This window comes from Corvus kubaryi, unplaced genomic scaffold (assembly GCF_017639235.1).
Source record: "Corvus kubaryi isolate FWS band 111438036 unplaced genomic scaffold, C.kubaryi_AGA036_p1.0 split3-73, whole genome shotgun sequence".
NCBI classification, from domain to species: Eukaryota; Metazoa; Chordata; class Aves; order Passeriformes; family Corvidae; genus Corvus; species Corvus kubaryi.
In genome coordinates, this window is record NW_024582091.1 from 25,632,136 (window position 1) to 25,920,493 (window position 288,358).

At 39.0% G+C, this 288,358-nt stretch overlaps 7 protein-coding genes across 28 annotated transcripts in view; 3 read left to right on the top strand and 4 right to left on the bottom strand.

Annotated features, from left to right (window-relative positions):
- Positions 1 to 4,006: 4,006 nt before the first annotated feature.
- On the bottom strand, positions 4,007 to 6,458 carry PPIL6 (peptidylprolyl isomerase like 6). The gene is given in 5 exon segments (XM_042016220.1): positions 4,007 to 4,090; positions 4,208 to 4,237; positions 5,550 to 5,768; positions 6,191 to 6,286; positions 6,405 to 6,458. Coding segments are annotated over 5 exon segments (483 nt in total).
- Positions 6,459 to 13,839: 7,381 nt separating this feature from the next.
- Positions 13,840 to 85,113, bottom strand: LOC121659316 (zinc finger and BTB domain-containing protein 24-like). 15 transcript variants are annotated; one of them, XM_042017283.1, is made up of 36 exons: positions 84,694 to 84,804; positions 83,613 to 83,742; positions 81,194 to 81,257; positions 78,761 to 78,813; positions 78,583 to 78,679; positions 75,758 to 75,870; positions 73,900 to 74,085; positions 73,074 to 73,199; positions 70,872 to 70,946; positions 69,320 to 69,421; positions 67,305 to 67,444; positions 67,040 to 67,220; positions 66,473 to 66,614; positions 64,393 to 64,526; positions 63,502 to 63,658; positions 60,841 to 60,949; positions 60,362 to 60,432; positions 50,749 to 50,955; positions 49,665 to 49,798; positions 48,504 to 48,716; positions 47,677 to 47,931; positions 43,991 to 44,109; positions 42,559 to 42,778; positions 41,299 to 41,361; positions 40,301 to 40,510; positions 39,185 to 39,403; positions 36,294 to 36,507; positions 35,281 to 35,482; positions 33,996 to 34,142; positions 32,548 to 32,768; positions 31,153 to 31,349; positions 30,467 to 30,636; positions 29,644 to 29,742; positions 29,453 to 29,555; positions 28,797 to 28,911; positions 21,476 to 21,678 (listed from the first exon to the last, which is right to left on the bottom strand). In XM_042017283.1, the coding sequence occupies exons 2-36, from the start codon at positions 83,727 to 83,729 to the stop codon at positions 21,653 to 21,655; spliced, it is 5,001 nt and encodes a 1,666-aa protein (XP_041873217.1). In that variant the 5' UTR covers positions 83,730 to 83,742; positions 84,694 to 84,804; the 3' UTR covers positions 21,476 to 21,652. The 15 variants fall into 15 exon arrangements, 14 of the variants coding, with proteins under 14 accessions (XP_041873224.1, XP_041873225.1, XP_041873223.1 ...); XM_042017285.1 differs by lacking the exons at positions 21,476 to 21,678; positions 84,694 to 84,804 and adding exons at positions 24,969 to 25,309; positions 85,006 to 85,113; XM_042017286.1 differs by lacking the exons at positions 21,476 to 21,678; positions 84,694 to 84,804 and adding exons at positions 24,969 to 25,309; positions 84,816 to 84,916.
- An 84-nt stretch (positions 85,114 to 85,197) lies between these two features.
- Positions 85,198 to 137,990, top strand: FIG4 (FIG4 phosphoinositide 5-phosphatase). 3 transcript variants are annotated; one of them, XM_042017298.1, is made up of 23 exons: positions 85,198 to 85,397; positions 93,452 to 93,550; positions 93,765 to 93,888; positions 96,851 to 97,007; positions 98,267 to 98,317; positions 101,001 to 101,149; positions 103,102 to 103,230; positions 104,724 to 104,824; positions 105,274 to 105,436; positions 105,963 to 106,060; positions 107,701 to 107,834; positions 108,340 to 108,456; positions 108,831 to 108,876; positions 110,102 to 110,250; positions 112,746 to 112,912; positions 115,743 to 115,881; positions 118,616 to 118,674; positions 119,277 to 119,424; positions 120,242 to 120,325; positions 123,033 to 123,228; positions 125,701 to 125,783; positions 130,073 to 130,162; positions 136,128 to 137,990. In XM_042017298.1, the coding sequence occupies exons 1-23, from the start codon at positions 85,329 to 85,331 to the stop codon at positions 136,303 to 136,305; spliced, it is 2,730 nt and encodes a 909-aa protein (XP_041873232.1). In that variant the 5' UTR covers positions 85,198 to 85,328; the 3' UTR covers positions 136,306 to 137,990. The 3 variants fall into 3 exon arrangements, with proteins under 3 accessions (XP_041873232.1, XP_041873230.1, XP_041873233.1); XM_042017296.1 differs by lacking the exons at positions 125,701 to 125,783; positions 130,073 to 130,162; positions 136,128 to 137,990 and adding an exon at positions 123,585 to 125,294 and having other exon boundaries at positions 85,237 to 85,397; XM_042017299.1 differs by lacking the exons at positions 125,701 to 125,783; positions 130,073 to 130,162; positions 136,128 to 137,990 and adding an exon at positions 121,078 to 121,201 and having other exon boundaries at positions 85,237 to 85,397; positions 123,033 to 123,209.
- A 23,646-nt stretch (positions 137,991 to 161,636) lies between these two features.
- Positions 161,637 to 163,271, top strand: GPR6 (G protein-coupled receptor 6). Its single transcript, XM_042017238.1, has one exon. The coding sequence runs from the start codon at positions 161,821 to 161,823 to the stop codon at positions 162,799 to 162,801; it is 981 nt and encodes a 326-aa protein (XP_041873172.1). The 5' UTR covers positions 161,637 to 161,820; the 3' UTR covers positions 162,802 to 163,271.
- Positions 163,272 to 186,414: 23,143 nt separating this feature from the next.
- WASF1 (WASP family member 1) lies at positions 186,415 to 276,124 on the bottom strand. Of its 6 annotated transcripts, none has more exons than XM_042017276.1 (9): positions 275,726 to 276,124; positions 215,194 to 215,354; positions 204,202 to 204,336; positions 194,964 to 195,117; positions 194,148 to 194,265; positions 193,185 to 193,357; positions 190,987 to 191,166; positions 189,007 to 189,644; positions 186,415 to 187,324 (listed from the first exon to the last, which is right to left on the bottom strand). In XM_042017276.1, the coding sequence occupies exons 2-9, from the start codon at positions 215,324 to 215,326 to the stop codon at positions 187,167 to 187,169; spliced, it is 1,689 nt and encodes a 562-aa protein (XP_041873210.1). In that variant the 5' UTR covers positions 215,327 to 215,354; positions 275,726 to 276,124; the 3' UTR covers positions 186,415 to 187,166. The 6 variants fall into 6 exon arrangements, with proteins under 6 accessions (XP_041873210.1, XP_041873208.1, XP_041873207.1 ...); XM_042017274.1 differs by having other exon boundaries at positions 275,743 to 275,803; XM_042017273.1 differs by having other exon boundaries at positions 275,722 to 275,803.
- On the bottom strand, positions 231,157 to 231,636 carry LOC121659313 (transcription initiation factor IIA subunit 2-like). The gene is given in 1 exon segment (XM_042017280.1): positions 231,157 to 231,636. A coding segment is annotated over 1 exon segment (330 nt). The 5' UTR covers positions 231,547 to 231,636; the 3' UTR covers positions 231,157 to 231,216.
- A 325-nt stretch (positions 276,125 to 276,449) lies between the features above and the next one.
- Positions 276,450 to 288,358, top strand: part of CDC40 (cell division cycle 40) — a 37,836-nt gene continuing 25,927 nt past the window's right edge. Inside the window, exons 1-3 of the mRNA XM_042017271.1 lie at positions 276,450 to 276,896; positions 285,573 to 285,659; positions 286,936 to 287,065. Of these exons, the coding sequence (XP_041873205.1) occupies positions 276,702 to 276,896; positions 285,573 to 285,659; positions 286,936 to 287,065 (412 nt within the window). The 5' untranslated portion in view covers positions 276,450 to 276,701. The remainder of the gene's footprint in view (positions 276,897 to 285,572; positions 285,660 to 286,935; positions 287,066 to 288,358) is intronic.

The following is a 288,358-nucleotide window of genomic DNA, read 5'->3' on the forward strand; positions in this document are numbered from 1 at the left end:
GGCAAACAGAATACTTCTTTATCTAACTAAAATGACAGAGCTGAATAAATGGAGAGCAGATACTGAGTTAAGGAAGCCAGGGTGCTCTTAGAGTAGAAGTTGTTTTTCCAGAGTGAGGAGAGGAGGCAGGCGATAGGAATGAGAGCTGTGAGGAGGTGAAGAGGATCCTCCATGCTGGCTGAGAAAGGACTCTTGAGAGAAGAAATCACTCTCAAGAGTGACAACTGGGGAGAAGCAAGCATTAGGTATGCTTGGGTTTGGGAAAATATGGCAAGGACTTGACTCCTTTTCTCTGGAGAGGAGGGAGCCTGGCTTTGAGGTGGGCAGGGGGGTCCACTGATCCTGTCATCCTCCATCACCATCTGACCTGATCACACTGAGCAGTCAAGAGCCCCATCAAGCTTTCAACAAGCTTTAAGGAAAATGAAAAAATATTTAGGTTTTATTTTTCTCTGATTTTTTTTTTTTAATTCTTGTTACCTTGTGTGAGAGCCTTCCTCAGAAACTGATTCATAAAAATGGTAGTTAAATTTTAGCTGAACAATTACTCCCTGACTGCTGCCCTGTGGCTTGCAAAATTACTTCAGCAGACTAATTTTGGAGTGGGATGCTTTGTCCTTTGACACAATGCTCTAGTACAAGCGATTCTGTGTAATTGCCTCAGTCCTTTCATCTCATTACAGTAAAATGAGGTTGTGTCCCATTAATTCCAGCAGGCACTGGTTGCAGTGCCCAGACACATGCCAAGCACGGAGTCTCCCAGAACATTACCAGCTGACAGAGGCATCTCTCACCCTTTTCAGGTATCGAAGATGTTTGTCCTCTGCCCTCAGTGTAAAGTAGTTTTGTGGGAAGTATCGGGAAAGCAATCTAAGCCTTGAAATAGAAAGGCATACCCAAGGGAACACCTTTCTCAAGGGTGGAAAGGAACTTCTAATTAAAGAGGGGGAAGGCAAGAAGTAGCAATCTCCTCCTTTAATGCATCAACACATGGAGTATGTGCAATATGGATACAAAACTCTTGCAGGGGCACATTCAAGGTTGACTGATTCCAAATTAAATCCAACTTAAAATTACTGAAGCAATTTTTGGTATATTGTCCCCTTCCCACATGACATGGCAGCTTCTTTCCTTAGTTGGGAAAGCACAAGCTCAGCCCGGAGGAGGATGATGGAGCTGGAGTAAAATGGTGCATGCAAGCTGCCACAGCTCCCCTGTGTGCAGAGGTGCCTGTGTACATGCAAACTTGTTTCTACCTGACACGTAAATTAAGTAAATCCATGGGTCATAAAAAATGACAATTTCTACCCAAAAAGAAGGTGCAAGAGGTACAAGATGGGCACTAGCACAAATCCACTGGATAACATTGCTGGAAAAGAGTATTCACAAAATTTTAAATGCTTGGTGACACCCACCTTGCAAACAATTTAACAGCCAGTCCTATTTTTTTCCAATACCAGCTTATGTTCTCTCAGAGATGTGTGTGCCCTGAGAGCCTGGGCTTGCTGCTGTTCCAGGAGCTCCAGCATCAAAGAAGTGACTTTTGCCTTTTCCTGTCCACTCCAGAAAGCTCAGAGCATTTAGTACCTTAAATCCCACACACCAGGCTTCCACCTCCAGCAGCTTTCCTGCTCACCAGTGCTACTACATTTTGCTCCATCCAACCTGAGGACCTTGAGAGCAGCTTCTCCTCACAGGCAGGCTCTTCAGCATCTTGGGAAATTAACTTTTCAGCTGCACTAAGCATTTCTGATTTCAGTGTTGGCTGCTGCCCAGCCTGCTCAAATGGTTTGCACCATTGACAGTGGGAAAGCTTTTTATATAAGGGAACGTAAATAATCTTCAAAAGTGCTTTACCTGTCATAAAGTGTCTTAGTCTAGCATTTAGTCTAAACCGAAAATCCCAAATGCCTATGTCAATTATATGGGTTGTTTTTCTTAAATATTAAAAGTTAGAATGTTCTTCTTTGTTTACATTTTATTACTTTATACAAGTATGAGGGAACATTCTTGGTTAAACTTAGGTCATATTTGTCATTTTTCACCTTTCAGGGTTTTATATGAGATTCAGAGCTCCCACCCACAGAGTTGAGACTGCTGGCAGTAATGCCTGTTGTGTGCCCAAGCCTGAAAAGCTGCCTGAGGTCCAGGAATTCTAGAGTTAAAGCTGACTTACTTCTATTACTTTCAATGCATTTAAACAGGTGGTAGGTGTGCCTGGAGATGTGTAGCTAATCCACTTCTGCATTTCTAGGGTCCTGTCCCCAAAGGGGAGTATTTGAAGTAGGCAGTGGGTGACCATCAGCCCTCATTTAGGCAAGGACAAGGGGCTGGTGGAGCTGAGCTTCAGGCAGGGGACATAAGAGGAAGGGGACAAGGTTACAGATCAAAAAGTTTTCTCACTAAAGCAGTCTGCTTGTGCTAATGCAAGCAGATTCTGACTGAAAACCAAACCTTTTTGCTTTAGGGAGATGAAAAGCAGTTCCCAGCTTATTATGTGAATAAGATCAGATCAACAACTTGATTTTTGTGGAAATTCACCATTTGCACAGTCAGATAGCTGGGGAGACATACCTTCAAAGGTAGGACCATAAATTGACTCTCCTTCATTTCCTTTTCCAGTTATGGTATCTGCAGGGTTGATAAAAGTAATCATCAGAGACCATGGTTATCACAGGCATTTATCACCGGGTTGTCGGTGAGCTGCTCAGCTGAGGTCAGAGACATGGGTTGCACATCAGCCTGGGGGAACAACTGCTTCCATCTCTGTTTCACTACTGGAATTTTGACAGAACTTTGGGAAGAGCCCTTCTTCCATTCCCGGAGACAGTGTCTCTAGGAGCTATTTCATGCAGTGTGTTTAATTGCTGCTGCTCTGAGAAGGGCCAGCATCTCCTGCTGGGAGAGCTATGGCAATGGCAGAGCTGAGCCAAGGAAGGAATGCCCCGAAAAAAGATGACTGTCAGAGGGATTAGGGTTAGAAGAAAGAAGGATGAAAATGCAGCTGTGATTTTATGGTAAGGTAAGGCCACTAACTTGTCTAAGAAAGGAGAATTGATAAGAGTGAAATTCCTATTCAGCTGAATGAGTGAGGCACTAAGGAAACTGGGAAACTGATGTATCTTTTTTTTTTTTTTTTAATAAGTCTAGTTTTGCTACATTGTTTAGACATTATCAGGTTATCATTAGTCCTCTACAGTAGCAAGCTCGTAATTTTAGATTGCTTTTATGGACTACATAGATTTCTGCATAGTTATTCATGAAAAGCATATTCATAGTATAAACCTGAAATGTATTTACACACATTTGGAGCAAGGCAAGAAGTATGGGTAGGTAAGATGTGTGATAGAAAAAAAGGGAGTAACAAAGGAATTGCCTTCTGATATGCCTTGCTATCTTGACCTCCCTGGGGATGCCAGGTGGGCAGGCTGTGTGACCCATTACTCGTGGTGCTTTTTTCCTTGGGGCCATGCTCAAAGCATAGCACTGGAATTCCGACAACTCACCAGCACGCTTGCAAGGGCTCTGGCACTTGACTAAATGCCTTTGTAAATTAACCTCTTTAAAAAACAAATAATATACTTCCCTATGGATAATTTTAGTTTTCTCATATTTCCAATTAGTTTCATAATTGCTTACCAATCAACCTAATGGAAAATAGTTTTAATGTTTTCAGTTAGTTTTCCTAAATTCTTTTGAAAGGGTCCTGGATAATCAAAAGAATAAATTACTCAGACTTTTCCTATGTTTAGAAAACAAGATGTGAAAAGAGAAAATGTTTTCTGGTTTTATATATCTATATATGCATATGTACATACACATATATACACACACACACATATATATATGAATTAAGAGATTAGCATTGTCCTGGAGTTCAGGTATGTTTCCATACATAAAGACTGCTATTCATGCGGATCACAACACCACCCCACCCCCTTGTCTTGTGCTGTAACTCTGTTTTACGCAGGAAACCCACCTCCCCCTTGGACCTACTTGTTTTTCACTAGGCATCACAGAGAGAGTTTGCTCCGCTGGAGCACAGAACCTGGAAATTCTCACAGGTTCTGGGACATGCATCCGAAAAGACCTGCAAAAGTGAGAGGAGGAAAACACGTGTGAAATTCCCAGCTGACAACATGTGAAATTCCTAGCTGAAGTCCACTGGCCAGATTCCTCACTTTTGCTTTTCTCTTCTGTAGTTTACCTCGAAGAGCAGCCTCCTCAATGGCCATTCCTACGTACACAAACACTGTTTAAAGCAGAAAAACAAATGCAGTGAGGGAAAGGCCAACTCTCTGTGCTGCACTCCTTCTCTAAGGCAGGCCAGTGGGAATGGTGTCCTGGGTTGCAGTGTATTCTATTACCATCCTCATGAGCTGTTGAAATCAGGTGGGGCAGTGTTTCCTTGCCTCCTGCCCCCAGACCATCTTTCTGTTAATTGCCCATCATTGTCCTGCCGCCTGACTCAGAGATAACTCCCTCCAGACTATCTTCTGTTAATGAGCCTCATCAACACTTGGCCTCATGACTCATTACCCCATTGTGAGATGCTCCACCCAGAGGGAGGAACCAAGCATCCCATCGTGGATATAAGCTGAGATTCTGAACACCACTGACAACCTTTCCCACTGGATTTCCAGGGGAAAGGAGCTATGCAGCCACCACTGGACCTCCTGAGGAAGAGCAGACCCTTTTTCTACAGGATCACCGCTTCAGAGGACTGCAGCCACCATTCTACCAGACTGCTACCACCACCCTGACTAACAGGGTGTCAGGTTTTATCCTGACTCTCAGTTGGAACTAGTGTTTTCTTTTATTTTTTTCCTTTTCTCTAATTTCCCCATTAAATTGTTATTCTGACTTGGTGCCTCCCACTGGTTTGTTTTCAAACTAGTACAAATGGCCTCAGAAAATGTCTGCAGGATTGTCAAGGCACAACAGAATCTCTATGGTTTTGTTTAAATAAAAATTTTTTAAAAAAAGAGGGTGTTTTACTGCATTCTGGGCAGAAATAATCCCCCAGAGTGTGCTAAAGCAAGCTACTGGGCAGGGCCTGGTTCTTTATCATGCATTTATTTACATGTTTATTGCAGCTGGTACAATAGAGGCAGGAATAAATGAGTCTGCAGGAATATTGGTCACCCTGCCAAAATGGACATTACTTGCTCTCCCAGCCAGACTGGTATTTTGCACCTCACACCACCACAGCGTTTCAGGGGGGCCTTGGCTGGGAAAGGAGGGATTTGGCAGTTGGGCTTTTGGTACCCAGGAATAAGGGTACCCAAGAATTTTGGTAGCAGCATAGTCAGCACAGTTACACTTTTGTCTGAAGCAGTCAGTGCAGGTCAGGCATCTGGGCTAGTGTTTGTCCCTCCAGGGCTGCCAAGAGCCATGGAGACTCTGCCATCCTTTGCAGGGGCTGCTCTCCAACCCTGCCATCACAGGGCAGAAAAACAAGAAAGGTGCCACAGCTGCCTGTGCTCACTTTTCTTCCTCCCCACGGTATCTGCCCTTTCCCTAGACAACCTCCCCAGCTCCTTACAGACCTCGTGCTCCTGTAAAGCAGTGCTACTTGCCTGGCTGTTTTTCAGGTATTTGCTGTGTAGATCCTCAGCAATTGCTTGATAAAGTGCCTTGGGCCTAAAGTCTCAATAGTCCCACTCATGGTAAGGCAACTTGAGCAGCTCCTTCTCATTCCCCAGCACTTGGCCATCAATGAGGCACATCACCAAGGAGGTATACGGACACACCTCAACTCTCAGTTCCTGCATTTCAGAGGGACAGCAAGGCCTCCAGGGATTAATTACATACTTAGTGAAGAAACAATCATAATATCCACCATAGGTGAAGTGGCCTGTGGTATTTTTATGCCTTTGCTACTTAAAACCACAAATCCCACCAACTGGAACAGACTGCTCAGCAGCTTTCAGCAAGGTGTACCCTGAAGGTTTGGATCCTGCTGCTTGGGAAATTATCATGCTAAAAGTCGTCTGGGTGTCATTTGGGGGATAGCTTGGGCTGAACAGGGAAAGCACCTGGAGAGCTCCATCCTGCTTTGAGAGTCTGAGAACATAAAATATATTGGGGTGGAAAAGCTCACTTGCAAAATCTGCAGGTGGCACTCACAGCTGGGAGAGGCTGCAGCCCTGGGGAGAGGACACAAACAACCTGACGATGCAGGAGTTACCTTCTTTTTCTCCTATAAATATTCATGCCATGCAGATTCTACTAAAGGCTGTATTACAGGATCTGCAAACTTGCTTGGAAACTTCAGCTTCAGAAACTGTATTTTCCAGGTAAGGAAAAAAAATGGGCCTACATGTAGTTTAATACCTTCCCGTACCCTGTCCTATCACAGCTTGTACTTCCCTTACAAACTGCAACCTAACTCACCTTCTAACCCAGTTATTGCCCTCCACACCTCGTGCCTCCGGCGTAATTCCCAATACTTGCATAAGTGCATGCAAAGGGCTCTAAATCCCTGTTTGCAGGGATTTAGAGGTAGTGGGTGTCTGGTTTTTCTCTGAAAAACTGCTTCACAAATATTATTCAATTACACTGGTACTCCCCTCACCCCTCCCTGCCATGTGAGAGAGATGTAAGCGGGGAGATATTCAAAGATGTTGCTGAGCATCACCAACTGCACTTTTGCATGTCCAGGAGATTGGGTGCAGGGCCTTGGGGCAGGTGAGTGCTTGGTGAAGGCTGCAAGGTGAACATTTCCAGTCCTTGTTTCTTGTACCGTTGCCTCAGAAGTGAGCTGCTATTTAGATATGGGACATTCCTGTCCATCAGCTTAGCCTCACCTCCACATGGGCTATGGCACACAAGCACCACAAGCTGTGGCCTAAAGCCAGCTGGGCTGGCCTTAACATAAAGCAAAGAAGTGACTCTGTTCATCTCATGGTCCCTGTTGCTATGGTTGGGATGGTGGCTGGAATAAAAAGGAAAAAAGCCAAGAGGCACACACCCCTGCAGCTATCAGCTTGGCTTGCCCTTAGGGCTGCTGATAGATGGCAGAGCTTTGTCAGCTGTAACTAATGCCCGGGAATGAGCCTGGCAGACAAACCCCTACAGGCTGGGAGGGCAGAAAGGTCAGCATTGTGCACCCTGAGGTGGGCTGTGTGTTGTGCCTCTGCCACACAGCTGAGCTTCCAGGGAAAGCCTGCAAAACCCCATGAGGTTTGCAGCTTCTTGCTTTCTCACTTGCACTGCCAGAGCTGCATTAAGGGATTTGCTGTAAGATGCTGAGCTTTGATGTGTGTGACATCTCATACAACACTGCACAGCTGTAACATTTCTTGGAGGTGTAGGAACAAGGAGGTGAGGATGATGCAGTGCAGACCCCTGCCCTGAGCAGCACCAAGCCGGAAGTCCGTAAAGCCTCAGTGCTGGTGCCTGCACCTGGCAGCAGCAAAGAAAAGCAGAAACATGAAGTTTGGAATATTTTCTTCCCAAGAGCTGATGCCAGGTGCAGGCATTTCTCTGTTTATTTGCTTCAAGCCCACACCACTCCCTGCTCCTTCCAAACTGGTACTGGGGCTGAAGCCCAGGGGCTACCTCTGCCATAAACCTGGCCACATGGAAAAACAGGTGCTGGAGCAGCCCCACCACCATCACTACCACAGGCACCCACCTGCCCGTGGCAGTCTGGCCACCATGAGTTTGAGTCTGTCAACAGGGCCCAGCTCCATGGGAACACCAGACACCAGCCCACACCCTTACCCTGCATTTCTAAGCACTTCCCAAGCCTAATGTAAGCAGTTTTCTGTTGGAGGTCAGAAAAGGCTCCAATATCTGTTTTCCCCTGAAGGAAGGAAAACCGGGTTACACAGAAAGCATGTGGCAGAGCAGAGGACTGAAGCCAACTCTTTCCAGAACTTTTGATGGATGCTGTCAGTAGCACTTAAAAGAAAGAGTGAAGAGCCTCTTGCTAAAAGCAAATGCCCAGCAAAAAGTGGTAAGTAAAAGCAAACATGAGAGCACTGCTTCCTCACAACACTCCCAGCCTCCAGTGAGCCTCTGCTCAAGGATTTCCTGGTATCTCTGCGTTTAATTCCCCCCGGCAGCTCTTTTTCATTTGAAATTCTTTGCTTTTCAGGCAAATGTGAAAGCCTGGCATCCACAAATTTCTGTGGCAATGAGATTTACAGCTTAATTACACCCTGTGTAAAATGTGTGTCTCCTTTTGACGCAAAAACTCCTACCCACAGCTGTATTTGCTGGGCACTGCTGAGACATCATTCCTGCTGGCAGCGCATGGACGGAGCAGTTCCAGAGGGGTCGCGGCTCCCACAGCAAAGCTTTGTGCCACCGCGGCAGCTTTGCTCTTTTGGCTCATGCAGCACGTGCAAAAGCTGCTTTGTGGGACAGCTGTAGGTTCAGCTCGGGCATCTGTCAGCACGGCTGGGTCAGGTCACTTTTCATCTCTGAGCACAGTGAACTTTAGGAGCCACTGGTGTTAGAAGTGACAAAACTGAATTTGTGTGTTGTGTAAAAAAAATTGTGTAACTTTTCAGGGAACAACAGAACAATTGTCACATCCCCAGGAAAAATACATCTTTCATGTGTCAAAATCCTATTGCAGGTGAAACAGCTGAGATTTTCTTGCAGAAAAAACCTATGTTAAATTAAAAAAACCCAAACCAGTTGATTTCTTATCTTAATAACAATGTGCATTTTTTTCTCCAACTGGATATCCCACTGGCTTTATAAAGTGATACGTGTTTACAGAACCACAGACTCAGAACCAAAAAGCCTCCTGGGTAAATGTTGCTAAATTACACATGTCTATAAAAAACCCAGACTGAGCAAGAAATCACAGGTTGCCGATGGGCCTCTTCCAGGTAGCCCTGAAGTCTCTCTGGTCTGGCTCAGTGGTAGTTTCCTACAGTGATTCATTAGGGCAATGCTTTTTTAAGAGGTTTGTTGGGATTTGCAGCAGTGCTGGTTTTGAAGAGCTCCATCCTCACAGTATCAGGGGCTGTGAAGACAATCAGATTCTCGTCTACCACAGCTGCTCCCTTGCCTGAAAGATCCATGCACAAGGTGTTATCATTTCATGTGATGATGTCCTCCTGCTGAAAAAATGCAGAAAAATAAGGCAGACGAAAGAGTTTGGACAAGGAGATATGTTAAAATGGTAAGACAAGGCAGTTTTAATTGTCAGCCAGGTCCTGGGCAGCAGCAGATGAGCTGAGGTGTGACAGTAGGTAACTGCAAGCAGCACATACAAATGCAGGCATGTTTTGTGGGCTGTGACTGTGTGATGCAAAGGAAAGCCCCCTTCCTTCCTCCTCCCAAAGGTCGGCAGCACGGCTGCTGGAGCCTCTGTAGGCTGTAAGCTAAGCAGAATCTAATTTTGGTAGCCAGGCCATATGGCTTCTGCTGCAGCCAAAAAAAAGTCTTATTTAAAGTCCAGAGGAGAAGCAGCGTATCCAAAGTCAAATATAAAATCAGCTTCAGAAAATACTGTCTTGGCTACCTATTTTCCCCTACATCCATATTTTTAGCTCGATACAGATTAATGCAACTGAAGTTTATTGGGCTTTCTGAAACATCTCTTTTCTTTTTGCACCACAACATTTAAGGATTAAACCCAGAGCAATCCACTACCTATAATTTTTTAAATTTACGCACAAGAAATTCTGTTCTTGAAATTTAATTCTGTACCTACATAGGACTGGCTCCCATTAATCCTTTTTCTTTGAAAAAAAATTACTTTCTTTTTTACTGATAATTTCTAGGCATTCTTACTGTCATTGTGGCCAAGAAAGGGAATTAACTATAAACATGCTGGTAATAGTCAACTGATAGTCAAAGTCAAAAAGAAAAGCAATGATTAGCCTAACAAGCGTAACTTGTTTGCTCAACAGGACTGTTTTCTGAAAATTTATTTTTGGTGTTTTTTTATAAAAAGAGCATGCCAAGAACCACCAATTACTCGTTGTCTAATCTGCTCTGGTTTTTATTTCTCCACTTCTTTTCTCATCACTTGGTAATTCAGGTACATTAAATTTTATTCAACAGGTTGCCAATTATGAAAATTATATATATTAAAATCCTGAACTGGGTGACTAATATTGATTTCAGACTCTATTACCTGTTTATGACAACATGATACTGTTCTGCAAGCCTGTTTGTAGTACTCAGATGAGGATAAATGTTTTGTGGGTGACAAGAGTTAGATGTGAATTAGTGAGTGCTGTTCTCCTTGCCAGCTGTGGCACATGTGCTGTGCTGCATTCAGTTTGGGGAGGAAAACAATTACCACGAAGGAAAATATGGAAAGCATACGAGGTTGTGCAGTACCTTTAAACAATGATACTGAAAGCCTTTCAAAGGTCGGGCAGCAATGCTCTTGGCAACTTAAAGTCCTTTGAAGAGTGCGCATGCACCCTGACACAAGACACGAGAGTTTTGCTTCTATGTGATTCTCAGAGGGTTTTCTTGCTCCAAGTCTCTTCACCTGGTGCAGCTGCAGCTGTTTCAGTTCCTTTCAGTCCAAAATAGCCTCAGAAAAGGTACTGAGAAACAGAAGAGAAAGCAGACAAAACTAATTTTAAAAAATTATACACACACATATACATAAATATACATATATGTTTGAGAGAGACCCCCACATGACTGTACTAAAGGAGAGCTGCTAGAGGTCAGCCAGAGACATCTTGGTAAAGGGCAAGTAAAGTCACAGAATGGGTCAGGTTGGAAGGGACCACAGTGGATCATCTGGTCCAACCTCCCTGCTCAAGCAGGGTCCTGCCAGAGCACAGGGCACAGGATTTTGTGTCCAGGCAGTTCTTGAGTATCTCCAGTGCGGGAGACTCCACAACTTCTCTGGGCAATGTGTTCCAGTACACTCAGTCACTCACACAGGAAAGAAGTTCTTCCTCATGTCAGAAAAATTTGCAGGACAGGGTAGAAAGTTTGCTAACTAAAGCAAAAATCTGCTTCCTGCTATTCCAAAGATACTTTCAATTAGGTAGGATTAAAATATTAGCCAGAAATGAGCAGTAAGCATACTACAGTGAGATGCTAAGAATATGCCTGGATGGGCATTTCCATTTGGAAGAATTGCTTGGGACAGATATGATCAGTAGTCCCTCTGTTGTGGAAAACCATTTATTGTTCACCATGTTTTACAGAGGATCTGAAAAGGGATGGAACATAGAGAACTGTTGTAGCTCATGGAACTGCAACTCTGCAAGCACCAGACTCTTTAATTAGTCTCTAACGAATAGATAAAAGAGGTCCTGAAATCAGCTCCGGAGAGTGTGGCATTATTACCTCTTCCTTCTCTGCTCTTGGTGAGAACCTGCAGTGCAGAAGGACTGGGAAAAAGGCCTGCGCAGATGGACTTCTGACTGTGTGAAGATAAGCAGACCCAGGAAGCACCCCTGCCTGCTCCCGCACTCGGGGGCACGCCTGCTGTGCAAACTGGCCTCCTCCCAGCCACTCCCAGCTCAGACTCAGCTTTTCTCCTGGATAAGGACACTTACACAGGATATTGGCAGGGACACAGTCTGCTGCAGAGTTGGAAGACATGGGGAGATGGGAAACACTCCAGGCTGCTGTGCTCACATAGACATTGGGTTGGTGATTAGGAATAAATCCCATACTAGTTTTCAGTTAAGGTGAAGCAGGAAAAGACTGAAAAAACCCACATGCAAGCACACCAGGATAAGTATTACCAAACACCAACCATGACCTTCATCAGCATGACTAACCAGCTACCACAGTGAAACAACTCTTTCACAAACAAGGAAATGCAAGCAAAACTCTTTCCTCAACAACTGGCAAGATCAATGCCAGGCTCAATATCCTTCATTTTAACCCGTGAATAGGCATTCAGTTGGAAAGAGTTTGTGATGCGGTACAGTCATCTCCTTTTCCTCTTAGATGCTGAGGCAATTGCTGTACAACCCCTGGTAGTGCTTCTTTTCTTAGTTCCCCTGAGCAGGAGAGAGAGCATAAACCAAGTATTAAAAAAAAACCCTTGAAAAGTTACACCTGTTGGGATGAATATTTTCATATTGGCAGGATAATTTGCTTTCACAGCCCATATGAAATAAATACTCTGATATTCATCTATCAAAACCCAAGATGCTGGACTGGAAGGCCAAGCAGGGGAAATACACAACAGGTAAATACAGGCTTCAGAGTGCGTTTGCTCTACCTCCTGGGGATTTGTTTCAACTTGCACCTGGAGAACCAACCAAAATTTTCAGAAAAAGCCAAAATCTGATAAACTTGCATTTGGACAAAAAAAAGGTGAAATCCTATTAGAGTTCAGCTGCACTGGGTAACTTACAAATGGAGCAGAGGAAACACACAATGGTGTTAAATGCTCACAAAACCGGATCTTTCTGTAGTCCTCTTATTGCCCTGCATTTATGTCTAAAACCTTAATCTCATTTGAACATAGTAAGCAGTGAGACAGATTTGCTAGGATTAGTCTATGTGAGAAAAACAGAAGTTAAGGTGTTTACTGGCTAAGGAGTAAAGATACTTAGAGAGCTGTTCTGAAATGCAGTTTCTAAGGGATGCATTTTTTTCCTGAATAGTTCTTAGTGGCATCTGAACTCAAAAACAAAGCTGAAGGGGTTTCCTTTCAAATTCAAAGCAATCCTAGACTTCAGCTGTAGCCTTAAAAATGCACACACAGAAAAAGGATTCATCTTTTAGCAGAAATGCATTCACTAGAAAGGAAGTAAATTGTGTCCAAAAAGCAACATTTGTGATATGAGAAGCCCCACCAGCTTCTTCAGTGCAAGCTACAGTATGTGCTGACAGCTTAAGCAACACAGGGTGCAGGATTAGTCATTGCCACGCTATTCACAGCAGCTCGCTTCCTCACTGGCAGTTTGCAGAAAAGCACAACAGAATTCCAAACACAAAACTTCAGATATTTTAGTTTTAAGAAAGCACTGAGAAATCACTATATGATAGTGTCTTGTGCGAAACTGCAGCAAGGAACTCAATGCTGCATAATGAACAAAACAAAGTTCAAAAAAGAAGGAAAGTATTGAATAGTTACTTTACTGATAGCCTCAGAATTTAGCTTGTAACCCATTTTGAAGCATTTCAGAATTTGTAAATATATGGCAGAGAATAAATTCAGTGCAAGTTCCTCTAAACTTATGACCAGTGCGGTCTGGCTGCACTGTACAGTGTTTTAGATAACAGCAGAAGTTCTAGGATGAAACTGCCAGAATATTTACTCTAAGCTTATACAATTATTCAGCAAGATTGTCTAAGTGTTGTAACAGGCTTTACTGTATTTATTTATCTGCTCTTACAGCATCAAGACTTCAAGCTTCTCAGGCAGAACTACGGAATACGCTGGTTTACTTTTGTGGCAGAAAGTATGCAAATTTTATTTCTCCATTCTGAGAGGAAAGGTGAAAAGCCTAAACAGCTTTGCTGTGGGATGGCTTGTTGCTTTTTGGATTTGGTCTTTTTTGCATTGATTTATTCCCACTGTCTACCCTTATCACAATGCATTTATATAAAAGTGATCCAGTACTTTGAAGGTATGGAGATACTTAGCCAAACTTCTGCAGCATGCAGTCAGGAGCAGGCCAAGTAGTCCGGACTTGGAACAAGGGATATTATAAAAAATGTGGATAATTCTGTTTTTAAATTCGCCGCATTTTCTAGATTTTTCATTTGTCATAACATAAAACATCAATGTAAATCACAAGTATGACATTTTAAAGCTGAAGTGACAACTGAGCACATTCTTTTAAGTAACAGTGGCATTTTATCTGGATTTTAACACACCAGTCTAACCATGCAAAGTGTTACCAGTAATCAAACCTGAAAATACTAAGCATGTATTTTGGCAAGGCATTTTATTATGATGTCAAATCTTTTTTGTTAGCAGTCAGTCATTGAAAACAATCTGTACACATCTAATTTAGTCAACAAAAATAGTTGTACAGCTTTAAGCGATGTGCCCCATTTGCGTAACTCATTTTGCTCTGAACTGATGCTTTTCATTGTTTAAATCCTCACATAAACAATTACCAGTTTTAACATATATTAAAGTAAGATTATGTTCTTCTCTCAAAAGTACAAAAAATAACACTTTAAATATACAGTGGCTCCTAAGCTTAGACAGAATCCTGTCAGGAAGAGAGTTTTGCACTTCAATAGACAGTGCCTTCAACAACAAGAGCTCTTCAAAGTGCTTGGCAGAGTGTGTGAACACTATCCCCACTTACTAGATGATGAAAAAAGGCACAGAGGTCAACTACCTCGCCCACAGTCACACAGAAAGTGAGTGGTAGAACTAACAGAGCAGAATTCGGGGGTTTCAGTTCTCCAGTGTAACCGTCACATCTCATTGCCACTATTCAAGTGCAATCGCTTAAACATTTATGAGGAGCAAAACTTGTACAGCACACAGTAAACAGAAGGGAAGATTCAGGGCGGTTAAAGGCTGCGACAGTTTCAACCCAAACCAAAGGAATTTGGTAGTCAGTAACTCATAATGCACTTCAGGGAATGATTACATAAAGAATGATACATTATCCTGCAGAGAAAAAGCTCATTAAATGTAAGACATATGGTGTTAGCTTTGCAAAAAGTACTGGTTGTCTTAAGCTTGACAGTAGCTCAGGTATGTTAAGTTTGTCAGAGAAGTGGTTACTTCCTGTTCAGCAGATGTCCTAAACTTTGTTCTCCTACCAGCAGGGTGAACTTTCCTGGAGAGTCACACAGAAATGCAAATAAGGGCTAAATATCTCCTCAGTAGGCAGAGATGTGTATGAGGCACAAACACCCACATTAACTGCTTGTGAGGTATGGACTAAGTGGTAAAGAAATACCAATCCGGAAAAACAAAATAGTCTAAAATAAATATGGTTAAGAAAACGGAGTCACTCATCTAAAATCACCAAGAAATGCATCTTTGGATAGCTTATGTTGCAAAAAGGAAGTGTGATGCATGTAATCCCTGCTTGGATGAGAAGCATTCTCTGGCCTAGCCCTCTGCTGACAAGCATTTCAGAAAGCCTGTCCTTGGATAGGATGCTCATGAGATGACTCATTTACTGATAGAGGCTGCTGATGGGATTCAGAAACAGGTACACTTTGATTCTGTTCTTCCCTGACTTGATGGGAAGGAACTGTATCTTGGCTAGAGTGAGATTGCTGACTTGATTCCTGAGCCAGCTGCACGTGCTGAGCTGGATGTGAAGATCCCGCTAAGTGGATTTGTTCATTTTGTCCCTGATGAGCATGGAGATGTTCTAGTGCTTCCTTGGAAAGAGTGATGACATGCATTTGTTCAGGTTGGGCAGCCTCTATTTGGTTTGCAATCATATTGATACTTTGGATTTGTTCTGTCTGCTCCTGCTGAGCTGAAAGCAACAAGTTTTGCAGCTGCTGTGGTGGCTGCGCGAGCAGCGCGAGGTTCGCAGCCTGCTCTGTCGTCATGCTGGGGGCATTTTCTGCAGTCACAATACTGATGCCTTGATTGTGGCTGGGCATGAAGTTGATGTTGTGAACTGCATCCGTAACCAGCAGCTGAATTTCCTGCCCTCCGGAGGTGGCAAGTTGGTACTGCTGCAGCTGGAGAATGTTTCTCAGTTCTTCCGGATGAGCGTTGGTGCTCGGGACAGCACTGGCTTCCTGAAACTGCTTTTCCTTGCTGTGAATTTTCAAATGAGACTTCAGGTTGTCCAGACGGGCAAACTGCAAACTACATTCTGGGCAGGAGAAAGGCTTTTTGCCTGTGTGTAAGATACAGTGTCTTCTCTTAGCACTGGAATCAGAGAAGGATTTTCCACATATACCACAAGAATATGGCTTTTCTCCTCTGCAAAAGGAAAGAATTTGATCTCGTTAAAATATTCACTTTGACAATGCTGCTTTCTGAAACTTATTCTTTAATAAAATACTTAAATGATTACTTTGTTTTTCTGAATTTAAGTACTTAAAATGTAGTGGCATTAAAAACATCCTCTATTTGACCTCCTGATTATTTCTATTTGACTTCACAAACAGTACAATTAGTATATAGTCCAGAGCTACAGAGATAACTGCCTTCCTCTCATAAAACCAGAGGTACAAGCTCCGTGCTGCTAGGCCTTGACAAGAATGCAACAACTCTGCATAATTCTAAGCACTAACCATTTTAAGAACATTTATTAACAGTGCGGGCTTTAAAACAAAAAGAAGTGTCCAAATCCTAACTTGCTGCCTGCATCAAAAGGACAAGAAGTGTTACTGGAAATGTTTTCTTAGACAACAGTTTTCCAGTGATGTAAAATCTAACATGTCTTTACACAATGCATTGCACTGACAGGGGTAAAAGACAACTAATGCTATTACAGAGACAGGATGGCTCACAGGGTAACAGGACACTGCTCCGATGACCCTGATACACCATGGCTACTGTTCTGCTCTCAAACTTACAGTAAAATTTTCACAAAAATAATGCAGAAGTAAGTACATTGTCAGTGAACAGACACAAAACTCCAAAGAAGACTCTTACAATATCTTGGCACTGAGTATTTAGCATTTCAGTCCTTTCCACTACCAACTTTTTGCTTACATAGATTAAGCAAAAATGGTAAGTTTTTAACTATCATTCAAACTGCAAACAAGTCCTGACCATTCTATAATTGAACAAGCACTACATGCAGGTAATAAAATTAGAAGTTACATTTTTAAAGAATGTAATGAAAATAAGACATACTTTACCTGTGAATTCTAATGTGGGTTTGAAGTGAACTTTTAGCCGTAAATGATTTGCCGCAAATCTCACAAGTGAAGGGCTTCTCACCTATCAAAAAGAAATCGGACTTCACTTTTTAAATAGCACTTTTCATCAATACATTAAAAACATTTTGTATTTTACCATACACAGTATCAAGTGTGCACTGTTGGCTCCTCACGCTTCTGCCATGGGTCAGCACAGATATCCAAAACGGAATGAACTCACTAGTCAAAATGAGGGTATAACATTTTAAATGTACACCTCTAGCATTTCTCCCCTTTGAAGATGAAGAATTAGGTGATCCAAGCCCCCAAAGCAACAAAAAGCTGTACCTATGGCACAGATGTGGGTGTTCCACATGGAACAGAAATGCTTTGAAAAAGGCTGTCCCTGAACCCTGGCATTAATGCCAGGTTCACGTGCAGCACCATGCAGATGAGTAAGCCCAAACTTCCAAAGCTGGAAAATGAATCCATTGTCTTAACAACTTGCCTGGCTTTCTACAAGGCTCCATGACACTAGGTCTATCATATTCTGGGAACACCAGTTAGAAAAATAAAATGTAAGTTTGTTTGGGGATTTTTTGTTTATTTGTTGGGGATTTTTTTTAGTGCATTTGGAATTTTGATGTCTAATTGAGTAGAAGCAGAGAGGCCAAATTAAATGATAAGAAGGTTGACAAGAAGCAGATACTACCCAACCAAAGCAAATCCTAATTCACACCATAACAAATCCTTGTTGCATTGAGGTTCCTTAAGACACCAGACACAAGAATTCAGATCGCCACTGTGGTAATTCACACCATCAAAGCACATCAAACCCAGGGATTGGGCAGCAGCCAGTTTCCAAGGAAGCTTCACATTTAGCATAGAACTGCAATGCTTACCAGCCTTCGTGTGGCTTTGGAGGGCATGGATAAAGGATGAGAGAACAAGAAACATTTGTCAGAAGGGACCTCTGATCATCCAGTCCCAGCCTGCTACTGAAAACAGGAGTAACTTACCAAGTAGACTGTATTTTTATTACACAGTGTTACCAAACTGCTGCTGCTGCCAAAGGAGAACAGTTTTATCCATGTTAACACCTGTCCCCCAAATGCCTTGGAATTTTACTTTGCTTTTGAGATGGGACAGATCAATTATTATTTCTACATAATTAATATTGGTATCTTGCCTGTCTTTTCTAGAAGTAAAATATATTGCAAGCCAGTTTCTGCTAAACTCAGCTTAGCTCATATATTTTTGCAACTTACCTTCCTAGTAAGTTTCCTCTTCTCATTTCCCATACCAAACTCTTTCCCACTACATTTAGAGAGCTGTATCAGCTTCAGATACAAAACTCGTGTGTGTCAACACTGTGTTCTCCTCAATACAAAACCATGTAAGTATTACAAGCTAACACTATTCTGGATAACCAAGAACTCCCAGAAGCACAAGTTTTGACCTTAGCATATCCCAGAAAATTTAAAGCTGTGTTATTTTCACTGAGAAAAGAAGAGGGAATGAACAATATAAAGTATACTCGAGACTGAGTTATGTATTACAATTGCAAGCAACATGTTTAAGAATAATTCAATTTTGTGAGGAAACAATTTTATGAGGAAACAATGTTTCTAGTTACATTCAAAGACAAAAGTATTCACACATCACCTTATGAACTTACCCTTCAAAGGAAAGTATTTTACAAAGTTTATGCCTTGTTATTATGAGAGGATAGATCAACATTTTTATCTCTGTTATCCAGTGATTCATTACCAGCTTGCCCTCTAAATCTCTTAAAACACTCTCTGACACACTTGCATTAAATCATCCCTCTCAGCCCATCTCCTCTCAACATCTGGTTTATGACTGCACAATAAAAAGATAAATGGAAATAATTATTTTTCTGGTCACAGCACTTTTCATAAGCACCCATCCCTCACAGAGGTGTCCAACTCATTTAGGAGACACACTTTCTGTTACTTGTCAGCTCACTGCAAGCCAGATACGTGCTGGATACAGCTCTCCCGACATTCCTGAATTCCCAGTCCAGGATTCTATCACAGGAAAGCTAACTGGCATTTTCTGCAGCAGGTTTTATAAAACTGGGGAAAAAGCCCTCTTCCTGTAATAGGCACTGCTTATGTGCTGCTGAAACACAAGCTCATTTGTGCTCCTGCATTCTTGATGTCAAATCTCTTCGTTAGCAACACAGGCACCATTACATACAAGTAGAGCAGAACTTCATTCCACAGAGACAAATGTAATTTGCCTAACATTGTTTTGTCCATGTAACTTCAAGAAAAAACAAACCACAAAGCCCACAAAACCCAAAGTACAACATTACCTGTATGTGTTCTTAGATGTTTCTTTAGCTGAGCTGCATCCATGAATTTGCGACGACACTGGTTACACTCCGGCAGTGAACGGCCTTGTCGCAATAACAAAAAAAGTGTCAGTGCATAAGTGATCCCCTGTATCTCTTCAGTGATCTTTGTTAAAGCACTTTCCTGTAAAATAACCACTTTGATATAATATAGAGATAAAACAAAAGGTGATTCACTGCCTCCTCACTATCTTAACTGTCACACTCCTATCTCTCAATTTAATATTACCACAGGAAAAGAGGGGACTGACACCTGCTCCTGCCCAAAAACACCTTCTCTTAAAGCTTTGTAAATTCTGATTTTCTCCACCACGTCCTCTGTCTGTAGCTCCATCCTGTTCCAGAAGTGAGGAAGACACTTCCTAAAGCTTGTTTGCCATTACTAGTCCAAACTAGTAGACAACTACAATGCAATTTGCACACCAGGCAGCAGACACAATCATTTATACAATTCCCAGCTTTTATGTAGCATTGACAGCAGGGCTAAAATAATCACGTTGTATGTCAAATACAGTGTAACTAATTTTTAATCATCATAAGAGCCCTTCTCAATTAAATATTTTTCTACATATTCCATTTACTATACACCATGTTGTTTTTTTCACCCTATCCACTGTTACATCAAGATAGGACACATCAAGGTAGCAGAGACTAAATACATCACTGAGGAAGAACTTCCAGCCTAAGTCAATCTTTAGGAAGACAAATCAGCATGGACTGTAAGCCAGGTCCTCAACCCAAACTTCTTATACCTGTGTGTACTCGATAGTGGCTCTTGAGCTGTCTCTTTTGGCTGAAGTACTTCCCACACTGATCACACGTAAAAGCCTTCTGCCCTGTAGAGAAAATCACTTATTAAAACGTAAGCCACGTCCCAAACAAGTGTAAGGAAATAAATAAAATACACAAGCCAGCCCACACCAGACAGAGCAGAAGTACCTTTTTCTCAGAAAGGCAAATTCTTGGAGCAGAGTGCTACATTTGCCTTGAAGTATTTACCTGAATGTAGGCTCATGTGCTCCAGAAGGGAATGCTTTGTTGTCAGAGCCTTACTGCAGACAGTGCACGTGTACGGCCGTTCCCCAGTGTGCATCCGCTCATGGACTTGAAGAGAATGCTTCTGGGAAAAGCCTTTGCCACACTCACTACACTTAAAAGGGCGCTCCCCTGAAAGCAAAAGATGACATTTTTAGGCATAAATGCATCATTTCTCACTAGATATTCTAAGCTGATAGTGAGATGCACTGCAATGTTGTAGCTACTGAAAAAGTTACTCTTGATTAGTGGTAAAGAAACAAGCTTCACACAGGAATAAAATAATTCTTTAGCTACTGTTATTATATAACTATTTTCTATATAATTCAGTGCTTAAACAGTGAAATTATTAATTACTGAAATCAAGGTGAGACATAGAAGTTCTGAGATCTGCTGACAAGAATAAAACAGCAAGCACAGAAGACACACTGTAATTTGGATCAGCATGCTATTTTGGATATTCTTGCTGTAGTCAACAACCACCAATTCAACAGTCACTTGCATTTGGCAACATCACTAAACCCTAACCCAAAAGCAGCAGTCTCTGAAGGCCTACCTGTATGACTTCGCTGGTGAATAGCCAAGAAGTGATTATACTTAAATACTTTGCCACAGTCTTTACAGCGAGCTTCAGAACCTGCACGTTTTCTTTTTCCATCAGTTCTCTTTGCCAGTCCTTTCTCATCCTCATCCCCAAGAAGTTTATAATCTTTTAGTTTGATTGATCTCCTTATTCTACGTTTGCTGTAACGGCTCTGAGTGCCCTGTATTCCTTCAGATTTGGGATCATAATTTTCATCTTTCTCAGCTGACAGATCAACAGCAGCCTCTGAGCCACAAGCAGGTTCAGTTTCTTCTCCATCTTTTCTCACTGAAGCCTGTTCACTGGCAACTGTTTCTTCTAATTCAGTGTCTTTTTTCATAAAATTTTGCTTATTTTGCACGGAGTTGTTCTCTCTCAGCTGCCCATCTTCGGCAGAATTTGCTCCTGATTCTTCTTCTTCTTGGACGACCTTGATTTTCCTTGGTCGCCCCCGTTTTCGCTTCGGTGGATCATTGTTTTTCCTGTCACTTGCAACAACAGAGGCTCCACTGTCAGCTGGAGCTGGCAATGCACTACCTGGGCTGCGGCTTTCCAGGTAGTCTGTGCAGGCCCATACCAAGTCAGTCACTTCCAGCAGCTGTGCAGTAGCCAGGATTTGTTCTGTGCTTTTCTCACTGGCACAGAGACAACCAGTGTAGATAAATTCTAGCAGAACTCCAAAGGTGTCTGCAACCATTCCCTCCAACATGTAGATTGACTGCCCTATTTCACCCTCATTTACAAACATCATTGAGAAGTATTCGCTGCTAGCAGCCAGCAAAGCTTTATGGGCTCTGAATTGCACATTCTCCACTATCAGAGTAATGTCACAAAGAAAATCCTTTTTCCTTTGTTCCTCAAAATTAGCCAAAATGGTATCTTTGTGAGCTTTGGAGTGGATGATGACCAGTTTCTCAGAAGGATCAGTTGTTTTTTCCATTTTAATGATGAATATTAAAGGAGGTGCCTAGAAAAACAGAATAGCTTTAGTAAAGAATTATTTTAACAGTCAGCATTATAAGACACCATGTATCATTTGTTATACCAGTAACAGAGTTCAAGAGTTTCTGAAGCAATTCTGAATCCTCCGAACTTCTGAAAAATCAACACTACTGCTGACAGAGAATTTCTTCAAGAAGTATTTTTAAAGCCTATGAAATGGTTACAGATAATTTCTTAGATCAGAATAACTGTCTATCCTTTTTTCATCTCTGATGTACTGTGAACTCTGTATTATCTAAAAAAATTGCTACCCTATCTTCTGAAACTAAAACAATCAGACAAAAAGAACTCCTTATTCACAGCTCCAGTACAGCAGTGGATTTGCATGGCAAGGTTTTGGTAGCGGGGCAGCTACAGGGGTGGCTTCTGTGAGAAGCTGCCAGAAGCTTCCCCCGTGTCCTACAGAGCTGACACCAGCCGGCTCCAAGATAGGCCCACCACTGGCCAAGGCTGAGCCCATCAGCCAATGGTGGTAGTACCTCTGGGATAACAGATTTAAGAAGGGGGAAAGAAACCTGCACAACTGCAGCTGGAGAGAGGAGTGAGAATACATGGGAACAGCAGCCCTGCAGACACCAAGGTCAGTGGAGAAGGAGGGGAGGAGGTGCTCCAGGTGCCAGAGCAGAGATTCCCCCACAGCCCCTGGTGCAGACCATGGTGAGGCAGCTGTGCCCCTGGAGCCCATGGAGGTCCATGGTGGAGCACAGATGCACCTGCAGCCCTGGAGGACCCCACACCAGAGTAAGTGAATGCCTGAAAGAGGCTGGGAGCCTGTGGGAAGCCTGTGCTGGGGCAGGCTCCTGGCAGGACCTATGGCCTCATGGAGAAAGGAGCCCACACTGAAATGGGTCTGCTGGCAGGACTTGTGACCCCAGGGAGGACCCACACTGGAGCAGACTGGTCCTGAAGGACTGCACCTGTAGAAGGGATCCAAGCTGGAACATTTTGTGAAGAACTGCAGCCCATGGGAAGGACTCAGGCTAAAGGAGTTCATGGAGGAAGGACTGTCTCCTGTGGAAGTGACCCCACACTGGAGCAGGTGAAGAGTGACAGGAATCAAAGAAGCATCCAAGACAATGTGCCATGAACTGACTGCAGCCCCCATTCTCCATCCCCCGGCACTGCTGGGGGGAGGAGGTAGAGAAAACTGGGACTAAAGCTGAGCCTGGAAAGCAGGGAGAGGTGGGGTGAGCTGTTTGAAGATTCAGGTTTAATTCTCACTATCCAACAGTTATCTCATGGGTAAAAAGTCATTTCCTCAAGTCAAGTCTGTTTTGCCTCAGCTGGAAACTGCTGAATGATCTCTCTCTGTCCTTATCTCAACCCATGAGCTTTTACTATATTCTCTGTCCCCTGTCCACCTGAGGAGGGGAGTGATGGAGTGGCTCTGGTGGGCACCTGGTGTCCAGCCAGCATCAACCCACCACACTAGAAACGAAAAGGTCAACTGCAGTTTGACCAGTGCAGATTATTCAGGGACAAGGCTAGGAAATTTTGTAATAAATGACAAAACTTCACTGATATCAATGTGGCAGGACTTCATGACTTCTTTTATCCCCATCTATCCTTCTGAAAATGTCTCTTTTGTAACACTTTACCTTACTAAGCTTCAGCCTAAGAAGGTAGGCAATACAAACAGAAAAACAGCAGTGTTTTGAAGGGTTCTGTCTAATATAGGGTTCATTAAGGTATCTATTAATGATCAATTTGACTTGCTAAGCTTCTTCAATAGTAAATTTGGAAAAATTAATAACAAACAGAAAAAAAATCCAGCAACTTCAGAAGAATCCACCAAATATTATGGAAATGCCCAAAATGTCCCATTTACAACTAGCCAAAGATAAAACAGATTAGCTACCTGTTATCCTAATTTATACAAGTGTCATATTAAATACATATAAATTAGCATGTTTGTATTTAGTTACTGCAACAGTTTCAATCACCTGAACAAATGTTCCATGAAACAACAGATACTACCTACAGATGACACCTAAATGCTACTGAGGTGGTGAAAAAGGGATTCTTTAGCCCTAATCATCTACCAAATAGTTCACGACAGGGTCAAATTGTTTTATTTGGGAGCTTTAATTTCGGGAGCATGTGAGCCTGATGTTTGTTGCTGCAGCACCTTAAAGCACAGCTGCAGGTGTGATCCAATCTGCCTTATTGTGCATTACAAGAATTCCTGAACAGCTGCTGTCAACTCTGCCTGCAGGCATCCCCTAAGATCCACACGTGTTAAGGACAAGACAGTGGGTGTTTTGTGAGCTCTGATCATAGAAAGGACTTCGGTGTTTAACCAGGAGCTCACAGCATTACTATTTTGACTGCAAAATCCAAAACAGCCGCCTTCCCTAAAAAAACCTCACCATTATAGAGCGAGGCAGTACTCAAGCAGGAGGCCCCACGCTGCCGGCCGTGCGTTCGGATACACACTCCGGTCCAGCCGTGGAAGGGCTCAGGAGCTGCCGCGAGGTGAGCCCGGGGGGCAGCGCACGGCCCGGGGCTGGGCCTCGACACGGGCACGGCCAAGGGCACCGCGCGGGTCGCCGCCCCCCGCGCACTGTGTGAGCCCCGAGCTCGGTTCGGGCCGCCCCTCGGGGAAGGCCGCTCGTCCCTCGCGGGGCAGGGAGGGGGCGCTGCCCCACGAGAGCCGCGGGCCCGGGTGCCCCGGCCTGGCTGCCGCCCGCCCTGCCCCAGCACTCACCGCTCACCGCCGGCCCCGCTACGCCGCCGCTGCACTTCCGGGCGGGGGCTCGCGCCGCGCCTGCGCTGCCGCAATGAGCGCCACACGGGCGGGACTTGGAGCCACGGAATCACAGAACGTCCTGGGCTGGAAGGGATCCCTTTCTAGCCCCCGGCCTCCCCAGGACAGCTCTCAAAATCACACCATGTTGCCAAACGCTTCTCTTAACTCTCTCAGGCTGGTGCTGTGACCACTTCCCTGGAGAGCCTGTTCTAGTGCCCAACCACCCTCTGGGTGAGGAACCTTTTCCTAAACTAATCCTCCCCTGACACAACTTCAGGGCATTCCCTTGGGTCCTGTCACTGGTCTCCACAGGGAAGACATCAGTGTCTGCCCCTCCTCTTCCCCTCACGAGGAATTGAAGACTGCAATGAGGTTTCCTCTCAGTTTCTTCCAGGCTGAACAGACCAAGTGACCTTAGCCGCTCCTTACACAGCTTTCCCTCAAGGCCCTTCACTCTCGTCACAGCCTTCCTTTGGACGCTCTCTAGTAGCTTTGTATCTCTCAAATTCAGACAAAATATTTTATTTCTAAGATTTCATGGTTAAAAAACTGGCCTGAGAAAGTGTGATGTTCACGGACCACACTGCAGCCATGCTGGTGCCTGAAGGCAACACTCCACGTGTTAATCAGTGGAAATACAGGGTTCATACAAAAGTGGGGCGGGTGCCTTTCAGGGAAAGAAAAACCTGCAGTCTGTCATCAAGGCCAAGAGGCCGATCTCTTGGGTCCTTATAGGGGCCCATCATGGCAGTCCCCAGGTAAGGGATGAGTTGGCAGTGCTCCATGAACTGCAACAGCTTCTTCCTGTACATCTGCCGCACTGGCTCTGAGCTCCGGGGGTTGTGTGCTGCAAGAAGTTAAGCAGCATGTTAGTGTCCCCTGTAAACTTTGTGGAATTACATTACAGAAATTTTCAAAGGGACCAAGTCTACCCCTGTTAGCATTACCCATGGTACAGATAAACACCTTACCTGTTGGTGCCAAGCCAAAAAGATAAAGTCTGGTATTTCAGAAACTTTCTGACTCCAGAAGAGTCATAATCAGAAAGATCGGGCTTTTGTAAAAGAAGACACAACAACATACTCAGCTGCTGTCAACTTCCCATTTCTCAGACTGTGAGATGCTGGTGAAACTCCAGGCAGTGACAAATTTAGGCAGTGTGGCACACAACCTGAAGTGGCACAGCCTGAGGATAGCCCAGGCCTGGCATGGCTGGCGCTGGGCTGCTGTGTCCTTGGCATGGCTGTTCCATGACCTAAATGCTTTGCCCATACAAGGGCATATGTCATACAAGGAAGTCAGGTTTGATAAGCAGGACTGTGACCAACATGGCTTCATGAGAGGAAAGTCCTGCTTATCAAACCTGACTTCCTTTTATGACAAGGAAATAACCCACCTAGTTGACCAAGGGAAGTGAGTTGATGTAATCTTTTTGAATTTCAGTAAAGCTTTCAAACTCTTTCACAGGATCCTTCTGGACAAAATGTCAGGCACAGAGCTGGATAAACACATGGGAGAGCAACTGGCTCACCAGTCAGACACAAAGGCTTACAGGGAATGTGGTGACATCAGACTGGTGACCTGTTACTGATGGGGTTCCCACAGGGCTCCATTCTCAGTCCTGTGCTCTTGAACATCTTCATAAATGACTTGGATGTAAGACTGGAAGGGAAACTAAGCAAGGTCACAGATGATACAAAACTGGGAGGAGCTGTTGACTCCCTTGAGGGCTGGGAGGCCCTGCACAGAGACCTTGGCAAGTTAGAGGACTGGGCAATCACCAACCATGTCAGATTCAACAAGGGAAAGTACTGGATTCTGCATCCAGGATGGGACAATGCTGGATGTATGGACAGACTGGGGAATGAGAGGCTGGAAAGCAGTGCTGTGGAAAGGGACCTGGGGCTCCTGGTCAATGGCAAGTTGAACATGAGTCAGCTGTGCCCTGGCAGCCAGGAGGGCCAACAATGTCCTGGGGGCATCAGGCACAGCATCGCCAGCCAGGCAAGGGAGGGGATTGTCCTGCTCTGCTCTGCACTGGGCGGCCTCACCTCCAGTGCTGGGGGCAGTCTGGGGTGCCACAATGTAAGAAAGACATTAAGCTATTGGAGAGTGTCCAAAGGTGAAGGCCCTTGAGGGGAAGCCGTACGAGGAGCAGCTGAGGGCACTTGGTCTGTTCAGCCTGTAAGAAACTGAGATGAGACCTCACTGCAGTCTTCAATGCCCTCCTCAGGGGAAGAAGAGGGGCAGGCACTGATCTTTTCCCTGTGGAGACCAGTGACAGGACGTGAGGGAATGACCTGAAGTTGTGTCAGGGGAGGGTTAGGTTGGATATCAGGAAAAGGTTCTTCACTGGGTTGAGTGCCCACAGTGGTTGGGTACTGGCACAGGCCCCCCAGGGAAGTGGTCACAGCACCAAGCCTGACAGAGTTCAAGAAGCGTTTGGACAAATGCCCTCCAGGACATGGTGATTCTTGGGGATGGTCCTGTGCAGGGCCAGGAATTGGACTCGATCCTTGTGGGTCCCTTCCAACACAGCTTATTCTGTGATTCCATGATTCTGTGAAGAGCTGACCAGTAGTTCGGAGGAGGAAGGTTGGTTTCTCTCTGCCCCAAGCCCTATTTTGACATACATAAGTATTGAGTGCGAGTCCTCAGAGTACAGTTTATTATTTTAATTCCTACCCTGAGGCAAAGGGGAAGGAGTGAGCCAAATCATAACCATTTTTTTCCCCCTATGGACAGTATTTTATATCTCATTAAAAAAAACTGGACAGCATGAAGAACTATGCTATGAGACACTTCAGCCCACTAGCTTTAAACTGTAGACAGTTACATTTAACAGTTCTGAGAGATTTTTCAAGCATAGTGGTATACAGAGCTCTTACAGGAGTCTAGCATGAAGGACACTCAGTCACTCTAGTGATGTATGGTTTACTAGTCTCTTTCCAGGAACAAACCCCTCTGCATTTATGCTTGATCACCTGTATCTTCTCAGATACTGAAAGCAATCCAGTGTTGTGAGAAAAGCTGAAGGAGGAACTAAACCACTGCTTCTTCTCCCCTATTTAAATATGAGATTAGAGAATGATGTAAATTGAAGATGAGAAGGTTTAACTTCACATAGAAATAGGATTAAATAAATTTCCACGGGACTACAACATGAAGCACTTTGATCAAATTTTTTGATCAAGAATAGCGTGACTACTCTGAAGAGATGCACAGTAATAAATAATGCTGTATTTGCAGCAAATCACAGAATCACAGGATGGGTCAGGCTGGTAGGGGACCACAGTGGGTCGTCTGGTCCAACCTCCCTGCTCAAGCAGGGTCATCCCAGAGCACAGGGCACAGGATTGTGTCCAGAATATTTCCAGTGATGAAGACTGCACAGCTTCTCTGGGCAATGTGTTCCAGTGCTTGGTCACATGAAAAGAGTTCTTCCTCACGTTCAAGTGATTTGTCAGTGCACAGGAATGCTGTATCTTAAAGCTGGAAGCAGTCCTACCCAGTGCTAGAAGAAGATAACTTGTTTTCCTGGATTCCTATGGTCGAACTGTTTGGGGCTGCATGAGGAAAGAGATTTCTTCACTTGCATAACCTTTCTGGTTCATCATCCACTGCTAATAGTGATTTAATGTTGCAATATATGAGCAAAACACTCTTAGCATGGGCATCCTTATGTTAGCAAAGCTGTGCTAACAATAGAATGAAAACAGCCTTTGTGAATGAAGCAAACTACAGTATAAAAGCAGTTTGGTGGCTTAGGAACTGTACATTTATACAGGGGCTTACTATGTGCCTGCCCTGTTCAATAGTCTTCCTTAAAAAAACTATGCTAGCAAAAAAATCTGTGATAGTTCAAGAAAATTCTGGAGGGCTCTGGAAATTACATGAGGAAACACAGGATGTGAAGAACTTAAAAAAAATTATTAAGATTGGTATTATCTAAAAGAATATTTTTTACATAAAAATGTAAATATGAAAGGCCAGGTGAAATTCACCCAGTGAAGACGTTGGTTTATAAAAGACAAAACTGGTGGGTTGAAAGAAATGGCAGTCTTGCTCCCGAAATCTCCAGCAGTACTGGAAACCAGCCCAAAGCTATAGCAAAGCTTCAGACAAGGATATTGAAATTGAGAAAGCTGGCACTAGTTAAACTGATTGCAAACTATTAAAGGCTATTATCTGCAACTGATATCTCCAGCTGAAAAAAACCCAAACAGAAATTCTAAGAAATAGCAAAGATGAACACCAGTTGGCTATCTATATTGTATCAGAGGACTTACATCATTTCTGTAGTTATTTTTACAGCATGCTATTTTATACATTACCTTTTAAGTGGAAGGAGACAAAAAGCAGAGCAGTTTCTTTCACACTTAGGAATGGATACTTTGGCTTAAGGCTGCCGACTTCATGGAGAGCTTTTATTAGAGAAGTTGCTACTCCCTAAAGAAATAAAACAGGTTTAAAAGACCATTACAGAAATCTGGAACAATGCCTTATCCTGTTGTAACGAAGATCTAACAATACAGGATGATACCTAAGCTAGTGTATAGTAGAAGAGAACAAATTAGCATAAAATAGGAGGGCTGTGACCATGAATAATTTTTTTATTTATTCATGTGTCAAAGTGTTACAAACTACTCCTAAATTTTTCCAGGTAAGCTTGTGTCTCTGCTGGTGTTAAAAATCCAACCAAAATGTACTCTTACAAGAGATGATAAACAACTAAGTCAGAAAATCTATCATATAATACTGCAGCTTATTATCCCCCCTTACAGTCTTGTATTTTTTCCATTAAAGCTACAAATATCTTATTATTTTAAGGCTTTTAAAAAATTTCTCTCAATTGTAACTACAAAATTTTCAATTTAATATAATTCCATTAATAAACATAAGACTCAAATGCATTAAAAATTTAAAAAGCTGAGTGGGATATGCTATATGTCACAAAATCATATTTTAAAATAGAAAAGCAAAAACTGGCCTGTTCAAGGTATCCAGCCAAAGGAAGTGTAGTTAGTAGCATTGGCTCTTGTTTTGGAGGGAGTTTATGGGGAAGCTTCAGATTCCAGTACCTCTCTGGTAATCTAACCAGATAAAAAGTAAGCAGTAAGCACTTTTAAGATGTATAAACAGTGACATGATTAAAGATTAAAATGCAGTTAGTGTATTCACCTCATAAACTTCTGAAGTTTTTCTTCACTTTCAAAAATATATACCTTATCTTGGTATTTTGCTGCATACTCAATGTTGCCAGGCACCAAAGCTTCATATCTGAAGAGATGGAGCAAGAATTATTCATTCACAGAAAACATAAAACATAGTTTGTGTGGTGTAAATTCATGAGCTACTGGCAGGCTTCTGGTAATTTAACAAGTGTGGCAACTACAAAAAAATAGCAATTGGATCATCCAAGTTTCCACTACATGATTGACAGTACAAGGTTCAAAATCTGATAGAATCTCTGCCTCAAAATCTGCTTATTAAGGAACTTCTACAGTGCTTCTTTAGACCTCCATTTAAAATGCCAATCATAGCTGTTCAGGAGATTAAGAAAGGGTAACATAGAATTGGCTATTATGGTTCCCCTCTGATGAGAAATTCTTGCACACTGAGGAAATCTGTATGACTTTATGGTGGAGCTTTATGGATCTTCTACAAAAATCATAATAGCTAGTTTTGCAGCTACTAGGGATTTATGAGATTTCTTTGAACCTTTAAAGTCTTATGATAGAGAATTCAAACTATATCTGTCCATATTCATCATGAAAGACACCAAGCCAACACAGATCCTTGTAGAACCTGTAGCCATGGAAGTATTAAAAGGTGATTTTATATTGATTTCCAAAGCCACAGGCACAATACAGAGAACTGTAATTGCTTTTCCTGTCCAAACCCTAAACACTACTAAAAAGTACTTCGAAAATGTTTCCTCATTAATGTATTAATATAGGACACATAGTCTGTAATTCATATTATGAAAACTCTAGTGACATACCTCTGTTTTCCATCTAGGTAAGTGACTGGGCAGTATCCCTGCATTTCAGCCTTTACAGGGAATAAGGCCTTCACTTCTGCCACAGTCAGTTTCTTTGGTAGCATATGTGGGGGTGGGAGAGGGTGAGATGCTAGTGATGACACATAAACCTCTGGTCTGCTCAAGAATTTCTGTAGAAAAAGAGATATTTTTATCATGAAAGAAGCACTGTAGGACTGTTAGTCAGACTCCAGAGGACTGGTTCACACAATTTAGAGGCCTGGTTTTTGTACAATGCAACAATGTGTTGGCACTGCTGCTGCTCTTGGGTAATTTCTTTTTCAGCCTACTCTCAGTTGAAATAGTCACTATCCACCCACCATCCATCACTATCCACTGCTGTCATAAGCCACTTTCTAACCCAGTCCCCCAAAACAGATGGAGAAAGGAGAAAGTTATTGTTTTCAAACTAATGTTTGATCTGTGACAATTTGTTAGATGAGCTTTAGTTTAATGGTGTCTGTGCTGCATTTTGTCTGCCGAGATGTTTGACAGCAGAAGCTTGCAGAACAAAAGCTTGAATGCTAACAACAGTGGTCTAATTCAAGTTGCATATTACCTATTTCTGTATGGAATCAAAGAATCTAAGCAACAATGTGCCCTCTTCCCATAATCCCGTCCTTTTTGACCTGCTTTTTAACACCTACTTCCAGTTCTTCCTGTGAAGCCATTTTGTAATAGTGCCCTTGAAATTCTGCAGCAAACTCCAGCGAGGAACTCACAGAGCAGTCAACCAGTTCACCTTTCTCTGCAAGGCTGACGGGACAGTACTGTCCACACTCCCCCAGCCGATCCTGCAGCTCCTTGGGAGTGATGCATAAGTCAGCAATGTTGGCTGCTTTTCCTGTTAATGAGAGCAATTAATGATAATGTTTTATTTATGAGAGACATAGAAACATCAAACAATTCTACTCAGGAATGCTACAGTTTAGAAGGTAATTCATACTTTGAAAATTATATGAGATAATGAGAACTAAAATAGCAATTTGATAATAAAATGAAGTTGCAAGTCATTTTACTAATTAATTCTAATAACATTTTTGTAGCATTTAAGAAATATATTAATTAATAATGATGTGGGATACTCTGCATGCTCAGCTTATTAGTCTATGTTGTTCTTCTTCTTATTTATGATTTACTGTTTCACTCCTTTGTGTTACTAAGGAACATTTCAGCTATTATTTTATTTCTTTTCATTGGTGAAAAAGAGTACAAGGTGTGATGAAAGCCTCCCCTTTATTTATCCATATTTTGCAAATGCTACAGTCTATCTGGAGGAAATATATTCAAAATCTTGAATAAAATGTCATCTCAAACCCGAATTACTTAAAAAGCACGCTTTTCAAGCTTGATGTGAAAAAGTTAAATGTATTTTATTATTTTTGATTATGACTCCGATTTTTAAGATGGGTGCAGCCACAGAGCTGTAAAAGTTAAATCCAAAAGGTGGATATAAGATAAGGAAGTCTGTTTGCCCTTCAGAGGAATTCTAGTTAAATAGTACAGATATGTTTAAAAAGTATATTTAATCCTGACCAATGCTGACACACAAAAGGTCAAGTGGGAACTGTGCCATTTTAGAATAAAGTGGTTTTCTTCCCAAAGCACAGAAATTAACTCAGATGGCATAATTAAGCTTATTTCTGGATTTTAAATTAACATCTTCCCTCTTCCTTCCTCTTCCTTCACTAACACTAAAGTGAAGCTGCAAGTTAGAGTTGCCCTTGTATACTTTGGGGTACTCTTTGTGATTCACCACCCCGTGTTGCCAAATCTACCATGGACCAAGGACTCTGACTTCCTTTAGCAGATTTCTGTTACCCTGTTCTCTGGAGGATGGCCTCAGACTGCCCTGTAGTTTGGCTTTGTCTTCACTCTTTTCAAGAGATCTCTTCAAGATCTCTGCAGATGAGACTGAAGAATTTAAGGGTATGTATGTGCCCAAGAATTAGCCTCATCCAAAGAAAGGTGAAGTTGTCATGCACATAGTACACTGCTTTTTAAAGAAACAAAAATTCTGGGAAACTTTGTTTTTCTTTTACCTTCTCTTATTCTTTCCAGGTATATCTGGATTTGTTTAACAACCACTTGAACTTCCTGCTGAACTTTGTTCCAGACCTTCCACTTGCTATGTTCAGCGTCAATCACACACCAGTTCTGATGTTCCTTTATATAGTAAGTTCTAATATCATCAATGTCCTGTTTATAGCAGGAATTTTTAATAGCTAGAATCTGTGAGCTGTCATGTTCAGGATAGGGAGGTCTAAAGACAATGAAAAATAACTGAGTTAAATCTCAAGATTAGATAATTTCATTGAATTTCAGGTCTAAGTTCTAGAGCACTATAAATTCTTTTTACAAAATTCTGCTTATTTGACACTGTAGAACATATTTGAGAAATACAAATTTCTTATTGAGAATATTACCAGCTACATGTGAAAAGCAGTGTACTTACGATCAGTTCTGTTCAAAAACAAAGAACAAACCTTTTTCTGTTTATGTGCCAAATACAACTCAATAATTATTTTGCAAAGGATTTAGATGTATCAGCACATATTACCTAACACACACTACAAATACACCATTAAATGGTACCCTGATATTGCACATTTGATTTGTACTCAAGCCTATGAAATATAATTAGTTTGGTATTTAAAAGGAAGTTTAAAGTAAATACTTTCAAAAACACATCATTGATTTAATTTTTTGCAATGCAAATTGTCTTTAGTCTTTCAGTAAACAATTTAACATTGTACTGATTACTTGATAAAAAGAAAAGAGACAAAAAGAAAAGGACAAAATGAAAGAGGCATGCAATAATACTCCAAGCTATCTGGAACTTCTTAGAAACACTTCCTTTAATGAGAACCAGGTTCTTACACAATTTAATTTTAAGGTGAATGTTCTGTTCTTTTTCATTCTCTGTCTGCTTATAAACTACTTACTGTTCTTCCTCAGAAACAACCCACAGCTCTTTAAACAGAATATTTATCTTCTCAGAAAAACAAAGAAGGGAATGAACTGAATTTAAAGGCTTAGAGCTCCTGAATTCTGTACATTACTAAATATGGATTATTTCCATATCTTTAAAAGAAGTCTAAGTCTTAAAAGAGAGCTTATTAGATGAAGTATCAATTTCTTTTATGATAATAATTGAATTGATGAAAAATAAATTTCAGCAGCAGAGAGAACTGGCAATATTTGTGATGTACAGTTTCATTAAAGCAGTTAAACTAAGCAGTGGATGCACAGCACTGCACATTTGTGATCTCAGTCATACAATCGAGGGATCTGGCCAGAGCATGCCACAAACACCTTACATCCCTGTTTCTGGTCTACGGAAATCAAAGCATTAGAAAGGAGAGGGACTGGTTCCCATGTCTTTCATATGTGGAGTTCAGAGACAGCTGGGTATAGCACTGAGGCACACAAATAGAGATATTACAGTATCGTGTAGAAACAACCAAATTCTATCAGGGAGTATCACTACCGGTTTGTGCTTTCCTTATCCAGCAGTGCTCTTCTGAACACTTCCTTTGCATCCATGTCTAATTCAAAGATTTTCAGTGGGATTATCTTGGTTGATTCCAAGAGATTTACGTGTTGTCTTGTTAGAGGATATCCATCAATTACAACTCTGCACACAAACAGAAACAGAAAAAAAGTTTTCCTAAGAAGTGAGTTTCCAATCAACCAGTAAGTATATTTCTAGTACATTTTCCACGGAAACAAAAGTCTACACCCATGCCATAAAGTTATCACTGCTCTCACATGATAGGCACAGTCTTCACTTCTAAGAATTTAGAACCAAATTTTAAAAAATCAAGTAGGTAGAATAAGAAATAGTAATGAGAAAAGGAAATGCACAAAGGGCAAAAGATAAGTTGATGGCTGTGACTTAAACAAATGGTGTACTTTAAAATTCTGACACATCAATCATTCAGAAATATCATTTTTACTTTGAGAAGTCTCCATGTAGATTGGGAGGAGCATTTTTTAAAGTGGTAAGTAAAATGATTTACTACAGTATTTGAAGAGTTTTTAAAATCATATTGAAGAAGAAATGCTTTTCACATATTAGGCAATACTGGAACAAAATACACGGAAACAATATTCCAGGATTTAACATGAAAGAGAAGATGAAAGAATTCTGATCTCAAGCACAAATAATTTTCAGATATTATTGCAGAATTGCCATTCTCTGTAACAATTCTCCTTTTTGGGGAGAGGAGTTGAATGTCCTGAAATACTGATGATAAAGCTTTTTAAGTCTGCCCAGTTTCAAAGGTGTTTGAGTGGTGGAGAAAGAGCCTAGGATCACATATGAATGAGGTGGAAAGACCCACTGGTTTCAATTCCTCCTTAATAACTTCAGTTGTTAACAAAACCAGAAAAAACTTGAACCAGCTTCCATGATCAGAGAGAATCAGGTGTGTCCAGCTTGGTTCTGGAGTTGGTGGGAAAGAGACCAAATGGTGGTTCTCAAAGGATAGTAGAAGATACTGGCTTATTGACTGAAATAAAAGTAACTGTCATAAAGTATATTACTTGGATTTACTGGAATATGGTTACTTGAAAATTGCAGCAAATTATGCTTCAGTCTCATTTCCCAGAGCAAGAGTAAAAAATCTCCTTTTGTACAGATTATTTTCTTAATGCAGAAACCACTGGTGTGTTTTAGTGAAATTGTTTTACAGCGATAACATGGGAATCCATGCCTGTGAAGGGACTGGCATGTCTTGCAGAAAACCCCAAAACCCCAAGAAGATTCTTACCCAGTAGCATTGTCCATGTGATTTAGCAGAGCCACATCTAGAGCCTGGATAGCCAATTCATCAGGTACGGTGAGTCCTTGGAGAAGGTGGGACTTTACCTTAAGAGCCAGCTCGCTCTCTGGCTGGTTGTTTATCACAAACCGGATGGCATCTCCTAAGGACAGGCGCAGGAATCCATAAACACTCACAAGTTTCTGGGCAACTGCAAAATATTTTGATTTCAAGTCACAACTTTTAAGGTTAGCAACATCACAATCTGGCATATGCACAGGGCATGTCCAGTGCACCAACACTATTCAGTTTATCACAAACCTCAGCAGATACAGTCAATATTATTACAGTGTGTTAGAAAAAATGCTTCCACTGCTGCTCCTTTTACAGAACAGCCCATCAGTGACATAATTTATCCAGGAAATGGGAAATATGGCAAAATTTCATCCTAAATATGAGATAATTTGAACCTGTCTCTTTTCTTCCTAACATGCTATTCTAATCATTAAACTATGGTTTAAAATTAATTTCCTCCTCCAGTAAAAGGCAGATACATGTGGATTGACAGAGTCATGGAGGAGGAAGGGGAGGGGAGAAGGATGGAAATCTAGGGTGTTTTTTTAATCTAGAAATTTGGAAACAGACTGGGGAGTGGGGAGTTTGGGGTCTTCGTCCTTGATCCTAGGAGTATTTCTCCATTCTACATTAGCTCATATTGACTGAAAAAAATAAGAAACAATTAGAAAATAATAATAAATATTACAAAGGGTATAAATAGTGTTAAGTCCAGTTTTTCCAAGTGCAAGTCCAGGTCACTAACATCTTAAGGACCTGGGATAAATTCAGACGGACAATGCATAAGTATCAGACTGTCAAATGAGACACTAGAGAATGTAACTAAAAGAATCTGTGTTCAGCAAGAAAAGCTGCAGTATTAATGGTTTATGATTTTTAATAACAGTAAGGACAGATACACCTTCAGTCATTAAATAATGTTTTGCTTTATAGATAACTGCACATACCTGTAGTCTTTCCAGATTTTGGAGGTCCCACAATTGCAATTTTTACTGGCACAGATTGCTTAGGTTTCGGCTGACAAATATACCTGATGGGATTTGTCATAAATGTTTCTTTATTTTCTTTACTTGACAAGAAATAAATATATTGCCGATGGATTACTGGAAAGACTGCATTTCCATGCCTTTGTTGTGGCTTGATCACATCTCCTTTGCTTAGCTGTAGAATATACAAAATGAGAATCAGTTAATTAGGTTTGACAAAGCTGCTTCTTCCTCCATCCAAGAGAAGTGGCTTTACAGGCAGGTAGAGGAGTACCAACCATATGAGACAAACCATCAAAGCATTCTGAAATTTATACATATGGATATAATATTTTGTTCAAGTCTGAGGAACTTCCATACCTGCACTTCTTGTTCAAAAAGATGAAATAAACATTGAAGACAGAAAGAATACTCGTTATTTCCAGTAGGTGGTACCATAGCACTTTATGACTGTCTAGATAGTATAGTCAGAGAAGTTTACCATAATACTTTTATGAATTTTCAAAGAATAAAGAGAATAATTTTATTTCTCACTGAATTAAACCCACCTACCTGCCTGACAGTAGAAAATACACTGAGAATATTGTATTCACCAGAAGTCATGTACAAATGAAGAAGACATAAAAGAATATCAATACTTACATTATGGTCGAGTGAAAAACCACAACAAGGTAAGCCAAAAAAGCGAATGGAAAAATACATGCACTGCTGATGAAATCTTTTCAAACACATCAGACAGCCCACTAAGAACTCTGCAGTGTTGATGGATCATTGACATCCAAGAGATGCAATTGGCAGAAATAGTCACTGGAGTCATGCCAGATTAATTCCTTGCACCACTCTTCTCTAAGGAAGAACTTAGTCATGTGCCTCTTGCAGCCCTTCTTGGAAGAACTGCCTTAAAGTGCCAATAAAAGATGCTTTAAAACAAAATATCAACATACGTAGAAAAAATTGCCCAGACCAGATGGCATTCACCTTGCTGTTCTGAAGGGACTCAGAAGTGTAATTCTTACTGAGTAATGTGTATCATTGGCCTTCCTTCAACAAAAAAAGGGAAGGTGGAGAAAATAACCATTTTTTAAAAAGTTTTTTCCTCCAGGGTAGAACCTGGCAAAAATAGTCCAGTAAATCTGACTCTGTATTGAGCACACTGAAATATATTAAGGAAAAAACCCCAGTAGTTTAATGCATATGTATCAAATAATGGGGAAGAGCCAACTCAACTTCTTGTCAAGGAAAACCATACTCAAAAATCTATTAGTACTCTTCGAATGAGTCAGTAAGTTTGGTCTGGTTATTACAGCTAGAGATGGGACTGTTCTACTGTGTGGCATTGTCCTGCCAGACTCTTATCACATCCTTAGGTTCCTATTCTGACATCAAGTCATTTCAGGGTGCTTGCCCACAATTTATGGGATTTCATGAGTCTGTTCTACTGCATATCTGCTTCCATTCCTCCCACAGCTCATAATGTTTATTCTCTGATTATCTAATCAGTTGCACAACTACTTCCCCTCCACCCCCAAATTTAATCTGAAAGTAACTCGCATATATTCAATCTGCTTTTCTACCCCAAAACTTCCAGTCTGTAATCAATTTTATAATTTCTATTATTATCCTAAAATGCCCTCAAAATTATCCTATTTCCCTTCCATTTTTATCAGCTTGTACATTTTCACTGTCGGCACACCACTCTTCTATCCAGTAGCTTCCTATAATTTCTTTCTTCTAACTGAATTGTACTTTTTGATTGGTAAAAAACACTGTATAAAGGAATGGATTGGAGAAATAGAATACAAAAGTGTAGTGAAATCTGACAGAACAAAGTGCAAGGACTAGAGTGTAGAGACTAATTGCAATTAAGCACATAAACTGTGGTTCAGTAGTTGGAAATGACCTAAGTGTAGACATATGTACTTCTATTAGTACATAGATTATTAGATGCAATTGATGCAGCCATGGAAAAGAATGAAGATTTTGATCCTAAGGTTAAACAGAGACGAATGTGATCTAGAACAGGTGAAGACCCAACATAATGCTATACAAAATGGAATAAAATAGTTTGATTAATTGGCATAGTAAAATGAAGGCCAAAGTATGTTTCTTTCAGGGCCTTCCTGCTTTCTGTTGTTCACTGGACTTTTTGTTAATGGATCCTCCTTTTTATTTTTTATTTATTCACAAGCCAATCTGCTTTTATTTCTAGCTTTAAACCAAAAGAATTACCTGTGAACATTTCATTTCCTACCTGAAAAATTGTATCAGCCCACTTTTGGGGATAGAGGTGAGTACTTTCTGATCTCAACTTTCCAGATGTCTAGTAAAATACCATGGAAATAGATTTGTTGCTCTTCAAGATTTGTAAATTTTGACAAGAATTATTGCTGATGAATTACATACATCTAACATTTTTTGCCACTACTAGGTTTGGTGGCCCCTTGTGTGTGGGGCTTCTTACAAATTCATACTCCAAATCCTTTCAGTTTGTTCTCATTACTACTAGAAGGCTTTAAGACCTTCTCTGTTGTCCTGTGTATCATTAAGAGTTAGGCATTTCTTTCTGATTCAATGCCACCTTTAATCATGTCACCAATGAAAGCCTAACAAATTTCACTAAATGCCTCTCAGCCTTAAATTAGCTGCAACACTGAAAAGATCAACACCTTTTATTGCCAATGCTTGCTGTAATTTGTGTATATTCCATGGTGTCATTTTGATTCAGTAATGTAATTTTCATCAAATATTTCCGGTATTAGTGGCTACTGTTTGGTAACATCTTTTTAATGTGAAATACATTTTTAAAAAGTCCCAACTCTTGAAAACATTCTTGAGCCATTTAAGAACATTACCTTGACTGGATCCCACTGACCAAAAGAACTTAGTAATTTATATGAGAAAACTAGCATCTTCTGTGCAAGTGGCAGACTTATTGGGTAACATTTCTCAAAAATGCTTCTGCGGTTTTCCACTAGAGATTTCAGCTTCCTGTACATTTGGTAGCACACAACGTGAGGCTTCCGTCCTCCATTGATCTCAACTGGTGGTATTAATAACTTCTCAAGTTCTTCCTGGTTATGAAAACATAATGAAATATTAGAATCATAAATGCAATCAGATTTTTAATAAGGACTGATGGCAAGATTTTCTGTGAACTATCAAGGATTTCCTAAGCATGTTCTCAGTCAAAATAAATCAGCAAAATTTGGTTTGAGATGGGAATTGTTCTTCCTGCCCACTGAAGTTTAAACTTCTATATTAAGTGTCACACTGCTACAATTTTATATTATTATCTGGTTTTGTAAACCTTCTCTCTGGTCAGTGGATAGAGCTTCTTCTAAATCATTATTAGTGTATTTCTGAAGTGAGATACTTAGTAGATAATAAACAAATGCCACCAATCTACCTACTGCCTTAGATGTGGCATTAGCATAGCAGATATCTAGTGTTAGATGAGGTTACCTCGCCATAGGCAACTGCACTGATTTCAAGAAAATTGTTACTAGGTGTGGGAACGGTGCCAAACACCTGGCATCTTAACCAAGATTAGATTTGGATTTTTTCTTTACATTTGGTTTCATCACCAACAACTAGGAACTGAATTAAAAAATAGAGCCATCTAGTAAGAATTTTGCCTCAAAAATTATTTTTACATACTGTTCATACATTTAACAACTCTCTAGTTTGGTTGCCTGTGTCAACTGACTTATCAAAAACAAAATGACACCAAGACTGGACAGGTCTACCCAAAAGCTTCCTTTTTTTTTTCTCTACCATATTAGTCATACAAATTATATACTCTTTAAAGTCTATACCTTCTCAGTACAGTCTTCATCTTGTTCACATACTTAGATCATGAATAAAGCAGCACCGTTATTTAAGCACTATAATTTTTAAATGTGACCAATAAATATGGAAATTCTTCATGTGATCATATAATTTAACAAAATAAGCAGTGGTATCAGTACCTGCACACTTTGTAATATCTCTACTTCTGATTCAAACTTTTCTGAAATTTCATTTTGCATGCGCTCAACAGCATCTTCTTCATTTTCTTCTTCTTCTGGTTCTTCCTCTTCATCATCTTCTTCAAACTCTTCTGCAAGTATAGCTTCAATATCTTCATTCTCCTCCTCCTCCTCCTCAGTAGCTTCATCATTCTCCTTATTTGCTAAAGCCTATAAAGACAAAATATTTTGTTGTTTCATGTCTATGAAACAGAACATATGGAACATATGGTATTCTTGTCTCTTTTTTAATTAGAAAAGCCATTAATTCAACAAAACCTCATTTTGGGATATCCTTTATCATAAGCAAAAATATAGTAAATACTAGAATCTTATTTCAGAAGAAAATACAGAAGTATTGCATAGTGCATACAATGAACCATTGTATCAGTTCCAAGAATACTTAAAAAGCCTGAGGAGCTACACTGCAGCTTTGATAAGAGGAGTGTTTTTTCATACACAGTATTGTAGTTGGACAGGACTTTGTCATGTTTGATGAAAGTGTAGCTGACAGGATATCATGAGCAGTCAAGTAGTACCTGAATACATTTATAAATATATTATGTAATTGACTTTGGGCAGAAATCCTGGTACAGTCCTATTCTGGATTAACCATGGATTTGACAGTATACTTAAAGGCACATGCCTAATTTCAGTTAGTGGGGCTACCCTTATGCTTACAAATTAGATACATTAAACACATTCATAAGTATTTTCCTGAATTGAAGCACATATTGAGAATTCTTTTAAAATCATTTTTAGTCTTCATGAATCGATAGTTTCTAAAGCAATTCAAACATAATATAAAATTATTTTTGAAAGTAGAAGTTTCTCACAGTCTATCATAATTTTACTGTTCTAAATTGTCCTGAAGTCTGTGACTAAAAGCTCTAGAAATTTCTATGGTATGAATGCAAACACTTCAATTTTAAAACTTTCTTATTAGGTTGTTTTCTTACCTCTTGCTTCTTTTTTTGTCGCTCTGCTAAAAGTTCTTCCCTTCTTCTGGCAATCTTCTCATTCTGTTAATGAAAAAAAGATGTAAGAAGACTGATGATACTTCCTAATAAAAGCTCCGCTCTGAAAATTGGTAATGTAACCTATAATTAACACTGTTCTTTCCACCTTAAAATTCTGTTTCCAGTTGGTTCTAATGTTAAAAAATACTACCTAGAGTTTGAAATGTTGCTGACCAGATATATGCCTCTACTAGGCAAACATGTAAGTATACTTTAGTAAAGGTAATTTTGCAGATTCTGAGATGGAGATTAGAGGAAAAAGAAAGACTGATTCTTACCACACTGAAAATAAAGTAATAGGTTTATTGGTAAACTACAGAGTTTCTAAATTTATAGGTGATTTTTGCCATTTAGCAAAGGGGTGACTGAGTATGGTAGCAAATGTGTGGTGTTCCCTTTGACTGTTTAAGGATATTAATGGTATTGTATGAGTCCTGGCCCAAATTCTGCTGTCCTAAACTCCTGTGTGTCAGCTGCTCTGTAGTAATTATGCTCAGACCTTTTCTGATCTTACATGTGAAGTACTTTATCTCACTTTTACAGAAAGTTAGGAGCCTTGAATATATTACATGTGCCAATTGCAAATGTCTGCATAGAGGCTTCGGGTTACCTCAATCAATTTGTAACCTGTTCAGTAGTAGGCACAGCTTCATTTGAATGGGACACAGAGCAGCTGCAACAGCACTGAGAATGTGGCTTAGAGTTCCTACATTCCTGCGCAGAGTATCAGAGTTGGGAACACAGACACACCCCCCGTACAGTAGTGAAGTCAGCCTACGGGAGATGCTGATCAACTCAACAGCACATGCTCAGGGAATCTGGGATGCAACAACATTACAGTGCATGAACTGTCTATTGGACTTTTTTATCACCATATTCACTCCCTCCATCTAGCTGCCTTTTTTCCTGGACTTCCCAGATTCTGTCAGACTGCCACTTCTCTGGCAGCACAGCTGCTTATCTTGGGCTGCGAGATGCCCAAACTCCTGCATAAATTAATTGCCTACAAGAGGAAAGGAGCCCTAAATTATTTTGGTTCCTCTGGTAAGCCTAGGAATGCTGTGAATGAATAGGCTGTGGCTCCTGGCTCAGATATCTGTTACTCTGTGTGCTCTTCACAGCTTTGGGAGTTTCAGAATCTGTGTTTATACCTCTCCTGTAGAAACAACAAAAAAAAACTATGTAGGGCTGAAAACTTACCCTTTTTTTTGCTTTTAGTTCCTTCAGCTTCTTTTTATATTCCTTTTTTTTACGCCGTCTGTCTTTCCATTTTTTCAGACGTAGAGGCAAAAGACGGTCAAGAATGTCATCTTCTTCTACTTGAATATAAACTGCAACATCAGGACAGAGTCCTCGTTCTGACAAATATCTGGCTTCATCTGAAGTACGAGGGAAGCCATCCAGTATAAAGCCTGTGGACCTAATTGGAAAATAAGACATTTATCATTACACAGTGTAGTTTAAAGTGCAACACAGTGAACATGTAATTATTTGGAAAAAAACCCACAAACCCTCCCATATTAAATGCATATGTTAGGAGTAAAATTAAAAAAAATTCTTTCAGCTGGTATCTTTTAACATTGCAAAACTGATATTTCACGATGTATTTTTATTAGTGTACTTACAAATTAATTTCTTCTGAGGTTTTAATGTGCAATGCTTAAATATTTTAAAAGAACTTAAAAAACCCAAAATAAATCATGTCCTCAGACTTGTTTGTGTGACTCTAAAAACAATACTTCTTAAGCACTGCTCTCAAAAAATAGAAGGTGTCCCAAACACTTTTCTGGTAATGACTGCCAAAGAAAGCTTGTGTCTGAAAATTTATGTTTCTTCTCTATTATAGGTTGAGAAATTTGCCACTCAGCATGACTTATATTTTTCTTCCTGCAGATGTTAAAAACAAGTCAGTTATACCTGGAAAGCTCTATGGCTTATTAGAGCTCTTACAATTTCAAGTAAGGTGAGTAGTTATGTTAGGCTGAGTGTTGTGTTGATAAGAAGTTAATATTTATTTCTATTACTTTAGACTTTAATAGGATACATTGTAAAATTGCAGAAAACCAAAGAAGCTGCAAGAAGTGGGAGTGGAGGGAAGAACAGAAAGCCCTGGAGGCTGTGGGGAAGAAGAGTATAACATAGTATAGTTTAGTAGTGTAATGTATTGTAATGTGATATAATATAGTACAATATATTACAACATCATGTGTAATGCTGGGAAATGTTGGTGCATTCTTTTTTTCCTAAAACAGGGAGCTGTTTTCACGCTGTGTAGAGAACCATTGTCCCCTATCTGTAGTCAGGACAGAAATTACATAAAACCAGAAAAGTTTGTTTATGTATCTATCCTGTAAGACCGTGAAAACTACCCAGCTGTTTAAAAGATTTAATTCTATTCAGGTGTGCCAAGTACTTTTGTCCAATCCTGTGTGCAGCATATGAAACATGATATTACTGTCAAATTATCAATCAAAATAGTACAACAAAACCAAGACTGACAGGTAGGTCATTACTCATAAAAAGTACATGAGCATTGAAATAATCTCTGCAATAGTTGTTTACAATTGCGGACACAATGGATGATATACTTCCTAAGATTAATTAAAGAGAGAGAGAATCTAATTACAGTTACCGGAATGGCTCTTTCTTCCACCAGTCAGGAACAATCTTATCAAGAACTTTTCGAGGCAGTTCCATGTTATCCATTAGATTTGCTTTGATTGCCTCTTCCTCATCAGTTAATTCCACTTCCTTTATGTAAAGAAAATCCACCAAAAATGAAAAAAAAAACCAACCAAAAAACAAAACAAACCAACCAACCAAAACCAGAAAGAAGTATATACTTGACACATCTATTGTTTTTTTGGCTAAGGTACCATCTTCATTTGACTTAAACCAGCAGAAATAAACTCATTTGCCATATTGCATCATACTACATTATATATTTTAGGTAGTTCCCTAAACTTAGGGCAACTGCTGCTGTATGATTTTTAATGAAACCTAAAATCAAGCACAACTGTTAAGTATTTAATTATACATATGCTCAATTCAGAGGAATAGAAACTGAAATGAGCAGAGTTTCTCCTAATTGCCTACAAGCAGTTTTCCACTTGGCTATACCTGTTCCCATGCTGGAAGATTACCTGTACTACATCAGAATGTTTTTTCACTTTTTAAAAGCAACTATTATATTCGGATGGAATAAAAAAAAAAGTTAAAAAAGGATATGTAAGGTTATTTGGTATAGGCATAAGAACAGATACCAGACATAGAGGATTGTTCTAAAGAACAATCAAGCAGTATTAATGACTAGTAAAATGCAGAGTATTCAAATACCAAATCAAACTACTAAATTCTTGTGGAAAACTGTTGGGCTTTTTTCCAGAATATGTAACTCTGTAAGACTGATATGGTTGAGGATGCACTTCTCATAGAATGGCTTCTTGACACAGACTGTGGTAAAAAATAATGAAAAGACGATATACATTGGTGGCTCTGAATTGGTTTACATAATTCATATATCAAAAATCAAAACATGTCTGATATCCAAAGGCCATGTCTGAATAAGAATTTCTATGCCTGCCATCTATTCTGATAATGTAGCCAAAATAACTTGAGAATATGCTGGAAGTCACAGGTCTAATGTAGTGTGTAATATTTTCTCTAGTGCCTGACACAGTATATATATTAAAAGATGTTTGTATGACAGAAGATACCTAAGTAGACAAAGTGGTAGCCAGATTTGTAACACAGAAGCATCTTGAAAGAAATGTGTGAAGTGGGAGAAAACAGTAAAACACATATAAAAGTGTGTCACTGACATTACCACTGCCAAAGAGATGTAGGAATGGCATTTGTATCCGATAAAAGAAAAGAAGCATGAGATGTATATTCCAGCTAGAGAAAAAAGAACACCCCACAAAGCAGTGATTTGAAGGAAAAGGCTGCTCCCCAGACCTGTCAATGATGTGAAGGCCTCGGCTGACACTAAAACAACCAGGATGGTATCTTTTTGCTGAACTTCCCAGACTGCATGGTATGTTTTTGTTTGCCTTTAGTGGTTTTGCTTTGAACATTATAGCTGACCTTAAGCTCTGACAGATACACTTCTACTGTCTTGTGCCAAAGTGAAAGAAAATGATACAAATGGAATTTAATGAAATTTTGGAGAGGTGGTGGGTCAGTGAAAAACAGGATAATCAGACAGTCCAGTGGTAGTCATATTCAGAGAAATGCCTGGGAAGTCTACAACCTTGGAAATTATCCTCTAGAGTTTTGTGTGTGGACCAGTGAATGGGTTTCTAAACTGAACTGAAATTGTAAGCTGTGCTTAGGTCATGCCATCAGATAAAGTACTTTATAAGAAATATGAGAAAAAAAATACTAAGTAGAAGATTGTTTCCCAGCAGATATAAAGATGACAAGGAAAAAATACTAACAGAAATGCTTTGGTGTAAGACATGTATTGATGCAAAAAAAAAAAAAAAAAAAATTGAGTGAGAGCCAGCCATAGCCATCAGTGCCAGAAACACTTGCCATATTTTTGGTTGTGATGACCACATTGTTTGACCAGCCAAAAGAACCCCCTCTTTGATTTTGATGAAAACCTGGATTTTTGTTCTGACATCCATGATTTTGATCTGTACTCCATCTGTGTTGAAGCATTTGCTTCCAGTATTACCTGCTCTTGTATTATTTCATCAGAACACTACCTTCCAGTTATCAGGGACTTGTTCCACTTTTCAAGACAGTAGAGTGGCCTTGAATGCACCTTTGGCAGCTTCATCAGCTCCTGCAAGTGCACCCCATTGGCATATATGTGTCCAGTTTACATAAATGATCTCAAATTTGATCCTGTTTTGAGTAGTAGCATTTTTTACCCAGGCTTTCCTATTAGACACAGAGCCCTCTAGGCCACAGATTAGACTGTACTTGCAAAGACCATGTTTCAGGGTCAGACTGATATTTTCTAGATCTTTTGCTGCTGTTGCACTGCATAAATTCTTCTTGCAACCCTTCAGATCCCTCACTAGTTTCCACCTCTGCTGAGTGCTCATCTTCCTAATGCTGTGCCTGAGTGTTGTTTCTGTATGCCTCCTGCTCTGCAGCCTGCTGCCTCTCCTGCATGCTTCCTTAAATCCTGTAGTAGGAAGTGCTTGAAGATCTTTGATGACTAGTAACTTGAAGGAACTTGGCAGGTATCAGGAGCACACACTAAAAAAAATGCTCTTAAAATATGATGCAGAAACTTACTTCTTCCTGAACCTTTGAGTATTGGATAAATCCTTATTTCTATTGTGCAAGAGGTAGATTTTCGGTTTCTTTGTACTACGTATTTTTGAAAGATTCATATGCTGTGTACCTGTGTTGAGACTTCTCCACACAATGAAGGATTTTAGCATATCCATTGCTATCTAAAGAATTTATTTGCATTAAAACCTTGTGGATTTTTTTTTCTCCCAACATGTCACTGCCTAATAAAAGAAAATATAAAATACTCTCCCCAATAAACATTTATGTAAAAGTTTCTTCTTCCGAGAAATTGCATCCTGTAAGAAATAGGATCTAGAATGTGTATTTGTAAGGATTTCAAACCACTAGTCAATCTGACTAAGAAAAAGAACTGATTTTCTGAAAGTTATCATTCATTAATTATTCTACAAGTATCATGAATATACAGCTATTTGAAACAGTTTTTTAGCTAAGCTACAAGGCATATTTTATGCTACTCAAGAATTGTTTTATTTTTCTGGTTTGAAACTGCTGCCAATAGGCAAAGAAACACTAAAATCCAGGTTATGAAACCTATTGCATTAAAAAAATACTAGCTTACCCTGTTATTAATGCTGAATATTTGTGGTTTTTTCTGAGAGATGATCAGATCTAAGGGCTGGTAGAGGCATTCTATCCTTTTGCCCCAAGAGAATGCAAAGAGCACAGCTAGTGAACATTTTTAAAGTCCTGTGCAATTGGAACACATGCACTTGACTGAACCTGCATATTGTAAACACTTAAAGGAAACCATACCTTCCCATTATTATTCTGACCTTAACCATTTTTTTGCCCCTCAGCTGGTCTTCCATTGGCCACTTAGCATCTGTCTCTACTATTTAGAAAAAAACTGTATATAAATCTTGAAAATGTTTTGAAGAATGTTTGTGGTATTTGTAAGAAAACATTGTCAAGAACTATTATTTCCAAATTTCATCAAGTATTTAATTTAACATAATTTTATAATTTTTACAATTTTATAGGAAATTCCTATTCTGGACTGAAAATGATTATTTTGTGTATGGATGTAAAAAAGATTATTATTACCTGTTTGGTTTTTTCTGTTTCAGTTTTAGTCACGGTCCGAGAGAAATCTTCCAGTTCCTCTGGTATTTTATTGTCATCTTCGCGATCTTCATCAAAAGAGGGCCCAACTTTCCTTTTAGTTTTGGGTAAAATCAATTCCTGTAGATATTCTTCAAACTGAATATGGAAAATGCCTAATTTGTCTGCTATCTGTCGTGCACAAGTACTTTTACCTGCTCCATGAATCCCAAGTAAACACACCCGTAAAGGAGGAGCCTATAGGAAAAAAAAAGGAATATTCTGTAACATTTTGGAGTGTACAGTGCCCCCCCTACTGTTTTTCACTTCAAAAATATCATTATAAAAATTCTATAAAAAACAGTCACATAATTTTGTATTTTAATTTTTACGGACTTTCTATTGCTGTTCTAACTAAACTACCTGCTCCCAGGAAACACCAAACAAATCTACTACCCTACTATCAGCAGGTAAAAATGAAACTTCATTAGACAATTCTGGTAAGTCTTCAGTTCTTTTACCCTTTTTCCACTTACAAAAAACCCACAAAAACCCCAATATGGTCATTTGTTAAACACGTTTTAAGATTATTGTAAGCCTTTACAATCTTCCTCTCTTTTCTGCTGTATTTGCATCAGTAAGTCAATGTGCTAATTTAAATTTACATTAAAAAATCACTAGGGAAGCCATGTGTTTTATTTGCTTCAAGGACTTGCCTAATATATTGTTACCTAGAAAAAAACCAGCAAATATAAACAGATCTAAATGGGAATGGAAAATAGTTATTTTAATCTGTATTATCTGCTTTAAGTAATTTTTAAGATTCTCACTTGTAGTGGTTCCTTGTGAGCCACATACTCCTCAGGGTTCTTCAAAAATTTATCTCTGTACTCAGAAGTTGAAAAGTAATAAATCTTTTCTTTATATTTAGCTGCATGTTCCTGGAGTCCAGGGTAGAGGACAAAGTTCTCTTTCAGACTGACTGGACAAAAGTGTTTTGTGTCTCCCATGTGCCTTTTCTTTTGCTTAGTTGTTTCTTCATCCTTAAAATACGAAAATTTTTAAAAACTCTTAGAATTCAGGAGTTTACTTAGATTAAGTAGATCAGATTAAATAATGCCAAATACATTAACTGAGGATTGAATGAGGATGGTATTCTCAAAACATTTTGTAAGCTGAAAATAAGTCTATGAAAATACACACTTTTTAGATTCTGAGTCAGAAAACAAACTGTCCAAGAGAATTACTGAGAAAAGAATTAAATTTGAAATATCATGAATATCGTAGTTAGCCATTGAGAACCAAAATTAGGGTAGAAGTATCTATGATAAAATCTTTTCCTACTGTGTTCTTGAAACTGATTTTCTGTTTAAATGTAGACCTCTTCAGAAAATACGAGAGCTGGTGTTATGAAGTCAGATTACTTATCCAGTAAAGTTAATTTCTAAAAAATCAATTCAATACTGCTCTAGTACGGTCTATGGATATTCTATACGGATAAATTTGGGGATGGGAATCTTCCAATAGAGGATGAAAATAGAAAGGCAAAGCTAGACCTCTAATTTCATTAAAGTGGGCATGCGAAAATTATCAATAGCTGAGATGGAACAGGGGATTTCCCATTACAACTCTGCATCTTCTGATGTTTACATGATGGCTCACAGAATCATTGTTAGCTGACAGAAATCAAAGTTCACATTTGTTTCTTTAATAAAACCCCTCTTTGCCACCTGGCAAAACTAGGTAAGGTGAATCTCTCTATTAGCATGGGGGTATTTGAGCCTCTTGCTGTAGTACAACTACTATTGTCCAAAACACAGAAGTATAGTGAGTGTTCCTGAAGTATATGCTAATATTTATTCTGTAAGAAGGCTTCAGCTGGTTCAAACAAAATCAGGATCAAGCAAAATCTGCCTTCTCTGAGGTTATGTTCAAACCGAAAATAAAGGAATTACAATAAAAGCATAAATGGATAAAACTGGCATGCTTACTTCTTCCTCTTCTTCAACTTCCTCTTCTTCATCTTCCTCTTCCTCTTCCTCATTTTCCCCTTCAGCAGCCAGATCTTGTGCTTCCTCCTCTAAATCTTCATCAGATAATTTCCAACCATAATATTGAAAAGGTCCTGAAAAGGTTAGATTTTTTTTTTTTTTTTGGTGTTTCAATAGCTATAGAATATATTCTCTTTGTCCGTAAAAGTAAGTGCATATGTGGGAGAAAATAATGCCAGCTGTATCCTGCATTTCTTCTACTCACAGAACAAAATGTTCTCCTCAGATGTAGAAATTAGTACATTGTCTCCTCCAAAAATTGAAATTCTACAGGTCGTTTTTGGTTGAAGTAAATTGATATTTTCAATGGGAACTTGTATTACAAAAGTATTATACAAACACATGCAGATAGTACCATTACTGTTTGCACCAGGATTTTTTTCTTGTTACTCATTGGGAAGAATCATCACTCAAATTTTATTTTATTATAGAGCCAGCACAATAGATGTTTTGGTTAATAAAACACTTGATTTGTAGTAATGATAGGAAAAATGTAGTATTATTTATCCAGTGCTCAAAATTCTAAGAGACCACACAAAGGAAGAAATGTAATTTGTCAAAAGGTATCAATTTAAAAAAATGAATGTAAAATTCAGTTTTGAAATACAGTCTCTGCAGGTGGTTAGCTTAGATTATTACACACCCTGAAAGCCTCATTAACCCAATGAGTATTGGACATTAGTGAACCTTCACTATCTGTCCACTTCTCAAACCAGTATCCTGGCATGCATAGATAGGACAAGTAACTGAGGAAATGTGCTTTCAGAATGTTTAGGGAGCTATTATGCACCTATTTGCATAGCCATATTATATATATATTTCAAATACATATATATTTCCCACTCTTCGATGTCTTAAAGGCTGCTATTGTGCTTTTCAGCAGACCCAGAGAACACAATGTGACCCTCTTCATATTAGTAATATCAAACTGAGTATAACCTACTCCCCAATATGCTCATCACATAAGCTATCCAAAATCCCTCTTGATAGTTTAAGTGCCAATCACATAAACAGTGTTACTTACTTTCCATAACCAGCACGATTTGATTTAGCAGACTTTCTGGTGTTTGCTCAGCAATCTCTAAAACAACAACCTGAACTCGAGATGACTTCTTGATTGCTGATTCCAGTGTTTTCCAATCATTCCTGAAAAGGTCAATCTTCTTTTTAATTGTTTTCATTTCTTTTGTATCTGGAAAACCATGCTCTGCAAATTCGGGTTGCATGATTTCTGAAAATCAAATCATGTATAATAGGCAATGCTCCTCTAAAATTTTTTACGTTTAAAAGCTATCATTATGCTTTAGGACTATTTTTATATTGCTCAAGTATGGTGGCATATTTTTAATGCTTCTTCCTCCTCATAATTATGAATTATTATATTAGTAGTTTACAAAGACAGTTTGTAAATTCCCAGTTTAATTATGTTGATACTGTATATATTGAGGCTTCTCCAGGAAAATAAATGAGGTCAAATTGCTGAACTATATTTGCGTATGGTTATCTAAATCAGTACTCAAAATAAATATTACCCCTTCTGCAAAGAAATATAATACAGAATACATTAATCTAAAAACTGTGATTTAATGATGAACAGCTTTTGACAGAATAGCCATATGGTCATGCCTCATGCCAGTACAGGAAAACTTTGAATGAATAAATAAATGAAAATAAAGTAAAAAAGTCTTATCATGACTTCCCTCTGTAAATACTGGAACTGGGAAACTCTCACAGGAAATCCTGGCTTTAATAAAGCCATGTCTGCATATAACCACTTGTTTAGTAATTAAGAGAGAGAGAATACTTTAATCTCCTAAGAAATGTGCAGAAATTTGTAGTGTCTGTTGTTGAAGATCAGTCCAAGCCTGTTTGCTAACACTGTCTCACAGAAAGGAGGCAGAAGTTAGAGACTGAAAGGATGCATTAATATAAATAAGAAAGTCACAGGTACTACATATTGTAAACATGACAAAACCATACCAAATCTGTTGTCATACTCTGTGAGCAAATAAACAAAGGGTTACTTTCTTGCACCACAACATCTCGCTGAAGAAGCCAGATGGAATTAAGAACTTGATATTGAAAGCTGATATTGAATTAAAAACTTGATATTGACAGATTAAAAAAGGTTCCAATTAGGAGCTAGATAGGGCTGCAATTACTATCCATTCATACATTGTTAGACCCTGAAAGTCCTAAGACAAAGTTCTATCTCAGCTAGAAGATAATACCCAAGTGCCTATATACCACCATAAAGACCTTGTCACTGGCAGCAGCAATGTGGTGTTGTTGCTGTTGTTCCCATTCCCTGCACTCATGTAATTTTCAACTCTGATTTTCTTTTCTTTCTTACAATTTTTCTTTTGTGTTCTGTTAATAAGTGACGTTAGCTAACAGACAGAAAAGCAGTTGAGAGCAGTGACTTAAATGGTCTGATATTACTATAAGTTTGCTGAGACTTAGAGCACATGTTGTGGTTTTTTCTGGCCAGAAATGAAGATGCAAGAAAAAAAATTTATCAGTGAATGGAATGATTTTCTACTTCACTAAAATTTTCCCCTTCTCTTGTTGTTCCTGTCTTGTATTTAGTTTGAAAGAGCAAGAAGAGATTTTGACACAAGTAACAACATGCTCTGCCTATTCCAATGAACTTCTACTGAATTTTTACATAAAAAGGACCATTACTACTGTTCTTCCTTATGTAACTTCCTACATGTACAAAAGAGAGGTATTACTAAAAATGAAAGTCTTATGTAATGCCTTGTATGTAAAAAGCTTTGACTACTTTCTCAAAAATACAAAACCTCGAAACATGAAAACCCCAATGCTTTTTGGCCAGTGCTCACTATGTCAAATTGCAGCACTGTAACATTCATTTTGAGTTTGTCGCAATCTGAAAAATCCAAACAATTTTTCTGAAAGGTTAGATTGCCCTGTTACAGTTTTCTTCATTAAGAAAACATATTTCCTCCCAGAACCAAGCATTCCTCAATCTCCTCATATGGACTGTCAAAGAAATTTGCAAATTACACATTTAATTTTCCAAAATAGAGCCAAAAGGCAAAAAGTGTATAATGTAGCTGAATTTCAGTGATTAGGTACCAGGAAGATTTGGCAGGAAACAGATCAAAACATAACAGTCAGAGTAGAGATGCTGCCTAATTTTTGTCTAATATTCTACCAACTAAAGCATCACCTTGAAGTGTCAATATCAGCTGGGATATGTGAGTGCCTGCAGAACAAAGAACACATCTAACACGCCTTCCTTTGAAATTCCTTCATGGCCCACTAAGGTTGGTCCCTTGCTAGTTTGCTGCTTATTTCTACAACCCTTTAGTCCATACATGAAGTCAGGCACTTTAAAGGTAGTATGGGAGTTAGGGGTACTGAAATGTCTACATCTTCTTAAGGGTCTGTGTCACAATGTGTAGACGTCTAGAAATACACTAAATTTCTAAATATTTAGGTGCTTTTAATAATTTTATTCTTCTACTTTTGAGGCTGAAACTTTTATTCTCTCAATACCACTATTTCTCTCAACTATTTACATGATTAACTGACATTTGGAGCAAGTTGGGCTCTCTACAGCAATTCAGGTGCTGGCTCAGGGACTTGAGGGCACCCCTGGGCCTGGCTGTCCCCAGCCAGCCCCTGGGGCTCCCCCCACCTGCTCACAGCCCAGGACCCCATGTCAACCCTCAGGGCTGTCAGCCCCTGCTCCAGCAATACTGTTGCAGAGCCAAGGTGAACTGCAAAACTATCAACAAATAAGCATTTTGACAAGTATTTTTGTGATCTTTGATAACAACCAATACTTAATACACTTCCCCCTGGTTTTTTTACAGTTTTGAACAATGCAACTATTAGACTGACACCTCAGTGGCTAACCTTCCTCTTATCTGATTACTAGTCTAAACCTAAATCAAAGTGCAAAAGGGCATATCATTAAGCAGAAACACCTTGCAGATTTCAGATAGTTTTATCTTGAATTAGAAATATGTTTTCTCTTGAAAATGTTTACAAACATTTGCATTTTAGTAAACTAGACATTCATTCTATATATGTCATTACATTACTTATTCCCTGCAATTACACTTTTGCCTCTTGCCATGCTTCTAAATAAGAACATAAAAATACCTTTTTATGTACATTAAAAGATGTTGTGCAAATGGTACCCTTAATTATGCTGCGTTCTGCAGTGATACATTCCAAATGAGACAGAGATTCAGCCAGGTAAAACCTGCTTAAATTTGGGCAGCTCTAATGCAATATGTAATGATGACTCGCTTAGGAACACAGATTTTAAGAACAGAAGGAAAGGATACATTACTAACTAGGTTACTCTAACTGCTGCTTGCACGTGTTATCCCTGGCACAGTCCCACTGCAGAAATCACATGTGCTGCCTTGTGAACCACAGCCCTACTCACAGCAGGAACACATGGAAGAGGGGATGAGGGCTGGCTGGATCTGGCTTTCAAAAGATCATCTTATAGTCCAGCCCTTTAAAAACCTCTCAGTTCTGAGCAGGTCATGACGCTTTGGAAATATACAGGCAGAACAAGAGATTCAAATGAATATTTGGAATCATCTGAGACAGAATATTGAACATGTCAATGAATCCACTTAATAGAGTCATTCCCATCCCCTTTATCTCAGATGCACTTACAATTCATGTTACCTCTCCTGATAAGCTGTATTTAGCAAATGGTGGACCAGCATGTGTTCCAGCTCTAGGGACACAATTCCAACAGAATACCTCCATCCAGAAGGTTTTGTTGCTTAAGGAAACATATCCAGCAGCAATTATTGCATACTTACAGAACTTTTAAATAGATTACCCAGGTCTAAGTGTATTGAAGAAACTTTCCCCTGGAAAGAGGGGAGAAGTAACAAAAGAAAAAAGGTGTACACTCCTAGTGAAAAGAGACAGCCCAAAAATCAGACAACCAAAACCTCATTTGGTTTTGGTTCGGTTATTTGAATTTTACTGTGACAAATATGTTGCCTTCCTGGCATTTAGTTTGTTTCAGACTTACTCTCAAGGACCAAGTAAGGCAGCTGAACTTTTACCGTTAGATGCAAATTATAATAACTCTGCTTCGAGAGGTTATTTATGGTGAGAAGACATTTTTTAAAAAATTAAAAACATAGTCAAGAAAAATACATGAAAAGACAGCAATGTTTTAAAAATAAATTATATAAAAATGAAAACAACTTTCTTTCTGAGGAGGTGGCCTTCTACCTAATAGTGCTGTTCTTAATTTAATTTACTTGTCACAGCAGTGATAGGAAACAATCTTCCCCAGCCTTAAATCTTGGGCTTTCGTAGGGATTGCCTATATGCCAATCTCTCATATTCTTTTGCTCTGCATCTTCTTTGCTTTTACTGAGCATAGTTACCATAGAGACAAACAATCCTCAAAGGCTTTCTACCCCCACATTCTCTAAATGAATTGTTGGGGAAGGAGAGCCTTTAATATCTTAGTATCTCTGACTTTTTCTTCCCTCAGTCCACATTCAGCAATAAAAAAGATTTAAAAGTCCTTCTTTCCTCCCCATTGAAACACTGCCAAAGCTGACACAGACACATCAGAAGCCAGCATGTCTTCTTCATTAGAGCTTAACTATCAAAATAAACAGAAAGGCAAAATATACGATAACAATGACACTTCCTTGGATTTCAATTTCTTGGAGCTGATCTGTATTTCATTATGAATGTATTTTCAGTTGTATTTTTGAAACAGACTGTAGTTTGTTTATACAGAATGTTCATTTCTCACTTATAAATATATACTGCCAGATAATCTTCACCATGTTACAGGGAAATGTACTCAGTAGACAAACTTATATTGTATGTACCGATTTTTTTATTTGGAAAAACAACTTTGATTTACAGATTAAGTTGATCCTTTCTAATGCATAAAAATGTGTATATTTAACAACTTCCTATCAAATTAAAATGGTTTATATTTGATTTATTTCTGGTTTGTTCTTTAAAATAGTCTAAAACTTCTAGCAGATAAAAGCTAAACTGTATATTTTAAAAACAAAAGCAGACCATCTCCATTAAAGATGAATTGCCTTCAAAGTGTTTTTTGAGAGAAAGCTGTTAAAAGATTTCATGTATCTTTTCATTAGCTCATGGCTCTATTTCATTTACAAGACTGCTACTGGATAGGGTCAATGAGGACATATGGACAGACATTAAGCAAAGTAAATTAAGAGGATGTCCTTTTTCTTATTATGTTCAGAAAGTGACAAGAGCTTTCAGAAAGACTGAAAGCTCTAATCATAGGCTTTTGTTCTTTTTTCTTCTGCAAAACATCGCACAGTTGTACTCCACCAATATTCCTTAGTCTTTATTTCTCTGAATGAGAGACTAAAAGAATTTAAGAACTGAAGGTATTTTGGATTTAATTGAGGAACCTGTTCTTAAACTTTCTGTTTCAAATTTTGAAATTTCTCTGCCTAAAGTGCTCGGATTACAGGTATTAAAATGCAATTATCACATCTGACATATGAAGGAAAGCAGAAAGTGGCTTTGAAGATCATGCAGCTTTGCTCAAAGACCGAACAGACGATGAAGGTAATATCACTAGAGCTTGCTTTGAAGTTTGCAGTACAAGTAATTTGCAATCTCTCATCTGAAGTTCAATAAACTGTCCTTGTCCAAACTCTCTCACTGGAAAGCCTCCAGTTAAAGGTAGGGGAAAGTACAAATCAGGATGCAAGTCAGTCAAGAAAAACAAAGGAAATATATGTAGAGGCTGTAGGACTGACCACACATCATCTGCCTTGTAAATGTTATAATTACAATAGATTCCAAAAAGTATTTATCTTCAAAGACTAAATAGGAAATGTACTAACATGAACAGGTTTAATTATTTTTTGCTGTTGTTGTTTCAAATATCTTACTGAATTTAACATGATGATAAAAATAAAAAAGCAAGAACATAGAATAAAAGATATCAAAAATAAAATAAGAGATGGGTGTTGATTCAACCCTCCACCATCTCTAATGAGAAAGGAGATCAATATTAAAGAGTTGGGATTCAATATTAAAGAGTTTATAACTAATACTGATCTTAACAGCTGTGAAGCACAAGCATGAGAGGTGACAGCTGGAACTATCAGCCCAGCTACCGATTTATTTGTGCCAAGAACTTCTACCCAAATAGCAAGAGCAGCAGAAGAGACATCAGTGAAGATGGGGTTGTACAAACACACCAGCTTGAGCTACTCAGGCATAAGCATGTGTGCTCCAGTTGAGTTTGCTGTAGAAAGGAAGTAATCTCTGGCAGAAATGTGGCAGGAAAAGAATACGCCAAGTATTACTTCAGGAATATTGTAGTGAACCCACAGATCTGCTTGAAGCTGATAACTCTTCTACAACACCTGAAAGATACTCTCATGAATTGATATAGCTGTCTCCTAGTATAAGTAAAGTCATACTCATGCAAAGCTTCTGCAAAAATGCTTAAATAAAGTAAGAAACTCCTGGAAAAAACCCCTCCAAGTAATTGTGTCAAAGGACATGAAAAAAATATGTGAGGCTGTAATTTTCAGCTAGACATTACAAGCAAGAGTTACCACATAAATTGATTTCTACATCTTTAGCAGACATTTCAGCATTGAACTGAGCTTCTTAACTCACTTAAATACATTTGTTAGATTTACATGAAGTCTCCTTCTCCAGTTACTTTTACTCTCATTATGACACGTGTAAGTACCTTGTTCATTACTGGAACCATTTTTGCCATTTAAACACAGACAATATTATAAACTTGAATATGTTCAGTGCTGAAGCAATCCCAGATTCCACTGAGGTTACAAAAATTGTGATTATTAAAATGTGCATCTGTTTATATAGAATAGAATAGAACAGAACTGTTTCAGTTGGAAGGGACCTATAACGATCATCTACTGCTCATCAACTGTCTGAGCAATTCAGGCCTGATCAAAAGTTAGAGCATTTTATTAACGGCATTTCCTAAATGCTTCTTAAATGCTGACAGGTTTGGGGCACCAATCACCTCTCCATGAATCCTGTTCTGGTATTTACCACCTTCTCAGTAAAGAAACACTTCCCAATGTCCAATCTAAGCCTCTCCTGGTGCAACTTTGAGCCATTCCTATAGGATACCATATATGAGAGACCAAAACAGTATGATTTGGGCTCTGGAGTATTTTTCTGAGCTATCATTTTTATATTACAACTGTTATATATTATAAAAACCCAACAGCTCACATGTGAACATGTGAACTGTGAACATTCATTTACATTGTTGTAAAGACATGTCACATGGGAGAAAAGCTGAAGTCAATGTGCTGATGGCACTACATGTGAAATAAAATGATGTCAGGCTAAGAGCAGCATGACTGAAGTGTTTTGGTGAGTCAGTATTTGATTATTGAAATAAAATGTAGGTGTAGGAAAACATGATTTTCTTTGAACAAGGACTTAACACATCTTAAGAGAACAAGTGTATACATGACATTATTACTGCTATCATTAATAAATGTTGTTTTGATGTACTCAGATCAAAATTAGTTAGATATTCAAAACTAAGATGAACTTTGTTGTTTGAGACGCAGATGACAAAGTATCTTTGTAGAAGCCTTTATATTTAATATTATAGGATTTGTTCACTTTGGAGAAGAGCTGTGTATTTTATTAGAAACTATAAAAAGTTATAATGTGGATTTTTTAAAAAGCATACATGTAATTTAAAGAACCCTAGAAAGCTAGAGTATTTTTTTCACAGAGTAGGTGAAATGTTACCTCATTAAAAATTAAAAGCATGTTATCTTATTCAGTCTGTCTTTACAACTTAGGCCTTGTTATATAAATGTAAAATAAATGCCAGACTAGGTCATGAATGAAAATGTATGTGACATATATTGGCAGTACAGAATTTAAGCTTGGCCACAGTAATCTTGTACAGAAACCAGTATGTTATGTTTGAAAGAAAGACAGTAATAGCAGGCTAGGCCCTTGATGAGGGAAAAAGCCCACAAAACCGGGAATTAATGCACTTCAATTTTTAATTTCATCTCCAGGCCTTGGGTGATAATTTAGGCTATGAATGGGAAATCTTGAGACTGAATAGTAGAGAAAGAAAATACTCCAAAGTCCCCAACCTAGTTCCTAGCATAGAGACAGATATTTGTGCATGGTAATTCCTCTTGACAGCAGATCCAAATAAGACAGAAACATTCTTTTAAGAAACTAGGCAGTGGTTAAAGAAGGTAAAAGGGAAGTTAAAACCCTGCAGCTTTTTGGACTACTGAGGTTCAAACCACTGAAACCAACTGGGAATAATTCTAAACCTCAATCCAACTCACAGAATGTGAGGTGCAAAAATCCAGCCTATTTGTGACAGCTGGCCTGCTGCCAAAATCTCACTCCTCACGGATTATTCACTTCTGCCCAGGACAATTACATTTTCTCTGCTGGAAACTAAGTATAACACAGTTCTGATGTAACAGTAGGCTCTTTACAGGAAACAAGAAAATATGCAGTTCTGTCAATAGAGAAAGCAACAAAGTAAGAACATCTTTACCCAAAATGTTTTATTAATATTGTTATCAGAAGGGAGACCTCATGTAATACACAGAATTCCATTTTTTTTTTAATGGTGTTAGTTTCTGTTGTTAAAGACCAATCTCCATAAGCACAAAAGAGAGGAGCAACAATGACAGATGGGTGAATCTCCCAAAACTTAATCAGACCAAATATAACCTTGACTTGACACCCCTCAGGGCCATTAGAAGATGATGATGAAAGCAGTCTGGGTGTTAAATCTATTGATATGGGTCACCCCGAGAAGCTCTCTCTGGCTGAGGTGTATTACTGCCTAGAGGGCGTGAGATTCATTAGGGGACACCTAGGGAAAAGCAGTTTGGGATTGTGGGAGATTTATAAGATGAGGAAGCTTTTCTGAGAAGGACCAAAGGCAAGGAGAAGGAAGGATCAAAGTGGATTGGAGGGGAACTAGCATGGATAACAGAGTACGAAGAGGATGAAAGGGGAAATGGGAATATATGCTCAGACTCATTGCATGGTCCTGGGGACATGGAGCTGCAGCAGCCTCACCTCTACTGGGCTTGTGGATTCAGCAATTCATGTGTGTTGCTATCAGATTGAGCAACCCCTAATGCACGTTAAGAGAGCCATTCCTGAACTGATTTCCATCCTTTTAATTACTTCAGGCTGAGCTTACTGGAGGAAGACCAGAAAATCAGACAGTTTTGTGATTTTCTCATTAACTGTTGACTAAGTTCCAGCAATGTTTTGTAACTTTTAAAGAGGTACAGATTTTTTGATTAGTAGTTTCAAGATAGTTAACAAACCACTCAGAAAAGTTACTAGAGGAGACAGAGTCCCATCCTTTGGATTTATTGAAAACTGCAACAGTGCTGGCTGATTTAATGAAAACTATCGCTATTCTGTCACATACATGAGGAACGACACACAGAAATGAGTGCCTGAATCAGTGAAGATAGTAACAAAAAGTCATTTTTCTAGATGGTGAATGTAAAAAGGAAATCAAAACTGGAAAATCTGCATAAATACCAAATCACTAAATGATTGAAATCCATAATTAGATAAAATAGAAGTCAAATGATACACACTTTCACCATTCTCCTCAGCAGAAGCTGGAGACTGATCTTCCTCTGATGTCAGTGTTTCTTCCATTTCTCCTCTGTAAATAAAAGTTCATTTATCTTAAGACCTTTATAGATATTACCAAAGAAAGTTGCAGATTTATTAAATGTAATGATGTGGAAATATAATTTGGGTTGTAAAAAATAAAAATAATATATGTTTTATTATCTAAAATGTTATTTTCTCATTGCATTAGAAGGTTGGACTAACAAAAAGCTAATGAAAAAGCATTTAGAAAGAGATTTTTCTGCCACCATATGTACTGATATAAATGTAATATTCCTCAAAGATAACAGATACTGGACTATTTCCTATATATCACAACTAGTCTTAGAGTACTGCTTTAGTTAATTTGTGTGATAAATCCACTGATACCTTTAACACAAAGTGAGGCTAGAATTTTCTTGTGCTCATTTTACACGTTCAGATAATTGGAGTATTTTACCTTGCATCATCTTCTTTCTTTTCTAATGCTTCATCTGTTGGTCTTTCCAAAATCTCGGAATTATTTTCATTCCTGCTTGCTAGGTATGCTCTGTGTAGTATACAGGCTCCTGCAGTACAATTACATGACAGTAATGACTTTAATGCATCTGTATAAAACTAAAGTTATTGGGTTAGGAATACCATTTAATAAATTATTGACAACTTTTTTGAAGTCAACAAAAAGCATATATAACACCACTGAAATGTTATTATACTGTTGATTTCTACAGGTTTAGAGCTTTTTTTTTTCAATTTAAAGAATATAATAAACTGAATCTGGGATATTGGATGGTTATGAAGGCTATAAAGGGAGACAGAACTGAAGGGATTTATCTTATACTTTCATATGTCATGTGTTACTCTGACATTTATTTTATTTGCAAGTGTACAAAGAAAGCTATGAAGAAACAAATTAAAAACATTCAAATAAAAATATAAATAATGTGCATACCTCTACTACTACAGCTGGTTGACAGAAATGAAGAATGTGCTGTTCCTAATAGGAACTCTACTGACTTATTTACTTTGACAAATAGATTTATATATGGCTGTGTGGCTTAAACCCATTTTCATCAGTGGACTTATGAGAGTTTAGACTAGGTCAGGGAACAGCTTACAAAATAGTGACTCAAATGCTGTGAAAATGTAAACTCCATGACTACATATATATTATATACATGACGGAAATGAGTGGGAATGAAGTAAAGAGTCAACACAATTGTGCAAATAAAAAGAATAAAGTGAAACAAAATAGCTAAATTCAAGGAAATGTATCCATAAGCAAAAAAGCTACATTTTTTTTAGTCAAATTTTTATACTACCAAGAGTATAAAATAAATTCTTCAGATTAGAGCAAGCAATTGAGAGCTAGGTTTTGAGAACTAGTGGAAATGGCAGAGTGGTGTATATTGCAGGAAGGAAGCACATAATTAGAAGGCTCTAGAGAGGCCTTAATTTGAAAGCCTCTGCTACAAATTCCTAAATTCTTCCCTTCACAAAATAAAAAAAAAAAAAAAAGGAGCAGTTACTGATCAGTTTTCAACATGGTTGTCATGAAGAATTATCTGTTTCCAAAATGTCTGATCTGGATTATAACCTTTCAGGGATGATAAGACAACCTTTTCTTCTATCCAATTAATTCACTAATTTGTTAAATTCTGAGAAGTGAAGAGAAATTTAATATAATTCTGAAAGCACCTCTCCCACCTCAGTGCTCTCCCTGCAGTACAGGCTAGAGGTAGACTCCTGATGTTTGTTATTTAGTACACAGTATTGACATTTCATTACCATATGCCATATGAAGAGGATGCTTTTTATGGTTGTATGAAAGGACACTGCACTGTGTCCCAGAAACTAGATTCATGAACATTTCAATAAGGTTGGAATGTCTGGGAAACAAAGATGAGGCATGGAAATGCAATTTGCCCCTAGGTTTTTTCCGAAAGCATCTGAGATGAAGCCTTGAACGACAGGTTCTGCAAATATGATTTTCTGACAAACACTGGATCTAGAACTTTCTCATAGAAATGTTCAGCCAGTATTTAGTCTGTGTATGAGCTCTGGCCACAGTGAAACTCTTTTAATTACAAAATTTCACAAAGCTATGTGACTAAGTAGTTTAGGTACTATACCCGAGTTGTGAGGATGATTTGATGATAAGCTGACATACCTCTGAAAAGTTTGGGGTTTTTTTAATAAGAAATCTGTTCTGAGTAAACTGTGCAACCTTGATTTTCTAAGGCTGATTTTTATATTCAGGGACAAGGGTTTGAAAAGTTCTCTGGACTGATTCCAATGCTGGGCATCTACTGAGCTTTCTTTCAGAACAGACTCATCCTGCCTTTCTTGAATGGAAGTTTCTGCCACTGAAAGACCTTTTGATAATGGACTGGGTTGAACACGTAATGATCAAAAATTGCCAAAGGTCAATTAAACTTGTGGTGTGGAATGAATCAAACAGATATAATTCATGAAGATATGATTTGACAGACAAACTTAACAATATATGCATCTGTTCAGTTATTCATGCCTGGTGCCAACCTTCCTTCCGGCTTGAAAGAATAAAGTAAAAATCCCTTACTATGAATTCATGGATACTATGCTATTGTATCAATCTGGGTAGGAAGTTACTATTTTTTTTGATCCCAGAATGCAGAACAGGATACACCTGCATACGAGTATTTCTCCCCCTGCCTTTTCTCTCAAGCTGAGAAATTTCATACCTCTAACCTGATTTTGCAAATGGAAAAACCAAGGCAGAGAAATTTGACCGACAGCCACATTGCAAGGTGGTGGCCAGCCAGCCAAAGAATGCAAAAATCTGAAGCTAGAGTCCACTGGTATATGAGAAAATTGAAAACTGATTAAAAATAGAGGAGGAATTTCCTTTACTGTTATAGCAAAGGATTCCTGTTTTCAGTTCTGTGTTATTCCCTTACTCCAAATTGTAAGAAATTGTGGTACTCTTGTTGATTGACTGGATTATTCCTTCTCTAGACCCTTGAAGCTTTATAAATGGGACATAACTACTAGTTCTTCTCATAAGTATTGTTTTATATACAGATATCAACACAGAAAAAAAGAAGAAAATATTAAGTTGCGTTAGTGTGCATTTACTAACCATCTTTTTGTGTATCCTTCAGACAGACAACAGTGTCAGGTAGAAGTCCTTTCTCTGATAAAGCTGACCAGTGATCTGCTGACAGAGGGTAGTTTTCCACTACCCACCCTCCTTTTTCTGAAGCACCAGGAAACCTGTCTTTGTTCGTCTTCATAAGCTATTATAAAATGTCACATTCAGGAATATAAAAAGACTGAAGTCTATCAGCTGTACAAAAAAGACTGCACAATACAAAATTACTTTCTAGATGTTATGATTGCTCCTTATTGTCATTTCAGGTCAATAAAAAGTATGGTATTTATAACTTTATATGTCTGAATGAAATTAAAAACATTTTAAACAAAAAGAGACTAATATGATAGTGATTTTTAAGCTTGCCAATAAAGAATTTACACTCCAGTTTCAATAGCTACATCCCATTGAACAAATTTAAAACAATTCAAGATTCTTGGATAAACCTTCAAACAATTATTTTCAAACTCTTACATCTGGTGTTCACCTCTTTAATAGTGACTAAGAATATAAGACTAGAGTAAGCATACAATGATCCTTCAGATAATTCACCCAGCCTTTAACAATTTGTAGCTCAGGTAATTTGCAAGACAGAAATAATTTCTGTATATGTGTGTGAATATATATATACACACAAACACACACACACATATATATATTTATTATATATAGAGGACTATAAAGTAGTCCTCAATAGATTTGCCTTTCATGATCTTCCTCAGTTTCGCCTCAATCCTATGTAAGCATTCAGGCTATGTTACTTAAAACTAAACTGATCTCTCAAATGGAAAAATTAAGAACATATATGGATGATGTATAAACTGTTACAAGTTGCTCTTAGGAAAAAAGTACTTTCCTTCCTAGTACTTGCAGTCTCACCTCTGCAATAGCTCCCTCCAGTACTTCAGCATGTATTTGAGATGACATTGTAACTTCAGAGACTGATGCACTTTTCATGGCTTCTTCTACCATAGCTTGAACTTCTGGGTGGTCAGCAGTTATCTCTGGTATTCCTAACAATATAGAGTTTTTAAAAGCACTTCACAAAGAAATTAGAAATTGGGAAACAAATAAAGCATTAAAGCATAACTCCAGCACAGCAGTCATTTTAAGCAATACTACACAATTGCACTGAGAAAGAAAAAAACACCAGTTCTGAATGCAGATCTAGAGAGTGTTTCATAAACGTAAATTCTAAGATCTTGGTTTGCTCTCTCAGTATAAAAAACTCAACCTTTTTAACTGTATAGTATTTTCTACCTCTAAGTTAAATATTGTTTCAGTATGAACAGAATGACATTTATGTACTAGAACAATCAGGCACTTGCAACATGCAAGAATTTCCTTTGATTTGATTTGATTTGATTTCTCTTTGATTCCTAAATCAAAAGGTTGACCAGACTAATTTTTAAATCAATACAAATCTTAGATCAAGGCAGTGTATTTTTAACAATCAAGATGCCTGCATTCCCTATGAGGCTCAAAACATTCATAATGGATCCACATTTTGTTATTAACTGCTGGCAAAACAACTGTAATTATTTAAAAGTTTTTTAAGAAACACTCACAGTTAACATGCTAATTTGATAAAATTTGGTGAAGAACTGTTTTAGCCAACTGCAGTATCTATATGAGTATAATTTAGAAAAAATGCCACATTTACTTTTTGTAATTATGTGAAGATTTTTCAATGATTGTATTGATACTTTTAGCATGCACAAATGTACACATTTATCAGGTTACTTTTGCCAAGTTACAAGGTCCCTGCAAAAGGGGCAGCATCTTAATAATTTCCATTCTGCAAAAAACCTCAATGCAGCCCAAACCCAAACATCTCCTTATCTATTAAAAAATTCTGAAACAAACTTATGCTATAAAAAGATATGTAAGGGAAAATACATCCTCTGTTTGCAGTTCAGTTTTGTAATAAAATTTCTTGAGCTCTCCAAAGTTTTTAATTAGGATTAATTTCTCATTAATCCTAATAGGATTTCATACCCCTGTCCTCAAAAGTATTTACATAGCCAGGAATCTGGAAGGTAGCACTGTTTAACTGTTTCAATTTTGGTCTCATAGCTCACTATTATTCTCATAGCTCACTATTATTCTTACTGCAATGCCAATGATTTTTCATCACTGTCAGCACCTGTTTTGCAGCACTAGAAGAATACACCGACCTCTTGTTAGATGTATCTACCCATGAGAAAGTCAAACATGATTCCTTTCTTAGGTGAATAAGGCAAAATGGTCTGATTGTCCATTGGAACCATAACTAGAGCTAACTATAAAAAGGCAAATCTAATTCAATGGAGTGTTTTCATTTCAAAAGAAATTATTTTGAAAAGCCTCCATTAAAATTCCTTGGCAAAAAATCAGACTTTGTTTAAAAGACACTAAAACAACATATTATTTTCACCTTTTCAAAATATTTATTGAATTCTTCAAGCTGCAGAAACCTAGGCAGCTTAAGAAGTCAAAATGTGACCAGAGCTGGAGCGACTTACAAATGTGCCATCTGTGACAGCATACTTGGAAGGCTGCTCCAAAGTGAAAAATTTCTTGATTGTGGATTCATATCAGTCCAGCTGACAAGCTGCTTTCTTGAGGAGTATTTCATTTTTGCAGAGTTTAACTTGTCAGAAAGTCATTAAAATGGAATGTTTTTAACCAGTATCAGTCAGAACCAATTTCTTCTTTCAGCTCAGAGTTCAGAAAACTCTTTGTTACATGGCCCTCAAATTCAAAGGATTTATATATATATATATATATATATATGTAAAAAATACTGAATTTTACTAAGCTATTCCTTTCACTGCCATGTTATTTTAGTTCATATTTAATGCACAGCAATCATAACAACTTCTGCAACTTTTTCTAAGTCAAAGTGACAGCAACTGCTTCAGTTAAATAACATAATGCAAATAAGACAGCTTCAAAGACCATGGAACAGTTTATTCACCTGATTCTTCTGATTGTTCTTCTGATTCCAATCTATTTTTCACTGCTGCTATAGCCTTTTCTACTGCATCCTTTCGCAATTCCTCAGTGTTTTTTTCTCTTGATTCTTTATATTGTTTCATGAGTTTGTCCATATCAAGAACCTAGTGAAATTATTTGAAAAAATGCAAATATCACAGATGACAAATATAGCATCTGATCCAATTTCTATAAAATGAAATTATTTTGGAAAAGCTCTGCAAATTTCAGAAAAAAATACATCTAATTCAAGTGCAGGGCTGGGTTTTTTTTGAAAAAGAAATTATTTTAAATTTGCATTTCTATTTAATTATCTTAGATACAAAAGTTATTCATAATATTCTAATGCTAAGACAAGTAACTGCAATGTAAGCGGGTATATAAAAGTATTTTTGATCTGTAGCTACTTTTATAAAAATGAATTTCACTGAAATCCTATGTTTCCTCTGTAATCCCTATATTTGTAATGTGAATAACACGACAAGAATGTGCTTAACTGATTCCCAAGCCCCAGCTGATACTTTGCTACCTAAGATATTTATGAACCTACCTTTCCTTTATAATTGTGTGCAATTACATTACAAATAGTCGTTCTTCCAGAGAATGGAGGACCAAATACAAATACTTTACAAGGAGAAACTGGCATTGGAGGTAAGAGGTAAGGCCGTGGATTCAACGTAAATTTTTTCAATGCCTCTTGGGATGACAGTACATACATTTTACCTAGAAAACTTAAAACAGAAGAGAAGCTAACAGATATAGACAGTTATCTCATAAAACAGATATGAAAATTAAGAGTGTCAAATTCCACTAACCTGACAGCAAACTCTGCGTTTCCCATTACAATGTCCCCTTCCTTTAGAGCCACGGGACACACTTGTCCCCACCGGCTCCTACGCCATCGGTATCTGGGTGCTATCAGCTTGTAAGATGACAGAGCTCGGAAAAGTTCATCCTGTTTATTAAAATAGCAATAACAGCAAATGTAATTTTTGTCTGAAGTTACATATGCCTTTTTATTAGACTTTTTTGAAACCTTTTGATGGAAAATAAGCAAACTTAAAAAGAAAACCACACAATGCTTTTTAGAACTATTTTTTTTTAATTATATATTTCAGAATTGTAGGACAATTTTAAAGAGAAATTACTTCATTTTCAGATTTATTTAAAAGAAATAGTATTTTAAATAGCTCCTGTAGGCTTTACTTACCATTTTTAGAAGTTTAAAATTATAAAGAGCCACTTATTGAAGACAACAGAAAATGGCTAAGATTTATTCTAAAGGGTACGAAAAAAGGACCATGATCTGTGTCAGGGAATAGCAATGTTAAAATATCTATTTTAGGCATGCAGAAATATCATATGATAGGAATAAGTTTAATAGCCTTTTTACAGTGAGTGAATCCTAAAGTCATGGTGACTCTAAATTCGGAAGAGTACAGACAAGTGCTGGCTGTGAAGAACTGCAGAAGAACTTTCAGAACCTACAAAGCCAGGCATTAAAATAGCAGTTCTACACAGAAAATTATGGATTTTCACTGACTGTCACTACTCAAAAATAGATCCCTCTGTGAAAACATGTTGTCAATGCCCAAGAGCTGTCAGAAAACCAACTTGAATGTTAGGAATGTTGAGCAAGGAGAGAATAGATGATAAAGGTTTATGTTTTAATTGTTTAAATATTGCCCTCATCTTTACTGCAATGTGCCTCCTGCTGCTCTAATCTCAGAAAGTACACAGTAAAACTGGATAAGTTTCAGAAAAAAGGTAATATAACTGATCAATTCCACAAAAAGATTGTCATGTAAGAAGGAATAAAATTATACAGACTGGAATTCTTCCGTATAGCTACATAAGAGCAGGACAGAAGTCTGAAATCATGAGTTATTAGAGGGTAGATGTAGAGAACCAAACGATTCAGAGACTTCTGCATATAAACTGGAGGACACTGCAAGTTCAACACAAAGGGAAGCAATTCTGTACCTAAAGTTCAGTTAAGATGCAGAACTCTTTGCCCTGAATACTGTGGTTACTAAAACCTTACACATAAACTAAAACAGACACACTAACTAACTAACTAATAAATACTGATGACCTCTGACACAGAAAGTCTTTCACTTGTGAATTTGTTAAGAACTGAGAATACAGAAAAGTGAAGGGAGGGGTATTTCTCTGAAAATGTGGGGTCTCCTCATTACAGTTCTGTTCATATATTCAAAGTTTTGTTTAAGAAATAGGAAAGATGATTGCAACTAAATATAGGCAACAACATTCATGCAAAGACTTCTGGTTTTCAGTTTTATTTGGAAGGGACACAAATTACAGTTGCTATGATTCAACAAAATTCAGCACTCATTTGTCATGTTTCTAATTAATTACAGGAAAATAGAATGAATGTGAGCTCAGTTATGGAGAATGCTGCTAGATTTGGATTAGCATCTTGTTTCTTATTCAGGAAAAGAGTAGACTGAGCTAAGAGTCAGTTGCTGAGATTGTTATCCTTTGGCTAAACTTTCTTTATTTCCTTGGAAGGAATTAAGTTTTCCTCTATTGCTAAAACAAACATTTTTTTCAAAGCTTTATTATAATCATTACCCTTTTTTTGGGAAATGACAAATTTTTTTTATTTTCATACTTTTTAAGTGGATTTCAGCCCCAGAATTACCTTAAATTCTCATTTCTGAAAGGTCAATGCTTAAAAAATGCCATTATTGCATGGTAAAAAAAACTAGTTGTTGTGAAACAAAGATGCTCTAGTATAAGCTTACAGCAGAAAAGAAAAATAATTCTAGTTATTACAGTCAATCACACTTTAGAAAAGCACACTTACATTTTGCTTTCCCTCCAGCGTTTCTTCTTCCTGTTCACTTTTAAGTCTGGTTATAGGAGCTGCATTTTGAACGTCCATAGACTGAAGCCGGCCTACCACTGCCTGAAGAGAAAATAAGTCTTGATTCAGTACCAATCACTGCTTTTGTCATCTGAAGGGCCCCTGAAGTGTATTTAAAACTGTAACTTATTGTTTATATAATGGCTACATAAACACTAAGGCCCAGTTTCTACCTCAGGCCCATGCTAGTTACTGAGTTGGGTTTTAACAAGCTATTCGGTAGATACAGGAAGTGCAAAATGCCAAATCACAGCCTTTCTATCTCATTATGCTGTGAATCCCAAGCCTACTAAAGGACTAGACTGTGAAGGTTTCCCCCAAGGCAGTGCAAATACTCTGATGAGCTCCAATCTGAAAAAGAGGCAAATCTCTTTGGGAAATCAGATTACACACATTCAGAAGCAATACAACTTTGAGTAGTTTATTTTAAACTGTATTTAAGCCAAATGTCTACAATGAGAATCAGATGATATTAAATTTATTTGAAGTATTTCCTGAATGTAATTTCGATTGAATGCAAGTATTCTTGAAATGAAAAAGCAAACTGTGTCATGTTTGGTCTAGTTTTATAATAGGTCTTTGCCTAACTTGTAGGTAAAATAGTTGGAATCATAACATAACTTGATTGCATTTACTATAAATTTTGTGTTGTAATGTTCACAAACAGATCATAAATGAGGAAATCATATGTTCTAACACTGCAAAATTACTGGATTTTTTCCCATAGGACCACTCTTAGTAGTAAAGTTAAGTATAAAATGAAATAATTAACTTACAGAATTACAATACAATTTGTTTCAAACAGAGGAGAAAATGCAGGAGAAGCTCACTTCCTACCTTGTCAAAGACAATCTCCTACTTCATTCTCAACCCCATACTCTAGGTTCTGATTTGAAGGAACTTTTGGTTGTGAGGCAGAGGATAAGATTATTTATCTTCAAAATTTACCATTGTAAAATTTACCATTGTAGGTTTTTTAACAGAGAGAACAAGTTGCTCTGTCACAAGCTAAAAATCTAGACACAAGCACTCAGCAGAATTCTTACAAGAATCAGGAGTCTTCCATTACCTTGCAAAAAATAGCAAAATTAATAAAAATTATAATCCATTATATAATATATATCTAGTTTTAGATACAAGCATCAAATAAAACAGTATTGTAAATATATCATACTGAAAATGTTTTAATTTCTCATTATATTTTACATTAATACAGATCAGAAAAAGCACTGAAACCTGATGGAGATAATACAAAAGTTTGTAGCCTGCCTGAAAATATTCTCATGCAACATATATGTAAACCTGGGGACAGACCAGTGAATCCTACAACTAACAGAAGAAGGAAAGCAAGTATTTCAAAAGTCATGTTTTCTAATAGTAAATGAATGTGTTTTAAACACGACTTAAAATTTTGCCAACAGGAAAACAATCCACAAAATTGAGAAATTATTTTCTAGTGGAGGTTAACTTAGCTGGTGCATAGTTTATTTACCTCAAAGACATGATCTGGTTGCTGACTTCCATCCACTTCAATAAGATATCGACAATCCTGGTCAGTCAAGAATTCCTGTTTAAGAACAAAGACATAACTGTCAACTGAGTATGATTAACCAGATAATGACACTGAAACTCATTCTGTTCCTACACATATCAAAGGCTGGACTCCTGGGGGCTTCAGCAAAATCAAAATTCATTGCATTAATGGCTTATAAAATCTTCTGGAGAGGAACTTTGATTTGATGACAGATAAATATAGTGATAATTCCAAAGTTGGGGCTACAATGGGTTCAGAAGATAACTTAGATGTCCTAGTTCAAATGCAAGAGAGCTAAAAGATATCAAGATACAGTAACATTTTGTGTATGAATTCAACTTTTAATTGTCTAATTCCACCTTAATTCTTTGCTGGAAAATGATGACAATGTCAATTAATACATTTCTTGGAAATGCCAATCATGAAACCAATGTTTTAATTTTGGTCCTGAATCCCAATTCCTTTAAAATTTGGACCATGTATTTTATTTTTCTTATTTTAAATTTTCATGCTAGAACATAAGGTCTTAGACTAAAATAAACATCCCACGTCAGTTGTTAATGCCTCTCTCTGACGACTGAGAACACTCATTCCATTCCTGACAAATGCTGGTCTCACCTCAGGCCTAAAAATGCCTATTGAAGGTGACTTTACAACTTTGAAGGTAATCAATTCCAGTTCTTCGCTACATTTATGGTCAGAGTTCATTTCCTGGCTTACTTCATCTAGTCTGTCTTCTATACTGTAAATTAAATCATCTGCCCTATCTGTGGTAGAAATAGATAATAACTATTTCTTTCTAATACTCTTCTAAAGAGAGGATAATAGTTTGTACTTTCTCTTATATACAATGGTCTTACAGTCTTATTAGTACATCCATAATATTTGAGTTCAAACAATAGCATCTCATTTATTGACTCAGTTTTGACTAAATCCCCACAAATTGCAGACTGTCTGAAGTACTGAAGTCTAGCCAATTTTTTCACGTTGTTGTTCATTAGGTTTCCTTCCTCACTGTAGTATTTCACATTTACTTCTAGTCCACTTAATCCCAACAATTTATCAAGAAATCAAAGTGCATTCTCCAAAGTTAATTCCATCTCTCTCCCTATCAGTGCAAACTGCACATCTTACAATATTTTTGTTTCATTTTCAATTTCATCATCTCAAATTCTGCCTGGGGCAATGATAAAACCCTGTGTTCTTTTAAGGTAAAGACCATTTACCTTAAAATGGTAAAGTAATTTAATCTAAACAACTTTCCATTAGTTCACTTATAAGAAATCCGTGTGATATTGTGTAATGATCAAAGGTACCACTTGTCTTTCCCCTTCACAGCAGTAACAAGTTTGTTACTCTAGCAAAGAACATTATAGCACTTCTACACAATTTTATCTATAGGTTTAACTAATCTATAGAGAAATTGAAAGGTATAAACTGTAACTGTCAAGCAGGCATCAAAAATGAGGATTTTGCAGTTGCTTGAACCAAGAGATTAAAAACAAAACCACCAAAACAACAACAACACCCACCCCCCCACCCCCCCCAAAAAAAAATAAAAAAAACAGACTATTCCTTTGGCCCCTTGGGCTTTTTTTTTTTTTTTTTGGGGGGGGGGGGGTGGGAAAGAGGGGAAGAGAGAAGAGGCATACAGTAAATCCACCTTCCTGAACACAACAGGGAAAGAAAACGTAATTGCAGCAGAAACTAAAGTGGTAAAACAAACTAATGGGCTAATTACTGTGTATATAAATCTGCAGGCAATGAAGCAGGTAAGGAAGGGAATCTATTGGAATGGAAGACAATGGATGCAGATTACTTATGGGATTGCATTCTGGAGTGGACTCTGGTAATGGTGATGAAACACTGGAGTCTTCAAATATTTCACTTACTAGATTTAGAAAGCATCTGTGGTGGCAGGTATGGTTTCACTTTTAAAAGTCAAAGTGGATTACTTTATCTTGACTCCAGAGTGTAAACACCTACAGATGACAACTTTGTATCACTGATTTCAGAATAAATTTCAGAATTTGGGGATATGTTGAAGCATGACCACACCTCAATACAACAAATCTCAAACAAAAAACCCCAATAAAAACAGTGTAAGATATTTTAAGAATCGTTTGTTATGCATAATCATACTACTTTGCTTTTTCTTACTTCTAAAGGTTGATGCATTATATCCTTGTATATTCCAATTCTTTTCTCTGCATTCTCAAGAAAATCTTCAGGCCTCTGCACTAGTTGATTAAAGGATGCTAATTTCTTTTGTGGATCTTCTGCAGTCTGCAAAACAAAATTTCAAGATACAGAAATAAAGTATTAAAGTAATTTTTGTCTTCACTCAAATTTAAATAAAGTAGCTTTGGAGAGTATTGCGATGAGTATTAGTCCAGTGATTGCTGACCATGATCCTATCCTGATGAAGTGTAGTTTCTATGAACTGAGAGCAATGTGCCTAGAACTTACATTGATAAGTCTCTGGCCCCTATTATAAAAATTTGACCTGAATTCAAAAGTAATACCTTCATGAAGAAAAAAAAAAAAAAGAAAATCCATTTGTAGTACTGTAACACCAAAACCAGAAAATAAGCTAGTGTCCTGAAAATACTAGTAAGAAGTTGCTACAATAAACAAAAATTAAGAACTCTTTTATTTATCTAGATCACAAACAGGCAGTGTAGAGCCACCCTTCTCCTCCTGATACACACTTTTAACTTATGGCAAGAAACAGATCAGTGACTTTTGAGTCAAAGACTGAGTCCAGGTTACGCTATGCAATGATTAACATTTGCTGTCATTTAAACCTACTGCTTATGTGTTATCCCACATCTCTTAAAGTAGGAAAGAAATGGAATTAAGATTAAATTTGAGCAAAATAAATTCGTAACATAGTATGGTGATATTTTGGAAGATCAGGATTTCTTCTGCTTTGTCTAAAGTACATTGTAGTATTTTGCACTGTTTAGAAATTAGCAATGTTTACCTCTTCTTCTCCTTCTTCTTCTTCCTGCTCCTCATCTTCTTCTTCATCCTCCTCTTCATCCTGATCTTTCTCTTTCTTATGCTTGTCAGTAACTTTAGGATCCCACTGGCTCCTCTGATATATCTCCCCTGAATCAGGATTTTGCCTTAGTCCTGATATTCTTTGGCATAAATCATAATCTGGACACTAGCAAGGAAAAATTAAAAGGAAATCATGTGCTTATTGTCCTGCTAGAACATCTTTTTCTTGGAGAGACAAAATTTCTCTAAATTGGTCTACTAATAACAGTATTTCATTATTGCCACAGTTATCTACAATCTTCCTTCTTCCTTTCTTTTTGAGCTAATGAAAATAGTTACAACTCTGACATATCTGTGAAAACAGCTTCAATCCATTGAAACCAAAGGCAAACTTATTTCTTTGACTTTGGGGCAAGGATTTTTAATGTACATTTAGTCTCAGTCCTTTTCCTGGAGGAGATCATGTTACTACATGAAATGAAGAATTTCATTTTTCTTTCTAGTGTAGTTAGTATCACTCTTCTATTTGTATTGTTACTCATGAATACTCTCAAGAACAGGGATTGCTCACTACGTAGTATTAAAACAAAGATTGACTTTCTGAAAAAATAAATTTGCCTGAAAAGCAGCACAAAAATATGTTTCTTTGATGTTTTAGGATCTCTCCAAGACCACATAAAAAAGGTTTGAAGTAGGCATTCACCAATTTTCATTATGCATGTTTAAGCAAATTCAGTCTTAAAAGTATGGGATTAAAACAAACACTGAGTTAAATCTGAAAAGTGATAGAGTAGGTCCATACCCTGAGGCTTAGCATCTGACAAAATACACAGAGATGCCAACTAGAATCAAAATCCCAATGAGAATGTAGCACACCACCAGACGCTGACTATTCAGAGCTGTCTCAGCAGCTCACTCTGCACATTCAAAGGAGAAGACAAAAATGACCTAGTTGATTATAAATAAAACACTGCTAGAGGAAGGGCCTGAAAGCGTGTTCGTGACCATCGGTACGGTTATTTTGTCTGCATGGAGTCTGGCACAGTTCGGTGTGGGCCAGCCAGAACCCTCCCCAGTGAATAGCTGGGCACAATCTGGAGAATGGCACAGGCTCAGGCCTTTCCCTGTGGGCAGTTTGGGCACTGCCACCCCATTCTGACTAACAAGACAGCTTAGCAGTGTTTGGCCAAAGCAGTTGGCCTGATGTCTGCAGAGTCCATCTTGCCTTGTTTTGTTTATAATGTGGACGTAGCAAGCAAGTCCATTCTTTTAAGTTACATTGAGAAAGTCCTCTAAATCCCACACTAACAATGATTTTTTTTTTTTCTCTGGTTATACCAGAGTCACCTTTGTAAAATATCTGGCACGACATATCACTGCTCATGAAGAAATTGAGATTTGTGAACAAGATGAATTAATAATGAAGCAGTTGCACAATTAGTGACAGAAAAATAAAACTATTTGCTTTTTAACTTCCATATGTGAGAAGTTTCTTCCTGCATTACACAAGTGGCAGATGTACATGTGTCCAAAATCCCATAATAATCATGTAATTCAAAGTTTCCTTTTCTTGAAAACCTGTATCTTCTAATTGGTAGAGGTGCAAAGACTGTAACTGCTGCTGAAGTTTTAGGACATGTTCATTATTTTACTTGAGCAACGCTTATAATGGAACAAACCAGTGAAATTCTATTCCAATATAAAAGAGAAGAATTTATCATTCCTCAATAAATTCTATACTCAAGTATACAGAGAAAAATAATATATTTGGCATACATAGCATATGAGTCAACTAATAATTACAAGAAATACTAGGAAGTTACTGAAGATGACATTACCTTAATGTTAATCAGGACATCTGGTTTTAATTTTAGATTCATTATTTTCTCTATTTGCTGTGGAACAGTCATGTATTCCTCTGAGAGAGAAGGAAATCCAGTGAGAACATAACCTGCCAAATACATTTTATTGAACATATTTTTAGAGGGTTTGTCAATTACAGAGCTAGTTATACTCATCTCCTTCAAACAATACATGTAGTGGTACAATTTTAAACCATGTACATGACATAAAACTGCTAAAAAACCTGTGCACCCATGTCTGCTGCAGATGAAATACAGACAAAAAGGTGTGTTGTTTCCAGCTTTATAGAGTCCTCTCAACATTTGTTAACTCAATAAAAAACATGTAGATATGAAAGATCATACTCAGACCACCTGCTTTAAGTGCCTAGCTCAGACACTGTAGTGCCTAAAAAGTAACAAGCTTTCAGTGACCATTTTTGCCACTAAGACTTAATAAAAGGCAGTGCAAAAAATAGCCACTCTTAGATTTAAAGCATTTAAACTAGGAGTCTAGGCTTTTTATACATCCTTTAAATGTTCTGGCTTCCATGGACAATGAAGAAAGTCTGAACCACTCTCCTGCCTTTCAAAAGGAGACACTATGCACTCTATATGCACATGGATAATTTGGTAAGCATTTGTTCACTCAGGACTCCCAATGCTGAGACCTGTTTGGCAAACAAACATTGGCTAGATATGACAAGCAGAGCGGTAATAACATCTTTTTCCTAGTATTACAGTGCTCAGCCCCACAGATGAACTTGTGGCTTCAAGTTCCTAGGACAGTACTATAACTACTGATGGCTGCATGCATGCAGTAAGAACTACTGAATAGCAACAGAATCAATATTCATAAGGTCAGAATGAGAGACTAAACAAAAATCAGGTGGATGGTTTTAGCCAAATAATAAGAATATTCCCTTAAAGGAACAGTACATGCTTAGAATTTTATGTAATAACATTTAAATGCAAGTCTGAGCAGCACAAAAACGTAGCAGCAGTGTTTGCAAGAGGTGTTAGGAATGAAGACTCCTACTTCTTTGGGAAGCTACTACCCATAGGTGCAAAAGAAGAAGAGGATAAGCAAGGGAGAGCATAATATATAGTCATTCCTCTAGGAAAGTAAAATCCTGGATTCTAAATTGTTGATACTTTTAGAGAATTCTAACTGGTACTGAGGTGTGAAGATGGTGCACAGCCTCTGCTTATCAATACATCCCAGATAACAACAGCTGATGTGGGGCGAATGGGAGTGTAACGTGGGAAACCACTCTCTGAGAGAGTGTTTGCCCCCAAATCAGTATGTGGGGAGACTAAAAATCATACCTAAGGCAACTATCAACTAGATCAAAAAGTAACCAGGGGATTACCAAGAAGCTTTCGAGACACGTTTATTGTGTGCACTGTTTATAAACTTGTATTTTACAAACACTAAAAGTAAAAAACCCAACCTTTCATACAGTTTCTAAAACCTTTAATGAATAATTTACAGTGAATTAACTGATTAGTTCCTGCTGAAAACCTACTTAAGGTTCCCAAGGATTCATTAAGATAGTAGTTGATAAACAAAAAGTTATTAGAACTAGAAAATACTAAACAAAAATTGGTTTTGGAGGTCAGTTCTAGTTGGTAGGAAAAATAGTGAGGATGTTGGTTATTCTATTCTTTCCTACCTTGGGGCATCTGTAATGCAGAAGGTGTCTTGGCTACAAGAACCAAACTTTACAGTCATGTTTACAGTCTCCAGGACCTCTGTGCTCCTCTGTGATACACACATCTTCAGATTGACTCAAGGAGGGGAACTCCAGTAACAGAGAAGCCTCTTCATGCCCTTACCGAAGTCCTAACATACGGATTAAGAGACTGGCATTTCTGCTGCTACCTCTTCCAGCAGCTTCTTGTGTCCCTTTTTTGTTTTTTAAATTTCTTCCCTATCTCTCTGTCTTTTTTATACTGTTTTAAAAGCCTGGTTTCACCAGGTAAGGCTGCATATTTTGCAAAACCGTTGAGTCTTGTACTAGAGAAGGAATAAAACCCATTGCAACTGAAAGCTTAAAAAAAGCAGGCTAATTTTTAGAGCAGTAGAAACTAACATTTTCTTGGCACTATACCTGTCTCTCTCCTACAATGGAAATTTCAAATAAAAGTCAAAACAAGAAAAAGAAACTACATTTCCTTTTTACTTCCTTTCCTCTTAGCAGTATATTTGTTTTCTCATCAGGGAAGCAGGTTCAGACACTAGCAAGATTTGCAGCACTTGTCTTGACAGCCTCAATTAACATAATCTTTCCTCAAATAGAAGAATTGTAGCCACTATCATTACTATTCTCATCCATCTTACTCTGTGTCACAAAATGCAAAGGGAATAAATAACACTGTAAGAGGAAAAAAAAGCTGTATAACTTTGCATTTTCAATAATCTGTTTTCCTTATTTTTCATTACTTAAAATGTTTAAAATGTTTTTGCTGATGAGTTTTTGTTATGTTGTTGTTTTAGAAGGATTGAAGAATAAAATGTCTGTGTTTTAAATCCTAAAATTCTTCTAGACAGATAATATTGTCAAATAAGAGTCATATCCACACTTAAAATTTTGGGAAAATCATTTTCTCAAAATTAACACAACATAGGACCAGTACGACACTTTCTGATCTCCCATACTGGCAAGTTAATCCCTAAACACACTTTCAGTTTATTGATAGTCCACAACCTGAAGAGCACAAGAAAAGGCTAGAATTATATTTGAGCACCAATGGATGTAAAATGGATGTAAAATTATAGCTAGCACATTCTAAGAAGTTTAGGCTATAAATATACTTGCCAAAATGAGCAACTTCTGGTGACTCAATCTTTTGCAGAATCATTTCTGTAACCCATTCCTCAGGAATACTTTGACCTTGACAAAGCAATTCTTGACACTAGGATAAAATGCAGAACATAGTCTTATATAGCATGTGTTTGTCAAAAATGTGACAAAACTTACAAGATTAGATCTTTACCTTAAGTCCATATTCTGTTTCTTGTTGAATATTCATTTGAATTACTTCTGAAGCTAAGGAAGCATATCAAACATAAGAAAATTAAATTAATTTATACAAAATATTTTCCAAACAGACATGTACATGCAGATACATACTTACATACGCATACACATACACACAGAGGAAGATATATGTGTGCTCCAAGCAACTAGACTATTTTTGAATGAACAGCCATTATATTTAGGGCCGTTATTATAGTTCGCCCATCCAGAACCTGCTGCCTTATGGCAAGGTCTGGGTAGGAGTTTCTCCCTATAATTTAACCCTGTATATACTACACAAAAATGCACAACAGCAGCTCTGCAAGATTATCTGAATGACTGATATAAATTAAATCAGCATTACTATCTTGCAATTCAGAGATGAGTATTTGAGCTCAATCACTTTTTAAATTAAAAACCAAGATTTAGAAGAACTGTTTAGACACACAAAATCACACAAAATCATCTCCTTTTAGAAAAGTGACATCCATCAAATTCAAAGACTGCCCTATGTCTCTATGGACAGTGACATCATACTAGAACGACCCTGGAAGTTGTTCACACTACTGTATGAATTAAATAATCAGACATTTAACAAAAGTTTTAAAGAATGATTCTTAAGGCTACATTTATATTACTAATAAACCAGGCCAGGGAAAGGTCCTGAAGCCAGGTGACTCATGCCTATACAGCCATAATCTTTCTTCTCAAAACACAGTGGCTGTTTTCCAACTGTTCCTACTAGGAATGATGACTGTTGCACATCTTACCTTTCATACTATGGATAGGTGTTTGGGAGAACAATATTTGCCATGGGCCAAAACAGAGACAGGGAATGTACTAATAAACAATACAGGCAACTGAAATTCAGCAATCTGTGCGCACGCTGGCCCTGTTTTACTTATGAGTATTGACCCATTCATCGGATAAATTAATAGAAAGTATTTCATCATTTAAAAGATTGAGAACATTTAAAACATTGAGAATAATTTTCTGTCTTGGTTTATTTTTAACGCAGCACAGGACAGATGTTGATACGCTGGAGCAAGTTCAGTGGACGACACCAAAACCATCAGAAGAGTTGAACAGCCTAAAGAAGAGGAGAGGCCAAAAGAACTGGCCTTGTTCACCCTGGCAAAAACCAGACAGCTCTTACTGCTATCTAAAACTATTTACTAGGAGGTCACAAAGACAGAACCACAGTCTGCACAAAAGTGCAGTTAGGACAGGAGGCAACAGACATGAATAGGAACATGAGAAATTCGAATGGGGTAATTAGGAAGCAATTTTTCATCAAGAAGGTAGTCAAACATTGCAAAGTGTTTCTCTGGGAAGAGGTGGAGTCTCTGTCCTTGGAGATATTCCAGACTGAACTAAGCAGCCCTCTCTAGTTGACTCTGCTTTGACAGGAATGTTGGACTCCGTCACCTCTGGAGGTTCTTTCTGAACTAAATTGTTCATGTTTATGTATGTTGAACTTCTTTGTTTCTTTCTTTTCTGATGTAGAAAATGAAAAAAATTTACTAGCATAAGTTGAAACAAGTGTGTACACACGTGTGGGTTCATTAGCTAAAAGAAGATTAAAAGAAGTCCCATGAACAAAATAAGAAAAGAGTAATTCCCTGAATGTACTAGAAACAAGGCTTATAAATGCAGTAATCAAGATTTAGATCAGTTGCTAAGAAAAACTTTCTAATGGCAAAGAGTGTGTTACAGAGATAGACCGCCCAGAAATTTTTTAAAACAAATTTGATGAACATTTGTCAGTACTGGATTAAATACATTCAAACAGAGTGGATTGGCTTAAGTACATTCCTAAGGTCCTTTCTGATTTTGGTATGATCTATTTTTTGGACCAGGTATTAGTTTTTTTCCTTGTTATACAATACTATGAATTAAAAATTCTATACGTACCTAAGTCAAAAAAGAACTTTATTAAAAGTGAATTTTACCATGTTACAATTCCAAATCTTCAAAAGAAGATAAAGACACTTCATTTGATAAATAACTCTGCTTCCTGGAGTACATTCCCTTGTACTGGACACTGCACAAACAGAATGGAAAGATCCTCCTATTTTTTCATGGTCTGCACTGGAAAATATCTGTGCTCTTTGAAGTTGAATGAGTTGCCCCCATGTTTACAAGAAGGGTCACATGGATCCCCTTACATGATTGGGAATAGAATTTGATTATGATGAAAAAAAACCCACAGTGATTTTTCTAAGCCTTTCAATAACTAAAAGGCCACTATCAGCAATTTTATTCGTGGTAAAATGGTTACTTAGTCCTTATCAGAAGTGTTTGCTGCAATCAGAAACATGCCCTTTGAATTACAGGGAACAGTGAGGGTATTCTAAACCAAAAGCTATTGTGAAGCCAAAGCAATGTTCCAAATATAGCATATGTTTACCTTCTATGAAAATGCAGTTCCATCTCTGTGCTAGTTTTCCAGCTAATGTTTTCTTTCCAGAACCCTTAAAATGAAAAATACACTTTTAAAAGAAAAACAGACAGAACAAATCCAAACACATAACGCAAAGAACATATTTTCACATGATAAAAACAATGGAAATCTACAATTGGGATTAGGCCTCAGAGTTATGCATTGGGCAAACACAAAATACTCTTCTTAATACCATCCTCTACTTTGTATTACCCAGCATTGCTAATACACTGCTACTGCCCCTTGTAGCTAATTATCTCCAAAGTAATTAGACTGTTTGTTTCAGAGTAACTCTATCTAAAACTCAGCTATGATTTGACCACAAATTCCTATGAGAAATTCCTTAGGACTAAAATTTATTATCTTTAGCCTCAAAGCAAATTATGATGCAAACCTGCTCAACCCTGAGTGGGATACATAGGAACAATATTTTTTCACTAAAACAACAAATGCTTAAAAACTGTCCTTGTTAGTCCACAGATCTGGTTTGATACTGACAAAATCTTTATCATTTACATGAATCCAGAGGAACCAACATAACTGAGAGCTGAGGCCTCCAAGAGTGATTATCTGAATGGGATTTTGCAGAACTCACCATCTTCCACCCTTAGGATTGTGCCCTTTTTTCAGAAGGGCATATAAGAAGACCCATTTTGACAGTTTGTTTGTCCTTGATAAATTTTGTGATAAAAAATAGCAAAACCCCACAAATAAATTACATTCCCAGTTAGGAGTGTATCAACAAACACTCCAGCCTACTCAGACCTTATATCCTACAGGTGTGAGGAGAATGTATTTGGCTTTGCTTTAATGGCACTATCTCAAATAGGATAGGTGCTCTGCACATCAGTCATATATATAAAAAATATTATCATAAAAATAAACTATTTAATTCCCTGCTTTCCTGGCAAAGCCTGTACGATTTCAACCCTTTGTTATATATTAATGTCAAACGTTTACTGAAGGCAATGGTTGAGAATATGAGAATTTTTTTGTAATGTCTTTCGGTGAGAATTTTATGGTGGTTTGGTCTATAAAACATAAAGTTACCTTTTTCATGTAAGGTTAAAAATTTGATGTTCATTTAAAACTAGATGAGTTAGTTCACTGTAGTTTTCTACTGAGCTGAGGACACTTTAACAAGTGCATATAACCATAAGACATGTTATAAGACAAACTTGTACCAAAAAAAGAGAACTCCCTTCAGCAAACTGAGGCACTAATGCAACCCCACATCTGGAAAAAAAAACAATCTGAAAAGTTTAGGATTAAAAACCATCAAAGTTTTCTAAGTTAAAGAGACCACAAATTATTTTAGAAAAAGAGAGACCTTGAATTACAGTTAAAATGTAGTGCAGATCCTTTTATCAAGACTTGGTGGATTTTGAATGTTTCCAAATACAAAGATCTGTAATATCTCATTGCATGTCTGTAAGTCATTACATTAACCTGAATGTTCTTTTACACCAATTTATCTTTAACCTGTCAAGTTTATTAAAAATTAAAATATTTTAATAGCATTGTTCTGGTTTTGGCTGGGGTAGAGTTAATTTTCTTCACAGTAGCTAGTGTGGGGCTGTGTCTTGGATTTCTGCTGAAAAAAAAGTGTTGATAATACAGAGATGCTTCTGTTACTGCTGAGCAGGGCTTACACAGAGCCAAGGCATTTCCTGATTTCCATACTGCCACACTGGCGAGGAGAGTGAGGGTGGATGGGGAACTGGGAGGGAACACAGCTGGGAGGGAACACTGACTGACACACACAGATATTCCAGAGCATACGGTGTCATGTTCAGTATAGGAAGCTGGGGAAGAAGGAGGAAAGGGAAGTACTTTTGGAGTGATGGTGTTTGTCTTCCCAAGTCACCATTAAGTGTGATGGAGCCCTGCTTTCCTGGGGATGGCTGAACATCTGCCTGCCCATAGGAAGAGGTGAATGAATTCCTTGTTTTGCTTTGCTCGTGTGCATGGCTTTTGTCAACCCATGCATTTTGTCACCTTTACCCTTCTGATTCTCTGTCTCACCCCACCAGGGTGAGTAAGCACGAGGCTGCATGGGGTTTGCTTGCTGGCTGGGGTTAAACCACCACAAAAATATAAACAATCCAGATGTCAATGCCAAAAGAGAAGAAACGTTTTGAGCAACATGTAACTTTTAGTACAATAATAACATTTTTAATTGCAATTGACTGGTCACTGAAGGCAAAAATTAGTCTCATTAAATGAGACCAGAATTTTTACCATCCTCTGCAGGATTTGAAGAGTGGCAAAGGTAAAAAAGTAGGTATTTGACCCTTTTGGTAGCCCTGTTAAACTAACGTTTTGAAAAGAAAAGTAAAATTGTTAGCAGAATATCTGAAGAAAAAACTTCTATCAGACATCTTACTGGCTTTCCAAAGACAATAAAGCAAGTGGGCTTGGACAACAGAAAGGATTGTTCAGCTTCATCTTCATCAAAGATGTCCGTAAAGGGCTCAGCTTGTTTTCCCTCTTGTGAAGCCATGTGTTTGCTAAGGCTAGAAGGAAAAAAAGAGTTTGTTATAAAGTACAGCAGTTACATGTGTGTAAAATGACCTTAAAATGGAATTGAATTACGAGGTGAATGGATTTGTAAAAAAGACAGCTTTTAGAAGAAGAAAGAGCATTTAGAGAACATACACAATGCAACCATCAAAAGACAGAAACCCCACTTCTGAAAAACAAAGGATTGTCAGAACAATCCCTGATCACCGACTGCTGATATGACTTTTTCTTTACTCTCATATTGCTTGTTGCTCTTTTTTAGTTGTTTTGTTGATTTTTCCTTCCTGCTCCAATTACCACACGATTGTAACTTCCCTCTGGTCTCTGAAATGAACCATGGGCCTGTCAGGACCTTTGGTTTTGTGCTTCAGACACAGAACGGCCCCATCATGGTCAATGGAACTACTCTCTTTGTCCACACAGGCAGGCACACGAATAATAACAGAATTAAATCACAGTTCGTGATCCTTCTGTCATCCTCTCACATATCCCAGCTCTTCCAGGAATGCGGGTGGTTGCAAGTCCAGTGCTACATAACAAATTAAAACCAAAACAAGTTTCTAACTAAGGTAAGTTGGAAGAAAATTTGCGTGGAGCTTTCAAACAAAATGGAGGCCAAACGTGACGAGCTCGCTGAAGTTTGTTTGGAAAAGGCGAAACAAAACCTCGCTGTCTTCAGAGGGCCACTTCAATCTCACAGTCCCAGCAAAACCCACATGCAACCACTCAACCCAGCACAGCCCCACACAACTCCCAGTCAGTTTTAAACTAAAATAAAAACTTCAACTAAAAGAATCTACTTCAGGATGAGAATCTGAAAACGTTGGTCTTGAAACATCAAATTCAAATGTTCAGGCACTTTAGCAGTAAGCACTTTAATATTAAAAAAAGAAAAAAGCCTCCACATGCGAACCAACTCCCCACTGCCCCGACAGAAAACTCACCGGCTGAGCTTTACCTGCTGCTCCCAGCAGTCTCACTCCTCCCCAAACCCTCCCAAGGGTCAATTTCGTAATTCACAAAACCCACCACAACCAAAGCAAAGAACTAAACCATGAACACACACCCGGTGAGAACCCCCCGCCCGGTGGGAGACCCGTCGTGCGCGCCCCCGCTGCCGCCACGGCCCTGCGCGCCTCCGGCCGCCCCGGCAACGGCCGAGCCCTGCCCCCTGCTCCTGGCCCCGCCCCGCTCAAGGAGGGGCGGCGGGGCGTGGGCGGGGCTGCGGAGCTGTTCTTGGTGCTGACCGTGCTCACCTCGCGGGGAGCGGTTCCCGGCGGGAGCAGGGAAAGTGAGAGCCAATGCGGATGCGGTGCCGCCGCCGCCCCGCCCCCCCCGGTGCCCCGCTGCCGCCGCCGCGCCCGGAGCCGCCGTTGCCGAGGGGCGGCGCCTGACGCGCTCCGCGACGCAGGCGCGCTCTCGCGGCCTCCCGTGGGCGCGCCTGCGCGTTGGCGCACGGCACTTCCGGGTTCCCTCGGTGCCGGCCGTGGTTCTCCGCTCAGCCGCGCCGTGTTCCTCCCCCGGCTCCCGCTGCTCCCGGGCTGCTCCCGGGCAGCCCCCGCCGCGCCTCGGGGCTGCCATGCCGGTGGCGGCCGCCGCCCCCCTGATCAGCTCCGTGCAGAAGCTGGTGCTGTACGAGACCAGGGCTGTAAGTAGCGTCCCCCCCGCCGCCGTCGCAGGTCCCGGGGCTGTGGCCGCCGCACAGCGCGGGGGGGTGTCCGTGCCCCCCCGGCGCGTTGGCTCGGCCCTGCCCGCAGCTGCTGCCTCGGCTGCTTCCTGCAGCTTGTCAAAAACTTCTTTTCGTGTGTTGGGATCTGGTTCTTTTTGGTCACACATTCAAAACAGCTCAACAACTTTAAAAAAAAAAAGTTTTTAAAGTTCTTGTTTTCACTGTGTGTCTGCCTCGTGGCTTAAGCGAAGGAATGGCCTCTGGCAGGCAGGTCAGCGCAGGACCCTCCGGTCTGGGTGCTGCCGGGGTGGGAATGAAGGTTGGGCCCCTGCTTGTTCTGTCGTGTGGCTGCTGTCATGCAGCCAGGAGAACAGTGCTCCCCCGTACCAGGGGGAGTTAAAACTGGACAGCTGAATGTGTCCATAATTAATATTTGAATTAAGAATGGCTCAAGTGGTTACCACCCGCACCGACGTGTTTGCTGCTTATGACACATTTCAGTCCTCATTGTCTAAATGGCTGGCGAAAGAGCTTCCAGAGTTTTCATTCTGACCTCTGGAAGTAAGCTCTTGAAGATTTTCAGCATTCCTTATGCCCTGGTGTAGAAATTGTAGGCATGTGTTACTCACAGTAATTTTTTGTCATGGACAAAGGGGATTGGAGGTTGGAGTGGTAATTGCTGCTTTAGCCATGTGATGAGCACCGTGTGAGTTAGACACTAATTCTTGGTGTAAATACCACTGTGTTTACCATTTCTTAGCTCCCAATCAAATTTCTTCATGTTTCATAGTGTGCTGGTTTCCCCTTGTTTCATAGTATGTTGATTTTCTTCATTTGAGGTAGTTTTGGATAGGGTTAGGTACCTCAGCTTCAAATGCAACAGTTAGGTCTAGTTCCAAGTTCAGATGTTACCTGTACTGATAACAGAAAGATAATATATACACTGAAGCCCCTTGGAAACTTCCCAAAATGTCACAGATGCAAGAATGATCTCAGTATAAATAGGAATCTGACTTCCAGCTTTTTTTCTGTCAGAAGCAGGTTTGTGCTTTTGTGATAATTCCCAACTGAACAGCCTATGAAACAGAGAAGGATTAATTAATGCAGAGTTATTGTTACAAGTAAATTTTAAAAATTAAGGTTACATTCCAGAAAGTCTTTCCAAAGTGTTAACTTTTTTACCTATGCCTAAATGAGTTTTGAAGGCTACCTTATTTATCTTTCTCACTGTTGCTGGTAAAGGCTATTTTTTGTTCTATTTTCAGCTAAATTATTGTTACATGTGCATAGGGGTCCGGGGAAATGTGATTTCTGAATCAGGTCTTGTATTACTCAGTTTAGTTGTTCTTGGCTCACAACTCATGCTACATCTCAGCTGAGATTTGGCCTTTTGTGACAGGCATGTGTGGATACCTGGCCTGCTTCTCTCTGAGCTGTGAGGCTCAGTCGCTGAGAGACAACATGCTGTGTGCAGGGCCAGTGTTGTGCTTTGGAGTTCTGTCGGCTATCTGCCATTCTCTAGGCCTCTCCAGTTGATCTTGTTATTTCAGTAACCACAGTCTTTTACATCTGGCCAGTGGTAGCTGGCAGTACCTGCCTGAATGGGTGGGTTTGTCTATGCTGTGCTTTGTTCAGCATTCGGTTAGGGGCAGGTCCAGTAATCCTGATCACTCCAGGAGGTAAGATGGTTTTCATCAGCTGTGAAAGGCAGTGGTTCACGGATGAGCGTGTGCTGTTTGAAATGCCTCAGCTGAGCAAGGGCATCTCAAAGCTTTTACTTCAGTCACTTCTTGTGAGTGATGAAAATGGAATTTTTTCCCTGAGTAAGGTTTTGTTTTTGCTTTAAAAAAGTACAAGTTGAAGCGCTCTGTGGTTTGATATTCAAATTCTAGTAATTTTTTTCAAAAGAAAAAATTCAATAGGAATCATGTTGGTATGATTATTTGAAAAGACTTGATGCACTTAATAAATGCATAGACTAAGAGATGTTAGAAGGGACTTCTGGAGATCACCAAGTCTAGCCCCCTGCTCAAAGCAGCTTCAACAAGAGCATATTGCTCAGGGCTGTGTGCAGCTGAGTTTTGAATACCTTCAAGTACATAGATTTTACAACCTCTGCAGACCACTTGAAAGAGTTTGTCTCTCTTATCTACACCTTCCTGCTACATGGTTTTAGACAGCAGCAAGATGCTGCCAAAGCTTTCTGAAGGCTGAAAAAACCTAAACCCAGTTCTCTCAGCCTCTCCCAGTGCATCATGTGCTCTGTCCTGTGGGTCATCTGGGTAACTCTCTGCTGGAATCACTCTGGTATATCGGTGTCTATCTTATACTGGGGAGCTCAAAATTGTGGACTTCTGGTTTGATCAGTCTCTGTTACAGCTCATTCAGTGTCATGTTGTGCTGCTGACAAACAGCTTTTCCTGGAGGTGTCTCCTTTGCATAAGGTCTCACAATCATGCGGTTGCCAGCTGTGACAGTCACTGGTACAGCATAAGCATCACCCAAAAATAAAAATGAACAGCTTTCTCCTGGTTCAGGTTGCTCTTCGGGTTTCCCTAAGGCCATAGGCTTGCTAGATCCAGCATGTGGGATTTGGAGTTGTATCAGATACAGGCTAACATGAGACTGTGTCCTAAGATTGCTGGTGCAAAGAAGGGATGATTTAAGTTGTCAGCAGTGAGAGAAACAGTGACGTTTACACTGGTCATACAGCTTATTCCTGTCAAGCCCCTCTGTGTTAAAGCAGGAAGAGATGGAATGGATGAGAAAGTGGAAAAAGTGGAAATGGTTTACAGAGGGTTTCTTTGTTTGGATTTCTTTTTAGATAAAAATACAGTAATATTATTCAAGTCAAAGAGGGTAGGTTCTGGTAGTGTTATTAGAGTCAAATGAGAGACTGCAAGAGGTGAGGAGAACTGAATTCATGGTGTCAATTGTATTAACAGAGAGCAAAAATTGTATTTTCTATTAATGCTTATATTTAGAGTAGTTGCTGAAACCTATCTTTTCAATGATGCTTTGGGTCAATAAATGCATGGAGCTGTTTACTGTATCTCCTCCTTGTCCTAGGAGTTGAAAGCTTGTTTAGAAGTAGTGAGAAAGATGAACTGAAGGTTTTATTCAGAGCAGTGCCGATTATCTTTTGTTTTATGCATATATTGATTACTGAAGTGTACACCAGAGGGCACTAAAGATATTCGAGCACTATGAGTAATAAAAGACAAAAGATATTTTCCTCTCCAGGAGAAGATGGAACTTTTGTGTTTCCCCCAGATGATGCCCACCTGAAAGCTATATGTTAGTTCACTGGAAATTGTCATTCCCCTGAGGCAATGTGACATTGAACAAGACAATTTATGTTGTCTCTATAAAGGCATATCACTTGCCTATCTTTCAGGATATGATGAGGCTTAATTAATAGTATTTTATTCTAATCAGGTTCTTTTACAGCCTCTATCTCCACAGTATCCAAATGACTCACACAAGCTTATTGAGTAATGTGACTGGCATAATTACCTGTAGCTATTTCTGCCCTTTATTCACCAGGGAAAACTATGGACATTTGTTGTATTTTAAATGTGTTTTTTCTAATAATAAAAATGTAAACATTTTTATATTAAAAAACTCCAAGGTTGCATATTTAATGTTGAAGTTAATCTGTGGTCAAATTGGAGAAACTTTAATGATTATATTCAATATTCAATAGAATATGATTTCACAGAAAAAGCTATAGGATATTTACTGAATTATGAAGCACACTGATTTATATGGATCGATATCTGACACGTTTAAAAAATGTTGAAAGTAGTGAACAGCCTACTGGGCAACCATTAGCTATCATAATTTTCTAGCTAGAAGTGGCTGTGAAATGTGGTCTCTCTGGAATAGTTTCATTAGCAGAAGACAGCTCCTTTCAGCTGACTGTCCTGTTCCCTGTGTATTGGCATTCTAGGAGTGGTGGTGATGTCGTGGAGCAGAGGATGGAATTGGGACGAGAGGAGGAGTTTTGTGCAGCTCAAGAAAACACTGTTTCTGCCCTAGCTGTCTTGATATACTGCCAGATATATGGGTACAAAGTAGAGAAACTTGATCTACTTTTCCATCTTATTTTCTGTGCCTGTCCTGTTGAGGAGGGGGAGTGAGAGAGCGGCTGGGTGCGGGTCCGGCAGATGGTCAAGGTGAAGCCACTTCTTCAGGGCTTTGTGTTTTTAGACATATCCATGGTCTTAACAGGTATTGTTTGCAAGCTTTTTGTCTAAGATCATAAGTGTTTTCTTTATGCTTTTTGCAGATTTCAAAATTGTCAGTATTAGTGTACTGCCTATTTTTCAACTACTAGTATATTTTTGCTTTTTTTTTCTCCTGCTGATTAAGCTGTTTGTAGCTTTTTAACTGAGGATTGAAAAAGTTTTTTGCTGTGCTAACATTTCTTAATGATAATTAGTCTATAAAAAGAAGCAAATCATAGTTTTAGACCAGGAGTTCTAAGAAGTAATCTTAAAGAAAAGGAAAAAAAAGAAGTGAGCAGAATGTTTGATTTCAGAACTATTATCCTGCCATTAAAAAACAACAAATGGCAGTAAGAAGTTTTTTATTTTGTTTAGACTCCTTTTAGAAGAAGCCGTTTTGTTTGGTTTGGCCGAATCAAAAGATTGATAAAAGATAGTGCAAAGCCTTTCAATTAGATTGCTTTGGTTAAAATTCAGTCCCAGGTGGAAGTGACTAATGACTGTTCGTTCCAATCTTGTGGTTGCTTAGCGATAACTGTGCAATAAATTAAGCTTCAGTCCAGCTCTTGTAGCTGCCTGGTGTGTTGCCATGGTTAGTAAAGTGTGCTTGTTAACAAATTTCAGCAAAGGCCAGGGGCAGAGTAAACCTGGAAGCAGCATGGGTCACCTCAGGTATGGTTGGAGGGGCTCTGGCCCGAGCAGGGTGGGGGAGCCTGCACAGTTTCTCCTGGAGTACTGTTCTCTGGAAAAAGTACTTTGTTGGTCAAGGTTACCTGTTTATCTAAATGTACTGGCTGTGCTGTGGAGTGGAATTGTTCGAGACACTTGGGAAATGCTTCAATTTATTCAGTTTGACTTAGTAATAAACAGAATGAGGTGATAAGGATAAGTACTCCCAGAAAGGTTTCCGTAGCTTTTTCTTTTTTTTTTTTTTAACTGTAATAATTTCTGTTAATCAAAAGAGTTGTAAACAGTACAACACATTTTAGCTTTGATTAATTTTACAATTATATTACAACCATAGAAATTTATTAGCTGTTACATGCTCAGTGTTGTGTTGATTTGGTATTTTTCTTTATAATTTCCTAGTATTCATGTGATGGGAAATATAATTGCAGCACATGTCACTGGTATGGTTTTATTTGTGCTCCGTGTCATCCAGAAAGACAGACTTATTTATTCATTAGATGCCTAAATTAGGTAGCAGAAACAGCTAATGCTGAAGTGTCTTTTTTGTGTATTTTTTTGTATTGTTAGTTTTCATACAATCTTTGTTTTTCTTTCAGATCTTGAAGGTTGAATATGAGTTGGCATGTCATGCTGTTTTTCAAGTAATTCTGGGGTTGTTAGCCAGTCCTGAAAACTTCCCAAGTGGAAGTCTAATTTTGGGTTCCTAGTTTTGAACACTAACCCAAATTCAAAAGTTTTTGCAGATATTTCCTTTATTACTTCCACCAGAATATCCATTTGCCAATTAAAATTTCCATTTGCTAAAGAGAGATTTCTCGTTGCCTGCCTTATTTTAAGTCCATTGATGCTCAGTTTTGATGCTGCTCTCAAGTGACCTTCCTTAATACATTACACAGTCTGGGTCTCTAGCTTAAACCCCGTAAATTAGTCTTTAAATGACTTCAGAGAGCCTGTTAAGTACCATTCATTATGGTGGTTGCTTCCATGGTCTGCAGGTACAATTGCTCCTCATCTAATCTAACTCTGTTGCTGTTCTAAGCAGCAGCAGCAGCACCTAAAGCTGGCCCTGTAGCTGTGCATAGCCCTCTGTTGCAGCTGCCAGGGTGATGGGAGTGATGCATTCCTCATAGCACTTCTTTATGTTTTATTGGTTAATTAAAATGAAAATGGAGAAGTATCCAGCTGAACTTCCTTAGTAATAGCATTTGCAACTCTATCCATCTCTCTCTCTTTCTCCCTGTGTGTCATGTGCGTTCCAATTTTAAATGTGTTCTTCGGTCCAAACTGCCATTAGGACAAGCATCTTAGAGTGGTGCTCTTATATTTTTATTCAGTGTTATTTGTTGGTAACCATAGGTGTCACTTTGGGAAAAAAATGCACTCATTTAGCAGGCTGGACATAGTGGGACATCACTGAGGTGTATTGGAGTATTATGGAATACTTAAAATTGTTTAGCTTTAATTAACTAACAGTTTTCTACAAATGAAGAAGCTGCACTCTTGAAATGCATACTAACTTATCATCTGTGTATTAAAAATGAATATGTGTCCCTCTGCCCATTCACTTTCTGCTGCATGAAGAAAAAGGTGATATAATGGCATGGTCAAAGCAAGTGTCTGTCTTGGTTGTTTGGTGTTTCTTGCTGGTAGTGGGTGATACCAGCAGAAGAGCTGTACCATTCAGTGCCATGCGCTGTCCTTACGATTTCCCTCCTGGGAAGCAAGAGCTTGGCACTAAGGGATCTCCTGCAGAGGCTGCTCTGAGGAGGGCAGGCTGGGGAGCTTGGGCCATGCACAGCAGCACTGCTGGAAAAAAACTGTGTAGGAAACACTTTCTTGTGCCAAAATGCTGCCTCAAAGACTTCAGCGAGCAAGTGTTGTGATGGCATATGGCTTTGAAGGGCCTTCTTACTGTCATTTGGGAGTAAACAGCGAAACTTACCACTCAGCACTGTAATGTCAGTGTACAAGGTGGAGCCAGAAGTTGGTGGTGTTTCTTTTTATGGCTTTTAAAGTTAAGTATTTTATTTTCCTATTTAGAGCTTACTGACTAGATGGTTTGTGAATTCAAGGAAGCTGGAGAGGGCTTGAAGTTCTTCTTTCACCTTAAATATTTTGAGAGTAAAGATGTTGCTTAACAACTAATTGGTATAAATTGTGGAATTGTGAGGTTTGTATGAATATTATTATTGATTTCCTTTCCCACATCTTAAATCCATGTGACTCTTAAAGTTAGGAGCTGACTGCATGGATCCACATGAATTTGCCATGCTTTCCTACTAGGCTGAGCATTATTAATGAGTTCTACCTTGCTGTGCTAGCACCACACTGGTTAAATGAATTAGAAAAATGAGAGCTACTTTTAGCAAGTCAGTTCTGCAACCTGTGCTTATTGTTAATTCCTCTAAATGTAGAAATTAATTTATAGTTTGATCTTCTTACATGAAAAATACATATACTATATGTTTATCTGTGGTCATTCTTTCATATTTTAAATGTGAAATAAAATAAAGCTCTTATTTTCTTAAACAGTAGTATTGCTAATCAGAAAATTTTGGTACTGTAGAAGAACATTGTTGAGAAGACTATCGTAGCAAATATAAATAAAAATAGAAGAAAACTTGCAGTACTGAAGTAGTTACAATTTTTCAGTGTTTAGTATGGATCAGGAAAGATTAGTTGACATAAATAGCAAAGGAGTACAATATAGCAGCAGAAGTTTTAGATCATGAGAAGTTAAAAACTCATGTATAAGCTTCTGCTAAATTTTACAAAGTAAATGGGAAGATGGTAATGGCTGGGGCAGGGTGTGGTTGGACAGTGCATGGTGTAAGTTACAGTTTATCTTCTCTAAACAGGTTTTAACCTTTGATTTTAATTTTTTTTTTCCTCCTTGTACAAAGGAGAGAAAGAGGTCTTTCAAGTTGTAAAGGTTGATTGCATACAAATATACCTACCTAAGATACTGGTGTCTAAAACAGTTTATTAACAGTCCATATGGAATATTGCATATTTGATGTTAGTAGGAATGGAGCTAGTCTAGACAATATGTAAATGGCATTGCTTTATCTTGTGTAATATTCTGATTTGTTTTGTTGGTTTTCTTTTATGTAGCGGTATTTTCTAGTTGGAAGTAATCCTGCAGAAACCAAATACCGTGTTTTGAAAATAGATCGCACTGAACCAAAGGACTTGGTTATTATTGATGATAAGGTAAGTGCCTCTATATTTAGTTGCTGGGCTTTTTTCCCACTTGTTCCAAATAATACTGGCTACTTGTTGGTAGCACTGAAATGGGAAACAAAGAATGTAGAGCAGACCTTTGGTTTATTGTATATTTCACAGATTAAGCAAATTCTTCTATTCTCTGACATGAAATAACATTTAACAACCAAAACAGTAACTTCTGTGACTTTTTATTTTGAAGCATGTTTATACACAACAAGAGGTGAGGGAACTACTTGGCCGTTTAGATCTGGGAAACAGAACAAAGATGGGGCAGAAGGGCTCTTCTGGGTTATCTCGAGCTGTCTCTGCTTTTGGTATAGTAGGTAAGTGTTTTGATGGGTTTTATAAAATCTTTTGTTTTCCTAGGAGATGAGGCTTATTGTGTCATGCTGTATATCTTTCTGTCTCCCCCTGATTTTATTTATTTAAAAAACTAAAGAGGATTGAGAAATTTTTCATGCTCAAAAATAAGTAAGTTTCTGTGTATTTTGTGAAAACAAGTGGCCAGTACAGGGGTGAAAGTTGTGCTGTAACCAGTCTTTTCTTTGTCACTAAGGGACAGATCTAGAAAATAGCCAAACTCTAGAAACTTGGTTGAAGATCTCACCAAACTGAGCTGATCTTTGAATACAAATCATGTGGAACCTGGCTCCTGAATTCCAGAGCTCACAGAATGCTTTTTAAAGAGAAAATGAAAGTTGACATTCTTTATTAGGCTGTATTTCTTTATCACACACTATTCAGAAAGATGACTTTTCTTTTTGGTTAACTTTTTGCAGTGACATATTTAAAGATTTCTTTTTCGTGTTTGAACAAGTATAACTGACTGGTATGTCAGCTGAATTTTAAAATGCTGCTCAGCTGTCCATAATCCTCAAGCACTGCTTCAGGGATTTAATAGCTCCTAACTTCATCTGAAAGTCACTACTTTCCTGCCTATTGTCTGATACTGAGGTCAGTGTATTGATGGCTGATGTCTCTGAAGTAAATGTTAATGTGTGCTGTGACAGCTCCCAAGAATACCTTGTGGTTTATTAGAGTCATTATACACCTGGACATCTAAAGCCAAAGCTGCAGAGAAAGTGGAGAATGCAATTACTTTAAAGGATGCCCCTGAATTTTGGATAACAATCAAAACATAATACAATTCTATTCTAATCTAAAGTGGCAAATTAAGCAGACTTTCTTCTGCATTCTTTTTGCCTGTGAAGCATTTTGGAACTTATCAATGCATCCAGCTTTTCGAAAATTCATCAGATGGTGTTTATGTTCCTTACTGGATTAAGAGTATTCATAATATGGGTAAACCTAAAGGAGCTTCTAACAGCCTTGCATCATTTGGTTTGGTTTTTTTTGCACAAGCCATAAGTGCTCATTATCTGATTATGTGATAATATGTTTGGTTGGAAAGTGGTTGTGATCAATTAAAATTTTGCATCCCAATTGTATGACTGTTTATATGAACTGTTCCTCACAGGACAGTTTCTATTCTGTAGCTGCACAAATGTATTGGTTAACAGATACAGTATATTTATTTCTAGATGACTTTTAGAAGTAACAGACTCTCTATCAGATTATATACTTCCAAATTATATGATTTAGGCTATATCTGTATAAACATGTAATTTGAGGAAATGCATCTGGTTGTTTATTTCTGCCTCCTGACTCAGGTCATAAGAACAAGGCTATTTTTTGTAAAATTGCAAAGAACAGCTTTGTTCTGTCCTCTAGTTATTTCATTAACCAGATGCAGCACATTCAGTGCACTCAGAATGGGGGTGCTGATAGGCTGAGTTACTGTGTAGTGTTTAAAAGTAGAAATTACTTTTAAAGGGAGGGAACCAGGCCAAGGAGAAAGGCTCCATTGTTTATCAGACTTTGGTATAATGTTTGGTGAAATTCAAAGGATGGAGGCTGTTCACATAAGTGATTTCAGTACCTGGAGGATACAGGAAGAGCTGTGACTACTATTTAACAACTGAAATTCAATAGTCTGACTGGTTCAAATGGAAGGTTTGTTTCTTATTGTCAGCAGGGCCTCCTGTCTTTGTGCAGGTGAGAGCATTTTTCCAAGGGGGGCTAATAAGGTGGAAGAAAAGATTGCCGTTCATTCGATCACGTTGCAGCCTCCAGCAGTGACAGGGAGGAAAATGTGTTCTCTCCTCATCCTTTTTCTTTACTTTGTAATGCAAAGCTAAAAGAACTGAATATAAATACAAGTGAAAATATGAATTGTGAGGGTCTGTTTGTATCATGTCATCATCATCATCACCTCCATCTCCAAATTAATTTTTTGAGAGTGCAGTAGTGAGTGAGTTTCAAGCTCTCAGCCACCTATCAAAGCAGCTACCTCCAAAAGCTAATTAATATAATTTATTACTTATTAAAGCATATTACTGCTGTACTATACTATATTTACACATTTGAGTTCAGAGCTGGTTATGTATTTCTATTTTTCATTTGAATTTCTACATTTGTGTTGTATTTAAACGTTTTGTTACACTTTTCCCTAATCATATATAATAGAGGTGTCCAAAGAAGGCACTCCATGAAGAAGCATGGCTATGCCCTGCAAGGAATGAGGGTGGAGGCTTCAGAAGCCATCTTTTTATAGGCAGTAAAGCCAGATACTGCCTGTTCTACCTTCTTAGCCTTCTGCTCTTCAGCAGGGTCAAATGTTGATATCTGAGAGAGAAAACAGGAAAAAAAAAGGAGTACCCCTGATACTCTGAATGGCTGATGTGGAGGAGATGCTGCTTTAGTCAAGGAATTCAGTTCTCTGCTGTTAAGGAGAGGGGACACAAAGGTGTTGTTGTGCCCACAACTCCTTTTGCTGTTTTGTGTCCCTCCTCAGCAGAGAATACATGAACCTGAAAAGAAAATTGGAGACTGGGATTCTTCCTTGCCCTGGAAAATTAACCTTTTGGTATTTGAAGTAAATAGAGTATGCCTCACTCTGAACAATGAGAGTCCTATAGAAAGCAAATACAAATATATTGGTAGACAGAAACATACTCCAAATTTTCAGTGTCCTAACTCTGCTGCCTAGTGTTAAAAATACCCACAGTGGGAGGGGAAATAAGTAGCCTAGGTATTTCATTGGTCAATGGGAGTGAATTTTAAGACTCTGCGTGTGTGTGTATATATATATATATGCATATAATATTAAGAACAAACAAAAATTCTTTGAAGTCTTGAAATGATTCTGATACTGTTTTGCTAAATGTGTTTTATCAAATAGACACAAACATGCAACTAAAAGCACTTTAATGCTTTTTTTAAAAGGTTTTGTCAGGTTCTTAGAAGGCTACTACATTGTGTTAATAACAAAAAGAAGAAAAATGGCAGATATTGGTGGTCATGCAATATATAAAATAGAAGATACGAATATGATCTACATTCCAAATGACTCTGTAAGAGTCAGTCATCCTGATGAGGCCAGGTAAATAATGCTGGTAACCAGTCTGTACTTTTTGAATATTTTCTAAGCAATGTTGGACTACTACTAGAAATTTCAGTCATGGATTCTTTTGTATTAGTATGTCATTCAAGCCATTTTATCTCATTGGATGCAAAATAGGCTACAAGTTACGTGGCCTCTAACCTGGACAGTAAATTCAACTGTCATAGTCTTCTAGAGTTTATTGTCCACATCTCCATGTCACAGCTAAGTTTAGCAAATCTGCACCAAGAAGTATCAAATATAAGCATTGTTCCTACAAGGGCAAAGTAATGCTAATACTGGTATGTACTGTTTGGGGCACTGATCTTTTTTTAGTAACTCTTGCATGATGTTAATCTCACCTGAAGAGATCTTTTGTGCCCTTCAAAGTGCTGAATAGATTATTAAATGATTCTGTATTATCAGAATCTTGTGAATGTTGCAGTTGTAAAGGGTGGTGAAATGATTCACTGGTAAGTTTAACTGCTTCTTTCTTTTTGGGAACTTTTTTATGAAGGCAGAAATTTGAGCCTTTATGTTTTTATCAGGGTAGGGTTACTTTGCTTCTATGAAATAGCAGGCAACTGGTATTGATAAACTGCTTTTCAGTCTGTATTGTGTGTGAATAGTCAAAAAGCAATGGTTTATGATAAACTGATGTCAGGTAATGAACCAAGCCAATGGTAAATATTAAAAAAGCTTCCACTTTAAGGTGGGATTGATCATAGACATCAGTCTCTCCTCTTAGTGTGCAGCAGATCATGGTATCTAACCTACATATTTATGGTGTCAGCCATTTTATCATTCATAGACAGTGTTACAGTTTCTTTTGGGAATTTGCTAAGGCTATGACAGATTGTACGAGATATTTCTTTTCTTGTTCATTTATTTGAGAGTAACTGAAAAATTTTATTTCTTTTATAGTATTTTTGAGAGTTTGGTTGTTTAAATCCTGAAAATTTTGATGTGCATATGTGGAAAATAGAACCACAACTTTACAACTGCCTAAAGAAACAGAGTATGTATATGAGTAGACACTAGTTGGGTTTTTTTTTAAAAAAGGCTATTTGATTTATTTAATCCATATGCTGGCATTCTAGTGTAATTACCTGTCAAAACAATTACAGTAAGATAGGAGGGGAACATAGGGCAAGAATCAATATTTATGTGTAGTTTCTTTTCTTTGATCCTCTGAGTGACTTCTTATGGTCTGTCTGGTTAAAATAATAATTTTTTCTGCAACTTGAATTATTTGTCAGGTATCTGAGAATCTTTCAAAATGTGGACCTTTCTAGCAACTTCTATTTTAGGTAGGTATTAGTTACTACTCCTTTAAAAAAAAACGTGCACTTACACTTGGTACAAGATTATAGGTTTTGTTTTTGATACCCAAGACTTTTAGGTTGGTATTCTGGAGAACTAAGACACATGATCATGCTGCTGGTCCATTTTCGTCTGTGTATTTTGAACCTGCTTTCTCCTTCAACCAATTGGCTAGGAACTTAGTCTCCATTAGGTTAAAAAATATAAAACTATTAATGCCATGGAAAAAAGCAGGCACTGAAGCTACTGTTTCCACTGACTCTTCAGCCTTGTCAGATTATGCAGAAGTTCTCTCTTTGGAAAAGTATTATATTTCGGGGGGGTTGCTTGTCTTGTTATTTTTTCTTTATTGGTCTCATTTTCCATAAATAAAACTTTGCCTTGATTCGGGAGCAAAGGTAGAGAAATAGGTCCTGATTTAAGATACACCCTCTATGGGGTATGTCTTTCATAGGGCCTTCTAGGCATTGCAGTTCTCTTGCTTATTGTTTCATAAATGCCATACCTAAGACAATTTTCTGTGTCCCAGCTACTATTACGTGAGATTTTTGGGACAGCACAAAAATGGGAGAAATGTGGTGATAAACCTGGCAGTAATAGTTAGAAGACTGGATGACTTAAAAAAAAAAAAAAAAAAAAGTAAAATAATCCCTCTTGCAATTACCAAAAGGTATATCAGTCTAGAAGATGCTTCCTCTTGGAGAATGAAGACTTTCTGTCACAGCTGGATCTGTGAAGATAAAACCTACCCAAGTTTTATGTGTGTTTCATGTTTTTGCATGTGAAAGATTTTTTGCAGTATAAAACCTGAGTTTTTCTTCCATGCTTTGTCTCCCAGCCCTAATACTATACAACTTCCCCCACTCCTACCACCTTTGCTTGGAGATGACAAATTTGTACTGTTTCTATGGTTGTACATAGAAGGGGAAGGAGAAGATTCTTACATGACTTTAGTAAACACATTTATCATAAAATGAATCACAGAATGGTTTGGGCTGGAAGGGACCTTACAGATCATCCAGTTCCAACCCTGCTGCCATGGATAGAGACATCTCCCTCTAGACCAGGTGGCTCAAAGCCCCATCCAGAATGGTTTGGAAGACTTCCAGGGATGTGGAATCCACAACTTCTCAGGGCAACCTGTTCCAGTGTCACAGTACAGAATTTCCTCTTAAATCTCTCCAGTTTTAGTTTGAAACGATTCCCCCTTGTCTAATCACCATCTGCCCATGTAAAGAGTTGCTCTCCCTCCTTTTTATAAGCCTGCTTTAATTACTGGAAGGCCATAGTGAAGTCTTACTGAAGACTTCTCCAAGCTGAAACTGGAGAATTAAGATAAACTACATATTTCAAATTTCTTATACAGAAAAAAAAATGAGTAGGTGACTTATACAAAAGTATGTTTTTGGCACAAATCCTGTGTGGCATAAATGAAAACTTTCCTACTGGCAGATAATTTACTGATTATGTTTTATTTTTCATTACAAGAACTGTTATCATAAAATGTTTTTGTGCTCTGTGTTTTAACTGCATATTTAGCTTGATTTTCACTTTCAAAAGGAGAAACATAGGATGTTACTAGTATTCTTTCTTATTGTTTAGAATCTTTTAAATTGATCAGCTTCATTGAAATTGTTCTTGGCTGAAAGCCTAACACATTTTTCTGCATGATTTTCATATAAATGCTGAGGAAAGTTAGAAATCAGTTATAAGAAAACATTTGGAGAGTGGGGGAAACAGCCTTTACATGTCTCTTCCTGGGACACTATTTAAAGATTCTGTTATATGCAAACAGAGCATGTTACAGACCTTTTTTTCCCAACCAGATGGGTCAGGACATTGTTATGGAAGTATGGTGGATGCATGGGTTACACTTTATTATCATTAGTGATAAATCTAAATGTCTAATGTTTAAATAACTTTTTAGATCTTTAATGAATATCCAGAACTTACATGAGGACCAGTAATCATTGATGCTGTCTTAGACTAAAATGGAAATCTATGAGTATTTGTGATTTAAGTGTAGTGTGCATTTGGTTTCTCTTTGGGAAGAAGCCTAGTTGCTTTAAAAATTCAGCAATTAGTATGGAGTGTTATTAAAAGAGACATGAGATGGAAAATTTGTAACTCTTATGGAACTAATAAAAAAACCCCTTTTCTTTATTCAGCAGCCACTGTCTTAAGATGCATCTGTGCTGCAATCATAAATTTGGGGACAAATACAATTTTTTTGGACCAGGCTTTTGGCTATTTTGAGTTCAGGTAGCAATTAGAAAGTAGCAGCGCTTAAATCTCAGAAAAATGAGGTTGTCAATGTATATGGATATTTCTGGTGGAATAGCTATCTTAAAACTTCTGGAATGCTTCATAGTGAATTAAGCTTCTTGATATGCTTCATTCAAAAGGCATGTTTAATTTTCAGTTAAAAGAAGAACATAAACACATTTTCAGCCTTTGTAAACTGTAAACAGTTTCTATGTTTGCAAAGTTTCTTTTGGAAATTATTTGTATGATTTGCCATTACAGAATCAAAATCTGTGTATCTTGTTCAGAAGTCTTTTCTATTGGATAAAATAGTAGTGTGTTAAATATAAGTACAGATGGAGAGTAAGGGCTTTCAGAAAATTCTTCTGCATCTACAATTACTAATAAATCTTAACTGTCTATCAGTTACAGCTATGATCTATCTCACTCCCTTCAGTATAATCTTACTGTCCTGAGAATGCCACTTGAGACATTAAAAACTGAAACAACCCAGACCCGACAAGAGAGCTTTGATATATTTGAAGATGAAGGACTTTCAACACAAGGGGGAAGCGGTAAGAAAGCACATCTAATTAAACTGATGTTGGTCATTTTAAGTACATTGAGTGTATTTTAAATTTGTTCCACTTAGGTTTACTTTTGAGAAACATTCAGGCCTTCTGTTGTTGTTCAGTAGTCTCCTAACAGTTGTGAGTTAATAAAAGGTTTTGTAAAGTGTCACTTACAGACATTTCAATTTGAACAGTGCGATTTCTAGAGGTGTGTAGTCATTGTTTTAAATTACATCGCAACTCAGGGAGATGACTGAGCATGCTGACATTTTTCAGCAATTGATTACTCAACTGACTTCTGAGTCTCCTAACAGGAGTGAGTTATAAAGAGAGTGGGAAGCAGTAACCGATTAAGTACCAATACATTTTTTCATTTTAGATTGGAGAATACTGACAACAGAGGAACTGTACAAAGTTAGTGTCATCTTGCTGTAGCAACCCCTGTCAAGAAGTCTAAGAAAAATTACTCATTTCAGTTCAAAACTTCAGCCTTTAGTTTGGGTCTAACATACTCATAAGAGTATAAAGATGAGCAGCCAGACAGAAAAACTGTTTTCTCTCCCATTTACTTTGCATGCCCCCACACACACACGTACAGAGAAACTTTCCCCTGAAATTCTTAATGTTGGATTTTATTCTGTTGAATGAAACTCCCATCCCCCCAAGAAAAAGATATTAGTAACATGATCATATATATCAAGATACCAGAAACTGGTTCTCAAATGCTACAATATCAGAAAGGACTGTAAGGAGTAAAGAGAGCAATAATTCCTCTTCTGGAAAGACTCATATCTGCAACATCCCTCAGGAATCCTTACAAAGGCACTGTCTCTCTTATGTCTTTGTAAAAACAATAGGAAATGAAGATGCCCTAACCTTGACTCCATCAGCAGTGTGTGCTAGTCACATATATATTCATAGAATATGTGTAACAAATAGCCACCTGTCATTTAAGAATAAATTGTCACCAAAGAAATGCTGCTAGGAGTAAGAAAAAGGGAAAAATTGCTGGCTAAGTGCTTGTGACCAGCTTCTGCTGAGTGTGTAAACTCACAAAAATATTTTGGTTACATGAATTTTCCCTGGGTTTACAGTAATTTGGGTCTAGGTACCAATAGTTTTTTCAACAGCTGCATTTTCACCTGTAGTCTGTAAGGAGAACTCATCTTTTCCCTCCAGCAGAACATTTGACTGCTGCAGTTCTCTGCTATAATTGGTGTTCATACTGCTACGATATAATTTGTCCTGTCAGAAACTTCATTTGAAAAAAGTGTACAAAACTATAGGAAATAGTATTCTTATCCTCTTTCTTCTGTTTTAAGTTTCAGATTCATTCAATTCCCTCTACCACCTTTCAGTGGCAGTTGTCATCTTGGTCCTTGTATTTGGAACAGAAAAAGACTCAGATTCCAGATATATTAGAAACAGAATTTTAATTTGCAGGTCTACAATAGGTGTGCTTCTCGGTGTTAGTGCAAATTAGGGAAACTGTGTTGAATTGTGTGAAAAAGGATTGATGTGCATTATCTTCCATAACCTAGCAGGTAATTAGAGGTGACCCAGAACTGAGAAGCTTATAAAGTCCTCCTATAAGAGCATTTTTGCCTTAACTGGAATTCACAGCTTGTTTTCCCTTGTTATCAAATCTCTTGGTGCTACTATGCAGACATCTCTTTTCAGTACTGAAGTATATCAGTAACTTCTGCATGAAGGCACTCAATCACAACAGTGACTGGCAACTATAAAAAACTGCAGATCCTCATAAATGCTGGACTTCAGCATGTGCCTGGAATTATATGTGTTTGCCAGCCTTGAGGATGCGAGTAAATGATACACTGAATTGCAGTCAAGGGAAAATCAAAATGAAAATCCAGTGTCCTGGATTTTAAAGCAGTCCAATGCAGGTGAGCTTGTTTCTTAATTGCTAATGCATTTTCATTGTAACAACTTCCTAGGTGTATTTGGGATTTGCAGTAAACCTTACGAAAAGTATGTGTGGAATGCCAAGCTTCTGGAAGCAGTAAGAACTGCTGTTCATCGTGACTGGCTGCTGTATATTATTCATGGATTCTGTGGGCAATCAAGTATCCTTCTACTGTTGTAATGAATTTCGATTTATCAATTTAAAAAAAAACCCCAGTTTGAACATTGAATTATTTCTTTATCATATAAATACCATTCAATTTTATAATTATTGTTTGGCTTTCGTTTTCTTTACTTTTCTAGGTATTATGCTAAATAAGAAATATAGTTATTGTAAGAGGGCCCTAACACAGGTAGACTGCATTTTCATTGGGGGTCTTTTTTAAGCATGGGGTTTAGTAGTAAAAAGCTTGAGAGGATTTTTAGGCTCAGCTGCATTTTTTTCATAGATGTTTGAGGAAAGGGAGAAAAGCTAAGCAGAACTGAATTGCTGACTGATCTGGTTTCAGCTGCGTTTAAACCATGACACTGACATAGAAATGCTCTCCTACTAATCTTCTCTAAAACATTTTTTAATAACTGAGATTTGCAGAAATTCTTGTATTTACTGTCCTTCTGTTGAAGACGATGATAGAACTTCAGCCCTGCTGTGTGAAGAGGTACATGTTAAAGTCTCTTTTCTTGACTATATACTGTTTTAAATAGTTAAATGGGTCTATGTACACTGTAGCAGGAGGAGCAAAAGTCCAAATGCATACCACAGTCCAAAGAAATGTTGTGTTATGTGATAAGAATTTAGTGTGTTATGAAGACACTGTAATTTATTCCTCAACAGTATCATGTTAGTTCAAAATTTCTGGGGAAGCAAATAGAATTATGAAGTTAAGGTTAGTGATGTCTGCAAAATTTAATTTTGCTTTTTTACAATTGTAAGACTGTTGGTCATTGGCTTAGTCCCCAGACAAAAAGCTCTATCTGTTTCCACATACCACTGTTTCATTTGTGGTCTTACTTGATCAAAGCTGGATCTGACCACCGACATTATGCCTGCTTAGTGTGTGAGCAAATGTCTTCTTTCCTCTTTCTTGTGTCTCCCTCACACTGAGGAAACAGTGATAGAATCAGATGCCTAGTGTAACTATCAGCTTGTTTTTAGTAAAATATAAAGACTGTAGCCTGTTTGCCTCTGGCTTTCAGTTGTTGTTGCTTAAGTAGTTGCAAATTGATCTATTTTTCTAAACCAATAATTACAGGGTGACGAATATACTTCATCTGAAAATGAAGCTCCCAAGTTTTAATCCCAGTATTCACAAAAGCAGCATTTGCAATGCTAGGTATATCTTGTATCTATTTCACCTCCACTGTCATTTCATGAAATAGAAATGTTGCTTCTCTTCTGTATGTTCTGAAAAGTGGGTGATGTATTGCAATGTAGAGTCTCTTTTCAAAGTTCTTAAAACCGATTGTTGGAAAGGGCAATGTTCTCTTCCAGCTGCAAAATAAATTTGGAAGTGATGCTCATCACTGTTAAGGTGATTTTAGTAAATCAGATTATTTCAGTTTCATACACCTTTGTTAGAACTTACTTTGGTGTGCATAAGGTAAGTGAACAAAAAATTGCATGTGACGTGTAAACCTTAACTTTTCTTTCAAGAGCTGTTAATATATGGTCGCCCTATATATGTCACTCTGATAGCCAGAAGATCAAGCAAATTTGCTGGAACACGTTTTCTGAAACGAGGATCAAACTGTGAGGTAAATAAAATACGATTTTAGGGGTTCTTTCCTCCTGCCCCTCCCCAGTATGAAAGCTTGAACTTGACTGACTGAAGAGCTGGTTTAGAGGAGTTTACGGTTTTGGCTATAAATTATGCTATTAGATAATTTTATCACATGTATCATTGCATTTTTCATTGGCATAATAAAGTTGTTCTTAAAATAATAAATTTAATAGTTCTAAATTGGCACTTGTTTTGGTTTTTTACACTTAGAGATGCTGTTATTTCCCAAACTGAGGGGAAAAAAATAAAAATATGGTAATATACATTAGGGACAAGTGGGAATATAACCTTCAGTGTTGTTCTCACTGCTGTGGTTCAGTGTCTCACAGTTTCTTTGTGCTCTGTTTGTAATGATCAATACTCTGTACTGCATGCGACTTTGATGTCATATCTACATCACTTGTGTATTTTTGTTTGGTTTAGGGAGATGTTGCTAATGAAGTGGAAACTGAACAAATACTTTATGATGCTTCAGTTATGTCATTTTCTGCGGGGAGTTATTCTTCCTATGTTCAGGTTCGAGGGTCTGTCCCTCTGTACTGGTCTCAAGATATTTCAACTATGATGCCTAAGCCACCCATAACACGTGTGTACAAATTATTTTTTGTGATAGATTATGGTTAGTGCTGTATCCTAAAGGAACATCTGAGAGAATAAGTGAAAACTGAATTTGCAAAAACAAACAAATTGTCTAGGCACTTGTGCTCTGGGAAGCCATCATTTAAGGTTAAAAAATTGAGAAAAAAACTTCCGTCTTAGACTTCACATTCAGAAATTAAATAGCAAGAGTTTCTGTTTGAAAAACTTTCTTTGTACTTACTTTGTGTATGAAGTTAGCTGCATTTCTCTTAGTATTGTGGGTAAAATATTAAACCTGTTGAAAATGGTGGAAATGTCTGGGTTGAAATTAATGGGGCCAGAATAATTATTCCTCATAAGCATTTCATGAAAATTTAAGAAGTTGCCTACAATTTGGCAAAGGGAATATTTTTTTAACAGCTTTTGCATGATGTCATTACTACCAGAGAATTAATACGTCTTTTGTGAAGAGTACTATTAAGGGAAAATTCCACAGCTCACTTATTATCATCTTGAATATATGTTTGTTTCAGTGGACCAAGCAGATCCTTATGCACATGTTGCTGCTCTTCACTTTGACCAAATGCTTCAAAGATTTGGCTCTCCCATTATTATATTGAACCTTGTGAAGGTACAATATTTTTAATATGTTCTATGTGTTAAATGTTTAATATTATGCTTCTTTCTGTAGAGTCTCTGTGTAATCTTGGTTATGTTCTAAACTAGTATTAGCTTATAAGTAGAATATTTTCTTCATAAATCTCATCCTACAGGGTATAGTACATAACTCTGCTTCCACTACAGCTCTTCAAAAAAAAAAAAAATTCCCATGTTTAGAGACTTCTTACAGTAACCTTTCACTGTTCTTTTCAGGTTTTTGCTATTACCCTTTAGCTGTAAGTCCGAATAAGTTAACCACTGAATTTAATTTAGCACTAAAAATTACTAAAATAGTATGGTTCTATGCAAAGTGAGGTTTGTAGGCTTCTTGGCAGGTAGTAGAGTTTGAAATATTTGAAAATATTATGGCAAAGACTTACCTTCTGTTGTTTGCTTCCATGACTCTGCTCTGTGTAGGAGTGCTTTTAAGACTGTCCAGGAGCCTGTAGGATCAACGTAGAATAGTGTTTGTTGACAAGAAAATGTCTCTTGCAGCCATAGCTTTTAAGAGCCATGGTGATTGTGTGAATCTGGGCTCACGTGACCTTGACATGTGAATAATTAATTGCTTTGAGTCACAAGGCTTTTGATGCAGTGACTGACATTGCCTTCCCTTCTTTCCCTCTCTGTAGATGTTAAATATTAAGATGGTAGAATTCATTTTCATTTATTACTCTGTGTACCTTGAAAACATTAAAAAAAAAAGAGCAAGGAGGGCTAAGGCCTCTAACCTGAACACCTTTTTTTTTTGGATGTATCTGTTGCTTTTACACCAATGCTGAGGGCTTCTCTCTCAAGCCCTTGATTTTTTAAATGTTGATGAGGTATATGTCCTCTTGTATCTGTCTAATCTAGAAGCTTGTTAATTAGTAATTAATTTATTAGCAGTTTTTATAGCTTAGGTTCAGGATAGGGTTTAGTTTGGGTGGAGTGAGAGGCAAGCCATACTAATATAGAGTGCCTGCTTCAAGGCGAGGTTTGATGTTGCCCTGAGCAACATGAAGTAGTGAGAGGCATCCCTGCCTATGATAGAGGGTTGAAACTAGATGATCTTACGGTCTCTCCTAACCCAAACCATTCTATGGTTCTATGAAAACATATGTTATATTCAGGCAATGGCAACAGAATTCTAATTTTTAGAAATTATTGCAAGACTGGGAGATGGGAGCTGTTGTTCCCCATCTCCTGCCTCTAATGGAGAAGAATTTCTCTTTGTCCTCTTGTACTCAGAACTGAATGTGATGTTTCTCTTTCTGCCTATCATTTTGCTTCTCTTTTGTCATTCTCCATTTCATCTACGTTGCCACTTTTGTTTCTGTGTGTTCTTTACTCTTACAGCATTCCATTTTGTAGCCAATGATTATGCACAGTTGAAACAGGTCACTTTTATTACAAATACAGATAAATTGTCAAAAACCTAAAATGTTCAGATTTTTCTATCTTTTCTGTTCTTAATTTAATTGTACTATTTATGAAGAACTGCCTGCTGTTGTTACAGCTTCCACTTTTGATTTCCATTATGTATACATGCATGTATGTGTGCCTGTGTATGGGTTATATACATTTGTTAATGAAAATTGTGATGTTAAATTCCTTTTCTTTTTGCTGAAGGAACGTGAAAAAAGAAAGCATGAAAGGATTCTCAGTGAAGAACTTGTTGCTGCTGTGACATATCTCAACCAGTTCTTACCCCCAGAACATGCAATTATATATATACCCTGGGATATGGCCAAATACACTAAAAGGTAGAAAAAATCCTTTCTGTGCCAGTGCTTGTGGCTGCCATGCACAGATGGAAGCAAATGTTACTGAACAAAACAGCACCTTGCAAACAAAACAAGGGACTGTGATTCAGCTTACATCCTTTTCTGTAATCATACATTCCTTTTGTAATCATACATCTTTTTCTGCCTCATTCATATTTTTGAATCACAGAAAGTTTGGTAGAGAAAAATTAGTGTGATGTAAATATCAAGGAGTTTTAGGTTTTTTATGTCTTCTGCTTCTAGTTTATGTAACATTTTTATCAAAAAGAAGTAAAATTGCTCAGATACAGTCAGTCTCTCTTTCCTGTAAAATCTAAGAAAAATATAGACATAATTACTGTTGGATGAATAAAGCTGTGATATGGGCCTGTTTTTAAATCATTTTTGTTATGGAAAAACTTTTCAAGTAGTGAAAGTTTTTTTAGTATTAATGTATCTTGACTGTCTCTTGTTTTTTTTTTTTTTTTTTTCCCCTTCTCCTCAGCAAACTTTGCAATGTCCTTGACAGACTGAATGTGATTGCAGAAAGTGTAGTAAAGAAGACTGGATTTTTTGTAAATCGACCTGATTCCTACTGCAGTATCTTGCGTCCAGATGAAAAGTACCTCTAATTTATTTGATGCATAATGAATAGCACTTATTCCTTAGAAAGCTGTTTGGAATTTCTATGTTTATTAAGATACTTCTTATTTTAAGACTTACTAATTTGGAAATCACTGAATGACTTCTTTTGAGGCATACCAATAAGATAATTGCCATCTAAATGTTACTGAGTCTGTTGTTGATCAGTGGATTTTATGGTATTAAAAGTAAAAAGTTTAAAATGTTTTTTAAATATAGAAACTGTATTTGTTTAGACTTCTGCAGATGAAGTCTCTTGAGTCCCTGCAAATCCAGAAGTAACTATTTGTCACTGATATGATCTGTTATTTTATAAACTTATTTGAAAGTCATTCTGTTTTGTTTGTCTTCCAGGTGGAATGAACTGGGAGGTTGTGTTGTTTCCACTGGTCGTTTGCAGGTACTAAAATATGCTTTATTAGTTCATAATTATAGTGATGTAGATCAACACTCCCAAAGAACAGTGAACAATTTCCCTTAAATACCTGATTGGTGACTCACAGACTGCTCTTAAATCAGTATTTATGGTACACATTATTACTGCTGTCCTTCCCAGAAATTTAATTGGGAATTAGGGCCTAAAGTTCTTGCATGGTACCCCAAAACCTTATGGTATTGGAACTGTATCTTTGCTGGACTTAGTCTGAGAAATGCTTGTATTTTAAATTAGTTTCCATTACAGTTTAGTCTGTAATGTTACCAGTGCAGTGAAAGTTAAACCAGCAGCATTTTAGCAAACTACATCTCATAAAATGTTACACAGAAGAAGTGAGGAATAAGCATACTTAACCCTGGTAACATACTGACACGCATGAACATGGGTTACTGACATTTTCACCAGTGCTGAATTTTTCTGTACATTGTTACAGTTTCCATCACTAAAAGAAAATAAAACTAGAAACACATCTTCCTTTAAGGTCAGAAAAGTACTGACTGAAATGCAAACCATACAGTATCAAATATATACCTGAATGTTATGGTTTTATACTCTGAACACAGTGCATATTCTTAAGAAGCATTAGTTGCTTTGACTTGCCATTCATAATTTTGTACTTCCTGTAAGTTAGAGAGCATGTGACCATTCTGTACTAGCTGATCACTGGGATATGTTTGTTGAGGGCAGATAAACAGCAGAGCAGATAGAATTTGATCCCTTAAAAAAAAATCAACCCTAGTTAGTTTTTTTTATGTTAGCCTTAACAGGTTTACCTGTAGTAGGAAAGTGATTATTTTATCTTTAATGATTTGAGAGTCACCAGTGACTTACATGTAACCATTCAGATCACAGTTCGTCGCTGACTAGACATCTTGTGAGTGGCATCCAAATTGTGACTTCTTCAAGGCTGTTTGTGAGTTGAGGGAACATGCAGTAGGTGTGATGATAAAAGCAAGAATATTTTGAAAGTAGGCATGACAGCAGTCTGACGTAGCTTGCTCGAGATTAATTGGTTTTTAACTTTTATTAGAAATGCCTTTCCTCAAATTTTTGTGAAGACATAATTTAATAAGACATCAAATCATGAAGACATGATTTGATAAGACTTAGCTGATAGTAAAAAAGTAATAATCATGAGTGTAGTAATTTGTTGATTAAGATAAATCTTTTATTTGGATTGCTTTACCAGACTGGAGTTCTCCGAACGAATTGTGTGGACTGTTTAGACCGCACTAACACAGCCCAGTTTATGGTGGGGAAATGTGCTTTGGCCTACCAGCTGTATTCATTGGGATTGATTGATAAACCAAATTTACAATTTGATACAGATGCTGTAAGGTAAGATAGATTAATCGAGTGTGTCGTAGTTTTAATTTTTGAGTCAAGAGATTATGGAGAATTATGTCCATGCAGAAGAAGCATACAGTTATTGCTACTGGAATGATTTAATGTTTATTCATCCAAGATTAAAAAATCTTCCATACTTGAAATCTTGAGAAAATCCAGTCATGCTGGAAGTTTGATCTTCTGGAAAAGTATGTTAATCAGTCTTCTTATGAGATAATCTGTCTTTATTCTTTTTATATGCCTAAACTTAAAGAGAAGTGTTTTCCTTTGAAATAAATTTAAGAAAACCTCCACCCCAGCCTTTTACACTTGTTTCAATTGCTTGAGGCAAAATGCTGACTGAAGGTGAAAACTGAAATAAATACATACTTTCATGGAGAATGCCAGACTGTATAGAAGTACATCTTACCTTGCTCTTCCGTCCTTTTTCTTTGGAAAAATTTCATGGGTTTTGATTTATTGAAGAAAAGCTTTCCAGCAAAATTCTTCTTGCATATGAAGTGTCAATGGTACTTATACAAGCATCCTCAAACACTTCATGAAAACCTGCATTTGTATTGAAATGTTTTGGGGGTCAGGGTAAACTAAGCTACTTGCAAATATGCTTCAGAAATTAATGTAGGAGTCTTTAAACTGTTGTCGTCACTGAAACTTATGGCTTCATTGATGATTTTAACTAGTGGTTTGATAGCTTTAGAGCACGGAGACCTAACTTGTATTCAGAAAACACAAGTAGTTGGGCTTCCGTCCCCTTTACTTGAGACATACCTTCAGCTCCTCCTCTTTTCTTCTGTTAGTTTCCTGCGCTTGCCTGGGGCCTGGAGCCGGTATGTGCTGCAGAAACAGCCTCACCTGCAGCACATTGGTTCACTGTGCAAGTGGTGGCTCCTGGCCTCTGGCCTGGTGGCCACGGAGGGCACCCACTGGTGGCTTCCTGGGTGTGCTAGCAGTGCCTCTCATCCACCATGTCCCAGCTGCTGGGAGCTGTATGTTTACCTCTGGGAACAAATAATTTCTGCTGCCAATACCAGTTGCTGTGCAGCCTCCTGGGGCTACTGGTCAAACAAAAACAAACCCAAAGAAGTAAATGAGATTCTAATACACGGTGTCATGAACTCTGAATGATTGGTGTGTAGGCAAGTGGGGTTTGGGTTATTTCTTTGGGGGGTTTTTTGTCTGTTGTTTTGGGGTTTCTCTTTTGTTTATTTAAAGTTACTTAGCAGATGTTTCCTCCTAATTGATCTTACTGTACTTGACCTTGTACAGAAGATTTGATGGACAGCTATTTAGTTTCTACAGAAATTGATTTGATGCTCAGATAAGTGTTCTTCATCCAGATCCCTTTGAGGAGAGCTTCGGTCAGATGGTTGCTAGGTTACCTATGCAATACTGTGTCTTTGTTGGAAACTTTCTTAGGGGAATGCTTTTGTTGTCTTGTTTTGGTGCATTTTGGTTTTAATTTTATTTTGTTGTTTGTTTCTGTCTTCCTTTTCAGTCCTGAAGGACTTCTTTCTTCTACAGGTATTACATGTAAATGCCCAAGTTACTTTGTCTTCCCATACTGATGTGAAACATGTTCCCACAGGTTTAGTGGTTGGGTTTGCTTTTTAGTTTTGGGGAGGGGTTGGGGCTTGTTTTGTTCTGTTTTGGGGGTTTTGTCTCTCAACTAAACTTCTAGTCTCTTTTAGCAAAATATCATCCTTGTCATTGTCTTGCTCAAGCAAGGCATTTCTGAGAAGCACTTTTGAATGTTATCTTTTCGACTGAGTGCCATCTCCTTAAGATAGCCTCTTTTTCTGAGACTGTTGTCTTGTTTTTGTCATTGATAAAAAGCTTGTTTAATTTTTGCTATTTGGACTGCTCCCAGTTTGAATGCTGTCAACTTCTTGATGCCAGAGGACTTCTTCACTTTTTTGCTAGCTCTCCTTGTTCAAGTCAATTCTTAACCAATTCTTTTTGCCTTCTGCTTACACCAAGGTTTTCCAGCTCCAGCAAATGTTACCTGACTGCCATACACTTCTCTTACAAGTCATGTTTATTCATTTTGTACCTTTGAGCCATCATTATTGTAACTAGGGGGGTTTCTGGAAGGTTATGCTAACTTCATTCCTGGTGTACTTAACAGAAAATGTAGCCTTGAGATATTGATATGTTCTGTCCCTTCTAGTGTATGAAACATGCCTTGGTTAGTGAAGATATATTGTTTGTTTTCTCCCCATTAAGTAGTACGACATGTTAATCTTCTTCCTGAATCTATACAACTGCTTGCTCTGTTTGTGTGAACCTCTTCTGTTATATTAAAAAGTAATGAAAATCTCAAAGTCTAAATCTTCTTAGTAATTATTATATCTGAATAAAATTTCCACATATTTATCTGAATAAAGGAGAAGAAACTGTATTGCATATGCAGAAAGACTTTATTATATTTTCTCTTTAAAAATTCTATTCAGAAGTTTGATAGATGACACATTTTGCTTTTCCTTCAGATTATTTGAAGAATTATATGAAGATCATGGAGACACGCTTTCTCTGCAGTATGGAGGCTCTCAGCTTGTGCACAGAGTGAAAACGTATAGAAAGATTGCTCCATGGACTCAGCATTCCAAAGATATTATGCAAACACTCTCAAGATATTATAGTAATGCTTTCTCAGGTAAATTTAAGTGCTTTCATTTAAGCTATTGTTTACAAAGCATCTTACTCATGATGTTTCAGTAATCTGCACTATGATCTTGTGACAGAGTTCCTCTATACTATAATTTCCAGGTAATTCAGTAATAGGTATTTCTCAAATAGGTAATTCTCAAATAAGTATTCTGATTTGATGAGATAGTGATTTATCCTATGTTGTAGCATGCAGACCTTTATTTAGAAAATGCATACATGTAGCACTGCATCTGTCAGTGACATTTGTAGATCAATAGAGAAGCAGGTAGGTGTTACTGAGTGTTAAAATGTTGGACAGAATGTTTTCAGCAAATATAAGGAAACCGATAAATCTAAACATGAGTAGAAAGCTTCATGTGGAGTATTTCTAGTGATGTTTCTGAGAGCTCAAAACAAAGCAAGCTGTAGTGCATGTAATTGTTTTGTGTGAATAGGAGCTACAAATGGTTAAATCTGTGGTAGAAAAGACAAAATTCAAAACTCAAGTAAATGAGCTATTTTTTTTCATTAAATAAGCTGTAAAATATTAACTTACTCCTTTACTAGCTCATATCACTCATTGGTAGAACACTGAGTGTTCTACTTTCTTCTGGGCAACATCGCTAAGGGAAAGCCTCTTTGAAAAATGCTGAGCCTTATCTTTTGCAAAATAACAAAAAAAAGTGTTGGGTGTTTAGAAGTCTTGAAGAAGACCTGAAAGAATGATCAAAGGGCAGTCTAAGACATGTCAGAAGGCCAAACCGTGTTACCGTGTTATCAATATTGTGTCAGTCCTCTATTACTCTTTTTCACAAAACTTGCATAGGCAGGGGTAGAAGTACCTATTTTTTTTCTTCTTTGTAGTAGACCGCAATTGTTTATAGACTGTGTGAACTTTAAAACAGTGAGTTGGGCAATGGCTAGAAATACTTCAGTAATCTCTGACTTCTTTGGCTAAAATTATTGTTTCTGTGTGTATAACAATGTTGAGAGCACACAATTCAGAGTAACTTTTCTGAATGTAAATCTTGTAATTCGTGTATCATATTTGCCCAAATTAAATGGGAAATAGAGAACTTGTTTATTTCAGTCATATGGTCTCTTATTATTTGCACTGGCAATAAGGTCTGGTTTCATCAATTCTTATGAGCCAAAGGTAGCACCCTTGCAGTGTCCCCTGTACTGTGATGTAGAAGATGGAACGAATCTCTGAGCTGTTCACTTTTATGCCAGCCACTGAAACGGTTAGGTGGAAGCCTGAGCAAAGTTCTAGGTCCACATTTGGGGTTGTGGTCTGTTTGCAAGGATAGTCATGATATGCATGTCTTCTAGTAATAAAAGAATTTGTTGTAAAAAAGATGTTACAAAAAAAAGAAAACTGTGGAAATAAAAACGTCCATCGGGTCATCTGAATGAACTTGTAGCAAAGTACACAAACAGACACTAATCTTTACTGAAGTCAATACTGTCTTTGAATGAAGTTTTCTTAAAGGGTGCTGCACACTTTCCCCAATTTACTTATGATTTTGGTATTTGATCCCATTTGAGGCAATTATTTTTGACGCTTTAGGCATTTTTTGTGCTTGAAGATGACATTGTTGCAATGTGGCATTCAATGTCATATTTACTTTGTTTCATGTTTATTATGGAGTTTTAAAATATTTGTTTCAATGAAATTTAAAGGTTTAACACTGTCCAACACTGCCTGTTCAGTTGGCAACAGCTAGCTTGTTAATGTGGCACATTGAGAGAGATCATTTTGTTCTTTAAGTTTTCTAAGAAAGCAGAGAAAAAGGAAACAGTTCTAGAACAAGATTCTGATTTTCTGTACTGCATTTATAATAATAATAATTATTGTTATTATTATTATTACTATCCATAATATGTCCTTTAAAATGCAAATAAAAATCTGAGGGCTAGCCAGTTCATGAATCAGTATTTCCTTTTGTTTCTGATACGAGAAACTTTTTTTTAATGCTTATGTATTTTATGTACTTGAATTAAACAGACTCAGAAAATTTTAGTGATTTGCTTGAAGTCATACAGTATATAAGATTCAGAGCAGGATTACAAGAGGCGTGCTATCACTGCCTCCTAAGTAAATCTCTTAGCTACACATGTACTGTTTGTCTATCATTAAAAATACATGAATCTAAAAATAATCTACTCTTACAAGAAAATATTTTCATCTGTTGACCTCAAAGCTCTTAGGATAATTACTATTAATTAAGCTGTACGGGTGAGAAAAAGTAAGACACATCAAGTAATAATTTGGTGGAGCTTAGAATATGACAAGCTAAACTGATGATTTAAACCACAGGAAACAAGTCCAAATTATTAAAGGGTGTTTGTGAAATGTAATCATTTTACTATGTTTTGGCAAGAAAATCCCAAAGAATTCATCATTTGTATGTTTTGTTGGAAACGTGCGTTGTATGGATATTGTTTAATTTCATTAAATCATTCTTCAGTTATTTAGGCTGCAGTAAATTCACTAAGGTGTGTCAGATTTCCTGAAACTTGCCTAAATCCGTGCATGTGCTTCATGCACACACGAATAGGCAGCGGTGGGAGACAGAGCTGCAGCGGGAGGTCTGACTTCTGCCAAGCCTGGGCTCCTGAAGGAGAAGCCAAGGGAAGAGGCAGCGTTGGTACCAGCCCCGTGTGCCCTGCAGTGTGACAGAAGGTCTGCTCTAAATGAGGTTCCATTGTGCTGCTTGAAGCCCAGAGGGCCCCGCAGCAGTCACAGCACACTCTGAGGAGCAGAGAGAAGCAGTGTCTGAATGGGCTTGAGCTGTGCAGTGCTCCTGGTGTTGAGTGTGCCTCTTGTCTAACAGATGCGGACAGGCAAGATTCTATCAATCTCTTTCTGGGAGTATTCAAGCCTGCAGAAGGAAAGCCACATCTCTGGGAGCTTCCCACTGATTTTTATTTGCATCACAAGAACACCCTTGGTCTGTCACAGACCAGGCAAAGGTATTTTGCTGTTCTGTTTTTTATTTTGTTTGGTATTGCTCTAATAAATTTTAAAACATACACGTTGCTAATCAAATAATCAGGTCAGCCTGTCAAAAACTTGCTTACTGTTTTTTATGTTTATACAAAAGCTTAAAAAAAACACCTTCAAGAGATTACCAAAAAATGCTGAGCCTTGGTGTTTCAAAGGATATTCTTTAGTATGTTATTTTCCTGTTGTACTTAAAAAGAAGTCTAATTTCATATGAAATTCTATCCTTCAGTGTAAAATGTTACACTATTTTACTGCAGTACAGTTATGTATGAATGTGGTAACATTCCACTAAGCAATATACAGGTGCATTCTTGATTGTCATATTTATTAATGGTTGAGTTTGAGATTATTTTATGAGGATAGCATTTATTTTCCTATGTACTGCACTTAGTCTGCAGCTGTGCATACCAAGAAATCCATGATTTTCTATATTCCTTTCAGTCTATGTCTAGCCTTTTTTGAAGACTATTTTTCTTCATTTGCATTCCACTGTAGTTGCATGGTAATGTACGGAAGTAGTAAAGTATAAAAATTTTAAAGTAATTTGATTGCTTCACAGAGGGAAATGATTTTGTTGAAGAATATGAATATTGTGCATTTAAAAAAATCCCTTTTAACAAAAAGGACAGTACTCAACTTGTCAACTAAATAATCTCTTAGGATTTTGGCTGGTTTTATCTTTGATCATTCTGTGAGCCTTAAAGCTCTTTAGTACAAATGGTAGATCTGAATATCTGCATTTAGATTTTTGGCTGGGGAAAACTGCAAGTGTTTCAACAGTGTGATCAGTCCCTGTTGGCTGCTTATTCTGTTAACCTGTCGCAGCAGCTGCCACATGATACAGCTCTTTCTAAATTTCAGTCCTCTTGTATTGTCTCCTGAGGCTTTTCTTAAAGATAGCTTATATGAGCCATACAACCAAATGCTACTTCAGGCATACATTAAACATGCAATATTAATTTTCTTGACTACTCGTTCTGAACATCATTGTATGTCTAAAATTAATTCAGCTGATATATTGCAAATATGCAAATGTTCTAGTCTCCCTTTCATCTGTTACTCTGTTAAAACAGCTATCTCTTATTCGTCACAGATACTGTTCTCAAATGAGGTGGAATATTAAAAAGAAATGTTGGTACTCTTCATTTACTTGTTAATTAGTTTTACCTTTCATTCTAACCAGAATTTCTTCTGAGTAGTTATAATATACAGTCAAGATGTTTATTATGTGAACAAAATGACACCTTCATGTAATAACTAGGTGAAATAAATACATGAAAAAAAACTCCTTTAAGTAATTTTTTGGTTCTACCAAACATTTGGAGAAGTTCTTTGTGTAACTTTTTCCTGCCTGTGTGTGTAGTGCCTCTTTTGGATTCCTTGGGCACAACAACAAAGAAATAATGACACTCATAATGAAATCAAGGATACAGGAGATAGAAGATGATGTTTCCTGTCATTGAAACTTCTTTTGACTATCTGTGCTTTTCCTATATTGTAATTGCCTCCTCATCAGGAGGAAGATACTTAATAACGTTCATATCTTACTTCTATATAATTTATGATTCACGTGAAAGGATGGTGAATATGGAAAAGGAGACTTTGTGTTGCCATGTTACTTATCATTTATGCAGGCAACAAAACTGGGTATGTCTGCATAGTTTCTGAAGGCACTGGAGAAAGTAGCTTACTAGCATGGCCTGATACAGGACTTTGAGAAGAGGCAGGACCATCAGGCATAACTCATTCCTTACTGTCTAGGATATACACAGTTCTTGGAACTGAAGTGTGTTTTCCTGCCTGTTCTGTACCATCTCCTAAATCCCACTAATAAGTCTATCCCTGGCTGTGGGAATATACCCACTGTGTCTGCTCCAGATGGCTACATTGACAGGAGTAGGAGACAATCACATAAATACTCTAATTACAGCCCTCACAGTATTGTGAATACACGCGTATTGGAAATAAAAATCAATGAAGACAACTGTGTTTTCATTCCATGTAATGAAATAGAAGAAACTATCAGAAAAAATAAGAAAAGAAATTAAAGTATATTTGAGAAGAGTAAAGCTGTGTAAACATGAATGAAAGATAAAACATGCTTCGTTTTATGAATGTTGCTTGACTTCCTTTGTTGTTTTACAGAAATCCTGAATAAGCTTCCAGCAGGGCTTAAATTTTGCTGTTAGTTATGCCAACAGTTCTCAGGCTTATGACACCTGTTACATCAAAATGTATTTCTTTGTGTAGAAGTCAGCTGCTTTGACAATCATCCGATTTTATTATCATTGACCTTCATTTCTTCATACCTTTTTCCTAAATTTTGGGATCTGAATAACATGTGGGAGGGGATGCGTTCCCCCCACTCCTCCAACGACCAGAACAAGAGAAATACATCAATACTTGTGATATGTACTAAGACTTTAATTTTCAGTGCTGTAGAGGTAGGCACCTGAAATGCGTTTTTTTAATGGAACAAAGCCACTCTTCTGTCCATAACTATTGGTATTGAGCTTCATTTGTTTAAATTTTCTGATTTGAGAGCAAAGTAGTTGGAAAGGGGCCTGTTGAACTCCACCAGCCAATTCAACAATGCTGAAGTGATACTGTATGGATGGGTGAATGTTATGTGCAGACTGGATAGGCTGAATACAAGATCCCATCTCCTGTATTGATTGCAGTTCTGTTTTTCCTGTACAGCTATACCTACTGGTGGACCACAGGTGTGCTAAAGCATTTACCTCTTCCTTTTGATGAAGGTAGGACCCATATTTGCTCCTTGCCTTGCAGAGTATCTTGAAAAAGACATTTTATTTACAAATGCTTTTTGACTGTTTTAGATCCCAAATCTGAAAAAAAAAAAGTGTTTCCATAATGGTTTCTAAATACTTCCCCTCCCCACCCCCACCAAGGAGATACGATTTTTCAATTGCAGGTTGCAAGAGCTACCTAAGTGGCTAAAACTTGACCTTCATATGTTTATGAGCCAGGGCACACTTAATTGTTTTTTCTTTTTTTCTTGTCTGTTAGCATATATTTATAATCTGTGCTGGTGGTTCTATTCCTGTTGCAGAAGATACAATATAGCTAGTGTGTCTTACTTCTCTGGGGTACTGTGGAGCATGTTTTATTAGGAATTTTCATCATGAAATGAAATCAAATTATAGTGGTTGATAATGCATATTTATTAAAGATGTGCAATGCATCTTCTTCATGTCATATTTCCTTGTCTCAGAGGGGATATGACTGTAGGAAAAATTGCCTGGTATGGTGGCTAGGTGAGCAGGCTACTGTTTGATTAGATTTTTGCAGGAGTCAGTAATTGCTAGTAAAAAGATTTTTTTTTTTCCTCCCCCCTCAGTGACATGTGCTGAAAACAGACGCAAGTTGACAGTGAAGAAATTCCACAAATACGAAGAGGAAATTGATATCCACAATGAGTTTTTTAGGCCATATGAGTTGAGCAGTTTTGATGAGACTTTCTGCTTGGCAATGACCAATTCTACACGGTATATTGGGATGTTTTGTGGCTCTAAATCCTCGACTGGGAGTTGATTTAGTGTGAATTAAATATGCATTTGATTTATTTGTTAAATATGTGTAATTTCAAATTTAGCAAAGTTCTTGAAACTAAATCACAATGTTACATGGAAATGTTACTCTAAAAAAAGTCTGTTAAAATAGCAATTAGATTTCCAATTATTTTTTTATTATGGAGTGCGTAATGTCTGGGCACTTGATGGCAGAGAGATGAACTTTTCTCTGTTGACTCAGATCACAGAGGCTGCTTTCAACACAATTGTTTTCTCGTTGTTCTGCTCTTGTTTTGCAGTTGTTTTCTTCAGTTCATCCAGTTCTCACAGCTGGCCAGATATTTTTGGGTCTTTTTTTTTGTTGGCAGCAATCAGCTGGATATTCTGAGCATAATCTGAATCATGGTTTGGCTAAAGATTTCCAGGCAGATTATGTTTCATGTAGCTGTTTGACACAATTTGAGTGTTGGCAGCATTTTGAAAACAATGTACAAAACCCTGAGTTACAGGGTTTCTTTAGCGCAGGAATGGAGCACAATGTTTTAGCATCTTTGGCAAGTGGTGATACTTGGAGCTGTTTTGTGGGACTAAATAATGCAACTTAAAGCTTTTTAAATACCTAGGTTATATATACATCAACTTGTAATGGTAAAGTTACAACTTGATATCTCTTTTTATGATGATTTTTTTTTTAAATTCACAGATAGATGTTAGAGGTGGTTCTTCCAGAAAATTTAAAAATTTTATGTGTTGAACTGTGTTAATGAACACTTTTTCCTTTCTGTTTTGACAGAGATTTTATGCCTAAGAATGTGGGAATTGATCCAAGTCCATTTACTGTTCGTAAACCTGATGAAACTGGAAAATCTGTGTTGGGGTAAGTCTGAAATCAGAAATCTTGTTCTGGTTTAACAGTAATGAAATTGTAATGAAAATATATAAACTCTTACATGTGTGTCTGTGAAGCATATTCTATGTTATGGGAAATAAATTCATTGGTGTTATACTGTAGAATTGTACACTTTCAAAATCACATCTGATTTGAGATTTTTATTTGACACTAGGAATTCTTAATTCCAACTTGTTTTCTCTTATTCCTCAAAGTGAAACTCATGAGAAGATTTTATCTATAATATACAGAAGTTATTAAAATTTGATCATCTCTTCATCCTAGTGGCAACTCTATTCTCTATTGGAGTTGACAGCAGTGCATATTTTCTTGTTGTCTTTAAAAAAATGATAAATTTTTCATAAACAGTACATATTCTGAAACAGAAATAAATGCCAATTTCAGCATAGTCTTTGATAAAAAAAGTTACTAAAATATTTATTGATAAAATTTTATAAAACAATCAGCAGCAGTTACTGGGACAAATGAATGCTTCATTTAGCTGCTTTTGCATCCTGGACCTGCTTTGTTACCCTGTTTATTCCACTGCTGTCTTGATTGCTGTGTCACAGAAGGGCTATGCAGAATCTTCCTGAATTCAGTCTCTCTTTGATACCTCATATTAAGGAAACATTTTGTCAGTAGTTACTGTGCTGTCACAACATTATCAATTCCTCTGAAAACTCGCCCTTCTGTTAAACACTAGAACATTCGACTGTCTCATGTGCTCTGATCCTCAGGGTCTCATTGTCAATAAATGTTGAGAGCAGACTATGCTTATCAGCAATAGAATCTCATTTCATCCTACTGGGAATAAACAGGAAGACTGTTCAACTGTTACACAGTTTATCTCTGCTAAGAATTGTGAGTTTATGAGTATTTTGAGGATAAGCTTTATTCTTCTACTTTGATATAATGTCAGATTTTGGACTAACTAATTTGTCTCTAGATACTCCATTAAATTCTTGACCATTATATAGTTTTCTCAGGCATTTTTATTCAAGCTCTTCACTGTGATTTTTAGGGGTTGATGTGAGACAGAGAATCAGCTCCATCAAAGCCGCTTTCCAGGACTCCCTGTGTATCACTTATAAGGCTTCCGCTTCGTTGGCTGTGTTGTAGGGTAAAACGTGGCTTCACTCTTGCACCTCAACCCTATTTAGCCTTGCAAAAGGTGGTACCTTTGCCTTGCACATTTGTCATCACATTTTGATCGAAGACATTTCTGAAGGGTTTGGTGATCTCTTTTTTTCTGTAAGTGTTTGGATCCCAAGGATGCTTAGATCTTGGCTGAGTACATGTTGGGAGTGAGGTGAGGATAACACTCTTACTAGTGTTTGGCTACTTGCTCAGTTCCTCAGCTTTCAGAAAGGACTGCTTTTCTTGTGACCTTCACCTCATTTAGAAAAGTAGGGAAAAACCCCTTAATTTTCCCTGAAAAGATTGCTTATGTCTTCATAACTTTCTGTAAATTTCAGTCCAAGGAAATGTCAGGTTCTGCTGAGGCAGAAATCAAACTTGCCCATGGTGTTATTTTTCCCAAGGCGTTTTGTTCCAGCTCTAAGATTTCTTCTGATACGATAATGTCCTCAGGGGTGGGGTATGCTCTCAGATCAGAGCCTTTGGAAGGACTTCCCTGCTTGTTTGTACATGTTCCTTGAGCATATAAAGTGTAGCTAATTCAGTACAGGGATAAACTCCTGTGTGAGTTTGACTTCAAGAGGCAGCACTCTATAAAGAGTCATGATGTGCTCCACTAGGGCTCGAGTGATGCTGATGAGAGCACTAGACCTGCATCTCCAAATAGCATTTGCATCAATCTATGTGCTGTTTCCACAGCCTCTTAGCATGCTGCTGTCTTTCTTTAGAGTGAGTCACACACAGTGTCAGTGATACATGGGACAGTCACTGCAGCAAGGAAGAGGTGTTCCTTCCCTATTTCCAGGGATTTGTCTATAAACTGTGTATTCATTAGTTAATGTCTATTCATTAACTGCCTTCCCTGAAAGATTGTGACAGTGTCTGAGAGGAAATTGCAACTAAATACCCTTCTGTGGCCAGCACGAGAGGCTGGTATAATTCATGATGGGTGAAGTAATGTGCACCTTTCAGAGTGCATACAGTTAAATCCAGTGTTAGCCTACTTACACAGAAATGCTGTATCTTACAAATAAGGCACCTCTTTATATTGACCAGAATTTCTTGAGTGAGAAATACATACTGGATAAAGAAATGTTGCTGATTAAAGAACTGAATTGAGGGGAGAGGTATGGAAAATAAAGAAAAAAAAGTGACATTACCATTAAGATTTGGAACCAAGATTAAGAAAGCTATAGGAGTGGATATTGTTATTAATCAGAAAGTGAAACTTTTTTCCAGGATCAAAACCAAAGGTGTTATGTCTCAAGTAATTTTTATTCCTTTTTATTTATTCAGTTGTGGGGAGGGATTTAAGTAAAGAATCAGAGAATTAGTGAAGAAAAACTGACAGAATCCTTTGGGCTGTCTTTAAATGCTCTGGAATAAGAAGAGATTGAAGAAGAGGAATCAATCGGGGATTGTGGAGATGAGCAAAAAGTTTCCCCAGAGGTTAAAACTTATTTCCCCAGAAAGATTGTAACCAAGATTAAGAGTTTTAAATATTCATTGCTAATATCTTGCTGATTTCATAAATACACGCTGCCTTTCCTAATAGGAACAAAAATAATAGAGAAGAAGCTGTGCTGCAGCGCAAAACAGCTGCTAGTGCTCCTCCACCCCCAAGCGAGGAAGCAGTGTCGAGTAGTTCTGAAGATGATTCTGGGACAGATAAAGAAGATGAAGGTGCTGTTTCTCAACGTTCAACTCCGGTAAAGGTGACTGATACAGGAGACAATACAAAAATTACAGAGGTAAGAAATTACTGTGTTAGGTAAGAAGGCTTAAAATTCACATTCCCTTAAAAAAATGTTCTAGAACAGTCAGAAGTAAAGCACTGAGAAATTTAGTGGAAATGGTCTCCCGTGTAATTTTTTTAATGTAGATATTAGCATAACTGCAGTACAACCTGTGGTAAACCTTTTCTGTTCTTCTTGTCATGTAATAGTGAAACACAAAGGAAAATAGCATTAAAAAAAAATACTGTCAGAAAACTATGGTATTTGAAAGGTATTTGGGTCATTACATAATGTAAAATGCACCTATATTAGTGTGTTAATTCAGAGCAGTACTGCACTTCTGATTATTGTCCCTTACCATGCTCTGGCAGACATCATGAGGTGGCCTTTGAGCATGCAAATGAGATTCCTTTTCTCCAGGAATGTACCTGATCTACCTACTTAACATTTAGTCCATGGGAGTTAATCTGGAGCAAAGCCCCTGAAAGACATGTACTATGAACCTGAGGTCCTGAGAACCACCTCTTGGAATTACAAAGCAATCCCTTTTGGACGATGCCACTTGCTTAGGTTGATTAACTGTAAATTAATGTTCATTCTGTCTAAATTTTAACGTGGTTTATGTGACCACTTTTAAATTGCTGTTCCATAATTATATGGTCTGGCATTTAAAAAAAAAATTAACTAACTTCAAAAATGTGCATGATAATGTTATCGCATAGGTCCTGTGCTGTTAGTGCTACTAAGGTTGAAGATAATGGCAGCGAATAAAATAGTGAACTAAACTGCGTTTGCCCAGTCAGGTGGAAAGAATGTATATTTTCAGTTGTGGGTTATTAATCTTTTTTTGCTAGCATAACTCCCATTTTTTTTAATCCCTTGGGTGTTTATTTAATGAAAATAATGAGATGTATGAAGAGCTATGGAAGTATCTATTTTATTAGTTCGTGTAATAGTTCTTCTAATTCTTTCTTGTAGATATCCATTTTAGATACCATTGAAAATGTCTTAGCAAAAGGTTATGCTAATGGAAATGATAGAAATTTGGAAAATACTTACGTTGTCTGGGGGGGTTGATTTTTTTTTTTTTAAGTCACAGCTAATTTAAATGGTTACAGTATTGTGCATATTATCACTTCCGAAGAAAATGGAGTATTTATGACCTCAGCGTAAAATGTAGTGCCCGATAGGCAACAGACAATTAAACTGCCTTTTTTTTTTCTTTGCCACAATTCAGATTTTGATTCTATTCAGTCTTTAGCCTAGGGTTCTGTGTTCTCAAATAATGGATTTTCAGCCTTCAATAGTACAATCGTGTCTTCTTCCTAAGCCAGTACAAGCACATTTATTTATTTGTGTTTATGCAAGATATTTTATCTGAAAGTTTTCCATTATCTCTGAATAACAGAGTACCTGTTCTCCAGCAAATCAGATTGTTTCTAGATTTTTTTAAACAAAACTCCAAGTTGAAATGTTATTCTTAATTCATACTATTGCATAATTTGTCTCACATCAGATTTTCCCTCTGTTTTGAGCACACTTCAGCACTCAGATCTAAGATACCTTTTTGAGATTTTTAAGATGCATAAATGAAAGATGCATGTAAACACAAAGTATGATCTGAAACATTTTTGAATTTCAATGGCTTAAAATTGGGTGAGCTATTCTGACTTTTTAGTAATGATATGAAGAAATATATTCCAATTAATTAGCACCTTTTCCTACATTGAATTTTAGTCATAATTTGCATTGTTCATTCATGGCAGTCCTTATTATTGGGGGAACCAAAAAAGCTAGTTCCTTTCTGTTCACATCTCTGAGAAGTTAGTAAAAAATGCATTTATACTTCTGGTCAGGACATACCTTTCTGAAGTTCTTTGACTTTGAATCTTTTTGAACTAAAAGAAACTGTGTTTACAGTTGACTCACAGTCATATGTGTCGTGTCAGAAAGCCCCCCTCAGTTTAGCACTGAATCACTAGGCACAGTTAGTGAACTATTGCATGTGCATTGATTCCTTGTTATAGTTGACTGACATGATTGCATAATGTATAAAATAAAAATAGTTTTGTTCAACCTGATGTTTGTAATTATTGCAGAATTGGCAGCAGGAAATGTGAAAGCAAATGTGGGAGCATGTTCTGAACGAATATGATTTATTCTGTATTAAGTTTCAACACAGAACAGAATTTAATAACTACACCATTATGGTCTATTAATATAATTTATTCTCCTAATATGTTGTTTTATCTGATGTTATCTTTCAAGAATTCTTTACTTGTTGAATAAATGTGTTAATATTTTTAATAAATTATTTTTTTAAAAAAATATCTGTAAGCTAATATTGCTGTGGATGTGAGAGACCTGTTTGTTTCTGTCTGCACTTTTGAAATTATATTTTAGTTTTTAAAGAAGTTCTTTCTTAAGAGCAAACTTTCTTTGGATGTTGTTATGGTATTCTTAGTCTGAATCTTTCTTATGTTCCAGAATGTAGTGCAATCAACAAAAGATGTGTATGGGGTCAATCTTTCAGATATCCCTTCAGAAGATGATCTTGCAATATATGCAAGGTGAGATGAATTTCCAGTGGTAGTCAATAAAAGATAATTCGAGCTAGTTAAGTGCAGTTTGTCAAAGTGCTTCCTTTGTTTAAACTTATTTAAATGATAAGTTTTAAAGAAATTTGCCTATATATGCTATCTCTTTTTCCAAATCAAGCTGTTTTCAGCTGTCTGTGTCAACTCTAATTTCAGTGGAAGCTATACAGATGTCTCTGAAAGCAAAACTTGGAGCTTAAATCAAATGAAAGATGCTTTAAAAGAAATACATGTCACTTAATATAGTCCTAGAAATTTAGAAGTAAATTCAAAGGAAGTCCATGTTCCATTGATAAGTAAATTCCACAGGAATGGTTCCATGATTGTAAGCTTTGTAATCTGTGGGGTTTGCATTTTTCAAGTGTTGAATTGCTCCAATTACTCCAGTCAATCATAATGAAATAACTCATTCTGTAAAAATGCACATAAAGTAATAGAAATTGTCTTTTTTTTTAACATAATGTCATATAGAGATATGTGTTAACTGTTAACTTTTACTCAAATTTAAATAGTTGTGTGACTTTTTGAAGGAAACACTGCGTGACTTTAGAAGGAAATTTCTGATTCATATTCCTCCTTTTTTTTGAAACATCCTGGTCTTTTGAGCTTGAAATAAAAGCTTGTGGATATTACAGGGAGACCTTGAGACCGTTACTAAATCTGGTATAGACTGTGAGAAGAGTTGAGGAAAGCAGTCAGAACAACTCACACTGTAGAAGCACAGATATCTAAGTGACAGATACTTGTCGTGTAAGTTTAGAAGAGGGAGAAATCAGCTTGGCCCTTGCCATTGTTGGAGTTCCATGAAACACTGGCATGCAAGTATACGTAGTCTGTGGGTTCGTGTGCGTGTGTATATCCCTGAGCACAGTGTGTGTAATAATGTTCCCTTGCACACTGCATTTGGATCAGCATCTTACTGCCACTTGTTCTTAATAAAGGGTTTTATGGATTCAGACCATACATACAGGAGATGAGTAAGACACAGTGTAGTCCAAGACAAAATTCAGCTCCTTAGGTGGTCCAGCAAGTTCCCACTTGCATTGGTGGGCAAGCACCAAGGGGTCACCTCCCAGCTCCAATTAAAGAAAAGTTTCTTCTTTTATTCGAGGGTAACTTGGACTGTTATCCTCTAGGAGACAGGTGTCACCATTCCTGCAGGAGCCACAAACTGTCTTCCCCCCAAAAGCAATCAGGAACGCTGTTCAGAATTCCCATAACCCCTTACACAGCACTGGTTACATGTTGTTCTTGTTAAAAAAATATGTAGTTATGCTGTTGTTCTCAAGTTCTCTCTTCAATATCACAGAACAATGCTGATGCCAAAGAAAAACTGGTTCAAATTTTCCTTTATTTCTTAAACCAGAAATTATTTTGAACATTTTGATGTTTTTTTCTGTTTAACTTGAACCAGAAGTGAATAGAATAATTTCAGTTATAGATGAACTAGAGCTTAACCAAAAAGTTACTCATTGAATTCCCTGGTGGAGGAGGTTCTTTCCTGAACTGCAGTATTTTTCCTCGAAAACTAGTCAGAATCATGGCAACTAATTACTGGGAATCAGTTGGAGAAATTTAGGTCCAAACTGAAGACCCTCCTAGTTCCAAAAGTCTTTAAATGCTGTTGCCAAGAGACCTTCTCATGCAAGATATTGGGAGTGCAAATGAATGAGATTTTCTTAGGAAACCAATGTTTCAAACATCTGTTTATAATGCAGAATTAATGATGTTTGAGAAAAAGGGTGTAAGAAATCTACACCTCATCTCAGAAAAGCACTGTGTGTATATTGAAGTGAGTACTTGTGAGACATGCATTGAAATGGCCTTGTGTGCATTTGTTTTCATTTTCTAATGTGTAATAGCAGTAACTACCCTGTTATATTTGAAACCTTCTCAATTTTTAAGGGAAATTTTAATTCACTGTGATCTCTTCTAATTTGGTGATATGTGGTGTTGCATCCTGACTTAGTTCATTAATACACTCAAAGCATTTTTTCTTTTTATTTAAAAATCTTTTTCTGTTACTTTAGGTTTAGCTACTTCTCTGGCTACTGCTCTTAGCCACTTAGCTACTACTCTTTTTTCTCTAAAATTCCCATTTCTCCCTATTTCCTACATGCTGAGTCATTTGAAGATACTACACTTGAATAGTGTTAAGGAGGATGTTTCTCATTGTCTCTGAAATTTTTAACTTCCTCTATGCCTCTACCTTTGTTTATTTTTAATTTTAACCACTAGAAAATTGATGCAAATTTGACAGCTATCCTTTGATATAGCAGGTAGTTATTGTAGTTCTGCAAATGGTCCCATGTGAGCTGGTGTCTACTGTGAGTCTCTCTGTTCAGATGAACAACTCTGTGTTAACATCCAGAATTGCAGCTATTTCCAATTTTATAATTTCTTCAGGCTGGACTAACATTCAATCTATTGTTCATGTAAAACTGTAAACCCCTTGGAGGCTTTGAAGCTCCCTATTCATATCCTGTTTAAGAAAAAAAAACAAACCTTGCATTTATTTCATTTCCTTCAAGCAATGCAGGTTTTAAAAATAGAATAAATTACAAATTCTTTATCTCTTTTAGCTAACAAGACATAGTGCTATTTCTGGTCTGGTGTGCTGATTTATGTAATAAAGGATGTCAGTAAAATCTATACTTTCCAAAATGTACATCACTTGAGAATAGCAGCAATTTCTTTCACAGTATGCTTACAGTTCTCACATCAAGCCTTTTTCTATTATTGGAATAAGGGAGATGGGGATGTAAGATCCTGACTTCACGTGACATTGCTGGACATGTTACATGTTTTTTCATTGTTAGGATTAGGGTGTTGCAGATTCAAAGTACTTCAGGTTAAGTTACTTTACATCAACTGATCTATATTAAGCCTATTTGCAAATGCAAATTAAAAGTAATTTGAATCTATCAGACCATTTTCACTGATGGCTGAGATAATTCTCGTCAAAACAGAAATCACAGAAGCACGGATTGGCTGAGGGTGGAAGGGACACGAGGTCCCTCAAGTAATTTGAAGATGTGTGCTGCAGATCAACTGTGCATGGTATCTTACTGACATGGGGTAACTTGCTTGTGTGCATTTAGGTCTTGTTACTTTCAAAATATTGAATAATTTGAAGAAGTTAATATACTTAAGCAATTACTTTGCCTTTGGTTTTTTAAGTTGGTTTCAATAGCAAGCTCCTGCACTAGGAGATCTTAATTATCTTGATTTCCACTTATACTTCTCTTATTTAGAAATGTAAGTATTTATTCCTTTAACGTCCAAAGTTATGTCTCTGAGGCTTTTGTTCCTACAGTATAGGATCTGCATGGAGCAGAAAGAAAAGCTGCAATAACTTGTTTAGGAACACGTTGGACATTTGACTTCTGTACACTCTTTCATGCAATTGGTTTTGCACTGGTAATAGTTGCTTTTTAAAACATAGTAAATATTCCTGAAGTAGACCAGTAAGACTTCTTAAGCTAAATGGAAGCTCACTGTTAAGAAAAACCCTCTGCCTCAGAAAATTAAACTAGTAAATCACAACTAACATTTACTTGTCTTTTCAGTGTCTTTTCAGTTGGAGAGTGAACAAATTGAGTGCAAGATAGCTGCATATATTTACATTTGAAACTGTCTGACTTTTCCTTCTATTCTGAGTGACTAAGATTAGTGATAAACTACTTTTCAAAAGAATTTGTTCCAATTCATTGCCAAGAAAAAAAAAACCATGACAGTATTTTCCATTGGCAGTGTCTTCCACCAAATATTTGGAGATGGGGAAATTGTCCCAAAAGGTTGTGCTTGTAAATAAGTGATCTGGACTCAGAGTGTTTCAGATGAATAAACTAGATTGAATTCAGCAGAGGACTAACTTAAATCTGAAACTTGAGAGACTTTGTGTCTTTTGCTGATTTTTCCAGAGGCTATTCCTCTGACTGATTGCTTTGAAAAAGACATAGGAAGTTGACTGTAGAGGGCTGCCTGTTTCTTAGGGGAGGTCTGTTTCTCTCCCATGACATACTAGGTGACACCAATTGATAAGCGAATCTTTTTTCAAAGGAGGTTCTGAGTTCATGCATGCACCCTCTATGAACTTTTAAGAATCTCTCTTGTTCACCAGAGAGGTACATCATGATCAGTGACTTACATAGCATGACTCAAAATCTCATTTCTTAATGTCATTTTCTTTTGCTTGATGATTTTTGGGGGATAGTTCTTTTATTTTTTTTATTTATTCTCCAACCTACTGCTTTTCACAGGTTTGTTCAGCTGGGACAGAGTCAGCATAAACAAGACAAGGGGAGCCAGCAATTTTGTTCAAAACACCCATTGGATAAGGTTATAAATTTGTAAGTATTCTTTTTCTTTTTCCTTTTAGCCTGATTTTGCTTTTGTCATTAGATGTGAAAAAGCATCAGGTAAATTTGATGTTAAATTGCTTGAGAGTCACACTTCCATTCTTTTACTGCATAAAGAGATTCAATGCACTGCATGAAGAACTGGGGTTTTGGGGTTTGGGGGGGCTGGGTTTTGTTTGTGTTCTTTTGGGGGGCGTTGTTTTTTTGTTCCATTTTTTAGTTTTTGTAGTATCAAGGGGTTTGTATTCAAAAGTCTTAGCAATCCTGAAATAACAGAAAGTGCTGAATCCACCAAGTTCAAAGGGCAATTTCTTCTTGCTGTGATTACTTTTGAAAGAGGCAGTTTGAAAGATCAGTTGACTTGCATATTCTTCGTTAAAAAGCATTCAAAGTTGCATTTGAATCTTCTTTGTACTAGTGTAAAAAAGGAGTCATGCTATTATCCAAATGTCATAGTAATATTGAACCAGGTCTTAGAATTTAGATGATCAAGTATTACCTTCCCAGTTGATATCTTCCTGTACTGTAGACAGCTTTCACCAAGGCAAGGCAGATTTTTATGTACTTCTGTCTCTGGGGTACATGATCCTTTAACCAACAGCATGGCCACTTCTTAGAGCTGGAAGAGCTTTACTGCAATCCATTGATTTGCAGAAACCTCAACTTTTTTTCCTGCAGTGCCTCTTGTCCACCCCTCTGTGCTGATGAAGTGAGGGAACCTTGAACATTAGCATTTATGCCTAAGTCGGGAGAGAGACTGGGTGAGTCTCAGCTGGGCTGAGAGTAGAATGACATGAAACAGATGTAATGCAGTGTGTGAGACACTACTGTCTAATAGCAGTGTTTAGTCACTTGGTATTAGCTACATTTAAAGTGATGATGCCACATTTGTAGGTAAATGAGCCTGTAGTTTTATTATAAATCATGTCTAATGGGTATTAAAGTAGTAAATTAGATTGGCAAACTGTAAAACTGTTTTTCAGTATGAGGGAACAAGTGCCTCAATGTTTTAAATGGACATGTTTATTAAGAAAATATTTTGTAAGCAGAAGAATATTTTTGCTATGAATGAAGGCAATTTCTTTTCTGTAATTGCAAAATCTTCCAGCATATAAGACAGTGTAGGAGACAATCATTCCTTTCTGTGGATACAAAATGCTGCTAGCAAGGATTTTCTTGCTATTTTCTAAGTCCGTGAGAGACTTTTCTCTCTCACAGAAGAGGTAACAGAGTTATGTAAACAACCAAACACCTGCAGCCTTGAAAAGTCTTGTTTATGGTACAGTAGAAAAATATTTTGACAATGGATGTTTTAGGATTTTAGCCAATCACCCCAAGGGGTGGCTGATCCTTGTCCGATTAAACTAGGAAGAAAAAGTCTATAAAAGAGTTTGTAAAATAATTAAAGAAATCAATCTTGCTGCACAATTCCTGCCTGCTGGATCTTCTCTCCTCCTCCCTACAGCTGCATGACACGGTGATATACCCTAGGGCATTTATTAATACCTTTCTTGCCCCTTGAAATGTAGAGTAAATTTTTTTCCCAATGCTCAGCTGCTGTAAAATGAACACATTAAAGAGAGTCTATACACAGAACTTTGGTGGCTTTGGGGTAGTCAGATGTTAATTTTTCCCTTTTCCCAGGTGTAATTTCTGTGTGTTTCTGAATAGTAGAAGTGTAAAAGTCATAGGGCACACAAATCTGTGCCTCCTGTCACTCCTCTTGAAGTCATGAAGTCATCTCTCCCTGCCAGTTCTTCCAAACATGCTCCTGTCTGCAGATCAGAGAGGAAATAGGTTATCTTAGGGTTGGTAATTTCTTTTTTATGACAGTATATCCCTAGACAGCTTAAAAATTTTCTTTGTGTTTTGTTCTGTAACTTTTTTTAAATGTTTAAATACTGTTTGGATGGTGACAGATTGTTCTGTCCATTAAAGTCATAAATGTAGCCATTTTTTAAAGGCATGTTGTTCAATTCTGAAACAAGGAAGCTTTCTCTTACTGCATTTGAATTGCTGCTCTGAATCAGGAATTTCCTTGGAGAATACTAACTTTTTAGAGATAAAATAGAGTGAACATAAGTGTACTCAAGATTAGGGAGAGATGGAGGGTTTTCAGTAACAGCAGCTGAGGCACAGCTTGCACTTGTTTCTCGAGGAGCTCTTGAAGAAATTGAAAAATTATACTAGCTTGTATTAATTGGATGTTAGATGCATTTTAAATTGAAAAAAAATCTGACAAATTTAATTCTCCAGTAGTTCCTTCATATATGATACAAATGCAATTAAACCCTGGTTCTTTTCATAGTAAAATTATATACTCAGTCCAAAATTTTGGTTTCTTATCAGCAGTGAGATATAATTTAGGCTTAGGTTAGTTACTGTCTTTCCACACTTTGCAAGAAAATCTCTTTTAATAACTCCACATCTCACAACTTTAAAACACTTGACCATTTTAATCAAATACATGAAGCCGCTACAAAAGAAGAAATATTTCTTATTTTTATAATGCCACTGCAGTGATTCAAATATGAATTGTATAGATACTGAAGAGAAGGTTCTGGCTTAAATTTAGAAATTCTAAGTATAGACTAGAAAAAAAAATGGAGACTTGAACAGGGACCGAAGTGATGCAGTAAAATAATACTGAAGTTGAGTGGAGGATGTGGAAGGATATTGAAATTCTTTTTTTTGTTCTTAGAAATTCCATGAAGGAAAAAATGATAGAATTTTACTTAGAGCTAAATAGAGCTAAACAGAACTGAACTACTTTTAGCACAATCTATTATAATGTATATTAAAGAGAGACTTTAAGTACTGTAGTGTAATTACTGTTGGCTGACACAGTGCACCTGTTCCTAATTCCCTAATTCCCTGGTATTCATTTTGGTATGATATAAATAATACTGTTGTAAAAATATACTCTCAAAACCTTTTCAAATGTACTTCATACATTTATCTAGGAGTACAAGAAATTTTATTCCCTCCTGAAGAGGGAATTGCGTGTTTTGATTCACTGTAGCACAAAAGAAGAGTGTGGACACACTCCAACATCCTTATACCAAAGCATGGCTGGTGCATACCTCAGGGTCCAAGCTGTCTTCAGTGCCTGTGCTTCAGGTCATATTTATGAACATAAAACATAGAATGTTTTGGCTTGGAAGGACTTTTAAAGACCATCTGGTTCCAACCCCCTGCCATGGGCAGGGACACTTTCCACTAGACCAGATTGCTCAAAGCCCCATCCAGCCTGGCCTTGAACACTCCCAGGGATGGGGCAAACACAGCTTTGGTGACCTGTTCCAGTGCCTCGGTGCCCTCACAGTAAAGGATTTTCTCCTACTGCCTAAATTAAACCTGCCTTCTTTTCAGCTTAAAGCCGCTCCCCTTGTCCCATCACTTCATGCCCTTGCAAAAAGTCCCTCTCCAGCTCTCTTGCAGCCTGCTTTAGGTACTGGAAGGTGCTATAAGGTCTCCCTGGAGCCTCCTCTTGTCCAGGCTGAATAACCCCAACTCTGTCAGGCTGTCTTCATAGGAGAGGTGCTCCAGCCCTCTGATCATCTTCATGGGTATTTGCTTAGGATTCAAACAAGGCAAAAGAGTGCATTTTGTTTCCTTTTTAGATATACATTAGAGACTTGAGGAGAGCTAATCAATGTTGAAAAAAATGCAGTGGCTTTCTGGTGACTGCTGTGTGTCTGAGAGCTCATTCACATCACCATGCACTTCTCCGTGGAAGTATGGAACATCCTCATTGTAACTGAAGGTTTTAACTGTATCTTTTACTGTAGAGACAATGATACTCTTGGTGAAACCATAACACCAGAAAGCCTACTCACAAGTGGGATGAAAACAATTGAAAATTGCATATCAAGGGTGCTGTCCTTCATGACATAATGTTTATGTTCCTATCTATGTAATTTTCACTGGGAGGCCATAAAACTACATGTCTCTAGGGCAATCTGATAGCCAAGTCATAAATAACGTGCTCTCCTTCATGACTATTGTAAGATATTAAACTTATTAAGTAGAATAGATTTTTACATGAATATGTTAGAGAAATGACTTTTAATTAAATGACTGGATAATACAAGCACTCTACAAATAGTTACAGCTTAATACAGGGTTATTAATCAAAGTTGGCATGCATGAACATGTGGTTCTTTCAATATATTTTTATCATGTTGATGCAAGTAGGTGGAAAATTGAGATTTAGTTTTTAAATGCTCAAAATGAAATGCAGTTTGCTGCCCAGCTTCCATTGTGCCTAAGGAAAGGATTTTTGTGTCATTAGTGCTTCAGAAATGTCATGTCTTTAGAAACCAATCAATAAATAGAGAAGGCGTCAATTTAGTGTTATGGCTCTGTTTTGCTCTTTTACTTAATTGTCCACTTGCTAGTGGATCAGACAGACAAGTTATATTTGAGTAAGTGACATCTTTTGTTGTTAGTGACATTCGTAAGTTAGTACAGTGTGCTAGTGTCATGCCATTGCTAGAGTCTCATCTTGGATGCTTTACTCTGGTTAAATAAGTATCTGCAGAAGCTATGGATGCTTTGAAAAGCAATCTACTTTTAAAGCATCTGGATATAAAGTTAGATAGACTAATTCTTTTTGCCAGTTCTGAAAACACCCACCTTAAATAAACCAGAAATGATAATGAGAAGAAACTATGACATTGTTGAGAAAAAAAATATTAAGTTTTAGAGTATGCAGCCAAACTCTGTGGGTGACTGGTGATTTTATTGTCTCAAGTTCAACGGTATACTTGTATTAGTAATTCTGTTATTGCAGACAAAGTATAATCAAATGAAAGTATGGCTATGCAGAGTTGAAATTGAAACTGAAAAGTATTACTTTAATCTGGAAACCTTTCTGGTTTATATACCATATTCAGTTGTAGTGGAATATTAGGCACAGTGTATCCTACATGACATGCTGCAGTAATTTTTTAAGACTAACGAACTGTCATATGATGAAACATCCAAAATACAATATATTTTACTAAAATAAAAGGCTGCAAAATGAGGGAGAAAGGGGTGGTTTTTGGGCAGTTTTAATGGAGATCCTCATTTAGAAACAGTGTCAAACATTAGTTTGTGCCCGTAATGCAGCTAGAAGTTCATTAGGGGATTTTATTTATAGAAGGACTTTCCCTTTGCCTAAGTGTTCCAGTTCTTACTTTTTTTTTACCTTTAAAAGAGGAGATTCTACACATAAAAATAACTTCTTGTCTCTTGAAAAGCACCCAGATAGTGAGTCACGACTGTGGCTTCTGTAGAATATGGCAATAATGCTAATATCTGAATCTTCATTGCATTTGGGCAGTTGGATGTTGGCTTTACGAAATAGTGAGCTCTGACAGTAAGTTTCCACTTTACTTTCTTACCTGAGAAGATATGTATATTAGGATTCAAATGTGGTATTTGTTGTATGAAGATGATTAAAAAAATATTTCCATAAAATATCTGAGTGCTGTTGCTGATAATAAATTGTCTGTTTCCTGATAATTAGATGGAAATTTCTTACCTAATTAATCTTTTATACTCTGTTGGCTCAGAGTATAATCACTTGTTATAATTGCTATTAAGTGGATAGATTAATGAAGTTTTTCTTTTATCTGCTGTAGTGCATGGCACAGATCTACTTTAGCTGGGGAACTTACTGACCATGGCAGATCTGAGGAAGGATGAAGAAATGAGGGCAGGGCAAAAGGAAGTGAGAAGGTGTTCTGTAATGGGATTAATGACAACTTACCTAATTACCCTACTTGGAAAGCTGGGTCTTATCAGGTCTGCATTAGTGATTAAAAATCTAGGTAAAGGAATTATCTACTAGAAACTTGCCCTCTCATTGACTCTCGGGTATATTTCAAGGAAAAGAAGTATTCCTCTCTCTGTGGAAAATTTTTACCTAAAGCTCCAAGTATTCTGCATGTTTGTTTTTTTTTTCCAGAATACCCATCTCCTCCTTTTCTCAAGACAATATTTACGAAGTCCAGCCTCCAAGAGCTGATAGGAAATCGATAGAGATTTTCCATGCACACATTCAGGCTGGAAGAGGGAACATGCAGCCCCTGGGAAAAGATGACTTCCTCATGTACAGAGAGTACATTCGAAACAGATACATGTAAATCCAAGCTGGATTCTCCTGCAAAATCTACTGTACTGATAAGTCATAAAAATAATTTTAGAAAGGAAATCTAGTTATGTTCTTTTGCAGTAATGAATTTATTACTAACTTTTCTATTTATTATTCTTTACTGTTATCCATTTTTTGTATTGTGCTTTAGGGAAAAAGGTGATTTAATATCTGATTTAAAAGGTTATTTAATATCTTTTTAGCTGAAAGTATCTTAAGAGACTAAGTGAATAATCAAAGCACCCAGAGTCACTAGAGAGTATGTAGCAATTTATGGCAAAGAAAATATGGCATCTTTAGTTTTTCATATTAATTTCTTACATTGTTATCTTTGCTAATAAAACTGAAGTGATTTGTACAAAAGAATCAGAAGAGAAGAGTTTTCTTCCTCTTTGTTCCATGACAGAAAACAATCTTTTTTTACAGCAGATTATTTTCTGGTACTTCTTGAGGTTTTTAGCCAAGTGAGTGCTAGAATGACTGCTTGCAATTTGCTGCTTTCTTAAGCAAAAGTGAAAAATATGTGGCTTATGTCAAAATCAAAATTTGCATCAACACTAATAAACTTTGTAACCCTAATATGCATCAAAACTAATCTCACTGGTGCTGGTAGCTGCAGAATCTGTGCCACATACTGCGGGGTGAAGATGGCTTGTGACTAATTATCACAGGCTTCTAGTAGGAGTCTGAGGAGAGCCCCGTAATGACTGCATCTGCAAATGAGGGGATGTTCTTCATGTTATTGTGTTTGGACACCTAGAGAGTGCCAAACCATCCTGTCATTTTTCTGTATGACAGGCATTACTTTTGTTGAAGCATACTCTTCCCATCCCTGTAAATTTGCTCCTGTGAGATACCTTCAGGTCCAAGCCTAGAGCCTCCCCGGCAAGGGGTGTCAGTAAGTGACCAGACCAGCTGGGGTGATCATGCAAGAGGAAGCAGCAGTTGGGTTAGGCAAGACTGAACATCACATCCTGTGCTGGGTAAGAAGTGAAGAGGCAGCAGGTATCTAAATAGGTTCTTTTGGGGTTTTAAGTCAAACATTTCTCAAAATTAGGAAAAAAAAAAGAAAAAAAGGAGGGGAGGAAGCCTACTATTTGCAATTGCAGGCTAAAATTCCCAACACTGTAGCCCTTTGCCTTGAAGAATACTGACAGTATCACCAGCATCCTTGACAAAACATTTTGTTCCACAAGCTCGAACAGATCATGTTTCAGAATTTTCTGGAATAGCAGAATAACTGTTTTAGGGATGTAGCCAACTGCATGTAACAGATGTGGAGAACATGTTTGTGTTCACAGTAAATTGCTTTTCAGGCAGCTACTGCAGATTCGTGGCTGCTCACTGCAAACATGTTTGCATATCTTTGAATATTTTATGCAGTAAGTTGCGCGTCTGTCAGTAATTCAATATAAGAAAAGATGTGGTGGGTAAAGGAAAAAAAGGTTTCTTGTGGTACAAGTTTGTGTGTCTCAGGGAAGGACTTGCATGCAGTCAGAGTGAGAACATGGTACCTTGAGCTACCAAAGCATTTTGGTGTCCATTCTCTTTTGTTAATTGTTTTGAGCCAAATGTTTGTATTTTAGGAGATGCAAGAATGAATTGTCACTTTAGATAATACTTCATTGCAACTGTCAGTGTTTTTTTCCTCTGGAAAAATAAACCTATACTGAATTATTTTGCCCAATATGAAAATAATTAGAAGGAATAAATGCTTGCTTTGAAAAAAATGTAAAGCTGGAGTTTGTGTCTTAATGAGACAAATGCACACTTTCCTTATTGTTCTTAAACCATTGCAAGGAATGTTTTCTAGACTATCACAGACCCTACTGCTGTTGTTCACAGATACTGGTAGTTCATAAAAGTTAGCCTTGACAGCCTACCACTTACCCACAGATAACTCAAAAGATGAAACTCCTTTTTTCAACAACCAGTGTGCAATGTTGTTGCAAAATTTAGGGACTGTAATAATTTTACAGCTCTAGGAGAAAATATGTTCAGCCCTCAGCAATTCAGACACTCCTCAAAGAAGAGGATTAAAGGAGATTGGTTTACAGTTCAGAGAGCTGAATGACATCTCAGTGATGGCTTGTGTCATCTACCATCAGCATACTCTTAGCAGCTGTTCAGAATACTTCAGGGTGCCAATGTCAACTTTCAGTAGATTTGTTTAAAAAAAAGAAAAAAAGGCCAATGCACGAAGCAAGACTCCCAGCTTTACCCTGAGTGAACTCAACAGTCTGAGTGGACCTGCTGCGTAATGCATGTAAATGGTTATTTAAAAAAGAAATACACTCAATCACCCATCTAACAAGTTCAGTCAGATGAAGGACTCCCAAGGTACTACCTCTGCATCCACCTACTCTATCCCATTCTTGTGATAATAAGGTTCAGTTCTCAAGAGTGTTAGAAGTTCTTGGTAGATGCATTTATTTCCCCGTCAGAAGCTGAGGAAAAAGTGCATAAAATAAGAATAAACACAAAAAGAGTGGGCTGTGTTGGCTCTGAAGGGTAACGTGGTGCTCTTTTTCACTTTAAAGTGCTAATAAATACCTGTAACTTTAAACTATATGGACAAAAGAAATATTTGAGAAATATGTTCATTTTTCTCCAAAATATGTTTAGTTTGTTTCAGTGTATTTGAAGGTTACATTGCAATACAATCACGAAATGGACACCTGGAAAATAATTACTTTGGGTTCTTTTCCTGTCAAATCGGGAAGCACAAATACTGGAATAGGACTGATTTGGTCATTTCTGTGCCATTAGTGTGCCAATGGATTTTGATGCCAATCCAACATCTTAAGCTTTGTGCTGTGATTGCAGGAGCAGTTCTTTTCCACTATTTTCATTAGTAGTTTCCCCTCCTTGTGAGTCTTGTGTCCACTTGCAAAGCCCACTACCTTTTTGTTCTCTTCCTCTCATTTTCCAGAGGGACTCAGCTGTGGTCCTGAAATTGGACCCTTTCAATGCTCACACAGCTGCCAGCTACCAGGGGGAGGAAGCAAAAGAGCTGTGTGTAACTCTGGGGTGACACTTGTGGTAGGTCTTTCTTTTGTTACTGACTCTTTGAGATCCTTCTGCATCATCCAGGAAGGTTCCCTTGGCTTTCAGAGACTCAGGCTAGCCTTCACTTGTATAAACTCCAAAGCACATGCCCTGTTGAATAGTCATGTTTTACAGTCAGAGGAAATACCAGCTTCACTCAGGAGATCATTTAATTCTCCATAGGGGTTTCACCCTATCAGTAATTATATGGACAAGGCCAGTTCACTGAGGATAAAACTGAGGTATGTACACAGGAGTGTTCCATTTGCTGGCATAGTTTCAATCCAAGTGATTGCCTAGAGGCTGATGGGGAAAAATACAATGTGCTTGGCTTCCAAATGCCTCCCTCTGTCTTGTATATATTTAAAAATCTAATTAAAGTTGTCATTTTTGGTGGTGATTTAAAAGTAATGTGGAACTAGTGCAGTAAGTTGCAAAATATTAATTAAAAAAATCATGCATTGAAATTACATCCCTTGCAGATATCAATAACCAGTTCCCTTCAGCAGTTCTGAAATCTGCCTGCTGCAAAGACTACCATTGCAGCTGCTGATCTGTCCACTGGAACCAAGCAAGAGAGTGCTGAGAAAAGGCATGAAAAACAATGTTTAGTGTTACGTATTTCTCCTCCAGAAAGACATGCGCTTTGCATGACCCAAGGTTTGACTAGAACATTCATATTCCTGTTTTTTTAATATATTCATCTTTGTAGAATAGAAAGATAGTGTAATCAAGATAGGCAACAGCATGATATGAACCATCTCTGATGCTCCATTTGCATCTCCCCATTCTAGGTGAGTTGTGCTGCCAGCACTAAAGCGCAGTGTGGTTTTCACTCACTGCAATAGCCACCTCTCATTTTCCAGAGAGATTCGGGTGTGACCCTAAAATAGGTTTGTTGTTTTGTATTCCCTGACGCCTCAGGTACTCTTTCTTTTTTCATAGGGGTTATCTTTTGTTTATTTCCCTTCTTTTTCTTCTGATTTTTTGGTCGTGTGTTTGATTTTTTCAGCATCTGTTGTTCAGAATCCATTTTCTCACATGTAACTGTGCCACAAGTTGTAGTTTTCCCACTACATCCATCTCCTCCTTTTGGAGTCTTCACTTCTTGAAGCAAAACTCTGTAGTTCTAATACACTGTCTTGCTTGTTTTATTACTTATGTATTCCATGTTTCCATCAATAAGACAGTTTAACTTTTCCCTGGAAATACCATGTGGATTATGTAAGGAGGAGAAAATAAAAGGAGAAACTAAAGAAACTGGTAAGATTTTGACTCTCAATCAAGCTTAAACCTTGCATGCAGACATTCTCCACAGGCTGGAAATCCCATAACTTCTCCCATAATAAAATTAAATACTCTGTGCCACCCTCTTCCTGGGTTTTCCACAGATCAGACTATTGGATAATTGACTCAGATGATCACAAGTCCAAGCTATGAAATCTGATGCTGGGTTTAAGGTTCTACACTATATTTTGAGGGATCTTTTATTTTTCTCTTCCACAGCTTGCAAGGGTATTTTGTAGGCTCATGAACTCCCTTCTTAGAGAGACTGCTCAGTAAAACCTTTCCTAAGAGAAGCAAGAGAGGCAGGATTTTAAGGAAGAGTTAGACCTGTTACCTGGTAGAAAATCCTTTTCCCCAGATGCTCTCATAACCTTTCTACTGTAAGTCCTAAAGGAGGTTTTTAGGTATTTTTCCTTCTGGTCTCCCTTCTTTCCACATAAATCATGGTCCTTTACAGTGGGCTTAATACCAGGAGTGAGCAAGAGCTGAGATGCATCTCAGGCATCTAGAGGCAAGGGAAAAGGGCAAATAAAGGGAAGAGCTGGAGCCGTCTGGGTGAAAGGAGAGGGTTGGACGCCAGTGAGGTGTATTTGAATAAGCAAGCTGATGTACAGGGAAGAGTAGATTGGCAGGGAGGCTGCAATTTAGTTGCTAGGAACTGCTGAAGAGCTCATCATGCGCCTGGGCACACGCACGGCGCTCTCACATTGTCGGCCAGGTGGGCAGGTTGAGGGTGCGGAGCCGCAGCTCACGGAGTCACAGAGCCCAGCTCAGTGTGTGAGCATGGCCCAACACGCTCAGGGACACGTGGAGCAAAGGGCTCATGCTGCTGTGGCTGGGAGGAGGCTGGGTCACAGCACGTGGAAAACAAGCAGCAAGCCTGCCATTGAGACTTATCCTGTATCCACATGAGCCCTGACGGGAGTCACAGCAGTCATTTGGAAGACACATGTGCCAAGCCTGATTTGAATTTCCAAAGGTCACATTTGTCATTCTCTATGTACCAGAATTCTCATTAACAAGTGTCTCCAGCTGGCCCTGTGCAATGTCCTCAAGACATGCTGTTGTAACCAAGTCATGCACACAGGGCTTCCCCCAAGGCTTTGGGCTCATCTCGCTGCTCTCCATTTACGGGGTGTTGTAGGAGAGGGGCCTGGAGCCTGTGTCCTGGACACACTACGTAGGGGATCAGATTTTGACCTAGCAGGCATGTCCTGATAAGCGTTGCATGAAACCTATAGAGCAGCTTTCTGGAAGTGTAGGCTGGTTCGTAGCACCACCTGATTGAGTTCCACCTTACCTGATGGCAGTGGCATCAAAGCCAGGTAGGCTATGAACAGAGAAGAGGGCTTCCAGAGGTGAGTCAGATCACCATTCTCAGGGGGGGAAGAGTTACCTGTCTGCAGGAGCTTATTTCTCCCCATTGTGCCTCCTTGGAGGAACATACACAAATGACTTAGCCAAAACACCTGCACTTAAAAAAATAAAATTAGATGAGTCCCTTGATAGCCTTTATAAAACTTGGCAGAGCTGTGAGAAATAAATAAACAGCTACACTATAGGGTCCTTTACAAAAGGATTTTATGGCTTTAACCTCTGTCTCATCTACTCCAGACACAGCCAGGTACACCTCTGGTACAGTGCTTCTCTAAAATAAGGGTATGTGCCACCTCAGGGCTACCCTGTGTTGTCAGGGGTAGATGGGACTTCTAGCATCAGCCGAGGCAGAGAACGGGCTGCTCAGGGTTAGAGGAGCTTGTCAATCATCACTCATTTTGAACAAAACAGGATTTTGTCTGTGTCTCCATTGCTGGTGGGTCATGGTGACCTCTCTACCCATGTCAGGAGCCTCATGCAGGGACCAGCTCTCCCTGGCTCCCCTGGGACTCACAAAGCTTAGCTCTGTTTCTCCTCTGCCTGATGGCAGCATGTTCTCCATCTGCTGCCTTGGCTTGAATCTCTGATGAATATTATGTTATGGAATGACTTCTCCAGTAACATTTATACCATTAGAGAGTCCACAGAATTATCCATTTCCCACTCAATAAATGCTTTCCCCTCAAATGCTGGTTTTGGAGAGTGTTTGCACTGCAGCCTGCTGAGGAAAAGCGTCATGGGGAAGTTCCTGGGAGACCTTCACTCTGCCCAAAGCACGGGAAAGTGTCCACAACCTGAAGATGAGTTACCTGCCTCTTTGATCAGAAATAATTGGTCACAATTAAGAATCTTCACTTATCTGCCACATGAATACTATCTCACCCTCATCTATCTCATGCATCCTACTTTTGGATGTTCAGTACTGAGTATCCCCAGATCACTTAATCTACTGGTTTGTTTTAATCATCACCACTCAACTCCTCCATGCTCCCATTTATTAGATGCTGGTGAATTATTATACTCCCATCTATTAAAGGCAGAGCATACAGTGATGGCACAAATACTGCATTGATGGCCCCTTTAAATTTCTTTTCTTATAACTTACAGACAAGGATTTTTGCCTGCTTTCATTCTGCATATCATTGCCATTGTTGATTTTATCAATCTTTTTGCACATCTTCAGTATCATGAGTCTGAGCACAGGGTCACAGTTCCTGCTCTGATCAATCACAAAACGTCCCTTCACCTTCCAGCTTCTTGCAAATGTGAAGCTGAAAAGTTTAGTCAAGGATGTGTTTCTTGCTAATTCTTCTTGTAGGCATTAATTTGTTCCTTCATTGTTGTTTCTGGACTGCACATTTGGAACTAGATGTCTCTGATTATATCCCCTGATATTTTCCTTATTTTATTTTTTTTTTCTTTTTCAGTGATTTGGCTATTAGCTGTGCTTGTAGAAATAGAGGTTGCAGTTCATAAAGGCAGCTAAAATCTTTTCCATGCTTTCAGGTTGTCACTGACTGAAATTGCAGCAAGGTCCAAGTGCTGAGGGTGTGGTCCCAAAATACCCTTCTAGGGCCACTTCATCACTTCCTTGTAAGAGGAAAGGCTCTTCAGAAAAACACTGAGGAGACATAAACACAAAGTGTCTCTTTTTCCCCTTGAGCTTTATCAAAGGCTTGTCTCTCACAATTGTGTCAGCTCTCTCCTATTGTACCCTGAAACCTCTGACAGCTCTTCACCCCTGTGCACATGCAGGGAGCCAGCTTGTCCTGTCCCGCAGATAATGGAAAACATTCCCACACCCAATGATACGAGTGTGTTCCAGGCTGAGCATCTCTGCACAGCTGCACATCAGCACACAGGGACAGGCAGCAGGGATGGGCCACCTTGTGTTTGGTCACAGCAGGAGGTGGGAGGCATTTTGAAAGAGCATCACTTTTCCCATAGAATTCCCTGAACTGTTTTATTTTCTGTTAGAGCATAAGTTTTCCAGTGAAAAATAAAAATATCATTAAAGCCCTGTCAGTATTACAAAGTGTTTGGTACAGAAAGAATTTTTTCAAAGGAACTGTTTACCTTGAGCTGATTTTTAGCTTAGTCTGTAAATCCCATGGAAAATGTTTATCCTTAGTGTAAGTGCTGTGACTCTGGGAAGGATATCCATGCATTCCTCATAAGCATTAGATGTTTTTCAGCTTCTAATTATGGAGCAATCACAACACCCCTATAAAGAAATTAATGAGCTTTGATATTTGTATTTAATGAATATTTCTCTATTTCTTAGTTCCATTTTTTTTGTTACTGATAAAGAAAAAAAGAAGAAATATTTGCCAATGCTTTTCAGTGCTGTAATTTTAGAACATATTTAGAAAATATTTAGAACATATTTGCACTCAGCTTAGGGTCATTTTGCACATTGTAACTCAACAATTGCATGAGCAGGAGCACAAGCAGGAGGTCTCCAGTTCTCATCTATGCTGAGAACTGGTCCTGGTGTTCTGTATTTTCAGCCTTACCCTACTTCAAGGGGCTGTAGTGCAGATTCATGCCAGCTACTTGCTCTTTGAATCCTGACTTCAAGACTGTAAACATCCTCTTTGCTGACAGTCTGCTTTTTGCCAATACGGCTGTTAAGCTTCCTCACACTCACGCTCCCTTCTTCGCTCCCTCATTCCCTTTTCCCTCCTCTGCTTTGTAGTTTGTTCATGCTGGCATGCTACACTCCATGGTCTTCCTTTCGATAGTCTTCCAATAACCTCAAGAGGGGTTTGGAGACTTGCTACTTGCTTTAACGTGCCTAAAAACTGTTGCTCTCACTTCAGTCTGGGCAGAATATTTCATCATTTCAAATGACACCAACACAAAGGGAGGTTGCAGCTACAAAGGCTATGGTGGAGTTTCTAACTCTGGAAACCTGATGGCAGAAGGAAAGTGCACCCATCACTTTGCCTCATCAAGAACAACTCACTTGTAAGGACATTGATATCTAGTGCCAAGTCTTTCTCACATGGAGCTTTGTGGGAATATTGCTTTGAGTTCAGTGGGAATAGCATCAGGCTTAAAATGTGAGCATAAAAATTTCCTAAAACCTGTGATACATGGGTAGAATTATGCCATACTGTATAGGCGCAGTATTTTCCTCACATTGTCCAGCAGCGAGGTTACAGTTTAACAGCAGCAAGGTTACAGTTTAACCAGGGGAATCATTACAGTGACACTCTGAAGATTCTGTGGACTATAGATGTCTTTTGCTGGCAGTAAAAGTGTTGTTTTCAACCTATATTAGGCAAGAATAACTGAAAGAATACATTGCAAAACCTATCTTTCACTTACTTAGTTTCCTAGGAAATGCAACCAATAAAATCAATCTCCATCAGAAAGGTATTTTTAGAAGAAGTGGCCTCTTCCCTGGCCAGACTCACAGCTCTCCAGTCATTGCTTTCTCTGTACTTTGCTTTCTCACCTTGTTCTTCTCTGCCTACCTTGCCATCTGAAAATGATTTCTTTTCTGTGCTCACCTGGGCAGAGCACAGTGGCTAGATACCAAAGCCACCATTCCTAGGTGGGGATGTAGGCAGGGAAGGAAGCCCATGTGGGAGCCAGAAGGAAGCAAAAGCAATTGCCCAGAGTCCTGGTGCTGTGTCTGCAGGCACTGCCTTTCACAGCAGGGTGAAAGGAAACCTCATGTTCTCCTTCAACTGACAATTGACAATTTTGTTGGCTTTCAAACTGTAATTTTTTAGAGACTGCTCAGGTGGTCCATGGCCAATACTGTCAGTGGATCCATGGCCCTGCTCTTTATGGCTTCAGACCACACAGCAACCAACAGTGCTGCAGGATGTGACCTTCTGCACCACCTAACACAAGGAGAGTGTGAAATACATGTTTCCCTGACATCCTCTGACACAGGGGCACCAGTTCTGGAAGAGGGGCATGGGGGGTTCAGATTCCAGCAGGAATGTGGTATAATTGTTCTCCCCTTCCTTTTCTCACCATGGCTTCTTCTCATCTGCCTGGTGTTAAAACTCATTTGCTTTCACTCACATATTTATACTCTTTTGTCCTAATATCTCCCTGCTGTTCTCTATCTCCCTGTCAATCAGTGCTGGCCCCATGTGTCCCTGGGGTGTGCTGCACTGATGTATCTGGGCTCTGAAAGAGGCCATAGGGAGAGGACACCAGTGGTCTCTGGCTTGTAGTTATGTGGTTTAGATTTAGACGAATATTGCTGAAGGCTTGTGGATTGATGGAGACTCCTGGATGGGTTTGCAAGAGAAAGGGAAGGGATCCATGCTGGAGCAGCTCGTGAAGAACTGCAGCCTGTGGGAAGGACTCACGCTGGAATTCATGGAGGACTGTCTCCTGTGGGAGGGAGGCCACACAAGAGCAGGGCAAGAGTGTGAGGAGTCTGTTCCCTGAGGAGAAAGCAGCAGTAGGGACAATGTGGGATGAACTGACCACAGACCCCATTCCCTGTCCCCCTATGTTGCTGTGGTGGAGGAGGTAGAGAAATTGAGAAGTAATTGAGTCTGGAAAGAAGAGGGGGAAGGGGGGGAAAGGTGTTTGAGATTTGATTCTTTTATTTCTCATTATCTTACTCTGATTTGTTTGGTAACAAATTAATCTTCCCCAAATCAAGTCTTTCTTGCCCTTCATAGTAACTGGTGAGTGATCTATCCCTGCCCTTATCTCAACTCATGAGCTCTTTGGTATATTCTCTCTTCCCTGTCCGCCTGAGGAGGGGGGTGATAGAGTGGCTTTGGTGGGCAACTGGTGTCCAGACAGGGTCAACCCACCACTGTGGAAAATGTCAGTAGAACCCAGGAGGAATTAGTCCAGGTTAAGGATGAATCATCAAGAGTTAATGACAGAAATGGCATCTATTTTTAAGATTACACAACAGGAAAATATTGACCTGCATTTGGTTTGAATTTTGAGTGGTTTGGCTTATCTTTCACTTATTTTGAGCTGAAAATGTACTTATTTTAGACTGTTTATCCTGCAGAATCTGTGACACACTATCCATCATCCACTGTACACTGTGCACACAGGCATTATAATTACCAGAACATACAACCTGTCGCAGTCCCTGTGCATCTTCCTCTGAAACGTATCCCAGGATTGTGCAGATTTATGAAACACTCAGAGGCACATGCATCTCAGACTGTGGTTGTGTTTCCAGCTGTCTTCTCAGCAGTAGTGTAGGTGGCAGTGACATCCATTATGCTTCCCTGCCCATTTCCAGAATCCTGATTTTTGTTGCTACGCCTTTGCTGAATTTCTCTCTTTGGGCTGAATTTTTTTATGGCAGGACAGCAAGAAATTCAAGAGTTGCTGTTGTTTTCATGTTGTTGCTTCAGTGTATGTTACTGTCTGCAATGAGGAAGACAGGGTCCACCCTTTATATATATATTAGATACGTGATATAATATACATACTAGATATTATATTTATGCTGTACACTGTCCTGCAGTATTCTGCAATATAATATGTTTTTTAATGTGTTTATATAATTATAACCCAAACTAGATAAGCTGTGTGGTTTGCCCTAGCACTCCTAGGAGAGGAGCCAGATGGGCAGCCTTTCAATAGGAGAGCTCTGTTTGTTCATTTGGGCGAGTCCTGCATCATTGCTGGAAAAGAAAAAAAAGGCATTTTAAGATCTCACACGTGTCATTTAGCCTTGATTTGGATCCTGAGGGCTCTGTACTATGGGTATTTCTGTCAATGGTGCTGCCTAAATACCTATAAACAAGCACCCCTTAAGTGCTTTGTTGATGGAGAGCCAGAGCACTTGGCAGCCTCCTGGGCTGAGCCCTCTCCCTCTCCTCCCTGCAAGGCACAGTGCTGGGAGGGAAAGAACTCAGCTATGTCCTTCAGTCATAACTATTTTTAAAAATTCAAGGGAGGGGAGAGAATGAAACCAAACCAGCAATGGGAATACCTTAAAGGGGGACTTCTATCTCCATTACCCTCCTCTGACCACCTTTATGGCCTAGCAATTACACTGGTTTCAATGGCATAGGCTGCTCTTTGACCTAAATTCAGCAGACTGCAGCCATGACTGAAATCCGTGTACATGCTCACAAACTGACTGGAAGTAACGTGAAGATGACTACAGAGAAGGCCAAAATCCACCTGAACTCCAAAGATCCACACCATGGTCCTGATGGCCAGGCCAGTGAGTGTATCATTTTCTTCATACCCTGCTTTGAATCCTTTTCAAATGGAAGAAGGGAATTTGACTATTTCGACCTTTAGAAGAAATGTCCAGGCCACACAGAGGCTGCATTTGGCATGGCTTGGGTCCCCCGAACACCATGCATGTATTTCTGGGGGTGATTTTCCAGATAAAGAGGCTGGAGCACTCCCAGGTGCAGACCTCAAAGGCACTTAATGCAATGCACAGTGTGCAATGAGCGCTTCAAAGGATGGAAGCATCAAAGAAAACCTCTGCAGCTGCTGCTGACTGCAGCAAATACATGAAAGGACAATATCCCAAGGATACTCCTTAATTTTTTATTTCTTAACAGGGGATCAAGCAACTGATCAAAATTTCACCTGCATTGGAGTGATGTGCAAGACCACAAACAACTGATTTTTCCAAGCTGACTGTGTGAATGGATTTTGAAACCAGGTTCTTAAAGCACTGCCCTTGCACTGTAAGAGAAGGGGGTGCACTGGCATCTCTGGAAATGAGGCAGGGTTACCCCTGAAGGGCTGTTGAGGAAGGTGCTGTCAGCAGTGTTACAGCAGGGAGGGATTAACAGGCTTGCAGCAATCTAATAGAAGGGAAAAGATTACCAGAATCAGCATCTAATAAGTTTATTCAGCATCTTTTGAACTCAGCTGCCCTATTGATGCAATTGGTTTATACCTTAGACTTGGAAATAATAACCTTTATTTAAGTGCTTATATTGAGCCATATCAGCACTGCATGTTCCAGCATTAGGGCTTTGAAAGGGATATTTGATATGAGATGATTATTTGCTAAGCCATCAAGTTCAAAAGTAGATTTTTTGGAAATAGGCATGACCAGGGCTGTTTTTTAAAAGTGACCTGCAAACAGCTCTTTAAAACTCAGCAGCTTTGCCTTTTCACAATACGCTGCCTCATATTCACCAGGAACTGAGTTCATTTCTGAGCACTGAAGTCCTCAATTCTGATGTCCAGCAAATTAATTTTCTAGGTTTTTCAGGTGCCCCACCTGTGACTTTGTGACACTCAAACATATTTAGGAATTGATAGTATCATAAACTACACCATGATGGTTACAGTTGAGTCTTCCTTTTGAATTTTGAAATGCTAGCAGTCAAGTACTCCGAAAGAGTATTTTGTGTGTTTTGGTGCTAAAAATAAATGACTGTGTAATGAAAGGCATTGTAGTTAGCATTAAATTAACGCTAACTGTAATTAAAATGCATTCCTAAATTCTTTAGCTTGGATCTTTTGTGACTCACCCAGTGCCTTTTGCTTTGTATCTGGATATTTTTGGAGCATGGATGACTTCTAAGTATGAAATCTCAGTTTAGACAGGACAAAACATAACAGCAGGTTGTGGAAGTGACCAAAATAAAGGCAAATTTATATCTGCTGCTCTGTTGAAGAGGGTTCCTTCTTTTCTCTCTCAGTATCTTGACTCACTGCCCTCAGGAGATGAGGGTGTTGCAGCCATGGCTGGGACAGGCTGGTTTTTCTCATGTGCTCTTGAGTGAGGATTTGCAGTTCCCCTCCTGGTGCAGCCAGTGCTGCCCTACTCAGTGACCATGTCATGCAACAAGACTGAAACCCGCTGAAAACCCTGCCCTGGGATAGCTATGACCCAAAGTCTCTGTTCCACGTACCTCTGTGTAGCTGCTTGGATAGGTGGCAGCCATGGTGGAGACCTGCAAGACTGATGAGCCTGTGTCTACTTCTGTGTCTAAAAATATATAGAAGGCCATTATTTTCACTCACCCAGAACAAACAAAGAGTTTATTAATGCTTCTGGGTTTGCAATCTGGGGCTTGAAGTTTTAAAACCCTAAGTGATTTAGAGGTTGGGAGTCCACACCTCCACAGTGTGATTAAGGCGATGGTACCTTTGTGGGGCCTACTGGTACAGCAGAGTTATTTTATGAAGTCCCTTGATCAAGTCCCTTGTTCAAACAAATTCCACATCTCTGCTTCCTTCCCCACAGTATGATCAGAAATAACTTTGATTTCTTAAGTAGCGAAGCTTTCAGATCTTGATTTTCTGCAGAGCTTTGCAAAAGGCCGAGGTGGGATCTGTGGGAACTTGGTGGCACAAAGGAGCCATGTGAGGTCTGGGAGCAGTCCCTAGAAGAGCATGTATGGAGGTTTGCTGTCTCTTGGCATCTGCTGCCCAGATGGGAATCAAGTTATCCCCACACTGGAATTTCAGGCAATGCCTTGGAAACGCAGGGGCAGCACAGCACAGGTTCCCCTCTCACCACAGTGAGAGTGGTGGGGAAGAGCCAGTGGCTCCTGTCACTCTTTCTCTCCTCTGGTAAGAACAAGAGCAGTGGGTTATGAGGGAAGGATTAAATCCCTGCACAGGGGTGCACTGGTTATCCATTCACAACAGGCTGTCAAGAAGCAGCTCCTGAATTTGGAGAGGTCCAATAGGGTAAAAAGCCATGTGCCCAAGGAAACAGAAGGTGTTTCTATGCCAGTCACCTCTGCATCACATTCCTCCCCTTGCTTATCAACTGTATTTTCCTCTACAGTCACTCAGCTGTTCACTTCCAGGCTTTTTTAAAAGGCCACGGTGCTGCCCAGGAAAGGAATAAAAATGAAGTTGTGTGGTTAGAAATGGAGGCATCTAAAGCAACCCAGGAGAGCATCATTGGACTGGCAACTCTGATAATGTTCAGGTGCATACCAGAGGTGTGTATCCTCACTATTACAGATTAGATCGATTCGATCACTTATGGTTAGAGTAAAAAAACTGTGACTATTGTTAGAGGAAGGTGAGATAGAGCCAACCAAGGAAACACCATTGGAAGCCTATCTGTGCATGAAAAAAGGCTTGTGCTTGCTTTTGACACTGCACATGAACTCAAAACCAGCAAAAAGGACATGATTACAAATACACTAACTGGTGATGCTTCCCTGAATATCAGCTTTCTGTCTTTTTCAAGCCAGACCTGAAATCTTCCCCTGCTCACAGAGCAGGGCAGCAGCTGGTCATGCCATGGGGATGTGTGGGAATGCAGGACTGGCTTATCTCTAAAGTTGTACTGGGTACTTCCAGATAAATTAAGATTAATTTTTTTTTCACCTTGAGAATCCAAAATAGTTTAGAAAGCTGTCTGATCTTGATGATCTACAAAATTTCTTTAACAAGAGATTAACCCTTTGAGCATTTAAAAATAAATATTTCTACACCTTAAGATAATAAACACAAGCAAAAGACATATTAGCATTTTAAATGTCAAAAAGATAGGGAAGCATCATTTTTGAAGATCTCTTACTAAGTAACTGGGTTTTTACATCTTTTGACTCCCACAAGGAATTCACAAGGTTTTCTGAAATATTTAGTTTAAATACCAAAGTAACCAAACAATTTGCTCAGAGAATGGTGTCTGTGGTGTTGTCCTTTCCCTCAATTAACATCTTTTTGTGAGATACATTAATGTAAAGTGCCAGTGTTTTAAAATGCAAAGAGAGGCGAGGTTCTATCTGAAGTTTATTTGGCTAATGTGTAACTGCAAATAGCAGAAGGTCAATAAACAAGAAGAGCTTCAGGGCTTATGGAAATCGCTGACTCATGTTTGATGATACAGAGGTTGTCCAAAAGCCACCGGGTCTAGGATGAAGCAGGCAAAACACTGTGAAGTTCGGTGTGTAGCATCCTCCCACAGCGCAAAGGAAATGTGGATGGGACAGAAATGTTGCTACTAATCCACTCCTCTGCAGGGACCACACATGGAGAGGGGCTCTGCATCCTTTCTGGCACCACCTGCCTGGTGAGGGGTGGCACTGAGGGGTGGGCAACGAGACGGGGGTCTTCCAGCCTCCACTGATGGTGTCCTCACTCTCAGCTGTATCACTGCCACGAGGCTGGACCCCATTGTTTTGGGGCTGTGCTGCTGAATTTGTTTTGGCTGGTCAGTCAGCTTTTGGGTTTGTGCCTGTAAAGTGAAAATCAGGATCTTGCAGTCACTGTGAACCTCAACTACTGGACTGACTTCTCATGGGGATATTCCTGAAGAGTAGGGCTCACTCATTCTCCTTTTCTGTGTGTGCACAGCATGCAGGTGTGTGAGTGTGTGTGCATGCATGTAAATAAGGCCTAATAATGCCTTTAATTTAATTCCTCCTGTTGCTATGGGAACACACACTCTTGCCTCAAGCATGTGCAGCAAAGGTATGTGCTATGGACAATATCAGAGCAGACCTTTGGGTTTATCTTCTAAAACTTTGGGGTTTTTTTCCAAAGTAGACTGCAAAAATATTCAGCTGGAGCTCCTGAGGCTGGGAAGTGTGAATCAGGAATTGTCGATCTTTTCCCAGGTTGCAAATGAACCAATCTTCACACCTAATATTAGCAAGCCCCATCTGGCACATCAGCCTGTGCCTGGGGCTGGTTCCCAAGGAGATGAGCAGTGGGCTGGCAGGGTGGAAGGAGCAGGCAGTGCTGAGCATCGTTCCTTCAACACCTCCCAGTGATCCATTGGCCTGAGGGAGAAAAATCCCAGGCCCCCAGACCCACCCAAGGAGCAAAGGCTTGCAGGGCAGCTAAGGACCCCAAGATAATGCTCCCCAATGCCAGGCAGGGTTTGCTCCTGAACTGTCCGTGCTTTCAAATCAGAGTCCCTTCGCTGGATGGCAAAGGGGCACACAACCAACAGGCACGATTTTGAAGGTGTCATGGTATGAAAGGTCTGGTGGTGAGGAACCCTCTGCTTTGACCACCACCACTGCCTGCCAGGTTATTAGAAAATGGCAACAACAACAACGACGACAACAACAACAATAATAATAATAGTTAGGATACATCAGTGAAGGCACGAGTTTTGATTCCCTCCTACAGCCACTTGCTGTGATCTGGCAGACAGTCAGTTTTTGACCCCATACACCTTGTTAACACCACGTCACAAAAATCCCTGGTGTCCCGCAGTACCAAATCACACACTTTGGAGAAATCCAAGTGCATTTTTCTACACAGAGGTGTTGGTCCCATCCCAGAGACATGTCTGATCCCACAACAGAGGGAAAGAAAAATTACCTAGAGTGGTTTGTCTTCTGAGAAGCCATGCTAACGACATTACTTAGGTTTCCAGTGTATGATTCTTAGCTGCTAAAGCTATCTGCACATCTCTTTTTTAACCAGGATGGCTTATCCTCAACAAAACATGTTGTGGAGGGGGTTTTATTTTTGGTTTTGGGTTTTTGGTTTAGTTGTTTGTTGGGGGTTTTTGTGGATCTTTTTACAACATTTCTGGAACCACATGCAGGAGCTCCCATAGAATGATCTGAATTATATCCAGTTGGCATCAACATTTCCACCATTAAAATCACAGTCCCAGGCACCACATTACACTTTGGAAAACTGGCCACTTTGAAAGTCCTAAATATACATCTGAGTGATTGGTATCGCATTCTGTTTGTACAACATAAATGTCAACACAGCCTGAGCAGCAGTACCAAGGCAACAGCTAATTTTGAGGTCAGTGATTAACTCTTCTTTGTCAGAGTGTACTTTACCATCAAATTATCTCCAGCTGAATATAGCACTTTATGGATTAAAAAAGGTCTTCTTGCTATTTTAAGACACTGAGAGCCTTTATTAATGGTGGCAAGTGATGTTTGCTGCATTTTCTCCTTGTCAAAACATGGATGTTCATGAGAGAAGCATTCTCTTCGGGACAGTGACCCCCTACTCCAGTATTCCCAAGAAGAGGAACTGAAGGCTGAGCTCAACCACTGCATGCAGTGCCACAGTGTTTGTGGCCACAGAAGGGAGCAGTCAATTTTTATTTTCTATGGCACATATACACACTTCCTTGATTAGATAAAAAGTGGATGCTACCAATTAGCACATATATCAACAGTGTTGATGCTCAACTTGGGTTTTGCTCTTTCCCTCCCTACATAGAGCACATTGCTACCTTCAGCTCTTCAAAATCCCTCATTTTTTCATTAACTTCTAGCTAGTGACCCAACTCATAATTCTGAGTTTAAAGCTCTCCATATCCTAGCACTGTATTTCAAACCAGTATTTCTACCTCATAAGGCTTTTTGGAAATAACAGTGAAAACTTGACATAGAAGGTCCTTCTAGTGCTCATGTCAAGAAGCAGGCCCTTCTGCAGGGATTACAGAGGTGAAACAATCATCCTTCTGCCTGGAAAATTACTCATTTGCGACCTACATCAGCATGAGCATTTTTTTGGAGGACTCCAGGGCTATGGAGATTACACCACTGGGTCCCTGCATTTGGTGATGCCAAGCTGAGCATGGGTTCACCTGTGGGATGAGGAGGAGAGATGCAGGTTGGATGTATTGCTTTGTCTGTGGATTTTTCCCAGCCTTTCCTGCTGCCTTGGGAGATGTAATCATCCCAGCCCCTATGCTCTGCCCTGTAAGGACCCTGCAATTCTAATAACTTCAGCCTTGCCAGCTCTACCTTTGGTTTTACTATTGTAAAGCTGACGTCACCAGGGGAAAAAAACAAGCAAACAAACAAACAAACAAACAAAAAGTTTTCTGAGAATTTGCAATTCTCTGTTACTGACACAGCTAAATATTCATCAATTTGTTTCTTGCTGGCAGGCACCCAGGCTGTTGAGCAGTAACTGGCTTGTTTTAGAGTTGCTTTAATTTGTTCCCTTAGAGGAAATATCTTCTCTAAGGCTTGCCAAGCTGACATGTAAAGAAATATGAAACTATATTTGTATCTGGAAGACTCATACAAAATATGTTAAGTACTAAACTTTTAATAACAAGGGTATATATATACATAGACGCTATTGGTTTACACCTGAGTTATTAGTGTCTCTGTGTAATATCTAATTTGACATATAATATATTTGGCTGGGATGTATGGATTTGTGCCTGTCATGTCAAACTCCCAAGCCAAGCACCTCAGGACAACATTCCCACTGGTGGGCAGGGACCTTGCTTTTTCCCCTTAACGTGCCCCACTGCTGAAGGCACAGCCTTCCTCTCTGAAGAAGAGAGCAGTAGCTCTTTGTCCACTTTCCTGCCATTAACAGAAAGGATCCCACCTGTTCTACTATGTCTTTTTAGGATGCAATCTTAGATGTCTGGGATTTCTTACAATTTAGTGACTCAAGGCCACCCAGTGTTTCTTGGCTTCCACCTTGTAATCAGGGACATTAGTTGAGCCCTAGGAGAAATTGCCTATGGAGATCAGACCAACTCAGTCACTGAAATTTTAAGGGCAATTTTAAGGGTTTTTTTAAAGGGCAAATTGGAAAACCAGCTACAGGGGATAGCTTCAGTACAGTTCATTTTGTACTGAGGCTGCATGGAGATGTACCAGAGCAAGCACAGGAAAGAAAGCCTGAGTACAGGCTTACAAGGTGAGAAAAGATGGAGATTTGGTCCTGTCTCAAACTGGATATTTCTGTATTACATGCAGTGGCTCCTTAATATGGTTGTTGGCCCAAATTTTTGGTAGGGGATATAGTTAATTCATTCCTGTGAGAGATGTGGGGCAGAGAATTAGACCTCCTTCACCATTTCCAAAGGGACTTGTTCAGTCAGTATGTGAGTACCTAAAGGGCTGTGTCTGGGAAAACATTCCCTCCTAGATTTTAAAAAATGAATGAATAAGTTCTGCTCAGGTCTCTAAAAACAAAGACATGAGTACCAACTTTTGGGAAAGGGTTCTAGGGTAGATCCTTGTTGGGCAGATCTTGGTGCAGATCTGCTATCTCAGCACATCCCTCTGGCCAGCTCCACGGAGATCAAGGCTGAGCTTCTTCCATTTTCCATTTGGATCCTATTCTGAGCTCTACCTGCTCAATGGAATCTCAGCATTGGGATTCCTGGCTTAGAAATAGATTTTTTCCCATTTTGGGGAAGCACATACCTTACTGTTGTTCCCCAAGCCCTTTATAGGGACTGGCCCACAGAGCCAGTTCTGTGCTGCAGGCAGGGAAATTACTCATGGGTGATGATGGGGCTGTCTCCTTGCAATTTCTAAGAAAGCAGTTTCAGAGAGGAAGATGGGCATAGTGCTTTTCCACAATGAAATTTATTTTTAGCTTGCATTCTAGTATCTGGAAAAATTGCTCTCAAATTCACTATTATCTTAAATGAAAAAAATCTATCTACACCCTACTGTGTAGCTACTGTTCATCAGCTTATAGGATCACATGAAACAACAGAAACCAGTGCCAGTGTTTTTACTTATTTTAGTGAAATAAATTTGCAGTTTCTTTTTACAAAGCTGCAAAATTACATTTGTTAGGTGAACTCTGGATTCCCTCTCTTAGATGTGCAGAAAAGCTCTGGAACAATTTAAAGGCTAGTTTGAAGCCTTTTAAAAACTTGATCAAAAAGGTTTTGAAAAAGTTTAAAAGAATAAGAACAATAAAAGACCTTGTTCCACTGCACTTGACGACACATCTAGTGATGGATGACCTTTGTTGCTGCTGCTTTCTTTCCATCAACAGAACAAGCAGGGCAAGGAAGGAAAGGTTGCAAAATATGTGTATTTAGCTTCACTATATTTATCACTAATCTCTAGAAATAAACAGAGTGGACCAGAGGCTAACTTTTCCAATAAGGGTAAGCAATGACCATACAAACCCATGTGCAGCTCTTTCCGCATCCAGGAGTTGATGGTGTAAGTTACTCCTTTGGAAGCTAAGCCAGCTCCTCTGGCTTAGCCTGGCTGGCTGGTGGCAGGGGGCTGACAGATGTGGAGATTACTAAACACATGTGTTGATAGCTCTCATGGTATCTGAGCCCTTTCGATGATATGAAAGCTCAAGCACTAAAAAAAAATAAACCTCTCTGGGTGGTGAACACTCAGAAAAGGCATCTCTGTCTGACTAAGCTTAAGAGGCCAAAGCTGCACCCAAAACTCATCCTGTCTGAAGTGGGAGTGGTAGGAGGAGGAGGGATCAAAGCCTGGAACCTTGCCACTGTCAGCCAAGGGCAGAACCAGCAGCTGCTGAAACTGTGAGTGGGGTAGGACCAGGGGAGGCTGGGTGGAAACTCTATCCCAAAACCAGAAATTCAACCTAAGGTTCAGCCTGAATCCGTTCCTGATGACTGGTACATCAAACAATAGTTTGTTACACTATTGAAAGCAGATTTTCACCTGCTTATGTGAAGTTTGTCTCTGTACTTTTTGCTAGTGATTCAGAGACCACATAAGACACAGTACCATTTTCCAAAGCAGCCATAAAATCCATTGGAGAAATGCACCTTTATGAATGCAACAGAGTAAACCAGGATTTTCAGCCCAAGTATGTGCTAGAAAAAGTGTGATAGTTGTTTTCTTGTGTTTATGCAGCCCCATGTAGCCTTACTGTGCAAGTGAAACAGATTTTACAGACATGTTTTCTGGAATGGAGTTTTATGAGGGGCAGAGCAGCCAAGCAGCTGGAAACTTATCAAAAAGGAGTGGTGGCACTGTGAGTAGTCCATCAAGAAGCACAGTCAAGGACATGAGGGAAACATGATTTGTGGTGGAGAAACAGGACTCTGGAGGATGAGATTGAAACTCTAAATGGTGTCTGAACCCCTCTGAGGTTTCTGTCACCAGCAGGTTTTGCAATATGGCATGTTTGCATGTGGACTCCTGTCCAAATCTGAAGGATCAAGCAGAGGGTATCATTAGTAAAGACCTAGTAATTGGTGTCACCAGGCAACTCAGCTGAGTTCACCAAGTCAGGAAAATTACGAACTTGAAGAAGTGCCTAAATGGATTGCTAAGGGCTTAAAACATCTTTTCACACCAGCTGCATAGACATCTCTGAAATGCCAGCACTGGTTAGCTCACCATCTGTGTTATCCCCCCCTCTCTTCCCCTCCTCCTGCCTTTATTTTAAGGCTTCTTTGTGTTGCCAGAAGATAAATGACTCTTCAATATTTTCAGCGTGTTATTGGAAAGATAAATTTTGAAGTGAAATTTTTGTTGGTTCCAACTCTTGCTATGTAAAGCACATTTAAAAATACTTAACATTTACTCAGCCTGCTTATTAATCATTAAAGAATACCAGCTAGCAAAATAATCCATAGTTAACTGAAATTAAGAAAGCACATATTAAAATTACACAACAATACAGCTCAGCTCTCAGAACAGATGGAGAAGTCAAGCAGTGAGGTTTTTAAATCATTTGTTTCAGCAACTTTTTAATTTTGTTGCTGCTTAATTTTCAGAAACTCACTAAGATAATTACTGAGTTATATCACATGCTATGCTTAGGTACGCACTGCTGGAACATAGCTTTTTATATTTATATTCTCCAGTGAGATCTGAGGATCCAGCCTCAGCTAGGAGGGCAAGATGAAAACATCTTGATGACAGTGCAAGAGGTCTGACCAGACTTCTCTCTCTGCTGCTCCTTATGGTGCTGCGGGAAATGTGGTGGCTCTTAGGCACCAGCTTTATATCTACCCTTTGAATCCTCTTTGTCCCCACAACCAGTTAAAATTAAGAGCAATCCAGATGGCTCACCTTTTGTTGGAATGACTGATGCAAGAAGCTGTACTAAGAAGATAAAAGGCCTTTAATGACAGCTCTGGAAATATAAACAGTTCCCAAGGAGGTGCAACCATTTTAATAAGCGTGGAGCTGGTCCGTAACCCTGCCAATCAATAGTTGGCAACGTGAGGGGGATGAGGAAGATGCACAGCACCGCTTTCTGGGCTCTGTAAGAACCTGACAAGGACTGTAAGGACATCCTCCTCTTGAAAGGGCAAAAGTCTAGGGAAATGAGGGAAGTAAAGAGCCAGAAGAACTCTGAAGAAAACCCAATGCAAGGAGCAAAGACAAGATGGACGCGTGCATCTCCCTTTCTGAGACACACTATGGTGGTTGAGCAATTCTTTCTCAGAGTGAAATATGTGACCACAGGCAAGGGGTGTGAGACTAGCCTGCTCTCAGGCTAAAAACTCTTCCTACATCTCACTCTTAGATCCTAACACTCTCACAAGGTTTCAGCACACATGAAATGACTTCTGTCTTGGCAGCATGGCTCTTAATGTTTTCAGTTAAGGAAAAGTGTTTAAAATCCATTATATAAAAAGCAGACACTGCCCTATGATATACATACTATTGTAGCCAAGACTTGCTGCATACTTGTTTCCCAGCAGTAACAGGTTGGTCAAAGATGTGACAAATCACCCACAACCAAGACTTTCCACACCACATCTCACTACTGAAAACCAGATAAACTACATTTCTCTCTCTGCTTTATAGACGCCATAAAAATACTGCAAATCTTACAGCTTCAGTGGACCCCAGCTGGTTCATGTTCGCAAACCTGACTTGCTAAGTTTGAATGGCAGCATTTTTAATCAATTTTGAAAGATGTTTGGAATAATTTATTCTGCCACAGTAATCTTAATTAATGTTGAAACTAATCACCTCTGTTTGAGGGGTAGATTGGAGGATTTCCTCTGGGCAAATCCAAAATTTTACTTCACCTCAGATTTTACCTTGCTTTCTGTTGCTTTGCTCTGTAGCAGCTCTTTCTGCACTGGGATTCTTGTGATTTCAGTATTAATCTTAATCCAAGTTTACATTGGCCATACCTGTTCTCCAGTTGGCAAAGGGAACAGGGTAACTGCTGTGTTCTGAACTACGGTAGGGGTACTTGACCAAGTGCTTGAGTTGTGGAGACTTCTAAACTCTGCTTGAAACTGATTTTGCTGCAGTTACTAATGGTGCTGTAACACCTAGATAAGCAAGGGAAAATATATAGACAGCAGGACACCACACAGGGGCTGTGGACACAGGTTGCAGTGAAGGTGATTACTAAATAAAAAGGAAAAATCTTTACAGTTGAGGGTGAAGCAGAGCCGCAGGTTGCCCAGAGAGGCTGTACAATCTTCTTCCTGGGGCTATGCGGACTTGATTGAATGAAACCCTGAGGAAAACTTTTGCACAGTTGGTGCTGTCCCTGCCCTGAGCAGGTGATGAGACAGGAGAGATGCGCCAGACCTGACCTCCACTGGTCCCTTCCAAATTAAGCTATTCTGAGATCTGTGTTTCAGAATTCCTGGGGAGCGATGTCTTCAGTTGTTTACAGAGGTACAGAGTGTCCACAGCTTGTCTTGATGATAGTGTTTAGCCTGCAGGAGGACATTGATGGGGGTGGATGTAATGAGTGCTGACACTAATTCTCTTTGAATGTGCCCACCTTTTACTGTTGCACAGCCTGAATGCTTTCTTCATTTGGACTGCTCAAGACAGTAAACACATTTTCCTCTAATGTATTTTTCAAAATTGTGTCTTGATGGTTTGCATGCTGTTCCCATAGCTAAGAGGTTATTTTATTTCCACATTCTTTTGATCATCAGTCACAGAACAAACACTGTCTCCCAGACTGGAGTGGGGGCACATTTTGGCTTGTCCCCTAGGAAAACTGTGTTGCTGCAGAGGGAACCTACCCACTGCCCACGTTTGTTTGATACTGGTTTTGCCAGCAATGGGCATGAGAATGTTATCCTTTGACTGTATCAGTACATATAAATATCTTAAAGGCAGGTGTCAAGAGTATCGTGCCAGGTTCTTTTCGGTAGTGCCCAGTGGCAGGATGAGGAGCAGTGGCTGTAAACTAAAATGCAAGAAATTCTACCTCAACCTGAGGAAGAACTTATTTACATGGAGGGTGGCAGACCACTGGAATAGGCTGCCCATGGAGGTTGTGGAGTCTCCCTCTCTGAAGACATTCTAACCCACCTGGACGTGTTCCTGTGTCAGGGCCTCTAGACTGACCCTGCCTTGGCGGGGGGGTTGGACTGCATGATCTCCAGAGATCCCTTCCAGCCTTCCTGGTTCTGTGATTCTGTTTCATCTATTCATGCTTTAGAGTGGAAACGTGCTGGCTGCTGCTTCACTGTGAGACACAAAAGGTGAGACAAGGAGAGAGCTGATATCTTTTATGCCCGTGAGACTGAGTCTTCTACGATTTGACCTTACTAGTTTGGAGACCTCAGAAAACAGTGCGGATGCTTTTGGCGGTGAACAGACTGCTAACCCCAGAGTATATATTGTTCAGACAGGGTAACTGTGGAACAGGCTTTTTCACAGCTGTTTCGAGCGCTATTCGGACACATTTCCATCCGGCGGAGCACGGAGCTCCCTCTGGGCTCTGAGCGCTTACAGCAAGCGCAGCACGGACGGCACCCACCGCGGGAGAACCGGCTGCGGAGCTGGGGGAAAGCAGCTGTGGGAGGAGCGGCTCCTTGTGTGTGTGCGCCCACTTCGCTGCCCGGTGCCCCCGACCAAACCCTCCCGGGCCCGGAGTCGGGCGGGGAGAGCGGGTCCGTGCTGACCCTGCTGCCTCGGCACCGCGGAGCCCACCCCGCGCCCGCCGCCGCCGCCCGGGCTGCCCCTGCCCGGCCCGCCCCTGACGTGTGCGCGGGGCGGGGCGCGGGGGCGGCCGGGCCGGCGGGAAACTTCTGCGGGTTCAGCACCACAGACAGGGCGGGCGCGGTGCCGCCGCCCGGCATGCGCGCCCCGCCGCCCCACCGCCGCCCGACCGCCGCCCCATTGCTGCTCCATCGCCGCCCCATCGCCGCCCCATCTGCCCACCGCCGCACCGCCGCGGTCCCCGCACAGCCCCGGCCGCCCGGGCGGCGATGGAGGCAGCCCTGAACGAGAGCGGAGCGGCGGCCCCGCGGCTGCCGGCCGGCGGCGGCAACGCCTCGCTGGAGCTCTCGTCGCGGCCCCCCGCGCCCGCCGCCCTCAACCCCTGGGATGTGATGCTCTGCGTGTCCGGCACCGCCATCGCCTGCGAGAACGCCCTGGTGGTTGCCATCATCTGCTACTCGCCTGCCCTGCGCACCCCCATGTTCGTGCTGGTGGGCAGCCTGGCCACGGCTGACCTTCTGGCCGGCCTCGGCCTCATCCTCAACTTCGTTTTCCAGTACGTGATCCGCTCGGAGACGGTCAGCCTGCTGACGGTGGGCTTCCTCGTCGCCTCCTTCGCCGCCTCCGTGAGTAGCTTGCTGGCCATCACGGTCGATCGCTACCTCTCCCTCTACAATGCCCTCACCTACTACTCGGAGAGGACGGTGCTCTGCATTCACACCATGCTGGCGGGTGCCTGGGGGGTCTCCCTCTGCCTGGGGCTGCTGCCCGTCCTGGGCTGGAACTGCCTTCACGACCGCACCGCCTGCAGCGTCGTCAGACCCTTGACCAAGAGTAACGTGACGCTGCTGTCTGCCTCTTTCTTTCTCATTTTCCTCATCATGCTCCATCTCTATATCGAGATCTGCAAGATCGTCTGCAGGCATGCCCACCAGATAGCTCTCCAGCAGCACTTTCTGACTGCTTCACACTATGTCACCACCAAAAAAGGAGTCTCTACCCTGGCTATCATCCTTGGGACTTTCGGAGCCAGCTGGCTGCCTTTTGCCATCTACTGTGTGGTGGGGGATCCTGACTACCCTTCTGTGTACACGTATGCCACGCTCTTACCTGCTACCTACAACTCCATGATCAACCCCATCATTTATGCCTACAGAAACCAGGAAATCCAGAGGTCCATGTGGGTGCTCTTCTGTGGCTGCTTTCAGGCTAAAGTGTCCTTTCGCTCCCGGTCCCCCAGCGATGTCTGAGTGACTTCTCTGTCAAACTGCACCGAGTGACAATCTACCCAGTGAACTATTACAGTGCCTGTTCTAAACTTCAAACTACTTTGTGAAGTCATTGGAAACATGCTTAAGTATTAGCACTTTATACATATTTGTATCTTGGAGAGTGGTTCAGGGTATAGAGTTTCAGGTTCCCTGAAAAAAAAATAACAATGTGTTTGTATATAAATTTGTACATCACATTTGTGAAGTGAAGACATTCCGGTACCGCTTAACTATAGCACCTTATTTCTAGCTGCTGACCTGCCAAAACAGTGCTGCCTTCCTGAAGGGCAGAGAGAAAGGAAGTTGTGTTCGTGTTGTATTTGTAAGTGTGTGTGTTGGGGGAGGGAAGGGGGTTAGGGTGTATGTATGTGGTGTATGTGTCTGTCTGTGCTGCACAACATTGATAAATTATAACATTTTGTATACAAATAAAAACATATAAAATGTGATATAAGTTTGTGTGTTTAGATGCTTTTAGAAAGAAGTGTGTTGGTAAATTTGCCAGTTGAGCAAAGTCCCTTGTTTACTTTTGAAGGCTCCCCATGTAATTCTGCCTAAAGAGATCATCATTTACTATGGAGATGAAATACTGGACCAAGAAAGGCACCTTCCTGCTTGTTTGTTTGTTCTCTTCTTTAGTCTGGCAAAGAGTAACGAAGAGCACAAGCTCCTTTTTTTTTTTTTTTTTTTTTTTTACCTCTAGAAGCCAAAGAAACAAATAGCCTGGTCAAATAGGCTGCTTATTACAGTTATTCAACAGGTTCCCAGTAGCTTTAATTTTCAGGTTATAAATGAGCCCTTTACAATAATGACCCATTTAAAAATTATCTGTGGGGGAAAGTCATTCTCTAAGCTGGGCTCTTTTTTCCTGTTTTAGTCTAATGGCAAAAGGGAAAAAAGCAAAAAGGAAAAAAAGAGGCACAGTATTCTTTCCTAAAGGCCTGTAAAATGCCACAATATGCAGACTTTCCTTATCATCCCCAGTTCTGAGGGCAATCTGAATTGTTTCTCTGCTTCCTTGTTTTTGGACTGCATGCTGTAGAAAAATAATTTAAGTGCATCTTTGCTGTCTGCCTGTCTCAGGGCAGTATACAGTCTTCTGACAATCCCATGGCTTAGTGGCTTCAAAGAGTCCATCAGAGGTCAATGTTGTTCAGAGTTTGGAACACTCCTTCACTCAGGTTCGAAACCACCGGCAACTGATTTATTCAGAGCAATAGCACATTCAGCAGATTTCAGAAGCCATGTTGCTGTTGTAGTAATGCTACATTTACATCTTGGTTATGTTAATCACTACCATTTCTATTTGTATTTAAGGGCTGAAACTGATTGGTTTTATATGCATGGTACCATATAAAAAGTTTGGACTAGTACTTTTCCCAGTTTATGGCTGGGCAATGGGTCAAACATTTGCCTGCTAGAGCAGTTGGGTCCACAAGGATCCAACAAACCTCAGAGAGGCTGTGAATCACTAACACTGTATTATGTGCAAGTATTATGAAACCCAGCATCATTTCACTGATAATACAAAGAGATTTCATTTAAAAGAAAAATCGGTATTCCAGACTTTGTTAGTTCCACTATTTTTATCAATTCTAATAATCACAAATGTGACATTGTAATTGATGACTACCTTCAGGCATGCAGTTCATCAGAGAACTGTTGCAGTGGTGCTACAAATACAATTAAAACCAGATTTTATTATGTATATATAACATACTGCTCAAATTAAGAACTCTCAAGTTGCTGGTAAAAAAGATTTTTTTACCCTCTTTTTAAGCCCACATCTCATATACTATATCTAATCCAGCAAATAAAAGCGGGCCTTCCCTCTAGCCCTGTGGCTGGGTGGCACAGCCCATGCTTAAGCTCCCTTCCCCTTGCAAAGCCAAGGACTAAACCACTGGCTGGAGCATCTTCACTGTGTTCTAGTGACCTTCAGAGACTCTGCCAAAGGTGCCGCAACACCTGCAACAGTAACTGCTCAGAGAAAAGACCAGTGAGTGCCTCAGACAGGTGAAACATGGCAAAACTTGCTGGTAAAACTAGAAGACATGCCATCTGCTAGGCTTTAGTTTATGAGACAAGTCTCATAAACCTTGTCATTCCTGAGTTGACTGCAATAAAACCACGGGAGAGGGTTGCTGAGTGCAGATCGTCACACTCTGGCCCTGACTCTGCACCCAGAGATGTTGAGTAGGACCTGAGCAGGCTTCTGGGAGCCCTGTACGGGCTCTGAAAACCCCTAGGAGAAACTTCTTATCCTTACTCTTAGTCCTCAGGGGGGCAGAATCTGCCACTGATCACCTCTAATGCAACCTCCCTTCTTTAACCCTGTCTGGCATCAGAGGATTCTTGCCATGAATTCATTGCAACTGACAACCTGTATAAAAATTAGATAAAGAACTTAGCTGAATAGAATCCTACTTCAGTAATAAACCACTTAACCGAGAAGTGCAAAGGATTTAGGTGAGTTACTCTTCCAATTCCTGTCCATGTTGCTTTAAATGAAACTTTGTTTCTTTTTTGTTATATGATCACATTTTCAGTTACCCCCTATGATTCACTTTATCTAAAAAATAAATCTGCATCCCTCCTGTTAAAATGTGACACTTTAGAAGTGTTTCCCCAAGCATTCTTCCCTTCCAGGAAGAAAATTCTGGTTACAGTGATCTTAGCCATTCATTTTCCTGGGACAAAATAAATGCAAGAGTTTTTTCTACATGCCACAGTTAGAAAGATATGCTGACTCATAATTTCTAGGAAAACCCAAGGTAAAAGAGAAGAGAGTATTTTGATAGGTTTTGGTTAGCCCTGACAGTGGAGTTGACATCTACCCACTGCAGTAAAATACAGCCTTTAATTTTCAAAGTGAATCCAGATCTGCAGGAATACCTGAGTGGAATAACATGAAGGAGGCTACCTAATTTCTACTCTCCCCAAATAACATCTCATTTTAGATGATGGACGAAGTCCAGGACTTGTGTATAGCATTACACAGGTATTTTCCTTTCTGAGTTTTTTCTCAGCGAACATTTATTTGAGAAAATGGTGTTATATTTGCAGTACCTGGACTCACAGACTCCTCCTGTTATCAGAAAATGGCACTTTTACCTTGATCATGAAATTATTTGGGGAGACAAAAATTCCTGGAGTCCCATTTCCAGTCACTGGGCAGGGCAGGGCTGTGGCCCTCATGCAGCCCCAACGGGAAGCCAGCCCGGGGGACAATCACATGTCTGCTCAAGGGGGACTGTGTCTGATCTTCTGTTTCCAAAAGTCCATGGGCAACTTTGCCTGCACAGAGACCACAACTGCAATGGCAATTGCCATTACTATTTCCTTGTCCCTGCAGGCCCATGGGCTCAATGGTTTTTATGTGCTCATGTCAATGGTGCAGTCTGGGAGGGGAGAAAACATACACTGAGTGAGGTGCAAGGATAAGGTGCAGTGTTTGGTAATGGTGTATTCTTTGTAGCCTTTGCTAGAAATGGAAATGAGATTTCCTGCTTTACCACTCTTAAAAATCTTTGCCTTATTCTAATGTAGGTAAAATGATGTCAGGCTTGGTCTAAAGGGCTCCCGGCCTGTTCCAACTGAAACCAGTGATGCTCTATTGCACTTCAGCCAAGAAAATGTCAGTATCTCATGACAAAAAAGTTACCATTTTGAGAGAGGCAGTCCTTGTCCTCAGCTCCAATTTTCATTAGAAACTAATGGTTTATTACCAACCTTGAAAATCTTACAGGACTTGCAGTAATTTGGCTTGCTTGAAGTACCTCTCGCTGTGATGAGCTCCCTTGTTTCAGCAGGGGCAATTACAGAACAAGAGCACAGCTCTGGTGAGGAAGACCTGGTTGGGAGCCAGTCGGGGCAGAAAGCCCCACACACTGCTTGATTTTCTGTGGGGCTTCTGCCTAAATCAGCAGTAGAACAGCGGAAAAGAGACTGACTCTGCAGGCTGCTTTGTATGAGTCACTGGTATTAAAAAGCCAGCTGGATTCAAAATCACAGGTCAAACAAAACCTCTTTATTTAGCTAAGCAAACAAAAGGACAAAACACTTTTAAACCTGAAAAGTGACTCTGTACATATTTTTATCAATGTAATGATCCACAGGTACTAAGTAACATCTGACAAAGCACTAGAAACTCTAATCTTCATTCTGCCTCTCTCACTCTAAAAAGGATAAATTTTTATAATGAGGTGAAAATAATTTCTGATATTGCAGCTGCTCCTCAGCATTTCAGCTAGCTGTTGTAGCAGTCATTAAAAAGAAAAAAAGACAAAGGGAAATAAACAAAAATGTTTTCCCTTTCTTACTGCTTTATGATGGAGACGTGTGACTCCGAAGGAGTGACCAAGCAGGTGAGATTCAGCTCTGCTTGGAGAATGAGCACATCTGGATCTCACCTTAACGCCGGCTGGATTTGCTTGTTTGGGGGACAGTCTGTGTTGTGAGGTGTCTCCACATCACCTGGTACTCCTCGAGTGAGCTCCTCCCTTGAAAGCTCACAGCAGGCAGCTCCAGGGCTGATGCATTTTGCTCAGGAGTGCCTGACAAAGATCCCCTGGGTAGAAAACCACTACACCTTTCCCTGCCCTCTTGATGTTTAAGCTGTTTCCTCTGACTACATTCCCCCAGTGGCAGTTCCATTTATTGAGGGCAGTAACTCCAGTGTCCTGGAAATAACCCAGCTGCTACTGGGGCAGCTGGAGAACGGTAAGCGCTGACTCAGTGCTGACAGTAGAGGTGGCAGCCGGTTCAGCGGAGGCAGGTCTGCTCGTGTCAGCTCTGTCTGCTGCAAAGAAGTGACAGAAGGCAGCGGGAGGTGAAGCAATGGTCAGATCTCTGTGAAGGCTCCACATGTTGCAGCAAAGTCTCACAGTAAAGGGCATTTTCCAGCAGATTCCCATCCATTTTTCTAATGAATTTACTTTGCTGGCATCACAATACAAGTGGTGGGAGAGAAAGAGCAAGAGAAAAGAAGAATGTGCTCATTATCTGGTCAGGGAAAGAGTGCAGTGGTTCACAGTATGACTCATGGTGTGGGAACAGCTTCTCCAGCAGGCACCTCGGATACGTCAGCTGGCTGCGGTGTTCCCTTCCAGCAATGGGTTGGGGGCACACACAAGACAAAAGACCAAAAATATTTCTTCACTGCAGCATTGTTTGAGTTATCCTCAATCCTAGACCTCCTGAGCTGAAAACTGCAAGTGCAGGCAGATCTCTAGAGCTGCCCAACCTACCATTCAGCCAGTGAAGGGAGAAGTGTAGTCCAGATTCAACTTTTGTCCTGCTTTTGGACACAATTAAACTTCTAGCTGCAAACTCAGATTTGGCAGTCACCTACAAGACAACATCTTTTCCATCCCCTGCTGCTGTCTGTGCCCCTGACACAAGGTGCTGGGGTAGAACATCTTTGCACTGTCCCTTGCACTTTCCTCTGTGGCACAGGCTCTCTCTCCACCTGTGCAAGACTGGAGTTATATCCATACAATGACACATTTTTAAGGATTTGTCGGCACTTTAAAGTAAGAATTAGATGCTTAGGATCAGAATTAGGAAAAGGATTTAAGCAACCATAGTCCTCAACGTGGGCCTCTCAGCAATCTTGCTTGCTGACAGGACATGTGAGTACCAAATCAGTCAGCTGCCTTTGTCCTCCATGCCCTTATAGCCAGGCAGCAGCACATGCACAGAGTGCTTTGCCCAAGCAACACAAGCAGCCTGGAAGTTGCCTTTTCCCACTACACTGGGTGGGGATTGAGGTGTCTATACATCTGTGTTTTCTGCATGGCTTCATTTGGTAGGAGAGCATGTGAATACTACATAGGATGAAAACTATCCAGGTTTTTTGTCTCTGTGCTGTCCAACACTTCCACACACTTAAGTCACTCCAGCAGGGAAAGGGACTGAGCCCAGGACATTGGCAGATGGGGGTGTTTTTATGCAGTGGAGGTTTATCAGCGCTGTTGGGAACAATTGTTTCTCTAGCAGGGACAAACTGTTTGCTATGCTTCAGGCAGAGGAAATGGATGGGATCAGGAGAAGGCAAATTGACTGCTGGGGAAGGAAAGAAATTCTGGACTGGGGGAGTATTTTAAAGTTTTGGTTCTTTTTTTCCATGCTACTCACTGTCTAGCTCCTGGTTGGTTTAAAACAATGTTGTTTTGCCAGGGAAGGTTTTCTCCCAGCAAGCTGCTTGTTGTGCAGTTGTTTCATTTTGTATCTTAATTGAAAGACTGAGATTTTTCAGGAAAGAATTGGAAAAGGTTTTGAAAATTAGCTTGAAAATTAGCTTGAACCTTCTGTCTTTTTTGAGCTAAGGCATATTTTGTGTGGATCAGCACTCATTTTATCACCACCAAGAAGATGGTATACATATTAATAATTATATTTAAAACCAAGGCAGAAAGAGTGGTTCTGGAAATATTCTCCTAGAGGTAGATAGTTTAAATAAAGGTTTACTCTCCTATAAAATGTAATTAGATCTATGACACTCTTTGAATGACTGAGTTATTTTTTTTTTTAATCAGCACCTTTGCATCACAGAGAGATAATGTGATTGTATACCTGCAGGCAGATATAATTTGTCACTTCTAGTTGTTGCTGCTTTTTATAGAAAGAAGTACATCTAGGTAGTATTAAGATGCTGTCAAAAGAAATCTCTTCTGATGGAAAATAAATGTGCCAGTAAATATGGGGACCATGCTACATTCCAATATCAGTCTGACTTTTGATGTGGCAAATTTTTGTTAGTAAGTAGGAAGCTGGATTTTCCTAGAGTTTATCTGATTTTCCCAAGCAGGGGTGTATTTTGTTTTAAACTTCATTGTCCAGGGGCAAATAAGGATAATGGGAGACAAATGAGTTAAGGCTTCCCTCTTTCTGTTCTTGCTGTTCTATAAATGTCTCAAAGAAAATAATTAATTGTATTGAATTATACTGCTGAAATAAATGAATCAGAAAACCTTTTGCATGGAGAGTTTGGGTATGGGGTGTGATCTGTGCACCAAGCATAACCCCAAGACTTTGAGTGGCTCCCCTACTTGGACATGGCTAATGATGGACTCCTTCATCCCAGGGATCTCAGCTGCCCCATGGCAGTCAAAGGCCGTCACATGGGAGACAGGCATTTGCAGAGCAGCCCATTGTATGAGGCCTTGCTTGTAACACTGGAATAGTGCGCTCTTAAGAGTAATCAGATACTGCCTATTCATGAACAACAACAGCTAAGTGCATTATTTTCAGTTTGAATGAAATTGGGAAGATTAGAACACTTTGCTGTATTTGCTGTCACGGCGTTAGTTCCACATGAGATGTGTTTGTGGGAAATAAAGGCTCTGCGGAGCCCCACAGCTCTCCCAGTCATGCTGAGGTAAATACCCTGCTGCTGTCTCGTCTGCTGAAACCCACAGCAGTGTTAGCAGCATGCAGCTCTTATTGTGTCAACCAGAACATTTTTGTCTTTCATAAGACATTTTTAGAAATTGGAAAAGGCTCTGTCTCTGCCTTCATTGTCATTAAAACTGGGACCTTTTGCCTGGCCATAGTGTTCATAGCGTTGGTCAGATCCACAAAATCTTCCTATTAATACCCTCCCATCCTGCCATGTTTGTCTGAAATGAGCAGTTGTTACTTCGTCTGAGCAGACAGAAACATGTTGAATGTGTCTGATACTTGACCTGGCAATGTCAGTCAAGCTCCTCTTTAATGCAGACAGCAGAACAGGTTTATTGCCCAACCATTTGATTATCCCATTTGTCTGCCAAGCTACGTGGCTGTTCCCACCTCTCCAGTGATTCCCCAAGGCCTCAGCCAGCACTGAGCAGGGCATGAGCCCCCTGACACCCCCTTCCCATTTTATCCCTGCCACAAAACAAGGAGTGTGTTGGTAGCGCTCAGTGCTGAGGGGGCTCCTCACCTCTCATGAGTACAGCACACCGCTGGACAGTGCAAGGCATGCAAGTTGTCTGATATTGCTCTGTGTAGTAATAGGTGAGAGAGAGCTGGATGCCTGTGTGGAAACCAGTGCTTTGTGATTCTCCTCTTCTGCAGGGCAGAAAATGATGATATGGGAAGATGAGGTAGCACTGAAAGTTGCCTGAGAGCTATCAAAGAACATCAGAAAAGTCTTTTTCCTCCTGGAAAAAGGTATCTGCATGCAAAGCACAGATAGGATGCCTGCCTTCTGTTCCCATTTTGGCAACATCTATATGCTTCTGTTATTCCTATTTATCTGTCTCTTGCCCTGACACTCCTTTTGTGTCCCTTTCTTCCCCAAAGGTGGCCTTTCCTTCTGTCTTCCCTCAAGGCCCTGTGACAATGGTATGTGTCCTGCTAGTGGCATGAACTGCCTTTCCTCAACCATGTCTCCGTTACCCTTTCTTTTCAGATGGCATCACTGCTGCTTCCGTCAGAGTGGTTTCACATGTGAGGAGTTGGGTGGATTTTGCAGAGGGAACTGCTCCAAGGGGAACAGTGTTACTTCTGTGCCACTTTTGCTCTTGCTGCATCTGGGAAAATAAAAAATAAGAAAGGTCTGTGGGCCGGTCTGGCAGAGAGGCAAGCAAAAATGACTGCATCTATCAGACCTGCAACTCGCTTGCAAGCTCTCACAGTGCTCCTTAGAAGCACCTGTAAGTGACTGGTGGAGTTTATTCCCTGCTTTTTGTAAGTCACCTACCACCAGAGGTGAAAAGACACAACAGGAGTGGTATTTTTCAGGACATCCAGTGTATTACAGTCCTAAGGGCTTCAGAGTGAGCACTGAAGGCTTAGACTGCCTCACCACTATGTGCTGTTTTATGGCCAGGATAATTCTGAAGGGCCTCTCATGCTATTGGGCTACCTGAAGGACATCTTCAAGACCAGCCTTTGGGGTGAAATAAGCAGTGCAATGCCCTCTGGTTCATTTATTCCACGCACCAGGGTAGGAGCAGAACAGGTAAATGTGGGTATAGCAGTGTAGTCCCACTGACAGAGCACAGCCAATATGCAGGTACACTCAGGTTGGTCTAAAGACACCCCACAGCTGCTTTTACACATATCAGAGAGGTCAGCCAGACCCTTTGGTGGAGGTAAACGCTCTCACCCTGCAGCAAGTGGCCTTGTCTGGCTTCTAGCAGTGGCTCCCGTTTGATATGGACACACAAGCCTGGCTGCCCCTGCAAGCAGGAAGCAGAGGGGAGGGATCAAAATGGGCAAGATGGGGAGGGCAACCAAGCTCAGGGGATCTGCAGCTGTCAGCTCCACCACAAGCCCCTCTGTGACTCCCTCAGGGAAGACGGTGTCTTTTCTCTCCTAGCTGGGACACACAAACCGCAAGTCTGGGGCAGAGGGTGGTGCTGTGCTGCTCGGAAACCTTCCTCCCCAGTCTGCCTTCCTGCCTCTCAGAGAGGCTCCAGTCAGGGTCTGGAGTCAGCTGGCATTTTTAGTCACAAACTGAGGCTGAGAAATACACATTTATGTTCTTGAGCATATCATCCACAGGCAATAAAAATATCTTTTAAACAACCTAAGGCAGCTTTTACATCATCTTGCCTTCGCTCAACTCCCAAATGCCTTAATATGATGTTTATAACTTTGTCTGTCCTGGTATCACCTCTCTTTGCTTCCACACAGAGGCTGTTCCTGCTTCTTAAGATTACTCTCAGGTGGCCTCCCTTTAAAATGTATAACCCTATATAAATCCATAGCAACAATTTCTCGGCTGTTCCAGCACTTGGGGCTATCGATTGGCTGTGATGTGCTCGCTGTGCTGTGGTTTGCCAGGTCCATAGCCCCGCTTCACCCCAGCAGAGGCGAGAGAAGAGCTATTGCTCTGCTCCGTTTGCCATCGAGCTGTATTTCCCAAGAGCTGCTTGCACACTCCATCTGTCACAGTTGTTGTCTTTCTGCAAGCTCCTTTATGCCATGACCCAAAGGTGAAGGTTTCTAACTTTTGAAATAGTGTCTTTGTAGAGGGAGCAAAACCCTCTATGGTTTATATTATTCTTTATTTATTATTATTTCTTATTTTTCTGGCTTTAATTGCTAAGGTCTTACCTGAAGCTGATAGAAGCGGCATGACTGAGGAATCTACAGAGCCTGGGAGCCTTATTATTCCTTTTTTATTTTATTTTGTGCCTTGTTTGTGTTTATTTTTCTTTCTACAAATATGACAGCTGCTTTGTGAAAATATCTTTCACAGCTACAGTGAAGGAAGAAAGCCTGACACAACCTCTCAAAAGCAAGGGAAGAGAGCTTCATTTGGGTGAAATTTCTGTGTAAAGCCCCCTGTGAGAGTGCTCACTGGGGGTGTGCTGTCAGAGCAGGAGGATGTACTGAGTCACAGGTGTCTGTCTCACCCAAAGTGTGATTCAGTTTTTTCATAAATTGCTTAGGTGATGGAGCAGGGACAATACTTATTCAGTGGGCATCTGTCAGACATCAGGGAGGGGCTGCAGTTACCTCAGAGGATTGACTTGGTATTCAACATGATCTTATCAAGTCTGAAAGAGTTTCTGGAAAAAAACCAAAAGACATTTTGTTAGAGGCAAGCACAGAAACTCAGTGAGAAAATTAGCAGTGGAAATCCAGATGGGGTGTGAACAGCCACGTAGCAAACACACAGAAGAGTATCATGAGCTGAGCTTGGTCAGCAGCTTCTCCTCACCATTTGTGAAGGCTCAGGGGAACTCCAGTATGTGAAAGCTGATGTACAAAAGAGAAGAAATCTTGTGCATCTAAAATCCATGGTTTATAGAACAATGAATGATGAGCTTTAATGGCAGCAAGGAAGAGTCAGGCTTGACACTGGAAAACTGCCAGAAACAAAGGAGCACTGGAACAATCTGTTTAGGGAGGTTATGGAGATTTCATCACTGGAAATCTCTCAAAGCAAGTTGCAAAGATCCACCTGAAACAGCACAGAGAGAATGATCCTGTGTCCAGAGAGAGTAACAGGTTGAATAAACTTGTGCAGTCTCTACCCGAGCTGTTTTGGTTTGTCACTCTTACAGTCACATATACCTCTTTAATTTGCAGTTTGAGTAGTGGGTAGTCAGGTGTTACAAATGCCACAGTTCTCTGCCTTCTCTTTAGTCCGGACTTTGTGATTGCTTTCCAATTCATACAATGCCTAGACACCAGAATGGAACCCATGGAAGCAGAATTGATTATGAATAAATATGGCAGGCTTTCCCCCCAAAATATTTCCTGCAGAGCATCAGCATCTTCTTAATCAAGCATTGAACCTCAGGGTTGCCTGTGTGTATGTATATACACATCTTTTTAAATCAGCTTTTCTTTTGTTGGACTTCCTTTTGTGCAAGCCCATTGCCAGGAGAGAGTGCTACAAATTATCCCTCACCACTGGAGGTTCTTTTGTACGCTTTCTGTAATTACTGCACCCATCTGACCTCCAGGTTTTTAAAGAGAAATGACTGGAGTCTGAGGACTTCTGTACCTGCAGGTACCAGTAAAAGTATTCTATTTCATTGAGATACCATGCAAAAATATTGTGGAGTAAATAAACTTTCCTCTTTAACTAAAGCTGGGTTTGGAAACGGCAAAAAAATAACAGTTTAGGAAAAATGTCTCAGGTAATGTGTTTTCTATGGAAATGTTCTTTATTCCAGGTTACCTACTAACAATGTGAGGGAAGGGTTATTGAACCACTGCAAGCTCCTAATACCAGACTGCCAGCCCCAGACCTGAGCCCTTCTCATTTTAATGTGTGAGCAACTGCTCGCTGGGCAGAGTGAAGGGCCCCCAGTGAGCAGGGGCTGGTGCTACCTGAAATATCAGGGGGTGGAAGAAAATCTCCTGGAGATGCTCATGTCTGCTGTATGTGCTCTGTAGCACTACAGAGACTGGAAACTAAATCATAACAATGTGGACAAGCAAATGGGGCTAAATTCTAGTCCATGTCATTAGGACACAGACATTAATTATAATTAATGGTAACTGACAGAATTAATGGTGTCTGACAGCAGAACGAAGGTAGGTGCTCACGTGCATATGCAACCTCAGAGGATAGACCTTATGGCTTTGACAGAAAGGTCAGGATAGGAGGCCCTAAGGGATCACCCAGTTTCTGTCCTGCTCAGGCCATTCAGGGAACCTATGGAAACTAGCAGAAAATAATGCCATCCCTCTGACAAACTTTGGTCAAGTTTTGCTGAGAAAGCTGAAGCAAAGCAAAGCATCTTCTTGAAAATCAGTCCCCATAATTGCCAAACAACTGCACCAACTTCTACAGCAGGTAAATAAAAGCAAATAAGGGAATCAATAAGTAGTAATATAGCAGATAAGATGATGAGTGAGAAGCTGCATGTGTTCATATGGGACAGATCACATCAGACAAAATCAATAGCTGCCTTTGTCAAAGTTATAGGCTTGTGTTACAGTGCGGGTACTGCAACACGATGTATCAGACAACGAGGCCCATGGAAAGAAATAAATATGGACCAATTCTTGGTAGATGTTTCAGAGATGTTTATTTCTCCAGCCGCATGGCCGGGGCTCTGCCGAGGAACTGCGGCAATCACGGGACCCGAGGGTCCTTGCCCGTGCAGGGGAACACAAAACAACCAGTGGGGAACGAGGCTGAGCAGGGGCAGGGAAACTCTCCCAGGGCTACATGGCAGGGGGAAGGCCCCAACAGGCTCGGTGATGGCAGCCAACATTTATCTAAATTACAGTAACTTTCTACAAAGAACCTTGTATAAAACCTGGGGGAGGTAATCTGTTCAGGCAATAATGCTGCTGAGTTTGAATTAGTCAAACTTTGTTAGATTTTAAAAAAAAAGAAAAAGACAAGAATCCAGTTTTCTGGACTCACTCAGAGATGCTGACAGGACAGAATAAGGATCAGGGGCCAGATGCTATCCAACACCCAAAAAGCTGTACTGATCACCCTGTGCAGAAACCTACTCACTCACTACCCTTAGCACTTGTTGCCTGAAAACCTTTATATGTCTTTGAAAATCTGTGTTACAGAGCAAGCTCACTGCTCATTGGTCTTTCATTTTTGGCAGCACACACCTGTAACACTGTCTCTGTATTCTCTCTGCTGAGCACACCCAAGGCTGCTGGTAGCCACCTTTAAAATGGTCATAGCAAAACACATAGGAGACATGTGGGATCCACTGCCAAATAAAACGTTACCCTTGTTGATATCCTCTCAGAGCACTTACTTTTGTGTGAACATCAGGTGAATACAGACATTTAGCACAGCCATGTGACTGCAGTAAGAGTTAATATTGTATTTTAGGTGGTTCTTCATGTCAGTTTTGCCTTGAGGAGGAGACATTACAGCATTTTCTTTCTCTACTATTAAAAAATCTTCCTGTTAGAAAGGTATGTGACACAGCAATAGGTGTGGATATCAGCAATAGGAAAAGTCTAATCTGCACATAACCAGCCAAAGGAAAACTAATAGTTTAGCCAGCTTCATCAGCCTTATTTAATGCAGTCTGTAAAAGGAAAATCTGCTCTTAAACAAGATCTGCCAAAGTCACGGGCACTGATACCTCAATATCCGGTCACTAATAAAGGTGCAGCCACACTGTTTGCACAAAAACCTTTATGAGAGGGGGATCAGTTACTTAATTTAAAGTGACTCAGGGGGCTGTTTGCCTTGCCAACCACATTTATTTCTGAGCAGTCTGGCCCCTTGGCTGAAGCCATGCTGGCTTGTCCCGCAGCTCAGCCCTGCTCCACTTGTCCAGGGTCACTGAAAGGAGCAGGACAGGCACAAACCAGGGAGCAACACCACCCCAGGCACACATGGGTGCTCTCGTGAGGCAGCAGGCTCTGAATTTATACACGTTCACTGGTTTCTTTTTGTGAAATGCTTGTTCTGCCTGCTCCCTGTGGAGAAGCGCCTCTGTGAGCCATTCTCCACAGAAAAGCAGCTTTCCTTGGATGGAAGTCGAGACTTGCGCTGGGAACATGAGACAGAGAGCTCTTAGTGTCGTCCCTGCCTTCCTCCTCTCCTTCCCAGGGGTAGAAAGAGCCACTCTGTGCACATTGCTCCTCCCCAGACCTGGGTGTGCTTTGGGAGACGGTTGTGGCAGCCCAGCGATGCTCCTGCATCGGGCTGCCTGCTCTAAAGGTAGGTGTTGCAGGAACTTTCTGCAAACAAGGGGATATATTCTGGAACCAGCTCTGTCCCACTGGCAGAAATGACACACGCACTTCCAAGTGACCGCCTGGGCTCTGAAGCACTGTGGATTCTTTTGGAAAAGAGAACCCAGGGTTTATCCAAAGTCGTCTGGGTGCTTTTTTATTAGAGAGCTCTCGAACTCCCTTGGATTTGAATTGATCTGTGGTCTGCAGGAGGCTGAACCTGGCACATCGAGGCAAGAAAATGCTTTGGGGTTTAGGAGAACTTTGTGCAGCTGATAAGGCATGGGCTGGTTGGTCAAATCACCCAGAGGAGAAATAGCTCTGCATCAGGGAGGAGCAGACAGGCATTGCTCCTGTATCAGGCTGCCTGCTGTAAAGGAAGGTGTTGCAGAGCTCTTGCTACAGGAACCAGGCCAGATACGTGTTTTTACTGTTTTCCTGTGGTTTATGGCGTTCCCAGTGGTTGAGGAGATGAGGATGGTGGAGCTGTGACCCCTGCCTCTGCCCTCTGGGGGCACGGAGGGGCCGGTGCGAGTCAGGTTGATGTGCTGAGCCCACTGCAGGTCCCTCCTCAGGGGGATCCCCTGGGCTCCGTGCCTCTCGTGGTGCAGAGCTGCTTTCAGAGCCATAGCAGTGCCATCTCTCCTCCCGAGGTGACCAGAGGAGAAGGTTTTCTCAATCACTCGGGAGGCTTCTGTGGGACTTTTTCCCAGTAAGCAGGAGGCTGGGGGCGCCCCCACCACAATCCCCATTCCTCTGAGCAGGTGGAGGCCCTGGTCGTGCAGCAAGCTTCCCATGGGTGACACGGGTAACCTGGGAGTGCTTTCCTTTGATGCCCATCCTCGCTAGGACTGGGGTGACCAGCAACGCTCAGGACCCTCGAGTGCTGCTCCGGGTGCTGCAGGTGGTTTGCTGCCTTTTGCTGCCTCTTTTAACTCCTTGCCTCTCTTAAAACAAAGAAATAAAGAAAAAAAAAAGGGGGGGGGGGGGGGGTGGAGTAAAGGTAAAAGGGGAGATCTGCAAAAGGAATAAGCAGCAAATGTAAAGTATGGCAGACTTGAGCCTTGAAAGCAAGAGGATTAAAGCCTGCTGATCTTCTCTCGAGCAGAGCACCGTGGCCGGGCAAGGGGCTGTTCTCCCCCCGGGCCGGGCTCGGCGCAGCGGTGAAATGCTGCCACCTCCCGATGCGCATCCCTGGCGCGGCCCCGGAGCCGGCTCCTCCCGGCAGGAAGCCGGGGGCTTGTCGGGTGCGCGTGAAACGCCGACACTTGGGCTGTTTTCGGCACGGCCTGAAGTGGTTTGTGGTTAGCCCCGGGGGCAGCCAGCTCGATGATAGAGCAAAACCGCACACACCGCCTCCAGGCACAAACAGCACAGAAACGAGACGTCAGCTGCATCCTAATTTGTGGTGGTTCATCAAATGTTATCTGATCGTGGGTGTTAGTGAAACAGCAGAGGAAGAAGCAGCCTTTCCACAGCAAACAACCAAAAGGAAAATATTTCACTTTAAATTGTATCTCTTTCATTATAATTACCATATAACTATTATTCTTGCACTGAAATAAGAAAAATGCGAGGAGAAATGTGGTGATGAATAGCTCTTACTGGTCAGCATAAAGTGGCATGTATCTTTCTTCCAAAGACATATGACCTGCAAAGGCAGAACGGAAAGTTCAGAATTCCTAAGGGTGGCCATCCTGCACAGGCAGATAAAAGTCTGCTGGTGGATCCACCTGCCCAAAGCAGAAAGGCTAAAACACGCCTGTGGACATTATGGCAGGAATGATGACCACTTCTGAAGACACTGTCCCTTCAGTGGGGTTCTGCATTGCAGCGTGTGGGGCACAGAGTCAGGATGCTTCATCTGCTGGGGCACTTAGGAACAGCCAAGGATACAATTTTGCATCCAGAAGGGACTCTTTACTAGCAAAGGGAATAATGTAGACTCGGGGACAATGGTAATGTGGACTTAGGACAAAGGTTAATGGCTTTAAAGTGAAAGAGGGTAGGTATAGACTGGATATAAGGAAGAAATTCTCCACTGTGGGGGTGGTGAGACACTGGAACAGGTTGCCCAGAGGAGCTGCAGATGCCCCATCTCTGGCAGCGTTCAAGGTCAGGTTGGATGGGACCTTGAGCAATCTGGTCTAGTGGAAGCTGTCCCTGCCCATGACAGGGGGACTGGAACTAGATGAACTTTAAGGTTCCTTCCAACCCTAACCACTCTTGTTCTATCGTTCTATGAAGGAACAGCATTGCCCCCTATTTGGGCCAGGGGAGCCATCATGGCTGGTACCAATCAAGGGGACAGGGTGCTTTTCTGGAGGCTCCCAAGGGGATGCTGGTGGTGCCAACCTTTCATCCCAGAGCCTGGATTTGATCCTGCACCATGTCATGATGAGAACAGAGCTCACATGGACTGCAAGTGCTATCCAATCTTGATGGATTCAGCAGGTGCTACTCACCCCTGCTCCTCTGCACTGACACCCCCAGGGGTGCAGGCAGGCATGCCTGACAGGGGGCTTTCTTTTGGGCTGGCAATTACAGTGCTTTCCATCTTTCTCCCTTTCATCTATTAGATAAAGTGCTGGCAGCTGAAAGATCCCAGCTGGCACATGTGCCGAAGCGGCTGCAGACAACACACCCAGACTCTATGGAGCACCCGACCGTGCTTCTGAGCCTGTTTTGACACAGGGTGATACTTTTTGATGCAAACCCCAGCACTTGCTTTTTACTTAAGAGGGTGTAGCTATGTATTTTAAGAATAAATGCTGTATGCAATCAGCATGCTGCCCTAGGTACAATGGGAGTGAAGACGCTTCCCAGTCAGGGAGGCAGCCAGAGACAGTAGGAGCAGGGTCTCGCTCCCCATCTCTCCCTTGCAGAGAGAACATGGTCTGAAATTTTGCTCCAGCAATGTTAAGAATAATGTACGAGATCAAAAGGCTAGTTTCATCCCTGGGGATTGCAAGTCTGCTGAAGGTTTGCTGTAGGAAGTAAGAGAAAAGCTGTTTTAGAAAGGGAGGAGTGTCTGAGAAGCAGTGGTGATGCTTTGCTCTATTTTTGGGTAGCTTTCTGTCAAAAGCAGCCTGTAGTTTGCTAACCAGCTTCTGATGCCTTAAAGCATAGTTCTAGTTAAAACTGCAGATTTGCAAGGGCCTGGTTGTTGCACTGAATTGGAAGAAATGTTTTTAGGTGCATATTGAGCACAAGTGGATTGATACATCCTCTTATCTCCACCTGATGAACAGCTTGAAAGACAAAGGGCACAGACCACCTTCAGCCCTGCTGTGGCCCCAGTAAAAGCAGCTACAAGCACAGGTTAGAGTGGCAATCTTGGGAACGTGAACTGGGTGCTGAAGAGCAGCAGAGTAGTGGCTGCAGCCAAGGATGGATGCAAGCACAGCTCTCTGCTGGCTCCTTCCCACTGCTGTCCTGGTCTGTGCAGAGCTCTGCTTCCTTTCATGTAATCAACAAATTAGGTTCTGTAATTTGCCTTACAAACAAGACTCTCATCTACCCACTCCCTTTTTTTTTTTTTTAGCGGTTTAGCAAGCAAACAGTGGGAGACCAAAGAATTAAAGCCATAAAGTAATCTGCATATAATCAGTAATTACCATGAATCAAACCCTCCTTCAGTTCAGCTGGTTATTATTTCCCTGATAATTTAATTCCCTTCACTGACAAAACTAGGAAATACTCGTTTTCACCAGAATAGCAAATAATTTCCTGCTGTGCCTATAATACTTTATCATGCAGTTTAGTGACCACATAAATCCAGCTAATGAAATTTATGGAGAATATGAGGACTACTCATAAAAAACAGACTAAAAACCTGAAAAAGTAATTGCTCCCATGTGTTTTGGGAGGGGATGACATTTTGCCAGCAGACCTCTGCTAAACACTTCTTACAGGTGTCACTGACTAGCCAACACTGGGAGCTGCTGTGGCTGACAGCAGGGTGCTCCAGCAGGAATTTGGGTAGTCTGAATGCGGGGTGATGGTCACATGGGGCTGCAGCCATGAGAGCCCCTTTGCCTTGCCCTTGTGGGATCTTCTCAGGCCTTGTGGCAGAGGCCATAGGGGCCACTGCTGGGGCAGAGCTTCAGCCCACATGTTTCCAAAAATGCCTCCTGCTTTCAAGGGATGTGAAATCATCATTGTGGGGACATTGTGGGGGTAGGGCTGGCTACACCCCCAACTGCAGGTTCTTCAGGAGAGCCTCACATCCTGGGATTTTGCAAGCTGCAGAGATGTGGCAAGTCAGTGGAAAGTTTCAAAATCCAAGGAGGCATCAAAGCCTGGCCTTAAAATTTCTGGGATTTAGGATGGTAACTTTTCCATGTGACCTTAGAGGTCTCCATTAGAGAGATCTACAGAGAGTGAGTTGCAGGAGCTGTCTGGGAAGCCCTGATATACTTGGCTGCTCCTAGAGCTGGGCTCTCTCTGCTGTGGGAACAGGGACTGAGTTGCTGCTTTCTACCTCTGATTCATCCAAAGGTAATCGCTGGCACTGAAACTTCCCCTGGCAGGTGCTGGTCCACAGCCATCGTGCAGAGGACAAAGTCTACAGAAGCAAAGGAGTTATCCTAATATTTTCCTCTCACTAACCACAGCTGAATTACTGCCAGGATTCCTACTGACCTGCAAACAATGCTGGCCTGTGGGGAACACCTGTCCTGTTTGGGAGTACTGCTAACTTCTTTGTACTTTTAAAATCCAGAAGATGCAGCCCTCTCTGGGGTGCAGTGTGGGGGAGCAGCCCCCAGCCCAGGCCGCTTGATGGCCTCCTACATTCCTGCACGGGGTTGTGTTGGTTCTGTGTCCTGCTGGTGATGCTTACAAGCTGGTTTGGCTTTGCCAAAATGCAACTGGGAAAAATCCAGCCTCCAGCATTTGCTTGGCATGAAGGGGAATTTCTAAACTACACCAGCATGCCAAGACCTGGGTTGTGAGCTGCTTTCTCACAAGGTTAGAAGTCTTGGGCAGTTTCTGGAGATATTTCTGGCTGGTACTGAAGTGCAAAATCAAGCTGTGATAATATGTCACTGAGTGTGGATGCTGCTCCACAGCAGGCACTGGGGTGGGTTGGGAAGGAGACCTGCTCTGAGGTTTTAAAATTGTGGTGAAGGAAGTGCCTTGCAGAGGAGTAGAAGTGGCTAAAACACGGTGTAAGATCTCATGAAAGGGACATATATTTTTAAGCTTTTCTTGGACTGATACTGCCATGAAGCTGTGAGAAAATGTCACAAGTTTTGCAATAAATAACACTCCGACATTAAAGGCATTAAACTGGGGGAGGTGGAAAACGAAAATGACCTGTCTGTAGGGGGCCCTCAGCTCTCTTGCATCTGAAAGTGAAGTTATCGAACCATCGGATAAAGAAACATAAAAAGGGGAATAATCTGCCCAGTTTGGTGAGAGATGCTTGATGACTTCTCTGATTTGTATCCAGACAGTTCCAGTTGCCAAAAGGAACGTAGCTGGAGCAATTGCTCAGAGCCTGCAAATGTGGCAAAAATAAGAATTTAGAAGAAATGGGATGGATGCAATTTTCTTTAGAGGCTGTTACTGATGCTGCTGTCAAGGGTTGCTGGCAGTTGAGGAGCATGAGCGATGACTAATGTGGCAGAACCCATTCTCCAGGAACAGGAATTAGCAGGGGGGAAAGATGTCTGCTTGCAGAGGGCAGAGATCAGAGAAAAAGCACAGGCTGTGCAGTATCAGATCTATCAGTCCCATGGCAACAGAATGGGGTGAACAGCTCCAGCCTCACCTCATCTGCCGTGTACCCCAGTGCCCACTTCCTGAGGTTTGTCCATGTGTCCTCTTCTAGCAGCAGCTGGGATGGGGATGAGGTCCCCATCCCCTGCCTGCTCCTCTGCAGCTGCCTGGTGGTGTGCTGCCAGGCATTCATTAAACCCTCAGAGCTGACAGCCAAGTCACTCGCTCGTGGGAGCACTCTCTGCACACATGCTGGCAAAAAGAACGTCCCCGAGTTTCCAGGAACCTGCTTTTTAAGCACTTAAACCCGACCCAGCTCATTAGGGCTGAACAAGGCAAGGGAGAGCTGTCCCAAGCAGCTCAAAGGACAGACGGAGGGAACTCATGTCTACCGAGGGCTGGTGATGTACTCAAGAAGCAGTTTGGGAATCAGGGAGGTCCCTCCCAGCTGCAGCCACAAAGAGCGTGTGAAAAGTCTCCAGTGGGCAGACTACCACCCCCGAGAATCGTTCAAGTAGGAAAAGTAGCCAGGAGGGGAAAGGAGAGAGGAGAATTGGCAGAGGGTCCAAAAAGGGAGATCACTGTTGCTGCCCGTGGTCTCTGGTTGTGATTCCTCTCCTGGTGTTTAATGTCCCCACTTGCAAAAGAGTCGGGGAGAGTAAAACTCATTCTGGCCTGTAGCTGAGGAGACAGAGTGGACACTTGATGGAGCTCGAGTCGAATTTCTGTCAGATCCTTTGCTGATGCAGCCCTGGGTGGCAGAGCCTGTGCTGAGGCTCTGCCTTCGAGTCTCCTCTTGGAACTGCTGAGGTTTGTGGAAATGCTGAGTTTCGGGGCTCTGGCTGCTGCCATAACCCTGCACTGCCTGTCAAGCAGGGGCTTCTGCACCATGCCCTGAACCCCCTCCCCGTGGGGATGCACGGGCTGGGGAGACTGAGATGTGGCAGCCCACGGCAGAGGCTGTTCCCATCTGCATCCTCCAGGCAGACAAAGGCTCACAGCCTCCAGGTAAATCACGTGCGGGTGCACTGCCGGGGTGGCAGCTGCATCCAAGCCGAGACGGCCCCATCATCCTGAAGAGTCTGTTGCAATGCCTCGGGGACTGCGGGTACCTGTTGGCACACTCGGGTCCCTTGCACATTTTGAGGAACATTAGTCGGGCAATGGTGTGTCAGTGTCCACCTAGATGCTGCGGAGTGCACCCCTGTGCAACATGCAGAAAAGAATAATTTTATCAACTAAAGGTCTTTTAATATGCCTCCTGCTTTTTAAATCCCAATTTACTGAAAGATAACATACTCCCTCAATAATATCTGGTATTTAATGGTTACTGTTCATATCACACCACTAAAAATCCCCCCAGATTTATGTCTCTTTTTAATTCTTGTTCGTTCAGTCCTTGTTCTCTTCCATTTACTGATTTGTTTTTGGTTTGTCCATGATGGCTGCATCGTTACTGTTTTATCTTTTGATAAAACCCCTGAGTGACAAATTCTGCACCTCCCTAGTCTTCTGCCAAGTAGCTTTTGTTTCTTGTTTCTATGCTTTTTATATTGTTCTGTTTTCCCCCCCAATTCTCAGTAGGAGAGGTAGCTAATTTTTAACTGTCCCAGATTACAGTTTGAGAAAAGGGTGAAGACAAACAAAGGTTTCCCTTCATTTATATGAAAGATTACTGACACATTATTTTTGTGCCAGACTTCGAGCCTTGGTTTTAACCAGCTGCTGCAAATGTACAGAGGTAAACAACAGACTCTGTAAACAGTTCAATACAGAAGACTTGATTTAGTACCTTACAAGATAAAGCAATCAATAATCTATTACACATCTAATCACAGGCATGAAGAGCCCAGCAGCCCTCTGCACAGCATTCCACCAAACGAGAAAGGCGGTTGGAGACCACGGTAAGAGGGATACAAATCACTGAGATTGCAAATGCATGGCTTGGAGTCGATCTACAAACACAAATATTCAAATTCAACAATCACCTCTTGCAACTAGTGAATCATGCTATTGCTATCTGGAGACGAGTTGCTATGGCAGAAAGCTGTAGCAGTGGCAGAAGGCCAAGAATCCTGCCTTTGAAATGTTAACTGAATTTAACTCTTGACTTTTCTCAGACAAGGCTCATTACTTTGTGTGACTGTGTCATATTAAATGAGTGCTTTGTCTGCCCTGGGTACCAGCTTGGAAGGGATACTCTTAATCAGCAGGACAGCAAAACAGGTCAATAACAATCATTTTTTATAACTTCAAGTCTGCTATGTGATACCTGCAGGCCTTTTTTTGCTTTGATTTCTTCACTTTAGCTAAGTTGTACCCAGGTCACAGCTCCTGGACACAGAGCACATCCACAAATGCGGGCACAATAGTGAGATGCTCTAATTTGAACAGTTACAGCCTGGGCACAGAAATGCTGCTGCTCCATTTAAGTGACAATGTAGGCTGCTCTCCATAATATCCACCAGAAAAATCAGGATTTTATAGAGACTTGAGCAAGGAACAGGTATAAACATCAGTTGAAATGCAATTTTGTGAATGGCAGAACTACCTACATGCAGAATTTAGGGACAAGCTCTTCTTTCAGCCGTCTGGAGTGCAGATCTGGGTCCCTGGTCAAAGGGGAGCTGCAGCTGCATACAATGCACTTTGCTTAAAGATCTCAAATCTTTACAGCTGAATATATAGGATCTCTTACATTTAGTTACTGGGTGAGTTACTTAGGTTTGCTGAGTTAGGATTACTGAGATCCAAGGAAACAGTATCAAATATTCATGCAGCAGTGCCTCTGACATCCTTTCTTTACCATTACAATGAGGGATTAAGAAGGACATGCACTTTGGAAGCTGGCTGAGAACAGCAGAACAAACCAGATGGTGATATACTGTGAAGAAACTATCAAAGAGAGCAGTGCACAGAGATCTGCAGCCGTAGTTACAAGGATGTAGATTCACAAATTGTGACAATAATTTTTCTTCCGCAAAACCAACAGAGGCATTACTGTTGAAGTTGAAAAAGTCTTGAGTACAGTAGGCCATGTGCAAAATTACAGTGGAGGCTGAGATGGTCACAGTGGAGTTGGAAGGGTTGCTGTACACTATTCCTACCCCAGCCTATACCTTGGGAGTTTTGCCCAGCTGCAAGACAAGGCTAACAACCACGTCCCTGCAAACTGGTCCATAACACACAGAACATTTAATGTTCCCCCTTCAGAAATCTCATTCTGACTTTCAAGACTTATTTCCCTCTACTATACAATCCTTTCTTCCAGGAATGAGATCACAGGGTAAGAGAGCTCTTGCACTCTCTCTCATGCTTCCCTTCTCAACAGGCTTTTGACTTGAAGGAGTTATTCCAGGGAAGAGAAACACAAAAACTGTGCAAAACATGCACTGTGCTGCTAGACAGCACTTAAAAAGTCATCTCTCATCAACCATGATTTTAACTGCGGCTTCTCCTCAAGACACACTGATGGTAAAGTGTTTTTTTTTTTTTTAAAAACAAAACAACCCTAAAGCCAATTAGCCACAAGCTCCCAATTCTGTGTTTGTATTTTTTTTTAAACTAAGGTCACGATAAGATTTCAGCTGTTTTTTTTTTTCTCAGTAGATATGCATATAGATATCATTTAATGATAGTTTCTCGTTAGATCAGGTACAGAATATTTACCACAGATTAAATACTTGAAATCCAAGGATCTCTCAGATATACCAGTGAAAAGCAGGCTTCATTGAAAAAGCAACACCCAGGAACACTTAAAATGAACCATTTATTAAATCAAACTGTTATTTTAACAGTTACATAAGTTACACAGCATGTTTAAGTCAAAAGATTTCACAAGGAAAAAAAAAACTTTAAACTTCTATTATGCAGGCAAAAATAGTACCACACAATATGTACCTGGGAGGGAAGAAGGGAAGGGGAATCTCTAAACATTCAAATAAGGCCATAATTATTTAAAAACAACAATAAAACAATAATAACCCCCCCGAAGATCCATTTGCTTTTCAGTGTGTTCAGTGCTGCTAACTATATGTACTTTTAGTGTACAGGTGTAATCGAGGCAGTGATATTTTGACAGCTAGGTTTAATGTTTTAAAACACTATCAGAAGTAGAATAAGGCTCATTAGTACATACAGCTGCCCTTGGAATGTCAATCTCAGTTGCCTTCATCAACTTAAAATTCACAAAGTGCACAGTTAAGATATGCCAAAAAATTGAAACTGCTACTCTACCAACAGCTGCCCATGCTTAATACTTAGTGGTCTATTGGAACAAAGTATGTTCTTTCAAAAGAGATGTGTAAGAAAAGCCACTGTAAAACATTTAGTTTTGAAGATGCACTAGGAGCTCTTTGTAAACTGAAAAGTAGAAAAACATGGATTAATTATGTTAAGAAAAGAATACAAAAAACACTAGAAATGACCATCAAACTTTCAAAGAACAAGCACCACAATGGACATTAGCATTCGATTTTGCAGTGTACAGCAATGTAATAATTTTACTCTAGCCAATCTACTTCATCAAATTCTGAATCATCTTCTGAATCACTGTATTCCACAGCAATGCGACGGGACAGGATAGTGGCAACATCATTCTCAATGCGCTCGTGTTTAGCTTCTTGTTCCCGCTGCTCTTCAACTTTGCGGAGCTGAATACCTGGAGAACATCAGACCACAAACACGTCACTCTCCTCCTTCCCCACTGTAAATGTATCTAGCCCACGATTCACGAAATGCTTCGCAAGCAAAAGTGAAGACAGAGGATGCTGTCCTGCTCAGGTAGAAATATTTTTGTCAAGTTTTTAAAGAGAGGAATGTCAGAACTGCAGTGGCAGACTAGATCATGAGTCCTTCTACTGTAACATCCTGGTTCTAATTTCCCATTAAAAATACATTTTTAGTACCACCGTGAGTGATTAAAAGCCATTTTGCTATTTGCATTTCCAGACATTTTCCATACTCGCTATTCATGATTTTAATGGAAGTTTATAGCTATTTGAGTATCCTAACAAGACAGGACCTCTTGTAACCCTGTTTTTTATCACATAATAATCTGGTTTGGGATAAAGTATTACTTGGAGATCAAATACAAAGGAGAAATAACACATACCAAAGGTATGAAAAAGTTAAATCCAGCAACTTAGTTAAAAACATGACAGAGATTATATATTTTGGTTTTATACTCACGATATCCCAGACTGACACAGACTAAGAATGACCTACATCTTGTACTTAATATTCTTCGCTGTCAGCTGACAGACAACCCAAGCACAGGACCTTAGGTACAATTTAAGCTGTGGTAACTCGAGCCTTTGTTTCTTGGGCATGACTTGGTCAAAAGTGTTTTCAGCAATCACCTAGATTATACCAGCAGGCTCTACTTCCTTATTTGTGCTGACATTCTCTATGCATGTTCATGCACCTCTCTTGTACTCAACTCTTGTCAACATTTCTTTAGACTCAATGATGTTATCAATTCATGTGCACGTAGATGTGCAAAAATATTTTGAATTATTGCTATAGCCTATCTGCTGATATCACAGTACCATACAAATTCTGTGCTGTGCTGCTGTGCAGGGGAAGAGTAGAAGAACGTAGGACTTGAAACATTTGAGAGAGCTTCACTACTGAAAGATACCCCACCATCAAACAGCAGCGTGCACAGCGCAGGGGGGATTTTCCTGGCCATGGGCACAATAAGCTGAAAGGTACAGCCTGCACACAGCTCCTTGTGAGATCATCAGGAGAACACTGTCCTGCAGCTCTGCCCTTCCCTTGCACTCTGCCATGGGCACCTTGCAATGCAAAGGGTGCTCCACTACTGCGCTGAGATGTGCCCAGATCAGGTACTTTACAGCTTGAAGTCTTCAGCAATGATTTCTGGACGTCACTTATATCTTGTTGTAATACAGTGAGAGATAATCAAAATACCAATGCCAATTGATCTGTTTTGCTTTTATCTAATAGACTGTGAAAACCAATGTTTTTGTTTTCTACACAATCTGTAGATTATCAGAAATAGCTACATTTGCAGGTAAATAGAAGTGGAAAGATAATCTCCACAGATCATCTACAAACACATGTACTTTCTTCTGTAATCTAACTTCCACAGAGAACCAGTTTTGCCATCCAAACTAAACACCTGATAAGTGCAATTACAAATTGAAAAAAACCTGTCTACTTGGCAATGCATACACTGTAGAGGATAGAAAACAGAAGCAGACTTAAGATGCATTCCTCTAACTTCTTACACATGTGAAATATTCCCTCTCTCAAAGGTCACGTGTGTTTAGCAGGTTTCTGAGATTATTCTTTTTGCTGCTTAATAGCCAATGTTACCTTTCCGTATTGCTTCCAGCAGAACACTTCTAGCATCACTGATGACAGGAAGAGTTGAAGGATGGCGTTTGGGCTCCGGAGCAGGAATCACTTGGGATGGTGGAGATGGAGGCATTATGGGTGCATGAGGGCCGGGGACAATGGTTGTGGGAGGAGGGTGCAGAACAGGAGCAGGGTGAGAAAGGTTTGCAACTGTGACAGGGGAGGAGGGTCGAATGCCAGGAGGTGGCAGGGGAGGAGGTGGGGGTGGTGGAGGAAGTCCCTGTACTTCAGCTTGTGGAGGAACTGGGTGAACAGGTACAGCTTCGCACACCTGGGCGGCTCTAGTGACAGGGGGAGAGGGTTGTGCTAGGGGAGGAGCAACTGGAGGTGGAGCTGGATGAAGAACTCCAGGAGCTATCTGGAGAGGAGCTGGTGGAGGTGGCACAGCTGGGGCCTGCAGAGCAGCTGTGGGAGGGGGTGGTGGGGGTGGGACTGGGGGTGGAGGGGTGGAAGTCATTGCAGCTCTTAATGATGAAGTCGACAAAGCAGACGGAAGAGGTGGTGGTGGTGGTGGAGGAGGAGTGGGGCTCACAAACACTGGTGTTCTGCCTGTTGCTGGTGACTGAGGACGATTTTCTACCAAGCCAGGAGTAGAACTGCAATATCCAATAACAGAACAAAGTTATTAGAGCTAGAGAGTGGAAAAAATAGTAATAGATTCACTTCTGCAACTTAAGAACATTGAAACCTGGGCATTAAAATCATTATGTACTATGATGATTTCAGGGTGTTTGTTCACACCTCATAAACAAGGAAATCTAATTTTCAGTATGGAGCATGGATCAGGTTTCCAATTTTTCTGCTCAAATTCAGCTACTAACCAAATTTATGTTCTTATACAATGTACCTGCATCTTTATCAAAGGCTTCCTATACTAGTATAATTCTTCCCTGTTGTCCCTAAGTAAATCCAAATTATTTTTCTGAAGTAAGGGAAGTAGCAGTTGATTAGCTGCTTTGATTCACAGAACTTTAAAACCAAAACAAAACAATGCAAACAATGAGGGCAAGTTAATTTGAAACACGTATTTCAGGTGTGATGACAAAATGAGTGAGACTAATATCAAAGGCCATCAATACTATGTACAGAGAGGTGTAGTTATATGCTAGATACTCATTATAGGGCAATGAATAGGTGAATTGAAGAAAATAAGAGAGAAGAGTAAACTTATTTTCCTGAAAGACCACTAGAGGATTTCTTTAGCCGTTGTGGAAAATTAATCTAAAGAGTTAGGCATTTTTGCATATGATCCCCTAAGCAGTAAAAAAATCACTCTTTTCGAGAGACTAACATCTTGCTGATGTAACAACCCCATCCGAATTAACTGTCCTCTACTCTAAGTTGTATATACCAAACCATAAAGGAAGACTTTTGGTATAAAAAAATAGGGGAGTGACAACAAAATTTTCACCTCTAGAAAACATTCTATGTATGTATCCACTTCTGAAAACGTACAAAGAAATAGAAAATAAAAACATTTGGGAGAGGGAAGCACTTGCAATTTAGCAAATGCGATGAATACGTAGTTTTGACAACTGTCTTACTGTGATAAATTCTTCCTTTCATGTGGGCTGAAACACAGCTCAGTTGTACTAATTTCCAAAACTCCAAAGCTACATCCTGAAATTCCAACATACTTCAGAGAATCATTTTCCATACAGTTACTTGTCTTGCCATTTAACTCAGAAGGCAGCATGATTGCAGTATTAATGGCAAGGTGAGGTGGGTCTTCACCAGAGCACTCTACGGGATTTAGATGCCTGCCTTCCTGACCAGTTCCTGGCAGCCCTGTTCCTGCAGGCACGCTGGGGCTTTAGGCTGCCACAGCCCCTGGGATGCCTGTACTGCCTGGGCAGCATGGAAATAATGCTAACAGCTATTGGTGGGGTGGTAGCAAACCACCCCAACAGATCTGCACGTGGCTTTTCTGGCTCGTACCTAACACAGGGAGGCACAGGTTTCACTTCGGCGGCTCCGTGCATCGGAGGCGGCGGCGGCGGCTCATGGGGCCTGACCAGCACGCGCTCCTCGGCTCTGTTCAGGAGCTCAGACATCTGGCTATAGGGTAATGCAGAGAGGGAATACGATCCATCGATGTGGTCCACGTATGCTTGAGATCTGTAGAAAAACAGGGAGAAAAGATCCAACTTCGCCTTTAGTAGGAGTAAGTATTAGTGCCCTCAGCTACTGTTCTATGCTTCAGTCTGACTTCTGAATACAAGTATCTTCTCTTCACTAGTGCTGCATATTAAACAGTGTGGCTTTTCAGTAATTTATCCCACTTTCCCTGTTACTACTTCTAGCAGCTCAAGGGTTTGATTTTGACAGGTATATCTGATAGTTTCTACAGTATGTGTGTGACCTTAGTGTTTATTAGTCACATTATTTTGAGTTAAGTAAACACAGCAATAAAATCAGAACTACTCTTTTATATCATTCATGAAACATCCATCGATGTTAGAATGGTAGAATTTACAACTGAATAATTTAGCTGAATTTCTGTCAGAGGATCTTTATTCCAATATATACAGAGAACTTGCTACTTTAATAGACAGACACAGGACTCAATAAATATCTATTATTGAGTACTAGCACTAAATAAAGATGATTCAACTTACTTGTTCATGACAACTTTAGACACACCTCAAGGACCTGATCAGTTAGTAAATTTTAATTAACTATTCAATACAGATTTTTATTTTTAAAAAACTGTATTAAATTCAGAGCAAAAGTGTTTGTAGAACACTTCCCAACAAGTAAAGCAACACTACATTTCCACATACTGCCACCACTGTAGTATCTAAACCTATTAAATTTGTCAGGGGTGAAAATCTTTGTTTATTCCAAAGCATGGTGCTGTTCTGTATCTGAACAATGTGCTCTGCACATGCAGTGCTCCCAAGCGCTTCAGCATTACTAATAATTGCATTACTAGTACTGAGATAATCAAGGTTTAGGCCAGGGTCCTGGATATAAAAGGATACCTGCAACAAGCACGTCTAAAGCGGAACCCAACGTACAACACAACAAAAGGACAGCAGGAAAGCAGATGTTTCTGCCAATGACTTGATACAGCAGTTTACAGAGGTACTACAAAGCTGTTCCTAGAAAAATGCTAATCACCATAACTTAACTTGTACCCCACTGAGTGAAATGCACTGAGAGCATTTTCACATTCTGAATTGAGCTAAGTTTTCCATAAGCAGGTTTTTCTATTTTTCAGGCAGCAAACACTCTCTCCTACAGCTGTCATAATTACTCACCATCACTACTGAGCTTGTTTGAAGGCCTTACAAAGCTAAACAAAATACTCTCTTATGGTGTGTTTTTGACCACACAAAGACAGGGGGAAAAAATTAACTATTTTTTGGAAAGACAATGAATGCTTTTTAATTAAAAAAAACCCCAACAAAACAAAACACCTAAAACCCACAAACCAAAAATATACCCCCAAATGTCCTAACATTACTTGTCAGCCCTCTTTGCTTTCAGATGTTTCTTGGCTGGTTAAATGCACTTGATCTTGCACAAAGACCAGAAGCATAAGCACAGCAGGTCTTTACCGTGTGAAATGCTACTTTTAGCCACCAGCAAACACGTGCTGTGAAATGAGAATTCAACAGGTTGGATTTTGTAATAGGCTATAACCAGAAATGTCAATCAAATCAGGGATTTGTTCAAGAGTAAAGAGAAGCTCAGCATTCTCATCTGAGTTCCAAGTGGACGTTCATTCACATCACACACATCATATAGTCTTGGCAGTGTTTGCTTAAGAAAAATCAAGAGGCTGGAATAATAGGGATTTTGTAGGTCAGGACTGGAATGTAGTGGCACACCTGGGTGTGAGCTTGCAGCAGTGACACTACACCTTCATCAAGCTGTAGAGGACAACAACATCCTTAAGGATACAATAAGGATACAATGAGGATACATGCTACCCTTAAAAATAGCAACATAGTAACTACTCCTTCAAGGACACACTAAGTATTTTAAAACTGAGTTTTGATTAAGCTAAATCAGTGATTTCCAGTGCATTTCAAGAGGAGCAGTAGCCTCTTGTCATCGACCATTTCTCATGCGTGTTCACTACGCAGTACAAATACACTCAATAAAGGATAGAAAAAACATAAAGGAACCTTGATTCAAAATGCGAAGCTGGGCCATTAGCAACTTCAATGTGCTTATGTAAGAGGTTAGCATCATCTTCTGCGAGCTCTGGACCTTGGGCTAACTTCTGCCACTCTCTCCGTCTGTCATGAGGCGCCCTTGGCACTTTCTCTGGTTCATGAGGGCGATCTAGATTTTTCTGCTGTAGGAGAGTTGTGCAAACAAAACTGACAGCTGAGACAGTGATTTTAATTAGTTGCATGTAAACATCAGCCACAAAATTATGAAAAACAATCCCATTTCAAATGCAAGAAAAATTTACTTTCAGGCGAAACATAATATGTAAACCAGAAAGACTTGTAAGAGCCAGAAACTTAAGTCTAGTGGATAAGTAGCTGAATAGTACAGAGAAAAGTAGCTGTTTAAGTAGCTTTTTATTCTAAGTCTGAAATCAAATTATGAATCTGACACTCATATTTACTCTCTCTACTATGTATGAAATATACAGAATAATGGTCAAACAAAAAAAGCATTACCTTTTGCAAAAGTGCTTGTTTAATTTTAAGAACATACAAGCAAAGTTTTATATTCCTACTAATTTCTTTCTAGTTTAACTATATCTATTAGAATGTCATTCAAGCTTTTCCACCTGTAAGATTGTCAAAATTTTGTCTTACAAATAAGTGTTCAAGTTAAATTCTTTATTCCTGCTGTATTCCTCCTTTCCAAGTCATTGCTAGAATACTCAAAAATTTTGGCAAATCTGATGTCGGTTACATTAAGACAGCATGAAAGCTTTAGGTCCTTCTATATCATTTAACTACTACTATTATTATTATTTAATTGTTAAAGTTGATGGAACTGAATGAATACAAGTAGTTTTAGTTGAATAAAGATGACTCTGTCAAGTTTGGATTGCTATTAAAGTAGCATATTTGCAAACCCTTTCTAGGAAAAAACAAGGAGAAGCTATATAGAGTTAACATATGTACCTTCTGCTTCCTCTTTTCTTTCCTTTTGTCCTCGGTGTCCTGCAACATTTTTTCCTTCCACAGATCAAAGAAATATGAAGGATTGGTATAGAACTTCAAACCCTCTTTTCCATCATCCCTGAAATACAGTGACACAAACAGGGCATACTATTTATTTGACAAGACATGAATCCAAACATTAAGACAAAGGAAGGGCATATTAAGGAACACAGGGTATCTCAGACTCTGAAATGTTTTACTGAGGAACATAAAAGAGATGATCATTGACCTCCTGCATCATCAGTTTTTACTGTCTTTCCTGGCATTCAAGGTCCTAATTTTAGAAAGATAACTTTAACACAAGCTCCAGACAAAAAAAGGAGTGTCATAAATCAGAGAACTCCCACTCCAATAACTCCAATCTTGCTGTTAAAACATTGAGCAAATTTGTGTGGCTGCTCATGTTCAGCTACTGATTCAAACTGACTCTGGGACAGCAAACATTTCAATTCATTTCCATTGAAGATCCTTCTTTCTACACACTTACCTGTTTAATTTCTTCATATTCAAGTACATTATATGGTTTAATAAATACAGATAATAAAAATTACTTTTTCCTACCATTTTACACGGAGTTAAAATTTCAGTACAATGGAGTAAAGTTTTAATGCTTATAATGTCTTCTGCTGCTTTTATTCCTCCAGCACCTTCACAGCTTTCTAGTCTGGCTCCTTAAATATTCAAGAGCTACTCAACGTGAGCAAGGTGCCTGGATATATCCTCTCTATTACATAAAATAAGCTAGAAATTGTTCTTGATTAATTTTATTTTACTAACCTGTAAGGGGTGAGAATGTTAAGTGGAGGAGGCTGTTCACAAATGTCATAAGTTTCTTGCAAAGGAATTGGCAGAGTTTTGCGGTCAAACAGCTGTTGGTCTTGAATTGTGGAACTCCGGAAAGCTTTTCTCATTGTAATGTCCTGCAGTGACACTGAAAGGGAATATTGCCATTTTAAAAACCTCACCGAATAAATTTTATTTGGATTAATCTGGAATTACCTAATGTTGGTTAAAATATAAAGCACCACTGCTTGCATCTTAGGCATTCTACAGCAAATACAGATTCATCTAGCACTATTGCCATGGCAAGATATTGTCAGACTATGTGAAAATCATGTCTGTAATGTTCTAGCACATTATCCTCTATTTAACTTCACAGGAAATTTTTCTCACCTAGATAGATATCAGAACTCTGTCTGTCCTAAGTAGTTCAACAAATTGCTTACTGTAGCTGTAAAATATCATTCAGTAGTTCAGAAGTACCTAATAACATCTACCAGCTCCACTACACAATCCTTTTGCTACTAAAATCTACTCTCTGTCTTGAGGTATAGATTTTACCTTTATGGCATGAGCAAGCCAAACTTTGCATTCCTTGCATGTAGGCAGCAGTTCCACTGAAGGCCCACTGACATGCCAAACCAGCAAATCGCTTAAGCTTATGCTACTGAGATCAATGGGCTTGGATGGGAGGTGATTCTATGTTCCAACACATGAAACTAGTCAAATGCTTTTTAATCTGTTTAATCAACATGAGCCTTCTCTGTCTAATTTAGAGCCACCTTGACTTTTAAGCACAGTAGTTAGGAATAATCAATTACCTTTATGTAAGATCCAAAGGAAAACAATACTACATGAACACAACACATTAAACAGTGATTTCAACTATTTTTACCCACTCCTGGTAAAGCCTCCATATCTTTCTCGATTTCCAAAGAGTTTTTTCTATTTCATTAAAATTTAGATAAAGATTAATGGAAAAGTGACCACAACTGATAAGCTTTGCACTTTTAATTCTGGAAACAGTATACTTATTTAGTCTCATATTTCTCTCCCTCCCTGATCTTCAGTTACTGCACCTGTGAAGTCCAGGTGTCTCTCAAGGCTATCTCTGCAACCAGCATTAGACTTCCATTAGATAAAGCAGCAAATTTTTTCATTAGTTTGGGCTCTTTTCCTAAAATCACAAACAATACTGAAACCAGTCTTCAGACATAGTAGCAAAGAGAGTATTCTCAGCACATGCATTTTATCTATAAATAATTACGTTTATTTTATAGAAACAGGTTGATAGTAATGCCCCTTTATGCAAGATGAGAGGACAACTCTACTCGTGTCCCCCTATCACTAGGGCCTTTGGCAACAATTTGAAGAAAAACCTGTTTAAGCTGAAAACTGTATTTTCACTTGGGTTCCTGTAACACGTACAAGTGTACACATACACATGTACATACACCAAGCTGGATTTCTACTGTGTGATCACAAAGGGGTGGAAGGCGGGATTTTTTCCAGAAGGCTTGCAGTTCCTGGAATGTTCTGTCTTCTTACCTAAGCATATTGGCAACATCCTTTGTGAGGCTAAAGATGGGATTTATTTGATTTTCAGCTTGGCTTTTGAAGTTTATTACACTTGGCAAGGTTGTGTTCTCCTGGAGAAGTTTCCTTCTTTTTACCCTTAGGTTCTAATTCATCACAGTGTCTTTTATTCTTTTTAATACCTTTAATTAGCTCCTCAGAAGCCTTTTTAAGTATGTGAATGAAGTATTATAATGTCTGAATGTCAGCTAGGAGTCTCAATTTCTGTAGATATTTTTGCAGTCATAAATAACCCTATATATTTTGTACCTGTCACGAAGTACAGCTGGCAAAAGTTCAGAATAACTGAGGTTTACCTCATCTAAAAACTTAAGTCTTAGATCTTTTTATACTTCAGCTGCTTTTCCTTTGGATTGTTGGTTATACAAATAACACCCAATGTTCAGAGTTGCTTGGCAATCCTGCAAGATTTCTGTCTGTCATTTTTTTGAGACATTTCCAACAAAAGTAAAACTTAGTATACTTCTCTTTGAACCTGGGTACATTCTGAAGACAATGAACTAAGTCAATTTATTCTAATAAATAAATACAGTACTTTGGTTTAATATTAAAATGCTCACAGAGTATGTGACACCATATTATTGACACTGTTCTATAAACTTATTAGCATTCCATCTCTTCAATGAGCAAACACAGCCAGTCTAATTCATAACTTCCCTTTTCTTGCTTAAAACTCCACTTTTTGTACACATATATAGGGGGATAACACACCTGAGGAAAATCAATCAATCAATCCCCAGCAATAAGTGTAATTGTTTTCTCTCTAAACCTGAGATACACAGCAGAGGTCTTCATGGAAAAACATACACTGTAGAATTTCAAGCAGCATTTCCTATGCTGATATCCAGTAAGAGGCACTCCCTGAAAAGCACACCATTATTCCAAACAACAACATTAGGACTCAGGAAACGAAGGGATGTGGCACACAAAATACAGAGAACCATGCCATGGATATAACTCGCCTACACAGAGGATCAGGTAAATCCCACATCACACAGCCAGCGTAATCCTGGGCTGTGCACGGCTTGGCTTACAAAGCCACTTGTTCAGCTTGCCAGCTGGCCAAGAGACAAAAGCCCTGCGTGGTTTACAGCCTCAGTGGGGGGAACACGTGAAAACCTGGCTGGTCCCACAGCCACTTGGCTTTGGCTGATTGACAAACTGGCACAGCAAGGGGACAGGTCAGACAAATTGGATGTATGAAGTCAGGTGTGAGAAGAGACGAGTGGCTGAAGGAGGAGTTGAAACAGCTGCAGGCATTTGACTTGATGCTGTTAAATTTATGCTTTCAGTTGCTTAATTCCTAACTAACACCAGAATGTTTTGTATAGCCCAAGATCCTAAATTTTATATAGATATATTTTTCTGAAAGTCCACCAACTACACCACTTGTGTTCACTGCAATTAACAAAAAATGGGGTCTTAAATAATTTCCTTAAATGTTGAGATATTCACAAGTTAATTTGAAGATTTGTTCAACAACCTAAACAAATGCCTGTTTGTCTTTATTGTGTCTGTTGCTTGGATTGTATGAAAAGATGTATTATATTAGCCAATCTAACCCTCTGCACACAACAGTATTTTCCACAGAAGTAAAAATTGTCTGTCAGAAAGCTAAACAGCCAACCTTTTGTACATTTGGTTTTGAAAAAGAGGTGCCAGTCCATTTTTACTTGTAATCAACAACAAACTGGGGGGGGGAAGGGTATTTAAATTGCCCCTGATGAGATACAATAACTGTGTTTCTTTTGAGGTGAAGTACAAATTAAATAAAAGCACATCTGTAATCTGCATACTAAACAATGTTTTATCTCTTGGCAAGTGTCTCATTAAACTGCAATCCCCAATTTGTATTAAAAGTCAGGTATAGAGCACACCAGTGTACTGACAGAAAGTAGCTACTTTTAACTTTTCAAATACATTAAATACTACATTGTACTTCATCAGAAGAGAAAAAAGTTATTAGATTTATTTTTATTCTTTCACACTCATTCAAATACACAATTTATGATTAAGTTCTAGGCCAAAAAATACCATTCTCCTAAAGACAGTAAATAAATACACCACATATATTCCTTTCAAAAGCTCACTCTCTTAACACTTTCTGCAGAATTTCATCCTGACAACTTTCAAGACTGGAAACTCTTGAATGCCACAACTGTGACCTCCTGTAGAACTAAATGACATGGAGAAATTTTATACAAATCAATGGCCTCAGCTGCCCACAATTCCCTTTTCCTGTTCAAAATCTCACCCAGCAATTTGAAAAGTGCAGAGAGGAAAGAACGACACTCACGAATAAATAACTTAGTCGTAAATTTCCCATTAAAGGTAATTAACTGGTAGGGAGTCGTGCTGTTGAAAATTCTCTTAAGGTAAAGATTTGTGTGACTCAGTTCCTCGAGACACTGCAATTTTAGAGTCTGATTTCTACCTTATTTATTTTATATTTGTAATGATTATCCACTTAAACAATTACCAGATGCACACACATTAGGTTTCTCAGCCATCAGCATACTCTGACTGTGGGTTTGATAGTTGCTAAGGAGAGAGATTACTTCTGTAGATCAGATATTACTCTCTTTTGGGCTTGTCCCCCACACAAGAAATAGAAATTTTCTGAAAGCTCAAGAACTCTTTGGAATGTATGTAGCTTAACTACTATGGGTAAACAAAAAGAAGATGTAAATGTTAGAGCAATCATTTTAAGAGGACTCAGAAGCTGCTTTAAATGAAGCGTGTAGAACCAGGAAGCCCCATTAAGATGTGAATTACCCAACGGCATCAAGCACTGAATCTGCTGGTGAGTCTCAACAAAACCACCACATTGTTTAGAAAACGGTATTTTGTCCAGATCCCTCTTTTTATACAGAAAATATGCAATATCATGGTCTTACCATGGAACTATTAAGCCTTGGACACACTAATTTAAAACTGATTTACTTACTAAATAACCCATAAATTTAATCAAGGGCCTAAGAAAATTGGAGAAGAAACCTGGAGAGCAGTTGGAGCCCAGCCTACCCGCTCAGAATCTTGAGAGGGAGACGCACTCAAATCCAACTTTCTTTAAGTAGAAATGTGCAAGAAAAAGTGACCTACTATATAATTTAACAGCCTTTATTTGCCTTTGAAGGTAAAATTTCTAAAGAATGAAATGACAAAAGAGTTATTCACCGCTTAACATAGTACATGCGGAGACCATAACTCAATTTTCACGTGCTCTCTGTTCTTAATTTTGATTACATTTATACACTTTTATACTCAGGAAAATCCTCTTCAGAGGCTAGAGACAGCGAGTGGCCCCTTAAACTGGGATTTACTACCCCTTCCTTCTAAGTCTCACAAGGGGCTGACTATCCAGACTTTAAAGTTGACCAAGTTTCCCATTTTCAGAAGTATACAGACCACAATTATCTGTCATGATTTTTACATTTCTCCCCACCAAATGCCACCTTTTTTTCCCCACAGCAAAACATCAAATCTCTTTTTGGCATTAGTTCAGCCAAACTTCTGAACTACAATTGTTTTAATGACAGGGCAATATTTGTAGAATGTTTAGAAAAACAATAAGCACATGTATTCAAAGCCAGAAGTCCACTGAAACAAATCCACAACACTGTTTGATTCCTTTCCTGAAGTGTGCCAGGCTGCTCACCCACAGCACTTCTGTCATTAGGTTTATTTAAGTTGCTTGTTGTAACAGATATGCTGTAGAAATCAAGAATTTGATGCACTGCCTTTGAGATCCTCTCTGGTTTGAGATTTAAATATAATTAGGCAGCACACATTGAAAGATCCACTAAATTAATACCAAAATATTCTGATAAACTTTGAGTTTATGAATTTTCATTCTGCCCTGATGTTATTTATTTCTGAGTGATACAAAACTATTTTCCAATACCTCATGACAGTGTACATCAGCGCTGTACCATGTATCAGCATTTCAAAAAAGAACCACATAAGTGCTAAAATGAATATTCTTTTCAAAACTGTCAGATTTCTGTAAGTATGACATTATTCACTTTAGCAGTACTTCACACTTAAAAGGCACAGTTAAATTCACAAAAATGTGATCAATTAAGAAAAATATTATTTTACTTATACAATTTGCATATATATGGACAGTTAGTAATGTTACCTATAAAGTAAATACTGAAGGTAAAAATGGTTGCAGAGAAACTATACTCAGGATTTATTTTCTCACCTATGAGGACACCTTATATTGCAGGGCTAGTGATGCTGTCAACCTTAGTTCAGCATTATAGCAAGAATGTGTTTTCTCAGTCCTAAAAGGACCCCAGGTATTATTACTCTTGGATACGTATGGGCTTGTTTCCCATACAATTGAAATAAAGTTGAGTTTACTGATGGAAAGCAGAGGATTTCTTTTTGTCTGCATACAAGTTGGGTATCTTCTGAGGGGAAAAACCCACATGCATATGAAAAGAATAAAGTATTTTTTTAAATCTATTAAAATATGAAATTAATAACACTGAGAAATCAAGAATTTGAAAATGTGTAATAATTCAAACCAAACCAAGTTCATAGCAACTCTTCTATGACAGAAAAATTGTGCACAAGGATTATGGCTCTTAAAGATACAATCTTAACCTTGGCTTTATTCTTTCACAGAGATACTGTAATAATTCAAAATGAGAAAACACACAGACTGTTCAAACAATTTCATTACTCTGACTCTATCAGAAACATCTTGTCAAGTATCTGCATCTTGTTTAGTGAAGCTGACTTGGGCTGTTTTCGTTCATGCCACTTAGCTTTAAATGAATCTTAATTTCTTTCTCTTGTGTAATAGCATGGGCCCAAAGGAACCCATTAAATCTTCTATTACTGCCTCCTGGCAAAGAGCAGATGAGACTCATTTCACAAGTACATCCCATTTTACTCATGCTGTTAGCTGAGTAAAGTACTGAAAGTTGCTTAATTCTTGAATAGAGGGTTAAAAAAGATAAATTCAAATATTCTCCCCTGCCCTCCCCTTCATGCATTAACATCCTTCAGCATTTCTAGTCCACACTAGGACTAAACTATTTGTGATCAATTTCTAAAGTCAAGCCCAAAACAGTATACTGAAGGAAAAAAGTTTCCCAACCCCTAACTTTTAAGTAATATCAAATGTCTTCCCATCTCCTTTGTCCTCATGTGGTGACTCATTCCAGGCAGACGCCTGTGAATAAGGAGCACTGGGTACAGCTCAGGGACTGGATATTCTTAGGTTAAAAAAAGCAGTCATTTAACAGCTCCTGACACTGAGGACTGCACGTGTTCCTCTGAAGTACTAGCAGCCACTGCTATTCTATGGTGTGAGACACAAATTCAGGGGACCAGGTTCGAGTCACACTGAGCCATGCTGGACTTCATTGGGTAGACCTATTCCCAGCCCTGTTTCTTTTAACTGCAGTGTCTGTACCTTTCTTTAGCTATACAGTTTAGCAAACACTACAGCATGCACAGTTCTGTGAAAATGTGTTGGTATGGTGCATTGGGAACTACACACTACTTAAAAATACTTCTAGCAATTCTCTAATATCAAAGACTTATGGATTTTTGGTCCTGAAACCCAGAGCCAAACTTGTCAAAGGCCTTTTACACAGGATAATACAATTTTCCATCTTGCTATCCTGTAACATCCCTGGATGCTTTAACTCAATGGCTTAAAATGGTCTCTCCATTTTCTGGAAATGTGAATGATTAACATACTAGATATGATGTATCAACATATATGTCCCTCTGATTTAAACCAAAACTAGGCTGTCAAGAGTAAATGAGGAAATGCCATTAACAGTGGAGTGTTACAGTTCTTACAAGATTACAACTGCTGACAATTTATTATGGTACATGAAAAGGACTTTTTATCACTATCCAATCATAGGAAAAATGCCCTGGTTTGGGCAGGGAGAGATTTCATTTTTTCCTAGTATCTGGTATAGTGCTGCATTTGGGATTCAGGATGAGAATAATACTGATAACACACTGATGTTTTAGTTGTTGCTGAGCAGTGGTCAAGGACTCTCAGCTTCCAACCCCACCTTATCAGCGAGCAGGATGGGGAGGGAGGGAGGGGCACAAGAACCTGGGAAGAGACACAGCCAGGACAGGTGACCCAAACTGGCCAAAGAGACTTTCCACACCATATGGTGTCATGCTCAGTATATAAACCCAGGGGAAAAGGTGTCTGGGGGATGGGCTGCTGCTCAGGAACTGGCTGGGCATCAGTCAGCAGGTGGTGAGCAACTGCATTGTGCGTCACTTGTTCTGTATATTCTAATATGATTGATGTTTTCCCTTCCTTTTCTGTCCTATTAAACTGTCTTTATCTCAACCCACATATTTTACCTTCCCCCCCCCCCCCCAATTATCTCCCTCCTCCCACTGTGGAGCAGGGGTAAGCAAGGGGATGTGTAGTGTTTAACTGCCTGCCAGGTTAAACCACAACAACTGGAAAAAGTGGTGTATGGGTGTGATTTATGCTCAGTTATCAAGAGACTTGGAAAATCCCATTAATGTAAGAATTCCCCTAGGCAAGTCATGATTTTGTGGAAAATCTGCTACTAGCTGTGAACAGCTGTCTTTCAAAACCTTTTCTAAAATTAATATCACGCGAAATACAGAATCAAAACTTCCCTTAGCTTAAATTTGCTACTAGTGAAATTTTGACATCTATAACCAAAGACAGCCTGAAGACCACGCTCCTGGTTTGACACTTCATTTTTTCTGTGTACACAATTACTGTCCCACAATGTAATAATACACAATTATTATATCTAGACATTCAGAACTGAAACAGCCTTCTATAGTTTAAAATTGGATACCACAAGCAATCTGAAGTTATTTTTCATGATGGGATGTTGCTCTACTTTCTAGGTCTTAAGCACATAGTTTAGAACACCCTAAAATGTTTGGGGTTACAAGATTTTTCACAGTTCCACCTGCAACCAACAGATATTGAGGAAAGCAAAAGAGCTTCATGGCATTTACACATTAGGTGGTCAATGTTTCTGTACTCATCACAAAGCCTAGGCACCTTTTAAAATTCCATACAGATTTTGTCTTATGGGCATGAGCTGGTGACTTTTGAGAGTACTTGTTTTCTCAGTGCTAACCAATATTTATAATACTTAAAGCTATTTAGGAAGAATCCAAGAGGTTATACAGCATCAACAAATGAAGCTATACAACTATAACATCATACAGAAAGTAAGATGGTACAAGTTAAATGCAAAAATCCTACTTGAACAAATGTTTACATTCCATGAGAATTAGTAGAAAGGTTTAAAAAGGTGTATAGACTTATCTCCAAGCGTTCACATAACATTACATAGTATTATTAATATTCCTAATACATAACACTACGGAAGTGACAGATACTCCTGTAGCCATTTTTAAGTAAATTCATTAGTAAGAGTATCATTCAGTAACCATGAAAACGCTGAGTTCAGAAAGCTGCTCAAGGCTACAAAAGAAACCTGTAGCAGAAATAGAAATGGACCTTTCGTATGATGCTTTGCTCTGTGTTCTTATAAATATGATTTAAACTATTAAAGTATTATTTCCATTTCACCTGTCAGTGCTGTCTGAGTGACAAAATAAGAAATCCTCCATGCAGGAGGTAACTTACATTCCTCTTCCTTTGGATCGAGTTGTGTAACACTGACAGATAAGCGATCTACACGTTCTTGTAAGGAGTTGACTCTAAATGAGAAACTGTGTGCTTCATTGAAAAGTTCACCAAATATATCTTCAGCATATTTACCTGAAACATGGGAAAAAAAATAAAATTCAAGCATACCACAAAACAGGCAAATTATTTCTTACTATTTTAATTAAGTAATTCTAAGATGCGTGAGTACCACTCGTAACAACCTATACTTACTGAGTCCGTTAAGAATCCTTAAGAAAAGCAAGTTGAAGTTAAATACTTAATATGCAACTTAATTTATCAGAAATTAAATTATTTAATACATTACAGGACAGATATTCAGCTGCTATAAAATTATTTCACTATGCTGATACGCATGGAACTGGACTGCACAGTTTCTTGGATATGTCTAAAAGGACAACTTCCAGCATCTGAAGCTGCTCCTGTCTGAGCGGTAACTTATCTTTAAATTTACCTCAACACTTTTCTCAAAATGAAGCATAGCTTCCACTCCTGCTGTACAGAGGACTTTACAAAAAAGGAAGATCAGATATTCACATCAAGGTGAATTAGAACAAGCCTATTCAAAAATACACACTAAAATAATAAATTCTTCTTCGAAGGATCAAAATTCTAGTAACTGACCCGTTTACACTGAAGTAAAAAACCCCCAACCAACCAACAAAACTCCTTTGTTCTCATCAGTGTACATCATACGTTTTGCACAAAAGAGCAGGGCATTCAAATATTATGAGAAAAGGATCAGTAATGAGTTTTTCTTCTACAGAGTACTCCACATACTGCTTCTAATGCTCTCAAAACTCCATTTGAGTAGTCTGCCAATGTCACTGAAAAAACCCCACCAGACTACCCAGCAAAATGTGTAGCCACACTTCTGAAATACAATGTGATAGCTTTCAAAACCTTCAATGATCCTGTGCATATGTAATTCATGTACTGTTTGTGCTCTTACGTTGGTTTTGGAAGTATAAATCTCATAAATTTCTAACTACCTGCTTTGCACTCAAGTTGTGACAGGTATAAAAGGAAAGGATAGCTGTGGAAATTCTGCCTTTGGTGAGCAGTACATCTGGAAGTATACATAAAAACGAGGACATTTTTATATAAACACATCAAAAGAACAAAAATTAAATCCCTGCAGGTACTGTGGAAACTACTTAAAGATGCTGTGTAGTACGCACAAGGCCAGCACATGCCATTTATTAAGACTTAGGCAACTGCAATAGAAAAGCAGCATGACTATAAATAACGGAATATAAGAGGAAATCAGAAGAAATGTGCAGAATAAGAAAACAGAAGAGGAACAACTAGCAAACTAACAATAAATATTCCTTCAAAGACATGAGGAATAAGAAAGCCTGCCAGGGAGTCTGCAGAGCTGACTGGCAATGAAAATATAAAGGAATACAGAGAAGACAAGACCCCTGTGGACAAGCTAATTTAACACTTTCTACTGGTGTTCAGTGAAGGGAACTGGAGAGACCCTAATGCGAGAACTCACTGTGGGAGGCTCAAAGAAACTGAAGGAACTATATAAAAATTACAAAACTAAATCAACAAAATGATCAGCAAATATTAGGAACAATTGTAAATCTCCTTACACACACTGAAACACACTACAGTAAGGTTCAAAAATTTTTTCATGGAACATCTTGAGAACTACAGACCCATAAGCCTGACATCCATACAAATTGGTATAGGTCATTATGAAGAACTGAATTAGCAGACATCTGGATGACTCGTGACAGAAGAGGCAACACAGCTTTTGTAAAGTGAAATCTCTGAATGGTTTAGAAGCACATGGATAGAGAGCTATGATCTACTGAGATTTCCAAGAGAGTTTAGAAAGTCCTTAATCAAACGGTTTGGGGAAAACTTAACAGATGGGGCATACAAAAGAAATGGCACAGGTAAACAATTCCTCAAAAGGTAGAAAACAGGACATAGGAGTAAATCACCAGTCTTCACAGTTGAGAAAGGTGAGTTTTACTACATTTCTATGCTGGGATCCATGCTATTTAAGATATGTGTAAATTACTTGAAAAAAATGACAATAAAGTTTGCCAATGATACAAAGTCATGAAAAAGAAACACACTGAGCATTAGGAAATACAGACAAACCTCAGCTAGTTGGAGAGGCTTCCAGGCTGAAAAGGGCTGGAAGCAGGGAGGTTAGTAGGAATATCCTACATGCTGTCTTGCTCTCATTCTTGGAGCAACTGCTAATAGCCCCAGTGAGAAGCAGACCAAAGGCACTCCCATTCGAAGAACCTTTGTCTTGTAGCACAAGTCCACAGAAAAATATAGGTGGAAAGTTAGTAAAAGTCTTCTCAGCTGGCAACTCACCTAAGACCTAATATATGTCTTGAAACTCTGAAAAGTTTATGTTCTTTAACACGTACCTGAAGCAAGAGAAATTACTTAAAAATGTGATCCACTAAGAACAAGATTGTTAAAGTTTAAATACACAGATACTAAAAACATAATGTATTTCAGATAATATATTCACAAATATTAATTTTCATTAGATAACTCACATAATATTCAGAGACATACAAACTAAAATTAAAATAAAATACAAATTTTCATGTATAGAATAAAAAATTAATATACAGGCAGGGCTTCAAAATCCAGTAACTTCCCTTTTATAGGTGTATTTTAAGGCTAAATTTTTATCTGTATCATTTCATCAGGCTTAAAATTCATCTACCTCATTAATGAGCTCCAATTGCAAATAATCTGTCTTGGAAATCTTTTCATTATGTTGCATACAACCACAAACATACAGCGAGGAATAATTTGCCCATGCTCATGAACATTAATCCTCAAATGGGAAATACATTAAAAACAACCTGTTGTCTTTGAAGTGGTATGCCAACCATAATGTCTCCACCTACCTGTCTGTTGGTGGTCTCTTTATTTAGCCAGAGGTATATTTAACCAAATGCTTCCCTCTAGCAAAGCAAAATGTTTGCTTTTTGTGAAAGGTACAACTACCATTCCAAAGAATACTGTATGTGAATGCATAAATAAGTACATAACACACGTAATCCGGTATTCAAGTTGCCATCTCTGTGTGTATTCTATAGGAATGTATCTTCAATTTTGAATGGATTACAAAGGACACAATCACAGGTGATAATACTGAACGAAGTGTCACAAACTCAAATAAGTGAAAGAAAGTGTGAGAATAAAACACATTAATAAACAAAGCTGATCTCATTCCACATAATTTATAGGTAATATGTCAGAAGGGTAAGAATGCAAAATTATCCAAATTATCCAAATATTCCAAAGTACCATTAACACTTTAGAAAATTTACAATATTATGGGCCTGCTGAAAAGCTCTACTCTTGTTTCACACAGTACAATAAAGAGAATTACAGTTCACTATGACCATTAAAATATTAACACCTTAGGATCCTGCTCACAGTTGGATACGTAATACCAGATCAGAAAGATCAGTGGTCTTGTTTGCCTACTAAATTAAATAACAATAGAGACTACTGCAATTAAATTAATTCAATGTCTGTGAAAAGCTTATTTTACTGTATTTGAAAAACCTGCTTGGCATTTATTTTTATTCACAGAGCACTTAAAAAAAAATTAAATAAGAAGATACATTATTATTTAGTTTTAATTAAGGAATTCATTATTCACCTTCTTATTCTTTTCATAACTTTTCCTTGTGTATCAAAGGGCTCCGATCACAATTAAACCTTCAGTTAGAAAGGGATACAGGAATGCAGCTCTCTCTGGTGTCAGTCAGTATCCTTTTTTGTGACAGACAAAATGTCTTGGAAACAATGTTCTGTCCTTCCTCCCCCCAATAACATACAGGTACTTTGATGGCATTTTGAACAATTATTTTTCTGACTTTTAAAACAGACCTACGAGCTGAAAACAAAACCGTAGCTAGGAGCTACTAACTGAAAATAGAATAAAAATTATACTGCTTACTGCCTTCCTCATTTTTTTAAAACTAAAACCACCAAAACATTTATTATCCACTCCATTTCCATTCATTACCATGGCAATAAGTGTACAATGGTTTATAAAATGTCATAAAATACTGATCAGTACTTTTTGTATATTTTACAGTGCTTTGCTTTCACTAAATGTTCCTTCTAATTTGTTTTATCTCCTAATCTCCCTCCATAATTTCTTAAGCATTTATCCAGCCTCCCTGGCTTCTATCCACAAATGAGTAACTGCTAACAATCCAACTGACTAAAATGAAGACATACTAAGGTAAAAGAAATCGGGGTTTTTTGTCTTGTTCTGGGGAACTGGGTGTGTATCAGATGAAGTCAACCACGACCACCACATCAGGTTCTGGACAGTATTTCAGGCTAATTAAATAAAGTGTGACAAAGAGATGTCTTCAAAGATTTCATATTGTGTTGTACAAATTCTTACAACCACACTAGGGATCAGGGCATACATTAGCAGTCCCCTCAAAACTCCAGTCCTTAAACCCACCTGAACTCCAGCATTCTCAATGCTGTATCTGTTGGCAAACCCTAAGGAAAGGCCATTTAAATTAATCATTTTGCAACACTAGATCAGTTACCAACAGATTTAGTTACAGGCTCTCAGACCAGGAGTGGGACATGAGTCCTGAACCAGGACTTGTGGAAGAAGTCACTTCTTTACTACCCTTCTGCACTGTTAAAGAGTTCCAAACTGCTCAACTGCATCCCAGCCTGAAGCAGCATCCTGCAGATCAGTTATGGCACTGGCAGCCTTTGTGAAACATGGTCTGAATTTGATGTAGCTACCTGGATAAACACATTGACCACACACAGTGCTCAGTGCCATAAACCAGCATCATTTTTTGAAATTCAAGAGGATGACTAGTAAAACTCAGGCCAATGTAAGATGAAGCAAGTAGCACAACCAAAATAAGACAATTGTTCAATCTTGCCAGAAGTATTAATCTTAATTAATTTAGCCTTAAGTAATCTGCCAGACTCCTGGGGCTCAGTGGTGTGTGTGAGCATGTTTTAACATTTACAAACCCAAAATCTAATCCAACACATTTATCACTGAATTAAATTACAAAAATACACATTAAATATGTGGTGACATTATTAAGTGCACAGTATAGTGAAGGGTTATGTCACTAAAATTAATATTAATAAATACTATTTGATATTAAAATAGTAAATATGTTGATATATTGAACTACACAAATCCCAAAATAATATTAGTTTAAAAATATGAGTTTGGCAATTTAAAAAAAATATGTAGAAATTGATAAAACATCTGAAAGAATAAGCTTAGAATTCAGTCTATGACCCACGTATACACTATCATTCCTTGATTTCTATTATTTCATTCCTGTTCACACACTATACAGTATTTTTGTCCACTGCATTTTCTAAAAAATAAAGGCACAGAACAAGAGCAGCTGTAAAACCTGTCATGTCCCACTGCACAATCCCTTCCCAATATACTTACACTATGCAAGATTACATTATCCACTACTGAATAGTTCCTTTCTACACAATATAGTGTATTTATTAGAAAATATTCTCTCAGGATAATTAGTTACTACATAAGCCACTAAAAATACATAACCAAGGTTCCTTTATAAAACAAAACAAGAAAGATATACTAAGTCTACTAATACATTTTTCCTCCTCCATTATTTATGACATATAATTTAACATATCCATTGCCTGTTGATTCAGCTTCAGATCTTCACTACATAAATTAATTTTTAGAAAAAAAAGAGATATATCTGAGTTTGAAAGTCTGGGTTTATTTCTCACCAGGATCATTTCAATCTCACAGCTCAGTGACTAGGAAACAGACTAAAAGCTAGGAGACTGAATTTGGAGATAAGAACCTTGGTAGATCCTTGGGAACTTCATTGGTTATGGCTAAGCAAGCTCTGAAAAATGATGTACTAAATACATAGCACTGATGCTAATTAGGAACTTTCATTATGAAAGTGTGAGGGCAGTCCACAAGGACTGGACTTAAGGATTATAATAGGAGTATCAGAGTACTGAAGAGAGAACTTGATTCCTTCAGCCAGGAAAACTGAACCAGACATTTATCAGACAACCTGACCAGGGCATCAAAAGTATCAAATAAACTTTGTTAAAGACCTTATCTAGAGCAGGTCTGACGCTTCTTGTTGACATCCAAAAAGAAGTTGTCAGCCTTCAAAAATCTTCAGCCATGGAAGTCTGAGATATCATTGTTACCTCCCACTGAGGACACTGTCAAGTAAACTAGCTGAGATTACCACCATGTATTCAGAAATCTGTGAAAGAGACTGCTGGGAGCTGAACTTTATGTTGAAAGTAGCAGTGCTAATGATCATTTCAAAGGGAAGTCTTGCTCTTCCTTTTACTTCTAACACAACCTCAATTCACTGCTTTATGTAGGCAAGGAATTAATGGCAGGTGGGACTTTTTTCTGCTAACACATAATTGCTTCCAATGAAACTTTACTGACCCCTTGCTCATCCTCTCATTACCATTCCAGATGGACACAAAACAGCGTCACATCGCCACTGCTGCAAAGACAACATCAAGAAATCAGACGGAAGATTTTGAGAGGATGGGGTTCTCTCAAGCTGAGTTAGCCTTTAGTTTTCAAGTCCATCAGTTTGCTTCCTCCATATGCACAAGAACACTTTCTCTTGTGTTCGCTGGCAATTGTAGTAATAATAAATTAAGAGGAGTGACTAATGAAGAAAATTCACAACAAATACTGAATGTCCTCTTGAACACACTGAGAAGGAGGATGGGCAGTGCAGGATGTGCCACAGGGGTTCTCCTGTTTCTGGAATACTGACTGAAGCTCTAGCTGCACATCTGCAGAGACTTACTTCCAACCATGCAGCATGCAGGAACCTTACCATGTGCTGAAGATGTTGTCCACACAGGGTGAAGAGAGAGGCTGATCTTTGAGCTCAAGAGGCCTGGTTCTAAAGATTAGTTGCAGTGCTGACACCTCACTGGTAAGTATTTCTGGAGAAACATTTCCCACTTACTGAATTACTTAAGCCAAGACAAACTGAAGATTTTCCTGAGCTGAAAAAGTGTTTCTCACAAGATGAGAGAAAAGTGTTTCTCACAAGATGAACCCTCTCGGGGAGGGCATGGTAAGCAAAAAATAAGAAAGAAAAGCTAAGCATGTCTGAGAAGAAAAAATAAGGGGGAGAAATAATTTGCTCCAAAGTCAGGCTTTCATTCCTGAAAACTAACAAATAAGGGGCAAGGAAAAGAAAGAATTAGAGGAACATGGTAAAAATAGATACAGTACATAGAAAAGCTAGAAACAGGGAAAAGGCAACAAAAGGTTCAATGTTAAGTGAAAATTGTTTCCACTAACATAAAAGGGACTCCAGCTTAGCAGAACTAGGCAGCATTCTCTTTGGTTATGCAGAGGTAAAAGAAAAAATGCATCTTGTTATGATTGAATAAAAGGTCTAGTCTGAATGCCTGCAATACAAATATTTATTAAAGGCACATACTCAAAAGAAGAAATGTTCTCCTCCCTAGATGGAGGTGTCAGAGACCAGGGCTGAGAACAAACCCCATCAGTTAGGTTTGTTATGTCGTACCGAGATTCTGTGTCCAGAACAGCTGAATAAAAGGAAAAACAAGATTGGTTAGTAGCTGTGAATAAAATCAGGAGGCTACATTCACACAAGACAGCTATTTATTCGCCTTCTAACAATGGCACAGCTGCACAATGCTATCAGTTGTGTTTCATGTATGCGAGAATGTTATGGCCTGACTTACACCAACGTATAGGGAACTGGAGCACTAATGTATGTGCAATATTGCTGAAAAAATTAGGTAAGCACTTCCTCAAAGCAGATACTGTTAGAAAGCAAGAAATACAGGGAAGAATGGCTAGGAAACTAAGACAGCTGTTGCTGCTGTCCAGAGAGTTTCTGTTCTGCCACAATGCTAAGAAAAGCTGTCAGAAAACAGATCCTTTTATGAAGTAAGAGAAGACTGGGAATAGACAGGGGGAAAAAATTACTTACTGGCAATTCTCTATGTTGTATCAAGACAGACTGACGTGTTTTCATGCTCCAGGGATAAAGGCAAGGACTATCACTCAAAGCAGAAGTAAGTATTTCATCCTTTCATCTCTACTTTTAAAGGTCACAAAATTTCTCAAACTGAACAATTAAAAGCAGCACATCAAGTAAGCTATGAAAGGATTGATAATTTGTATGGAGACACATAGTAGATACCACTGACATACTGATGTAAAGCCCTTTTAATTTTATACTGAAACACAGGAAAACAGAATTCCTGTCATTTCATAGATATTGTTGCTGCATGTATATCCTATTTAAAGGTTGTATCCAAGATCGTAGAAACACAATCCTGTTCAGGTTGAAAAGACCTCCAGAAGTGACCCAGTCCAACACCCTGTGCAAAGCAGATCCAATTAGATACAGCTGCTTGACTAATCCTGGTGAGCTGTTAATATATCCAAGAATGGAGATCTAATGACCTACATGACAAAACTCTATGCTTATTTTTCCTCACAAATGACCTTATCATTTAAAGTACTGGAGGCTCCAATTCCATAACAGCACTCTTTCTCCATATCATGTCAAAAGAAAGGTTAAAACTGGCTGGTCATGAAAATCACAACCATAATGGCAGAAGATTGATCCTCTATTTGAGGGCCAGTAAATGAAAAATCTTAAGAGGCAGAGGTAACTGACTGCTGATCATTTAGATTTGCATAACTTTACCACCAAAAGTAAAAGCAGCTTTAGTTTAAAGGAAACGAAACCCTACCAGAACTCTCAGTTTCCACCGTCAGAGTAAAGCCTCATTTTGTCTACAACTTAAAGGCTGATTCTCAAACATATACGTTATTCACAGAAAACAAAAAGGGACGGAGTGCAGAGAAGCTGGTTGCCAGGGGACTGCTGTGAAACCATGCCTGCTGGCTGTGACTCACAGGCAACTACTAAAATTTATCTGCATGCCAGCAGACCTCGCTGTACACCCCTAACAGTGACACACCAAGTGAAGTCTGGTTATTCGGGTTTAAGCATGAGACACAAAATTCCTATTCCAGAATTCCCAATTATTTTTTAATTTGTATTGCTCCTAGCATAAGCCGGCAGAAAAGCTAAAAGAATTCTGGAACAAAATACTTTCACAAGTACTCAAACCTTTGTAACACGATCCCTATTTTTAAAGAACAGTCTTTAGCAGTACTGAGAAATAAGGACTATTTTGTAAAACATTCTATTTTAATTGTAGGAAAAAAAGTTTGTTGGGGTTTTTTTGTTGAAAACATACACAGTATCAGATAAAAACTTGGTATAAACATATGTATGCATGTTTCAGGGAAGAACCACATTGCTTTTCCAAAAACGAGTTACACACAGTTACGGTTACATTCCCTTGCAAGTGTTTCTCTGTGCTATATCCTCAGCAAACCATGTAACAAATGTGGGAGCATTCCATGGATATTCTTAATTTCTTTTTTCTTCCTTAATTGACTTCTTTCTGTTCTAGTATTGCTTCATCCTGACCTCCTCCTAAGCAGCAGTACATACAATGGTGGATTTAAGCTCTGTATACCAAGAAAACATAGCAAAGGCAGCTGAATCTCAACAGGTCAATCTGACACCATGATGTTGAGTTAGAAGTTACTGTTGGGTTTTTTAAGGTCAAATAATGCTTCCAAATGAAAACACCAAATAAAAATTTGGCATGCCACCTACAAAAGTAAATGCCTCCAGATGACGCATATAATCAAGTAAGAATTTTTTAAACAAGCAAACTAAAATAAAATAATACAATATTAATAAGTTGGACTTGGAAGGGGAGGCTTCATGAGCAGTACATGAGAAGTACATAAGCAGCTAGTCTGGGAAGGGCTTTTGGCAGAATGAAGCAAAACCACAGATGGTGATCATATACTGCATCCTAATACGATATGCTCTTGGTTCACTGAAAGTATTCAAATAGTTACTTTCCTTTGTTGCTGCAGCTATATCATATAATGTTCATATTTATGTGCTGTAAAGCATTCCTGTCTCAACTGCATAATTCAGTGTCCTCAATTAAGTCTTCCACCTAATAGCAGCCTAACAGCTTTGATAGGCTGCCACAACACACTCACCATACAGCATATCATCAAACCAATAATTAAATCAATCTAATCAACAAATTAGGCTACTTCACCTATGACTAAGAAAATTATGGAGCTGACTTTTCACATTGTAGATGTATATACATGCACATTTAAATATTTAATGTGTTGGTAGTTTTACTAATGTCCTAGTGGTTAAAAAACACTTGTAGTATTGGAAATCCAAAATGTTATCATGCTGGTTCATCTGACAACTTACTGAGTTGCTGTAACTTAAAGAAAAAATAAGCCAGAAATCAGCCTTTTCAGCAAAACTCCTTCAGAGTTCCAGAGCTCGAGAAGCATTCACTCCTCTCAAGTGCACCAAGGGTACAATTGTTGACAGAGGGAGAAGTAGGAAGAAAAATCTTTACCTATTTTAAATACCACATAATAATCACATTTCTGGGTTTATTACTTCAAAAGGCAACTCCTCTTTTTTTCTGAATGACCAAGAGTTTAAGTTGAGAGAATTAAGCAACCAGTGATATAGTTCTCATTAAGTCATACTCCCTCTCAAGAATTGCTCTAAGGTTAGCAATTACTGACTTCATTAACTACCAGCTATCTTTTCCTGTCACGTTCCACTGGTAACAGAAATACATGGATTAAGTGTTTTAAGACATGCTGCTAGAAAAATTCCTAGCTTTCTTTCACAGAAGTCCATGCCAGACACTATCCACAAAAGCAGCACATTCCAGACCCAATGACAATTTTCTACTGAGAATTTGAAAAGGTGTTCATACTTCAAACACTGTAACTGTAAAATATATCAGTTCTAAATACAGCTGTTAAGACCATGTACTTACTTAGGCTACTCAGTTGTCTGATTATATTCGCCAAGGAGATATTGGTGACACATTCCAATTCATTCTTGATACCTCGGGGAAGAGCTGTGTGGCACAAGTGCCTGGGGTCTATGTTCCTTTTTACCAGCGGCATTCTGAAATGTACCAGAGGACCAGCAAACCTGCAAAGAAAATAGACACAGTACTGTTATAAGTTTAATTGTAAATATTTTAAATTCAGGTTATGTCTGAAGTTAAATCGACTAATCCTAACAGATAAAAATAGCTCCATAGTACTGATGGAATTCATTGCTCTGTGAGTACCTAAATATTTTCTTCTTTGACCAAAGAAAGATTATTTCATTCTCTCTCTTTAAATTTTTACCTGATTCAGATTCCAGTGAAGTGACAAATAATTTTTTACAGTTCTTGTTTTTATCTAAACCTCCCACCCCCCAAAAAAAGACAGGAAAATCTTTGCAGTACAAAACCATTAGAGAAAAATTGTGTTCTTGATGGACTACTTCCTTATTTGGGGCAAGCAAAGTCCAACAAAAAATTCTTTTTATTGTGAGGTCAAAGTCAAACTAGTCATCTATTACACTCAAAAGGCAGATATGATTCATTCATTATGTCATGTCACCAGCAGGAGTCACCCTTCTAATCTGAACATCACTTCTAAATCGTACCCAGTTACGGTAAGAAAAGAGAAGATGTTGCCCTTCCCCCTACACTGTTACTGACAATAAATTCAGCCAACAATGCATCTTCCAAATATGAAAATCTCCACAGTAAACTTGTCGTACAATATCCTCCAGGACTCAGAAATCCTACCCCTTCACACTTTTCCAAATTCAAATGATAAATACAGCAAGAGTCTTTACTAGTTCTACAGGCAGTGTAAGAATCATCTCAGGCTGTGAATCCCAGGCTTGTAATTTTCTGCACCCATGACACTGATTGGAAGGAGTTTCCCAGAGGGCAAGTTACATCCCTCATCTTATCAGTGCTTCTTATTAAGATCCATCTACTAAAATTTTTCTTCATGAAAAACTGATTCCCTAAAATTATATATTTTTTCCATCATTTGTCATGTAACACTCTGAATGACCAATGCAAAATTCACACTTGATACACAGAGAATGGATACATTTAATCTTGGTATAACTTAGTCTCCTTTTCCACTGCAGAAGAGGTTACACTTTATCCAGACTGAAAGGCAAACAGGTTTTCCAATGCAACCCATATGCAGTCCTAGTTCCTCAACCATCCAGCCTGCCTGTTTCATTTGTCCTCTGCTCAAAAGTTTTACCCCAAAATGTTCTCGGGATGCAGTCAGGGCTTTGTGTTGTGCCACAGAATGCACTTTCCCTACAGTATGTATTTAGCCACTGTTAACCTTACTTGGTCAAAACCAAGAGAAGGTGTTTTTGCATAATAGCATAAGGTAGAGCTGAAATTTCGCTGATCTAGAATGGCACAGTGAATTAGAAGAGGCAAAGGTGACTGTAAAGGAGTACTTTCACCTCACAGGCTGCTTAGATTTCTCCTTGCCATGTTTCCTGGGAGTATATTCTTTCACTGAAGCCAGGGCTCATAGCTGAAGGACCCAGATGGGATCCTTACGAGGACCTGAGAAACATCTCCGTGTTTCCAGGATCTGATTGCATCTCATTCATTGCATTTTAACATCATGTCTACCACCCTTATTTTCTTGACTGAACAATCAAAAATACTCTATGCTTTTTATTTGCTTTTATTTTCTCGAAATATCCCAAATCTTTCCAGCCCCTAAGTACTGAAAAGCTAGCCTTTACACACAAACTAAATAAAATAAAAAGTGCAAATCTGAACTGTCTCAGATAGAAACAATGAAAAGAGTCTATAAACCCTTAACTACAGGTTTGTTATCATGGGTCCCCAACAGAAAATAAAGAAACTATTCTGTCGCTGTCAAAGAAACACAACAAATGATATGTGAGCAATGTTCTACAGAAGCAATTAAATATTAATTCCAAAGTTGAGCCCTTTCTTGATTACTGCTTTAATGACAGTGTTGTATAAACATCAAGCAGACAACTCTTTTAAAGATGGTCCAAACAAGTATGTAAAAAAACATTTTCACAGAAAAATTTCACACTTTCAACATTTTCTAATATCTGAATAATGCTGTTGTGGCTGTCCTACACAAACACATAGTATAACAAGAAAAGGTAGCAGTAGGAACAGTAAGTATGCTAAAAGGTGTAGTTTTCAAATAATAAACTTGGAAGGGAAACAAAAGACAGAAGATATAACTGACACCTTCAAAATCATGCTTCATATTTGAAAACTATGCAAAACCTGAACAGAGGATATTTACCAGATTCCCACAGAAACAAAACAAGGGAGGCAACAAAGGAAAATATCACTTAAACATGCTTAAAACAAGGGAAAAGGCATTTCACATAATGTTTAGTAAGTTCTGGAACTAACTGCCACAGAATGCTCTATACAACAAAAGTACCTGCTGGTAATTTGTCCACTATAGACCTCATATTTTTAGCAGTTTGTTGCAATGACTAGAAGGTCTTGATGATTCCTCCCCGATTGTAACTAGTGATCCCAACACAGGGAGCAACAGGTGTGCAACAGCAAATGGAACTTTACTGTACCCACACAATTTCTTCACTCCTATAAAAGACGTTTTTCCTAACGTAGTTCATAACAAGAAAGCTGAAAAAATCTGAGACCGCTATGTTTATTATGTAGCTTTAGAGCTGTGAAAGAGGAAAAAAACAAAAAAGGAATTGTTACAATCTATTATATCCTGTAGGCAAAACGCAAAAAAATATATACACACCCCCTCTCCCCAGCTCCCAAACCATGCATTACCCAAGCCACTGGGGCAGAAAAGGAAAAATTCATTCCTACATCATGAAATCCTGTTACCATGTCACTCCAAAGTAAGCCCTGGGAAGTGTTCATAACCCCAGCCAGGCAGAAGAGAGAAGCAGCTTGTCAGTGCATAAGAGGATCCCTCGGCTGCGAGGTTACATGACACCTCCTCAGAGGTTTACAGCTCTCCTCCTGTCACACAGGTCTCCCTCCCCTCAGCTCTGCTGCTTCCTGGCTCAGAACTCAGGAAGGCAAGGCAATCCTGAAACACAACTACCTCCTCCTCCCTGCAATTCCATGCAAATCTTTTGAGGCAGTTCTTCTGAAATGAAGCGGCACTAGTTTACACTCAGTTAACTGCAAGTACTTTACTCCACAGTGATCTTAAAATGAAACTTCTCTCTACAAAGAGATGCGGATGCCTTTTGTAGAGCTACTATTGAAAACTCTTCTGCCCCACTTCCTATACATCCTTTGAAGCACTCTGAATCCACTTGAGAAGCCAACTCTAATCTTCTTTGCAAAACCCTTTACTACTTCAGTTGCACAATGGCTGGCACAAACTCATCCCCCTCACATATGCTTCAAGTATGAGTACAGAATACGACTGTGTGTACATAATGCCTGCCTAATGTTTTTGTTAAGCTACCATGTTTTCATACGTGATTTTTCAGGAATTAGGTAAAATGCTCAAGTTGCTTTTCAATTCATTCCTATTACTTAAAAAAAACAGCAAAACAACGGCACTAATGAGAGCTAATTAAAATGTTTTCAGAAGAACAGCCTTAATGAGATTCGACCACACTTCTTTTCAAAAAAGCAAGTTGTTGAGTGTGTTGCAGTCCTCTTCAGCTCTTAGGGGTCTTAGGGAGTGAGTGAAACTCTTTGTCTCATACTTCTCAAGCACTGCTGGCAGCAGCTGAGAAACCTTCTCAGGGCACCTGCCCCTCACACCCACAGCCCCTGGCTCTGAGCAGGACAATGTTCCCCGCTGCTGGTGCTCAGAGAAGGTCCTGGGGAGCACTGGGGTAGGAAACAAGCTACCACTTCCCCTTCAACACCCTCCTGTAGAAAAATTTCAGAATTGCAAGATGTGTGGAGAAATGTTACATGACTTATAAGAAGCTTGTGAAAAATCTGAAATGTCAGTAGTCACAGTAATGATTCAGATTTTCTAACGAGTACAGTAAGACAGGTAGGAATGAAAGCACAACAATAAGGTGGGGAAAATGAACTCACCTGCCCCACAGTTTAACTAGAAATTAAACTACAGTTTCATTTTCAGGAGACTGATGAAATTTCACAATCACATGGTTTTATTAATGAAAGTTTACTTCTGATTAGGTTACATTTCACCCTTACTAAAATTGTCATTATTTTCGTAGCATTAACAAAAGATATTCTATAACATGCCAATAACGCAGGACTGAATGCTCTTGCTTTGATGGAGTTAAATTAACCAGCCATTTCTAGAGTATATCTTTAGACTTCAGTATTACAATACTACTTGTAATTTTCCTTTAACAATGTGCAACAGCAATGCCTTTCATATGCCCCATTTAATTGATCACGTTCCAGCTGCTGGCAGAACAGACCACAGTTTCAAATGCAACAATCAATTTAACACTTCCCCCACCCACCCTTAGAAATACAAATAGAATATATAATAGTTTTATATTTGCTTACGTAATCATGTACTAACTGCACCTACGCTATACACAAGCTAATAAAAAAAAACCTTAAATGTGTTAACAAATCTGGTAAAATCAGAATTGCATAAGTTAAAAAACCAAGCTCATTCACCTGGCGAATTTTCTTTTAATTATATTACAAGACATTATAAATCATATCAGTTGCAGAAAATCCAAACATGAAGTTCTTATAATGTCCACCTCTACTATGAAAGGCAAATGTGCAAAGAATTCATCTTCCTTGTTTTTCTGCAGCTCTCACTGCAAGATCAAGATCAGGTATAAGCTTAAGAAGGAACAGACACCTACAGTGTGGTGTCCTTCAACAAATTAGGCCACAACCACCTACTGCTGAGTCAACATAACGATTTTAAAACTCTAAAGGCAATTAACATCCCTTAAAGGATACATCTTAGAACTGACAAGATGACAACTGACATCTTAAATTGGCAATTCAACAGAAATGTGTTAAAATTACAGTTTTGAAATCCTTTCTGTTGTGAACCATGTCACAGAATGGAAAACCTTCTCCTTGGAACATTTCCCTCAAATCTCAGTCTTCTGCAACTTGCTTTCAAAAATTTTTTCTAACTGCAACTAACTAGGAAAAGACTTTATTGTAACTAAAAAAATGTGAAAGAAAATAAATGCCGAATATATTACTAGAACGTGATGTTGACATCACTGCTCTTTATGAACGAGTGTAAAATGAATTGTTTGCATCTTAAGACCTCCTATACTAGATTGTCTGTTCCAAAAATTGTTAAACAGTTACAGAATCATAGAATATCCTGAGCTGGAAGAAATCCATCAGGATGATTGAGTCCAACTCCAGGCCCTGCACAAGACAGCCCAAGAATCACACCATGTGCCTGAAGGTGTTGTCCAAACACTTCTTGAAATCAAGCTGGTGCCATAACCATTTCCCCAGGGAGCCTGTTCCAGTGCCCAACCATGCTCTGGGTGAAGAACCTTTTCCTAATATCCAATCTAAACCTTCCCTGACTCAGCTTCATGCTGTTTCCTCGAGTCCTGTCACTGGTCACAAGAGTTTGATCAACCTAAGGAGCAATTCCTATATAGGGCATAGAAAGGAAGTTGATAATTTATTTCTTAATTAAACCACAGAGTCACTACTAAAATACTTCATATTTTATTTGTAGTCACAAATATAAAAATACTGTTCCCCAAGTAATACCAACAACAGTCTCTCAAAACATTCTCTAAATATGCTGTTGCTGAACTGAAGATAAGATTATTCAGGGATAGATTAATATGTCAATGGGTCACTGAAGGCTCTATCTCAATAACTTTGTATAGGAAAGCATTTGATTAGCAAGACAGTAATTAACAGATTGTGAAAACCAATATCCCTCATATAACTATAAAATAGATTTAAAATTAATTTGTAATATTTATTCTGTATTTAATATTGAATGACTTCCGTATTGTTTAAATTGTCTGTGGCAATTAGTATTTTCCTCCTGTAGAACAATCTGTAATCATTTCAGCACATCTGTCACATCAGATAAGCAGAAAAGACAGCACAGTCACAAATATGGGTAGGACTTGAGTTCTACTCAATCTTTAAGGCATAATTACAGTGTTAAAAAATTATTTTTCAGCTGCTACCATCCAGCCAATTTTCTCTCAGATGTGTATCACAAGACTACAGTCCCTCCCCCACGCCTGTATGCACACCTGCACACAAACCCACACACTCATCTTTAAAGCACATGAAAAAATATTTGAAAATCAATTTGGATTTGATTACAGACACAAACCACAGCCATTTCTACTTCTTTGTCAAAATTTATAAGTTTAATATTTATTCAGCTAAACAAATGGAAAAAAAAGGGCAATAATTTTTTACATTGGAAAAGAAGAAGCTGTCTTTTAAGCCCTATGTAGCTTGTGACTATCATGAATTAGTATCGTAAAAGTGAAGGCAATTTTGGCAAGCTATGGGTGGGAAGAAATTGAGTGATTAATAATTTGTATGCTGACTTTTAAGAGCTTTATCTGTGATAAATTAGCTTTTCAAAAAAATCTTAAATAGCTACTGTCACTGAGAACTCTGGTGATGGCAGTGAGAGCAGAGCTCTCAGTATGGGCAACAGTGCAAAATACAACTCCTCAGCAGCAATGGAAGAAGTACAACCTCACTGACAGAAACAGCAGCAACACATCAGGGAGAAAGTCAACATATCAGTTCATATCTACAGGGCTACCTCAAGTTTGAGAGGAAACACCAGTGTATTTTCAGAGTGAAACTGCAATCTGGGTCAAGTCAATGAGCTCTGCGTAACAAAATACAGCATCATAGCATGCAGCAACCACTCTCCACCCTGAGAGCCCAGCCCTTAGGGCTTCCACACCATTTCCCTTTCTGCTGGGGAGAATCATTTATCGTCCAACTCTGGCTACAACCTGCTCTTTAACTTTGGGCTTTCCTCAGTGTTCCCACTTGTCTGGAATTCCTCCCACCTGTGTTTTGTTCAGGCTGCCTCTGGCCCCTCTTGTCCCAGTATACAGGTGAGAGAGGCTGTCACCCTCTCCTCTCCTTTCACTCCAATTACACGCATAGAGCAAAAACATAAGATATCCTAAATACAAGGGGAGAATATTCAGGTCAATATTAGTTTCTTTTTATCAATACGAGTGCAAAATGCAACAGGGTTAAATAAACAGCACGTGGATTTTGCAAATCTCGTCCATATTGTTAAGCAGAATTCCTACTAATGAAATGGAATTCAAACATAAACAGTTCAGAGTGAAGCAGCTTACTAACTGTGGCTTTTTAAGATAGGCTCTTTTTACAAGGTTAAACTCAGCTTGATTTCACATAAATGAAGTTTTGCCTTTGTTTTCCTATGGTTTTGCCTATGATTTTCCAGAATATAAACAAGTACCTACTGATTTGTCAATTTCTTAAGCATCAAATGTTACTTCCTTCATTTCCCACTACCTTTCCAACAGCTTCCATCTTACTATGGTGTCTTTTAAAGTCATTCATGTCAAATTTAACAAATTTGCAGCAAAGGCAAAAAGAAAAAAAAATCCAGCCATCATTACTGCAGTTATTTGTCTTGCTAATAACTGCAAAAATATCTCTGTTCATCTTAATAAAGCAGCTATTTAAGTCAAATTGCTCTTGGGAAAAAAAAAAACAACATTAGAAACAAATCAGGTTCAACACTACCTTCCCTGAACAGCAGGACTGCTGGGGGCAATAAGGCACTAAGCCAGTTACTCTTCTGGCTTATAGACAAAATTCAATGAACAAAGCTACACGTGACACTGTTTAGCATGTCTACAGCAAGAAACATTTAGACTTAAAACTTTCCTTCACATTAAGTATGTTAAGCAAAAATAGAAATAAGAAAATTATAATGATCTTTTTTTGTATAATAGTTTACTTCTGAAATACATGTAATATAAAAAAACCAGAACATACATATACTAAAATTTCTGATTAAAGAAACTCTCCTAGGTCTATTAAGAAAATAAAATAACAACACTAAGGATTTCCAGATGTTAGATGCAAATTAATTGGTATTTAGGCTTGGTTTTCCTTATAATTCTACTTCTTAGTATCTTGAAACTAAAACTTTTATTACATGTATGATGACCCAATCCCTTCATGACCTGTCATATTTTAAATTTACAAAACAGTAAATAATCAGAATCAGAAGAGAATAGAATTGCATTTTTCAAATCCAAATCCTAAAGGCACAAAATACTAATCACCAATTTCTTTTCTTCCAATACAGCACTAAATTACAGTGAAGACTTACAAAATCAGTCTTGTAAATAGTTCACAGAAAAGATGAGAATCATTATACCCAAACAGGCACAAGTTGCAATGATAGTTTACTAAAAAAGTTTTTTAAAAAAATTAATGAAATTAAACAAATGTATCCATATATTAATGGAGAAATATTTAAGTCATATGGAATCACATCTTACTTCATTGTTAAGATAGTAATCAAGAAAAAATAGTGACTTCTTGCACTTGTATTTCTATTAAGCTTCCTGAAGAAGTTAATTTAAAAAATATAAAGCACATGCACAATATATTTGCATAACATACATGTACAGACACATATGGCTACCTTAAAATAGAAATATTTTAAATTATTACACGTACAATTAGAAAAAGAACAGCAAAATTTCTTAGCAGCATTACTAAATATTATTCAGAATAGCCTGTACTCATTAATTTTCTCCTAGAGAGCTCCTGTCAGGTCATTTGATTAATAACAATTTTGGAAGTATCCTGGGTTCTAATTTAGGTACAGCCAAGAATGCTCAAATTAATTTTTGATTACAAGTTTTCCTCTTTACCCCAAAGGCTAAAAATGTATTAATGCATAACATAGTATGGAACTTGAAATTGCTTTTTGAGACCTATGTTTTATCTGATGACATTTTTTCTCTCTGCATTAATCTAGTCTTCCTGTTAACAGTTTCTATGTATAGTGTATAACACAAAAGCCCTATGATGGATTGCAACAAAAGCTCTTTATTGTAGTCTTGACAGAGACAGATAACTAATCCAGTGTTAATTTAAAATCAAAACCTTAGTACCAGAACTAAAGGTACAGTTTCTGTGGTTTAAGTATATCTTATCATAACAAGCTGCCTTTGAAAATTTTCTACCATTTTCCTTGAAAATAAATATTCCATGCATTAACAGTTACCTTTGCTACATAGTCCTTTGCCAATCCAGGATAAGACCTATTACAAGCACACGTGAATTTTATAACAATCTTACAGAATCTACCAAAAGCACATAAAAATCAATGCCAATATACTTCTGTTGCACAGATACAACAACCTGCTTTTGAATGAACAATATTTTGTGGCAGCAAATTATAAATATTTAAAGAAAAGGTACCTGAACTTCCCGGCTGCTAAGAAAAGCAGCCTGGTAGGTACTGGGGGGATGAGGTGTTTCACCCTGGCTACTGCACTGAATGGCTGCGTTTCCCATCCCCGACAACTTCCAGGGCTCCGCACTCCGAGGGAGCCCCCGGGCTGGGGCTCTGCTGATCACAGCCAACACCTCCCACGCCGGCCCTTCCAAACAGGCTGGCTCTTGCACCAAGGCATTAGAATTCAACACACAGTGCCCTGCCCTAACAACAGGGCTGTCCTTACAAAGGAAACACAGACACGCTCCCTCCTGGTGACCAAACTGCCCTTCTTCCCCAGACACAAGGGGAGAACCCCCTGAAGGCAAAGTGATCAGGAAATAATTATTCCTTTGGTACCAAGCTACAACGGGTAAATATTAAATTAGGTTGTGCCAAAAATGAAAGAAATGAGTTGCTGTGCATTGGTGAGGAAAGAAGGGAAGGGGAAAACAAGAGTCTGGGCGTTGTGTTGATCTCATCGATGAATCTAAGAAGGAAATTGCATATTAATCAAATAATAAATGATGTTGGGAATCTTCAGTAGTAATCAGACCAATGTACAGAGGGCTGTGACTAAGAAACATCACACAATGCAGGAGCTACTTATGCAGTTCCTGTACATTAATTCAGCAGTGATACACACTGTATTAACTAGTACTCCCTTACTAAACTAGGTAACAGGTGCCAACAATGACTATCAACAGCTTTTCGTGCCTCAAAACATTATTAGAGATTTGAAGAAGTGATGTTAAAGTGCAAGAGCCACGGATGAGTCATGTATTTAAGAATGAAATCTTCCCTGGACTTTATGCTATGACACCAAGTGCCTAAATGCATTTTATGCTTGGATACCAAACACACAAATGACAGACTGTGGTGATCTGTTTACCCATTGCTTTTCCTATCCCACATTGTTCCCGCCCTGTTCCTTGCCCCTAGCCCTGGCCATTCCCTCGGGCTCTCCCTATTGGCTCCTGTACCCGGATCACAAGGTCTCTCTGCCTCTGAGGGCTGCTGAGACAAGGTGTAACTATTAAAAGTCCTCTGAAATCCTCATGGAGAGACCCTTCTCGCCTCCTTTGCCATCACTGGTTGTAGGGCTGACAGCTGCCAGAGCAAAAACCGCGGGGCCGTCCGAAATGGACTACGGGAGGGTGACCATGGTCATACTGCCCTAAGCAGCCCCGCTGAGCTCTCAGGAAAGCTGCAGCCTGCTAAACTAAACCTAGCATTACAACAGACAGATTATTGGGTTTGACTTTCTTTTTCACAGTTTTAAAGAAAGAACTAAGATATACCAACTACCAAGTGGGATATATAGATGTGTAATAATCATCTTATTATTACTAGATGAGCTTCTTTGTAGATGAATTTTCCCCCCCTTGTGAACAACGAAATTCCTGAGAAGAGGATTTGTTGCAAAAAATACCAATGCACAGAAACAACATTTTTCCCTGTCTACCGCCATTTATATTACTTAACATGTTTGAAGAGCCGTGCTGGAGGAAAAAGGTATTAGCATTTACAGAGAAGTTGTTTACTTTTGAACTGAAATGTTATTAAATATCCCACAGTCCAGAAACACTGATGATGATTTAATAATGATTTCTATTATTATAATATATAAAATACAAAAATGAATATTATTTTAGTAATGATTTATACTGCAGCAGGCTAGAAAGAGGCAATTTCATCCTTCACTCTGTGTAACAACAAAACTCCCCACTGAAGTGAGTTAAAGACTTGCTAAGGAAAGACTGGAGGACTCAGAGGTGCCCGTTTTCTACACAGTGAAGTGTTATTAGGGACAATAATTTTTCCATTCAAATATCATCATTTTAAGTAGGGTATTTCCAGTAATTTCTTGCGTAAACTCTTCTACAACCAACTACATCTCACACACATAAAAACGTGTCAATTCTCCCTCTTTCCCTCTGAGCTTTGTTCCCCTATACTTTCAGATTACATATATTAGTTCTTATTTCTCATTGTTTGTAACATTCAGGTATTTATAGATGCCACATGCTTCCTGTGCTAGCAATTTTACTAAGTTATAAATTTCTGCTCTTATTTAGCAGGAAAAAAAAAATTGAGGGGTCCAGATAAGGACAACAGAGGTGGATCAGAGGGCTGGAGCCCCTCTCCTATGGAGACAGGCTGAGAGTTGGGGTTGTTCACTCTGGAGAAGAGACAGCTGTGGGGAGACCTCACAGCACCTTCCAGTACCTAAAGGTGGCTGCAAGAGAGCTGGAGAGGGCCTTTTTACAAGGGCATGTGGTGATAGGAGAAGGGAGAACGGCTTTAAACTGAAAGAGTTATAGTTAAAGAGATATTTAATGTTTAGATTAGACACTAGGAAGATACCCTTCACTGTGAGGGTGATAAGCCACTGGGACAGGTTGCCCAGAGAAGCTGTGGATGCCCCTTTCCTGGAAGTGTTCAAGAGCAAGCTGGATGCAGCTCTGAGAAACACGGTCTAGGGGAAGGTGTGGAACTAGAATATCTTTAGAGGTCCTCTCCAGTACAAATAATCTTCCGTTTCTGTGAATGCTCTTAGTTATGACATCATTAGTTGCTACCATCTACTCTAAATTTGCACCTGCATAACTTCAATTTTGCAAATTTTTTTTCCCCAATTAAGTTTCTTGTTTGGATGTCCTTTGAAGGTTGAGGTCTGAGCTCCAGACTGTCAAACTCCTAGTCTTTTAAGTAGCTATTCTGAAATGAAATGAGATTCTTTACAGGACCACATTTAGAACTTGCAATAGGAAGTTTTTTTCTATTAGCCTGATTTATATGACTTCCAAAGAATAAATAAATTTTTACAGAAAATCAAGGAAACTAGTCATGCCAATATTTATTGAGAAGAAATGTGAGCTATTTGCCCTTCTGTCATAACACTGATGAAAAATTGTATAAAAGAACCAGCATTCATTTAGCAAATTTATGTAGCAAGTAGGGATTACATGCATGAAGGTTTTTAAATGTGCTATATTTTAATAAATTAATTTTAATATTCTGTAGTTTCTGCAAGCCATAATTTAAACACCTTAAAATATCTCATAAGGAAAAACTTATTTTCCAGACAAAATTAGATTTCTCTGTAATTTTGTAAGCAGATTTAAAGTACTCATATTTACATAAGTATTTTTCCCTAAGTTTAAACACTCAAGTTAATTATAGCCAGCATTTACTTCCACTGTCCATGCCCGAGTTTGAGAAGTATTCTTGCCAGGAAATGAATAAGTATTGGCGAGAAAACTAATTTTTTTGGTGAAGATTAGAACTAATTAAAGCTAGTCCTCTCAAGGCTTTCATGTCATGGTTGATTCTGAGCTTTAACTAAAGCTGTTCCCGTAACTGGGATATCTGCAGAACTCCTTCCCTCTCTGGTTTCCTGTAGCTATTTACATGTAAACTAACACTGTCACCTTTCCATTGCCCGTAACATTTGCAAAGACATACATTTTAACAATATGTACAGGAGTTCAACAACATTTCAAATATCTGTTCCCTATGAAGTTTCTCCTAAATCTGACAGTCACTTAAAAATATTGAGATGAAATAGGAATCAGACAAACAGACAAAAAATGACTGCATTCACCTTCTTTTCTTGACTCCAGGTTTGGAAACTTGATTTTTAAAATTTTTAAGTTGGTTTTGTGCTATGCATCAAACAATCATTACGTAAAGTTACAAGCTTAAATAACTGAAGGCACAAATGTGAAAGAAGAACATTTTGAAATTCACACATCCTTGTACTTTATGATTTGGGCTTGGAAATACAAAATCCATGCAAATGAAAACTACAGTCACCAAACTGGAGATGCCATCTCAGTTTCAAGCAGAGAGAAACTAGTCCCATTTGGAAGCTTTTCAAGGGAACTTCTCTCCAGCAGGTCAGAAGAGTCTTTCCAGTTGTGCATTCACCTTACATCAGACTTCTCTATTATAGACAGTAAAGGTACACCTACACAGCTTATGGCACCAACAGGATTAAGGCACTGTGAGCAAAAAAACCTGCAGGTATCTATTTATTCAGGAAAAGAAGGTGTTCTCAGTCTGCAGGGAAAACATCCTCAGGCCCATTACGTGTGACAATCATAGCACCTTCTATGATAAAGGGAAACACCGACTTAACGCAGATCTCTGTTGGCTCCTTCAAGGGAGTGAAGGGACCACAAACAGGAAAAGAAGGTAAATCTCTTTATTCTTGATACAATGCAGTAAAAAGATTAGCCCAGCCAGCCACGAGAAAGGGCAGATCTAGTAAGGAAGTTAATAAAGCTGGCTCTTTGTCTCTTAACAAATATTTAGCGGAGAATAGATAGTGAAATCATAGGGATGTAGAAATGAGATTATCTTTAGCTCTCTCTACAGGGAGCTCTGACAAGATAGCTTGGAATTGTTAGACTTTGAACTAGTACATATAATTATCAAGTAATAAAGATACCTGTTTGCCTCAAAGGTAGATAATGTAAGAATTCAATCATTTCAGTAATTCCTTTTGCAATTAAGATTTGCTAACTGTAGAAATTCAGAGAATTTAGGACACAATATTAGAACAGAACTGTATAAAATGCTACTTATCAAATATTGGTTCTGTCACCAAAATACTGGTTTCAAGCACAGCAAAAAATAGGAAATTGACATGTCTGTGAAGACACCAACATAGTCGCTTCAGCAGCCTCTGAGGACAGCAGTTGGAAATCACCATAGCCAGCTCAATGCTGGAGATTCCACAGAACGCCAGAAACCACAGGTGCCTAAAAAGAGCCATCCATTTCATTCACTTTTTTCTTTTTTTTTAACCAAGGACATCTGAAACAAACAGGAAATCAAAAAGGCCTCCATGTACTTCAGGTTAACTCTATCTACCCTCTTTGAAGCACAGGCACCAAAGGAAGATTCTTGCTTCCTGAACAACAGCCTGATGTCTGAAGAACTCACTCAAGAAATGGAAAGACTGATTAAAAGATGGACACAAGATTAAGAGGAATGAATTCATGCCTCCCATACTGCAGTAATCAAAAGCGTTAAGCCACAGAACACTTTTGTGTGAAGGCACTTGAAACCAAGCAAGCAAACAAGGAAGTCAAATCTTATCCAGAAACTGGGATATTAGCTGAAAGTGGCAGAACTAAGTTCCCAGACCTTAATCCCAGAAAATAATTATGCACTTAAAAATAAATATATGTGTGTGTGTGTGTGTGTGTAGTCATTAGATAAAACCATTTTCAGAATTATTGATTAGAAAATTAGATATGTGTCCTTAAAGTTTAACGTCCTGGTCGCTTGAAAGGCATTTTTTCCTCTATTACTTAGCTCTTTCTCCCCTAGAAAGGGGAAGACATAGGTTTAAATCACCTGTCTTGAGTGCTGTACCCATATTTTTCAGTGGTCTAATGTGGGGTATGCCCAGCCCCTGCCCTGGAGGGATCTCTGCTGAGATAAGAGATTTTGCAATCGCCCAGCAGGACTCCCTGGAAAGGCAACCACTTCTTTGGTCAAGGTGAGAAAAGACAGACCCACAATCCTTTAGGAGACCCTATGCAGATCCTTTGTAACCCATTGGCCTTCACCCATCCCCTGTAACCCTATAAAAGCTAAGGCCTCTGCCCCTGTGGGAGAGAGCTCTCGTCCCTGGCTCTCCCCTTCGCCGGAGGGGATCCACAATAAAGCTCCCTTCGTGCGGAACCAGCCACACGAGCCTCTCATCTCTCTCTGGTCTGGCTTGGCCTGGAGGCTGCCCTGCAGAGCTGAGCTGGAATCACGAGCTGATAATCACTGAAGAGCTGACAGTCTCTGCAAGGGCCCTCCTGCCAGCAGCTGAGGGAAGACACCGGACCTCGGGAAGGCGATTCCTTGCGGGACCATCTCCCCGGACCGGTCACCTCTTCCTGGGTGAGAGACACTGACCCCACACCAGCTGTAATAACTGGTGCCCGAACAGCCATTGGACCCCGGACCCCGGACCTGGCCTGAGCTGCGTCTTGATCGCCAAGACAGAACCAGCCGTTCGTGTGCTGCTCCTCTGAAGACAGACCTAGGTTTTAGCAGGCCTTTCGGACGGGGACAGTTCGAGACCCTCGCCTCCCACCTAGGACTGAAGTCCCTGAGGATCGAACTGCCGGACCATCCCCCCAGCAGACCTTTCTAGGAGCCAGCCTCACCAGAAAACGGGATTTGTAAGTTTAAACTTCGGGCTCTCCTCCTCTTTCTTGCACACAACTTAAAGTAATTTTGGGTTTGTTTTGTTCTGGTTTTTTTTTTTTTTTAAGTTTTTAAATAAAAGTTTATTACAGAAATTATTTTGGAAAAAAAGACAACAGTATCTCTTGTAATTTAAAAAAAAGGTAACATTGTATTCATGCCCTATAAGGTGAACTGAAGAAACGCTACAGGTGTTTCTTCTGCTGTCATTCTGTGATGCTTTCTAGTATGGATTAACTCACAACTGCATCACAAGAACTGAGTCTGATCAGTCCCTTTCCATGCTTCTCTCCAGAAAGTGCTGCATATTAACAGAAAATATTGCAGACAAACCACAGGTCTATTCACTCTGCAGTATTGGAACCAGTGTTTTTTCCATCACATGCTACAATTTTCACTTTATCCACTTTCACAAGTTCAGTGACCTCCCTAAATTCGACATCATTCAGTACAAATGTCCATACGTTGTCACAGAACCTGTAAGTGTTCAGAGACCCCCTGAAACTGACTCTGTTCCTGACTCACTGTGCCAGTGCTTAATTTATAGCTTTATCAAACTGAAGTAGCACCTGAAGGGCCAACTGAGGTGTGATTTGCTGTGACTGTATGAGCTCATCCAGACTCTCCTGAAGGTTGTTCCCCAGCATGGTGTTCCTATACAGCTGATAGGCCATGGTTCACTGCGAGGGCTGGACACGTCCTGATCATCCACGGCTGCGCGCCTGTGCTGCCCTTGCTCGCGCGCGGCCAGAAGCGCGCAGGGGCTGGGCATACCCCACAGTCTAATATGGCATAACCAACCAAATGTTCTATCAGTCAGGGACAGTAATGACCACTCTCAGATGAGATGGAATTGGTCATAGATCTAATCCCCAGCTCACCTTTTTAAGCTTCTCCTGGGAATAATAGAGAATTCAGGAGGCTATCCACACACCTAGACAAATTAAGCACCTCTAAGCATATGTGGGTGACTTAAGTTAAATGTCTCAATTAGGCAGGGAGGAGCTTAATGTATTTATAAACATAGCATTAAGCAGTCTTGGAAAATAAACAGATTTTACTATCTGTGATGTATATGTTTTGGGTAGGATATGTCGTGCTTAAACCATTAATCTAATCCTATGTAACGCAAAAGACAATGCTATACAATCCTATTTATGAGCTAAACTAATCAAGCTCCACTTTAAATCTACTTACAGCCTTGGCCCTAACATTAAATTAAGTACAATTCACTCCTTAGATGACAAGAGACAATATGCCAATTCCATTCTATATTAATAATTAATATTAATTTTTTCCCATTTTAGAAGTGTTCTTCACTGACCATTTCCCTTAAAAAATTCTGTCTCTCCAACTCTACTTTTATGCTTTATTATCTTTCCTGCTTTACATAACTAAAACATATTATAGCTGAATTTAAGATCATTAAAACCAGGAAACAGTATGCTTTTCCAAGGGAAGTACAAGTTGTGTAGTCAAGGAAGTTCAGAATACTTCAATTAACCTGTGGACTGGGTTTCAAGTCAGGTGCTCTTCGGATATTGATTCGGTTATTTTATTAACTTACAGATGAGAAGACTGTCCAGGAGTCTGGAATTAGTACATTGAAACACCAGTCAGGAACCCATATAATCTGAGGACATCCGAGAAAAAGAGTGGATATGGAATTTAACATGGGATTCAGCATAAGGATGGGCTGCTATATGGCACAGAATACCTGAGCCACTTAGTATATGGGAAGAGGATGTAGGCTTGGAGGACCAAAAGACATGTAGATGTGGCACCTGGGGACATGGCTTAGTGATGGCCTTGGCAGCATAAGGCTATTGATTGGACTACATGGTCTTAAAGGTATTTTCAATCAGAATGATTCTATGATTCATACAAAACTTCGTGGGAATATTCATACAACAAATTTAGATAGTCTTTTTAAAAGTTAAACTAGCAAAATTAATAAAAATAATATTTCTCTGTAGTAAAATCTTGATTTCAATGATAGTATAGAATATTTTTATACCACTAAAATTCTAAGCAACAAATTTGAAATAATAAAGAAAAGCTAAATTTCTATTTTCCCCAATAAATACAATAAACAAAAGTCATAAATAAAATCCTTGCCTTACCCTATATAGCACAATGACAGATGCACTCAAATAATAATAGCCTGCTTGGTTATTCTTGGTTATTCTGCAAGATCTTCAATCAAAACCTTTATCAAAAGACCAGAAAATAACCAAGTAGGAAAGTAAAAAGCTTGCTCAAAAAACCCCCTACCTTTAATGCAATCTGAAATAATTCTTCTGAATGCAACAAGTAAAAGCTAAAGCAGCCACCAAATGTCATTTGTATTACTTGCAGATCAATAGTACAAGAAACATGGCTATGCACATAATAGAGTAGATAACGAGTTCCTACTAATAGTCTGGAGATGCTCTGCATCAGTAAGCAGGAGAGAATACCACACTGGTGACAAAACTGATACTGATGTTTATTCACTAAGAGAACACGTTTTTATATTATATATAGATACAATAAAAGGTCCCAAAGACAAGATTTAAAAAAGAAAACCTAACTTGGATTGGTATAATACAATTTCTGCACATTTCTGAAAAACCACAGCAACTTTATCTGTTTGTATAATCCATAACCTCAGTTTGGTAGTCTTCCCGAGGGGCTAGATTCTCCTGCGGTAAAAAATACTACCAGAACTCATTGCTGACCCCGGACTAAAAATGCTAACAAAATTACCAGTGTTGATAATTTATATTTAACTCACATGGCAACTCCTACATGCTTGGAGTTCTATAAGATCTCAGATGATCATTGCCATGTACATGTTTAGAGGAACTAAGATTTATCTTGCATGGCAACTCCTATGTGCTCGGAGTTATTCTGTGAGTGTTGAGATGACCCATTCCAATGTACATGAGCCAGGGGGAGGGAGCAGCACAGTAATCTGAGTATTAGAGCAACAAGAAAGGAGGTTTCAAAATTTTTATCTTGATCATACACTGAATCCACTTTCCTCTAAAGAACTAATCAGAAAGAAACTAACAAAAAAAACTCTAAACAAACAAAAACAACAGAAAGTAGACACCTCCTCTGTTTTACAATTTAAGCTACTTCACAAGTCCAAAGTACCTTCTTGCAATACCCAGTTTATACCAGGTACCACCACAGGGATAATATTTTGCTAATATAAGAGAAAAGGATGAAAAAAGTAACAAACAGCAATTTTGTACAAGAGTTTACAGTTACACCATTAAATTATCATTGTATAAATATTTGGACAACCTTGTCCATAAATAAAAAGGATTAAAGTAATTGTCCAGTCCCTGTAGTCATACAGTCATTCCTAATGAAGGCTGCAAGTTTACCTAGCCATAATTATTCCTCACTACCGATGTCACTGAAAAATATTACTGCTTATTGAAGAAAGAGAAGCATCTTGTCACCTAATTAAACAAAATAACCAAATGATTATGCAACACTTAGAGCAAAACTGTTGAGTATGAGGAGATTCTTGTTCTTTGTAGATCTAGTCAACATAACAACAGTAACAATTAAACTGAAAAAAATGCTTTAGGAACAGGCTTTTCTCACTACAAAAGTAGGTAATTTCACAGTGAAGGTGCTTTGCTGAGAATGTTTCACTTAAATAGTTCTAAATCACTACTGCGTATTTTTACAAATTTCTAATAGCCAATATTGAATGAGCAGAAAATACGTTCCCACACTTCTCAGAAGTTTGCATGAGACTGATATATTTTTTGTCTTCAAGGGGCCTCAGTTTCTTCACTGCTACTTCCAGCTTCCCTGAAGGTCACCTGTTTTCCTAAAAAAACCTGTAGATGAGAACACCAATTCTAAAAATCTCCTTTCAGCTTCTGGTCAGGGTCACTGAAATAGTACTGAACACATTAAGGAGGGCACCCCTGGACATCAGGCAAGTACAAAGAGCATGAAGCCTGCTGAAATTGCTCCACAGGGTGAGTTCCTTGGCATGAAAGTGCTCTTACCCAGAGACTCCACCTCCACTTCACGAAGCCCTGACATTTCCTTCAAGACAAAGTCACTCCACTTTGCACTTCTGTGCAAAAAAACCACAAGAAGCTCTGCCAGGACTTCTCAAAGGAGAATTGCCTAGGGACAGCTGGCAGAATTTCTTGCTGGTTTGAGTCACTTTGGAGAGACCCCAACCTGGGAGCTGAACTCTTTAATCAGCCATGTTCATCAGAGCACATTTTGAATCCCATTTTTGCTTTCCCTTCCAGGCTTTCTTTTTTCCCCTTCTTGAGGGGAAAAGAGGCAAGCAGCAAGCAAAGGCAACTTCTGCTACTCCTCCCTTCAGCCTGCTACCCTGAAGAGGTCACTGAACAAGATCTGTCTCTGTGTTGAACACACCAGATGCTCAGGAGACTGAAGCCTGCAAGAACCCACAAGGAGCAAATAACAAGTGCTCCTGTGAGAGCTTTAAAAGACTCAATCATAGACCCGAGTAAAAGAGAGGGACAGTTTCAGGTCATCTACAGTCCGTTCTTCCACCACAAGGGAGGATCAATTATGCTCAAGTTACTACCAGCAAATGCTCAGTTAACCTGTCCTTAGAAACATCCACAGGTGTCTTAAGAAGTCTGGCAAACTTTCCCAAATAAAGTTGTTGCAACATCTCACAAAAACTACAGGTCGTCTGCATACTTGAGAACAAGTATATTTCATTATACCTGTGAATAAATATTATTGCCATGAATAAAAAATACTGGGAAAACACAGGAGAAACGATGGAGGAGTGCGTGTGGGAGGGAGTTATCACAACAAAAATGGCTCATCTAGGGAAACAATCTAACCTCCAGAAATATGTGCCTTGGTTTTGTGCCTGACTCAAAGCTTCAATCACACAAGCTCTGGCAAATTTAGCTTAACCTATCAGTGGTATCTGCTGATGTACTGAGCTGACAGTAAATGTCTGCTACCCGAGAGGAAAATTCCAATTGTTACAAATATTGTACACATAGAAATTAAATTCTTAACTGGTAATGCTACTGGATTATTCACTTACATTTTCCTATTGAAAAGAGGAAGTAAACACTATATTCAGTATTCAACAAGTTTTAAATTATCATCTTTGGCTTGGTGCATACTATGTTAAAGAAACCCTCACACTTCTTTTAGTATTAAAAAACACTCTTTAGAGATGCTATACAAATTAAGCATGAAGTTACTGCTTGCTCCTCTGTACCACAGATTTCCTCACGCATTAATGGAACATATGGATAAAATAAGACAATTAGAAAGTGACAATACAAAAATACAAAGAAGAGGGGAGGACTTTTATCATAGAGCTCTGAAGAGCTGGCTGAATTTCAGACAAAGAACTTAGTGGGTGGGGGAGGGAACACAGAGAGTACTTACTTATGTTATTCTCATTATTTAAACTACAAGCTTCCTGGAGCTTGTTCACTGAAATGAGGATGGTTAATCTTAAGTATTCAGTAAATTCCACAGATCAGCTGAAAAGTCTTCTGAGGCATGGATTAAAGAACTTTCACAAGGCATCCCTAGTTTATGCATGGGCTAACTGCTTCAAAACACCATGCCCTAAGTCTGTATAGGTAGAGACCACACTCTGCAAATCCTGCTAGGATAATTCTAAAGTGTTCAGCGTGTTAAAACTGGATAGAATTAATCCAAAAAAGGCCGAATTATTTGTGCAGGTTCTTCTAGTAGAGCACATAGAACAAAGAGTAAAGAAGCAATGTTGAAAATTGTGAAGGTTTTCTTTTTTTGCTTATTATTTTTCCTGCAGTATCATGTTGAGACTCTATTTAGTGTTAGATGGGGAATTACACAACTCCTGCCCTGAAAAATCTCATTTAGTTTTAGAGGTTAAATCTCAAATAACAGTGGAATCCTGACCTACTGGCACTGTATTCACTTAATACTGGAGATCAGAAGGAGGAAATGCTTATTATGCAACTTGGTTGTTTTTTGGGTTTTTTTCCTAATTAAAGATAAAATGCCATTTCCTTTTTTTGAACAAAAAAATTCTTTTCCCCTTGTAATGACGGGGATATATATTTAAAACAAACACGTTCTGTCAAGTATATCATTCTAATGTTACTATTCTGGCTGATCTGTTCAGCTATTTGTTCCATTTTACTATTCTGAGCTTTCAACAGAAGAGCTGGAAAAAGTACACATTTGCATATTTCTACATTACCAGTGTTTCCACATTAACAGCATGTACTATACAGCTCATACTTCCACTGCATAGCACCGAAGACATATAATTTTGTACTTCTCCTTGCCATTTTTTTCTTTTCTAACTTACATTTTATATACAATTACATTTTAAAATGTGTTTTAAATGCTTAATTTTATCAAATTATTAATGCCTGTGTTTCAATATTTATGGAATGCATTAATAATTCAGAATACCTTATTTATAGTTTCAGCATTAGAACAGGAATTGAAAATTCAACGGACCATTTTATATCAATTTCTTGTCCTAAATAAAAACATTAATATACCAGGCATATCAAAAGCTTTGTGGAAGGAAGACTGGGGACAAAAAAATACAAACAGTGATAACAGAATTATGTAATAAACAGAGAGTTTGAAGTCAAATCTAAGTAACAAACTAGCATTTCAGTGACTAGCAAACAAGCTGGATTGAAATTTTAGACAGGAATAAAAGGTTTTGCTGCATATTGCTACCTGCCAACCATGATAGTGACACCAATTATAACAGAAGCATCACTTGCTAACAGACATTAGAGATGTAGCAATGGCAGAGCATTCAAGTGCATTAGACAATTATGCAGATGGAAAAAAGCAAAACAAATATGACATTTTTTAGGTCTTTCAGATCAGAGGTTGTTTCATGGTTAGCATGACAAAACAAGCAACCATTGGCATGTGACCTCCCTAGTGCTGAATACAAGTGGACAACCCCTGCCCTGGTCCTGCTGGCCACACTATTTCCGATACAGGCCAGAGTGGTCATCTGGGCACATGCTGGCTCATGTTCAGCCCCTGCTGACCAGCACCTCTAGGTCCTTTTCCACTGGACAGCTTTCCAGCCACTCTGCCACAGCCTGTAGTGTTGTGACCCAAGTGTAGGAGTCAGCACTTCACCCTGTTGAACCTCGTACAATTGGCCTTGGCCTCTCCATCCAGCTTGTCCAGATCCTGCTGTAGAGCCTTCCTGCCCTCCAGCTGATCAACACTCCCACCCAACTTGGTGTCATGTGCCAACTGACTTGAGAGAGCCCTTGATCCCCTCATCCAGATCTTCAATAAAGATATTGAACAGAACTGGCCCCAGTACTGACCCCCCTGGGAACAGAAAAGCAACTTCCTGAAGTAGTACTTCCAGAAATTGAAATTCGTGTAAGAATGAGGATGGCTGTCAAAAAGCCAGAAGGGGCTCCTAAAACAATTGACTTATTCTAGGCAGAAGTAGAGACTACTGAAGGATATCACATCAGAAGTGCAGTGCCAGAGAACACACTTAATAAAGCAAATGCTGGTACAGGGTAAAGTGTAATCAGCTGAAATAACAACTAAAACATTAACTAAATCATTAAATCAATAAGCAAAGGTTTAAAAGTGAAAGTAACTATGGAACAATCTACGGTACAAACACAAAAATTAACACATCACCCAGGCTCCACGGTACCTGCACAATGGTTCTAATGAAATACAGGATGAAACAAGCCAACTTACTACAACTTCTTTGGTACCTAAACACTGGAGCTGACAAATGCAGGGCCAAGCTTGAGTAACAAGGAAGTTCTGGGGAGTACATTTAGGTAAGCATGAGATTAGATAATAGAATGTATAATAAAGAACAGAATTAGTGAACATTTCACTAAATACAATCCATCAGTGAGGAGTCAATATAGCTTCTGTAAAGGCAAGTCTCACAAGAGCTGAAGTTATCTGCAGGGGTTGCACTCTCATGCACAAGGGTGATCCAGCTCATGCGGCCTACTCACTTTTTTAAAAAGGCTGTAAACAAAATTCCTCACTGACATTTTTTCAGGAAAGTCAGCTGCTGGAACATAAAAGCAAAGGTTGTGGAAAAATAACTAATTAAAACAGAAGAATCAGAAGATCAGAGTTCAGACAGCTCTCACAGTGGAGGGGAGTCACTTGCACAGGGGGCTGTACTGGGAATTGTCTTGTTTAACACATTCATAAGTAACCTGGCAAGGGAGAAGGAGAAAGGGATGGCTGCACTTCAGTGAGGTGAGAAAATCTGCTGATGGTACATACTACAAGGTAGTAAAGAGGAATGCCTTAAAGACCAGTAAAAATGCTTATTGGTCTGAGTGACCAGATAATAAAATGGCTGAGGAAATTCAATTTAGATTCATGTAAAACAATACACGTATGGAAACCTAATCCTGGCTTCATATATAAAACAAGAGGCTCTGAGTGGACCACTAACACTAAGGAGCAGAAGAGGTAATTCCATGAAAGCATCAGTTTGGTGCTTGGCCATCCTAAAAAAGCTAATTAAGAAATTCAAGAAGCATTACGAAAATTAGGAAATCTTAAGAAAGAAAAAGAGTATCAAACAGAAAAAAAAAATTCTATATAATTCTATAAAATGATGCTTGTTCCACAGTTTAAATATTGCATGAGGCTTCTGCCTGTTCCTCTCAACAGAGAGTGGAAAAGGTTCCAAGCAGGCAAGAAGGATCTATGGTATGACCTGTCTCCATACATGGAATGCTCAAATGCATGGAACGCTTCTGTGTGCAAAAAAATGTCAGTTTGGGAGCTGCTATGACAGGACCTACAAAATCTTTAGTGGAAATATCTTACATAAGGATTAGGTATTCATGTTTTCTTCCAATAAAGCAAACAAATGGATAGCACGAAAAGGTAAGAGAAGCCAGGTTCGAGGCAAACCTGTGGTTGGACTTCAAACAACGAGCAGCAGCACCATGGACCCCATGCAGGGGACACTGAATGTAAGTTCACGTGATAAGGGAAGAACAGACAAGCACCTGTGAGAGTTCACTGCAGATACCTAAACAAACTAACTCCCAAGAGTTTACAAAACCTTCAAGCTGAAAATGCTCAGAAGCTGAAAGAATATATGAAGGAAGTATCATATGGGCTAATCCTTACTCTTCTCCAAGAATCTGCTGGTGGTGACTGTTGGAGTACAAATACTGAGCAAGATAGATTGGTGCAGAATTCATTTTCTGGTTAGATATTTTGGGGCAATTTTCCTGCAAACTAGCACACAATCACATCACAAAGGCTGAGTTATGGGAGTACAATCATATCTAATAATTTTGCAGTAGCTGAAATATTTAAAAGATAAGCACTCAAATTGCATTCTGCTGTCCTTGAACTCATGTTCAGGCGGAAGTTCCTATCTTTAAAAGTTCAAACCCTTCTTGCAACTTAGTCATTGAACCTATGAGAGCTAGGTACGATTTACACAAAGTAGTTTTCCTTTACTTAAACTAATCTTTTCTCTTTTAGGTACTTTCCTGTGTTTCTTGCTCTGCGTTACTCAGCCAGCAACATACAGCCAGACTTAGGCAAGTAAGTCCAATATGGCCAATCCTGTCATATCATTTTTCTTTAACCAAGTTCCATTTGGTATCTACTGCAGGGCAATAAAACTTTAATGGAAAGCTATTTCAGAACCACACAACTCTGTATGGTTAAACACTCCTTCCAGTTTCCAACCTAAGTTTATTCATGCCCACCCTTATAGATATTTGTTCTTTTGCCAAAACCATCATTTATCTAAAATAACTCTTCTTCCTCCATTGTTTATGCTCTGATGTATTTACATGGGGGGGTGTGTGTGTCACAACTCCTTAAAACTTTAACTTGTGTACATCAAATAAATCACAATCCTACTCCTTAGCTGCATGTATTACAGTCATATAATCAAAATTATTTAACAATATATAATATATTGTAATAAATAATAATATAGTATAATACATAATTTCTGAATACAAAATTTTACATTAGATCTTTCCACTGTTTTGTAAAATGTCACTATTTTATTTCTAGATATTTCAAAAATACTTCATCTGATACAGCCTAATAGCAAATTTACCTTTTACAGAATTCAGACCCATTTTCACTTGGCAATTATTATCTAGGTCAGTCAGGGCTTCTCAGGTTTTCTCATGCACTCTTCTATGGATAAACGTAAAAATTGCTCCTTTTGACATTTACACTTTCTATAGCATTTCACCCTAATCAATTCAGTCTTTCACCATTTAATGAGGCTTTTCATTTTCTCATCTACAGATGAGAACATCAACAACTTCCCATTTTCTGTCTAGTGATTAAGACTGGTATCTCCAAGAGACTTGCAACAGGAGATAAGTAAATAATACAGAAAAACAGATGCACACATTTATGCATTAGTATTTCTGGTGACTGTTTAGGTAGGTATTTGACAACAAGTTACAAGAAGAGTTTTGATGGACAATAATGAAGTAGTTTTACAGATTAATGATTATCATTAACAGCAATGTGAAAAGCAGCACAGTTTTGTACGACTGTGCATGCAAATTGCACCTGGAAAGTGTTCTTTACACATGCACGGCCCATATGGTAATATACCGTGCACTGAAAACATTTTTAAAGGGCTTTTTTTTTCATTGTTTGTGTTTCTTTTCCATTAAAGATACACTCATTAGGAATCAAAGATTGGGCTGCTTTCAGAATGTTTACATTAATTTTTTATACAACTGAAAAAATGGAATATTTTATTCTCTCTATACAGAACTATGAAAAATAACAAATGTGCCTTAAGTATCTCACTGAATTAACTGTACCAGTTTCAACTGCTCTTGTTAAAGTGTATCCAAGAGTCAGATGCAAAATAAAAAGCCCTGCACTAAAGGACAGAGCAAAAGAAAATAGCTGGCTGGTTCTAGAGATCAAACCCACAGGGTCTAGTAGGCACCATAATTTTCTAGACACAGCCTTAGGTATAGAAAAATAGTATTCACAATGCTCAGTATCCTGAGTAGAGGAAATACCTACAACTACCAAAATGAAATGTGCAAGAAAAATGTGTTTCTGAAATTTTACTTTTATCTATTTAGATACCCAAACTACACTAGAAGTAAGCACCTCCAATTATGTTAAACATTTTCAACATTTAGTTTTTTCAAGCATATTGTCTGTGTTCCGACAACTGGATTAATGGATGCTATTGCCCATATCTCACATAACATCTGATGCACTATCAGGAAACACAGATTCAAATCCCCATCTACTCAGATCCATCCTTCCAGGAGATCCTCCTTTCCAGGAGAACGCCTTAAGCACCTGGATACAAGCATTGTTTCTGAAATTTGGCAAAGAAAAAAAAGCTGTGGTTTGGGTTTAACACCCTACCGTCTCCTTGCATCAAATGTGCTCACTTAATTCCCCCTGGTTTACATTCCTGGCAGAATGAAGTAGCACAAATGTCCAGCCATGGTTTCTAAACAGCCCTTGCTGGAAGCTGGACACCTAAGCATGATGATGGCGCTATCTCCAGGCCTGGAATGGGCACAGTCTTCAAAGATTATGGAAGTTTTTACTAGAAACTTTTAGACACTAGTGGCAGCTAACTAGATTTTTCAGTTATTCAGATCACTCTCTTGACTTTGGAAATCTGAATCCCACGCAAAGTCAAAGCTGGCAAGGTATTTCAGAGTAGAATAGCTGTATATATGCCTTCCCTGTTCTTACTCTTACCCAGCTCCATAGACGGAGTATGAGATTTTTTCCCTCCGTTTTGGCTTGGCTCTGCACAGCTCTTAAGCAGCCCTTCACATATCTGTTTTTCTGGAAATTCACTCTTTCGTTCTGTTAATTTAATTAAGTTGGATATTTTACATGTCTTTTTCCTAACATTAGTGATTTTTTTTCCCTAACATTAATGTTACTCTACATTAACAACCTCAAAGTTAATGCTTTGTCTGGAAAGCTATTTTCTAGTTCAGAAAACATTTCCAGTATAAAATATAAATCTATCACGTCAAAAACTGTGTCATTTGTCATGATACTTAATTATGTGTGTAATGCAGTGATGATAGGAAATGTCAATAAGAATTTCTTTAGCCCAATACTTTCTTAAATACTTTTTAACTTATGATGAACATAAAGATCATTATATACTTGTGCTCAATCAGTCTCTAAAATTTTAAAGTTCCATTTATTTTTAATACACTTACTCTCTAATCTCCCCTGCCCTAGTGGATTATCCCACAGGAAGGGATATCTCAACAGAATCATACGCTTTCAAGACTTCTGACAATTTCTGTGCTTACTTCTACCTTAAGTCAAGGTTGTACATATACTGTATGCAGAATTGTATATAAAAAGATTTCTACCACCTCTCTTCCTCGTCGTGAAGAGAAACATATGGAGCTTACTATGACAGGCAAAAGCAACTTTTCACCATAAATGAATTTTTAAAGCTTATGAAAACAAAATAACGCAGGATAATAAAAGCTGTTCTGTTACAACTATAGGGCATTCTCCAGTTCTGCCACATGTATATAGTCATAGAAACGCAAGTGTACACACACACACAAGAAAAAACAGCTGAAGGACAGATTTCATGTCACAACACAGGAATATGCTTGTGAATTGAGGCCCTTAAAATACAAGATAGGCAGGAGAATCTTGTGGTCAGTTTTCTGCCACTCACACTTTTCCAGAATTCTAGAGCTTTGCCTACATTTGAATTATAAAAAAAATTCCAAACAAAACCACACACCCAAAACAAGCAACCCCTAAACTATTATTCACTTCACTTCCCAAAGTTCATTTCTGTTAGTGCTTAGGTTTCTTTACAGGTGAGTGCCAATACACTTTGCTGGTAGGAAGCAAAACCAGCTTCTATCATTCACTTTTATCACTCCATCTATTAACACCATTTCTCAGTGGTAGTACTGGATTTGAAACAAAAAACCAAACAAACGACCAACCAAGTGTAGGTCAAGGCACAGAGAAAATATTTTTGATTTGTGACTTGCGCAAGCATACCCTGTGAAAATAAATCTGCCTTAATCCTCTTGCCTGAAAAAATCTGAAAGTTCTTTCCAAGCACTTTAAAAATGCAGTCTCTTTAATAACTTTAAACTGCATTAGCAGTGAAAGCAGCACTATGCAATGAACATTTCAACCAATCCATCCTCAGTATTCTCTGTATATCTACAAGATTCATGAAAAAGGAATAAAAGTTTGCATCTGATAAGCTGTTTCTACAGATAAAGTTAACCTCTGTCTAGAAAGTGGTGCTACTCCTTCCACAAACATCCTGGGAGGTTTCTGTAGAGCAACTTTCCAAATAGTTCTGGCAAAGAAACACGGGCTGACTCTGAGGAGGAAAGAAAAAGGATATTATGAGGATGATCTCCCCTAGAAGCAAGATCCAAGGGACACAGTTTGCCAAAGAACTCATATTTTAAGGCTACAGAACCACCATTTGGTCATATATTTGAACAGCTGAGAACACAGGATGATTTCATGCCTAACACAAGAAGTGTTATCTTTATTACAATAAAATATCCTAAATTAGATTAATTTATCTTTATTTCAGACAAGCTCAGAATTTTTAATCAAACCATTCCAACAATCCTGGGCAACATATGTATTTGGGAAGAGTTCTGCAGAAATTCTGGACTCAATCATATACCTCTCACTATCAACTAATAATAGAATTATTATGGTATTATATAATATCAAGACCAGAATACATAGTGAACTAGCAACGATAGTGATTTTTTTCCAACACAAACAATGTATCTCTCTTGATTTTTGACAGTACTCTTCAACCCGACTCCAGTGGAAGGAGTAAGGACTCACAATTAATGGTACATGTACCTTACAGTACCTTCTTGAGTACAGTCCCCAAGTTGTACTTAGCCCAACACAGAGCTGAAGTGTTAGACTACGGTTTCCATTGTCAGTGGTCTACTTAACATGGAAAAACCCCAACCAACACTACAACAAAACAGCTCAGGAAACTGGATCTTAAATGGTAGATTCTGAACACTCATACAGAAAGATCACTGTCACCTACCTTAATTAGTTTGACTATAGACAGATGCACCAATAGAAAAAGGTTCACGTTTCTTTTTTCTTCTTCCACGTAGATCATATAATATACCTAATTATAAAAGGCCATCACTTTCCTTGGGTGACGTTACCAAGATAAAAAATTATTTCAAGCCAAGAGTAAAGAACTGAGTTGTATTTACACATTCTTAAAAGCAAAGAAAGAATAGAATTTGTGAAGTAAACAAAACACCACCATTTTTAAGCCTTCCTGAAATGAATAGACTTTAGAAAAGTAATATTTTTTTCCTCTGAAGGCTGTTCCCATCAGTAAAAGGCACCAGCATCAGTCACACCCCAGTTACTCTCTTCTGTTGCTGATATTGATGCTTATTTTTTCTAGTTTTTCTAATACACTAGTATTTACCAGCATAACTTGGAGGGTAGGCTAATGGATTGCTTCACAGCCTAGGTACCAATTCTGCTAACCAAATCTTTTAAAAAGGCACAGACACCAGAACTGTAGTCATAAATATGTACAGAATTCTTAGTGTGATTACTGTGATCATGCTAAGCAGGCTGCATAAAAGCAAGTAAAATAGTTATACAGCATTTTTTTTAAAGCCGAGGAAATATACAACGGTTTTGTTAAAAAGAAAAAAAAGTTTCAAATGTCACAGCCAATTTAGCAGATATAAGCCAGCTTTTAAAATTGCTACTTTAAAGAAAAATCAATTTAAATAATAAGCTTGCCATAGAATATGCTACACAGATAATGAGAGAGAAGGCTGCATGTCTTTTTTTAAGTTATTATGTAATGCACTTACTCAATATTGCAATAGAGTCCCTAAACTGGTTTAGGATGCAGTTATCAGCTCAATTCCATTAACATAATGTCAAGATGAAAATCAGGAAAGAAAAATCTATAATGTACATCTTTTTAAGTCCCACTCTATGAAATAAGATACATTTACCATATCACCTAAAAATATGATATATGCATTCCAGAAAATAAATGCTGAAGTTTGGTTTTGGTACCTTTATAGACGATTAATTACCTTTTTCTCCCTGCTCCCTTTTTAGGAGAGCTGAAAACTTCAGATAGCCAAAACAGGAATTATTTAAATATAAAGAAAATTAATATGATGCGAGATCCCAACTATCATATTAAAATAAAATCTCATGCTCTATTACAATGTCTGAAAAGAAGCCTCTCAATTAGAAATAAGAGTTCACAGATTCCTAGCCTGTGGAAATCCCAATCCTATAAAGTCATCTTAAAAAGAATGCTTTTGTAGTTCTACTCTGCCAAAATAATTTGTAGTCACGAGACCAAAAGTCAAATGGATGTATACATACTAAAGACAGAAGAAATTTTAAAAAATAATCAATCCTGTAATAAATAGCCTATGTACAAGACATTAATGACAACAGGTTTTGGTTTGGTATTAAAAAAAAAGGGGGGGGGGGGGCCGGCCCAAGACTGTATTGAGGGCTCCTGAGTTCCTAGGTAGCACTAGTTCTCACTCTAATTTTTACCTTCTACCTGAAGGATGACTACTCCACAATTTTGCTGTATTTTATCGCAATTATCACAAGCCTCCATAGTTAGGTCCATTGGGGGTTGTTTTTGTTTTGTTTCATGCACTTTTGGGTGGGGGGGAGTAGAGGTTGTTTGGGGGTTTTGGTTTTGTTGGTTATTTGGGGTTTTCTTGTCCATTTAGTTTTTTCTTGTCCATTTTAGTTTGTCTGTTGTTTGGGACTTTTTCCCCCTCCAAAAAAAGCATTTTAACATCACTGTTTGTTGTGTAGAACTCTTCTTTACGTTATTTTTAGGTCTTTTGCAGAAAAACAATCACATGCTCTCAAAATATCGAGCTCAGGATCCCTTTTTTTCCCCACTAAAATACTGCATGGGAGGCGAGAGGGTTGGGAAGGTGCTGAAGGACCATCCATACTTCATACCTCAATGAGTCTGTACATTTCAGTACATAACACGTAATTTTATTAAATCCCTGGAAGCAAGATCAAACAAAACCATGCTGTCATTTCCACGAGTGGTCCCAGCCACATCATGCGTATTTCTTACAGGGAACAATGCCATCTTCTTCCTATTATGCATAGCTCTCAGCTGCTCATCTCTCCTTCTTTTTCCAGTCTTTGAGCACAGTAAATTGAAAATCAGAACTGAAAGAAAAGCCAAACCAACCCACAAATAAAACACCTCTGTACAGAAAGACAAAATCCATGTATTTCAAATCATTATGCTTCTCTAAGGGTTTTCAATCAACTAAAAATCCAGCCATTCATCTAGAATTAAATACCTCATTCAGGGTGAACAGTATGGGTTTTAATTCTACTATTCTGTGAGTATGAAAATCAGAAATACAACTATTGCCTTTGGACTACGCAGGAGTTCAGCTTTTTCACAGCAGATTACTTCTCCTTAGAAACCTAAAACACTGTCAGTACCGGGGCACTATAAAAATTATTAAGTTTCTGTATCTGTGTTGGTTTAGAAAAACTGAGAAACCCCCCAGATTTGCAGGTAAATTACATATAACTATTCCCATTTTGTGTGCTGAAGTATGTACATCCTACTCTTCCTCTGCCTTCCATTTCTCCCATTGCGTATAAATGCAACTGAAGTGCTTTGTGCAACACAAAACAATAGTTTCCTTGTACATGCAATTTTGCCCACTTCAGGTCTTCAACTAATTTACTGATTTTCAAAATAACTCAGAAAACACTGATTTAAAAATTAATGTACTTTTTTGACTCCTCCACTACTATATTTAATGAAGATGAAAGTGAAACCACCTTTACTAGAGCATAAACTGTGTTCTCAAGCAGCTGGTAAGTTTTGCTTCTTTATGGCCCCAGATGATGCCATAACAGTACCTAAATATTTTACTTGATATTATTAAAAGGGAGAGAATATATTTACAATCTGTTTAAACAACAGTTTAGGATGATGGTTTTTCATCTTCCTTTTCATTTTTTAGAGTTATGTAACCCATGATTAGAATGAGAAGTTTCAGCAACATCTTTGGTGGGGACAGAAAATGAGAAGGAAAGAAGGGTATTATTTGTTGGGAGTGTTTTTTGTTGGTTTGTTTTGGGGGGTTTTACCTTTTTTTTATTCCAACAGCTTCTGTTCATCTGTCTTGAGAACAATAAATGTGAGCAAAGATAAAATTATTTAATTTGCTATTGTCTATATCCTTATAACCCATTGTTTTGGGTTTGTTAGTAATAAATTAAATTAATATCTCTAACTCTAGCCTGTTTTGCCCATAACAATATTTGGTGAGTGATCTCTTCCAGTTCCTAAGTCATGAATCCTTTGTTATATTTTCTTTCCCCTGTTCAGTTGCAGAGGGGAGTGAGAGAGAGGCTTTGGTGGGTGCCTGGCATCCAGCCAGGGCCAACGCACTACATCCATATTTCCCTCTTGATCTTATTTCCTCATGTATTCTCTCCTTTTTTTTTTTTTCTTCTTCTTTTTTTCAGTTGAGTAACTGTTTCTTCTCTGCATTTCAGTTCTGTTTTGGCAGATTGGATCTCTGACTCTTCCTTCTTCCAGTCACCAAAAAGCTATGTGTTGCTGGGTGAAGAGAATGCATTACTTCACCCAGAGTGCCAGAGGCACAGAAAAGAAGGATAGGTCTGTGATCTGTTGCAAGAGCTCCTGCAGCCAACATTAGAACTAAGACAAAAAGTGGAGAGGAAAATGGTATCATTTTTTTCAAGACACCTGTTGCTTTCCTACTGGCAACATTTTCTCTGTATATATATGTAGATCATAACTTTCTAAACCACTCAATTTTTCCCCATGTTCTCTGTTTAAACTAGGCTCAAAACTTTAAGATTAACAAATACTGGGCACAATGTAAATTGCCTAAAGTTGCATTTACTGAAGTTATTTATATATTCATTTTCATTGTACTTTATGATACCTTTTTTGTTTATTGAGATAAAAAGATGAGTAATTCCTAAATACTTTTAATTACTGGGATGGGGAGAGTAAGTCTTGAATTTACATAACCTGACAGAATTCTACATAATTTCTGACATTTCAAATGTATTTTAGCAACTGCTACTGCTATTACATATCATACAGAAAACAGAACTATATGCGATATATAGAGGAACACGTGCCAAGACATACAAATCGTGCTTTTCCAGATTTCAATCAAGCCACTGACAGTAATTGTCTGAAACTAAAGTAGGCATATCTATAATTAGTTGTAAATGTGAATAACATTTTTCAAGTCTTTCACTTCAAAACTATATATGCTAATATGATACATTAATTATAGAAAAACAAGTCAATTTAGACCTATGTGCAACTGTGTGCGTAACTACACACTGGGTCACTCAGTGAAGTAATTATAATTTCATCAGCTTCATGGTTTTATGTCAGCTTCTGAAAACATAGAATCCTAAAATGCACACAACCTGAAGCCACCCACCATTCCAGAAGATTATGTGCTGCAACATGATTTTCAGTGTTGCCTCATTCTTCCTCCTTCCCCCACCTCCCGCCCATTTTCTAAGGGAGGAAAAAATACAGAACAGAGGAACGAGGACAATCTTCCATGATAATCAGCATCAAAAACAAGCAAAAGAAGCCCATATGCTATAACTTTTCAGAGATATGAAAAGCCATGAAAATGTATCATTATCTCATGATACAGTCAATGTGACACTAGCTACAGCAAAACCAAGTTAGCAGATAACATGAAGGGATTTGATTACTCATTACAGTTCATTCACTGCACAGAATCATGAAAATGGATCAGCACAGAGGTAAATGATCCTTACCCCAATGACAACCTCTCCACATTATTGCTGAGGAAAAGAGAGAGCAGTGGAACTTAGGTACTTTTGTTGCATAAACTTCCATCTGTTTTATAAACAGAAAAGAGTTACTAATCTAGAAGTTATTTTATATGTGTTGACCACAGACTTTTCACTGTTGGTCTGCAAGCACCCAGGCAAACTCAAGCTTTTTAACCAGAAATATGTTCTTTTGCTGTACTGTCTCCATGTTATGATACCTGCAGATACAACAAAGTTGTTCTTTATACATGTACAGTGGCAGGAATCCTCAGCTGCAGAAATTCCAAACAGCAGGGATAGAAGGTAGGGTCACCACATACATTATGACAGCCCCTCAAAGTACTGCAGCTACAGGAAGTTGCTTGGATGACTTCATCATTCTGAAATCATTCACAGCAATTAGCAAGAATCCTTACTCGTTTTACCTCATGTTTGATGAGCACATGGATCTAAAATTCACAGGGAGACACAGAATCACAGAGACATTTCTTTGGAGGGACCACCGGAGATCATCTAGGCTAAGATCCCATTCAAGTGGAGATTACTACCAGCATTAAAGCAGGACAGCCTTGGTTTTGATCCATCATGGTCTAGAAATCTGAAAGTATGAAGATTACAATCTGTCTGAGCAAACTGTCCCAGTGCTGCTCCATTCCTGCTAGAATGTTTCTAGAAGGTCTAAGAAAGACCACGTTTGAAGATTTAAAAGCTCTGTTCCGTAGAAAAGCAAGTCAGAAGAACTTTGGCCAATAAATCATAGAACCCATGCAGGTCAAAAAGACCTCTGAAGATCATCTAGGCCAAGTTATGTTGCTCCAGGCCTTTCCAGTCACGTTTTGAGTATCTCACAAATAGAAAGTCCACAATGTCTTGACAGCCTGCTCCAGTGTTTAACCAGACCCATAAAGTTTTTCTTATGTTTAAATGGAATTTCCTGTGTTTGAGTTTGTGCCCATTGCCTCATCATGTCACTGGGCACCACTGAGAAGAGCCTAGCTCCATCTTCTTTACTGTTTTCTGTCAGGTATTTATGCACATTAATGAGGTTCCTCTGAGCCTTCTCTCCTCTAGGTTAAACAACCTCAGCTCCTCAAGACAATCCCCATGTTACAGATGCTCCAATCCCTTAAACCCTTTTGTGGCCTTTCACTCCAGTACGTCTCCGTCTCTTCCAAACACCTCAATGTGACTAGTACACTCTTTTCTATACCCAAATGTTAAAATAAATAAAACCATTAAAAAAGGCATCCAGACGATTACAGAAGGAAAAAATCCACCAAAATTTGTCACCCTCACAGAATTCAAATTTCCAAAAACTTTTATTGACATTAGAATTAAATGAACATCTTAATACAATATTCAAAGACTTTTAATCGTATCACAGTGCTAACCTAGTGCTCATTGAGTAATGACTCTTAATAGTGCATTCACCAAGCAAGCATAGTGCATGCTTTATAATTCCACAGAAAGTCTTCAGTAATTTTTTTACATTCCTGAAAAGCAGTTAGAATTAATTTCACCAGAAAAGCTAGGAAAGAAATGTACCTTTAGTAATTTCAAGTAAACTTCAACTATGCATTAGAGGAAAAAAATTACCTGAGATCACAAAACATACAAAATGTGTGCACTTTTCTATTCTGTAAGCACAACATCTCTCTGCACAAACTACACAATTTCATATATTTGCAGCTCTGAATAACATCGACCATAGTGGTATCTTCTGCTGGCTTAGAATTTATTATGCTAAGAATATAAATGCAAGCAGGCACACAAATTCACTCTGTTTGCTTCAGGGACATAGATGCTATTCCAACTCATAAATGAAGAAATTTAGCAATAAGGATTAATGATCCAATCCTGCAAGATTATGTAATCTCCAAATGCATTTCAATGCAAATCAAGATAAATCAATTCCTCACAAGTTTATTTTCTAAATATCATCCCAGGGACACAAAACCCTCAAAAATCCTAATTCTCTGCCCTGCCTGCAAGATTGCAGGCTAGGAAACAGGATTCAACATTGTTCTTGCCAATAATTTTCAACTCTACATAGTATGTGGTTGGTTAGATCCAAACACTGAGAGAAAAGCAGGATCACCAGAATGCTTTCAGCCTCTCTGGAGCACCACCACTTCCTGAATGAGGTAATTCAAGATACACATGCAAACTACTATCCCAATTCACTTGACATGTAGTCCACACTCTGTTTAGGACTTTCAAACATGGCAGGGGAAAAGGGGCTGCAGATAACCAAAGTGCTCTGCAGCTGCAGTCTGCCCCTTACTGACACCCGTCTCTCCCTCCCTCCATACAAGAGATGCACATCCAGAAGACGGAAATAGATTGGCTGCCTAACATCAGCATAGTGTTGATGGTTCTGAGGAATGATTACAACTAGGAGCATACTACATAAATCGTTTTGGGGCCATTTCTGGTTGCTGCCTTTCTGACAGATGCAAGGAATCTCTGTTGGTGCTTATGCTGTACCACACATATACAATTAGCAACAGTTCTGTAAGAAATATACAGATCTCATATTCTAAAAGTGAGAACGTGACAAGAAGGGGGCTGTGAGAAACATTCCCTATAGTTCAAGCTATATGGAAAACATGAAGAAAAGCCTGTCCATGACAAGTTTTGAGAAAAACAGAGGTCCTGCAGACCTAAAGGAATTTGTCTTACAATTCGAACTAAAAGCTGTATCTTACAGAAAGAGATCACTTCTGATGATTTCATTTCTAATTTGTAGCCTACCCCCCTTAAGGCTTTTGTCAGTAAGCAAACTGTCCATTAGATGCCCACTGTTGACTGGTAACATCATCTTTGATTTTCATTAGTGAAACGCCAAAATGATGCTCCCTGCATGCTTTTCAGTCTCTTTTTTTTCTTTTTCCATTTAAACTGTAGACTATAATAACACTGCATGTTTCTGTCAGGAAAAAGAACCAACCAAACCACACTGCAAACACAAGAGAGTAAGAGCCCCTTCCCTCAATTACAACTAAACTAGGTTGTAAAATTTCAGGTTTAGTATCCAAGAATCTTTTGAGATATATGATGTTTATGTCAGCACTGTTCTGTAAGCTACAATTTTGAAACTGTCTAAAATTAAATTTTGAAATTAAATTCTGAATGCCAAAAAATTAAAAACAAGAATTTCGAGATTAGGGTATAAGGAGTCTGCAGAGTTGGCTCTAATTCCAAGTTTCTCACATTGTGTTAATTTTAAGCAGTCCACAAAGATTCTCCATTCCTTCAGCTTTTGTTTATGAAAGAAAACATATACTTCCAATGTTTCTCACATGTTTTACTAAATCCAATTAAGCCTTGGAGTACATAAATACTTTTAAACAAAAGATGCTGCATAAACAGAATTCTTAGAAGACCAAACTGCAATATTTTCTGCAATACAAACTGCAGAATTATCTCACAGCAAAGAACAAAGTAAACACTCAGGTTGTACTGTGTTTGAGTTTTTCTTTATAAAATATTTGTGATATATAAGTTGTTGACATTTTCTACATCTTATTTTGAAAAGTATACATTTCTTTCTCTATGTTAGGATAAAAAATACTCTGCTCCTTTACATACACAAAAACCCCCAAACCCTGGAACCCAACTTCCATAAATAACCAGTATCTCTCTGCAGCAGCTGCTTATGCATCAAAAGCTACCCTCAAAATGATGCTGCCCACACATAATGATTACTCATTTAAACCAGAAAGAGAAACTTTAAAATAAGGGTAAGCATTATCTCTATACCAAAAGAAATTGAAAGCAAAAACCCCAAAGAGTTAAAAATCACACTTGTGGTCACAGCCAGGGAATTTCAGTTTCTATTTCCTAACTGACCATCAAAGAAAATGGACTGTGGCCTGTGCGCTTGTGCACTGGGTACCAAAGATATTAGTGTACATCAGGTTTCCCACCAAAACGATTTTCCTGTTTCAAAAGGTTTTGAGTTTCTCTGAAGAATAATTCGTGACACAACAGATTTGCGATCACAAAACATTTGACTCAAAATTAGTTCATTTTCATGCTTTAAGCTTAAAAATTTCAATTCATACATGCATGCACATCTCCCATTACAATGCCCAGCTGTCATGCACTGCAGCAGTTGTTTCCTATGTGCACCAAAAAAAAAAAAAAAAAAAAAAAAGTATTTCCCAATCTACACCCTTCTCCACTGCATGAGCTTTGGCAGGTTTTTTATAGAGCTATACCAGTCCCTCAGATGATCTCTCATTACTCATATATAAGCATCCCCTCAGTCCGCTCCTCAGACAACTGAGAGCAGTTTGGCTCTATTTGCACACACCTTAATGTTTACCTATACATTTCAATTATCTCTTTTTTTCTTTTTATTTTGTGTGTATTTATATGCATATCTTACTTTTGAATGTATCTGAAAGTACTTTTATTTTTAAATAGATTTTATGTTCCACATTCCTAACCCTCAAACATCAATTCTTAGCAATTCCTTCTTGTGCAAAATATTGGAGACAGAATAATATAGAAAGAATTGTATGCACTCAAAGCTTTTGTTTCCTTTTTCTGTGGTAATTACTACATTTCATATCCAACTAGAGAGTAAAACTAAATTAATACCAAACAACTGAGATTTCACACATAACATAGCTTCCCCTATGCACAATGTGAAAGTGAATCACCTGTATCTTCACAATAGCACTGACTAGTTAGTGTACTTTCCACACACTGGAACTTACACAGTGAAAAAGCTTGTAAATTAACTTGGCATTCAGGGAATTTCCTCAACACCCAGACTAGGGATATGTCACATTTTCTCATCTATCTGAAGTGCTCATCTGGTGACATATCAAAAGGCAGAATTGTTTTTCTTTTTGCCTCTACTCTGAGCCCCACTGTGGGGTTTTTTTTCTTTTAACGGTTACTTTTGCCCTTCTCCTGATGCCATTTCAGGTTTCATCAAAATTATTTTGGCTGAGAACATTGGTAACTAGAAAAAGAGACCTCTCTCCCCCAAACTCTAAACTTTAGTGGAGTATTAAATAACAACAAAAAAAATGGGCAAGATGATCTGAAATCCCTATTCTACAGCAATCTTTGATCTGTCTCAGAGATTTCCATAATTTGCTTTGGCTGCTAAGCAACAAATTAAATATGATTTGGTATATTTAAATGCATTATTCCTCCTACTGCTTTTTTGACTGAAAAAATACAGTTATAATAATGCTGTTGGCACAGAGCAATAGCCTTGAGCAAAGGTCTTATATTTCAGCAGGTGTACTCATTGTGAGCCAAAGAATATATATTTGCTTGTCCTGCAGTAGAAATGAAGAAATACTGAGAACATAATGTCCTACAATCTATTTCCAGAGTCACTATTGCAAACAATATATATTGCAAACAATATTGTCATCATACCTACAGGGATTACAATTTTGCCTAAATTAGCCAGCTCATGGCAAAATAATAGGTAAGACAAACATAAGACGGATAAGTAACTCTAGTACCAGTGTCTCACCACTTTGACAGTGAACAATTTCTTCCTAATAAGTAATCTAAATCCACCCTCTTTCAGTTTGAAATCGTTCCCCCTTTTCTGTCACTACATGCCCTTGTAAAACAGTCCCTCTCCAGCTCTCTTGCAGCCCCATTTAGGTACTGGAAGGTGCTGTAAGGTCTCTCTGGCACCTCCTCTTCTCCAGACTGAACAACCCCAGCTCTCTCAGCCTATCTCCACAGGAGAGGTGCTCCAGTCTCCTTTGATTATCTTCATGGCCTCCTCTGGACTTGCTCCAATAGGTCCACATCCTTCCTATGTTGGGGGCCCCAGAGCTGGATGCAGCACTCCAGGTGGGGTCTCACAAAAGCAGAGCAGAGGGGCAGAATCACCTCCCTGGCCATGCTGCTTTGGATGAGCCCAGGACAGAGTGGGGTTTCTGGGCTCTGACTGCACAATGCCAGATCATGTTTGGCTTCTCATCCACCAACACCCCCAAGTCCTTCTCCTCAGGGCTGCACTTGATCCAAGCTCTGTCCAGACTGCGTGGATTGGGATTGCCCCAATCCAGGTGCAAGACCTTGCACTTGGCCTTGCTGAACTTCATAAGCATCAGAAAGTTTCTGAGAAGGCAAGAGACTGTTCATATCTATGCACCTTCAATTTAAAACACAAAATAAAGTACTGTTAAAGATGGAAAATAACCTTTGAGTTTGGAGAAGGAAACCAGCTTCCTTTCACATCCTTTAAGTGACTATGTTAAATGTGAATTGAAAGCAAGTAACAGCATTTGGTGTGTAGGCAGGAGGCTTGCTTTGCTACTACCAGTGTTTGTCATACATCTACCAAATATAAGCACTTTTGGTCCTAATCTTGCAGTGTTAATTGGTAAAACAGTAACAAAACCATCAGAATCACAGGAAAATTTTATTTGTATACATCTTAGTGTCTGTTTTTGAGACCAAAATACCCTTGCATTTTTTATCTCAGCCACAGTAACTTTCTGTGCACACATTATTCAATTATTCTTTATTATCTATGTCATTACTAGATCAACATTAGCCTGTAGTAACAACTTTGTGAGGAATATTTTCTTTATTTATTCCCATCATTATGACGGATGCCTTTAATTTCAGCTGCAATATTAAAGAAAAATAAACTACTGGATTAGGTTGTCAGAAAATGTCTTTTAAAATTTTCATGAACAAAAGATTAAGAAAAATTAATTTCTTCAGACACAAATCTATCAGACCTCATTCCTCCACTCTCTGTTCAAACTGTATCTTCAAAAGAAATACTGAAGAGGTTTAGTTTGATCTCATTATTTATGTAAAATAATCCCTATATTAACTACATTAATCAAAACAAATTATGATGACACATATATTTGAAATACATGGGTATAAAGCAGGTTTTATTGCAAATATTCACAATGTGACTGTAATGTCGTTTTTATGTTCATTTTTCCTCATCTGAAAGCTGCTGGTATTCACATCCCCAAAAAGGTAGTATTTATTTGTCTATAAAAAAGATTCAACATGTAGTATATGGACGGACAGTCTCTACTAGGATGACATCCTCAAAAGCCAACAGAGAATTACACTGAGTTAAAGTGATTGTATAACCACTGCTGGGACTACTACTAAGAAATTTCAGAATTTTCAACACTGTACAACTGTTCAGTAGAAATAACTTCTCCTCACTGGAAAGACGAAAAATAAAAGAGATGTATTCCTTTTCTTGTTAATTTACAAGTTTTGAAATTTAGCCTTCTTCTCTAAGATATAAACCTAAGGAAGCCATTTGGAGACCGGGCCTTTAAGATGTTCAGGACCATTTTTCTTTCACTTTGCCAAGTCATTGACTCCTGAGTCACCTTTAAATGATCACAGATTGTAAGAAGAGTTGTACAGAACATCTAATTCTGATCCTGTTTTGACATGGAAAAAAAAAAAGCCACAAAACCCTAGACAAACAAAACCCAAACAAAATCCCATACCCAAACTCACTGTATGATAGAGGAAGGAATGACATGGAGAAACTTGAGGAATGAGTCATCTCAAACTGTGTACGTACAAGGAGATAAGGCTGACAGCTGGCAGCTGACTGGGCAAGTGGCAGCCCCACTGAGAAGGACCTGAGCGTTGCAACAGACCCTAAGCTGAAGACAAGCCAACAATGCCTTTTTATCACAAATAAGGCAAATGGCACACTGGGCTGTATTAGGAAGAAAAATAAGCCAGAAACAAGAACAAACAGAAGAAAAGTTACCATTCTGCCTCTAACTCAATACTAGTAAGGGAAAACCTAGAATACTGGTTTTGGGGTTCCAGCTTCAAAAAGACTATTAGGAAATTGGACAGGGCCCTCCTGGGTGATAAAGGGCTGAGAACTCAGCCTCCAAGAAGACTAGGCAAGCCAGATCACTTCTGCCAAAAGGACTCAGAAGCAATTTAATAACAGCAAATGACATAGTTCTCAGTTCAACAGGTGTCTGGACTACATAAAGCAAAGCTCCCTACTCATCACAACTGTGGTTTTGTCTTATGAAAAGACTTTGAAATTGCTAAGGTATTAAAAGAATGGGGAAAGGCATATATGGAAAAATTAACGAAATTTTCCTAGTGTTATGGTAATTATCTAAGAACTGTAGGACTATCTCCCCTTACAGAAGTTGTTTCAATACAAAATTAAACAGGAAGGAAGACTGGAATTACTACTAAAATAAAACGTGTCCCATCAGCTGAAGCATATAACATACAAAGAAATGGTCTGAATTAAATGACTACTGATGATGTACCTAAAGGATTACTTTCTGAGAAGAATGCAATGCAAAACAAACTCCCTGCCCTCCCTCCTCCCCCCAGCACAACTTTAACATTTTATTTTAAACTATGCATTTAATTCTTCTGGAAAAATAAACTATTACAAATGTCTCTCTGTCACAGCATCAGATTACTGATAACTAACTTGTGCATGCAAACTACTTATTAGATTTTAGAATAATCTCTTTCTACGATCTTACAGAGCTGACAGCATAAAATCTTATTTCATTTTAACTCTTATTTTTTTAAATAAAATAGGCATTTTATTGCCTATTTTATTTCCAACTCCCTCATCCTCAAGTTCATTAATAAAGCTTCCCTATCAATAATGTCACATTTGCAATTAAGAATTGAAAGTATTTACAGAATAGGGTGTCTCCAGTTTGAAATAACATATTTACAAGAATTATTTTCCTCTGAAAAACTGTCCAAGTTTAAGAAGAATAAGGACCAGTTACAGCAGAGATCTTAGAAAGAATGTTCTGTGTAGAATACTCATTGCAATTATTTCTGACAAAAGCCCAGCTGTAAAGTCCAGTTCCAAATCTACACAGATGCCTTATTTTATTACTCCTCTAGTTTAAAATTAAGCATAATGTGATGAGAATGAAGAAGACAGCTTCTGTCTTGAAAGAGAAACTTCAGGAATTCCCTGCAGCCACTCAGCTTTCCCAGTCTACTTCTTTTTATAAGGAGCCTGATTCTATTGAAATCAATTACAAAGCCTCCTTGATTTCACAAGTGCAGAAATAGATTTGACAAGAATTCTTGGAAAAGTTTTGCATAAATCTGTGATGAATACTTTGGTAATAATTTAGTAACCACTTTTTAAGCAGTAAAGAGAGAAATCCTGCAGTTTCTACCCCTGTGTTTCTACTTCAAGTATGCAGGTAACATTTTCTGAAAAGAACAGAATGTTATTCCAAGCAAAATATAATCCAGAAAAAAAGAAAAAAACCAAAAAGACCTTGGATGAGTACCCAATCCTACTTACTGTAAGACCACACAACTGCATGGTGCCTTGAATGCAAGAACCATCAGGAGGGACTGCTTAATGAAATTGGTACCACAAGAATTTCTTGACAATCTACATTCTAACACATTTCTGAAACTCAATGAGCCTTACAGATATTAAAATAAATTTTATATGTAACTTACATATTACAATTAAAATATTATATCCATATAAAAACCATAATTTTTCCAAAATACAGACATAGAAACAGAGACAGTTTTTCTGCCTCAAGTTCAGTGTCCACAGTGCAAGAATTTTATACAACATATCAGCCTAAGTTAGTCATAAAGTTTCAGATTGCATAATGTTCTTAAAACCAGGCACTGCTGAGGCTTTGTGTAGATTGTTAGCATAAGGCACTCAACCCTCATACCCACACTTAAATAACTGGCTCTGCAAACCCTTGTGTTGCTATCTTTAAGGAAAAAAGCACTGTCAGAGGGTAAGATGAAAACCTAACTGATATTCTAAGATTGTTGGATGAATGACAATAGTTAAAAAAATATTAGACTGACTGTCTAGAAGTTCTTCAAATAGAACAAATATTGCCCATAAATAAGTTCTACTAATACCTACAGGCCTTTCAGTTCTGCATAGGGTTTCAAGCCTCAAGTTGCAGTTTAATCTAGTTTTGTATCCCATAACCCTCCTCCTTCCCTCAAATTTTTCTAAGATTGTAAATTCAGGTGGTTTTACTTTCTTAAATAAGACCCTGATTTAGGAAGGATCTGCATTTTGATCCTCTGCATCCTTAGTATTTTTGTTACCTTTCTCAGCTTGCTTTTCTCCTTCCACTTTGTTTTCAATCATATTTTCCACTGATTATACTTGTATATAGGATTTTGTTTCCCAGAAGGAAGCCTATTTTCCTTTCCCTAACTGCTACTCTCTATTTCATCTGCATGCTTGAGCTTTCTTCCAAAGCTCCTTCACCTCCTCTTTTTCCTGAATTGTTTATCTACACACCAGATTGATCTTTCTTTCTCCCTTTTCCAGCTCCCAGATTCATTTCCTCCTTATAGCGTATATTCTACCCTTCAATCTCTCTCCACTCTTTCAACTTCCTTCACAGTGCATACCATCTATATCTAGCTATATATAAAGCTATCAACATTCAATACATCATTAAAGAAAACCTTGAGAATTTTACTACCAATTTCAAAGGGGTGAGGGATTTCAAATAATTTAAGAGAAAAATTGGAAGTTTTAAAAGTTAATTTTCCTAGGGGACAAATCACACAGAAGCCTCCAATGCCCTTCAAATTCAGTAGGCATTTGGAAAAAATCACTAATGCTTTTTTTTTTCTATTCCATCTGACTCCTCCCTACAGTTTCTTGCTGTACTGCTGCACCATCTTAACTTGATGATAAACTTCAGTGCCTTCACAGATAATGCCATATATTGATCCCACTCGTCCACATGTCTTGCAGCTTCATCACACCAGGATGTGATCACAGACAACTATGGACATCATCATTCTTACTCCATGCTGAAAGGAACCAAAAAAAAAAAAAAAAAAAAAAAATATCTTTCTCTTCTTCATGGCAGACTGACTACAACAGGGGTTTCCTCCTGTTTGCAGAACTATTGTCATCCCCTTCTCATCATTTGTCAGGTTTAGCTTTTTTCCAAGGAGGGACAGAAATTAAGTAGATTAAGTACTTTGAAAACAAAACAAAATGTCAAATTAGTGGATTCAAACTATGACTGACTAGTCTGTGTTCTTGTTTCAGCCTTCTAGGTGAAAGAGAGGGGGCATTTTGCTAATGCCTTTTTAGCTACAAGTTTTCACTTACCTCTTACTTAGTGGTTTGTTTTTTTCTTCATGGTACTTATCTGGTTTCTTCCCAAAGATCAGGCTTGGGAAAAGAACTTCGAAATCTCCCCATCTCATCCCCATCCACAGCCCATCTGAGTAGTTGCATTAACACAAGAGACCTTTAAACCAAACTTTTTCTTTTTGTGGCAAAACTGCTCTATCCATCATCTGTAACTGGAAAGGAAAGGAATATGACAAGGTTTAGATTCTGACTTTCCACTCTGATGTTTTCTAACAGCTACCAATGGGAAAAAACCAAATTCATTGACAAGCAGACAACTATTAAGCTTCCTGTTTCAGGAAAATTATGTATTCTATGTAAAAAGCACAAGTTTATTGAAAGACAGTCAGGATTTTACTTGAACATGGCAACTCACATACAAGAAAAGAGCAAACCAAGTAAAAGGTTATTTTGCACACCATCTTAGCAGATTTCAAGACTGTATTTTATTTTGCTAAATCTGGCTCATTACAAAAACCTGTAATACTTTAAAAAACGGTTTCCTGAGATGTCCACATAAATTGTGTTATAATGGTGATTTAGCAATATCCAGAAATGAGACTATTATTGCAAACAACACTTGAGGTGTCCTTTAATTTGGTGACAGAATTTTTAAGACTCAGTTGGGAACCTGAGAAAATTTCTTTCAGAACATAACTGCCAGTGTGATGCTGAGGCTGCTTACTGTTCTTGTTAGTAATTTCCTACACTTTTCCAAATTCTATTTTTCACCTGTTAAACCTCATTTGTAGTTATTGGTTCCTTCCAGTCTTGAGACAATAATAAAATGAAACCAAATAGGAAACTACATATTCCTCCTTAATAACACTGCTGCCCAGGTGTTAAAGAGAGCAGAGAAGCTCTGAAAGTTCTGTTTGGCTTTCATTATAACAATTATAAATGCTACGAGGTGTTATATGATATTTATATTTACTACAGTTGTGAATGGTCACACAGCAATCCTTTGGGATTTCACATACAAATCACCTATCACCGAAGATGACTTGTCTGACCTCGTGTGTCTTTATTTTAATAAAACTCTTACAATAAAAAAAAAAAACCACTCAGGATTATGGTTTTATTTTGTTGTCTCTAAATACAGTTGTGTCTACAATGAAAGCATAAACAAATATTTTAAACAGTAACTGCAAAGTTTTGGTTAGAATTATATTTTTTCATGTCTTAAGTATAAACAAATGAATTGAGTTAGCTAAAAATTTCTTTCATGAGCAAGCTTTATATATCATGATGTAAAAACACTCCCCAAAAAAATCCCCATACATATCAGCATTGTTAATAATTCAAACAAACAAACCAAAAAACATATGACATAAGATTTCAAAAGTCCGACAGCAAATTTTACCTTCTTTTCATATCACCAAGTCATAGATAACAGAATATTTTGAGTTGGAAGGGACCCACTAGGATCATCAAAGTTCAACTCCTGGCCCTGCACAGGGCAGCCCCAAGAATCACAACATGTGCCTTATCAGTAGCTCTTTAAATTATACTAGTTATTACAAATAAACCAAAATGTTTATAGTCTTTACATCCTAGAATTTACTGGCCAAACATTATTCCTTTGCTATCTTCTTTATCTTGATACAAATTTCTAGCTATCAGTTTAAAATTCAACTCCTATTAAATGCAGTTTTTTCCTTAGATATATAATGTTGAACTTGTGAAAATAAGCACGGTATAACACATCATTTTAGCAGTACAGGCTCTAAAATATTTGAAAGAGTGATAAGCCTCACAACTAGAATAACAATGGACAGAAATTCTTTATTACTATTTAGAGTAATTAGAAAAAAATTTCAAGCAATGACTTTAATTTACAACTCATTATTTAGGCTGTTAAAATGATTAAGCCTTCCACATCCATTGAAGTGACCTACCAATTTAAGCAAGCATAGCTTGATATCAGCTCTAACATTCTGTAATACATTTACTTGCCTAGCCTTGTGTATGATAGCCACACATTAAAGCAAGTCCTGCATGTCATCATTCGACTTTATCATGCAGACAAGACTTACTTCTACCGCAAAAAGAGAACAAAGCATTTTATTTACTGCCTCACTTAGCAAGGAGCAAAAAGGTAAGAACTGTGAACAGTAACTTAGTCCACAACTGTTTCTGTTGTGAAACTGGCTGTTTTCTCTTGCTCAAACTAGAGCCTCAGCAAGCATCACCATTTTGTAGAAAACAAGAGAAGACAATGGGGAGATGAGGGGGGGAAAAAAAAAAATCAGAAGACTAATTAAATGCTTCTTTTTAGTGTTTACCTGACACAAAAACCAGACAAGGACAGTGTAAAAAGTAAGAACATCTACTGAGAAGAGTTTATTTTCTAAATTATTTTTTAAATTATTTTTTCACTTATTTTTTGCTTACTATTTTATCTAAAACCTCAAAAATTAGCAGTCAACATTTTGTCAACATCTGCTAAAATATGCTGTCAACTTTTGTCAATTTTTATTGTTTGGAGTACAGTTATTTTTAGAAGAATTATATTTAGGAGTGAGTTAAACTGGCCTGTTCACATTGCACACTACTGCTTAATACTTCTGAAGTAGCTGTTGTCTTTCTTTTATGGCCAACTTAAAAAAAAAAACCAAAACATTAAGAGAACTACACTCTTGAGATCAGAGTACAGCTCTAGAAATTGTTTAATGGCTGAGTGAATGCAACTACTATTTCAAGCAGTAATGTGGATTGCAGAGGTCAGCAAGGGCTGAAATGAAATGTTCACTTCAATTAGTTTCTAATACCTGAAGTTCAAAATGTTCTGACAAAGAGTAACTTATGAATTCCATGAAATATCCATTATATACATGTCACAACAGAATGTTAAAGTGACTTAAGGCTCTTCAGCTACTTAAAAGCAGCAGTCACACAACATCTGCAGGGATCTCTTTCTCCATGACAGCAGCTGTCAATCTGAGGGGATTTTAATGTTGCACTGAAGCATAATGTCCCCTTACAGATGAGGCTCTCTCTGGGGCTATTTTGGGTAGGTGTGACAGACCATGGATGGCAAACACTGAGGTGAGAAGAAAGGCATTAGATGGCATTCTCTAAGGGAAGGTCATCACTGTCCTTTAGAAAAGCAGCAGTTTTGGGTACCTCCCTTTCTCCACTGAAAGACAGTGAACCTATTGCATCTCTGCATTCCTCTTTCTCAGCTCTACTTTGTGGGTCCCCAACAGAGGCATAACTGAGCAGGGATAGTCAAACCAAGACAGTGTTTCTCAAACTGCAGTAAACAGATGCTCAGCAGCTTCAAGGAAAAAGGTTTGAAAACTACTTGTTTTATAAAAAGTTCTCTATACACTCCTATTAGCTGCATCACAGCAGTGAAGGTTTGCAGCACCACCAGAGTCAGGAAGAAATGCTTAAGCATATCAGGCACTGAAAATGGGGGAACAATACTGATAGGTGTTGAATTTTTTGCTCAAAGTCTCTCTGCTGCCTGTAGGAATAGATCACCTTTATAAATTCATGCTCCATTGCAATAAAAAAGCTGACAGTACATCAGCAGTTACGGAGGCGCCGTATTTAGAAGAGTGAGAGGAAAATACTGTGACTTTAAGCTTAATACATACAGGAAAGAACATGATCTTTCTGAGACTGGACTTTGGGTGAAGGAGAGAAGTTTGTAATGACAATGAAACATGGTTGCACAGTCTATCAATTCTCATTTCCCTACCAAGCCATGATACGACAGTTACTGGTCAGCTTATTTTTGTCTGTCCCCAAACAGCATTCAAGACTACTAATATGGTATAAAAAAATTTTAATTACCCAAAATGCATCTAACCACTTCACTCCATACTGAAATATTAGGAGGAAGGGAGGTATAAAAAACCCAAATCACCAGCAGTGTTTAGTTTGAAGCATACTTAATTTTTCTAATAAATACACTAAGAGACACTGACTTCATTTCCACAAACCTAAGTGCATCAGCTTTTATTTAAAAGATACATTTTTTCAGTACCCCATAGAAAGCTTTATTTTTACAAAGACCCCAACGAACAACAAAGCACCAAAACAAACAAATAAAAAACCTCACTCCAACTTGCTTTTATTTACATGTTATGCCAAGCAACTTTCATTACATTCAGTTTGGTCAAATCTGACCATACTGTTAAAGCCTAGATCTAATACAACATTTACAGTACACCTACTTGGACAGCTGAAGACATCTATTTGTTCATGTCTGGAAATGAGCCAGCACTGTCTCACCCCCATCATATTGCCCACAACAGTATGGACTGCCTTTCAGAGAAGAAACCTCTTTTAACCTCTTCCAGACTACTGACATACAGTATGATATGAATCTAAAATCTATGAATGACAGTAAAGACAGGTAAACTTTATATTCCATCCCTTTTCTAGTTTTCATCTGTCAGATTTAAACCTATAGGCAACCTTTTCTATGCACTGAAGATGAACACAGTTGCTTACATTCATTCCTTAAAAAAAAATGAAGCAACTGTCCTTATTTTCTCTTACAAAATGTGGCCAGGAAACAGGGTACCCATCTTTGATATTAGGTTTGTCCCCTACAAAGTAGAAGCATCTTCCTTGGCTTTCTGGGAGTTCAAAAGCATATCTGCTACTTCCTGTGGGGGAGAATATATATATTAAAAATACATTAGACACAAAGTGGAACACTACTTGCCTTCCCTTTGCCGTAGTTCCACTAAGCACAAAACCATTCAAGATTCACAAGAGCAGAAAAAGATCAAACATTAGAGTATGAATCAGCAGTTAGGACACAATAAATCCTCCAGATCTTATATTTTTAAAATAGACCTGCATGTCACTTACTAAATCTTATCTCCAAGGCTTGCATAATTTTAGTCAAAATTAATACATGCACTACAGTGAGACCACCACATACCAGGTATAAATTTTCTTTAAGAAAGTTAGGAAAAAACTCCACGCCAATCTGAACAACAATATAATTATAATTATATCCAAGTGTTTCATTGTCTGTTTTAAGCATTTGAAAATATCTCCACTTTTTGAAGAGCCGTAACTCTGTGTACTTTACATGCACTTTCTTTCTATAGGGCTCCAGATATTTCAACATTAACAGTCACACACGATATATATTTTCTGAAGTGTTTCTTTTGAATCAAAGTACTGTTCCCAAGTACAGGTGAATCAGGCTTCTCTACAATCCTTTCAACAACAATGTCCAAATAGTTGCTCTTGTTTCAACATGAAATCAAAACCATCTATAATTTTGTCAGCAACTCCAGCTAAGAGGTAGCTGAGCACTCTAAAAATACAGCTAACAGATGTGTCTTGGGATCTAAATGGACATAATGTCTTGAAAATTAACTTAAACTGCTAACCTGCAAAAAATGGCATACACGCAAGCTGCAAGGAAAAAAACCTAAATACTAAAAGCTTCATGCGGGAAGTCAGACTTCTGAGGAAGGTGGGAAATCAAGGTTAAGAGGTCTTACAGTGCACGTTTCAAAGTGTTGCAACATGATCTCATGAATTCCAGAAAAAAGGTGACATAAAACAGGTAGAGGAGAATCTGCACTTAAAAGCCTCTCAGCCTTCTAAACGGTTACCATCAAGCAGAGTCCTTAGATCTCTAGCAAACATGCATCAAAACAAAAACTGACCAAAAAACAGAACAGTACCTCAATATCCAACACGCTTTATGACTGCATTATACAGCTCTTAAGGCTTTTTTCCCCAACTGTCTCTATTTTAAAACCACATCCTTATCTCTTTGTTTACTAAAGTTAATACCTTTTTCTAAAAAGACTCTTTCTGTAATGACACAGTTTCAAAGAAAAAATTACTATTAGCAAAGAAGCTCATTATAATCAAGGATGGACTAGAATATCTATAATCAGCATATGGTTTAGGATTCCAAAAATCTGAAACACTTGCTTCTTACCACATTCAGGCTCAAAAATCAGCCTTGGTAGCCAGTGCTCTATATGCAAGCACTGAGCTACTGGAAAGCACTTATATTTCTGACAACGTTCAGACACAGAAGATGACCCATTTAGATTGTTTCTATATAAAAATGGCTTTGCTTTTCAATGTATTCCCAGGAACAATGAAAGAAAGAATTAAGGGGCTGTTTTATGAGACAGGGCAAGAGACTGAAAATATTTAAAGTAGCAAGGATTTTCCTCTACCAGTAAATTATTCTACATGAAACTTCTTACCAAGTATTACTTTAGGACAACACTGATCATTAAGCAGCTACTTCCCATGCAAACTCTCTAATATCTAGGCAGAGAGCATAGTGTCAGAAGTTCAGAATTAAGAAAAATTTTAGGTCACAAATTTACATACATTTATTAAGATGTCCCATCACTGGGCCACAGCAATCCACCACAAGAAGGTCATTCCAAGTATTTCATGCTATGCTGTATGAAGCAAATCATCAGACACTCATACGAACGGTCCACAGGTTTTGAACTTTTTGCAACACTTTTTGCAAATCAGATCTCTAATGAATAAAGAGATAATAAACTTGTGAGGAATCTACAGCTTACTAGAAGACTGCCTATAAATACGTTAGTGCTTTAAGAATCTATCAAACATGATAGATCTTAAGAATCAATCCCATCTACCTCAATTGGTTTCTTTTCCTCTTTGATGTAGTATCACCACTACCAATTTTTTTATGAATACTGCCAGTACTTGTAAAGATTCGAGCCATGAAGCACCACTGTGAACTTTCCTGCAGATAGGACAGATTACCATATAGGAGGAATACAAACCTGTCCAGAGCTTAAAGACATGTACTTAACTTGTCACTCTGGAATTAAATAATGTGTTGACCAGCTGAGTAGTGACAGGTATGGAAGAGAGGTCCAATTTTCCTCCCACAAAAACTGGACCTCTTTTAGACCAGTAGTATAAACAAAAATATTTCTCCTCGCTAATAAAAATTTTTCCATCTTCTAGACAAAGAAAAAAACTCTTTATAGTTAGAAGTGGAATGGATAGAAGTCTAGATAAATTGGCTAGACACAGATAATTCCTAATATCTGACTTCCATTACTGGAAACATCATAGCTGGTAGACAATATATTCTTTTTGGACTGAATTGCACAGAACCTCTTCCTGCAGCATGGGACTTGCTGAAGGCAGATTTGCTTGAAGTTCACTTCCATAGGAAACAAAAACTGTTAACTCCTTTTTAATTCAGGGATTTTTTTTTTAGTAGACCACTCATGCTAGCCGGAGTCACAGAATGCATCCCGTTGTCTTGCCTGGGGACACAGACAGCATTGCTTCCAGTGGGTAGCCACATTGGAAGTCTCTGCGGCACAACAGTCTTGACTCTTCAAGACTGCAGAGTAACATCAGCTCACTCTGCATATGACTGATACGTGTCTGTACTGTGCCATACAATGCCATTCTTCACCTGCAGTGTAGGGCCCTGCAACACCAAATATGTGTTGTATAGGGTTTGATCTGTTTTCACAAGAGCAAATTCAGATAAAACTGCAATGCCAGAAACTTTCATTACCATCTCTACAGCAGTCTAAGCCACCTATCACTTCTCCTGAACTAACTGTAAGATAATTTTTCCTCCTGCTGTGAAGACACAGGACACTCAAGGTTGCCCAAAACAGGATCAGCCAGAGCAGTTTGCTCAGAGTATTAAGACGTAACAAATACCACTGTCTTGTATTACCAGCAGAGACTAACATTTGCCATACTGGATAGCTGGGTGGCATAGAAGTGAAATTTCCTTCCCCACAAATTAGACAATTTTTGTAAAGTCCTTGTTGCTGAAGAGAAGCTTCCAAAGAGGGAGTACCTACAACAAACTCAACTTGTACTTTTAGTTGTGCTCTCAAGCCTGCTAAGTTTCATAACTGCACATGGAAACACAGTTGGGAGAGTTTGACAATCACAGCCTTCTTCTTTAATATCAATAAAAGGCAGAATCAGTTGAGAGAGTTAAAAGATCTCTCTAAGCATTTCTGCACACACACATTCAGTGGCTAGTGGCCGAACAAGATTTAACAAGTTAAGCATTTCCTTTTTTTACTGAGGAGCTGACTCTGCATGCCACTTTTACAAGAGCTGGTTGAACTACTTAAGTTCTCATATATTATCAAGTTACAAATGACTTGTGAATTCTCCTAAATGGTTTTTTTAATTACTTTAAGTACTGTCCCAAAATCACTATGGAGGGTGATGTTTTGTTCTATGATAATGAGAACTTTTTGTAGAAAACTACTTATCTGGTACAGCTGATCTGTCAGACAATCTATGTGAACCTGAATATGCCTGGAAGGCAAAAGACTCTCAAACCATGAACAGCGTCATGAGAAATGTATCTAAAAACTCTGACTTTGGCCACTCCATAGCCATTACATCAGAAGTGGCAACTGGGAGCTGCTGGACAAGCCTCTTCAACACAGTATTTAGCATAAACACCACCAGTAAAGTATCTTAGTGTCAATCACTCTTTCAGTTTTCTATAACCTATGCATCTATTATGCACTGCAGATACCAGACAAAAGAGTGAGTCTGAAAGAAGACTCCATACCCCAAAACGGTCCTCATAAGCTTGCTGGACTGGTCTAAACTTCCCTTCATACGTCAATTTTCATTCATGATTTTTCAAACTTCCTATCTCCATGCTACAAGCCATTTCCATATTTGATCTATCAGTGCAGGAGTTTTACTCATTATCCCTCTGTTTTGGACTGCTTCACTTAGTGTAAAATAGTTCATTACATCAAACAGCCAGAAAATTACTACCAAACCCAGAAATCACAACATTTATTTCAGCTACAGAAAACTGAGAATGCCTCACTGCAATGAACATTAATTTATTTGAGCAGTTTTCTCTGATAAAAACAAAGTTCAAATTATCGGGTTGAAGCAAATAAAGCAAGGAGTTTAAGCTGGTTCTGTGCGTTCAAGAGAATTAGTCTAACAGTGAATGACAGATATACACATACACACATTTATCAAGAGAAATACAGCCACATTTCGTGGACACGGGGAAAAAGTATCAATTCCCTTCTCCTCACAAAAAATGTATGGCTTCAATAAATTGCTTTTTACTGATTGAAGTTTTTTTTGCTTTTACATCTGCTGTTGGAGAGCATAAATTCACATGTACTTTACAGCCCACTCCTCACTTTTTTGGTCTTTCATTTCCTAGGGTAAATAATTCCAATCTTTTCATTCCCTTGAAAAACTCTGCCATATCTACCGTATCAAACTCTTTACAATACTGTCATTTATCTCTTTTAAACTAATTGACAGTTGTTAATGCACTTTGAATAGCAGACAAGAATTAATGAATTTGTATACAATGGCAGTTCCTTCTCTGTTTTTTTGCCCACTTCTGATTATAGCTACAATTTGGGTAACAATACCTTATCAAATTGTAATAGGGCTCAAATTTTTTGTTATATTAATACTGTTAATTTAGAAACTCTTTAGACATATAAATGGAATCTTATTTCTGCTTCCAAAACACACTGGTTTGCATATACCAACAAGCAGTTTTACGTGTCATCCTGCTGTCCTTTCACAAAGCTTGCTTAGACTTCTCAGGTGACCTTTCCAGTATTTGTGAATTTGATTAAACAGTTTTAAATCCTTAGTAAATAATTCTACTTTATTAATCAAATTCTACAGATGACTAATAAAAGATATTGGACAGCTCCTGTTTAATATTTAAGAGAAAAAATTAAACCTCTTACAAGTTAATATCTCTGTTATTTCCTCTCAGAGATTTTTGGGATCCATTAAAATATTTTGCTTCTCATATCATGGCTTTTTCATTTAATAGGCTGGTGTGAGGAACCTTGAATTACACCTTTAAAAAGTGTATGCAAATTAGAACTCTATTAAAATTTAATCTGCTACGCCACTATTGCAATCAAAACCCCTGGTAGATTAGCAAGGCACATTTGTCATTGCAGAAGCAGTACCAACTACATCAGTAATTTCTGTTAGTACTACTGAGTCTACCACCAGTCTTTGTTGTCATCACATACGTCTATCTACAGGCAGTGTGATTGTAAAGGATGAGAATTATGGGTGCATATTTTTTCATTAAGAGCATCCAACAATTTCCAGATGCGTTACCTACGCAAACTTTATGAGATCATTTGCAGAGTATTTATCAGAAACTCTCCTTCAGTAATTTAAAATCAATTGACCAATTTTCTACCACATTTTTTCTTCAAATTTGTGAAAACAAGAGACAAATAGAGAACAGACACTCTATTAATACTTGCAGAAAATGAATACAGCTTACCACAGAGCAGGAAAAAAGAGGGAAAGACAGTACAAATGCCTTGGCTATAAAAAAAAGCCCCACTTCAACAGAATTTAATGCCTTTTATTGTATGCCAAAAAACACAACTAGCTTTAGTTTAGATTCCTGTTTTCTAATAAGTTTGAAATGTCATATTGCTAGGGCATTTATAATATTTTACTTCTGCATGGAGTCAGTTGTCAGAAGACTAAATTCATGTCGCAACCATAGCGTCTAACTGAAAAGTCAACCAACAAAAAGGTATCAACTCACTGAAAATTATCCATTATTTCTCCTCTTTGTTAAGTGCTTTGCTAAAATGTAACCATATTTGTTTGTTATTCTGTAGTTCTTTGAATGCATAAGGTAATTTATTACACCAACAGACTAGTATAAGCAAGCTGTCAATCTAGCTTCTCCCAAAAATACAGGCACGTATTTTCAGAAATGCATACACTTTTGACGACATTTTCTGTCCTTTAACAGATTTAAAAAAAAATTTCAGAGAATTAAGAAATCCAATATAAATTTGTAATTATGCTAATTAAGTGTATATTCCTGGAAGTCTATAATTAGTTTTGCTGCCTCTCCGACACAGTACTCATTCAGCTTGTGCTATAAGACACAGTTCACAGCACTGCATATGCAGCTGAGTAGTTCAAAGAAGCTGCACAGCTCCCATCCTCTAGGGAAGAGGTGGCTCTGCAACAAACATTACTTAGTTTGCAAAGTCATTTGAAATAAGTACAATAGTCTAAGTTGCTCCAGTCTTATCCCATATCATTCTTTCTTTGAAACTACACCTTGTAAACAAGAAATATATAGTATGTAATCTGTGTCAGACAACCTCAAGATCCCTTCCAAAATACTTAAAGAGACTGATTCACAGATGTACTGGAACAGAGAACTCTTTTTTGCAATCTGGCGCCTTTATATCTTTCAGAATCCGGGACATAGTCCAAAAAAACAAAAACTAGAAAAGAGGTATTATCACCCTTGCAGCAGTCAGAGGCTCCAAGGTGGTAGAAATAGCAGAGCGGGAGTTATAAAATATGCTTCACTCTCCAAGCAGCTAAATTAGAGTACACTGAGATGCATCAGACACACAAGCAGGTGCATATAAAAGGGCCCAATACAAATGCAGTAGGAGTAATCTGATAAGACTTCCATCATGATACCTTTCCTCAGCAGCCAAAAGCATATGAACAAAGATAAAAAACCTAATTTTCTTTCAAATGCTGTAACTCCCACAGACAATAGACCTTCATATTTTAGTTCAATCCTCTGTCCGATAAGTATCATGCTTTTATTTTTTTTCCCTTTCCTCCAAACTGCAGACTTACAGATGTTGGTTGATGAGAAGTGAGTGTATATGCAAGCGGGCTGAAAGCAATTTAAGAGTATTAAAAAACATAGGGAAAAAAATAGAATAAGCAGGATTATATGTATCATTTTCTGTGGGGAAGAAAAACCAACCAAAACCAGAGGGTGTAAGATAAAGCACATCTGTCATGGAAAGCAACAAATAAAGAACTATGAAAGAGCAAGTAAAGGGAAAAGAAAGTAGGATAGAATACATTAAAAGCAGAGGGAAACAGATTTTGTTATCAACTATAGGGAAGAAAAAGACTGATGTGGAGGAAAATTTGTGAAATGTTGACTTAAAAATTGATATATTATATCCCAAATTGTGAAGCAAATCAGTCTCATACAGGAGGTGTTGGTGGGGAGTGTTTGATGGGTGCTCCTCCACTTGGAAACTGGCTGACTGAATCCAACTAAATTTGTCAAGAGGTGTAGAATTCCCAAAGATACCTGTAAAACACTAAGTTCATGAAATCAAGATGCTGTGAGTGTCCCGACCAAGGGAAAGGATTCAGAATGCTTTAACAGCTTCTCGGACATTAGACGATCCACAAAAGAATGAGACTGTACCAAAAAAAATTCCATTAGAGCTTACAACCACTCTCAAGACTTAAAAAAAACCCCAAACAAACCCACATACAAAGAAAAGAAGAAAAAAAGGTGAAAGCCAGGCTTCTACTGCTCAAGGAACCACTCTTTAATATTTCTTCATCTTTCCTTTCACCAGGGGAAAAGACATGGTAATACTTGGTATAGTATTTACCACTATAATAACAAACAGGTGTTAAGAGGTCCTCTTGATAAGCAAAAGCACTGTACAAAGGGAGACAGTTTTATCTTCCTTTGGAATATTAAAGCAAGAGAAGCAAATTGACTGCAAGGAAAAGCAGCAGTGAAAAAGCTGGATGGAAAGCAAAGCCAAGCAACCCAAACCACCTTCCACCCACTACTTCAGTCTGCCGTCAGAACCAGCAGTATCCAATGCGTAACATAACACATTTTGTGGAACTCAGTTAAAAGAGAACATACAGCACACAGTAATTAATGAGCAGAGCATTTTAGAAAAGCTGTATCATTCTTTCAGTTTGTTTTACACCGATCAACCCCTTCTTGAAATTACAAATATGCAGTTAATAATCAAGATGAGCTAGTATATTAGGTCAACACAAATGACCAGAAGCAACTCCTCAGCTTTTTTGACAAAACCAGATTTTAGATAATGGTGTATATTAGCCATCTACACTTTTAGAGCATAGTCAAGTCAGTTTTTCATACCCAGAAGTGGCATCAGCTTGCTTGCTGAAAATTAATCTTCGCTACTGTTTAAGCAACAAGAATCTTGAGACAGTATTTCCCTGAATTCCTTCTCATGTGTTTGCTTATCTACTACTGCTGGTACCAGAAAGGCAGCTAATTTAAACCTGTAAGTGATTTTCGTAGGTTCTACAATGAAAGCATCTAGAATGCCAGATGATTACATTTCACTGGCAAGCAAACTCCGATGCTTGGACACAACAAAGCTGAACATACTTAAGCCAACTACCAAAGCTTTATGAATCAAACATTTAAAATTCAAGGATAACAAGGCAGAACTACTTTAACGATTTTCAACACAGTTCTCCCGATAGAATATCACAGACTGGTTGCACAAAAAGACCTTGAAATGTTTCACTTTTCAGGAAGGACACCTTTCAGCTTTAGACAACACCTACAATCTGGATGCCAAGAGAAAAAGGAATGCAGTCATATGGAATCAGTTAACAATTACTGCCAGTAAACCAATTGACTGCAGTGGTAGAACCACTTTTGATATTAATAAGTAGTGATTCATGTGAAACATCATATAGCTTTCCTTACTTACGGATTCATCATCCATAGATTTAAGATGAAAAAGTCAGCTCATTACCATATGAAATGCTAGTTCAGTGTAGCATATTTCAGCTGTTGTTGATGCAAACAAAAGGTTTTGGTGTTGAAATGTGTGGGACTTTCACCTAAAATCCTCATTCTATCGTACAAAGACATAGCGCACCTGTGTCTAACAGAACAGGTCCAAACGCAGCACCTTGCTCCACTCCACGCTATCAACGCTTTATGTATGCCTTCTACGTTTATTCTATCCTTTTTTTAAAAGCAAATGAATCCAAGTGATACCTTCTCAAGCTAAGAAAACAAATGTTTCAAACCGTGACTGCTGAAAAGGGTGGAAAATTCAAACTAGAGCATTTAATCAGATTAAATGCCACTGTGTCACAATTAGATGTCACTGTGTGCTCACTTTAATTCTGAAAGCACATGCAGCTCGAAGGGAAGTCATGGCACTGTACCGCTCCAGGTGCAAGCGCGTGCAATGCACACACCTGGCGTTACAGCCAGCCCTTGGCCAGCGCTCCGTACTTCCCATTTATCCTGTCCGCGGGCGCGGCGGGCGCGCAGGAAGGCGTTCGGGAGCGGGCTGGGAGAAGTTGGAACCTACGTGCTTCTCCTCGCTCCCGGCCATCCCCCGCGATCTCCAAGCCTTCCTAACAATGGTAGCAGTGTTCCAGCGGGCAGCACTGCCCTGGAATCGGACCGAATCCCCCTGCGCTCCGACCGTCAATCCCGCCGCCAGTCCGCACCTCTGCCCTCGCCAGCCCCGGTCCCCGCGGCGGGCAGGGGAGGGGGCGCCTCTCCCCGCACCTGGCGGCGGTGACGTCACCCCGCCGCCCCCCGCCCGCCCGCGCGCTGACCCCGGCCCCGCTCCGCCGCACCTTCCCCGCCGGCCGATCCCGCCGCCGCGCCGGCCGCGGGCACACGGGGCGGCCGGGAGAGGGAGAAGGAGAGGGAAGCGCCGCGCTCCGGCACAAGTGCGGCCCCCTCCCCTCCTCCGCCTCGCAACACGCCCCCCCCCCACGCCTCCACCCGCGCGGGCGGCGGGGAGACGGGGGAAAACGGCTCCGCGGCGTGCTTCCCTCCATCCCTCCCTCCCTCCCTCCCGCCGCCGCCCCCCGCGCGGGCGCGGACAAAGGGGAGGGGACCAACACCTGGCGAGCGCCGGTCCCTTTGTGGGGCAGGCGCGTCCCGCAGCCCCGCGGGCGATAGGGAGCGGGGGCTGGTCCCTCCCGCCCGCCCCGGGGATCGCGAGGGAAGGAAGGTACGGGAGTGGGGGGCACTTACTCGCCTGCCCTCGCCGCGCACCTTCACGCCGCTCGCCCTTAGCCTCAGCCCCTCCCTCCGTGGCCGCCGGGGCGCTGGAAGTTCAGGCGGCGCCGGCCATTCCCAGCTGGCGGCTCCGTGTTTCGGGGGGCGGCGGCGGGCGCGGAGCGTCCCCGGCGGCTTCACAATAGACACCGGGCAGCGCGCGCGTGTCTCTGTGTGTGTGCGCGTGTGTGCGCGCGCGGGGGGCGGGGCCTCTCCCGGCGCGCCGAGCCGGGCGGGAGGCAGCGGGGGGAAGCGCTGTTTACCCGGCGGCCGAGCCCGGCCGCCCCCCCACCGCCGCCCGATGCTCGGGCTGGTCCATGCGCCGCCGCCCCCCACCCCGCGGGCGGGCAGGTGGTACAGTCCGGCCCGCCGGGCTCCCTCTCCCCGGCGCGGGCGGGGCGGGGCCCCGCCGCTGTGACGTTGCCGAAGCCGGCTGTGCCGACGGCCAATCAGCGTGAGGGGGCGGGGCTACCGGGGCACGGCGCGGCGCCGGGGCGTTGGGAGCTCGAGGGTGACAACGGAGTACCCTGCGGGACAGGGCTCCCCGCTCCGCTGGCCTCTGCCGAAAAGATGGCGAAGACGCTTTGTGTGCGGGAAGAAGTGGGCGGCTGGGAGCTCTCCCCGGGCTGTTAAATATTTTCTCTTACCGCCACGCAAAGCACAGGCGAGGGCCGGGGAATTTCCAAGCACGGTGCCGCGTTGCATGCTGGAGCTTGTAGTCCTGCTATAGAGTCCTGAAAGGTTAAGCACCATCAACAGCCAAGGGGGATGATCCCCCCTCAAACGCCTTTATATCCAGTAACAGACCATAATTTATCCTTTAGAGTGCGTTTTCTCTTTTAACGAGCAACAATTTTAAGACACAGCCCTACGCCGCTCGTTCTGCGGGGGAAGGGACCACTCGAGCCCCGGCGGAGCTGCCAGGACCTGCCCGTCCCGTCATCCCTCGCGTCAAGATGTCGGCGGCGATCGCCGCGCTCGCCTCCTACGGCGGCTCCGACTCGGAGCCTGACTCGGAGCCCGAGACCGAGGGCGGCTCCCAGTGCTCCGCCGCAGTGCTCGCCAGCCGCGATGCCGTGCTGCACCTCCGGGCGCCACCCGCCGCGCCCCCGGCTCTGCCCGTCGATGCGGCCCCGGAAGTAGCCGTGAAGGTAGGCATCCCTCCAGGGCCCGGGCCGCCTGCCTGCCCCGCGTTATGTCCACACCGCCGGCCTCGGCACGGTGCTGGGACAGCCCTGGAGCAGCCCCAGGGTGGGGAAGCGGGGCGGAAAGGGCGTGGTGGCAGCAGCACCACCTGCCCTACTTTGCCTTGGGGTGTAGGGGTCGGAGCTGTGGAGGGGGAGGGTGTGTGTTGGGGAGCTCCCGTGGATTCCAGCTGCGGGGGTTAAGTTTATTAAAGAGTGTTAGCTCTATCTTAGAGCGTGCCTTGATTGTAGTTCCTTAGATACTTGTTTGCTGTTCCCTGTGTAAAGTGTTTTCCTATGTGGTTTTCCCGGGTGGTGGGGTGAAGTCGATACTTGACAGGGTGACTGAATCCTGTTCTTAAGGGCAGCTTGAAAACTGATTAGTGTTTCAATTTCTTTATTGCTTGGGGAACGTTTATTTTCCAACTTCATTATCACATTGGCTCGCTTTTGTGATACCAGAAAGGGAGGGGGGAGGGTGCTGGTTTAGCTTTGGGATTTTTTGTACAGGCAACAAATTTCTAATCAAAAGCAGGCATCTTGCTGTGATAACTGTCACTGTTACTGTCCTGCTGCCACTTGCTCAGAAAAGTTTCTTGCCTTGTGACCAAGACGTGGATGGACTCTTTCACTTTGTTGTCATTAGTTGATTCATATTCTATCACAATTTATCATATTTTTGTGTAGATGTTTTATGTAGTGACTGCATTTGTTTATCTCTTAGAGGCTTGGAAATCTGGCTTCTTCAGTTGCAGCAGCCAGCAGACTGTCTTGTGCAGGTTTCAAAAGAAATGCTAATTAACTAATTAAATATAATATTTCCTGAGTGTTAATGATAAGTGACAAGTAGCACTGGATGTGCTTTCCACCAGTCTGAGGCCTGTAACAACAAGTTTTGCTTTTGCCACACCAGCACAAAGGTTTATGTAGTTGCTTAGGGACTGACATCAGGGAGCTGATCTGAATTTTGAAAAAATAGAACTCTGGTGAAGTTATTTGTCCTTGGATCCGTTTCTTGATCTGGTTTGCACAAATGCTGTGCTGGTGCAGATAAATCTTCAGTGCCAGTGCAGAAACAAGCGGCTGGAGAAAAGAGTTAGGTGTCAACAACACGTTCAGTTCAAAGCTGTTTGCCGGGCTGTCCCCTGGGAGGGCTATCCACATCTAGGACTGCCTCTGCCTCAGACACGATGCTAACTAAGATGAAAAGAGTGTGAGGCTTCTCAGTATCAAGATGTTTGATTATAATGTTGTCTATAACTTTAACTTGAGAACACAGATGAGGTACATATAACTGAAAAGAGCAACAACTTCAAGCTGAGGCTTTCAGAACACAGCATACTGGAGCTTCTTTTAGCACCACAACCTACTCTGAGGAGCAACAGGTCATTTCTTTGTAGAGTTAGATCAGGCTTTCTTTTTGGACTTTTAGTGTTCGAGAAATAACTGCAGGTCTCATATGCTGCATGTTCTCAACACCTTCCATGGCTAAAAATGGTAGTGTCCCACTGGTCAGCAGTGGAAGCTTGCCAGACACCCCTCAGGCATTTACCCTGATTCTTTAAAATTAGAAAGCCCTTACTGAACAAATGTAAAAGACATGGTGTTTTGAGTGTAAATCACAAGTCTTCTCTAAGTACAAGTCTGGAAAACAGGAAGCTGAGTAGTTAGGAAAGCAAAGTTACAGTTCATTAATATCACTTCACTTGTGCAAATGTTGTTTTGACATGAATAAGGATCAAGTACTCTTAAGTGCATAGATGTTTATTGTACAAAGGACCAGGAATGGGTAGGAAAGGATGGTGGTTAGAAGGGTTGGTCATACAATAAATATAAATGACAGCTTGCATTTTTGGCAGTTGAGAATGCAAATCTGAAATGGTTGGTATTCTGCATTCTAACTGTTGTACCTGTTTCTGGTTCAGAATATTGGCCTGTTAACTGGCGTAGACCTTAGACTTACGTACACTTTAAAGAGTAATGGGTCCTCAATCTCTCTAATGCAGGCATCATTGTTAGCACATTCAGCTGACAGCATTTGGGCTACTGAAGTGTGCATATCAAATACAGCCCTAAGATGTTACTCCAATATGTATTTCATCTTTCTATAGAGATCTGCTGAGTCCTTGTTTCAAAGTACATCATAGTTATATAAAGTCACATTTCTGTGAAAATAATTATTCTGAAATTGAAAGCTGTACTAATGGTTTGTAACCATTTTAAAAGTTTGAGGGGATGGCTTTTTTTAGACCCTCTTCTTACAGTCTGCTTGTTGAAATAGGCCTATTGCTGATCTTGAAGTTAAATTACTCATAATAGATAACAGCTATAATTATTGGTGACTCCAGTCCAGTAATACTTCTACTCTCATTCTAAATTGGAAAGCCCACTGGATGAAAGTTGCGTGTTTCTGTTACTGTTTTCAGCACCACTAAAATCGCCTGAGGGAAGACAACAGAGGATGAAAGTTAGTGCTTCTGGTCCCTCATGGAGAAAAGGATAGGTTGTAACTGCAGGACATTCAGAGAGGGACAGCAGGGCTGAAGAAGGGTTCCCCTTCTGTATGAGGAAGTATTGAGAAGGCCAAAGGAGATGGCTGAGGTGCACAAAATCATTAAATGGCACAGAGAGGGAGTTAAGTACTCTCTGTCTCTTCCGGTACAACAACTATAAGCTGTCTAGTAGGAGTTAGGTTCAAAGCAAATAAAAGGATGCAGCTCTTCATGCAAGGTGTAGTAGGGCTTATTGTCATGCCAAGAAATACTGCGTGTTGAAGAATTTTGCATTGTTACAAGGAGAATCGGGACAAGTACTTGGAAGAGATCCATTGAAGGATGAGGTGTCAAGAAATACACAGATTTCCTCAAGTCTCATCAAGACCTGAAAATTATTGGCTGTTGAGAGAGTGCAGAAGTATCATCAAATATGCTTGCCCTGCTCTTACTCTCTCCTAGGTGCCAAGTTTTCATAAGGCTGATGTTTTCTTTTGTAGGAACAGTGGATAGGTTAATCAAGATATTTTCTTTCTCCAAATACATCATCAAGTAGTAGGTAAGCATGACATTATTGTAAATAGAGGCTGTTCAAGCAAGGGAAGGGAGCCCAGTTGCCCACAACCAGGTCATTGTCAAACCCAGTTATAGTTAATTTTCCTACAGTTTTTACTTCTTTGAAAATACCACCCTAACATTGCTGACAGAGTTTTACCTTCACTTTTGAATTATAAATGTAGAAGGAAATTCAGGAAATTACACTTCCTGTGAAGAACTCACTCCACAGGAAGTGTTGCAGCTATAAGCTTTGCTTTTGAGAGAACATTTATTGTTTGATCTCTGTCCAGGGTAAGACTCAGATCGGAGCAGATTTTATGCTACTTCTCTATAGTGTGTCCTTCAGTGGTCTTGAAGAGAGGACATTTAACTGGGTTGAAATAACTACGCTGGCCCAGCCCAATACAGGAGCTGGAGGATCTGTGTTGCCTTTAATGTGAGAAGGGGTTGTATGTGTCAGTTCCTTTTGAATCTAGTTTACCTTTGGCACTATGCAGGTTTCCAGAAAAAGTTTTATGGAAGGGGAAGAAATAGACTTCAGTTGCACTTATTAATGTTTTTTAAAACCTAATCCTGCCGGCTGTGGAGAGAAGATACAAGGTAGCATGTGACAATTCTGTAGCAGTGACTGAACATTAGTAGACTTGGAAGGTGTTACTTGTTAGAAATGTTTGTCTTCTTTGACGTGGTGGGTTTTCCAGCTTTCTTTGACACAAAATGTAGATGAGTAGATATTTAGAACTTGTCATCCTGCAAGATCCTGGGAATCTAGCCTAGTTCAACAAAACCATTTAGCATGTGCTTTTCTTGCTGGTTTATTTTTATTCTGTTGAAGTTAGTGAGGCGGTCACTTACTGTTAGGAGTGCCTGAATGGGTAGAAGGAATAGAAGCTGATAACAGCCATGTCTTAATGTTAGAGCTTCACTGAAAATGCTATTTATCTCTTGGTAATAGATTTGTAAATCTGTAGAATGAGATAATGTGCATTTGACAGCTCAAGTGGTTTAGGAAAGAATTGATAAGTGACAAACTGCTTAAGTCTCAGTGGCTCATGGGATGCAGTCTTAATTTACCACATTTTAATGTGATTGATAATTAAAACTAATTAAAAGTTAAGCAAAGCAGCCTGGCCTTTTTAGCTATTTGACTAACTAGTAATGAATTTACCTGGGGAAATGGAATGTTGTAGGTTTGTTATCTGAAATGTCCAGGAAGAAAAAAGAAAAACACTCAGCATATAGACATCAAAACTCGCTGCCTGCATGAGATGAAGCTGGAAAACATAAGACAGATTATATTCTTTCTAAGGAATGGAATTGCCATCCAATGTTGCAGTACATGCTGCACCTTGGTCTTTTTATTTAAGGCTTTGCTTTGTTGCCTGTTACAGGCATTTTGCTTCTGTTTAATTAAAGAAATGTTTTTGTCTTGCATGCACATAAAGAATCTTCTAGCAAGCTTTTTTAACATAATTTTTGTATTATTGAACTATTTTTTATTCTATAAATCAAGTAATTTTCATAGAAAGTAACACTATTGTTTTATGGCATATGGGTAGGAGTTTTTTTGAAGCAAAAGAGGACTGTGGCATGTTTAAGGAACCCGTTAAGGAGGAAAGTTAATCTGATTTACTGTATTTGTAGTCTAAAATCCCTTCTATTTCCTGTCCTCTTTCTTATGCTTTAAAGTGGCCAAACTTTATGGTAGGACTGAAGGAGCATGCCTTGGAAGGAACCCGATGTTTGTGGTCTCTGGAGAGTTATAATGAAGCACCTCCTTGTCTACACTTAGCATCAAAAGCTTCTTTCTGTCTCAAGATAGATTCCTTAGGCAGTGCTAATACTCCAGAGGACAGCCCTGAGTGCCATTCCCCTATAATAGTGTGATCATGTTTTGTTAAACAAAAGGTGCAAAAGGACAGCATTTAACTATCAAAAGAATTTTTTTACCTCAGCAAATAATCTCTGAACTGTAAAGCAACCTTATATTGCAAGTAAGTAGACATCACATCTATTAAAAAAAAACCAAAGCAACACAACCAACACAGTAAGTAGTTTGGTGAAAAATTACATCATCTGCCTCTTTTTGCCTTGTATCAGCAGTGATTCTTGCATCTCTCTGGACAGACACTCATTTAACCTATCAAACTTCAGTGGATCTATGGAGTGAGCATTTTCAGTTTTTGGTTGTCCTTATTTCTGCGAAGTTGTATAATCTGAATCTCTTCCTATGCTGAATTAGGTTGCTCAATTTTTCTATACAGGTCATATTTTCTTAGGCCTTTGATCATTATTGTTTTTCTTTTGGACCCTTTTCAGTAGCATGTGTCTTACCTGATGTGTGGTGCCCAGTGTGGCCACTGTATTTCAGTTGGGTGCTTGTTACTGGTGCTGAGAAAAACAGAGAGGTGACACAGAGCTAAGTTTGCAGCTTCTTTCTATTACGTTTTTCAAGATAGATGTATTCAGTAAAACATAACTTCCTAAAATCTTAATTCTTCGGTTCAGGTTGTATGGGTGTACAGCCTTTGATGGTATTACAGCATGCCATAAAGCCCATATTAATACAATTTCTGAGTTGCAGCAAACACCAGCTGCTTCTCTGCCAGTCATACATCTGAACTTTTCTCTTTCTCTGGAGGAACACTGTATCTGTTTGAGAGCTTTTTGACCCCTCTTTTTATGATTCCTGTGCCTTTGAGAGTAGAAGTAATTTAGGGTAATACTTAGACCTTCACTGAAATTGCAGATGCCCTCGTCTTTCAGCTTAACTACTGATCATATCCCATCCCACAGAGCCACTTGTGTCACACTTGGCACATAAGCTACATGATGAATTGCTCACCTTAGGCTTTTAGATAAATCAAGACATTCCTGTGACCAAAGGAAAAGCTACAGCACAGCAGAGAGGAGATCTCTTAGATTACCTTATCTCAGTCACAGCTCTGCCAGACAGCTGCTCCTATGATCCCTTCCCTGCTAGCTGGAGCTATGGCTAATGCATCTAGAATGCATGCAGTTACGGCTGTTGCCAGCATAAAGGGACAGTTGTGAGACCTGTATTAACTTTTCTTGCTTTCTGGGTCCTAAAAAGATGAGCTCTGCTGAAATGGTCTTCAATGCATGGAGTTGTACCCAGAGATTTTCACCTTGTGCAGAGGTTGCTGATGAGTTCTTTCCTCTCATCCAGAAAAAAAAAAAAAAAGAAAAACCACAACCAAAGCACCCCAATGCAGATAGGTTGGAAGTTGGTGAAATGAATGATGGGCTAAGTTAATATTTTTAATGTTTCTGCTACCTACTAGAGTCTCATAACGCTGTACAAAATGACACTTACCAGATGTTGACCCAAGGATAATTTGTCTCTTGCAATTTCAACTCTTGCTGTAGACTAACATTCGGCAATGTGTTGTGTCAGTACTTTATATTCCTATCAAGATTTCATCTTTTAAAAATACTGATAAAGTAAAGTGGGTAGTTGGACCATGTTCAAATTATTATATAGTTTAAAGCAAAGCGACGTAATGAAAAGATAACCATTATGTGCTTCAGCAGCATGAGATTGTTATTTGATACCCTAATATATGAAAACGTGAATAAGACTGGTTCTGAGTGAATACGCAGGTCCTGAGGAGCGTAGCTCTGTTAAATATAACATGTGCTTCAATTTCAAGGCTCGGTGGTTTTCACACAGAAAGAATGTGCCTGTGGTGGTCTAGGAGTGAACATACTGTGTGGCTTTCAAGTGACTCAGCACTGTTCCACCAGCAGCGAAGTAGAACCAGAATTGCTATAATCCTCCAGCAGAGGATCGGCTTTCATGGCACAATCTGTTTCTTTTCTCAATTACCAAGCAGCATATAATAGAACTTAACAGGAAGAAAAGAGGAGGAAAAATAGCAGAAGTGAAAAATTCTTGGCATTTTTGCAAAAGTGGATTTTTTTGCTTTTTCAGATTAAGGAGCAAGAAAAAAACTGTCTTAATCTCAAGTAAACTGGTCACTGTTTAAATGTCACTAACCATTGATCAGATAAATTTTGCCTTATCAATAACATTAGTTGTTATTTTCTCAAATTTTGAGTTTTGTGGATGAGATGTGCGGTGTAACTGGAAGAGTAAGCTGTATGATGTGACTTGAAAAAGTTGTCTGTGGAAAATGTCCTCACATCATGGAGCTGTGAAAGGAAGTGTAAGTTTGCAGGTAGCACAGGTTAGGAAGTGGTTTTGATATGCTCCTCTTCTAACTGGGGATGTGTGGGTTTTTTGCTGAATGACTGGATTAGGCCTGCTGGGCTGTTTCCAGACAAGTTCATGGTGTGTGAAAGTCAGGGCTGTGAACGTACGGATGGCTGTTGTCATCCAAGCCCAGTGAATTGGAAAGGTCGTGTGATAAGCAAAACGAGGTCAGGCCAAGAACTAGCTAACATATTAAACAAGTTGAGTGTGCCATTTTGCTTTCAAGATACTGTAATACAAAGCAAGATTGAGTTTGTTTGAGGTAATTTTCTATTAATAAAGCAACTGCTAAAGTTTGATTCTCTATTGTGCCACTTTCTGTGAGTCGCAAATGCTTTTGGATCCTGTTGTAGGTAAGCACTGACTAAGCAATGATGCTAAGATAGCTTTTTCAGTATGATTATTAGGGGTTTTGTCAATATACTAGCACATTGTGTGTCCTCTTCAATTGCTGTTTTTCTAGAATAAGATACAGGAAGCAATGACAGTAATAATTCTTCAAAGTAACGTTCTCCTTCATTAACTGAGGTCTTGATGAGGGGAGAGGTTCTGTTGATGTGGAAGAGCCTTCATAAAGCTCTGAAGCCAGGTCTTTTTGGGCACTGCTACCTTACCAGCTGTTTTCTTTCTTCTCTGTCTTCTGTTTCATCTGCATGTACCCTTCTGAATTTTTCCCTATGAGTTCCTTGAAGTTATTATTTTGGTTAATCCCTCTTTCTTGTCCCTTCATCTATCAAGTTAAATTTTTGTCACAGCAGGCTTGCAAATGTGTTTAAGTACTAAAGCTGAATTATATTTATACCTTTCAGTATAAAAATGTACCTTTTGGAAATAAGGGTTTGTTGGATTCTGTGAAAAACGTTGTTGTACTTAATGTTTGTGCTGATAGGTAATTTTTTTTTTTTCTGCAACTGACTTTCAGAGCAGTTACTTGTGATTTCTGCCTTCTGCCTTTTGTAGAGTTCTGGCTTTCATATCTTTATATTAAATTCCTGACCATTTTAATCAGTTTGTCTTTACAAGTCTGGTTTTCAAACATTCTAAAAAAGCTTTCCTTCAATCTTGCTGCTGTTTTTAAAATGTGTGCATGAAATCTTTAAGAAAAAAAAAGAAATAATTATTCATGTGCAAAAATCTGCACGTGTCTTAGATGAGTTTCTCGGTGACTGCCTGACATTGGTTTTGCAATCGATATTTTTTAAAAATAGAAACTTTGGCCGAGGTGCTCTTCTCTTTCATAATGCTGAAAGTGTCAACTTGAACTACAGCCCTGATTTGGACTGAAAGAAGGTTATGTCATATATTTAAATATCTATGTGTGAAAAATGGGTTATTAAAATGCCTGTTTTATTTCAGGAAGATGTGGAAACAGGAGTCCACCTTGATCCTGCTATCAAGGAAGTTCAGTACAATCCCACTTATGAAACTATGTTTGCACCTGAGGTAAGAAACAATGTTGGTTTTTAGAGCAGAAATGCCTTTGGCTTAAAGGGCAGAGGTTCTATAAATTTTCTGTGCATTTCCTGTAAGACAACTTCTTTGGATGCTTGCTGCATTTTGGAATATAGTTTGGGCAAACTAAAAAATAGATTCTACACAAGTGGGTTGGTATTTTTAGTGCCTGAATTTCCATATTCTGCATAAAGCTCTTCTAAGAAGAGTCTTAAAGTGTTTATCAGAATTATAGCTACGAAATTAAAAACTAAGCTGGGAAAATAGCATTATAAAGATGTTGAGTTAAACATGAACTTCATTGAAGTGGTCCTTTACTATTTTCACATTTTTGCTATTTACTCATTGTGCTCATTAAAGCAGAATTAACATTTGTAAGACTTGCAGATACAAGACTTTTAAGAGGAGGATTTAACATTAAAATCAAAGTACTTTCAGTTTAATTATTCACATCAGTATTAAGAATTTTAGTAACTTGAGCTATGCTAAACTTGTGTAGTGAAAAACCATATAAGAGTGAACTTAGACTGCCTAGTGCCATGTGAACCATTTTTCATTTTATTATAACTAAAGGCTATCTGAAGATAAAAATAGCTGTTGAAACATTTAACTTTTTTCTGTATTTAACTTCTTTGTACAGTTTGGCTTCTGTTCAACCAGGGGTTAGCATTCTAGGTAGACAAATAGTGCATCAATCTCAAATTTCTACATTAGTTATGCTTTATATTTAGAAAACCTTTTGAGGAACCACATAAATTGGTCTTTTCATAGTGAGCTTGCACTTTGTGACATATCAAAGCCATGACATGTGCAAGCAAAAGTACTGATTTAAACTTACTCTAGTGCTGCTGTGTGTAAATGTTTTAGTTAGGGAAACGAAAATGTTTTAGTAATGTGGGACAGCCTTGGGTTTTGTCTTCTGAATGCTTGTACTGGTCACATACTGAATGACAGCATGTGTTGGTTCTGCCAAGTATCAACAAGTCAAGTAGTCAATATCAATCTGAGCTCTGTGCCAGTAATAAAGACTAGAAAGTTCAATCCTGAAATCAACTGTTCAGAACAACTGTGTGTTTACTGTGTAAAATAACAGATTAAGAAGCTTATTCAGTAGTCACAAAGAAATTTGAAGTTGAAGTGATTTTGTATTACCATTTTTGAAAGACTGGTCTCTTTTTTCTGTGGATTTTTTTTTCTGAAAAAGTAAATACACAAAAATAACAAATTACTAATTCTGCTACACCTTGTTTTAACATTTTTGATGAAGTTTGGACCAGAAAACCCATTTAGGACTCAACAAATGGCTGCACCTAGAAACATGCTTTCTGGATATGCAGAACCAGCTCACATCAATGATTTCATGTTTGAGCAACAAAGAAGAACATTTGCAACCTATGGTAAGTCCTTAACAGTGGAATTCACCTCCATCTTTATTACACCCAGGCTGGACAAATTATGTTGGTCTTCATAGAACAATTAATAGGACTGTAACTTCTAGAAATTGCTTTTTTTCAGAATTAATAAAATGCGAAAAGGCTTTTGAATGAGAATCCATATTAATAGAGTTCATAGTATTTGTTTGGGAAAATTCATTTTGTAATTCCCTTTTGAACTGTAATCTAGTGTATGATCTACTAGCAAGCCACTCTTAATTAGTTGCATCAAGTGTAGAAAACACAAATCAAGATTTCGCACTTTTCACATGACTAACTGTAGATCTGTTATGCAAACAGATTCTTTCATGTGATTCTGGCTCTCTCAAAACCCAAAGGAAGCCTTACTGAGTTGTCAGGTTCTTCCGTGGCTGCCTCTTGATCCAAACTGAATGAACCAGATTCGCAGACAATGGGAATACATCACTAAAATAGTCTCGGCAAAGACAGAGCCGAAGAACTCTGCGTTAGTGGTCAGTGTAGTAACTGCTTTCTTATCTTGAATAACATTTTTCCCTTGTAAATAGTGGCGTTTGAAAAATAAAACATTTGAGTCTTGGGGAAGCTTGAAGTTCAAACAGACTTTTTATGAATTGTAAGAAAAATGGTTTTTTTTTTTAGATAGGAAAAATATGGAAAGACTATGGATTCTAAACATTCTTTTGGACAGTTTTGAAAGAACAGAGCTGCCATGGGTTTACATATAACAGTGGCTATTTTTTTCTTCTGTGTTTCATTGTAAGCTATCATTTATGTTTTAAGTTTGATTGCAAGTGCTTGTTCAGATGAAGTATCCTTTATATACTTGAAATTCAGTTTATTAGGCAAGATCTGATACTTCCTGTGTTAACTTAAAATGTCACAATACTCAACTTTTTGCACAACAGATTTGCATCTTTCTTTATTCGTGTTTACATTCAAAATACTACTTCTCGCAAACTGTTTTGCCTCAAAAATCACTTTCCTGAACAAGTATCCATAATTTCATTAGGGCTTTATGCATGCCTGAATTCACTTACTGCATTCTGTGATGCATGAGATTGGGACTTTATTGCTAACATTTGTGGTAGCTAGGTATTACAGTGGAAAAAAAATGCCTAATCAGAGATTATCACATACTCAATTTTTCTTTGTATTTGAGTTTTATTAGAAGCTTTCTTGTAAATGTTAAAAATTGAAATATAATAATGACAGTTTTTCTCTTACATAGTTTTAGCTATTAGGTACTTTTCACTGAGTTGTTAGGATGTGGAATAT

Bases quoted from the DNA above. Each gene is read 5' to 3' on its own strand.
- LOC121659316 (XM_042017285.1), bottom strand. From the start codon at position 83,729: ATGGCTTCACAAGAGGGAAAACAAGCTGAGCCCTTTACGGACATCTTT. The intron at 64,527-66,472 runs GTGAATAAACTG...CTATATTGTTAG, and splicing joins AGAACAATCAGAAGAATCAG to GAATACCAGAGATAACTGCT. The intron at 29,556-29,643 runs GTGAATACACTA...TTATCTGGTTAG, and splicing joins AAACTTCAGAAGTTTATGAG to ATTACCAGAGAGGTACTGGA.
- FIG4 (XM_042017298.1), top strand. From the start codon at position 85,329: ATGCCGGTGGCGGCCGCCGCCCCCCTGATCAGCTCCGTGCAGAAGCTG. The intron at 105,437-105,962 runs GTGTGTACAAAT...TGTTTGTTTCAG, and splicing joins GCCTAAGCCACCCATAACAC to TGGACCAAGCAGATCCTTAT. The intron at 130,163-136,127 runs GTAAGTATTCTT...TTTTTTTTCCAG, and splicing joins TTGGATAAGGTTATAAATTT to AATACCCATCTCCTCCTTTT.
- WASF1 (XM_042017276.1), bottom strand. From the start codon at position 215,326: ATGCCGCTGGTAAAAAGGAACATAGACCCCAGGCACTTGTGCCACACA. The intron at 204,337-215,193 runs GTAAGTACATGG...CCCATGTTTCAG, and splicing joins CAGACAACTGAGTAGCCTAA to GTAAATATGCTGAAGATATA. The intron at 194,266-194,963 runs GTTAGTAAAATA...ACTGTATTTCAG, and splicing joins AACATTCTCACCCCTTACAG to GGATGATGGAAAAGAGGGTT.
- GPR6 (XM_042017238.1), top strand. From the start codon at position 161,821: ATGGAGGCAGCCCTGAACGAGAGCGGAGCGGCGGCCCCGCGGCTGCCG.